The sequence below is a fragment of the Equus asinus genome, chromosome 1 (genome assembly GCF_041296235.1).
Source record: "Equus asinus isolate D_3611 breed Donkey chromosome 1, EquAss-T2T_v2, whole genome shotgun sequence".
NCBI classification, from domain to species: Eukaryota; Metazoa; Chordata; class Mammalia; order Perissodactyla; family Equidae; genus Equus; species Equus asinus.
This window is the reverse complement of record NC_091790.1, coordinates 140,796,953-141,040,745: the sequence shown is the minus strand read 5'-3', so window position 1 is coordinate 141,040,745 and position 243,793 is coordinate 140,796,953. Positions and strand designations below refer to the sequence as shown.

The 243,793-nt window shown below is 38.1% G+C and overlaps 2 protein-coding genes across 6 annotated transcripts; one reads left to right on the top strand and one right to left on the bottom strand.

Annotated features, from left to right (window-relative positions):
- Nucleotides 1-4,808: 4,808 nt before the first annotated feature.
- MIOS (meiosis regulator for oocyte development) lies at nucleotides 4,809-50,460 on the bottom strand. Of its 4 annotated transcripts, none has more exons than XM_044766776.2 (12): nucleotides 50,258-50,394; nucleotides 49,146-49,317; nucleotides 43,413-44,754; nucleotides 42,982-43,080; nucleotides 36,158-36,412; nucleotides 34,560-34,729; nucleotides 31,842-31,907; nucleotides 30,808-30,966; nucleotides 17,320-17,472; nucleotides 15,885-16,089; nucleotides 7,783-7,912; nucleotides 4,809-6,980 (listed from the first exon to the last, which is right to left on the bottom strand). In XM_044766776.2, exons 3-12 carry the CDS (start codon nucleotides 44,704-44,706, stop codon nucleotides 6,884-6,886), a joined length of 2,628 nt encoding a protein of 875 aa, XP_044622711.1. In that variant the 5' UTR covers nucleotides 44,707-44,754; nucleotides 49,146-49,317; nucleotides 50,258-50,394; the 3' UTR covers nucleotides 4,809-6,883. The 4 variants fall into 4 exon arrangements, with proteins under 4 accessions (XP_044622711.1, XP_070365061.1, XP_014709873.1 ...); XM_070508960.1 differs by lacking the exon at nucleotides 50,258-50,394 and adding an exon at nucleotides 45,993-46,119 and having other exon boundaries at nucleotides 49,146-49,195; XM_014854387.3 differs by lacking the exon at nucleotides 49,146-49,317 and having other exon boundaries at nucleotides 50,258-50,460.
- A 16,330-nt stretch (nucleotides 50,461-66,790) lies between these two features.
- Nucleotides 66,791-239,853, top strand: COL28A1 (collagen type XXVIII alpha 1 chain). Of its 2 annotated transcripts, XM_014854385.3 has the most exons (35): nucleotides 66,791-66,928; nucleotides 69,809-69,968; nucleotides 70,859-71,415; nucleotides 77,645-77,665; nucleotides 79,270-79,326; nucleotides 80,999-81,052; nucleotides 83,274-83,315; nucleotides 87,001-87,027; nucleotides 91,662-91,706; nucleotides 94,251-94,295; nucleotides 95,360-95,413; nucleotides 110,656-110,724; nucleotides 111,849-111,917; nucleotides 122,091-122,159; nucleotides 124,854-124,922; nucleotides 136,222-136,290; nucleotides 140,110-140,178; nucleotides 141,273-141,341; nucleotides 148,942-149,013; nucleotides 149,760-149,828; nucleotides 152,353-152,424; nucleotides 156,212-156,280; nucleotides 156,917-156,985; nucleotides 160,763-160,831; nucleotides 161,063-161,131; nucleotides 173,216-173,284; nucleotides 175,553-175,621; nucleotides 215,929-215,997; nucleotides 216,567-216,647; nucleotides 216,737-216,772; nucleotides 221,139-221,175; nucleotides 223,010-223,564; nucleotides 225,129-225,286; nucleotides 237,175-237,376; nucleotides 238,894-239,853. In XM_014854385.3, the coding sequence occupies exons 2-35, from the start codon at nucleotides 69,845-69,847 to the stop codon at nucleotides 239,064-239,066; spliced, it is 3,447 nt and encodes a 1,148-aa protein (XP_014709871.2). In that variant the 5' UTR covers nucleotides 66,791-66,928; nucleotides 69,809-69,844; the 3' UTR covers nucleotides 239,067-239,853. The 2 variants fall into 2 exon arrangements, with proteins under 2 accessions (XP_014709871.2, XP_014709872.2); XM_014854386.3 differs by lacking the exon at nucleotides 66,791-66,928 and having other exon boundaries at nucleotides 69,837-69,968; nucleotides 71,160-71,415.
- The last annotated feature ends 3,940 nt before the right edge of the window (nucleotides 239,854-243,793 follow it).

Sequence of the window (243,793 nt, the reverse complement as noted above, 5' to 3'; positions counted from 1 at the left end):
ATAAAGATATATACCCATAGTTGTACAAATATTAAGTATGCTTGCTTAATGCATAACACAAATTTCCAAATTGATGGGGAAAATAATTTTTTGACATAACTATGTAGCACAGAAACTTTGTACCAAATTTTTACTATGAAATAATCAGTTATCAAGTCACTTGCTGCTAAAAAGGATGTTTAGTTTTACCACGTTTGACAGTGGCAACTTCTTAAACTGTAGTCAGCAAAATATGTGGCTGCAATGTGATATAAATCTGAATAAACGTGATTTTTGATATTTGCTAGTATAAACTCCAGGCTTTCTTGCATACGCAACCACACTCACACCCTCCCCCTGACACATATGTATCTATATTTACGTGGAGCTAATATTCTCTAAACAAAAAGATGTAAGACCAGGGCCAGCCCAGTGGCATACTAGTTAAGTTTGCACACTCTGCTTTAGCAGCCTGGGGTTTGCAGGTTTGGATCCTGGGCAAGGACCTATACACCACTTGTGAAGCCATGCTGTGGTGGCATCCCACATACAAAACAGAGGAAGACTAGCACAGATGTTAGCTCAGGGCCAATTTTCCTCACCAAAAAAAAGATGTAAGACCAACAATTTGCATGAATTCTTACAAAAATGCCTGTTTCAAGTTTGAGACATTAATCCCCTCAAATGCTCTTCTAGCCTACCTGTCTTTATGACTTTATATTTTAAGAGCCCAACTAATTAGATTCCTATATCTGAATTTCCAGTTATGAAATTAAGGCAACATGCTTTTCATAAATTGAACGATGAAAGACTGTATGCACTGAAATACTATTATTGCTGCTATTTCTAACATTACATAAATTATCCTTTAATCCTAAAGTTACCTTTTTAGTAATGTATTTCAAAACATTGTACTATTAATAGTATATCAGTAAGAAATTACATTTTAGAAAAATGTTATGGATAACCTCTACTTCCTCAAATTATTTCTAATTAGAAAATAATTTTTGAAAGTCCAAAATTAGAAAATTAAAGTAAATTGACTTTTTTTGCTGCAAAAAGAGACAAGGTGCTAAAATGATACCCTTTCCAACAATTATAGATATTAATCTGAATGGATATGAGTCTGCTGAAAACTATGCTTATGTCTACCTCTTACATAGACACACAGCTCCTCCAGGGCAACTGTGGCCCCATCAATCCTTTGAAATCACCACCTGTAACAGTGTCCAGCACACGTAGGCATGCAAGTGCTTGGAAGTTTGCTGAAAATATGGACATTCAGGCATGTTCTGAATTCATTGCTTAAATATAAGTAACTTGTTAAATTATTGAAAATGAGTCAAGTAAAAGTCACTCTAGATCAGATTGGACAATAATCAACTAAACTCTAAACATAGAGGACAGGTTTCCTGTCATAGGCTCAGAGCCAAAACAGAGGAGTCAGGAAATACGAGGAAGATCTAACAGAGAGAAGATTGAAATAGTCATTAATTATGTACTATCAACCCCAGGGAAATCAGAATTCTTTTATGGATCCATTTCCCAATATTCGAAATGGAGAACAAAATGCACTATCTCCAAATATGACGAGATGATTGAGACAACCACATCTTGTTATGCCTAAATATTACTGTAGAGTATGAAATCCAGAAATTGCTTTCCAAACAATTAGATCTCAATACTAATTTTCATAATACCTTGCAGCAAGTTTCTTCACCTCAAAGAAAAATTACCCATATTTGATTGTTCATTATGGTAATAACAAGGGACCAGGTCATGCATGGATAACTTTTATAAAAGCCAGTAACATGAAAGTGTGATAAGCACATTTACTTATACATTTATCATTATTGTAGAAAAATTAGAAGATACAGATAAGAAAAATGTCACTTAAAAATCTTGCTCTTGAAAGATGACCAGTTAAAATTTTTCTTCTTCAACAGTATTCCATGCAAATATACTGATATGCTATACTGCCTTTCCCTCCATTTACCAATATATCGTGAATCTTCGTTTGTCAATAAAAATACCTATACTACTTGAATAGTTTGTTAGTATTCTACTGCATATAACAATTTCTTTACTCTTTCCTATTATTGGAAGTTTAGGTTTCCAAGTTCTTATAAACAATCCTGTGATGAACCACTTCACAGAAACACAGATCTTTGTGCACTTATCCAATCAATCCCTCAGAAAATATCCCAGTATCTTATGTCAAAGGGTATAAATCTTTTTAAGGCCTTTTTTTTTTTTTTTTTTGGGCTGAGGAAGATTCAACCTTGAGCTAGCATCTGTGCTAATCTTCCTCTATTTTTTAGTATATGGGCCTCCAGCACAGCATGGCTGCTAACAGAGCAGTGAAGGTCTGTACCTGGGAACAGAACCCAGGCTGCCAAAGTGGAGCACGGTGAACTTAACCACTAGGTCACCGGGGCTGGCACAAGGCTTTTGATACATATTGCTCACCTGTCCTCAGGAACACATCTATGAAAATTCTTATTATTCTTTTTAACCTACATAGGCAGGTAAACAGTATCCTACTATCATTTTAATCAGCATTTCTTTGTTACTGATGAAACGTTTGTATATATTTATTGGACGTTTTAATTTATGTTGCCTGTACAAATCCTTGATCAATACTATCTATTGGTTGTGCCTTTTCTTTATGGATTTGAGAATGCTCTTTGAGAATTAAGGCTGTTAAATTTGTCATGCATGTTGTAGTTTACCAGTTTGCTTGCCTTTTAACTGTTATGGTCCTTTTGCCACAGCAAACTTCAAGGCCTTGGAAAAGAAGCAAGGGCATGTCTCCTTCCACTTTCCTCTTCTGCATTGTTATGTGCAGAATCAGTGGTAATAACAGGATCCTTGTCTTATTCCTGTCTATAATGGGAAGGATTCTAGTATTTCTCCACTAGGCATGATGCCAGCTGTTTGAGATAGACAGGAGGAAAAAACAGAGGAAAAACATCTCCTTTGTCTTCTAAAAACTAAATCCTAAAAACAAATTAGGAATCAATTTTTGAATTTTATCAAATGCCTTTTACATCCAAAAAGCTACTGACATGGTTTTTCTCTTTTGACGTATTAATACGAAATATAATAAACCCTTCTTTGTCAATAGTGGATTATGCTTTTATACACAGCCCATAAAGTAGTACATAGAAGTATAAGAGAGTAATTAAAAGCGCAGATTGGGACGTCAGACTACTGGAGTCTAAATCTCGGCTCTGCTATTTACGAGCTGTGTAACCCAGGACAAATAACCTAACATCCCTACACCTTAACTGCCTCACGTATAGAGTGGGAACCGTAATAGTACACTCGCCTCATAGGGCTACTCTGAGGACTAAAGGGGATAATGTGCACAATACTTGGCACATAATAAGCACCAACAGTAACTCTTATTCTGATTAGTATACTGTGGGATTTGATATTCATTTTACTTATGAATTTATCACATATATTCCTAAGTGAAATTAGTTCTTTGTTCTGGCAATCTACGTTAATTTGATATCTGGGTTACTTTAGCTTTTAAAGACATTTGAGAAGCTTTCCTTCTGTCTCGATACTCTGGAAAAATTAATATTTTTGTAAAGTGCTGCTTTTTATAATCAGCAAAATAACCTACAAGATTTGGGGGCAAGAGGGAAAACAGGCCAATGATGTCACAGAAGTAGCCCCACAGCCACGTGGGTCACAAGCACTTCATATGAGGACGCTGAATTAACACCTAACACGTCGTCTCTCCTCTGACGTATCCAAGCAGATGTTAGACCCGTACAACTAATTAGTGCCCACTTGTTTTAATTATGGTTGTCCCAAGGGGGAACAAATCTCACAGTGTACTTCCTTTTTTATTACCACTACTGCCCCAACATTTTAACTTAAATGAACATCAACTCTAATAGAAAGGCAGAGAAGGAAGGCTTTCACCGAGATAATGCTGGATGCTTTCTCCAAAGAAGACCAGGATTTAAGAGTTGACTACAGATATGAAAACCTCAAGTTTTCAAGAATTACTGGTTAACTGTCCAGATTCACCAAACTTTCATCCCTGGGTTCACTCCTATATCACATTAAACTCCAAGGTGGTCATTTGGAGGGTTCCTTCATACAGCAAAAAGTAATAATCTAAATATAGGATAAACAAAAGTAGCTAAGTCCTACATCAAAAGAAATGCCATAATTTATCCAGATTTGGGAAAACAAGTTCTTGGGAAATTTTCACTCCTGAGACAAATGTAGATCTTTCGTTTAAATCATACCATATTCAATTTCAAAGTACTAACTCATGAGTAACTAGTAAAGATTAGGGTTATAGTGCCTGTTAATCAATACCTTTATAGGACACTTACTCTGTGACAATGAAATGGCACTTCTTGTTTCTTTCATCACCTAACACCCCCAATCACCCTATGAGGCATGTATTTCTGTACCTTTAACATAGGAGGAAAGGTCAAGTCACTTGGCCCAGATACTGGGGCTAGGATTATAATTTAAATTTCAAAGCCCATACTTTTAATATTTGCAGTCAAATGAGTGACTGAAATTAAATCCAGCCATGCAATTAAATGCAGAACTATATTGATTCTAACTTTAATACAGTACTTACCATGTGTAGCATTAACAACGGAAAGCTACTTTTTAAATATACCATTTTAAATAATAATAACGATTCTGGAAAGCATATTAAACTGAAAAATAGAGCCTAAAAAAATGTTACTTCTAAGATTAAGTATCAAATTTTCCATCAAAGTAAGTACAAATACTACTTTATTGGATTATTTGTAGATGAGTAATAGATAATCTCTAGATTAGACATGTTGACTTCAACTCAGATTTATTCAACTTTTGAAAAGTAATAAAAACACTTTTATTAAACACTTCTATTGAATGTGTTTAGGTAAAATATCTTGAGTTTAGAAACCCAAACATCAGCGACCTAGTAACAAAAACAGAAAAATAATTTGAATCTATTTTCATGGTCCACATATAGTGAAATGTAAAACAAACATAACAGACATCATATATGAATATTTGGGCTTCACAGAAAATATTAGGAGATTGACACATAGGCATAAACAAATAATCTTAAAAATTTCACCCTATATGATTACAAACAAGATTATTTAAATAACAGACTTTATGTTTGTCTTATTATATTTCCAAAAATCATAAATATTTTAGATATAACCCTATTCTAAATATAAATTCAGTAATTTTATCTTACTTTAGCTCTGGAGAAATGAAAATGTATATGATAGTCTGACATTACTTAAAGCTGACTTTTCATATTTAGGACATAGTAAATTTGAAAGGAACACTTCAAGCAATTTTAAAGGTAAAGGTAATGTTTTAGTAAAATGAAATCAGGAAGATTTACTTAAAAGAAGACTGGAAAAAGTCCCCTTAATAAAATCTTTGTAAAAAATTACTAACCATTCTCAATTCTTTCATTTCAAAAGCAGATTGTCACCTAGATGAGGGTTTAGAGCCAATATGTAATACAGTAGATATGCAATGTTTTCCTAGAAAAGGGTCTTCTGTATCAGATCTCAAAGTAAAAAGAAACTTAACTTACTTTTGTTCAATATTTAGGTCACACCTCAAACTAATCTAATAGACCTTAATTTCATCAGGTAAAAGTGCTAACATGAAAGCTCCTAAAATTCTTTAGTTTAAGATATTTCTTTCTCTAAAATCTATAAAATAATTGTTTTAGGCTTCCTTTTATTTTATCTAGGAATACAACTTCAACTACAAAATTCAGGTCAGTCCTCTGAATATGTCAGATGATAGAGAAGCATGCTACAAATCCTTGGTATTTCTCTTCCAACTATCCAGGTGTGAAAAAGGAAAAAATAAAATTTTAAAATGAAGCCACTAAATTGGCCTGAGTATACTTACTTTTAGAAACTGACATTTAAAGTAAAATTGTCTCCAAAGTGACCCTTTTTTCCCCAGCATCTCCCAGTTTACCTTAGGAAAAAAAAAGGTATTCCAAAACAGGACAGAATTTGACAGCAAGACATACTGACACAGATTATGCTGAATGGTGATCACATATAATCTTGCATAGACTTTGTGTTCAGTAAAATGCTCTGAGATGATGAGCATAAGATGATGAATTCACAGGGAGAGAAATCTTTGAAGACAAATCAGGACATTGGAAAGCAAAAGACTGGAACTGAAAATTTTATAGCATGTTTCCCTGAAATGGTACATATTTTTTGCTTCAGGAGAGAAAAAGTGTAAGATACATTCTCAATTTTGGCTTTTCTTAGGAAGACAATAATGGTCTGTGCCAAAAGATTTCTTATCTTAAAATGAAAGTGTATGAGAGAAAGACTTCTTAAAAAATATATATTAACCATACCTTGATAAAAGTTATTTTCCAGTGTGGGGTATGGGCTATCCAATTCTAAAAGTAAAAATCTACAATTTCATCTGAAAGGAATCTAAGCATGAGTGAGCTTAAACTGTCATCTGAATCACTGAATTGGTCATTTTATTCTATTTTCAAGTGTACAGATTTTACTGAAAGATATCCAATTTCAGCCTGGAAGACACAGGTTCAAAGTTTGTTCTTGATTATTCCAGAAACTCTGCTTGCACAATGTTCATAATTTCAACAAAACCCTCTAGTTCTTACAAAATGAACTTTTTCAACCTACTGAACAGAATTCATGTCCACACTCTGATGTTCATTTCAGCAGCATTTGTCTCTGTTGAAGCACACGGAAATCACTCAAACATCAAACTGCTGATTTTATAGAATGATTTATTTTCCCACTACAGGAAAGTCATGAGTGACTTGTTCTGAGGTATGTTTTCGAGCTATGAAGGACATCTATTAGAAAGCTCCACACTTGAAGGTTTCTCTTTCGGTGATAACATTTTATGGCTGGACAGTCTCTGCAGGTACCAGATTCCCTGTTGTATCCAACTGCATACATTTACACGTGCATGCAGAAACAGGACACTCTGCATGGTCCCTAAAAAAATAGGTCAAGTAACAGTTAAACATCTAGATTATACATATAGATACATTTATTTATCTATATACTTATCAATACCTATAATGCAATTTTTCAAAATGGCATTTGGAAAAATACAGGAATTAAAACCCAAAGATAAAAAGTACTAAGAGCATTAAATTAGAAATGATTGCAAAGCTGAATTGGAGAGAAAGTTACTGAAAAAATGAATGAATAGCTTTATGTTCTAAATAAATATATAATGTGATATCTCATTTACAGTTACAAAGGTGACAGGGATGTGCTCAGATTTTAAATTAAAGCCAATGTGACAAACTGGGTGTAAAAATTATAGTAATGAGGACAGGGCCACTGGCACTCTTCAAAGTAAAAGTTAAATATGTCTTGAGAGTCTCCATTGCATGAGGTGTTCACTTACTACCTAAGTAGCTTACTTAGAAGATAGCTGATGTAATGGTTTGATATGTACTCTATCATTTAATTCAATCATATATTATACATGATAGGACATTCAGTCAGCTGTAAAAAACAAACATATGCTTTCCTCAAATAAATAAAATACAGTTAAAGAATGCTATCATTTAACCCATACATAATATTTAAACTATTTCTTATAAATTAATTTTATACTTTAAGATTACATAGGATATCTAACGACAGAAATGTTGACACCACTTTTGTTAACTCAAGTGACAGTAAAAAAGAAATTCATCCTTTGGCTGTATAAACCTGAACTATTTAAAAGGCTGTTTTATCTCCTCTAACTCCAAGCCTGTTAAAGAAGGAATGTGCTGATTACCTGAACCAACTAAGCATATGTCCAGCATGCCCACCGTGCCTGCAATTGTGACACCACGTAAACCAGTTGTTAAACTGAGCTAATTTTTTGTCCTTGCTCAAGTCTACTTTTTCATCTGATTTGGATCCTCCTATGGGTTAAAAAAAATTGTCTTCGTTAACTATATCACAATATTTTATTCACAGTTTCTTAAATGGTCTTTCTAAAACTATGTCCAAATACAGATCACATATCATATTGAAATAGCAATTTTAATGCTAGGATCCAGTTTCTATTAAAACAATACTATATAAAAGGAGTTTATTTAACACTTTTAATCGCCAATAAAAATAGAAAAATATAAATTATTGAACTTACTAAGAAGGAATCTGAATTAACAACTTTAGAAAAACAATCAGTAGTTTAAAATCCTCCCACAAAGAAAATACCAAGCCCAGTTTACAGAGGAGTTCTACCAAACATTGAAGGAGCAAGTAATTTCCATCTATACAAACTCTTCCAAAGACTAGGGAAGAAAAAAGGGAAATTCCCCAATGCACTCATGACACTGGTGTAATTCTGCTAACAAACCACACAAAGATAATATGAGAAAGGAAGATTACAGGCCAATCTCCCTCCTGAATAGACATAAAAATCTTAAGTAAAACATTAGCAAACAGTATGATTTAGCAATTCTAGCTCTAGGTAAATACACTAGAGAAATTTTTACACGTTCTAAAAGGAGACACATACAGGAATGTTCATAGCAGCACTGCTTATAATAGTAAAAATCTGGAAATAACCAAAGTGTCCACCAATAGTAGAGTGGGAGAACTGTTATAGTAATGAATGAAATATTCAACAATGAAAAATAAACTACAGCTACATTCATCAGCAGAACTGAAACTACAAAAATAAGCCAAACTTCAATGTTGAGCAAAAAAGGCAAGTAAAGGATGTATCCTGTATGATTCATTTATATAGAATTTAAAACACATACAAAACTAATGTGATAAAATTATATAGACAAGCAAGAGACTGAAAGAGATGGCACTCAGCAGGGAGAAATGATCAAAGGCAAAGGCACTGGTATAGACAATGTTATCTTAAGAATGGTAGGGAACTCATTGATGTTTATCACAGAACATGATATATGCATTCCTATCTGTGTTATAGTTCACAAAAAAACTGAAGAAAAATGTTATCACACATGCACGTCTATACATATATATCTTCAAACACACATTTACCTAACTTTTAGTGCTCAAAAAATGCTCATTTTAAACTATCAATCTAAATGACAGAGAATTCAAAATAGTTGTCATAAAGAAACTCAATGAGTTACAAGAAAACTCAGAAAGATAGTTCAATGAACTCAGGAATAAAATTAATGAGCAGAAGGAATACTTCACCAGAGAGACTAAAGCCCTTAAAAAAAAAACCATACCGAAATTCTGGATATGAAGAACATAATTAATGAGATAAAAAATAATCTAGAAACCATAAAAAATAGAGCTGACCTTACGGAGGAGAGAATAAGTCACCTAGAAGATAGAAACCTAGAAATGCTTCAAGTGCAGAAGGAGAGAGAACTATGATTTTTAAAAAAATGAAGAAATTCTTCAAGAAATATTCAACTCAGTTAGCAAAAGCAATACAATGATAAAAGATATTTCTGGAGGGAGAAGAGAAGGAGCAAGGAACAGAGAGCTTGATCAAAGAAATAATAGCTGAGAAATTCCCAAACCTGGGAAAGGAACCAGACTTACAACATGAAGCCAATAGAACTCCTAATTATATCAAGGCAAAAACACCTTCTTTAAGGCATATATTAAAACTGGCAAAAGTCAATGACAAAGAAAAATATTAATAGCAGCAAGGCAGAAGAAAATACCCTACAAAGGAACCCTTATTAGTCTTTCAGTGGATTTCTCACCAGAAATCTTATGGGCTAGCAGAGAATGGAATAATATATTCAAAATACTGAAAGGCAAAAACTTTCAGCCAAGAATACTCTAGCCAGCAAAACTACCCTTCAGATATGACGGAGAAATAAAAGCCTTCCCAGATGAAGAAAAGCTGAGGGAGTTCATTGTCACTACACCTGCCTTACAGGAAATGATAAAGGAAGCTCTCCTACCTGAAACAAAAAGGCAAAGGTTTACAAAACTTTGAGAAAGGAGATAGTAGGCAAAACCAGAAAACTGCAGCTATCAGAAAAGGTTAGCAAACAATTATGACATAATGGTAAAGGGAGGAAAGCATGAAAAATACCTATAAACACTTCAATTTAGTCATAAGCTCACAACACAAAAAAGAATTTGTGACAACAATAACTCAGAAGGGGAAGAGGATAGGGATAGAACTTGCTTAGGCTAATGCAGATAGAAGGCTATGAAAAAATGGACTATCTCATGTATGAGATTTTTTTATATAAATCTCATGGTAACCACTAAACAAAAATAATTAGAGCAGAGCCACAAATCATAAATGAAGAGAACACCAGCACAGAAAACCACAAAACTGAAATGGCAATCAGCAATACTAGGGAAAAGAAACAATGGAAATACAGAACACCCAGAAAATGAACAATAAAATGGTAGCATTAAGCCTTCATACATCAAAAATCATTCTAAATGTAAATGGACTGAATTCTCCAATCAAAAGACACAGAATGGCTGGATGGATTAAAAAACAAGACCCAACAATATGCTGCCTCCAGGAAACACATCTCAGCTCTAAAGACAAACACAGGTTCAGAGTGAAGGGATGGAAGACGATACGCCATGCTAATGGCAAACAAAAGAAAGTAGGTGTTGCCATACTTACACCAGACAAAGCAGACTTCGAGATACAAAAGACAACGAGAGACAAAGAGGGGCAGTATATAACAATAAAAGGGATAGTCCACCAAAAGAAAATAACTCTTATGAATACATATGCACCTAACACAGGAGCACCAAAGTATATAAAGTACTATTAACAGACCTAAAGGTAGAAATTGACAGCAACACAGTAATAGGAGGGGACCTCAACACTTCACTTACTTCAATAGATAGATCATCCAGACAGAAAGTCAACAAGGAAACAGCCTTAAATGAAACACTAGACAAGATAGATTTAATATATTTATATAGAACATTCCATCCCAAAACAGCAGAACACACATTCTTCTCGAGTGCACATGGAACATTCTCAAAGGTAGACCATATGTTAGGAAACAAGGGAAGCCTCAATAAATTTAAGATGACTGAAATCATATCAAGTATCTTTTCCAACCACAATGCTATGAAACTAGAAATCAACTACTAAGAAAAAGCTGGAAAAGTCACAAATAGGTGGAGACTAAACAATATGTTACTGAACCACGATTGGATTGAGGAAGAAATCAAAGGAGAAATAAAAAAATACCTAGAGACAAATGAAAATGAAAACACAACATACCAACTCTTATGGGATGTAGAAAAGTGATACTAATAGGGAAATTTATAGCAAAACAGGCCTACCTCAACAAACAAGAAAAATCTCAGATAAGTAATGTTAAACTACACTTAACAGAACTAGAAAAAGAACAAACAAAGCCCAAAGTCAGCAGGAGGGAAATAAATAAAAAGTACAGTAGAAATAAATGAAGCAGAAACTAAAAAAACAGTAGAAAGGATCAATGAAACTAAGAGCTGCTTCTTTGAGATTAACAAAATTGACAAACCCTTAGCCAAACTCACCTAAGGAAAAAAGAGAGAAGGTTCACATAACTAAAATTAGAAATGAAAGAGAAGGAATTACAACAGATGGCACAGAAATACAAAGGAGTATAAGAGAAAACTATGAAAAACTATATGCCCACAAATTAGATAACCTAGAAGAAAAGGATAAATTCTTAGACTCATCCAACCTCCCAAAACTGAATCAAGAAGAAATAGAGAATCTGACCAATAGACCAAGCACAAGTAAAGAGATTAAAATAGTAATCAATAACCTCATAAAAAACAAATTTCAGGACCAGGTCACATCTCTGGAGAATTCTACCAAACATTCAAAGATTTTATGCCTATCCTTCTCAAACTATTCCAAAAAATTGAAGAAGATGGAATGCTTCCTAACTCCTGATATCAAAATGAGAGAAGGACAATACAAAGAGGGAAAATTATAGGCCAATATGGCTGATGAACATAGATGCAAAAATCCTCAACAAAATTCTGGCAAACAGAATACAGAAATACATTAAAAGGATCATACACCATGATCAAGTGGAATTTACAGCAGGGACACAGGGATGGTTCAACATCTGCAAATCAATCAAGGTGATAACCACATTAACAAAATGAGGAATAAAAATCCCATAATCATCTCGATAGGCGCAGAGAAAGCATCTGACAAGATCCAACACCCATTTATGAGAAAAACTCTCAATAAAATGGGTATAGAAGGAAAGTAGCTCACCAGAAAATAAAAGCCATAGGTGAGAAACCCATGGCCAACAGCACACAATGGTGAAAAACTGAAAGCCTCTGAGAACAGGAACAAGACAAGGGTGCCTACACTCACCACTCCTACATAGTACTGGAGGTTTTTGCCAGAGCAATTAGGCAAGAAAAAGAAATAAAAGGTATCCAAATTGGAAAGGAAGAAGTAAAACTCTAGAAGTAAAACTCTATTTGCAGATGACACGATTCTATGTATAGAAAACTCTAACAAATCCACCAGAAAACTATTAGAAATAATAACCAACTACAGCAAACTTGCAGGGTACATAATCAACTTACAAAACTCAGTTGCCTTTCTATCTACTAACAATAAACTACCAGAAAGAGAAGTAAAGAACACAAGCCCATTTATTATCACAACAGAAAGAATAAAATACCTAGGAATAAACTTAACCAAGGAGGTGAAAGACCTATACAATGAAAACAAGAAGACATTATTGAAAGATATTGAAGAAGACATAAAGAAATGGAGAGATATGCTGTGCTCATAGATTGGAAGAACACAGTTAAAATGTCCATATTACCTGAAGCAATCTACAGATTCAATACAGTCTCAACCAGAATATCAATGACACTCTTCATAGAATAGAGCAAAGAATCCTAAAATTTATATGAAACGACAAAAGACCCCAAATAGCCAAAGCAATCCTGAGAAAAAAGAACAAAGCTGGAGGCATCACAATCCCTAACTTCAAACTATGCTATAAAGCTATAGTAATCAAAACAGCATGGTACTCGCAGAAAAACAGGCACACAGATCAATGGAACAGAACTGAAAGCCCAGAAATAAAACCACATATCTATGGATAGCTAATCTTTGACAAAGGAGCCAAGAAAATACAATGAAGAAAGGAAAGTCTCTTCAAAAAATGGCATTGGGAAAACTTGACAGCCACATGCAAAAGAATGAAAGTAGACCATTATCTTTCGCCATACACAAAAATTAACTCAAAATGGATTAAAGACTTGAGTGTAAGACCTGAAGCCATAAAATTCCTAGAAGAAAATACAGGCAGTACACTCTTTGACATTGATCTCACCAGCATCTTTTCAAATACCATGTGTACTCGGGCAAGGGAAACAAGAGAAAAAATAAACAAAGGGGACTAATCAGACTAAAAACCTTCTGCAAGGCAAAGGAAACCATAAACAAAATGAAAAGACAACCCACAAACTGGGAGAAAATATTTGCAAATCATATATTTGACAAGGGGTAAGTTTTCAAAATATATAAAGAACCCATACAACTCAACAACAAAAAAAACCAAACAACTTGATCAAAAAATGGGCAGAGGATATGAACACACATTTTTCCGAAGAAGATACACAGATGGCCAATAGGCACGTGAAAAGATGTTCAAGATCACTAACTATTAGGGAAATACAAATCAAAACTACAATGAGTTATCGCCTTATACTTGTTAGAATGGCTAGAATTACCAAGACAAAAAAATAAAAAATACTGAGAGGATGTGGAGAAAAGGGAATCCTCATACACTGCTGGTGGGAATGAAAACTGGTACAGCCACTATGGAAAACAGTATGAAGATTCCTCAAAACATTAAAAATAGAAATACCATATGATCCAGCTATGCCACTAATGGGTATTTCTCCAAAGAACTTGAAATCAACAATTCAAAGAGACTTATGCATCTCTATGTTCACTGTGGCATTATTCACAATAGCCAAGACATGGAAGGAACTCAAGTACCCACTGACTGATGAGTGGATAAAGAAGGTGTGGTATATATATACAATGGAATACTACTCAGCCATAAAAAAGACAAAATTGTCCCATTTGCAACAACATGGATGGATCTTGTGGTATTACGTTAAGCAAACTAAGCCAGACTCAGAAAGACAAACACCGCATGATTTCACTCATATGTGGAAGATAAATAAACATATGGATAAAGAGAACAGATTAGTGGTTACCAGAAGGGAAAGGGGTTGGGGAGTGGGCAAGAGGGGTAAAGGGGCACATACCTATGGTGAGAAATAAAAACTAGACTATTGGTGGTGAGCACAATGCACTCTATACATAAACTGATATATAATAATGTACACCTGAAATTATCAATGTTATAAGCCAATATAACCTCGATAAAATAATTTTAAAAAATTAAGCCTCCACAGTAGAGAGCTTGAAATGTTTTATGACTTAATTTTCTTCAAATTCTAGAAAATTGTTTTTATCTTTTCTTATCTATTTCAAAAATAGAAAAGGTTGGAAAGCTAATATTTAGCAAAAATGAACAGCATTCAGGCCATTAAAGTTTCCCAAAGCTTATGGTCTAAAAGGTGTATTAAATTTATTTCTGTGTATCTCAGTTCACACAAAATTTATTTACGCTATATTCTGCCTCCTTGTTCTTTCATCTGTAGTAGATTTTTACTCACAATTGTTATTTTCTATTTTTTAGTATCAGGGCTATAAAAACAAGTGATCAACATACAACTTATAAAATGAAAATCCTTGATTAAAATCTAAATCAAAATTAACATGTGCATTTGAAAACATTACATATTGCCTGTCAAAAAAAAAGGTATCAAGACTGAAAAATACTCAGCCAACGATACCAGCAAATCTCTTTCAGAGATGTCAATCTAACAATAAGATAGACTATTTACATGAACCAGCTGCAGAAGAGAACTGCAAAATTTCACAACTAGAAAGGATTTCCCACTCCAACACTTTATATGAAAGAGGGCTAAAATACCTCTCAGGGTCACGAACTGAAAATCACAAAGCTAGAACTAAAACAGGCATTCTGACATTATATCCAGTTCTTTATTCATTGTTCAATTACACTAATACGCAAAATAGTCAAATATTTTTAATTAAAATTTAGTATCATTTTCAAGTTATATAAATAGCTGGAATTTTTCTAGCCGTTGGGTATATTATATTCAACTACCTACTGTTCTCAAAATTTTTTCTATATGTTTACTATAAACAGTAAATAATAACCCTAATATTTCTAACCATTAAAAAATACTTGTTTATACACATATGTCTAACCATTAAAAATGTATACTTACATGTACACATTTATATATATATATATACAAAAATATACATATTTATGTATATGTATATAAATATATATATTTAATAGGTAACTAACAAATATAGAAGCAGCAGCACCAAAACCTAGAAGGAAGGGTCTCTGACTTGTAGGTTAATAATTTCTCTATGTATTTCACAGGATGTTTTTGAAGATTAAATAAGAAAACATGTGAAACTGCTTTGAGACTATCAAAAGCTCTTTATGCAAACAAGGTATTGGTTAATAGACGAGGGCACAACAACTTTCAAACATAAAATGTGAGGGAAGTCTTCTCAGAAAAAGTGCTAAGAAAATGGTATAAGATTACTTAATATTCAAGCGCTTCTCACAAACTTTAAATTGGCCAGCATTTGTGAGATGACCTGAGATATCAGGGATATAGATTTTACTTTCAATGAAGAGATTTTATAAATTATAGGGAACATAAAAATCTTCAAGCCAGCAAAGTGGCTCACTCTGAGAAATAATATAAACTCAATCTAGTATGTCTTTTATTTACAACATTAAATCAATTATGGAAGAATAATTCCAACTCAGAAAAGTATACTGTAGAATTCTGTCATACCAGGACAGCTAGAGACAGGCGTTCCCATATTAATGAGGCAAAGTGCACATCGAGGAAGGGGTTTTCGACAGCCAGGGCAACTTGTGACTTTCGATTTTGTTGGCGAGCCACTGACACCATACTGACTGAAACCTCTCCCCTGATGAGGGACAGTGGAGCAGCTATAGGAGATAGACTTGCCACAGAAATTGCAACTCACAAACACCTACAAGACAAATGAAAGGAGGAATAAATAGAATGTAACATTTATAAATAAAATTTAAAAATTCAAAGTTTGATCCTAAAAAATTACTTTTGAATAATTTTTTAAACTTTATATTATGAAATAATTTGTTATCTGCTAAGTTTGACTAGCTCTCAATTAAGATTTGCACTTAGCAGTTACGTTACTTGAGTACTTCTGTTACCTTTGTTTAGTTATATTCTTCCTAATACCACTGACGTCCATGAAAAAACTTGGAAACATTAGATCCCAACATTTTACAAATAAGAAGGACTTTACAGTTCACACTGGGACATTACCAAATATCCCTCTATGACTTCTATGATTCCAAAGTTCAATGATATAATCTCCTGAACAAAATTTTCTTCTAAAGAAAACACTCATTTCCTAAGATAAAAAGGAGTTAAGAATCTGGCAGTGGTAAATAATTAAAACTTTAGAAGAATAGCAATAGAACTGTTCATTTTGCTTTTACATCAAACTCCTAGGCTCTTAAATGCTTATCATATAGATTAGTAACAAATTTTATCATGGAATGTTATTTTACTAATAGTTGGGTTGTATAATATAATGTAAGCACTTATTTCTCAACTTTCTAAAATAAGGAAATAGCACCATCCAGTGCTCGCATTGAGGATATACCTGATATTTAATGTCTTAGATATGGTGTTCTTGTGTCATGTGCTTTATGAGATAATTGATCTGTTTCTTAAACTAATGCTAAAATTTAAAAAATTCCATGTGTAAGTAGACATAGATATATACTGTTAGAGAAAAAAACAAATCCTACCTTATTACATATAAATAGTACCAAAAACTTAATATATAAGTAGAATTTATAAGATCATATAGCAGTTTAGATTCTGAAAGGGTTTGGAATATCCTAGAAAACCTCAGACAGTCCTAGGATTGATTTAGGTTTACCTAAGATCCTCTAGGCCTGTAGTTTGCTCTCTCTCAGACTAAAGCTCAAGTCACTGAGATGATTATTAGGAAGTGGCAGGACCAAAAAAACAGGAAGATCAAGGACAAAGTACAGTCTGGAATAGATAAAGACTTCAATGGGAACTCAATATAAGGAAAAGAATGAGCTAATGATTTATTAAATTGAACTCCAAATTTTTCCTATGTAACATGCTGTAAACACTTCTATTTTGGCTGGACTATTGGGAACATGTTACAATTTGATTCTCTCCCGAACAACGTACTTACCTGTGCTAAAGGCTTGGAACTGGGATCCAATTTACTCCTGTGGATATCAAATTCAGCTCGTTTGTGCCAAAATCTCCAGGCATCTAATAAATTTCTATAATTCTCAATCCAGTACTGAACTCTTTCATCTTTAAGAACATCTAAAGGAGAACCCTAAAAAGAAACATGAATTATTTCAGTTGTTTAAAAATTTCCTGGTTGGGGCCAGCCCAGTGGTGCAGCGGTTAAGTTCACATGTTCCCACTTCAGCGGCCCAGGGTTCACCATTTCAGATCCTGGGTGTGGATATGGCACGGCTTGACAAGTCACGCTGTGGTAGGTGTCCCACATATAAAGTAGAGGAAGATGGGCACGGATGTTAGCTCAGGGCCAGTCTTCCTCAGCAAAAAGAGGAGGGTTGGCAGATGTTAGCTCAGGGCTAATCTTCCTCAAAATAAATAAATAAATAAATAAAAATAAAAATAAAAATAACATTTCCTGGCTAAGCCAGAGGATTCTAGGGAACACTTGACTATGAGTCACATGGAAGAAACAGGCCTCTTTTTTCCCAAAAGCTGGCTCCTAATGAGGATATAGATAAAATAATTGATGGAAGTTCTATTATTTTACTTTAAGTGGGCCTCTACTAATGACATAAATAAGTACTGTATATATCATTATACCTAGCCAGAGAAGTGTAATTCTCTTTATTTAAGTTTAAAGACCCCAGAAGCAAATAATTCACCTCCTGGCTGAATACAGTAAAAAGTGATGTGAACACTCTTTGTCCCCAAAATTAAAACCTCTGGGTTCACAAAATCTGTTTACTATCTAATCCAAATACTGCTCAATCACATTTAAAATAATACTGAACCTGGTCCTTCGTATCTAGCAATGTACTGTGAATTGAGATACTGTTTTGGTATACCTATTTATCTGAAAGTTAAACTTCTCTATTCTTTCTCCTGCCGTCAATTAAAACATACATTTATCACCTTAAAAATTAACAAAACAAAACCAAAAGTGTTCTTAGTTCTTTTGCCCCTAGGCCACAGTGAAAAGGAACAATTTCTTTTCCTTAAATTTACTTTAGATTTCTTCTCATTAAGAACTTCCATTTCTTGCTGTATTTCCCCCGGCAGCCAGGACATTCCATATTTCACCTATGCCTACTTTGGGCTTTCATAGACTGCTTTTAGCTCCATCCAGGATATCTTCCTTAACTTCACATGATGAAGAAAGCAGAGAAAGTCTTTACCTCCAATGATGCCATGGGCATCAATTTGAAGCCCAGTTTTGCCAGTTCTATTTTGGGGCCAGAGAGAAAGTGAAATGCTAGAGAGAACTTAGTATGCATGTTACTTATGGGAAAAGGGAAGAAACCTGTTAACAGCTAATAAAGACAATCTATCTTTAGACATTCCATCAGAATGGGAGGAGCCTATCTTTCACCTATTAATTAGGTATTAATTTCAATTACCAGAGTTAAATTTAGCTAAAAGACATGTGAAAAACTTTAAAGACTGGCACCTGAGCTAACAACTGTTGCCAATCTTTTCCTTTTTATTTTTGCTTTTTCTCCCCGAATCTCCCCAGTACATAGTTGTATATTTTAGTTGTGGGTCCTTCTAGTTGTGGCATGTGGGACGCCACGTCAACAGGGCCTGATGAGCAATGCCATGTCCGCGCCCAGGATCCAAACTGGTGACACCCCAGGCTGCTGGAGTGGAGCATGTGAACTTAACCACTCGGCCATGGGGCTGGCCTCCTGAAAAACTTTTAGTTGAGAATTTCATTTCTTAAAAAAAGTAAACATCTACGCCAGTCCTAATTATGACTAACCTGCCAGAACTAAGTACTAAAGCAAAATACAATCTCTGGTTTAAAAAGAAAATTCACAGAAAAATAAGAAATCCTCATAGCCCACTCTTTCCCGTCTAGGGTAGTAAGGATAAACTAAGGAAGAATTTGGTCAATTCGTATTTGGTAAGTCTTTTCTAGATCTGCCCTGAGAAAATCTAAAATCAATGTGCAACAAAATCTGCAGAGGAAACAGTTCAGAGATTAAGTCTGACCAAATTAGAAGGGCTTGGGAAACGCTTCGGGCTTTCAACAGATCCACAGTAACAGTATCAAGACCAAAGTGAGTAGCAAGTAACTGAATTCCCAAAAGCATTAACCAACAATCTTCAGAAAACGGTAAAAGAACCCAGGTCTCTACAATGGACTATACACAACGTCCAGTATTCAATGAAAAATCAGTAGACATAAAGAAATGGTAAACGTGGTGTGAAGTCAAGGAAAAAGGCAGTCAAAAGACACTAAACCTAAAATAACCTATATGTTAGAGTTAGCAAAGACTTCAATGCAGCTATTAGACATATATTCAAAGATTTACAGGAAAATAGTTTTTTAAATAGTGAACAGATAGGAATCTGAGCTGAAAAAATGTAAACTATACAAAAACTGAGATTCTAGAACCAAAAAGTACAATAACTGAATTAAGAATACCCCGGGGGCTGGCCCGGTGGTGCAGCGGCTAAGTTCGCACGTTCCACTTCAGTGGCCCGGGGTTCACCGGTTTGGACCCCGGGTGCGGATATGTCACTGCTTGGCAAGCCATGCTGTGGTAGGCATCCCACATATAAAGTAGAGGAAGATGGGCACAGATGTTAGCTCAGGGCCAGTCTTCCTCAGCAAAAAGAGGATTGGCAGCAGATGTTAGCTCAGGGCTAATCTTCCTCAAAAAGAAAACAATACCCTGGAAAACTTAACATCAGAGAGAAGGTTACAGAAGCATCGATGAACAAATCAATAGAATTTATCCAATTTAAAGAACAGATTAAGGAAAGATGGAAGGAAAATGAACAGAGCCTCAGACACCTGTGGGACAGTATCAAATGGTTTAACATATGTGTATTGAGTCCTAAAAGAAGAGGATGGGATTGAGGCAGAAAAAAAATTTAAAGAAATAATGCCTAAAAACGTTCCAAATCTGACGAAAAACACTGACTTACAGATCCAAGAAGCTCAGTGAACCACAATCAGGATTCAAAAAAACCCACAACTAGGCATCAAGGTTCAACTGCTGAAAATCAAAAAGAAATTTTGAAAGCAGCCCAAGGAAAATGAAACATTACATAAGGGAAATAAGAATAATAATAGCTGACTTCTCATCAGAAACAATGGAGGTCAGACTATGAAATCACATCTTTTAAAGTGCTGAAAGGAAAACAAGGGCAAAGTAGACATTTTCAGTTAAAATTAAGCGGAGAGAAATCTTCACTAGTAAATCTGCACTACAAGAAATGTAAAGAAAAAGATCAAAGGGAAATGATACCAAATGAAATCTGGGTCTATTGCAAGGAATAAACAGTATGAGCAATGGTAAATAAATACAAACGCCCATGTTTTCATGCTTCACATAATTTACATAAAAGACAACTGACTGTTCAAAGCACAAATACTAACACTGTAAGCTGGAGTGTATAACATATGTAGAGGTAAAATATACGACAATAGGACAAAGGAGGAGCATGTGGAAATGGAACTACACTGTCGTAACACTTGTGAAACGTGAAGTATGAAGCAAAAAGCAGAACATGTCAGATACAAGGTAAGAAAGGGAAAGAGTGAAGTACAAAGCATGATGTGTCAGGTGTGAAATGTGAAGTATAAGAAGGTAAAATGTGGACTGATGAGTTAACGATACATATCATCAGACCTAGAGCAACTACTTAAAAAAAAAGATAATCAAAAGGGATATAGCTAAAAAGCCAACAGATGAAATAAAACGAAACAGTGGAATATCCAATTAGCCCAAAAGAAGGCAGGAAAGGAAAAGGGGAACAAAAAGAAGAAGGAAAAACAAAAAGGAAAACAAACAGCAAAGGGGTAGACTTAATCTTGATCATATATACATATATATAAATGGAGGAAACATCCCAATTAAAAGGCGGCTGATTATCAGAATGGTTTTTTTTTAAAAGCAAGATCCATACACCACATCAACAAACTGAGGAATAAAACCACATGATCATCTCAATAGATGCAGAGAAGGCATTTGGCAAGATCCAACAGCCATTTATGATAAAAACTCTGAACAAAATGGGCATAGAAGGAAAGTACCTCAACACAATAAAGGCCATATATGACAAACCCACAGCCAACATCATACTCAATGGGCAAAAACTGAACGCCATCCCCCTGAAAACAGGAACGAGACAAGGATGCCCTCTATCACCACTCTTATTTAACATAGTACTGGAGGTCCTGGCCAGAGCAATTAGGCAAGAAAAAGGAATAAAAGGAATCCAAATAGGGAGGGAAGAAGTGAAACTCACTGTTTGCAGACAACATGATCTTATATATAGAAAACCCCAAAGAATCCATTGGAAAACTCTGAGAAGTAATCAACAAGTATAGCAAAGTTAAAGTTGCAGGGTACAAAATCAATTTGCATAAATCAGTAGCATTTCTATATTCTAATAATGAGCTAACAGAAAAAGAACTCAACAACACAATACCATTCACAATTGCAACAAAAAGAATAAAATACCTCGGGACAAATTTAACTAAGGAAGCGAAGGACGTATACAATGAAAATTACAAGGCCTTTCTGAGAGAATTGGATGATGACATAAGGAGATGTAAAGACATTCCATGTACATGGATTGGAAGAATAAACATAGTTAAAATGTCCGTTCTACCTAAAGCAATCTACAGACTCAACACTATCCCAATCAGAATCCCAATGACATTCTTTACAGAATTACAACAAAGAATCCTAAAATTCATATGGGGTAACAAAAGACCCCGAATTTCTAAAGCAATCCTGAGAAAAAAGAACAAAACGGGAGGCATCACAATCCCTGACTTCAAAACATGCTACAAAGCTACAGTAATCCAAACAGCATGGTACTGGTACAAAAACAGATGCACAGATCAATGGAACAGAATTGAAAGCCCAGAAATAAAACCACACATCTATGGACAGTTTATCTTTGACAAAGGAGCTGAGGGCATACAACGGAGAAAGGAAAGTCTTTTCAACAAATGGTGCTGGGAAAACTGGAAAGCCATATGTAAAAGAATGAAAATTGACCATTCTGTTTCACCATTCACCAAAATAAACTCAAAATGGATCAAAGACCTAAAGGTGAGACCTGAAACCATAAGGCTTCTAGAAGAAAACGTAGGCAGTACACTCTTTGACATTAGTATTAAAAGGATCTTTTCGGACACCATGTCTTCTCAGAGAAGGGAAACAATAGAAAGAATAAACAAATGGGACTTCATCAGACTAAATAGCTTCTTCAAGGCAAATGAAAACAGGATTGAAACAAAAAAACAACCCACAACTGGGAAAAAATATTTGCAAGTCATATATCTGACAAAGGCTTAATATCCAAAATATATAAAGAACTCTGACAATTCAGCAACAAAAAATCAAACAACCCGATCAAAAAATGGGCTGGAGACATGAACAGACATTTCTCCAAAGAAGATACACGGATAGCCAATAGGCACATGAAAAGATGTTCATCATCGCTGACCATCAGGGAAATGCAAATCAAAACTACACTAAGATATCACCTTACACCCATTAGAATGACAAAAATATCTAACACTAATAGTAACAAATGTTGGAGAGGTTGTGGAGAAAAAGGAGCCCCCACACTGCTGGTGGGAATGCAAACTAGTGCAGCCACTATGGAAAACAGTATGGAGATTTCTCAAAAAATTAAAAATAGATTGAGAGGATCCAAGATGGTGGCGTGAGCAGACTTCTTTGTCTCTCCCCCTTCGAATCTACAACTAACTGGACATTCATCCCTTGACAAAGGATATCTATATAGCATCTCAGGACGTCAGAGAGACCCACACTGCTGTACATCGGAAGGCGGAGGGACTTCCCTCCAGGAGGAGGTGGAAATAGGTGAAAACTCTCCAACCTCGACCCCCGAACAGCCTAGAGCCCGCGGGCGGCTTTCTTCCAGCAGACGCCACCAGAACATCGCCACACGCCAAGGGCAGGAGGGAGCGCACACCAGAGGAGCAACGGTGGAAACAGGTGAACAGAGCCCTACCTAAGCCCCCTGCAATTACACCTGAGCCCAGAGGGAAGCTCCAGAGTTACACACCGGAGGCCGTGGGGAAAACCCCTACCCATTAGCGGAGAGGTCCTGCCCAGCATCCACAACGCCTGGGGACCCCTGGAGAGAATCCCAAGTGGCACACCAGCCCGCCAGCTGCCGCCGCTGGCTCCTCTGACCGGGCTTTCACCCAGGAGGGGATCGGGACTACTGAAGATCTCCTGGGAGAGGTCCGGGGCTGGGTGGAGCTACAGCGGCTGGCAACACGGCCTGGGGGAGAAACTCTGAAGTTCCGTCCCGGAGGCAGGCAGGGTCTTTGCCTGCCATTACCAGAGAGGCCCCACCCAGCATCCACAACGCGGGGAGGGTCCCAAAGAGGAGAATCCCAGGCAGAGCAGCAGCCGACCAGCTGCTACTGAACTCAAGGTATCTGGCTATCACCCAGTCAGGGCAATGGGCTCCCCGAGATCCTAGGGGAGAGGACTGGGGCTGGGTGGAGTTCCAGTGACATGGCTCTGTGGCCCAGGGGGGAAACTCTACAGTCTCACAGAAGCCTCAGCGATAGCCTCTGCACAGCACTAGTAGAGAGCACCCATCTGGCAACCACAAGGCTGGAAGACCCTGGGACAAAAGTAGCATAGCCAGGGGAGCTAACCACAGACTGTAGAAAATGCCCATAGCTCTGCTGTGACCCATAGTGGACAAGTGAGATTTTGTGGGCGCCGACAGTGGCAGAGCTGCAAATATAAGTGACCCTGCCCCTGGCCACTGGGAAAGCCCATAAAACCGCTGCAGAACATAAGGAGGGAGCACGTCTAGGTGGTCTGTAATAGTAGGCACCAGCAGTCTGAAGCCCCCCTGTGACAGGCTCCACAGCTGAAGAGGGAACCCACAGGATCACTGTGACTGCGTGGAGGGGCCCAGGCACAGTTAGCAACAGCTGATAGGGTTCCTGGTTGGTGCAGTATAAACAGCTGTTCCCCCACCACACCAGTAGAAACAAGGGGAAGCAGTAACTAAACTCTATCTCTATGTGGAGGCACAAATCTACACCATCAAGCAATATGAAAAAATATATTAAATCTCCAGAACAGAAGGAAAATGACAAACACACAGAAAATAATCCCAAAGACAATGAAATATACAACCTAAATGATGATGACTTCAAAACAGCCATCATTAAAAAACTCAATGAGTTAAAAGAGAATTCAGATAGACAACTCAACGAGTTCAGGAGCTATGTCACAAAAGAGTTTGATTTACTATAAAGAAGAACCAAACAGAAATACTGGAAATGAAGAACACAATAGAGGAGATTAAGAAAAATCTAGACGCACTGAACAGTAGGGCTGATAATATGGAGGAAAGAATTAGCAATTTGGAAGATAGGAATATAGAAATGCTGCCAGCAGAGGAGGAGAGAGAGCTAAGACTAAAAAGAAATGAAGAAACTCTCCGAGAATTATCTGACGCAATTAGGAGATGCAACCTAAGGATTATAGGTATACCAGAGGGAGAAGAGAGGGAGAAGGGGGCAGAAAGCCTATTCAAAGAAATAATGGCTGAAAACTTCCCAAACCTGGGGAGGGAGATGGAACTTCATGTGACAGAAGCCAAAAGATCTCCAAACTTTATCAATGCAAGTAGACCAACCCCAAGACATATAGTAGTGAAGCTAGCAAAAGTCAACGACAAGGAGAGAATACTAAGGGCAGCCAGGCAGAAGAAATTAACCTACAAAGGAACCCCCATCAGGCTTTCAGCAGATTTCTCAGCAGAAACTTTACAGGCTAGAAGAGAGTGGAATGATATATTCAAAAATCTGAAGGACAAAAACCCGCAGCAGAGAATTCTCTACCCAGCGAAAATATCCTTCATATACGATGGAGCAATAAAAACTTTCCCAGATAAACAAAAATTAAGGGAGTTCATTGCCACCAAACCTCTTCAAGAAATGCTCAGGAAAACCCTCATTCCTGAAAAATCAAAAAAAGGAAAGGGACTACAAAACCAAGAGCAAAGGAGATGAGTAGAAGGACAACAACAGAGAGTAGCAGCTCTCCATCAGAACAGACTAAACCATGGGATCAGAAACAAAGGAAATTGAAGAGAACTGGAAAACAAGACATAAAATGGCAGCGGTAGGCCCCCACATTTCAATAATCACTCTAAATGTAAATGGATTGAACTCTCCAATCAAAAGACACAGAGTGGCAGGATGGATCAAAGAACAAGACCCAACAATATGCTGCCTCCAGGAAACACACCTCAGCCCCAAAGACAAACACAGACTCAGAGTGAAGGGATGGAAGACAATACTCCAAGCTGATAATGAACAAAAGAAAGCAGGTGTCACTATACTAATATCAGACAAAGTAGACTTCAAAGTAAAACAGGTAAAGAAAGACAAAGAGGAACAGTATATAACGATAAAAGGGACTCTCCACCAAGAAAACATAACACTTGTAAATATATACGTACCCAACACAGGAGCACCAAAATTTGTAAAGCAACTCTTAACAGAACTAAAAGAAGACATCAACAACAATACTGTAATAGTAGGGGACCTCAACACCCCATTAACACCAATGGATAGAACATCCAGACAGAAAATCAACAAGGAAATTATAGAATTAAATGAAAAATTAGACCAGATGGACTTAATACATATATATAGAACACTTCATCCAAAAACAGCAGGCTACACATTCTTCTCAAGTGCGCATGGAACATTCTCAAGAATAGACCATATTTTGGGAAACAAAGCAAGCATCAATAAATATAAGAGAGTTGAAATAATATCAAGCATCTTTTCTGATCACAATGCTATGAAACTAGAAATCAACTACAAGAATAAAGCAGAGAAAGGTGCAAAAATGTGGAGACTAAACAATACGCTGCTGAACAAACAATGGATTATTGAAGAAATTAAAGAAGAAATCAAATATTATCTGGAGACAAATGAAAATGAGAACATGTCATACCAAATCATTTGGGATGCAGCAAAAGCAGTCCTAAGAGGGAAATTCATCGCAATACAGGCTCACCTCACAAAACAAGAAAAAGCTCACATAAGCAACCTCAAATGACACCTAACAGAATTAGAAAAAGAAGAACAAAGCCCAGAGTCGGTAGAAGGAGGGAAATAATAAAAATAAGAGCAGAAATAAATGATATTGAAACTAAAAAGACAGTAGAAAGGATCAATGAAACAAAGAGTTGGTTCTTTGAAAAAATTAACAAAATCGACAAACCCTTAGCCAGACTCACCAAGAAAAGAAGAGAGAAATCTCAAATAAATAAAATTAGGAATGAGAGAGGAGAAATCACAACAGATACTAAAGAAAAACAAGGGATCATAAGAGAATACTATGAAAAACTATATGCCAACAAACTGAACAACCTAGAAGAAATGGACAAATTCCTGGACTCTTACAACCCCACCAAACTGAACCAGGAAGAAATGGAGAATCTGAATAGGTCAGTCACAAGCAAAGAAATAGAAACAGTAATCAAAAAGCTCCCCAAAAGTAAGAGTCCAGGACCAGATGGCTTCTCTGGAGAATTCTACAAAACATTCAAAGAAGATTTAATACCTATCCTTCTCAAACTATTCCAGAAAATTGAGGAAGATGGAGTACTCCCTGACACATTCTATGAAGCCAACATCACTCTGATCCCCAAACCTGACAAGGACAACACAAAGAAGGAGAACTACAGGCCGATATCACTGATGAACATAGATGCAAAAATCCTCAAGAAAATTCTGGCAAACCGAATACAGCAATACATCAAAAAGATTATACACCATGACCAAGTGGGATTTATACCAGGGACACAGGGATGGTTCAACATCCGCAAATCAATCAACGTGATACACTACATTAACAAAATGAGAAACAAAAACCACATGATCATCTCAATAGATGCAGAGAAAGCATTTGACAAGATCCAACACCCATTTATGATAAAAACCCTCAATAAAAGGGGTATAGAAGGAAAGTACCTCAACATAATAAAGGCCATATATGACAAACCCACAGCCAACATCATACTCAATGGACAAAAACTGAAAGCCATCCCTCTGAGGACAGGAACAAGACAAGGGTGCCCACTTTCACCAATCCTATTCAACATAGTACTGGAGGTGTTGGCCAGAGCAATTAGGCAGGAAAAAGAAATAAAAGGAATCCAAATAGGCAATGAAGAAGTAAAACTCTCGCTGTTTGCAGACGACATGATCTTATATATAGAAAACCCCAAAGAATCCATAGGAAAACTATTAGAAATAATCAACAGCTACAGCAAAGTTGCAGGGTATAAAATCAACATACATAAATCAGTAGCATTTCTATACACAATGAACCAACAGAAAAAGAACTCAAGAACTCAATCCCATTCACAATCGCAACAAAAAGAATAAAATACCTTGGGATAAATTTAACCAAGGAAGTGAAAGATTTATACAATGAAAACTACAAGACTTTCTTGAAAGAAATTGACGACGACATAAAGAGATGGAAAGACATTCCATGCACATGGATTGGAAGAATAAACATAGTTAAAATGTCCATACTACCTAAAGCAATCTACAGATTCAACGCTATCCCAATCAGAATCCCAAGGACATTCTTTACAGAAATTGAACAAAGAATCCTAAAATTCATATGGGGCAGCAAAAGACCGCGAATTGCTAAAACAATCCTGAGTAAGAAAAACAAAGCCGGAGGCATCACAATCCCCGATTTCAAAACATACTACAAAGCTACAGTGATCAAAACAGCATGGTACTGGTACAAAAACAGGTCCACAGATCAATGGAACAGAATTGAAAGCCCAGAGATAAAACCACACATCTATGGACAGCTAATCTTCAACAAAGGAGCTGAGGGCCTACAATGGAGAAAAGAAAGTCTTTTCAACAAATGGTGTTGGGAAAACTGGACAGCCACATGTAAAAGAATGAAAATCGATCATTCTTTTTCACCATTCACAAAAATAAACTCAAAATGGATCAAAGACCTAAAGGTTAGGCCTGAAACAATAAGTCTTCTAGAAGAGAATATAGGCAGTACACTCCTTGACAGCAGTTTCAAAAGAATCTTTTTGGACACTATAACTCCTCAGATGAGGGAAACAATAGAAAGAATAAACAAATGGGACTTCATCAGACTAAAGAATTTCTTCAAAGCAAGGGAAAACAGGATTGAAACAAAAAAACAGCCCACTGATTGGGAAAAAATATTTACAAGCTACTTATCCGACAAAGGATTAATATCCATAATATACAAAGAACTCACACAGCTTAACAACAAAAAAACAAACAACCTGATCAAAAAATGGGCAGAGGACATGAACAGACATTACTCCAAAGAAGATATAAGTATGGCCAATAGACACATGAAAAGATGTTCATCATCGCTAATCATCAGGGAAATGCAAATCAAAACTACACTAAGATATCACCTTACACCTGTTAGATTGGCAAAAATATCCAAAACCAAAAGTGACAAATGTTGGAGATGTTGTGGAGAAAAAGGAACCCTCATACACTGTTGGTGGGAATGCAAACTAGTGCAGCCACTATGGAAAACAGTATGGAGATTTCTCAAAAAGTTAAAAATAGAAATACCCTATGACCCAGCTATCACACTACTGGGTATCTATCCTAAGAACCTGAAATCAGCAATCCCAAGAATCCCATGCACCCCTATGTTCATCGCAGCATTATTTACAATAGCCAAGACGTGGAACCAACCTAAATGCCCAGAAAATGACGACTGGATAGAGAAGATATGGTATATATACACAATGGACTACTACTCAGCCACAAAAAAGGACCAAATTGTTCCATTCGCATCAACATGGATGGACCTTGAGGGTATTATGTTAAGCGAATTAAGCCAGACAGAGAAAGACGAACTCTGTATGACCCCACTTACAGGTGGAAGTTAACATATAGACATGGAGAACCGATCGGTGGTTACCATATGACTCAGCTATTCCACTACTGGGTATCTATCCAAAGAGCTTGAAGTCAGCATTTCCAAAAGTCCTATGCACCCCAATGTTCATTGCAGCATTATTTACAATAGCCAAGACATGGAAGCAACCTAAGTGCCCATCAACAGATGAATGGATAAAGAAGATGTGGTATATATATACAATGGAATACTACTCAGCTGTAAAACAGAACAAAATCATTCCACTTGCAATAACATGGATGGACCTTGAGGGAATTATGTTAAACGAAATAAGCCAGTTAGAGAAGGATAATCTCTGTATGACTCCACTCATATGAGGAATTTAAAAATGTGGACAAAGAGAACAGATTAGTGGCTACCAGAGGAAAGGCGGGGTGAGTGGTGGGCACAAAGGGTGAAGTGGTGCACCTACAACACGACTGACAAACATTAATGTACAACTGAAACTTCACAAGATTGTAACCTATCATTAACTCAATAAAATAAATAAATAAAAAATAAAAGCAAGATCCAATTATATACTGCCTGCATTTTAAATATATTTTATAAATGTTAAGAGGTTACCAATCCATTTGCACTATGTAGCCATATATCTACAGTTTGATTTAATAGACATAATCTCATCTCAGTAAGAAAAAAATGATACATTATGTTATAGAAGGACATCTTTTCTTCCATGGGCAGTGGCCTGATAACTTAGGGTAAGTTCACATTGTGGTATGTGGGCCAGTATCTATGCTTGTTTTTAAGAAGGTAGGGTGTGGGAGGGGGCATTTTATTATGTTTACCCAGCACACAGCATGCTTTCATAATGTATAAAAGGATGAGGACAGGAAAGAGGACAACATGAAAGGATAAGATTAATTGGACGACTACAGGAAATTTCAGGGAAATGCCCTAAATTTTCACCATCTTTCCAACAAGAGTAAAATAGAAGGGAACCTTTGCCAGGAATCTGTTTTTAACCACAGGACAGTAAAAACAGAAAATAGGTGAACCGGATACCCCAAATCATGCCTATTGATAATAAAAAGGGAAAATGAGAGTTAAGAGAGCTGTAGTATAATTTGCCCTCTGTACTTTAAGTGACACCATAGTTCAGATCAGGGAAAAGCAATCTCTTTCGTACAAGGTGTATTCTGTCAACAATTGGAGAAACTGAGGAAAGATGTTGCTGCTCCATTTGAGCTTTATATAAATTCAAGGCTGACACTTCCCAAAGTGAAAGGAAAAACTGGGTAACCCAATGTAGGGAGACTTAGAGAAAGTAAGACAAGGCAGAAGTCCTCTGTAGATCAAGTGACTAAGTTACAGCTAAATGCCTTCTAAAGATCCTAAGCAGGCAAAAGGGCATATCTACTTAATGAGGGAAGAAAATACGGAAGCTGGTTATGCATTTTTTCTTTAAGCTGCTGCCACACTGCACTAACCTGTAACATGCAGTAACTTGCTGTTTGGACATCTCCAGTTCTGTCAACATAACTCTCCATTAAGTCCACTCCATCTTTAGTGAGGCCTGTTAGCAGTATTCCTTCCAAATTTCCAGCCTCTTTCATTTCATTGGTCAACTTTTCGATGTATCTATTTAACTGGAAAATTCAAAACGATTTTTCTGAAGCAATACATTTTACCAGATATTTTGCACTACAAAATTTCTACATTTGTACCAATTTTACTCTTAAAGGAAAAGAATTTAAAACAAAAGCCTTTGCAAAAGTCTAGATATGTGATCTCTAAGAAGTCTGCATCTATTATAAATTGCAATACAGTATCCAAGAATTTAAAATACTTTTTTAAAAAGGCTAAGGCATTCACTATGTTTTGATAATTATTCTATAAAAGAACTAAAAGAGGGTTTACTAATTTAATTTTAAAGAGAACTGTCCTCATTTTCTGCAAAGTTCTTTCCATCTACTATAGCCGGATGTAATAGACTCATAGAATCTGAGTTGGAAGGGAACTTCAAGATTATCAAAAATACATAATAAAAAGATCATCTCTTGTAACATCTTCCCCACTTCATCCCACCCCAAACTCTAGCCAAGATTCCTCTATATTCCCCTAGCACTTTCTGCTTATTATAGTACTTAGCACTTTTGTATTACTAGCTGTTTATGTGCATTTCTCTCACTATATACATAGCACATGCATTCAGTACCTGTTTATTATATTAGAAAATGAAGGAATCCTTTTATGGCATTCCTAATAGGTGAGTTTAACATCTTTATCTACTGATTAATCTCATTCCCAAAAGCAGAAACAAACTAAAATATTAAGTCAGCATTCTTAAGGAAATCTAGTTACAACACATTTACAATATCGTGACCTAATAAACTATAACTTTACTTTTCAGAAGGATTTATATATAAATCTCACACATACATATTTATACATAAAGATTAGTTTCTTAACCCAGTGACAGTAAATATTATTACTTCAAATAAAGAATTAAATCAGTTCTTACCTGACTATCACTAAGGAATTTACAAGCAAATGCCACTCGGTCACGTACAGCAACCTTGTTTTCATACTGAAAAGAAGAGAAAGAGCAAGGAGTTACTTGTAGGTGCTATGAGTTTTAAATCTTTGCAGCCTAAGTGTTTTATATACCTAATATGCAATTTTATTTTCAAATGTATTAATAAGTTATTGTGTATACACTGGCAGAGCTGTTGATTGCCTAAGATGCCATTTTTAATTTGTCTCTCAAAAAACTCAGTGCTGAGACTATTTTCCTTGAAAAGTAAAGATTCACCTCTTAAATACTGACCAATTCAGTTTTAAAAAATTCCAGTTCAGTCTTATATAACTCCAACATAAAATAAAAGCAATGATGTACAGTTTATCAAATTTAATCGTTCCATCTAATCGTTCCATCATAGAAATTAGTTGTGGGAAAAGTGAGGAAATCTTTCCTTGGCTGCTAAGTTAATCAACAAATTTAGGAAATCTGTGAATTACCAGTGACTATACTAGTGTGAATACACCAGTACAGAATCTAGAAAGAATATTAATAAATGTTTCTAAATACAAAGCAATAAGTTTTAAAACATATCCTTGTAAGTAAATAGGCATACTTTTGTGGCTATAGTAAAATACTCATATAGGTGGTTTGTGGCAAAATTTTCATAGGCACAATAAATAAATTTTTGTATACTTGTCAATATTATAAAACACTATTTTGAAAAATGTTCACTATAAATGTGGAAAGGTACAACTTTGTGATAAGTAAAAAACAGTTTAAAAATGAAAAAAAGACCTTATTTCCATTGAAGTCATTCTCTGAAATAGTTTTCCTCCTTTAAACATAAGATTACTTCAGTTGATACCTATCTTAGTGTGTTTTCTCATTCATGAGAAAATGAATATGGTTCTGCCCTAAAGAGGGAAGATGTTTGGTACAAACTGAATTTAACTCTTAGATTCAGGTGCATGTGTTACAATTTTGATCCTAGAAAGAGTTATAAATACTATCTGCCCCATTTTACAGCTGAGAAAGCTAAAACCCAAAATTTAACTGACCAGCTAAGGTAAGTGGCAGAGCAAGAAATCAGGTCTTTATCTTCTGATTTCCCAATTCAGTACTCTTCACTAGATTACAACTTAACAGTTTTTTTTAAAAGAACATTAATTATAATTATTTACACATAAAGTATAACTAGGTACACTCTTGAAACAGTTTGGAAATATGAACTTCCTACTCAAAATAATGTATCCCTTACCTAACAACCCAAATTTAGGTATAGGAAGAGTATTATAAGAGGTCACAATTTAAAATACAGAAATTTAATATTTAGACAATATACTTCTCTACCAATTTAAAATTTGAACAATCTACTTCTTTTTCTAGCCTTCATCATTCTCTAACATTTCCTGAAAGCACTGTTTTATTTCTTCAAGGTACAATATTTAAAGTCTTCTGTTTAAAAAAAAAGTAATAACAATAAAAACAAACAAACAAAAAACCCAACATCCTCTTGGATATTTATTTGAAGTTGCAGAAAAGCTCAATAGTATTTTATTAAAAGTAATGGACAAAATAAATAAACTAAGGAATTGCCAAAATGGACACTAACAACATTTATTAAAATTTTCATTAAAATACCTCAAGAAGTACATGTTTCTATAAATTCGTAGGGACTGACATTTAAATCAATTATTCAAGAAATGTATATTTTATAAGAAATGTCAAACACAGAAAAAATTTCACATTAGAAAGCTCTTTGTAGTGCTAGAAAGCTGCCCAGCAATGCGAAAAAAGTTGTGGTACTCATGTGAAGCTTAACACGCAATACCTGAGCCTGATAAGCAAATCTCACTTAATTCTTTCTTCCCTACTTTGTGATAAAAAACCCACTTGGTGATGTGGTCACAGGTGATTAAAGCAAGAGAGGAAAAAACAGCAATGAAAGATGAAATAATAAAAAAATAAAACAGTCTGTATAAGTAGTGTGATCATATAATTTCTCTTCCAAACTGGGACATGTCTGAGAATGACAAATACTAATTCAGACAAGATACATGGTCATTCTGACCATAACCGATCATATTTTGGTTTACTTAAACAAAAAAACCCACACACACACTTGTGTGTGTGTATGTGAGGAAGATTCACTCTGAGCTAACATCCACTGTCAATCCTCCTTTTTTTGCTTGAGGAAGATTAGCCCTGAGCTAACATCTGTGCCAGTCTTCTACTGTGTATGTGGGATGCCTCTACAACATGGCCGATGAGTAGAGTAGGTCCTCACCCTGGATCCGAACCTGCACACCAGGGCCGCTGAAGCGGAGTGCATGGAACTTCAACCACTCAGCCACAGAGCTAGCCCCACAAACACTTCTGAAAAATTCTATTTCAATACAAAATTTATGCTTATATAGTTGTAGAATTCTGGAGCTGGGTTCTTAAGCTAAAGGATGAAATCCTATTCCTTCTATGTCTGCAGATTACATTATTAAAACTATTAAAAAAATCAAGTTCAGTTTGCTACCAGCTAATTAACTTTAGGTTGGGGATCACATTCAAGAAGAGTTGCCCCAAAAATGTTTAAGATAGTTTATTTTAAGTAATATAAAAGGCATCAAAATATAGTAATATTTTATGCAACAGATATTTGAACATTTTAACAGATAAAAACTCCTATCTTTAAAGGAAAGTCTTGTGAAACAGAAATTTTCTCACCAGTACTCCATCATAAGATCCTGTTTCACTTGTCAGAAATGCAAACATGACACAGAGATACGGGTTGTTTAATTGTAATCGTAGAGTGCTGCACATTTCTCTCCAAAGTGAGTTCTTCTCATCCGTACAGCCCGATAAAGCCATTGCTACCACGTTAAGATTCAGATCACCTGCAGGTTAAAAACAGCCAGCTAATCAAAATCATCAAAGCTTAATATCTCCTCCTTCCAGTTCTTAAACCATAAACAAAGATGAGAGGGTGACTTTTACCCCTAGAAAAATAAGCCCACTAGAACAAGGGTTTTGATTCAGACTAGAAAATATGATAAGCAGCAGAAGCAAAAATTTCCATTCTTTCAAAACCTGTACCCACATTGCAAACCCTGTGCAGGACAAGTATATCTTTTAATTTTCAGGTCCTCATTCCAGGCAGGTTCCTATACAGTATGTTACCGTTTAGGGCCTAAATGAAGAAAAGTGAAACCATCCTACCAGAACCATTGCAAACTTTATCAACAAGTTCACAAATGTTGTGATATTTCAAAGGATTGATAGTAAATATTACTGTATCTCAGGATGCAATTTTCAAAATCTTTTCTTCCCCGATTCCTAAATATCCTAATGTACATACTTATGTTTATGTTTTAACTGCAAGGTACTGAAAGCCAATATTTCAGCTTCCTTATATTACTATACTTTAAATTTTCCTAGGACAAAGTTAACTATCAGAATTACCATAGAATTGTATTTAGACACATTTGCAACAACACATTTGTTACCGATAGTCTTTTAAACATTTGTCCTTAGTAGTTTATCTGGCTGCTGCTAAGCTGTTAACTTGGCAGTCAGCCCTATGGCTGCCTAGCCTTCTGACACAAGCATAGCTACCAAAGAGGAAACTAAATTCACCTTTAACTTTTACTCTTAAGTATTTTCTACATTTATTATAGCAGCTTTCTTATTCTGTTTCTTGATCCTAATCATTTTCTTTCTTTTCCAAATAAAATGGCACTTCTCACTTTATGTTAATAGCCTTGTTCTTCATTTCTATAAACTTTCCCCAAGTTACTTCGTGCTTGCTTCCTCTTCCTACTCTATCAAAATAGATTTAAAATCTTTTAAGATTAAACACCACCACCACCACGAACAACAAAGCAATTAGCTTCTTTGAATGCTGCTTCTTTGAAACTACTGAGTCAGAGTTTCCTAAAAGTCAACAAATAACCATCCAAAAGACAAAGTATAAACTAAACTATACTCAAGTCTTTGCCATAAAAATGCCTGCCAGCTAAAGTAGTCCTAATCTCCAAGAAAATATTTTAAAAATGTATCTTTAAAAGAAAAAAAATTGAAAATGGACACATTTGAGCATTCCTTATATTAGAATGATAATCAAGACATATTTTCTTTTATACAGACATAAACCAACACATAAACAAAAGGGATGGGCTAACATTTACTTTCGTAGCTACAGTTCTGTGCTAATTTTGCTTTCAAAATATTTACATAAAAATACTGATAAGATTTTTGAAAATTATCAGCATCTTTTCTTTAAAGGATTCTATGAACTACAAGTATCTTAGAATATAACCTAATACCTTTTTCTGAAGATGCCCCCTCATTCAGGATTTGGATTGCTCGTCGAATATCCAAGTTGAACAACGCCACAGCAGCAGCTCTCTCCCATTCCTCTTCTTGCACAAGGGAGTTCAAGAATGGCCCCACATCCGCATCTGTTCCTTTCTTTATCCACCCACAAAGCTGTAAAGCTAAGATTCTCTCTTCATTTAAATTCTGAATATCAGTTTGCTTATCCAGTCCACTCCAACTATGTCTGCTGCTTTCCACCATTCCTAAAAAGAGAACCATTTTTGTATTAATTGCTTATTATTTTTTGAAATCTATTTGGAAAGTCAGTTTTACAGAGAAGTATTTCAGCATCAGATTTTGAATATGTGACTTCTCAGCCACAATTTTATGACAGCATAAATATAAAATATGCCACAAACAAAACATATTTTACATGTTGCTAATTACAATAGCTTCTCGAGTTATCAAAAACAGCTACTGGAACAAGAGTGAATGGTCCATGGACCAAGCTGAGTCACTGCTTCAGAGAAGCCTCCCTGACCACCTAACCTAAAATAGGCGCCACCTGCTGTCATCTAACTAAGCATTGTTTCCTCTACTTCCTTCAGCACTAACATAGGCTCCCATGTTTCACTTACTAATTTATCTTTCAGTCTTATCTCTTCTCCAACTAGAACATAAGCTCCAAAAAGGCAGGCACCTTGTCTGTTTTATTTCAAAGGTATCCCCAGTGCTTGAGATCCAGCAGACGCTGCTGCTCTCTCTCCTTCCCCTACTTTCTCCATCTGTCTGTCTGTCTTTCTGTTTCTGTATGTGTGTATAAACCTATATATGAAAAAATGACACCATAAACATTAAAGTACTTTGAAAGGTTAAGGTAAGTACTAAAGCTTAAATAGAATGGGACTGATCTGAAGGTGATTTCCCCCTTATTAAATCAGGAGACTTTATATTCTCATTCTCTTTTCATAAGGAATCTAAATAATTCTTGTAGCATTATTTAGATTGCAATTAAGGCAGCTGATCTTAATAGCAGGATAATTTCAGTTAGGATGATACTTGATGTCAAATAAAGGTAAAACAAAGACAACAGTTAAGGACTCTATTAAATGCAACTCAAATTTTTAAAAGTTTTAGAAACTCTTACCATCAAAATTGCCACTATGTAATTATCTATAGTTATTTTAGCAAAAAGGATTTTCAGAATAAACTGAATTAGAAATTAGGTAGCTAAAATGTCCAACATTACAAATGTCTTGTATTAGTAGTAATTTACATTTGTAATTTACAGTAATTCTACACTTATATAACTACGATACAGTAATTATAAATTTGTAAATAACTACATCACTAACAAATACATAGGTTTTAAGAAATAATTTAACTTGTCTGGTAGGCAAATGGGCTTGTGCTGCCCCCTGGTAGCCACACCCTTGTATAATCCCCTCCACTTGAGTACAGGTGGAATCTATGACTTGCTTCTAAACAAGAGAATATAGCACAAGTGAAAGCATTTGCAGGTGTAAGTAAAGTTATTCAGTTGACTCTGAGTTAATCAAAAGGAGATTATCCTGTGTGGGCCTGACTTAATCAGGTGAAACCTTTAAAAGAGAGTCCGGAGGTAAGAGAGGAGGAGCAGGAGAGAGATCCTCCTGCTGGTCTGAAAGTAAAAGTTGCCATGTTGTGGGAGGGTCTGTTAAAAGACCATGTGGCAAGGAAGCCTGAGCTGCCTCTAGGAACTGAGGGTGGTCCCTGGCTGATAGCCAGCAAGGATACCTCAGTCCTACAACCTCAAGGAACCAATTCTACCAACAAGTAAATGAGCTTGAAAGAGTACTCCGACCTCCAGAAAGGAACAAAGCTTGGCCAACATCTTCATTTTAGCTTTGTGCGACCCTGAGCAGAAGACCCAGTTAAGCTGTGCCCAGACTCTGGACCCATGTAACTGATGGGACAATAAATGCAAACTGTAGAAAACTAACATACTGTACAAAGGTGACTATAGTTATACTCAGTCTGATAAGGCATTAAAGCAATAAACATAAGCAAAAATGAGAAAATACTAACAATAAAATCAGTTGTCATTTGCAAGTCAAATATGTGTATATGTATAATGCAAAACATTATTTCTTAAAATTCATTTAGTTTAAGTAACTGGAAAGAGTAAAAACAGTACATAGGAAAAGTCTAAACTCTCCATCATACCTAATTCATACTTTTAAATAACTTGTTTGATTATACGATGTTAGGTTATGGCAAAAGTCTACAATATTATTCATATTAGGACACATTTTAAATGATATATCATTGCTTTATGAAAAAGTTTCAAGATGAGTTACTTGTAAAATTTCAGAAATTTTAAAAAGTTAAATAATCTAGTAGAATTACTTATTTTTAACCTTACTATTGGAAACTGTTGCCAATTCAGGTCAAGGATTTTAGAGGAGACTTCTGAAAAGAAATTTTCTTCCTTTAAGAGAACCCCCTGCCCATCAAAAAGAGGAAGCATGATGCTCCGTTAGCAACCATGAGGGAAGTCAGTTGAGTCAAAATCACTTTTAACTTATGCAAATAAAAATTTAAAAACTATGAGAAAACCTTGAATAAATAATAAAGTTAATAAACACATGTTAAAAATTAAACAAGGCAGGGCCAGCGCAGTGGCGTAGTGGTTAGCTTCAGCGGCCAGGGGCTCGCTGGTTCAGATCCCGGGTGTGGACCTATGCACTGCTCATCAAGCCATGCTGTGGCAGGTGTCCCATATAAAGTAGAGGAAGATGGGCACGGATGACAGCTCAGAGCCAATCTTCCTCAGCAAAAAGAGGAGGATTGGCAGTGGCCGTTAGCTCAGGGCAAATCTTCCTCAAAAAAAATAAATAAATAAACATTATTTTCCCAAATAACTAAATTGTTTAGACAGAATGTAGCTATTAAATTTCAGGCAGAACAAGCTACAGATGTACTGTAAAGTATTTATTTTCCTATCTCTCCTATAAATTTTGGATTCATTGCTGAAGATAACTAATGGTAAAAATAATTTTAAATAAAAAACAGCTATTTTTCAAACAATTCCTCACAGTTTAATAATGTTCCAGGTTTTTTACAGTTTTTATTGTCTAGAAATTCTATCATGGAATAGAATAGAGATCAATATATATGAACCCAAAGAGATAATTTCACTGCTAGGAGGCAGAAAGATATCCTGCAAGTCAAGTGCATAGACATTATGTCATGTACTTTGGCTGCTCAGAGACCTCCTTATAACTATGATAACTATCCTATAGGTAATTAGGGTTATCAAATAAGCAAAGTGATATTATTGTGGGGTTTTTTTTTTGGTGAGGAAGATTGGCCCTGAGCTAACATCTGTGCCATCTCCAGTGGTCTACACCTCTAAGACTTTACCCATTCCTTTCATGGACACACTCCAAATTGTTCCTCCTCCAAAACAGCAACATTCTAACCACAATCTCATAGCCTTTCAGAAATCTCACTTCTATATTCTTCATCCTCACAATCTCTTGACCACTCATATCTTTATTTATCAGTCTTCTCCTGTCATTTTCCTCCCTATCCAACTTAGATCCCAAGGACCAACAAATGAATCATTCTCTTGCTCGTATCCTTAATTCCCTTCTCCCATTGTCCTTTATTCTATCTTCTGGTAAAACAACATTGCCCCACAATCCTTCAATGTTTCTCAAAAAAAACTCCCTCTTCTCCGTATCTTCTTTCCACAACCTCCCTGCTCCTACTCAACAAGCAAATCTACTGCATCGAGAAAATAGGAACGATCAGGTGGAAACCCCCCAGCCTCGCGTCAGTGAACCTTATACAACTTGCACACTTTGTCCCTTTCCCTCTGGCTAACAGGAAGAAGGTGTACATCCTCCTATCTAAAGATAATCTTTCACCTCTGCTCTGGATCCCATTCCCAAGAATTTTACTCTTCACCCTCTTTCCTCTGCATCTTCAACCTCTTTCTATGGGCCTCCTCATGCCAGCATTGAAACATGCTTAAATCAATCTCATGTTAAAAACAAAAACAAAGCAAAAAAAAAGGCCTCCCTTGACCCCAGATTTGCCTGCTGCTACTACTATCTTTTTATCCTCCTTGATGTAGTCAAATTTCTTGAAAGAATTATTTAAAATGGATGAATTCACTTCTTCAGCCTACTCTAAATTTCTTGCCCACTGGACATCTCCACCTTTCTATCTCAAATTCAGCTTACTCAAAAATAAACTATTCTTCTCAAATGCACTTTTCATAAGTTACTCCTGTCCTAACTGGTACCAGTATAACTCAGTTTCCTAACCTAAATATATGTATGTTATCTTTCACTTTTCCTTCTCCTCCATCCCCTTTAACCAACTGATCATTAAATTTTGTCCCACCCTCTAATCTATTCACATTTCTCTCGCTTCTCTGCCACTAACCTTAGTAAGAAAAGCATTATATCTTGCCTGATTACTGTGGCTCCTGAGATCCATGCTATCAATCTTGATCCTCTCCAATTCACTCCACACACAGAGTGACAGCTCCAAAACACAAATTTAATTCTATCACTACAATTTAAAATCTTTCCTTGGTTTACCATTACAGGATGATAAATCTCCCTAAATCCTTACCATGATTTCTAAGTCCTGAGTTACCCTATTGCTTGCTTTTCTAGCCTCCATTCTTTCTTCATGTCCTTTCTCATGCTCTGTTCCAGTAATACTGGATGTGTTATGCTCCTTCTTCTCTGGGCTCACTGCATATGATGCTCCCTGCCTGGACGTCATCTTTGCCTTTTCCTCCTCCAGAAACCTTCTCTAATCCCTACGACTAGATTAGGAATTCTTCTATTCATAACTGACTGTTCTTCCTCATGTTGTAACTGCTTATTTACTTATCCATATTCTGAACTAGAATGTAACCTCCCCAAGAGCAGCGATGCTATCTATTCAGTCTCCATGAGGAAAGAGACTTACCTATTTTGTTGATAGTTATGTCTCCAGTTCCCAGGACAATTCTTGGCACATAGTGAGCAAGTAACAAATACTTGCTGAATGAATAAATTTACCTTACACTGTAGTTGTAAGAATTACATAAAGTAACATGAAGAAAGCAACTAGCATGTCTAATTCATAGTAAGCGCTCAATATATTTTATTTGTCACCAAAGTTAAAATTTAGCTGTGTGCTCTAATAAACTTGTACGTTAGATTACTGTGGACAAAATGACTCAATGTGTTGACTTACTGTGTGTTGAATTATTAGAGACACAATTAGAGAAAGAAGTGTAGCCAGATAAAACAGAAGACTAAGATGCAGGAGAGCCATCTTTGACAGTCATCTATTTTTCACCTTTGGGTAGGAGAAACAAAAATATAAACCAAACCAAACAAAAAGCTGAAAGTCTAGCAATGAGGAAATCTTTCCAACAACAGTAGTCATTTTTAGTCTGGGTAAAGACTACTGTTGATTCAAGTCAATATACTCAGTTTGTCTCTACTGCACCAGAAGCATATAAAGATATTCCACCTTCTCCCTTGCTTTTCCTCAAAGGTAGTTCATTGGCTTTCCCCTAAAATATACCAAAATACAACAAAAATAGAAATAAACCTCAGAGTAACAAGGTGGCCTTACCTACTATATAGCCAAAATACTAAAAATTCTATAAACTTGATGTTTCTTTACAGCAGTGGTTCTAAGATCATGAACCATGGTATTCAGGTTCATTTATAGGGGTAACATAGTAAATCTACCCTTTTACTTATATTATCAAAAATGGCAGTTTAATTGAATTCATTCATTTTATTATTTATAGTAGAAGTTACTTTTTGGTGGAGAGCTAATGAGAGAACACTAAAATGAAACAGATCAGATAAGTCTACTGCATCTCTCAGCAATGCGGACCAAAGCAATTTGAAAGTCCTTTAAAAACAAAACACACTATAACAACAGTTTAGTTGAAATGCTTAACCTACTCTTTTTAAAAAACGGCATTTTATTTTCTATTTTGCATTACTTGTATAGTATTTATGAAAGTCCAAGTTATAAAAACCAAGTTGGATTTTTACTTCTACTATTACTCTTTGACTAAATAACATGAGCTACTTTTCTAGCAGCTTGACTTGGGCCCAAATACCATTGCTAACAAAACCTAGATACTGAATCCTAGGTTGGGGGGGTGATTATAATATAACCCACAATTTAATTCCAATAAAAACAATAAGAACAACTGTTTAAATAAGTTAGTGAAAAAATAATGAGTTTGGCTCTTTTGTCATCTTTATTTTATTCTTAAACAGTTTATCAATACCCATCCTACATTAATTCATACATTCACTCAATCATTAAGGACTATTTCGGGTAAGGCTCCTTCTGCTAAGGCCATACTTCATGTCATTTAATGACCGTGCCATTAAGTAGCTAAGGCAAAATATTTGGGCAGGAAAATGAAAAGAAAGACTTCTTTATTAGAAATCTTTTAATTTAGTTTTTATAAAAGCAAAATACTGTAATAAAACCTGAAGTAACAACCAGGATCCTGCAAATCATCTAATGTAATACCTCTCGAAGTGGATCTTCAAAAAAAGTAATACTGAATAAATGAGTGAATAGATTTAGAAAGTCAATATCACTTAAAGAATTCAAGACTTCCTCCGAAAAAATTTTGGATATAAAAACAATTATGCATTTAACTCAACAATTCACTAAAGCATCTAATCAGAAATTTTTAAAAAAGAACATTTATGTACACTATCCTGAAATAGCTAAATGATGGGGAAAAATAAGAGTAGAAAAATTATAAACAACTGCAGAAAATAAAACGGAATTTTCTTACCCAAAGATGATTTTACAATTGATTTAATTCCTGCATAAACCAACGATCCTTTGTTGCCTGGAGACTTCTGATCCATATCCTCTGTATACTGCTTCATAAGTATTTAAATGCATAGGAAATACTAGTAGTGATGCATAATAAAAATTTCAAAGCTAAATTTCTTTTGATTTGGAGCCAATTCATAATAGGCATCAGTGCAAGTAAGCTGGTTCTACTCTCTTGTAGAGAAACAGTTTCTTCCTCCTACATGATCTGCAAAGCAGTATTTCAAGTTCAACAGTTTTAAACAATTTTACTTTGTAATTTTAGTATTATGTAACTTGTATTTGCATATAAAACATTCAGCGTTATATTTACAGACTGACCTTTCAGTAAACTTCAAGAACATTTCTATCTGATTCATTTCACAAAATTCACAACGCAAAGGATATAGTGCAGAGTATACCAGAGTGACTTGAGCTGTGGATCTTCATTTCCAGCTAAAATATGGTTTCTCCACACCTGTTCTGTATCAAGTCCATACCTTGATAAAGCCCGAAGGCGCATCTTTGTTGCTATATCTTTTTCTAAGGAATTATCATTTTCTTCTTCTGCACATTCATACAAATGACGACCACAAGCCCACATTAAAGATGTAATTGGGCTCCAGGCAAGAGATATCCTTTCAAAAACAGTGAAGTCGGACATTGTTCGGTTGGGAGTTACAACTATCATTCGATTTTGACTTGTTGGATGCCAAGCAAAGGAAGCAATATAATTGTCACAAGGTTGCACACTTCTTTCAATTATTGTGGGTTCGGTTTCATCCCCAATGGGAGTGGGTGTGTGCTGCATATCATATAATCTAATAATATTACTATCCCTTGTTAAAGTGGCAAGTAGACCAGTCCTAGTTGGACACCATGCTACTTTTGTTAAGGGCTTTGGTTGCTCAGTCAAAGTCAAAACTGGCTTCTCGAATTTCCTAAGATCCCATATTGCAACCTGACCTTCATAGAAGGAAGCAACACGATCATGGAAGTATGGGTCTACTGTCACCCCCTGAACAGCTTTTGTATTTACAAACATCTTTTGGCTTGTATTCCGAAGATCGAATATGGCTAAGTTACGATGCATACCAGCAAGGAGAAGTTTCTGGTCTCGTGGAAGCCAACAAAGAGAAAGACAGGCATCATTCTGTCCTAATTCATAAAGTGGTTTCGTTACTAATAATGTTGTTTCAGTTTCACCTGCTGAAAGTCTCACTTTCTCCATGGGAACTATATCAGGAGTATATTTGCTGCAGATATCCCATATCAACACTGAAAAATCAGCTCTATGTTTATCTAGACCAGCAGCAAGCCAGTTACTATCCAGCGGATTCCATGCAAGGGTATTACATTGTCGTGCATGTTTTGGAACAAATTCTTTTCCTATCAAATCTTTGAACTTTGAGTTATGATCTTGACCAAGACTTGTAAGAACAACTCGACCATTTGCTTGTCCAACTGCTAGGAGACATTCAGGATCATAACTGAGATACCAGGCAACACATTTCATGTAGGGTGTATCTGAATTTATCGACAGTAATGTAGCCGCAGAGTCTTCAGATAAACGTAAAGATCCGGCTTTGAGTTCTGAATTCACAGTAGATTCCACATGATAAAGGCTCAGTTCTGAGTCACACACAACAAACCTATCAACCTGGTGTGGTGCCCACAATATATCAGGTTTGGTACCACTCATGTTTATTGATGTGCTCAAAGAGTCCAGTCAGGTCCATTCACTGAAAATCTGTTTAAAAATAAAAAGTTTTAAAATGTCAACAAAATATAATTCTAAGTTGAATAAACTATTCAGAAAGTCAGGAAATTATACAGGTACCCTGTTTTTCAATATATTTATATTTCTTCTATTTGCTATGAATTCAAGACAATATTTATTAATTAAAAGGGAAAAAGAAGAACTTCCTCCAATAACATGCACTGGTAGGAATCAGAAAACTCCATTCTGGCTTTACTTCCCATGATCAATTATCTTAATTGCACTGTTACCAGCACCTTCAATTTAACCTTAGGGTTAAAAACAACTTCAGTGTGGTGACCAAATTAATAAGTATCATCCCTTTGAAGGGGGATAAAACTTTAAAGGGTTATGAATCACGTTCCCAAGCAATAGTTTAGAGCGGCACTATCCAACAGAACTTCCTGCAATCATAGAAACGTTCTATATCTATATTGTCCAACATGGTAGCTACTAGCCCCATGTGGCTACTGAGCGCTACCTAGTGTAAATTTTAAATTTTATTGCTTAATATAAATAGCCACACGTGGCCATCATAACAGGCAATGCAGCATTAAAGCACAATGCTACCAGTAAGCAGAGGTCTCTTCCTCAACTTTCAAGAGTAAGCAGCAGCCCTATAAGGCAGAATAAACATTGGAATGTAGTTCTATTCCTAACTCTGATATATATTAGCTATATGCCTTGGAAATGCCTTGTGTTTGGGGGTTCTTTTGTTTTCTCATCTGTATAACGTAAGAGTTGGTTTAGATGAGCGTTTCCCAAACTTCAATTATTCAAGTACCACCTGTGCCATCATTTAAAATTTTTCTTTAAATCGACTCATTTCTAAAATCTGAAAATCAACTTTTACCTCATCATAAGATGCATAAACCATGGATATAATATGCTAATTATATTTTTTCCAACATACAGTAAATATATAACTATTAAACATGCTTGAGTTTTACCTAAAATCATCCTCTTTACAACCAGTGGTACACATACCGCATTCTGGGAAACTAAGTGATCATTAGAGGCTCTTTCAGTTTTCAATTCTATAAACTTTGAATAAGTATCGAAATGGGATTTTTGAAAAGAAATCTAACACTTTAAGCACAAACCAAAAACAGCTCTGTTAGAAATGTTAATTTAATAATAAAAGCTGCCTACAAAAATTTAAACGTCAGTTTCTAACCAAGTCTGGCTAGAGGGTACAGTCTGGATTAAAAATGAACAAAGATACTTACAATCTTCATGGCAACTGGTACCTGTACAACCATGTTGTCAGTTCTTAGAAGGTGAAGCTACGGTTCATTCATCTCTCTATCCTCTGTACCAGATGTAGATCCTGGCACAGACTCCTATTAAAGATTACTAAATAAATTCAATTCAAACATACTTGCTTTACTTTTTGATCTTGTAAAAGTTTCCTTCAGGAATTATCAGTCTAGAATTTCAATAGACATAAAATTTAGATGACTGGAAAAAACCTCTAAGAATTCTTATACTGGCTTATTTCCTTCCTTAACAGTTCTGAAGCCCAAGAATCAGTCATTTCAACTATATTCTTACTGGCACACTCAACTTCTTCATGTCCTTGCCACTTTGGGTTTGCCTTCCCCAACCCTAGATTAACCCAATTATTTACCGTCTTCTTTCCTCAACTCAGGCTGCCGGGTCTCACGGCTCTCCAGACTGACTCCATAAGAAATTAAGGTATACGACATGTCTAGCCTGTGGTGCTGGTTCAGCAATTCTTTTATTCATCTTTCCACTCTGGCCTTCATGAAATTCATCCTTATATAATACCACAATGATCCTTTTGAAACACAAACTTAACCAGGTTATCTAACCGCTGCTTAAAACCCCCTAATGGTTTCCAACTGCTCTTATTACAGACTTCCAAATCTTCAACACAACCTACAAAACCCTAAGTGCTTTGGCCTCTATCTACTGCTCTGACCTCAAGGCACACCCATTCTCCTTCTTGAAAACTGTTCTAGCTACATCGTCCTTTTAAATTCCTAGACTGTAACCCCCGTGCCGCCTCCACTCACCACATCTTTGCAAACGCTATTCCTTCTGGTTGGAGCATTCTCCCTCCCTTCTTGGCCAAGTTTTAACACCTGTTCAACCTTGACAACAACCCATACTCTATCCCCTCCCCGGTCTAGGTCAGGTTACCGAGATGTATACTCTCACTGAACAGTATTTCTTCCATTTAAACCACGTTCTCTGTCTCTCCTACGAGATTATAAGCTCCATAAGAGCAGGTAAAGTATCTTTTGCTCTCTATTTGTACCTCTAGTACTCAGCACAGTGCTAGGCACTTTGCAGATTTTTTTTTTTCTTAAAGATTGGCACCTGCACTAACACCCAAGACCACCACCCCCATCCCCGCCCCGGTACACAGTTGTATATTCTAGTTGTGGGTCCTTCTGGTTGTGCTATGTGGGAGGCCGCCTCAACATGGCTTGAGGAGCAGTGCCACGTCCGCGCCTGGGATCCGAACCAGTGAAACATCAGGCTGCTTAGGCAGAGAGAATGAACTTAACCACTCAGCCATGGGGCCAGCCCCTAGATATTTCATAATTATTTGTTAAATGCTCCTTGTGACACTTCTCACACTGCTATCCCCTAATTTTACCAATCTCATGCTTCCACCCCACTACCCTTCCTAGTATAGGTTGGCTTCAGCCAAGAGCAATGTGCCTACTGTCAAAACTGGTTCCCATGATTGGCAAGAGCACACAGTGAGCCACCCTAAGAAAGGATCACTCTAATACACTGCCTTTCATTTATTCTGTAAATATCTATTGGGCATCCTCTATGTTCTAGACACTGTTCTAAATGCTGGGAATGCAGTAGTGAACAGTGACAGATAAGGCCCTGGTTGCTATGGACTGAACTGTGTTCCCCCAAACTTCATATCTTGAAGCTCTAATCCCCCATGACTGTATTGGAGATAGAGCCTTTAAGGAGGTGATTAACGTTAAATGAAGTCATAAGGGTGGAGCTCTGATCAGATAGGACTGGTACTCTTATAAGAAGAGGAAAATACCAGAGCTTTCTCCCCACCAGGTGAGGATAGAACGAAAAGGCAGCTGTCTGCAAGGCAGGAAGAGAGCTCTCACCAGAACTGGGCCATGCTGGCACCCTGATTTCAGACTTCTGGGCTCCATAACTGTGGGAAAATAAATCTCTGTTGTTTAAGCAGCCCAGTCTATGGTATTTTGTTATGGCAGCCCAAGCAGACAAATAGACTAGTCTAATAAACCCTCATTCTGGTGCTGAAGTTATGTCCAACCTTAAAGAGAATTTAAAAATTTAAGAATGAGAAGGAAGAGAGGAACCTCATGCAATAGGAAGTAGCTAAGACAATAAAAAGAGCAGATACTGCCAGGTAAGCGTTCATACTCATGCCCTCAGAGGAAACCTCTTAATTTGAAGTGTCCTAAGAGCTGGCCCATCTTCATATCTCAATAAAAGATAAATGCTTAAATAAACACACTTTTTATCTAGACTTCCATTGCAGACCGCACTCTTTAAAAGATCTACAGTAGGAAAATTTGGTGCCACATGGAAAAACCCATCTTAAAAAACACAAATAGAAATTGATACTGTAATTTAGAAAACTATTTGATTTACATGACTCTCAGTGGAGAATTAGCAGCATTTCTTCTGACGTTAAGCATGTAAAATATTTGTATTACTATCCACAAAATATGACTACAGTAACGTACAGAATCACAGAACTTGAGAGCCAGAAAGCCAACAGCAAACCCTTCTCATTTCACACAGGAGTTAAAGGGAAGATCAGATGTTTTGGTTCTTGTCCAACACCTCCCAACTCCCACCCTAGATTATGCATAAAGGATCAGCTACATCATTTCAAAATGAAAACGCAAGGCGTCCTTGTTAAAAAATTATTAAGAATTTCAAGACGGTAACAGCTGAGCATTAAACCAAAGTGCCAGCCCTTCTAAACGATGGGCCTTGCATGACTGCACAGGTTACATGCCATGAAGCTAGCCCTGAAGAGAGAGGTATATCTATAAGCACCCTCTGAAGAAATCTATTTCTTTACAATCCAACACACAATACAGATGGATCCTAACTCATGAACATTAACACTAGGAATATGGTGGAGAGCAGAAAAAACTGAACCTGGAGGCCGAAGACCTCTGGCCACTAGTTAGACCCTAGCAAGTCCCTTTATAGTCCAAGATGAGACAGAATGCATCCTATCTCCATCTCACAAAGCTATGACAATCAAATTAAGTAAGTTCTTTGCATCACACGTTAGTGTCAGTACCATTCCCTCAAACAGCCCTGGAAGTTAGTGTTTTCAAATGTTGGAGAGATTGAAAAACTGGGGGTTTGCAATCATTATAGCTTACATTTAGATCACCTTCAAGGTTAACAGGTATTCAATTCCCATCAATGGTTTCTGAGCAAAGGAAAGCCGTGTTAATTCTGTGTTCCTCACTAGAACATCTATAAAAGCATCGTCCACCAGAAATATAGTGTGAGCCATATGACTTAAAATCTTCTAGTAGCCACAATGAAAAACTAAAAAGAAACAGTAGAAATTAAATTTAACAATATATTTTATTTAACCCAACATCAAACAATATTATCTTTTTCAACAGGTAACAACGTAAAAATTATTAGTGAGAATTCTTACACTTTATGGTACCAAGTCTTAGAAATCCATTCCGTATTTTACACTTAGAGCACATCTCAATCCCATGTGGCTATTGGACAGCGAAGATCTATAATACTAACTGTATAAGGTATTCAATCACCCTTTCACATCCTTTTTGTCATTGTCTTCCACTTTTCTTACCACTACACATAAATAGTAGCAGTTTCAAGAAATTTCCACCATCACCACCTTCAAGGAGATGCACTGTATATATCCAAATTCCCCATAAAATATTGTTATAGAAAACGCCTGCAAACGCAGTCACTTGCTAAGCAATTTAGCAATGCTTGTGGCCTAAGCGAGCAGCTTTATTCATCCTCCTAGGGAATTTTCACCACTCCTATCTATCAGGGAACCGCGTTACCCGGGCGACAGGCCCTTTAAGAGGTCTGTCATAGAGCACAACCAGAGCCGAGAGCATTGCTATTAGGGGTAAGGCAGGAGTCTGAGGGCGACTCTCACGCTCCACACGCCGCGCTGCGCCTCTCGTCCAAGGCGAGGCCGCGGGGCCGCACGTCCCGCCGCGCCGGACGCTGCAGCGCGGCCCCCGAGGAGCCCCCGCGCGCCCTGAGGCTGCCCGCAGCTCCGAAGGCCCCTCCGAGGCCCAGCGCGGTCACCCGGCCGCGCCGAACGCTACTGCCCGCGCCCCGCGCCTCGGCTCGGAGGAGGCCCCGGCTCCGCCCCCGCCCGGGCCTTTCAACTGGGCTCTCCCGGGCCCCTCGCGACGGCGCCGGCGTCCCAAGCCACAGACCCGGGGCCGGCCGTCAGGAGAGCGGAGACGCGGCCCAGGCCGCACTCACCGACCTGAGGAGGCAGCGCGGCCAGCGTCCAGCCGCTTCCGGGCCGGTCGCCGCCCCTCTCGCCGCGGGAGTCCCAACACGAGCAAGATGGCGGCGCCGGGGGCGCGGCCAGTAAGCTGGGCTCCCAGGCCGGGGTCCACGTCTCACCCGAGCCTCGGCCTCGGAAGGGGAATTCCCCATGCGCGAGCACCGCCCCGGGGCGGGGCCACTGCCCTGGAGGCCCCGCCTGCCGGCCGAGCGCGCCGGTGCCTCAGCAGGCCCCGCCCCTGGAGCCGCTGCGGGGATCCGGCGTACGCGGACTTGGACGGCCAGTCAGAGCTGCGGTGTCGTTTTCAAGCGCTTCGCACGCTTTAGCTCATTTGATCACTTTAAATTTCGTTAAAAGTTTATTGTGGGCCATCAATGTAGTAGAAAGTCTAGAGTATTGGGTTCACGATTTATTCACTCATGTTCATTCCACAAACATGTCTTGAGTGCCTGTTGTGTGCTGGAATGCTGGGGAGACTCGAGTGGACGAAAAAGACGTGGTCCCGGCAGGAAACAGGCAATTAGTGATGCCTCGTTAGGGCTAATACAGTGCTCCACGGAAGGGGTGACCCCTAGCGTTGGGGGTGGAGGAATGCTTCCCTGAGGACCACTAGGCTGAGAGAAGAAGGATGAGTATGGGTTTAGCCTGGAAAGGGAACAGGGCGGAGAGGGTTGGAAGAGAAGAGGTTTCTAGCGGAGAAAGAGCAAGTGCGGCCTCAGGAAGGGGGGCATAGCAGTGGGGAAGGAGTGGAGTGTGGATGAATGAGCAGAGGAAGTGGGGAGAGATTGAGATGCACTATCAGAAAGGCGTTTGGAAAGGAGGTTAGTGAGTTTGGATGGACTTTCCTAAAGGCAATGATGGGGTCATTGAAGTTTTTTAACCAGACCAGTGGTGTGATCAGTTTTTCCAAGGGGAAGGGGAAGGGTTAGGTAAGTATTCGAATAAGGGATGATGGTAACCCAAACTACAGGGGGTAGAGAGAGTGGGGATGGAGAGAAGTGTGTGGCCCGGAGAATATTTAGAAGGTGGGATGAACAGAGCTAGATGATTGCTAAGTGAGTGAGGGGCAAAGAAGATTCTAGGTTTCTGGTTCCCATCACTGAGTGAACGGTGCTGCCACAGGTGTTACAAATCTGACCTAGAGGCTTTCTTCACACGTCTGGCAATCTTTGCTTGTCTGTTTGTGCTTAAAAGTGGGTGGTCTTGGGCTTGTGGTGATTGATATAAGCAGCAAAATGAGCTTAGTCCTGATGATCTTCAAGGCAGATAGTTTTGGTAAGAGGGTGAGTTTGAGGTCAGTGCTGCCTTTGGGGGTCTGAGGCTCCTTTTCCCTCCTGCTGTTGGAGAAGTGGAGGCTGAAGAAAGTGCTATACTACTGAGGGGAGATACCCACAGGACTCATCATTTCAAACACGATTTTCCCAGTCCTCTCAATCATTTTGGCCCTGGCCCCAAATCCTGACACGCAACCTCAAATCAGTACAAGTCTCTTTCTTATCCCCTCCTACCATGCATAGCTGAGGAAAACATCTCCCCGCGTGCTCAAATGACTTTGCTTCCTACTTCAGAAAGAAAATTAAAACTATCTGGTAGGAATTCCCACAGCCTCTTACTGTTTTCTCTTTCCTTTCCCCAACATCTTCATTCACTCCCATTCTTACCTTCTTCTAGCTCACATAGAGGAAGAGGAGGGACCCTGTATGTTTCTCCTCTTCTGAGACCTTCTACCATCAATTTTCTCCTCTTCCACGTGTCTTCAACCTCTCTATTTGTACTGGGTCTTTACCTTCAACATATGTTCAAGTCACTCTCATTTCTCTCCTCAAAGGAGAGGACCACACTCACTCTCTCTAATCCTCTATCCTCTTGTCCTTCCCTGAATTTGCTTCACTTAAGCTTTCAGGCCCACCACCTCACCAAAACTGCTCTTTATTTGCCTGTAGTTGTCTTCCTTTTCTAGAACATATGTTCCATATAGCCAGTTTTCATTCTGTTATACCTCCATCCCTAAGTGTTAGCAAGACGCTTGGTGACCCAGTCAGAGATGACAATTTCTTGGCCTCCCTTTCAGCTAGGTGTGGCTAGATCAAAAAGAAGTGACCAGTAAGATGTTAGTAGAACTGGATCATGTCCCTTAAAAAAGAAGCTGCTTGCCATTCACTTCCTCTTCTCCCTTCCTGCTGTCTAGAAAATAGCAGACAGCATTTTCTTTGTGGTTAGTAAACTTTTAGTATAGAACTTTGGATTTTCTATAGCACCTGCTGCAAAATGTGTATTCAAAAAATATTTACTGAGTGGGAGAGGGCATTGTATTTATTGGAAGATTAAACTGTTTCAGAGACTTTAACAGACTGGTCTGAGGTTACATTAATTATCTTTATCAAACATTCATTTTGCAATGGCAACCAGAGTTGCTATATTTCAGTCTCAGTGAGTTTTTTTTTAATTTAGACTTTTGTGTCCCTAACAGGATATTGTTCTTTTTAAGCTCCTTCCTTTTTGTTGTGGTGAGCTAGGAAAGGACTTTTTTGTTCTGGTTTTAAACCAATAAAGGACAGCAGTTGAAGCAACTGCTAATTTCCTTAATACAATTGCTGTTGGAACATTCTGTGGAGTTTGTGACCGGCTAATTCCAACTCCCTTTATTTCTACAAGCAAAAAATCAGTGTGTACCTGAGAGCAAATTGTACTGTTAAGCATCAAGTAGAAAATTAAGACCTTGTGAACATGTAATATAGCTTAAGGAATCTTTTTACAAAGTTTAAGGATCTGAGATATCTTAAAATAGTGGTCTTTGGGGGCTGGCCCCATGGCTGAGTGGTTAGATTTGCGCACTCTGCTTCAGCGACCCAGGGTCTTGCTGGTTCAAATCTTGGGCGCAGTCATGCCACTGCTCGTCAGGCCATGCTGGGGTGGCGTCCCACATGCCACAACTAGAAGGACCCACGACTGAAAATACGCAACTATGTACTGGGGGGCTTTGGGAGAAAAAGGAAAAATAAAATCTTAAAAAAAAAAAATAGTCGTCTTCAAAAAGCATTCTAGCACACTGCCAAATCAATGGTTTAAATCAATGCACTTGTTCATACATTATTGGAATTACATCTAACGTTATCATAATAAATTTACATAATAGCAAAAAATATGATTTTTAATACATTTATAATATTTAAATTGTAAATAAAACTATTGCATCACACTTTGTATCCCATGAATACATTTACTGGGAGTTTCTCACTATCATTCATTTAAAAATTTGTGAATAAGTTATTCTTTAATTGTAGGAAATTTTATATTTTTCTATTTTTTTTCTTTGAATTTGTATTTCCAGTCTACTTTCTCCCACTGGATTATTTATTTTTTTGACAAGAAATAATTATATAGCATATATTATGTGTCAGACACTTTACAACATAGGCTCATTTAATACTCTCTCTCAGGTTGGGTGCCCTGGGAACCGTATTCCAAGATGGAGATTAGGATGTAGGATTCTTATTCAGGGGTGTTCTTGAGATCAACACCTGTGAAAGGGAGGAAGAAGATGCAGGATTGGGCAGAGGGAGAACCTGAATTTTGATTCAATACTAACAAGGGCCTCAGCCATTCCATGGGAAAATTTGCAACTGGACTGGCCCTTCAGAGTTGTCTTGAGTTGAGATGAGGGACCCAGGCCTTTATACTAACTACCCCACTGATGTGGATGTGTCCTTGATGTGAGCTGTCCCTCGAAGGAAGCATGACTTTGAGTGAAGCAATTTTCTCAGGCAAGCCAGTCCTCTAAGAAGGCTGACACCTCAAGGATGTCTGCTGGCAACACTCCCGACAGCTGAAGGATTAAGACATTCATTACTGAGGGGGGACATCTGGGAGGTGTACCATAGAATCCACCACATCTTTATCACAATTTCATGAGCATGATACTGTTATTTTTCCCCTTTTACAGATGAGAAAACTGAGGTACAGAATGGTTAAATAAATTGCCCAAATATCTCTTAAGTAGTGGAACTAGGATACGACCCCAGGCAATCTGGCTCCAGCATTATGCTTCTAACTACTGGCCCACGCACTATCAAATGGAATAGCCACTTAATCTAGTTTCTCGGTGCCATTAAAACAATCTTTTAAAACAGACATTGGCAAATGTTTTTTGGTAAAGGGCCAGATAGTGAATATTTCCAGCTTTGCAGCCTATATTGCCTCTGTCACATCTGCTCAATCTGCTGTTGTAGTGCAAAAGCAGCTATAGGCAGTCCGTAAGTAAAGAGTGTGGCTATGTCCCAGGAAAACTTTATTTACAGAAACAGCATGGCAGGTTGGGTTAGTCTGCTAACCCCTGTAATTGAAAAATATTTAAAGATAGAGGAAACATGCAAGATTTATTGTTATAGGAATAGAATAGTAGCGAATGGGATACACATAATCATCCTAACCTTATTTTTTAAAGACTAAAGGGAATTATGCCAACCTTTTAACAGTAGCTATCTCTGTGTGGTAAGTTTAAAAGCGATCCTTATTTTCTTCATTATGCTTTTCTATGTTTACTGAAATAAAAATGTAAAACTATTTTTTTTTAGATTGGCCCTGAGCTAACATCTGTTGCAAATCTTTTTTTCTTCTTCTACTTCTGCTCCCCAAAGCCCTCCAGTACATAGTTGTATATTGTAGTTGTAGGTCCTTCTGGCTGTGCTATGTGAGATGCCACCTCAGCATGGCTTGGTGAGTGGTGCCATGTCCGTGTCCCAGGATCTGAACTGGTGAATCCCTGGGCCACTGAAGCAGAGCCCACAATCTTAACCACTTGGCCACGGGGCCGGCCCCTTAAAACTTTTTTAATGAGAAAATAAACCAATGAATATTATTTTAAAGAATATAGTTGGAGGGATTAGGACGCTAAATTCCATAGTGATTGAGAGGCACCTCATAATCCTATGCCCACAGAGTTAAGGCAGAAATAATAAGGTTCAAGCATCATGCTAAGTGCTCTGTTAACTGGGGCAGTGTTAGGATGATAACTGCAACAAGGGTGATGCTGACATTTCCTGCTTTGCTCATTGCTTCTTCACAGGGTCTCTGTTTCATTTGTGGGTAACCTGGTATTATCGGCTGAATGTTCGTATCCCCCCAAATTGGTATGTTGCAATCGTAATACCCAATGTGATGGTATTAGGAGGTGGACCGTTTGTGAGTTAATTAGGTCATGAGGGTGGAGCCCTCATGAATGAGAGTAGTGCTCTTATAAAAGGGACCCCAGAGAGCTTTCTCACGCCTTTTCTGCCATGTAAAGACACAATGAGAAGTCAGCACTCTGAAACTGGGAAAAGGGCCCTCACCAGAACCCGACCATGCTGGCACCCTGATCTCAGACTTCCAGCTTCTGGAACTGTGAGAAATAAATTTGTGTTGTTTATAAGCCACCCAGTCTATGGTAATTTGTTATAGCAGCCCAAACTGACTAAAAGATTTGGCTCATCCTTTCCAACGATCCCTGAAGCACTGAAGCCATCAAAATTACTCTCAAATGAGCACTGCTAATCCCAGCGAAACCACAGCCATCTCACTGCCTGGCCTCTTCCCCTCATGGACAGGATTTGAGTAAATCACATGTGGGCTTTTGAAACAGATGAGGTAGCTAAATTCTAATCTCGCTGCTCCCATAGCCATTGCCCTAGTTTAGGTCTTAATTACTGTTCACCCAGACAGTAGTATCCCAACTGACCTCTGGATCCCCTGTTCCTACTCTTTGACTCTAAACTCTCTCCTCTGTGTGGCTCGAATGATCTTCCTGAAGCACGTCTTAAGTGATCCTTTTATTTAGAACCCTTCATTGGTTCACATTCCCTACAGATCAACATCGAAACTCCTCAGCCTGGAGTTAAGATGTCAATATTCTAAGTCTCAACAGATGATGAGGAAGAAAATTTGTATTTTCAATGGATCCCATTAGTTTTAGAATTACCTAAACCAAATGACAAAACAGTTGTAAAAGTAGGCTTCTTTTGACAGTCAAATGAGAAAAAGATTCCTATAACCAACACTGAAAGTTAGACATATATCAAACTATGAAGATAATGTGTTCAGAACCAGTGTCATTTTGAGGAATAGAGTAGGTCACAGAAAAGTAAAAGCATATCTGATTGGCCTGAGTCAATAATTTGGACTGTTTCTGATGTAATGGACAGTGTGTGACTATAAAACCTTCAAATGGATAATGGACTTGATTCTCATGTTCAAAATCTTGGGCCATCAGCAGCATATTTGAGAAGCTAAACCTGACTTTCTTGGTTAAGTATAATCGTAACCTCAGGAAGAAATGGAAGAGGTAAGAAATCAGAAGCAGAAAGAGAATCAGGATTAGAATCAGGGCAGAAATGATGAGAAAACAAATTTACTTCTTAAGCTTTAGCCCTTCGGTAACTTCTGTATCAGTCAGTTTTGTAATCATTGCACTGTTGAGTATATTTTGTCTTCTTTTGAAGAACATTTAAAAGACTCTGCTACTCTAAACTTGAGAAGAGGGATTCAGTTAGCAACAATGTTTACAAGTTTGGAGAAATCTAATTTATTAAGTTAATATATTTTCAATGTATTGGTTGTATAAATGAGGTAAATATATATATTAATTATTTAAATATTAATAAATTATATATAGTAGTGAATATTCCTCTTGTAACATGCACAAAAGCTTCTGGGATATTGCAAAAAAAGTTATCAACATGAGGCTGTCCCCATTCTGGCTCAACAAGTCTTTCCCATTTGATCCCTTAACCCACACTAGCTCTAGCCCTGCTGAACTGTTCCCAATTACTTTACGTAGCACTTTGTCTGTAACATGTCCTTGTTCCATTTTTTCCCTGGAATGCCCTTCCCCAAGTCTTAGAAAAATTAAACTCTATCTGTCCCTCAAGATATGTTCCTCAGCCCGTCCCTAAAGTCTCCCACAACTGGAAGTGCTGTCTACCTTTCTGAACTCCTTGGCACCTTGCCTGCTGTGCTTCTATCATACTCCTCGTCTCTTTACATACACATTTATATATAATTATGTATTATAATAATGCTATTACCTATTATATTATGGTATACTCATATTGTTCGACTGTGAATTCCCTGAGGGTGAGATACATGTTACAATTGTTATTGTTCCCCTCATTACTTGCTAAATCAAAACAATGAATGTATGATGAAAAATTATGCAAACATATGAATGCTTCCATTCCAAGTCAAAATTTAAAAATATTATTGTGAAAACCATATGGAAGGAAATGTCTTCAAATTCAGATATTCCTACCATGCACAACTGTTTTTATTTCTCTGTTTCTCTTTCAGGATTTAGCCATGCTCATACAGCATATTTGTTTATGTAACAGGATGTTAAAAATAGAATTGTCATCTCTCGTTTTGGCTAGATCCCCACTAAACTGGAACAGAACAATAGGTGATGAATATTCCCACATCCCAAAGTGAGATGCTACCACCTATGCAGAGCTGGAAAAGATTTTGTAACCTGAAGACCCAAAGCCTCTTGAAGGATGTAAAGAACTTGGAAATGAAGAGTCTGGGAGAGATTTCTTTGGAGAAATTTGTTTCTAGGAAGTCTCACTCCTAATCCCCTGGAAGAGGTCTGGGGGGTACTGTTCTCTGAGGAGAGCTTGATCTATGCAACTTGGATAAGGGACGTGGGTAGGGAACATGGTGGGCAGCTGTCTGAGCTGTGCCTGAAAATGCTAAAGGCCAGCTAGTTGTTCTGAAGGCAGAGAGGTGAGAGGCGCATCTGTTGGGAACAACCTTCACTCAGAGTTTGTCAGGATAAACGATGCGTGAGCATGCCCTGAGACTGGATGTGGGCCACAAGGGCGAGAGAGGCAGCCTAGAGCAGGTTAATAGCTCTCTGGTGGGAGTGAGGCTATGTCAGCTGAGAGCCATTAGAGGTGCTCCGCTGGAATAGGATGCTGTGAGGGGGGACTGTGTTCGACACCTGCCAGAGAGGAGACCCTCCCAGCTTTAAGAGAACTTTAGATGAGAGATTCCCCAGCAAAGCGGAGTCTCCGACAAGTGCTGGAGAACTTCACAGTGGAGAAAGAGATCACTTGACTCCCTTCCAAAACCAGAGCAAGGTAGTCACCAGTTAAGTAGATCTTTCTGGCCCTTCTACCTGGAAGAGTCAGAAACTGTTCTTCACGAATTTGGGGAAGGCAGAGAGGCACAAAGTGGAAAAGTGGAAAAGTTGGCCACGCGCCCTTTCCCACTGCAGGTTTCCAGCCTGAAGCAAGCCCCAGTTGGGGAGAAAAGAAACTTTAAGCTCAGAGTTTTAGCAACTACATGACAATAGACATTTTAATTATTGGAATGACGTAGTTTTTATAAATAAAGATGACAGAAGTGATTTTTATGTGACAGACTGACCCAAAGACTCATGATACCTGCCTGTCATTTTGTCCAAGTGACAAGGAAAATCCTGCCCTCAAAAGTAGACATGAAAGAACAGTGGGGAGAAAAATAAAGTTGTTTTATAATGCATCCTATGGAGTCCTGCTCTTTCAATAGATTGGTGACATTCGACTGGAATCGGAATGAACAAACTGTTTTAGGCAACTAAAATTTCAAGTCTTTAATAAATTCATGCAACTTGTAAAATGTGATAATAAACATACAAAAAAGCTTTGCAACTCTACACTAAGATGTTAGTTGCATAAACAGTGTGATGTTACACAGGGTCAAGGCCTGCAGTTCTGCAGGTTGGGTATTAAATGCCTCCAGGAGGGCCATTTGCATCATGGTTATTCTGTCAATTGTCAAGGAGCAAGAGTCTTGGGGAAGGGGCAATTTTCTGATATGGGGTATGATACTGTATGTCACATGTATGATACTGTACAGGGAATGATACTGAATATTGTGAGGAGCATTCATACATAGTGTGTAAATTAGGCAAATGCTTGGACAATTAAAAATATTTTTTTGCGATATGGATGTTTATACATTGGGTTTAAAAATAATCTGCTCTCCAAAAAGCAGCTTAATATTTATAAATTGAGGCGAGAAGCATCCTGTAATTATTTATTTAATAGTTTAAAAGTTAAAATTTTTGTTTTTTAACATGCCGGCCAAGGAAATACATACATGTCATATTTGCTTTTTCATGCGTGTGCCAAAAATAAGTGGGTTGGCTATAAATTGAATAGCCCCAAAGACTGAATTTAACTGGAAAAGATTGTTTTAAATAGGAAGACACTCGATTATTATCTGAGAGCAAGTTTAAGCTGTTTTTTTGCTTATCCTATTCTATTAGCAGGAACTTTATCACCCAAATACATGTAAATTCTATATCTCTGGCTGAAGATCTAAACCATTCTTTGTTTACATAGAAATAATTCTTTACATTAATTCCTGAAAATTATATTTATTAGATACATGTCTTATTGCTTAAGAGGTTTTTTTCTTGTAATTTTAATATACATGTCTGGGAAATAAGACTTCCATTTAATAGCCTGTAAAGGCTACTGATGTATTAGAAGCTGCCTTGACATTATTGGATGCAAGTAAGCCCAACCCTGAGTATTAAGTAGAATTGGATCCAAAAAACAGAAGAGGAAACAACACTTCCAAACTCATTTTATGAGGCCAGCATTATCCTGATACCAAAACCAGACAAGGATACCACAAGAAAGAAAATTACAGGCCAATATCACTGATGAACATAGATGCAAAAATATTAATTAATTACATTAAAAACGTTAAATATTAACAAACCAAATTTAACAATATGTTTAAAGGATCATACATGATGATCAAGTGAGATTTATTCCAGGGATGCAAGAGTGGTTCAACAACCACAAAGCAATCAATATGATACCTCACATTAACAAAATGAAGGATAAAAATCATGTGATCATCTCAATAGATGCAGAAAAAGCATTTGGCAAAATTCAACATCCATTTATGATAAATAGAATTGAGTAAGATTACTCATTGTAATAAATGCATTGACTCCACTTGTTTTCTCATGGTTGAAATTAAATTGGTGTTCCTAGTGCCTCTCTAAAATATTAGTTTCTGAAAATTATTCATTTTAACCCGAATTTTTCTTGCCTTTGCATGTATTTTACAAGGTAGGGGTTGAGCAGTGGAAGGTATATAAACAATGAAATAAAATGTAGTCATTTTTAGCTGTGCCTATACATATATACACAGGGAGATGGGGGTTAAGGGTGATCATTATTCGCAACATTCTTCTTCTGGGTTTGCAGTTAATTGAGAAATATACAAAGCAATCAGAGACATGGAGATCAAAATATCAGCATTATTACCAACAAAGCTTGGACATGTAGCTTGGATCTGCAACCCCAACCAAGTTTCCTGGTACTTGCATCCGTGTCTAGATTTTGGGTTTTCTCATCAGAGTCTTCCAGCTGCAAAGGCTATCACTCACTATCTCCCATCCTTGGATTCCCAGTAGTAAATATGGAGAGGATGAGGTCACACATGCATAGGACTTTTAGCACATTAACTCTACTTGTTCAGGAAACATGGATCAATGGTTGTTAGACTATCACCCTCATCATTCAGGATAAATCTAATTGCTCATCCTGTGGGGAGGAGTGATTAAGGAGAGGAAAGAGATACCAAAAGTTATATACTAGCAGAAGTATCGTAGAAATATGACAGCAAGGGCATACTTGTTAAAGAAAATGGAAATGTCAATCAACATTCCAAATGTTGGAACTATAGTCATTGATTAATTGCAACCGTAAGTTGGCTAAGGATGCAAGAATTTGGCAAAAATCAATGAAAGCATTCTGTGAGAATCATTTTACTACACGGAACTTAGAGTATATTGCATATTTCTTTGTTTGTAAATTGTATACTACACACCCTTTACATCAGTAACATGTATAATAAACATATACGTATATATACACACATACATACATGTTCACGCACAAGTGTTAAATACTTTTCAGCAAACCACTGGGTAACATCCTTCTCCTTCATTTCCTTCCTTTCCCTAGGACAATTAGGTACTAAGGTTTTTAATTCTGCTTCTTAAATATTTCTCGGAATTGTTCACTTCTTTCCATTCCCAATGCTGATGGTTGAGAGCCTTATCTCTCATTGGTATTTTAGTAAGTTTTCTAACAGGTCTCTCCGTCTTCATGCTTGCTTCCCTGCAATTAATTCTTCATGCAACCACCAGGGTGATTTTCCTAAAATGAAAATGGCATCATGTCATTTCTCTGCTTAAAATTGTTCAGTGGCTTCTCATTGCTTTCAAGATTAAGTCTAAACCCTTTAACATAGCACAAAAGAAATGCCTAGTTATCCTCTGCTCTCTGCACTTCCAATCTCTGTGTCACAGTCTGGGCTGGGTGCCCTCTTTCCAGATCTCTTTTATAGATATTGTCATGCTATATGCCTTTGCCTTTTGTTGTCTGGTATTTTGTTAAGAAAATTTTCAAACATACAGAAAAGTTGACAGGATTATACAGAAAACCCACCACCAGCCGTCTAGATTCCACAATTAACATTTGATCTACAATTGACATACTTGCTCTATCAAACATCTACTCATCTACGCATCTCTCTGTCCATCTTCTTTTCCTATGATGTGTTTCACAGTAAGTTGCAGATGCCAGTGCACTTTGCTCCCAAACACTTCAGCATTGTATCATTAGCTAGAGTTTGATATTTGATGAGCTAAAACAAATTTTTTTTTGGTAAAATTTGCTATTGCCTTTTACTTACCTGTCTCCTCCACTGGACTGCAGTGACTGGGTCTTATTTGTTTTCTACCCAATGCCTCCATATAGTAAAAACTAAGTTAATATTTGTTAAATGAGTGTATTTCGGATTCCATCAGATGTTAGTTTCTTGATTCATATATAAAAGTAATTTCGTCACCTGTTTGATTCATTTTCTTATTCCCCTACCCAGAAAATTCATAGAAAACAGCTTACAGTCTACCTATTCAGCATCATAGGCAATTAAGAATTTTAATCTGTTAACGATAGTAGACAAGCCGACTCCCACACCATGTCTTTCTACAAAGCCCCACAAGGTGGTGCCCGAATATCTTTTTTCAAACAAGAGTCCCTCGAGACCAATGGTCAGTCCTCAGTTTTTCAAATTCTCATATAGTAAAAATATTAATTCACCTTAAGTCTCTTTCACTGTAAACTTTGTCCATTAACAATTTACCTTCAGTACAGAATTTAAAAGGTCAGAAGAAGAAACAAACTGTTGTGTAGGAGAAACTACAGTATATGATTTAGATGTAACTCAAAAACAGGTGACTCTATAAGCTCAATTAGGGACAATGTTGTATAAACCAGAGGTATAATGGGTTGAGATAATGTGGACAATAAGTTACTTAAGGTTCTTAAAACACTTGTTCCAGGAATTTGATAAGAGTTATTAAAAAACTTTCTTTGTTGGATATTCTTATTAAATCCCAAATGCACTGACCAGAAAACTCAAATAAGTGTTGAGTTTCTGCAGCCTATATTACTCATGAAAATGATGATATCTATCTACATTACCGGCTGTATTTTGATCAGGTATCAATAAGATGCATCGCGAGTCACTGAAATCAGTGTAAAAATCCCCAGCTACTCAGGCAAACCTGCCCAAACTTGGAAGCCAAAATTCTTCAACTCAGGGTTCTAAGAAGTGGTGTGTGTTCATTGCCTTTGATGGCCCAGGGATTAAGATTTACACACTGAGATATGAGACTCATTACCTGCTGGAATTTAGCGCATGATAATTTGTCCTGAGCCATTTGCTACTAAAGTAAAATTCAAATTTTTCAAATAAAATGGTTGGCTATAGACCAGCCTCCTTTTTCTCCTGCTCTGGCACAAGCCTGGGTGATACAGAGGCCAAGGAAACCTCCTGGGGTACTTCGGGATAATCAGACATGGCCAGCTGATGTGCAAAGATCTAAACTTTATTTCCTCACTGACTTGAGGTCTCACCTTTGGGTGAGTGTTAACATTTGCCCTCTATTTTATCATGGAAATGGAAAAATCAAATAAAAGTGGTCTCTAAGGTTTTTTCAAGTTCTGAGATTTGATGCTATTATTTGTCCCCAATATAAGAAAAGTTTAAATATCATCTAGAGAGAAATTGAAGTATGCACCAAGATATAATACAGCACTTTCCAATACCTGAAAGTAAAATCAACTAAGTGAAAAATAAAAAACATTTTCTCAATTAAAAGCAGAGCTTTGTCAAAGCTTAATGAGTAGATCCTGTCTTTCTCTTTTGGTGAACTGTGCATGAAAAAATTGACTGCTCTAGCCGCTGACTGAAGGGAATAATTTTTTAAAAATCGAATATTTAAACTTATGATAGGACAAGACCTACCTACTTTCAGATATTTCTTAGAAAGGAAAATTGTAAAATTTTCCAGAAAGCATTCTGATATTTTGGCATAAAATAACTTTCTCTTAGTAAAGAATAAACAACACAGAAAGAGGAAACATCAATATTGAAGGAAAATTTTAGAGAAAGATTTTAATAGTCATAAGATTGGTACAATGGGAATTTATGCTGTCACGGTAGTCTAGGGCACTATGTGTTGCATATGTGACACAATTATTCAAGCTGGGGACCAAATGACAAATAATGAAGCAAGATAATCCAGGGCGTAAACAATACAAAAATAATTGTGTAGAGGGAATGTGAAGGAGTCAATTCCACGAGAATTTGGTGAAGGGCAGGGCACTGGAGTCATGATGCTCAAGACCTGAGTGATGCCACAGTTCCTAATTTTATTACCAATGATAATTTTCACTTCCTTGTTATCTGGAATGCTTTTAATTCTTCCCTTAGTTGGTAAATAGGATCAATGCCATTTTGGTGTTCCTCTAATTTACTGATAAATGACATGAGAGAATGTCTAAGTCATGCTCTTGGAGCCGAAAAAGATAATGAATCCCAGAAACTTCAGAGCTTTGAGATAAATGTTAGAAATTCTACTACACATATGAAGATTTTATACTGAAAAAAATAGAAGGGGACCTTTAACAACAAATTTTTCCAAGTTGGATAGAAGGTCATTGACTTCTCACTTCTCAGTTGATAATGTTCTTTTCTACTCTGGCTCAGCAGTGTGGGAGGTGGGTGAAACTGGGAGAAGATTGTGAAACATTGCACTAGACCTTGGACTTGGTCCAGATGTGTAACTGTGGTACAAATTTGAGCTGATCTGTTATGGGGCTTTTTGTGTTTCTGTAACCTCATGCAGATAAAACTATTTGACATATACAAGTCATCCAAGACTTTGATCCCTTTAAATGATCCTAGGACCCCAAAATACCATCACTCCTGAAATAGAGATCTTGGCACTGGTACCAAAACAAATAAAGCCAACATAGATTCTACTATGGGAGAGTATTAAAAATTTTTGAAAAAGTTGAGAAAAGGTTTCCTGTCTGGCACTGCTCTAGAGGAGAGCAATCTGTTGTATTATCGTTCTCAAGTGATAGATGAACACTAAAAAATTAATTCTAATAATAATTCATTCCACAAATATTAATTGAGTTCTTACTCTAGGCCATCCACAGTATAACATCAAAAATAGTATGCTATCCTTTCTTCATTTATAAAGACTTTGCTACAGAGCAACTATCAGAAGGGCATAGACTCCAAGTTGCCTTTTTATAGGTATTATTGTTATCTATGTTCTCTTATTTGGTCTGTGTATGTCCAATTGCACACTAAATCAAGACCATCTGTTAGGCTTAAGAGTGTGGTCTTCAGCCATGGGGCATTGTTTCTCTGGGTGCAAAGCTAATTGCCTTATATACATGGACAGAATCCAAGATTTTCTTTTGAGTCATCTACCCAATCAACTTAGTGCTGATTGCCACATCTGGGAATGAGAGGTGGCAGTCCTCAGGTTTGGGTTACCCTATCTGACTTTGGGGGATCGAAGGGAGATGATGAGCAGGCAGGACTCCAACCCCTCACCAACTTCAATCAGAACAGTTGCAAAACAGGAGGGCTTTATCCCATTTCTCCTCTCCAGGAATCACCTCTTTGCTTCTTAGAGGTATTCTTCTGCAAGTTGTTAGTCTAGTCCAGGAAAAAGAGAGTTGGCCTTCTGAAAAAACACTGCTTCCTTGTCCCATGATTCTCATCTCACAAAAGTGAAAAGTGTGGCTAATATCCACAGGCTATTTAAGATACATATGTGGTTGCTTCCTGGGAAATTCCATTGCTACTTCTGCAATATACCTACTATTTCTTCTTTCTATTGCCAAAGCCCCACAAAGCTTCCTTAGTTTCTCAATAACGGCTTTGTGGTGAGGAGACAATGAAAACGTGAACATTCACATGGATACTTAATTTAATGATGTAATAGTTGTTATAAGTGAGGCTCAGGGGTCAGAGAGGCCTGAGCTGAGATCCCATTCTGGGATTCTCTAGCATTGCATGACAGCAGGCAAGTTACCAAACTCCTCTCTGCCTCAACATCCTCCTCTGCAAAAAGTGAATTCTTACAGTGCTTGTTGTAAGTAGGTGGTTGTGCTTTTGGAGGGCTAAATGCCATCATGTGTGTGAAGAACTTAGCACATAGCCTAGCACCTGGTAAAGTGTTTCCAAAATGGAAGCTATTATTGTTTTAATGAGAAGATCCATATATGTTAAAACGTCTTCCTAAGAAAGTTGATTTTAACTAATTATAACATGAAATTTATATTGCTTTCTCTCATCATCTTGCTATTCTCTATCTCTGAGGCAGTCCACAGAGAAGCCTGCCTGTTAGTTGTCTAGAGGTCGAGTGGCTTCTTGGCAGGATGTTTTGCACTGATAAACATCAACTTATTATGAGCCATAACCGCAAGGTAGAAAATAGGAAAAAAGAGAATGGAACCACTATAGTGACTGCCTTTCCTGGACAGAGACCTCAGAATATTGACCATTGTAAACCTACCTCTTATGTTACAGTTTGAAAGGATCTTGATAAATAATTAAATTCATTCCCTCATTTTTTACATGGGAAACTGAGGTCCCCGTGTTAGAGAAAGTGCCAGGATTAAATTCGGATCACTATTTCAATATATATTGTATAAAATTTTTATTATGAAAAATTTCAAAAGTCACAAATATAGAAAGACTAGAACAATGAACTTCTATATACTCATCATCCAGCTTGAATAATTATCAACCCATTGCCTCTCTTGAAAAACCAGTTTTGCATCTGAGTCTGGCGTCATTTATACTCCTTCGTAGAGCTGTTCAGAATCAATATCTTACAGAACGTCCCCCAGGCAAAGAAACATAGGAAAAGAAAGAAGACGTACCATGCGAAACAAAGGCAGGCTGTCAATAAATGCCTAAAATGTAGAAAACCTGCTCAAGTTGTTTTTACAACAGTCTGGAAAACACAGACTTGTTCTGAAAGGACACTGTTCCTTTAAATTACTTACTGATCCCACCCAGATCTTGCACCCTGGCCAAATGCCTGACCACTCTTGCTTTAACTTAGTCTAATAAACATGAATAAGAGATTGCAAAAGATCCAAAAGCAAAGGCAATTTTTGTTTTCCACAGAACAATATCAAATAGCCAACCCCATCCCCAACAATGGTCCTTGCTGTTGGCATTTGCTTAACCCGTCTTTAATTCCTGTTTGACTAAATTTATAAGGTAAGACATTAACTGTTTTGTTTTAATCACTTGAATCAGCTACAACCATCTAGGAACTGTGGGAGACTAAAAGGTTTGCATACTTACTACATGAAGAAAGCTTATCAAAATTTTTTATCCTCTGCTATTACTTTAAATTAATTGTTAGAAAAATATGAATAATTGTTAAAATGTAGAAACAAAATTTATTTTAAAGTTATCTTAAAATTAATTTTTAATTTACAGTCTACTACATAGCATTGCAAGATGTTAATATCTTTTGGGATTTTTTTTCTTAATTTGGAACAAGTTTTTATAATTCAGTAATAATTACAGAATATTTTATAATTTGGCTAGTTTTGCAATTTGAATAAAGTATTTGATCAGTTCATCTTCATGTAGAAGCAAATGAGATGCAACTACTGTGAGTAAAATTGATAAACTCTGCTAAAAGATAATTTTACTTTTGAAAAATCATAAAATATAAAGTGCCTTGGATTTATTGATCCTAATATTTACCCAAAATAAATTTTAGGCAAAAAAGACAAAAACATGGCATTTGTTTAAAGATAATAATTGTTTCTGCATTTATAAAATGTAACCTATAATAAACATAGAGGTTTATATTTCTTTCATTTAACTAATGGCATTTTTTCCCCCTTGAAACCTATTTTGCTTGTATGTGATATCTAAATGAGAGAAAGGTGAACATTATTAACAACTGAGGCAAAATAAAACATGGCAAAAGTGATTAGAAATGGGTGGGCTCTTAAGGTGCCAAACTGGGAAAGAAGAAAGAGATTTCACGATGACATTACAACTAAAAAACTGGAGAAAGGTGTGAGGAATGTCCTCTGGCTAATATCAAAAACAGAAAGGATATGGCAAGACTTTGGTTTGGGAGTGCTAGATAAAGATTGCCAGAGCAAATAGTGTTAAAATATGAGATATCGTGATTATTACTAACTAATAAGTTGTGTTAGTGAGCATTGTATACACAAGGCTTCAGGTATGAATTCATGATTATATGCCAGGAAAGCTGTATGAGCAAGCGCTTAGTTTTTGGAAAGATAAGTCTTTATTTAAAGCCAGCATTTCAAAAGCCCAAAATGAGGCCTACAAATGAGAAGAAAGTGGTTTTCTTCTCAGGATACTGCGTGGGAATTACCTTCTTTAGGTTTTTGAAGAGTTGTCTTACATAGTTTGTAAAATCTCTCTTATTCTAGATGAAATTCAATCCTCAGTCTCTTATTTCCAGAACTTCTGAGAAGTTCCTTATGGTATGGGCTCAACAAAAGAGAAAAGCCATATGCAATACCAGGGACATGGTGTTAACTCTTTTTCTCCCTCTGAAAATGCAGTAGCAGTTGTGTTTTGCTACATAAGGTTATCCTTATACTAAATCTTCAGAGTTAAACCTGTATATCCTTCTGTATTCTTCTACTTGGTTAGCAAGGTGAGTAATTGGAGAGGGATGTCCTCTGTGTCCTATTTCCTTAGTACAATTCTTGTTCTTTTTTTAATACTCAGCTGTCTTCACATCTTAGCATACATCCCTGGTCTGAAGAGCAGCTGAATTTTGCCCCATGGCACTTGATGCACTTGCCAGTAGAGATGCTTGGCCAGCCATACTGATACAAAGTCAGCTTAATAAACTTGATACTAGATAACGCTATTCAAGGAGCTGACTATGGCATGGAGCCATCCATTCGTCCATTCTCAGCCCAACAGCTTTTCTTCCCATTAGGGTTTCTCTGTCTGGCATGTATGACAGAAGTCAGTTGCGCATCTCATTCCTCAATGCCTTTGCATGTATTTCCACCACTTATTCAGAGCCTGGAAAAATCACACTCCCATGATTTCCTAGTTCCCATTCTCTGAAGGCAAGGTGCCCAAAAAGGAAATCGTGATTCCCTTTCCAGAACTTCTGAAGTCAATATAGTTTAAGTAGGCAAGCATTTTCAAACTGTGTAGAACATTGATACAAAATAAGCTTTCTTATTCCTTCTTGGGTATCCTGAGCTAGCCACACATGAGTTTTCTCTTGCCAGGGAAGCCTGCGGGTTTCAAAGTCATTTGTTGTATAGCTGGCCATATTAAGTGATGAAGATGGCTAAAGATTTTATTACAGGATTAGATTTTTTATTGTTAATCTGCCCAGAAAAATAGTTTCAAAAGGTGTACTTCTTGTTTTCAAGTCCTGTTTCTTTCCATTAGTTCTTCTAGCTAGCACTGGAAGAACAATCTTGCTTAGCAAGTCTATTATGTTTGTTCTCACATTCCTTTGATTCATTGGATGTGCAACTGTAGTCCAGCTTGGAACTGTGGTGGAGATAAATTTTCCAAAATAAAAGTAGAAAAGAGGAATGGGGTTCTATGGCAATTTAATTTTTGACTTGACCTCTGAACTCACTGAAGTTGTGCATGTAATGGTAAGACAAATGGTGGTGGTTCTCTACAACTCTGTACAAATCTTGGGATAGTCAGAAATTAGTTATAATGAAAATAAATGAAACAGCCATGTAGCAATCTGAATTCACCCTGAAGAATGGGGAGATGTCAAAGCAGAGCCTGTGTTTGAACCATAGTCACCATGTAGAGTGGGCTTGAATGTTTCTAAGTGGGTCTCCTGACTCCCTGCTCCCCATAATAAAATGGGAAATTTAGACTACTTGGATATAATTCTTTGGATATATGGAAATAGTCACTAAAATATTTGGTTGTGATGTCATGATTTATTTGGATTAGAAACTTTTAAAATCGCAATGTGGATATTTTTCTATAAATATGAATGAAAACTTTCTTCAGTTGCATGCCAGTTTTCAATTCTGCTGGCTTGAAATTAAAAATAGAAAATACTGTATTTTATTAGATTATTTATAACTGATTTTTCTATTAAAGGTGCTACACACAGATGATTTTTCACCATCTACCATAATGTGGAACAGACATTTTGTCTTTTATCTCCTGCTTTTGCCAGCTTTTATGAATCAAACACTATATGGACAAAGAAAGAAAGGATCAAAGTCCAATTTACTTACAAGGAAAAATGATCTCCAGGGTAAAAAAATGTTTTATTTTTAATGATATTTTGTTTTAATGATAAGGTTTAGCCTTTAAAAAACTAATATGATTTTTTCCAAATAGTATTTGATATAAATAGCAAACCAAATATGTGTATATATGTGAGATTCTATTGTAGCATAATTATATTACGATAACAGTACTTATAGAGCATACTTATAAAAACATCAGCGTTTTCAGAGCACTTGTACATTTATTATCTCATTTGAAGCTCACAATAGCTTTGTAAAATAGGTATGACAGAGATGGCCACTTTCATAGGTAAAGAAATTGAGGCCCAGAGAGGTCAAGTGGAACACTCAAGGCCATAGGCAAATTTACCAGTAAGATGTAGAGCTAAGACTCGAACTTAAGTTCTCTCCTTTCAAGTTTCTTTCTCCCTTATCATTGCTACAATGTGAAATGTACAGTCATTTTCTCTCTTGATTTCATAAAAGTTGAAAAAAAAAAACCAAAACAAGACGGGCCCTCACCAATATGACACACAACCTGAGAATTAGGCAGAGTATTGTTTACTTCTAGACAACTTTGCCCAATGTTTGTTGAACTTTTAAACTATGATGCACTCTCTTTTCCTCCCACTTTAAGCACGTTGTACTTTGGGAAGATGCTCAGAATATACGGTATTTTGTTTATTTGTTTCCTTTTGATTTGCATGATTTTACAAGAGGAAAAGAATTTACGGACTTGGAAAGAGCTTGAGTTCTTTACAACTTAAGTCCTTTCTCCAAGATGCCCCTCTTTTTCACCTCCCTCTCCTCTCAAAAACAAACAAGACACAAACACACCACCCTTGGGCTTCCCATATGCAAAGCTGTTTCACAAGAAGGGACAAGTACTTTGCTTAACCTGTTTGTTCTGTTTCAGACTCCACTTGCTTCATAGATGTTGTCTTCATCGTGGACAGCTCTGAAAGTTCCAAAATAGTTCTCTTTGATAAACAGAAAGATTTTGTGGATAGCTTGAGTGACAAGGTTTTCCAACTGACCCCGGTTCGCTCCTTGAAATATGACATCAAACTGGCAGCCCTTCAGTTTAGCAGCTCTGTCCAAATAGATTCACCTTTTTCTTCTTGGAAGGATCTACAGACTTTTAAGCAGAGGGTCAAGTCTATGAATTTAATTGGGCAAGGTACTTTCTCTTATTATGCCATCTCCAATGCCACTAGGCTACTTCAGAGAGAAGGACGTAAAGATGGTGTGAAAGTGGCTTTGCTGATGACTGATGGCATCGACCATCCAAAGAATCCAGATGTTCAAAGTATTTCTGAAGATGCCAGAACTGCAGGAATATTATTTATCACCATTGGACTTTCTACTGTAGTCAATGAAGCCAAACTTCATTTGATATCTGGGGATTCATCCAGTGAACCCATTCCACTGTTGAATGATCCAACCCTTGCAGATAAAATTCGAGATCGCCTGGTAGGTAATTAAAGGGTTGGTTTTATATACGTATTTCTCATCATAATATTGATATCTTGGTTACAAATTCTGTAAGGATAGATACTAGGTCAAAAAGATGAAAGAATAAAATACACCTTGGAAACGGAAAGAGGAATCTTTCTGAAATCTCTCTCCACTTCCTTGAAAGTTTATACCACATAAACTGGGGAAGTACCGGGCTCATTCTCTAGGAATTGCAATCCTAGCTTTATTACTAGCCAAAGCTGAAGATTTTGGAAAGAGTTGTTTTCAATGACGTGCCTCAGACTCCTGTTTATACATCCTGGGATCATTGAACATTGTGACTTATATTCAATTTGTGGTCAACTTGTGGTCTCCTCTATTTGTACTAAGTTGGTCTTTTCCCATTCCACATGTGCAGAAATATTTTTTGACTCTTTGTATCACCTACTGCCATATTATGCTCAAGCAAAAGTCATAGACTTCCATTATTTTATTATTATCTCTTTGTTTCTCGAGTGTTAACAAGGCCACTCAATTTAAAATCACCTACAGCCTGCAGTCACCCAACAGTTTCTCCCATCAGATCTGTGAGTTCCACTTGATTGGTCTGATTAACTGTGTCAATGCTTTTCTTTATTGGTTCTTAGCTGTGTGTGATAGCCTTTCCCTACTGTTTGGGAAAATACAAGACAAAGCGATCAATATGAAATCCCTCTTTATAACATTTTTTTCTCAAGGAAGAAGCTCCTGGAGATGAGGTGGCTGATTTGTTAAGTGTTAAAAATTGATTTTCTTAAAATTATTGATTTTTAAAAATTTCTTGAGAAGAGGGTAAGGCGATTGTGTCCTTTAGGTACTGAGCATTTCATATGGCTGTTTTCTATAGGTCAAAAAAATCCTCAGGCCCCATTTCAGAGATTGTTTTTTTCTTTTGTCCCTTCCCCTAATCCTTTTTCTCAATGTTACTCTTATTTTTTTACTTTTAGTTATTGTTACTGTGAGTTGCTGAGTTTTTAAAATCTAAATAATACTTATAATTTCTTGAGTGTTCTCTGTGTGTTAGTGATTGCTCTGAGCACTTTACACATTTTACTCAATGTTTACAACAATCTTATGATGTAACTACTTTCATTATCCTCATTTTATAGTTGAAAATTTAGGCCAAGCAAAGACTCTGGAGTCTGCATGAGTGCTTAACCCTGTGAAGTCATTGAGAGGGGCAATAGTAATTATTTTTTAAGGTTTTCTCAATCAGAACTGCCTTGAAACAGTTAAGCTACGTTTCTCCTTCAAAGTTACTATTGTTTCTAGACTTTTTTCTTTGGGCGTTGGGGGTCGATGCTGAGAGTTCTACCTAGACAGATGCCCTCAGCACCCCCAGGGTGATTGAGGTGAGTGTTAACTCTGTGCATCTCTTTTGCACGAAAGGGAAATGTACTGCAGCGCCTGGCTATCTTCCTAGGCCTGTATGTGCCATAATTTAAGGAGTCGTCACCAGTGAACTTAAAACAGAAGGTTCCAGCATGTGCAGGAGAGAACCCTGGAGTTGTAATAATGAGTTGCCTGTTGCTGCCTGTAGACAATGCAGGACAGGCAGCTCCTTGTTTGGCCAGATGTGTAGACTCAGGAGGTTCATACTCCCTCCAGACACACCCTTGCCAAGAGCTGGGGCCCAACTAGGAACACAGGCTCTTGGCAGTAGACTCGAAGCAAAACTGTTTCTGGGGAAACCAATAAATGACAAAGCATCCTAACGACTCTGCTCTTCCTTAGCATCCTGTGATCGCAGCTTGTTTGTTCAGATGGAAGCTCTGTAAACAAGCCACTTCTTAGAAGGAGATACTATTTTCCAAACACTTCCAGAATCCAAAGGGCTGATTAGGCTCTTCAAAGAAAGAGATACCAAATTTCAATGTTTCAAATTGTTACCATCCAGAAGGAAGACCTTGACTCTTGATCAGACCATTGGAAAAATTTCTCATTTAATCTATTTCTGTTGCATCTTCAATTGAATTTTTTAAGTTTTTATTTTGAAATAATTATGTAGTTGACTTTTAAATATGTTAGTTAGGTATAATTTAAATACAAAACTGCCTCTACTTAAAGTGCACAATTCCATGAGTTGATAGATGTATACACTTATGAAACCATCAACACAAGTAGGATACGGAACATCTCCATTACCCCTAAAACTTCCCTCATGCCTCTTTGTAATACGTCCTTCCCTTGCCCCTAAGCTACTACTGATCTCCCTTGTCACTCTAGATTAGTGTACACTTTCTAGAATTTTACATAAATAAACTCATACGGTGTGCGCTGTTTGTGTACCAGCCTTCTTATTCTTAGCATAATGATTTTGAAATTCATCTGGGTTTTTTTTTTATACCAACAGTTTATTCCTTTTTATTGCAGAAAATACTTTAGTTGAATTTACGGAAATGAGTGTTCACAATGAATAGCTTTTGCAGGAGCCAAGACAAATCAAGGAATCACTGCACGTTCCTTGACACCTCTAGTAGAATGTATCATGTAAGAACCCCATGGAAACATTTCAGTTCCGAATTACCCAAGAGAGACCTGACGATTCCAAATTCAAGAAAATATTTTTATTGCTATTTTATTATGATTTACGTAACAGTATTGAAACCTAAGAAACAAATTCAACCCAATCTCCTGGATATGTTACTTCGTCCTTTAGAAGAGCAAGGGAGAGTATGTGGAGATTAAAAAAAATTCTTTATCACTTTTAATGCTAAATAGTAAAAAAGCCTTTATAGGAATAAATGTTGTGACAAACGTCTCTTTCTCTGAAGATTACTAAGGAAGATATCAATTTATTGTATCCCCTCCCGCACATAACAAGAAGGGATCAACTTGATAATTTTTATATCATCTTTAGAATCTTATGCATGATTAATTTATTAATTATGGTCTACTTTTCAGGTTTTCAAGGCTTCTGTTTAGAGCCTTATTTCTGTTCTCTGTTTAAGATTTTGTAGTGTCTATCTTGCTACTATAATAAGCTGCAAACATTTTTGTCAGTTTGTAATCTTTGCCTACTAAATTCTTTTCTTTTTTTAAGGAAGACTAGCCCTGAGCTAACTTCTGCCAATCCTCCTCTTTTTGCTGAGGAAGACTGGCCCTGAACTAACATCCATGCCCATCTTCCTTTACTTTTATGCATGGGATGCCTACCACAGCATGGCATTTGCCAAGCGGTGCTATGTCCGCACTTGGGATGCGAACTGCGAACCCCAGGCCACCAAGAAACAAACGTGCGCACTTAACTGCTGCGCCACCGGGCCGGCCCCGCCTACTAAACTCTTTATTTTCATCCCATTTGCCATCATGCTAATAACGTTGGCGCCTTCCTCACATTTCCTCTCTGCCCTTACATAGCATTGACCTCACAGTCATTCACAAAAATGTCAATTCCAGGCTTGCCTTTTCCTTTCACGTATATGCCATCATAAAAGTCTGACTCCATTAATAAAATGCACCTTCTTTTGCTCTAGTGAGGGCCTTTCTCTGCTTATTCTTTCCATTTAAACTTTAGTATCCACCTAGACCTTAACGGAACCACCCTTCCCTCTGACTTTGACCATGTTCTCCACACAGTTTGCCTGTCTGCCTAACTAAAAGCCCTCACCACTTCCCAAGGCCTCTAGCTCTGTCCTTGTGGGCCCTTCTGTCATTTTAAATATCCCTCCTCACTGCTTCCTTTGTCTTATTGCCCACACAAGCCTTTATGACTGTTTTCCTCATAAACTTTGACATATAGAACAGCATTCCATCAATGGGTTGGTCCTTTGCATTCTTCTCTTAAAAATTATCCAGAAAACCCACCTATTCCAAGAAACCATCTTGTCACTCCCTCGCCCTGCCCCCTCATTCTAGAATCTGCTTCCCACACTGCTTGCTGTGTGCTGTCTATTTTCTGTCACTGGGGCTTATAAGTGCCCTTAGGGATGCAGCTTTGTTCTTTGTTTGAAATAGTATTATCTATTGTGCAGTTTTGGGTTCATTTTTGTTTCCATAGAAATATAAATTCCAGCAAACACAAAGTCAAATGAGTTCCAAAAATAATTAGTTAGTTGTGTTGTTCTGGTTTTAAGCCTGGCGGCACATATTTTTAAAAAGTAATATGGCAAAGCAGAAATTGAATTTTCAAAGGAAGAGCTAAAAAAGTGTAAAATTATACATCAGGCCCAGTAGCAGCTAAATTCATGAGTTTAAAATTGATAAGGATATTGCTTATTATAAAAATGTTGTAAAGTGACAAACCTGTGAATTTTTCTTTCAGTAGTTGTTTTCAAATATTGCAATTTGACTTGAATTACTAGGTGTTTTACTGTCTCTCTTGAACTCCTTTCAAATTCCGTTTCCCTCTCTCGCTCCCAGAGGAAACCAAGCTTCTGATGTGTGTTTTAAATATTTTCATAATTTGGATCACATTCTATGTATTCATCTGCAACTTGCTTTGTCACTCAACATTTTTGGAAAATTATCTATGTTGAAATATGTAGATCCAATGCATTGATTTTAATTGCTGAATAATATTTCATTTATTGACGGATATTTTATTATTTCAAATTTTTCATTATTAAAAACAATGAATGTTGAAATATACAAGTACAAGAATTTCTCCAGGATATGTCTCTAGGCTACGTCTGGAAGGGATGTCAGTATAATAAGTGGAAACAAGGACTGTCTTGAACAGTCTAGAGATAAAGCACGTACATCTTCAGCTTTCCAGGCATAGCCAAATGTCCTGGAGAGGGGTAATGCCATTTTACTGAGACTGTCAGTGTATCTCCGCATGACCTACTAGTTCTTAAAGATACAAGTATCTCATCTGCTTTCAGCCTGGATTTACACTGGCTGGTAATTTAGAATCTTTGGGGTGGGAGGGCATAGGGAGGGAGAGGGGCAGAGAGGGCCATAGGGGAGACTTTGAATTTTGCAGATAGGGTCTGTGGCCAGTTTTACAACTCCTGAGACCATGTGGTCCAACTTTCCCATTTTATATATGTGGAAAATGACCTGGAAGGATTATATGACTTGCCCAAGGCCGTGTGTCTGGTTAATGGTGGAAATAATATGAAAATCCTAGATGACACTTAATTCCCAATCTAATTTTTTCCCTATTAAATCACCAAGGCCACTTAAAGCATTTTGCTATATCTTCCCTCTATATTATTAGTTTGTATGGAAAAAAAGATAAAGTAAAAACAAAGCTAAAGGGATGTGGAGTCTCCATAAAGTTACGACTCTGACTTATCTTTAACTTCCTCATTACATCCTTCAGTTTTAATATCTTGCAACAATTATTCTAGTGCTTTTTACTTCCATTTCTATTTTGTCATGTGTAAATCCTTCAGATTCAATCATGAGGCATTCATTTGACACATAATTTCTACCTTAAGGAAGCAATAATTCTATCTGTAAACAGAGGTTGACTTCTTTCCAGCCTTTGACTTCAGACATCGCCTTCAGTGCACTTGTCAGGTAATACCCCATTGACCTGAAGTAGTGCAGGAGGCCTAGATGTTGAACAAAAACCAGATTGTGAACTTCTCTAAAATTATACATTTAAAGTAGTTTTGAAAAATATCCTGGCTAATTCACTTCTGTGTGGTTAAATATGAAGCAGCACTGAACTTGGTAGGTGGCTCAGCTCAAGTGTGTGACCTTAGGCAAGTCACTGACTGCACTGCAGGCCAACGGTTCCTAATGGCAAAATGAGTAGATGGATTCGAGTGACTTCTAAGGCTTATTAATATCTCATGAAGTTATCAATCTAAAATTAATGTTTTAATGCCAAAAAATAAATAAGGAATGGAAAAATAAAAGAAGAGAAAATACACAATTATGTATTCTGCCTGTCTTTGTAAATGAAAGTGAGAAATTTTTCATTAGGGCTGATTAAAGCTTGTAGCCAAATTATGGAGATTATAGAGCTGATAAAGGAAACAAAAGATAAAATGTAGTATGCAATAAGATAAAGTTCCTAGAAAACAGAATCGTTTTTAATGTTAGTGCCCTTTACCTCTTTTATTATTATATAGCTCAAAGTGTTCCTTGGGTGGTTGGCTGGTAGGCTTTATTGCTTTTACAAGGTTAAAAGGCTGAATTGCTATTCTTCTTGGAAATTATATGTCCCTTAGGGAATAATTAAGACTAATAAGAAGCTGGAAGCAGAACCATGAATCTAATTAACGTTTCATTCTTTTTTCCCTCCTAGGATATTTTATTTGAAGAGAAGGTAAGTGTCACAGCTTTGATTACTATGAATTACTCTGAAAGCTCACATTATCAAATCAGCATTATAATTCACATTAGAAGCTGTGACTAAAAAATTTGCTTGATTATTTTAAAAAGGAGCCACTCTATTTTGAGACAGTCATCTGATTTTTTTATGTCACCATGTCCACTGCAGGTTAGAAAAATCAGAAAAACTGGAAAATATTTAATGTGATTTTAGAGAATGATTTTAGAAATTAATAACCAAATGGCATAGTTTTTACTTACTTTGACATGACTTCTTTTATTCTAAGCATGTCACTGATACCAGCTACTCGCAGGGGTCCTCCACTTTGGAAGGTGTACCGTGTTGGCTAGGGATAGGCAGTGTTTCTGGCTAAGTGACAGAGCTCAGAGCTGCCCTCTGCTGCTTGTTGATTGACTTTAAGCTCATTCTCCTTCCTGATGGTGGCAACCAGACCAAGTGGCAAGGGAAGCTGGCTGATATCAGCTGGATAGTACTTAGCACAATAAATGACCATTAGCTTGCTAAGGACTTGTACCGGCTGTGAGGTTTTTAACACAAAGAGTTTGGAACATCTGAACTTTGTTTGATAAACTGCTTATTTAATATAAGGAAATTTACAAGTAGTATTGCATAAAATAGTAGGAGCCAACCAAACCTTGTAGAGCACCACGTTCCATTGAATTATACACGGTCAGATACACCATTAGTTCATATGCCACTAGTCAGGAAAAACCCTGCCAATTAAACTAAGATACAGTACCTAATTATCAATTGCAGTTTTTCATTTTATACTTATCGTAAGAGTCCTTTTGGATTTATTTAGCTGTAGATTTTTAAATCCTGTATCACTTTTGTGCATACATATAAAGGAAAATGTAAGCAAACTAAATTGCTTGTTTCTAAAACTCCCTCGCAGTCAGAGTCTATGTCTTCTGAATCACGTTTTGTCTTAATCATCGATGCCCTTGTTTTTCCACACAATCCTGGCTTCTGTGCCATCAAAAGCATTGGTGATGCACCATTTCTTGAGAGTGCTCCAGTGGCATCTCTGGAGTTTTCCTCCATTTCATTCTGTTAGTTTTGAAGTGTATATGCAGAAAATAACTTCATCATGATCAGGCCTGATTTGTATAACACTCATTCTGATTTCAGAGACATTAAAATAAGGAAAAATGTGCATCTTAGAATTGATAAAATATGGTGAAAGTCAAAGGGTTTCCTTTGTTGAATAAAGGAGTATTTGAATTTGTATATTGTTAATCTTTGTTGTGTTATATAAAAGAGAAACAGCAGAAGTTCCAAAAGTCCACCGAAAATATTTATTTTTCCCCTTTGAACTGGAAACTATATGTTATATATATATATTTTTTAATGGGAGGTCTATTTTGTTTAACCATGGCAATATTTAACAATACTGTGTTATCTGGCTCTTACTAGATCTGCGTTTTCCTAGAAGAATTTAATAGGGAGAGCAAAATCTCCATAAATTTGCAAGGTAACATTTCTTCAAGGGAGTGTTCCATTTAGTTATGTACTGAATAAGATTTGAAATGCTGTATTTTGCTATGTGTTAAAATTTTTTTTCATTATTGATTCAGTGTGAACACAAGATTTGTGACTGTCAGAAGGGGGATCCGGGTGACCCAGGGCCTCCTGTGAGTATATTTCTACTTGAACTTAGGGTCAAGTCAGGATGTCCTAGCAATGATAGCTCTATTCACACTTGAAGACATCAGGGCAATTTTGTGCTGTTGAAAAACCGTTGTGTGCAAATAATAGCAAAACTGGACATGCTGATTCTTTCTTTTATTCCTAAAGGGATACATTCTGTCCTTAGAAATAAGCCTGGGATTTTACTGACCTGAACTGAGGGCAGATTTGGTTTAAAATGATGAAGTTGTTCCCACAAAGGATATTTCAGGATCACTTCTAATGTGACAATTGGGGCCAGAATTTCTCAATACTTAAGTGAAAATACAGAAAAAGAGATCATACAAATCCTCAGAGCTTTAGGTAAAACTTTATCCTACTCCACTTAGAAACAAGTGACACAGACCTCTCTGGAAGGTAATTTTATTTTCACATGTATCCAAGAGCAGCACCAGATGGCCTGTGGGGTCGGGGTGGGGGGTGGGGTGAGGAGGTGGAGGGGGTGCTGGGGGGTGGGAAGCTGATCAGGAAGTTTTGGGGATTAGAGTGAATTAAGTGAAATGGCAACATAGGATTTACTATGATGATTCGATACTTGATAAAATAATCCAAAAAGGAGTGCTTCCTTTATATTCTGGCCTACTATCTGGTAGGTGCCATGTTGTATTGAGAAGGCATTTGAAGCGACATCATGATGACTGGAGATGCTGAACATTTCTCTGAAACCTATCACCAGAAAGCATCCGTGCTGCTCATTCAGTATTCCACTTACTTATGTGATTCCAAAGCCTAGAGTTCAGAAACAAGTGGAGATACTTCACAAAAATGCCTGGATAAATGTTTTGAACGTATGCTTGTATGAAGGGGCAAAAAAGGGAATGTGTACAGTGAATTTCTTAGACTGTGACACGTTTAACTTCAGACTTGAATTCAAAGCCTATAGTTTTCCAAACCATTCTACCAATCAAATCATTAGAAAGTGGGAGTGTTTGCTTGTCTTTTTTTCTTTAAATACAAAGTTAGATGTATTACATGATAATGTGGCAGTCAGTAGAAGCTGATTTTGGCCAAAACAAAGGTTTAAACTTTCCTTCCTTTAAAGTCTTAGTTTATACTTAATACACCAAGAGATTTCCAGGGGAAGGTTTATTTGGGATATTCAATTATGTTTTAGAATGAACAGTAAGAAAATTGATAATTGCTGAGCTCATCTGACAATTTCAGTAACTCAGTATTGTTAGAGGAAATTACTGCACCATGTTTAATAGAGATACCCTGGAACTATGTTATTTAATACTTATTGAGTGTCCCCAAAACCCTTTCTCAGAAAAGTGAGCTTGTTGGTAGTTTGAGAATAGGAAAACAAAGCACTTTTCTGGAATAGAATTGGAGAACTCTCTTCTCCCGTCTTTTGAGATTATCCCTTGAACAGAGAGAGAAAGAGACATTATCCTCTTTTGAGCAAATCTAAAGACTCTGTCTGTTCAAGACTGCAGCCTTCCTGGTGTGTAGTAAAGGAGAGAACATAATTGAATCTGTGCTTGGTAGGTAAAGTGCTTTTTTTTTTTATTCAATCTTCCCTCATTTTATGGGATGAAGCTAATCAGGAATTATTGTAAGGTGTAGGAAACTAATAGAATTCTTCCTCAATATAATCTTTTTTCCCTTTGCCTTCAGGGTACGCATGGAAACCCAGGTATCAAAGGTGAGCGAGGACCAAAAGGAAACCCGGTAAATGAATGAACAGCTTTCCTTTAAATCAATGTATCTCCTTCTAGATTTATTTAAAGAACAAAAATTGAGAAAACAAAGAGCATTGTAATATATGTCAATGCCAAATATCTGATGATTTCTGTGCAGAATACAGACTGTTCACTGCCTACAGTATCTGTCTGGTATGTGTTAGCTTGTGTTTACAAATTCTGAGAAACATATGACCATTTTAGTCTATAAGTGTAGGAAACCTAGGGACAGTGAATAAATAGAAATGTGTACTTAAATAATGGTAACCCGAAACAATGAGTTCAATGTTCCATAAATTACGGATACATATTCCATATCAGAATGACATTGGTACTAGTGTTTTTTATGGATAATTGACCTAAGATAATAATAGAAAAAACACCAGATGGTCTCTTACTGCCAAACCATCTTTAGGCATTTCCCCACTTCTTTTGTGTACCCATCAAAAAGAATCCTACATTAAGTTTTTAAAAAATTACCTATTCAGATCATTGTTGGGATGATGGTGTTTCAATTTCAAGAGCAACTGTGGTAATCACGAGAGAGATGAGCATATACAACTATGTGAAAATTTCAGGCAAAATTCTGTATAATGAAAAACAATGCTTTAAATGAAGAGGAACACATATAGGGAAGTGTTTGCATCAAACACAATGGACATTGGCTTAATTTCTAGAGTACCTAAGGACTTTATAAAACAGATGGGAGAATATCAAGTTTCTAATCATTGAAAGGTGAAAGGACACAAATGATTTTCAAGAGAGGAAATAAAACTAGTATAAAGAAATAGAAAAACATTTAATTTCACTAGTTAACGAAAGAAATTTAAATAGACACAATGAGATACCATTTAATACTAATTATTCACATTTTAGAAACTTTGGAGTCCAGGATTGTTGGGTTGGTTTTTTGAGGGGTGGAGGAGCAATTTTTTAGTTCATATGCTTTGGATCTTTCTGCGTTTCAAATTTTAAAAAACATTTTTTTTCTTATAGCAGTTAACATAGCAATATTAAAATAACAGCTAGTCATAGCAATGTGATGGTGAAACTACTTTGATCTTCACTTTGAAGGTAACCTGGCACAAACATTTTGGAATGCAATTAGGCACTACATAAGAAGCATTCAAATATTCAAAATTTTAACCCAGGGCTGGCCTGGTGGTGCAGTGGTTAAGTTCATGTGCTCCACTTTGGCAGCCTGTGGGTCACCGGTTTGGATCCTGGGCGCGGACCTATGCACCACTTATCAAGACATGCTGTGTGTGGGGCTGGCCTGGTGGGGCAGTGGTTAAGTGTGCATGTTCCACTTTGGTGGCCCAGGGTTCACCGGTTCGGATCCCAGGTGTGGATATGGCACCACTTGGCAAGCCGTGCTGTGGTAGGCATCCCACATATAAAGTAGAGGAAGATGGGCATGGATGTTAGCTCAGGGCCAGTCTTCATCAGCAAAAAGAGGAGGATTGGCAGCAGATGTTAGCTCAGGGCTAATCTTCCTTAAAAAAAAAAGAATTTAACCCAATAACCCCATTTCTGAGAATATGTTTAGGGAGGTAATAAAAAACATGTTAGATGCGTGAAAGTATTTTTCCCAATTACTTGCTTGTCCAATAAAGGGAATGTAAAGTATCCTTGGGTGACTTTATAATTCGTATGCGTACACACATACCCCCCACACTCAATCACCTCATATGGGTCTGAATGGATGCCATCATGTCTTCTTTTTGTTTTGTTAAATACCTGTTGTAAACCTACATTCACATTTCATTTATTTGGCTTGTAATTTTGCGCCACATAATATATTTTCCTAAGTGTTGCTGAAATCAAGCAATCACTCTTAACGACATTTTGGAAAACATTCCAAAGCCCCTTGGAGAAAAGCCAGAGTGGCTGGCTCTGAGTGAGTACAATGCTGTATTTGAGAACAATGGCTGTGTTATTAAACTGGGATGCAAGACTCAGCCTAAACTGTGAAAATGTACCTGGATTCTGCACCCTATACATCTGGCTTCACTCCAAAGGGCAAAGGCTCTCTGAGCTGCTATTTTCTTCCCTAGATTGCGTGGTGCAAATGTCAATGGTAAAAGCTAAAGATTTTTTCCCCATTGGGTTAACCTATCAATCTGGGAATTCTGAAAAATGCCTTTTATTGAGCAATCAGTCACTCTGCAGGGCTGTGGAATTTTGACTAAGTTTTTTGTTTGTCGCAGGGCGATGCCCAAAAAGGAGAACCTGGAGAAAGAGGCCCGGGGGTATGTACACAACTGGACTGCCTTCCTAAGAAAGTAATCCCAGGATGCTAAGATCCTGTAATTGATCATTTTGACCCGGGTAGTGCAAGTGCAAAAATGATTTATGTCTACGTGTGCTCTCGATGGCTCACTCGGGCAACCAGACAGATATGATCTTAGAAGTGCAAATGTGAGGAGAAAATGGTCTGCTCAACAGGAGTGATGATAGGACCAGGGTGGTCAACCACATGACATTCCCTGATACTTAATTTGAGATTTGTGAAAGCCTCAAATAAGAAAAGTATTTTGCTTTCTGTCTTAGCTCTTTTTTTTTTGGATAAAGAATAAGTTAAAATTCTGGGAGCACAAGAATTACCTAATCTAAACCATGCTTTTGTTAATCCAATTCTACAGACAAAAAAAGATCATTCTAGTTGATTTATTATCCCTAAAATTAGAAGATATCAGAGATTGTCTGAGAGATAATCACAGTAAATTTCTTCTTCCGCATTTTTTTTCTGGGGGAATTGCAGTAGTGGAGCAAATAGGAGAGAAGTGGACAGTGAATAAAAAGGAGGTCATGCTACATACAAATTCTCCTCTTGGCTGCCCCCTTGGGTGAAAGCCCAGGACTCAGACTCAGAGGTCTTAAAAACTGTTCTCTTGGTGTTTTTTTATCAACTTCATGAAAAACTTTGATAGAAAGTTTGATAATTTCAATGGTAGTTCATTTAGAAATTTGTGTTATTTATTCAGGAAACATTTCTTAGATATCTTCCACACATAAAGCGTATTATCATGTGAAAATAAAATTAGGACAAAGCACTTACATTTTTGAAAAGTTTATTATCTCACAGGAGAGATAAGATATTTAAAATGGCTTACAGCATGAAGCAGAATGTCAAACCATTGTAAAAATCGCATACACAAAGTATTATGGGCCTTCAGAGGCGATTGGAGCTATTGGGGTAGGTTTTATGGGATGAGCCCTGAAGAGTGTAGGATTGTGACAGGAAAGGACAGACAGGAAGGTGGAAGGGAACAGGCATTCCAGATGGAGAGTGCCATGAGCAGCAACCTGAGGGAAGGCAATGCATTGGAGAATGGCAAGATGGGGTACCTGAAGAGGAGTATTGTCAGACATGGCTTGAAGGTCAGAGTGAGCACTCCATGCTGGCTGTAAGATCTGGGCTTTGCTAGGTGATGGGTACCTCCTGAGATTTTAGATGAGGTGCATGACCCAAGAGCTGTGTATTCCGAAGGTTAATCTGGCATGGTTCTTAAAAAAAAGTTGAAATGGGAACAAGTAGAAGGAAGAAGAATTTGGAAGAAGTTTTGTTGCTGCAGCCTATGTGAGAAGTAACAGGGACATTGGCTAGAGCTGCTCTGGCCAATGTGAAAGCCACTAGCCATATGTGCTCACTGAACAGTTGAAACTTGGCTAGCCTGAATTGAGATGTGCTGTAAGAGTAAAATACCCACTGAATTTTGATGACTTAGTCCCCCCCCCCAAAAAGATGTAAAATATCTCATTGAAAATTTTCTCTATTGTATACATGTTGGAGTGACAGTATTTTGGACGTATTGGGATAAATCAAATATATTATTAAAAATTAATGTCACCTGTTTATTGTTGCTTTTTTTAATGTAGGTATAAGGGAATTTAAAATTACATATGTGGCTCACATTATATTGGATGGAATTGGGCTACAGTGACGACAAAATAGAAAGGAAGAGCACATTCTGAGAACCACGAAAGGGTAGAAATGATAGGCTGTGGTGACTATAACTCATTTACTCAACGTATTTTTATTGAGCCCTTGCTATATGCTGGGCCCTCTTTTAGATGCTGGGGATACAGGAGTGAGCAAGACATGTAGTCCTTGTTTCACGAAGTGTGCTGCCAAGGGGAGGCAATAAATAGGCAAAAAAATGAATAAGAATTCCAATCAGTGACAAGTGTTATAAAAATATAAAAGAAGTCAGAAAGAGTGGCAGGAGATGAGGCTGTAGAGGTAGGCAGAGGCCAGATCACCTAGGGTCTTGCTGGCCAGGGGAAGGAGAGCAGATTTGAAACTAAGTGCAGTGGATGCTGTTGGAGGATTTTAACTGGTCGGATTAAAGGAACATGGAGGGCAAATAGAGAGAAAATACGACTATAAACTTCGGATTCTGTGTGATTTGAAATATGATTGTACCATGAATAGAAATAGGAAAGTCAGAAACAAATTTGGCAGAGACCGATGAGTGCTGTTTTGGATATTTTAAATTTGAATATTTTAAACTACTAATTAAGATGCATTGAAAGCAAGGGAGGAAGGAAGGAAGAATAAGCAACCAAATAAATTGACCAGAGATTTCAGAAAGAAAAATAGGGGGAAAAAAGAGTATACTATAAAAAAGTAATATTCCTTTATTTTTGTAAATCATATTGGCTCCTTCCTAAATACAATCTTAACTCTTTTAACATAAACTAATGGCAGAATTTTAAATATGGTTGTGCGTTGTAAGGGGTGAAGGGCGTACTGAGATTCCTGAGATTGGAAGTCTGGCCTTTTCCAGTGCTGTAAACGTGAATTGTTTTAATAAAGAACCCCAATTTAACTGTCTGTAATGTGGCCTTTCATTTTCAGCACAATACTAAAACTTAAACCATTTATGTGAATAAATATTTCTAAAACGGATTAAATTGTAGTGTAACAATATTTTTGACTAGTTCTACTTTTATCTTCAGTTTCTCAGTGACCGCTCATTTGGAGAGAAGTGTTATCTCCTCCCTGAAGTTTTCCTTTTTGCCTTTTGTACAAAAGCCATGCACAACAAAATTTTGTAGTCTGACTCACATGTAACTGTAATCATACTTGTTTTTTCCATCGGTTTCTCCAGCTCACTTAAAATATATTTTACACTTCTATTTTCATACTTGAAAACTATAGTTGTATGAAAAAGATGTGAAACCCTGTTTGAAAAAGACTTGCCGTTGCTCAAAGTTGGTAATTTCCCAGTCCATTAACATCCAGCATTGTATTACTTAAAGGGCTTATGGGCGGGGACACAATGGAGCAGGCGGTGCAGCATTCCCTAGAGTGGCACAGAAGAGGAACAGAAGCGCCGGCCCCTTATTTAGCAGGAGATAAAATATAGTAACTTAAAGGTCACTGTCTCATTACGGTCGATAAAGGAACCATTCATTTCCTTGATATTCTATATTCTAGACTGAATTTGAAAGGAGGACCATAATGGATATAAATATTTACGTACTTTTTAAAGGCCATTATCTCAGCTCATTTTCAAAGCCAATTTCTCTAACAGTCCCTGGGAAACATTCTCAGCTGTGATAGTTCATAGTTTAAAAGTCAATATAACAATTTTGAAAGGACCGTCATAGGTCATCACTTCTACAATGAGTTTCAGTGTCTAGTCTCTCCTTCAGCTTTGGGCCAAAGGGTAAGAAATTAGGTTTGAAAAAATACATGGAACTGAGAATGGAATGTAATAAAGAGAAAAATAGGTTCTTTTCTTCTCCCTGGTAAGTGTGCATTCCCTCAGTGCAAAAAGTGAAATAGCTTACATTTATATGGTCTTATTTTCCAGGACTGTACAGAGGTGTTTTGTTATACTTCATAAATGAAAAACATCAAATACTTCCTCCAACTATGCCTTCTAATATCATATTCACTTTTTCTTTTCTTTTCTTTTTAATTAGGGAATTCGTGGGTACAAGGGTGAGAAGGTGAGTTGGTAACAACAAATAGATAGACCAGAATTTCAGAAAGTAAAACAGAAACATAACTGTATTTACGCACTTAATAAAATCTATTTTCCTTTATTTTCGTAAGTCTAGATTCCCTAATTCCTAAGTGGACTCTTAACTCTGTTAACATAAAATAATAATAGAACTTAAGAGATGGCTGTGTGTTGTAAGGGGTAGAAGGTGCCCTAAGATTCCTGAGACTAGAATCCAGACTCTCAGGTCCACAAACACGAACAGAGACACCAGTTTAATAGCCATGCATCACAGGCGTCCAGACTAAATGTTTCTATATACAAACGGATGTGGCAACACTGCAGTGAGGTTGCTCCCTTGGTGCTTAATTTCCTGTGAAACCCAAACACCGAACCCAGTCATGGCGGAAAGAGGATTTACCCTGGGTAAGCAGTAAAGAACTGCTTACTTTTCTGTCAGGCATCGGGGTAGAGCTTGCAGGAAGGGTAAATTTGACCAAAAAAGGAGCAAAAGTTATGGGTTAGTAGATTATTTTATGATTATTTGCAAATTGTGAGTTAGGAAATCAAACTGGTTCTAAAGAAAGAACAAGTTGGACTGGGGCTCAGGCATCTTTGAGAGGGTTCAATAGTTCATTCACAGTTTATGCCATTGTTCTCTCTCTTACCAGATTTTCTGTCTGAAATTAGAACATGTGCCTATCATGCATTCTGTCCACAACCTGCAGACCTGGCCAAGAGGCCTGCACTTTAGGGGGTCCTGCTCTGGGTCTCCTCTGGTCTCCCCACTCCCCATGGAGCCAGGAGTCTGCAGGACAAGAGGCCTGTGCCCTCTTCTTCTGGATCATGCTTTGGGTAACCAAGACCCCAGAAGTCTCTGCAAAACGGCCTGAGCCTTCTTTGAAGGCGTTCACAAACCTCTTTCCTAGGTCCATCTTCTTCCAAGGCCTGAGGGGAAACCAAATGGGAGCTATTTGTTGGCACAGGAAAGGGCCCTGAGGGAGCTTTGTTGTGTTGCCTGGGGCACCTTCATGTACGCACACTCAGGCTCCTCCTCCTGTGGAAGGCGCTGGAGGTAGAAAGTGAAGTGGGAGCTGGGCTGTAGGCCGTGGCCATGGGGCTCTACTCCCACATGGACCTCTGAGGAATCCCAAAATTCTTTCATTTCTTATTCCTTTTGAAGGTATATTTGTCAAGAAAGGAAGCTAGAACATTACTAGTTTATTAACTTGATTCATAACTTTCAACTATTTAGATATGTGGTATGTGGGCCTCTGCTCCCACTCTTGTCCTGGGCCCTGCAAATAGTAGGGGTGAACTTATGTACAGACAAATAAATATATCCCCAAACACTGGAAGAGTTAGGCCTAAAAGGGAAAGAGTGTAAGAAATGCCGTAATTCTGTACTTAGCCGTGAGAACCTGGGTAACTCAAGATCTTGGAGTGTCTGTTTCTTCATCTCTATAGAACAGGACTAATACAGGCCTCCCTAATTTACAGGGTGGTTGGAGAATCAAATGGAATAGTGAATGTGACAATATATTGTAAACTGCTGGTCTATAAATGTAAGGTGCTACTGTGAAGAGATGGGGAAGAAACGATAATATGGGCAAGTTCAGAAAGTTTCATGATTATAAAATTGTCCCATATATAGTTGAAGAAAATTCTCCATACCCTTGCCCATCTTGACTTATACAATGAGCTAATTATCAACACCAGGAAGCTTTATGTATATATTCTTGAAAGATTCATTTAACCTTCTGGGGAACTGTAGATTCATTGGAGGAGTTCTCATCTGGAAAATACAAGCTGTCAGAGCAAAGTGACCCTGAACCATCGACATTCAAACCGCAATTTCACAAGGAGCAGCAACGTTAGAAATCAGAGGCTGAGAACAGAGCTAATCTGTTCACAGTTTTCTGAAGTACTTGCTCTCTGGAACTATGTAATTATGGCCATTCCATAGGGATTACTGAGCCCATCAAAAAAGAAAACGCCTTTGCAGAGGCAAATAACATGAGGACAATATTTTCATTGATGGAAATCTGCCCCCCAAAACAAATGCTGTTCCTCAGGACCCTCGAGCTAACGAATCTGTCTGGACAAATGGAATGTGAATTCCGGCCAAAAGAATTTTGGGTGTATTTATGGTACTTTTCTGTTTTACATTTTGGTGGTTGACTCATTTTATTTCCATCCAACATTATTAAATTAATTGCCTTCTAATTGATTCTTCAAGAATGATTTTCCATTTGCACTTAGAAATAAATGTTCAACTTGTTCTAAGTGAGAGCTCAGTTTTTCCTGGGTGGGTTTGACTCACAACATGGTGTGGAGAGAGAACAGATTGCTTTTGAACAGAAGCATAGCTGGATCTAGGAATTGTACCTCCTTCTTTCCTGCTCCCCATGCCAGCAACACCCCACGCAGTACCCGAGGCAGAAGCATCAAGTTACTGGAAAGTAACTTGCAGACTATGTCAGCGCGCCCTGTTCAGCTTTGGGTGGCTGATGAAGAACATGGACTTGGGAGTCTAACAGACTCAATCTTGTGATCATGAGCAAGCTACTTAATCCTTCTGAGGCTCATTTTCCTAATCTGTGAGTGGAGATATATATATAGACCTTGCAAGGCTGCTGTGAGGATTAGCAATAATGTAGAGGCTTTGGCACATAATTTGCATCCATAATGGGTGGTTACAACTCTGATTTCCCTTCTTAGAGCAGTGCTATTCAAAGTGTGACCTGCAGGCTGGCCATCAATCTAGGAACTGATGATTGCTATTTTGTGATGAGATAAAGTTTGTACCAGAATATACATCCACTATATCACTAAATACATTGTTTACTTCAGCTGACATATATTTTTCATAGCAAGACTTTCTTCGTGAAGGAAGCAGGGCATTGATGTACATTCTAGTGCAAGTTGTTTATGTCATTGTGTAGTGGCATAGAGTAGCATGTCTTAGAGCAGCACAGAGATAAAGCAGCAGCAGAAGCAGAAACTAGTGCTGAGGGCACTGGACTAGGAGTCACTGGCTAGCATGTACATTTAAGTCAATCATTTAACCTCTCCAATTGAGCTGCCTCATCTTAAAAACATGAATTGCTCTGAGGCTCAGAATAGATATATATATGAAAGTACTTTGAAAATTCTAACTTTAACCATTTTTCTAATTGACTTTGTTACTTTTTAGTTCTGATTATTAAAAGTCTTAGAAGTCTGATATAATAGATTAGTTTTCAGAGGTGCCAGTTCTCATTCTACTTGAGCAAGTTACTTAACCTTTTTAAATCACAAATCTTCAGTCTGTAAAATTGGGCTGATAATATCTACCTCAGACAGTTAATATCTGAGTGTGAAAATAACATTAATAATAAACTGTAAAGTGTAATTTAAATGTTAGGTTTTAAAAATTAATATTCCCGGGGAGGCAGGGCAGTAAAGTGTGATGACAGAAAATCCATAGTACGCTTGCCACCATGCCCTACCCTCTCCCTCACAGCGGAGCTTGCTGATTCATCATGGCTCCTTTCCTCACCAAGTTGCGACATGGTCTCGGAACCTTTCTCTCATAGTTCTCTAGGTAGACACTACTAATTGATCAAAGTTGGTACCCAGGATGGAGCATAGTGCTGTGAAAAAAACAGGGACTCTGGGGGCTGGCCCCGTGGCCGAGTGGTTAAGTTCGCACGCTCCGCTGCAGGCGGCCCAGTGTTTCGTTGGTTCGAATCCTGGGCGCGGACATGGCACTGCTCATCAAACCACGCTGAGGCAGCGTCCCACATGCCACAACTAGAAGGACCCACAACGAGAAATATACAACTATGTACCGGGGGGCTTTGGGGAGAAAAAGGAAAAAAAAAAATAAAATCTTGAAAAAAAAAAAAAATAGGGACTCTGAGTAAACCTGGGTTCAGACCTTAATTCTTCTTTTTACTAGCTATATGATGGAGGGAAGTTACTTTTCTTGAGCTTAAGTTTTCTCATCCATAAAATGAGAATTTTAAAATTCATCTTATTGGACTGTAATGTGGACTCAATTAAATCACAATTGCAAATTAAATCACATACAATATATGGTAGATGCTCAATAAACCTTAGTTTCTTTCCGTTCAATTTTATCCATCTCTCAAAAATATTAAACTTGGGGCCAGCCTCGTGGCCGAGTGGTTAAATTTGCATGCTCAGCTTCTGTGGACTAGGGTTTCCCTGGTTCGGATCCTGGGCGGGGACATGGCACCACTCATCAGGCCACACTGAGGCGGCGTCCCACATGCCACAACTAGAAGGACCCACAACTAAAATATAAAACTATATACTGGGGGAGTTTTGGGAGAAAAAGCGGCAAAAAAAAAGAAGATTGGCAACAACTGTTAGCTCAAGTACCAATTAAAAAAAAAAATAAATGTTAAACTTCATTAGGTGGTATCACTGATTTGAGTCTGTCAAGCTAAGGATGACTCCTGGATGAAGTATTTCAGGGTTGAATGACCAAATAACCCAGAGGATTGAGGATAAAATTATGTATAATCCATTAGAGTGCTTATGTCATAAGATTCTGCTGGGAATCTTTAAAAAAAGATCATAACACTAAATGACTGCAAATGTCCTCATTTATTTTATTTATTTCTTTTTTAGGGTGAACGCGGAGAGTGTGGTAAACCAGGAATAAAAGGTGACAAAGTAAGCAACATGTTTTTAAAATGCTAACAGCTGTGATCCCTTTGGGGTTGAATTTCCTTAAGAGGAAACTCCTGGGATGCATTAGGTTGATCTCACTACTGGAGTTGGAGAGTCATTGGCTCTGTTTTCACATCTGCAAAACATGAAGCAGAAAACAAAGCCCTACCTAAATCTAGTTAATGGAGCCCCCAAATGCCTTTCTTATGGACCATTAAAATTTTGCTTTTTGGCACCCTAAACTTTGAGAGTAGACCTACTGAATGTGATGGTGAAAAGAATAATTTAACCAGTAAAGTCAGTTCAAGCTCCAACTGGGTCAAAGCAGAATTGGTTTCCAGATATAAACACTGAGAACAAGTACTTTCCGAAGTAGAGTGAAGAACTCTGTGAAGTAAGTTGAGATACTTATAAATAATGTGGCAGAACTAGACATAGTTAGGGGTTTGAAATTTTGAAAATGCAGCAAGCAACAGATAATTGGGTAGCTATTTACCTTTCATTAAAAAATAAATATGAATAAATTATTTAAACTGCAGACAATTTTAAATACGTTAAGGAGTTCTTTAATGGATCAGAAATGGAGAGGACATTTGAAACATAATGATAAAGGGTCCAAAAAAGTACAGAGTAAAAGTAGTTTTCATTATAGTTAAGAACTATTAACAGCATGTCACGAAAATATTAAACTCTTTCAATATCTATATTTTAATTATGGGAGAGAGTCAAGGAGAGAAAATGAGGCAGAAGGTGAAAAGAAGAGGATAAGATAACGACACTCGTCCATGTAATTAAACATTTTAAATAGCTTGAGACTTTCTGAAGCTTTTAAACTACCGTAGAGTTAAAGGTCAGGAGAATCTGAAAAACGTAGGTTTGGTAATTATCTCTGGGCAAAATGAAAAGTGTGATGATGAATGGATTCTTCCTGGAGGATAATTGAAAGTGGGAGTTGGACATGGACTTGAAAATACAGGAGAAGGGACACATACAGAAAAAAATGAAAATCAAACCATAGCTTGGAAAACTATTAGAAATAAAAATGGCTGACAAAGCTAGTATATTTCATTGGCTAAGATGTCAGGGATTGTTAAATGCCCTATTATTTTCTGTGCGGAAAAAAAAAAGAAAAAATACTGCTATTTATAAATATAAGATGCAACTGATTGTAAGATGTATCCCAACGTCAGAGATGTAAAAATCTGGAAAAATGCTTGTCTAGAGTCAATGAAATATAGTGTCCTTGAGACGAAGAGTTCATGCATGTTTATAAGTAAAATATACAAAGAACATGAAGGGACACAAAAAAGTATAAATGGCTAAAAAATATCTAAACACATTAGTAATTAAATAAGTGAAATTAAAACATTAAAATATTATTTCACCTATTAAATTAGCAAACACTGAAATAATATATAATACTTAGTGTTGATGGAGATTCTATAAGATGAGGATGTGCTCTCTACTCAAACAGCGAGAATGGAAATCTGGACAAACTTTATGGAGGAAAGTTTCACTTTTTCTTTCCATACATGATGTAAGAGACAACAGGGAGTGGGAGAGCCTTAAACATGCTGATGGTCTCTGCATCAGTCCTCCTCTTCCAGGAAATTATCCTTAGGAACAAATTAGAAGTTGGACAAAGATTTATACACAAAGACGTTCATTGTACTATTATTTAAAATAATCATCAGAAATAATTTAAGTGTCAAAACTAGGGAAATGAGTAAGTAAATTATGATAGATTCATATTCTTGAATATAATTCAGTTTACTAAGAGTTAAGGACATGGAAAAATATTTTTGATACACTGCAAGACCAAATAAATAGGATACAAAATTATTTGAAGAAAAAAATCTATTGGGAATAAAACTGGATGAAAAGCTGCCTAAAATGTTAATAGCAGTTGCCTCTGTGTAATTTTTTTTTGTTTCTTTCCTTTTTTCTATGATTGTCAAAGTGTGTCTATTATCAATACGTTATATTTTGGTAAGCAGAAAAAAAGTGAAAATCCGAGAAAAGAGAGACTAGACTATATTGTACTCTCATAAAAATAAACTTTAAAGGGTTTCTCATTTACGGAACATAGTGAAATATTTTCTGTTAGAAGAGTGTTGAGTATAAACAGTGTTTTGCCAAGTTTCATGTCTTGAAGATGGCAAAAGAGTGATCTAGTCATTGTGGGAACTCACTAAATTGTTCCTTTAACTGACATTGCCTTGTGAGAAGGAAACAATATTCCGCCAAGTTTACTGCTTTCTAAGAAATCTTAAGTAATAAATCCTTTGCTCTGATCAAAATGTCAACATATAGGCCAAGGATCTAAACTCGTGTTTTCATGGAGTTTGTTTACGAAAAGAAAGTTCGACCCCCAGTTGGCTTGTTAATTAGGATCATTTCGTTAACAATGAATCTGTTGGCTTTGATGTGTGGATAACCTGGGAAGACTGGCCATTACTGAGAACACATTCCCTTCTCTTCCACCTAAAGTCATTGCCCTTTAAAGATGGATAATTAGAGCAACTTACTGTTAATTTTATTCCACAGGGATCCCCAGGGCCAGATGGATCAAAGGGACCCAGAGGACTTCAGGTAAGGAGGCTAAAACCAAATCTAAGTATGGATAGAACCACCTATGGAGCTTTGAAAAATCCCCTTGCCCACTTGTACCCTCTATCAATTCAATCAGAATGTCTGGGTTTTGGAGCCAGGCATGAATATTTTTAAAGATTCCCAGGTGATTCCAATGTGCAACAAATGTTTAGAAACCACTGCCCTAATGTTTCAAGTAACTAATTCAGGCTCCTTAAAGATAAGTACCAGCAGGTGAGTCTACTTAGTGAGTAGCTGAAGAGACAGAAGTTAAAAAATTAGAGTCTAGGAAGACGGATAAAGTCAAGCAGTGAAAAGCAAGATATAATTATTTTTGCATTGCTACTATAATATAGTTGGAAGAGCTATGCATTTTTCTAAATTACAGTATTTGTATTGTTCCATCCTTATAAGTAGTTAATACTCAATAACTTGCAATGATTCTTTAAGGCATTTATTTAAGTTAGACACATCCAATGGATTTCAGAAAATAATTTGGATCAGGTTTTTCCAGTCTGAGGACTTGTCTCATCTAAAATTGTAAGGGGGGGGAGGGTGTGTATGTGTGAAGAGTTAATTTCAATATTTCAAAAAGTCTACCGAAAATTTATCTTTACCCAAGATTTCCTAGACAGCATCTAGTTAACCATCAACTCCTTTGCTTTGGCCTGGAGTTGTGTCGGGGCAGGGCAGTAACTCTGGTTATCACAGTGTCATTGGGAGCTCCAACTTTCAGTTATACATACCTTAGATATTAAAAAAAAATGTCATTTATTCAAATCTTTCAAAAAGGAGGTCTAGCACAGGAAAGGTTGGAAACAGATTTAGAAAACAAACCTCATTAATACATGTTTGCTCTCAGCTTAAGTGCTACTTTAGAAGCTGTGTATTTGACACACGGAATATTATCTTGTTACATTTCTCAATTGCACGTAACCCCAACTTAACTCTGAGTTATAGAGACTGACTTCTAACTCCAGGATCTCTAGGGACCCTAATGAATGATTCATTTCTGGATGGCCTTTTGTACACAGCACTAATTCTTGCTTTTCATCTTGGAGCAGGGCATTAGTGGACCTCCTGGGGATCCAGGCCCCAAGGGAATTCAAGGCAATAAGGTAATCATACCTTTGGTTCAAGACAGGCAGTGTACCTTTCCCCTCGTGAGGTATGGTAATGCGTGTTTTTATTATGCACAAGTCTTTGAGAACGTATTTTTGGAAATACGTAATAATCTGCAGGTGTATACACAAAATCATGCTCAAGTACATGCAGGAAGTCAGTAGCATAGATTTATCATTTATGACTATATTATTCAAAGGGCACTATTAAATATAAGCCATTATCAAGAATCTTTGCAGTGTTTCTTACTCCTGTCCTTTCGTCATTATATGGCTCATCAGAAACTGAAAAGTAGTAACAGTAACACAATTCAAATCATTACATTTCCCACACGGAATGTCGACTCAATATACAGTTTTTAAGAGAAGGATATTTATAGCTGTCATACCAGCAAAAATCATCAAGCCTTTTTTTTTTTTATTACAGGGGTGTAATCTCAACCATCAGTACCATGCTCATAACGTCCTTTCACAGATGACCAGGCAAGACAGATAGGGAGGGGTTAATGAGAGCCAAGCAGAACTGAAAGACGCTACAGCTGGGATCTTCAAAAGAACTAGTTATAAGACTGTCTTCCAATGAGATTGGCCATGAATTTGCTGAAAGCGAGCTTTTTAGTGCCTTTTTAACTCCTTTCAATGTTTAGTAAATTTCACGGATATAGTAAATATCCAATAAATGGTGTTGGGTTAGTAACTGGAAATCTGTGGAATTTGTGGCAGTAATAGCAGAAGATGGACACTAGATAAAGCCAATTTTTTAGGGTGCTATTCAGTTTAAGTTGTGGGGAGCAGTTGGACTACTTGAGTGTTCTTTTTCCAGAGAGAGGAAAGGGAGAGACAAGTATGGTATTTTTAATGAGATAATGACAATGTGTGACTTCCCAGGCCACTTTTAATTGGCAAATTAAAAAGGAATGGGCTTCTTAGCGGGAGTGTGCTTAAACTTCACCTGGGGAAATTGTCTTTTCCAGTCCTTACCTATGATTAATTCTTGCTGGAGGAAAGAAATGGCTCTTTTGAATACTGAGTAGTATAACTGACTGTAGGTAAAATACTGCAGCAAGAAAAAAAAAATATTTTGACAGTCCACACTTATTTCTAGGGTTCTTGGGCTACCTAAGATGATAATTTTCACATGCTTGTGAAAAAGAGGCTTAAAATCAGGGACCGGGGTTGGGGCTTGCAATAGTGATAGAATTATAGAATGTTTGAGCCACAGAGGATATTAGAAATCATACTGGCTCAAAGTTTTCATCTTGGAAAATGAGAAATGAAGTGCAGAGATCAAATGGCTTGCCTGAGGGAGAGGCACAGCCAGGTTTATCAGCTCTGGAGGGCATCTGTGCAGGTGCTGGGCGGGAACAGGGCATGCAGCTTTGGGAGATGGTTGGTGGCAGTCCCTAAAAAGGCGCCATCATTTGATCACTTCTCTTTAGGTTTTTCTTCTTAAATAAATTTATTTTAACAAAATTTAGCTTTTAATTCCAATGCTGCATTAATTATTAAAAAGAAATAATGAGTCAAGTGTTTTGGGGAGGTTGTAATTTTCTGACAATATTTCATGCTTGACTTTCACAACATCATCATAAAAGGAGTCATTTTTTCAAAAGTATTTGAAGCCGTCATCAATTTTTCAAGGGCCTCTCTTTAAAAAAATTGTAATAAAAGGTAAATAACATAAAATTACCACTTAGGATTTAATCACAAAATTCACTACCAGCTGAATACACAAAGTTCATTGCCAACTGAAAAGGTCAATTTCTCTAGCTTGTTGGGGGTTGTGTTAGGAGGGACTGAGGTGGGTGCACGCTTCTCTTTTAACTTCTAGTTATATTTCCGGGTTAAGGTCACAAAGTTAGTGCCCTCTTGACTCTTACTTTGAGACTATTACTAATTTCTACTTCTCTTTAGGTCTGTCAACCAGAGATGCATGTTACATTGATCATTAAGTATTTTTTTTATTTTATACGTTTATCTGTCTTAAAAAGTCAGGTTTCAGGGAATGATTTCGTCTCGCATCCCAGAATGAATTCTAAATCTTAAAGACTTAATAAATGATTCTTTTCTTCAATCTGGAAATAATGTTATGTTTCATAGTGCCATTTCTTTTCATCCATTCCCATTTTATTACAAAACATTTTTAAGAAATTGCTATGGCAATTTGTGCAAAAAAATCTCTAAAATTCAGTAATTCTGTATTTTCTAATGGGCACAGGGATGATTATTTATTTTGAAACTTCAATAATAGGTAACACTTATTTATTGTATATTTACTATGTACAGATACAATTCTAAATAGTCATTTAATGTAATGCCACCTTTTGAGGCATGATCTTTTCTTACCCCCGTGGTGTAGATTAGGCTACTAAGGCACAGAGAGTTTAAGCAGTGGGTCCAAGTCTACACAGCTGGTAAGGGACAGAGCCAGGACTCAAACCCAGCCAGTCTACTCTTAGCCGCCATATTATATTTATCTCCTTAGGAAAATTCCTGAATTTCCTGCATAGTTGACCTGAGATAAGTGCATTTCTTTTGGACAGTATGGGAATTGCATCTGTCCCCTCCTCTAGTGTGCTCTGGCCGGAAACAACAGTCTGTTGAGAGGTGCATTTCTACCTGGTGATAATGCTCATCTGAAAATGCAGAAGAAGAAGGAAGAGAGTCACTAGGGAGTAAGAAACCAGTAAGGTGCATTTTCAAATATTTTGTCTCTTACGAGACCTTAAAATAGAAATCTTTAGACTTGTACCATTTGCAAAGATTCCAGGGGAGTTTCTAGATGGGGCCTGCCTCTGTCTTTGCATTTATGAATGAATGATCTCTCTCATGAACTACAATCCCATTCTGTTGCTCTAGTAGTTGGATTTTCTTCATCAAAGGGTTTGCAGAAAAGGTGGTCAAAGAACAAAAGGAAAAAATAGCACACGATAAATCAAGGGAAAATGTGATTTTGGCGTGTTTCACAAATCATTTCTCTCATTAATATTTTCCACATGTAAAGGAGCTCCTTTTCTGCCCTAAATGACCTTGTTGCCTTAGAAACAAAATATAGAGTCTTCTCAGAATGAAGCCTTGCCTCTGAGGCCACCTCAGCCTCTCCCCTAAATGAGGGTCATACAGTGGCATTCATAAGAGAACATCCCATCTGTCTCTAAAGTCAATTAGGATTGCAATCACGCGAGTGCCCAAGAAGCCTTATCCCTAGGACCAAACTGGAAATGTAACCCAGGAGAGAGCACTGTGCTCTTTCTGAGTAAAAACGGAGTGCTTAAGAACTCTTTGCTGACTTCCAAGGGCTATTGCGGTGGTTCAGGTTTCAATCGTATCTGGCCATAGGATGGGCCCCCTAAGAACTAGCAAGAATGGCTCAAGATTGGCCGGCCTTTCAAATCGCAGAGAACAAGTTACCAAAATTAGTTTTGAACAAATAAACACAGCAGAACGCTGGGTGTGCCAAGCCCACATTAGGTAATTTTTGCCATTTCTGGATGTCTTCCTGAAGTTATTTTTGAAGGGTATTTCCTTCTTAAATCTCATGGAAATCTGCTCTTTCCAAGACCCTCTTTGTGCTCCTGGGTGGAGGGACTGCCCGCTGTGGCAGAAGCAGGATACAGTTTGTGACACGGAGAAGTATCCTAGCACTAGAACTTCAGTGCCAGGGCCAAAAGAGCACTAGGAATATCCCTGATGTGTTTCCCCAAGGCAAAGCACCACATGTTCATCCCAAACAATTGGAAAAACACCATGATATTATGTTATATATTAATGTATGTTAATAGACGAATTGCCTTGCTTCTTCTAACCTCTTCCATTGTTCTACTCTAGTATGTTCATATATTTCCTGCAGGGGTTTTTTCCCCCTTAGTGTTTTCTTCTTGTGCTGAACTCAAGTGTAAGAAGCTCAAAGTCCTTTTACATATGAGATTTGATCTTATTTTATGTTCAGTTTAGCTTCTGAGATGTTAAGAAAACCCGTAGAGATATAGCAAGGGTCTTGTCCACTTGAGTAAATGGATATGGTCAGGGCAAATAACCTCCAGCAAATCACACATCCATCCACCCGCCCAGAGTGAACAAAGGACCCAGGATGAAAGAATAAACAGAACCTATGTTTCAACAGGAGTGAGGGCAAATTAAGCACTTAGACTGCTCCAAAGCTCTGCCCCACACCAGGATTCCTGGACACCCTACACTTCCTTATCCAACTCTGTCAAGCTTCCATCCCATTTTCTGAGGTTCCCAAGCACAGTAGATATTTTTCAAGTAGCTGATATTCTTAAGAAGAAAAGCATATAAGAGCGAAAAGTACAGATCTCGAAATTAAAACTGTAAATTTAGTAAACATCCCCACACAACATCCTGTTTTCTTCAAAATGCTCTATGAAAAAAAGTCAGTTTTAGGGGCTGGCCCAGTGGCTAAGTGGTTAAGTTCACGTGTTCTGCTTCAGCAGCCTGGGGTTCGCAGGTTGGGATCCCAGGTGTGGGCTTAGCACTGCTTGTCAAGCCACGCTGTGGTGGTGTCCCACATAAAATAGAAGATTGGCACAGATGTTAGCTCAGGGTGAATCTTCCTCACACACACACAAAGTTTTAAGAAGAGGGCTGGCTGTCAACCTTTGACACAGCTGCTAGGAACGCATATGCAGATACTTTTGGTAGCTGGCAGAGTGCTAGTCAAGTTTCCTTTTAGCTTCCATATGTTATACCTTTAAACATTGCTAGCCTTCTTTCAGATCTGAAACACTGGCAGGAGAATTGGTCAGATACGTGCAAGTCCATCACTGTTTTTAAAAAAAATCTAAAGCAGAAGATCTAGTGACAACAGGTCACATCACTGCTACCACATCTGAGAGATAAGTTACAACATGCACACTCGGTCACACACATTTAAGGTAAACAAGAAATAAATATTTGTTGACTGGCTGACTGACTGAATGAATGTGTGAAAGGTTTTAAATGGAATGAAATCAGACAGATCAAACAGGCAGGAGCCTAACTGTCCCTTAGTTTGTGAGTTTCGAGGTTATTTGGAAAACTTTGAGAGAGCAGTTTCAACAGAGAGGCTGGAGAGATGACAATGGATTGTGGAAGGAGTCAGAGAGAAGCATGCAATAGTCAGGAAGTTTGACCTTTCTTTCAAGGTATTTGGAAAATAAAGAGAAACAGGCACAGTGTTGATATAGCCCATCAAAAGCTTCTTGTGCATTAAATAAGCTAATGGGTTATTTATACTTCCACTTTCTTCTCAGAGTGGCATGAAGACTTGGGACTTAAATTTTTTTTTTTTTTACAGTTTCACATATACAACTGAGAGTCTCATGTTTTTTATAATGGCAATATTTTCACTAAAATGAAAAATCATTAGTGAAGATTTAACAGTTTTAAATTCTAAAATTAAAATTAAAATTCTAAAATTTAGCAGAATTTATACATTCTGGGGCCAGTCCAGTGGCATAGTGGTTAAGTGTGTGTGCTCTGCTTCGGTGGCCTGTGGTTTGCGGGTTTGGATCCCAGGCATGGACCTACACACTGCTCATCAAGCTGTGCTATGGTCGTGTCCCACATACAAAATAGAGGAAGAATGGCATAGATGATAACTCAGGGATAATCTTCCTCAAGCAAAAAGAAGAAATTTGGCAACAGATATGAGCTCAGGGCCAATCTTCCTCACCAAAAAACGAGAAAAAAACCCCTAGTTTTGGTCATTATTTAAATGTTTGATTTGACTCAATATTAGCTTGGTAACTTTAGTAGGTCAGCCTATTAAACACACTAATATTTCAATCATGGTTTGGAAGTAGTTCAATACCACAAATATGAACAACTATGAAGGCTTTTAGACTTTCTCTTCAAACAAGCATGTTATGTAGTTTTATTTCAGTACTCACACAACTCAAAATGCTAAAAATCTCCTGACATCATGACATTGCTTTCAACCACTAAAGTCATGATTTGTAATAGGATATATTCCTTACAACTTGATGGGAAGTAAAGCAGGTGAAACATACGTAGACATCAACAGTTCCTAGTACAGAATAATTAATCAAACAAAACCTTTTTTAAATTCACAGCTCTCTTAGCAGAATGACTATATGTTTGACTCCATGTAAAGTATTTTAAGTATAGGATACTGGAACATGTTAGCTTTTCCAGTTGACCAAAAGCAATAATGGGCCTTCTGATTCTCCTGGCAGGCTAACAACTCTGAACAAGGTTGTGACTACCCAGTGTATAGCAGCGCAAAGGGAAGAATCCCTTTACAATTTCAATTATAAATATCTGTTTAATGAAGAACCGGAGTCAAGCTGCCAAACTGTGTGAATGTTTTTCCTTCAAGGATGTCAAAGTCTAAATGCTATTTCTGCCCTGGGCCTAATTAAAGAGAAAGAATCATTAGTAATCCAGCAATTTTTGTTGTGGAAAGGGCTTTGACCTACACGCACATCTGCCCACCAGGGCTCTAAATGAGCTTATTAACTCATTTGACATGAGCCAACTGATAGTGACAACTTGAAGTGGCTGCCAGAACATGTGGAATGTCAGCCAATGGCTTCAAGGCAGATGATTTTCATTCCCAAATCTCTGATGCATATGGTTCTCAGCAGATGGGGTATACTGCGCGTGTGTGTGTGTGTGTGTGTGGTGGGCGTGCCTGTCTGTATGCAGAGACAGCCAAGGTGAAAACTGATGGATCACGGAATTCAAAATGCTGCCAACATTTCCCACAAAGGAGCTGAGTCTAACCCACATGCCCAGTCAAGCTGAGCACTAATGTAGAAGAGAATCAGTTGCTGCAATGTCTTCAGAGGGATGTCAGAATTTTTTTTAATAATGACATCAATGTCTTTAATTAATTCAAGTAAGTTACAATAGCAACATTACAATGGGGAAAATTAAGTTTATTCCAAAGGTCAGGTTTTTTCTATCGTGGTAAAATATACATAGCATAATATTTATCATTTTAACCATTTGTAAGTGTACAATTCAGTGGTATTAAACACATTCACAATATTGTGTAACTGTCACCACTATCTAAACCCAAAACATTTTCATTATCCCAAAATAAACTTTGTACCCTTAAAAATAACTCTTCTCATTTCCCCCACCCCTAGTCTTCAAGGGTAAGTTTTTAAGAAATCTATCACCCTGTTATATGAACCCATCTTTTCTCATAAATTGATGTCCTTCTTCTCAGATTTATGGAGAGGGTTCACCCTGAATATTTTCTAGCAACTCATTTCGTGATGGAGGAGTCCCAACAGTGTCCACCAGAGCTGTGATTTTCAAAAGCTCTCGTGATGGGCTTCTGAGTGGTCCGTTCTTTTAGGGAAAATGACACACTATTCCTTAGATTTCATTACATACGATGAAGTATGACTTTCCTATTAGATTGAACCATACTGAATCGCCATTTTCTGGGTTAAAAATGGTCTAATATTGTCAATTTCATGTGGTTTAACCCAATAGCAATCAAGAAAGTGAGTTGAGTTACTAAAATCTGGTACAATACTACAATTTTCATTACATGTCACCAATTCTTTGTTATTATGGAGTTTTTTCTTCTTTGGAAAGTGTGAGTGGGTAGAGTATGTAGACTGTGGTCTTTTCTCTTACCTAAGTGGAGGATATTTAAAAAAGATTCTAATTGGAGATTTGAATAATGGTGGCTCCAAACTCAGGGCAGTTGGTTAATAATGGGTTTATAGGTAGAGATACATTGTGTGATCACAATATTGCCAATTATAATTTATATTACCTTTACCACTATTCAGTGACAACACTGATCCAGGTAGACTTTATGTGCCTGAAATGGCATGTGATTCGGCTTGTAAAGTATATTTCCTCTTGGCTTATATTTTATTTTAGAGATTCTTTGTCTTTGTATGATGGATCTTCAACTATGGGTAGATTGTAACTGACTTTTTTGTTTTCCATCCTATAACCAAGATGCAAATTTAGTCTGCAATCAAATGATTTTTGAAATACTTTAAGAAAAGAAATGAAAAGTCTCGACAGTCAGTCTTGCATGGTGGTTAGTGCACTGGCTCTAAACCAGACTACTGGGGTTCAACACCTGTCCCATATTGCATTAGCTCTGTGATTTGGGCAAGTTACTTTTCCTCCCCATGCCTCAGTTTTCTCATCCATGTGATGGGTTAACAATAGTACCTACGTCTTAGACGTGTTTTGACGATTATATGAGTTAGTATGTATAAAGAACTTAGAACAGCATCTGTTACATAGTGAGTGCCATATGTGTTGGCGAGAATTAAGCAGTTAAGTATTTTGACAAAACCTTTTTTTTATTAATGTAGAACAAGTCTAGCCTGATATGTTTTCTAAAAATAAGCCTCTTATTATATAATACTTCCTTTGAAACAAGACAAATTAGGTACCAAAAATAGAGCTTGATTTAGCAAGTATTTGATAAATATAAGTTTCCTGTCCCCTCCACCCACTTTTCCTTCTTTCTGTAAAAAGGGCCTTTCTTGACTGTTCTCTGAAGCCTTTGTATACAGTCATCACTTTATTGCGTTTCAGCTAAGAATGTATCTTGACCACATTTGAACCATTTTGCATCTACAAAATGCTCATGCATCATTTTCTTCCATTTGGAAAGTATGAGAATATTTGCCACAAGACTTAAAATATTAAAGTTGGTGCTACACATATCTTGGAAATGATCAAAAGAAGTTGCTAAAACATCTTTCTAATGTTAAGAAGAGACCAAAGTATGATTAAATTGGTCATAATTGTATTATTCAAGAAGAGATAAAGTTCTGTCTTCAAAAAATTCAATGAGTCTTGGACAACCATTTGTTACTTATTATCTTAGGAAAAGGCAGGATGTTGATTTTGGTTAGAGCCAGTGCCAGGAGTAAGGAGGGTTTGGTTTCTCTAGCTGAACATTCCGTACAGTGTAACCTTAGACCATCTATTGGGATTTCCTTACTCCTTCAGCTGAGAAAAAATGATTAATTGTGTCTGGGTAAATTTGTAGGAGAAACTGTGGAATAAGCACTTGATATCACTATGTAATTTGTGTACAGTTGTTCTTGGTTGAAAACCTAAGTAAATCAGAGGGAAGTCTAGAGGGGCGATTTCAAACCCCCAACTCCCCCAGCCTAGACCAGGTTTCCTGTTTTGTTCACCTCCAGCAGCTAGCACAGTACCTACTTCCTAGTTGCTGTTCCGTACATGTTTGATGCATGGTTGGTTGAGTAAGTGATATCAATTAGCTAAGCACTGAGAATGCAAAGCTGAGCAAAATCACATGATGTCCTCCCCGCAGTCTAGGGGGAGACATATTAAAGCGTTTGGAAATGCAAAGTTGCAATTGTAATGAATGTTCAGAAAAAGAAGAAAATGATGCTACTGTGCCCTTAGAATAGTAATTTCATCTGACCAGAAAGGCCCTCCCTGAAGCCATGCTGCTTAAAATAAGATCTGAAGATTAATAAGGATTAACTAGGAAAAGAGAGAGGTAAGTATATGTCAGTGTGTATAAAGTGTACACACTATATAACAGTGTGTACAAAGATCCTGTGGCAGGAAGGAGCATGCCATGTACAAGGAACTGAACAAAGGCCGGTGCTGCTAGGGTGGCTAATGAAGAAGCAACTGAAAATAGGTGGGACTGGAAAGGCTACAGGATCACACTATGCCAGGGTCACAAGCCTTGTAAGGTGCTCTGTCTTTACCCAAAGGCCTTGAAGGATTTTGGTCAGATCAAAATCAAAAGATTGCTCTGGCAGCAATGGGGGGAATAAACTGGACTATGCCAGAATGGATGCATGTAGAATACTAAGGACTTTGTAGTAGTCTGAGCAAGAGATGAAAATAATTTGGCATAGACTGTAGAGGCAAGGTCGAGGATCAGAGAGACAGATGGGTTTGAGAGATTTAGGAGGTATATTGGTAGGTGTCGGTGATGCATTGCATATGAGATGTAAGGGATGAGAGATGTCAAGAACTACTCCTAGATTCTGGCTTGACACATGGAGGGATGCCTTTCCCTGAGATACAGAATGCTGGAAGATGATCAGATCTGCAAGTGGAAGATTATGAGTTTATCTTTGGAAATGATGTGTTCTTTTTGAAATTCTTTTTCCTAACTTCTTTCACAATGTTTTTTGTCAGCTCCCATTTCTTTTTCTCAGCCACTGTCTTCCCCAGCTCCCCACAAGACGTCTTTGTGTTCTTCGCCCACCCTGCTTAAGTGTTGGTACTCTCCATGGTTCTGACCTGAGCCTCCACCCTCTTTAATCACTCTAAACCTGCATTGTCCAATAGAGTAGCCACATGTAGCTATAGAGCACATGAAATGTAGCTGGTCCAAATTGAGATGTGCTGTAAGTCTTAAATACACAACGGATTTCAAGGATATAGCATTAAAAAATAAAATCATTAATAAGATTTTTATATTGGTTATATGTTGAAATGATATTTTGGATATACTGGACTAAGTAAGTATACTATTACTTTCTTAACATGGCTGCTAGGAAATTTAAAATCACATGTGTGGCTCACTGTATATTTCCACTGGACAGCACTGCCTAAGACAGTGACCATATTGTTGCTTCATTTCTGGTCCCTTGTGCCCACAGAGCTGCTTTCTGTCCCCAGAACATTTCACATCATTTTCTGCCTCATACTCTTTCATTTTCCTGAACTTTTGTTCCTCTTCTTTCCTACCAGGTTAGATATGATATGTATTTCTTTGTTCAGAGCAAATATCTCCTCTACTGTATAAAACTTTCCCAATTCCTTAAGGTAGAATTAAACATTTCTGCCTCATAGTCTTATATGCTCTGGTATCTTTATTGTAGCTAATTTACATGATTGTATTTTCTTTTATATTCATTTGTCTCTTTAGCTAGATTGTAAGTGTGTGCAAAGTGCAGGTGCAACCTGATTTACGTCTATAATTAAGTAACTGGGTACTCAGTACCAGGTTGTTGCTCAATGAAAGCCTGGTAAATAACAAATGAATCTGCACGTATTAAACAGCTACCATGTGACTGTTTATGACTTACATGTTTTACGGACAATATCTCAAATCCTCTCAACAACCCTGTAAGGTAGATATAATTCTGCATACAAAGATCTTGCAAATGCTCTGTTAGTAAATTATAGAGCCAGGATTCAACTAGACTGAATGATTCTAAAGCCATGCTTTTTTCTGTGGTTCTATGCATGCTAAAAATTGGATTTAAAAGTAGAGATTATATTCCGATATCTTAAAATGGAAAAAATACCTATTTCCTAGGACTGTTAGAAGATTAAATGAGATAATGTATATAGAGTATCAGGGCAGCACTTGGAAATAATAGATTTTATTAAATGTTGACTTCCTTCAATCTTGAAGCCCATAGCATAGGGGTCCTTAATTTCTGAGGAGGACTAAAGTGGTCAACCTAAATTCCTTGGTGCCTCTACACATGCTTACACTCACGTTCACACACATTCACACTCATATGGAGGTCATGAAAAGCAGACTCCCTCTGGGGTCATCCACTTTAATCCAGTCCTCTTTGGATACACCTCTGATGGTTAAAGAAAGTCAAGTAGAGAAATAATAAGTAGTACTGGGGGCATTCAATCTGCGGGTGTGTTTGTGTTTGTTGGTAAGGGTTGGGGTAAGGCATCATAGCAGAAAAGGAATCAAGCCTGGAGTCTTAACAGGGCTATGTTGCCTTGGTGAATTCTCAGAAAACCACGTTGAGTAGAGTATTGTCTCTTCTCTTCCTATTCTGTCTTACCCAGTTGTGGTATTTTACAGTCAGGACCACTTTCTTTACTACCTCGAGAATCTTTGAAGGAGAGGGAAAGGGGAATAGGGAAAGAGATTAACATTAATTGTAGGCCAATGCTGGTCTGCAGGTCCTATGTCGAGATACTAGGCTCCTGAGAAATAAATTTAAGCAGGTGCAGTGAGAAGATATGTTGCCAGAGGGCTGTGTTCAGGTAAGGGAAAGCCATCTCTCTGTAAGCTTTAGGTCCCTGTAATTCCCCTGAAAAAGCAATATAAGAAATCTCTCAGTTGCTGTTGGTACTTGACCAAGGCTAAATGGAGCTCATGGGCTCATGGATAACATCATTGCTTCTCCTCTTGATTCTCCTGGTTCACACATTTCAAGGTAACAGCACATCCAATGCCTTGTCCATCGTCAGAGGAAACTTTCTCACCTGACTGTGCTCTTGTTTGTTTTAGATCAAATATACAGATAAATATTAAGTAAGGAAGAGCTTCCACTACTAAAAAAACCCCTCAAGTTCTCCTTCACATATATGATTTAAAAGTTTTCTGATCTATTACAGAACCAAGGCTACATATAAAAGGGACAGGAAATGAATAGAATAAGTGAACTTAGAGCCTTATTATATTATTATTATTATAATGGTATATTTTATCTCTCAAAACTAGTCATTTTTTTAAAAAAGATTTTATTTTTCCTTTTTCTCCCAAAGCCCCCTGGTACAAAGTTGTGTACTTTTAGTTGTGGGTCCTTCTAGTTATGGCATGTGGGATGCCGCCTTAGCATGGCTTGATGAGTGATGCCATGTCTGCACCCATGATTCAAACCAGTGAAACCCTGGGCTGTCGAAGCAGAGCACGCAAACTTAACCACTGGGCCACGGGGCTAGCCCCTTAAACTAGTCCTTTGAGTTTAGGGACTATGTCTTAATTCTCTGTATTTAATTCACTACCCTCCACATAGCAAGTACTTCATGCTCATTGGCTGAGTGATGGAAACAGTCAACCATATGCAGTATAAGTGACAAGGAGATTCCGACTTGAGTGGAGAAAACAGGAAGTAAGAAAAAGTTCTTTGAAGTGAAAATTTGGAACCTGTAGGAAACTGAATATTCTTTAGCATGTAAATCAAACTTTGAGATTAAGGAAACTTCGAATTTAGGGAGAACTTTTATGTCTGACAATATATAGAGAGAAATTCCATAGCCAAGAATATGTGAAAAATTAGAATGGCAGTTACCTGGCTGCTCCAGAAAATATCATCTGTGTAGAAAAATGAGTACAATTTTGAATTTTAAAGGCAAAAATTCAAGTTGCTTTATCTGCCAGATAGACTTGTACTCAAAACGATAAACAGAAATTACTTTTAAATTCAGTCCACTCAAATTCCAAAGCATCATAAACTAAACTGATTCTGAGACAAATTTTCTCTGTTTTGATTCATATTGAGCCTGGAAATGTCCTTTGGGAAGGTGACTTGACTCTGACTCTTCTTCTTGTCTCTTCTCTTTCCTCTTTGCAATTGGCTAAAGTCAACAGACTTCTTTAAAGTAATGCCTCTACCATATTAATAGAACATTGCTCTAGTTGCTAAGCTTATCCTTCAAAATCACAAGTCTCTGAGTTGAACTGAGGCTTTAACATTAGTTAGAAAATTTCTTTGTTCCTCTCAATCTGGGAGAAGGTTAGTCTCAACTTCCTGTGCCATTTTACCTTTGGTTAGTACAAGGATGAAGAGATAAATCTTTAAGTTGAATGAAATTTTAAATAGCAAGTATTCGTTAATTCAAACACAAGAGTATTCAGAAATCTTCCTTAACATAAATTAAAGATATATGTATGTATATAACAAAAATAGAAAGAAGTGCACCCAAAAGTAAGAGTAGTTATAGATGGATAATTTAAAAATTTCTTTGTATGTATGCTTTTCAATATATGACACATTTTCTACAATGGGGATACATTATTTTGATAAACAGAAAATGTTAGCATTATAAAAAAAGAAATTATAATCAATAGACACTCTCCTGTCCCTATCAATAACCCAGAGGACCAGAAGCCAGGAGGCCTGAAGAGCTACATTCCTTGGGTGATATTGAGGTGTGAGTTTGGGCAGGCCAGGTAACCTCTCTGGGACTCAAGTTGCTCACCTGTGAAATGTAGGAGTTTGAGTGCAGTGGTCTCGTTCAGTTCTATAATGCCTAAATTCTACAATGATCCTGCCACATAATAGACTGTATTAATTGAAAATGCTTCTGGAGCCAGCTCTGATGGCCTAGTGGTTAAAGTTTGGTCCTTACCACTTCAGCGGCCTAGGTTCACTTCCTGGTCACGGAACCACATCGCCTGTCTGTCAGTTGCCATGCTGTAGTGGTGGCTCACATAGAACTAGAATGACTTACAACTAGGATGTACAACCACACACTGGGGCTTTGGAGAGGGAAAAAAAAAAGAGGAAGATTGGCAACTATTTAGCTCGGGACAAATCTTTTCCTGCAAAACAAAAAAAAATTGGAAGAGGAAAAAAGCTTCTGGCTTCTAGTAACAGACTCCTTGACTAATAGTGGCTTAAATCATAAGAGGTTTTGTTGAATAAACAATGTTTGAAGGTAGGTAGTCCAGGACTGGATCAGTGGCTCAACGAGGTTGTCCAGGAGCCAGGCTATTTTAAATTCTTTCTGCGTCATTCTCTTCAATTCTTGGCCTTCATCCGAAGGATTATTGCCTCGTGGTTACAAAATAGCTATCACATCTCCAGGTAGGAAAGAAGAGACAGAGGCAAAGGGATTCTCTTTGCATCAATCTCATTTGCACATCTCATTTGTCAGAATGGACCCAAAGGACCAACTCAGACTAATCAGTGACAAGGGGAAAGGAGATTCTAGGCTTGCATTAGACCGATTATCTTTCATCCCACACCTCTGAGGACAAAGAACAGCTGCCCATGAGCTGAAGAGATCAGAGTTCTAACAGCAGGGAAGGAAAGGGGAAAGAGGATGGTCATGGGGTAGGAAATGAATGAGTCTGCCAGAGGTACTTAATGAAGATTTGCTGAATGAATGAGTGAGGGCCACACTATGACTTATGGATTCTAAAAATTTGCCTTTGTGGACTCTTTCCTCCGTAGAAAATATTAAAAATTATATTTTATGATTGAGTAGGTATAAAGACAAATATAATCCAGACTAGATTCATTGTTATATATTCCTTATTATTATGTTTACTTTTAAAATTCTGATTTAAAAAATTAAAATGGAAACATTTTTGTGGGCCCTACATACTGTGCCTACTGTGCTCAGTGACTAATTTGACCCTGGGTCTATATTGTGTTTCCAACCAGACTGTCAATGCATGAGGGTAGTGACTGCGTACTAGGTTTTGTTGTTGCCCTCAAAGCCCCTATTGCATCACTATACATCTAAGAGCTGCCAACAAATGCTATAGGGTTGACCTAACATATCCCTATTTCTTCCTCTAGGGTGAGCCAGGTCCTCCTGGTCCTTATGGTCCTCCGGGAGCCCCTGGTATTGGACAGCAAGGTATTAAGGTAAAGATTCTTGTCTCTTTGCCCATCAGCGATTATTGAATTTATTGTAGGGGCTGGGGGAGCTGTGATTTGAACTCTTCTCAGCCTTACCCTCATAGACATAAGGAGGCTGCCTGCAGAAATACTTATAGTCTGGATGCTTGGACACTGCAATGCCCTGGTCAGTGGCATTTACCACAAGAATTATCAATGTATATTTTGATTTGGTTGGAATGAAAATTTGCTTGTTTCCAAATACCCACCCTCTTGCCAAAATACATCTAGTTCTGTTAAATTTTCATGGATTTTAAATGTTAACAGGCAAAAAATGTTATTGGGATGTGAAACACCTTAACACATCAAATATCACCTGCCCACATTAAATGAGCACAGAGGGGCAGACACCAGAAGGACCATGACACCAAAAAGTAAATGCTGACAGAAGGGTTTGTAGGGAACTACAAAGGACTGGGACACCCAACATCCTGGGATGCTCTGCATCACATAGGATGTAATAGAGCAGGAGTGATTGTTTTAAATGGCTTTTATATGTTATTGGGACAATAAGACTTTGGTCCAGGACTAGAAAAGAGAGCAGTACAAAACAGTGCACTTCGAATGTCACCAAGTGTCACCACAGATGGCATTTAGACAATAAACACATCAAGACTCCAGGGAATGTGTAGTTTATATTGGCAGAGTTATTGGAGAAGGGCTCTGAAGGAGATCAAGTGTGAAACAGAACTGAAAGGAGAGATGGAAAGGAATAGAGTGGGGATGAGGAAAGGGCGGCCTTCCAGAATGGAGGCGAGGGGACAGGGAACAACACGAGCATTGTTAGCCTGGTCATCTCAGTAACCGAAAGGAGTCGCACACAGTCCATCCTGCCAATTACCACACACTAGTTTCTGAAAGCTGAAAGTGACATATTGCGTTTAGACATGAAGGGGTAATGAACATTTTAGGGTGATTTGTTCGCTCAAATTTAAGCCATTTCTCCTCCTCTAGAATTTTTTTTATCTCTATGAATGTGAAAATTTGACTATTTTGCTATTTCTTTTTGTTGAAATCTCCAGAGTATTTTGTGCTATGTTTATCCTTTATTTAAAAACTCAAACTTTCATTTGATTGTTTCTTTCTCTTAGGGGGAGAGAGGCCAGGAAGGAAGAACAGGGGCTCCAGGACCGACTGGCGTTGGTGAGCCGGGCCAGCCAGTAAGTAGCAAGAAATTCTGCATGAAATAAGAACAAATATAGTTCTTAAGCACTCTTTCTGGTCAGAACAAATGATTAAATTAAACGATCTTGTATCTCTTTGGACAAAAAACCCCAACAAACATGCAAGGACCAGATCCAAGTGTTATTTTTCATAATACTTGAAATAGGGGTGTGCGCACACACACACACACACACGTGATGTACAACAGACTCTCTTACTGTCATCTCTTACAAGATTAATCAGCTTGTCCAAGAAAAAAAGAGTTTTCACGTGTCAAAATTTTCTAGGAGACAGGAGATCTGGATTCAGGCCTAATGTCTATACTTTGTAATTGAATTTCCTGTAACCATGAGAAAATCACCGAGAATGGGAACTTCGCTCATAACCGAACCCATGAGAACACTCTAAAGCTAGGATTGATGATGGTATACAGGTGATACCTGTGTTATTTTCAGTTTCTACCTTATGTAGCTTTGAAGTTTAGTATTGTTGGAGAAGAAAAATAAAACTTTCTATCAAAAGAGATCTGGAGAGGAAATGAATAAAACATAACTATTCTAGGATAAAGACCTTCTTAACTTTTCAAGTAATGATTCTCCAAGGAAAGAATAGTTGCTGACTTGCTGGGGTACAAATAAAAACAACTGATTGTGAATAGTTGGTCTCCCAATTTGGTTTTGCATTGCCTAGTTCCTCATATGTAAATATGTGCTTCCTTGCCGTGCCCTATGAGTGAAATGGCAGCATATTGTTTGAAGGTTAGGCTTTTCACTGGTGTCTGGATACACTAACTCAAAAAAGAGAGCATCATGTGGAAGAAAGATACATTGGACTAATTATCTAGAGATCAATGATCTAGTTTCAGTTTCCACTAACCAGATAGTGCCCTTAAAGGTAAACCACTGAGACAGAAAAAAAACAAACTCCCTCGCAGACACTGCTGGTTCTTCACTGGAGAAGCTGTAAACCTAGAAAACTGAAGTGACATCAGCTAGAAAGACACAGGCGCAGAGAGGTTGCCATGTGTAGAAGGAGTGCAGGAGAGAATTTGGGAAGTTTTTAACAGGAATGAAAAATAATCTTTTCACAATGCTCTGAATAAGTAGGAATAAAAATGATCTCCTTGTTACACAGCAAAGCCATTCTGAATTGTCTGAAACAATCCTAGAATCTTGATGCAAACACAAGACCTCCTCCACGTGCCTACTTTTAACTTAAACAGATTCTGCCTTGCTGCTTGATCCTAGGGGAGGCTGCATGGCTAACCATGGGACCGTACATGATTATACATGTTAAATTGGTGAGCATGAACTGGGTGTTATTTGTTCCTTCGTGCCATCTGGGCTATGTGCAGTAGAAGTCCATCATTAATTCTTGAAGATACAAATAGTTTCATGAGTAATTGGCTTAGATTCCCGTGGCATCTATGCCATTGCTACTGCTCCCACAAGCCACACCTATAGCCCCATGGACAATATGTGCAGTTGACAAAGGGAAAACAAAATTGAGTAGGTTATGCTGGCCTAGCTGGAAATAGACTCCTGCAGCATTATATCTCTTCATGAATAGAGTGTGAAGATATTTGTGTTTTATGTGAATGCTCACCAAAGGGCATCCAGTTTAGAGAAGGCTCTAAATAATCAAGTAGACAGGATGTCAGTCAACCTCTTTTTCCAGCTCCATTACCATCCACTCAGTTTTAATGAGTGGCAGGGATGGAGGTTATACATGGGACCAATGTGAACTTCCTTTCAACAAAGCTAACCTGGATACTGCCACTGCTGAGTGCCCAACCCGCAAAAGCTACGTAGGAGCCTGATGTCATCTTTCTTTGGAAAAGGCGAGTCATACTTCTGGTAGTATGTTGACTACACTGGAGCTATTTCATAACAGAGGGAGCCATGATGGCCATAATGGGATAGGGGAGACAGGTAAGTAAGGATTTGCCATTACTATCCACCATTGAAGGACTTACTAATGTCTTAATCACAATTATTATAATCCCATGTAATTGTGTTTTTAAATAAATAAGTTAAAGTGAAATAAATCAGGTAAATCCCCTCCTTCCCCAAATAAACTACTAACTTCTTTGAATCTCTATTTTGGTTATATATTTCTCTGTAACAAACTACCTCAAGACTTAGTGCCCTAAAACAACAATTTGTTGTTTCTCATGATTCTGTAGGTTGACTGGGGAGTTCCATATAACGCAACGTCAGGGAGTGCTAGAATGTTTAGAATGTTAAAAATGGCCTCACTCACACGGCTGTCACCTGTCACTTTTTAAAACAAATTTGGTTGGGCCTTTTTTTTTTTTTTTAACTGGGAAAGATTCACTCTGAGCTAACATCTGTTGCCAATCTTCCTCTCTCTCTCTTTTTTCTTCTCCCCAAATCCCCAGTACATAGTTGTATATTCTAGTTGTAAGTCCTTCTAGTTTTTCTACGTGAGTGGCAGCCACAGCATGGCTACTGACAGACAAGTGGGTGGTTCTGTGCCTGGGAACCAAACCCAGGCTGCCCAAGTGGAGTGTGCTGAGCTTTTAACCACTAGGCCATCAGGGATGGCTCTGGCTGTCACCTTTACTGGTTGTTGGCTAGGAGCTCAGCTAAGGCTATTTCCTAGAATCCTTAGTTTTCTTCCATATGGGCCTTTACATGTGGTTGCTTTGACTTCTTTACAGCATGGCAGTTCAAATCCAAGCAGGTGTGTTCCAATAGGCAGAAACCATAGATCACTTAAGGATCAGCCTCTGAAATTATACAGCATCATTTCTGTGATGCAGTTGGCTAAGACAATATAGGACCAGCTCAGATTTGAGTGGAGTAGAAAAAGACTCTGCTTGCTTATGGGAGAGTAGTAAAGAACTTCTAGACATTTTTAATTCATCATAGTCTCAAATTTTAACTTCTGTAAAATCAAAAGATTGGGTTCTTCTAACTCTATGATTTTCAGAGTTGGACATATGAAAACAAAATTCTGAAAATTTCAGAGAAACAAGTTCAACTTTATATTTTTTAATATAAGTTGAAAAATGTTTTGTTGAGATTGAACTTTTTGTTTTGCTATTATTTATGCTTTCCAAACTCAGCAATAAACTTGAGAATGAGTTTCATTTGTTTAGTCCAGTTCTGAAAATGGTTTTATTTCTAAATAATAAAAATATTTAAGCATACTAAAAAACGAAGAATGATTTAGTAAACTTCTACCAGCTAGACAAATCTTAACATTTTTCTACACTTGCTTTAGATTTTCTTTAAAAGACATAAAACTTTATGGATACAGTAAAGTCTATATAATCTCTTTCAGAAAATAGAATAGGAAGGAATACTTCCCAACTTATTTTATGAGGCCAGTTTTTCCCTTGTACGAAAGCAAGACAGTGACAATACATAAGAAGAAAGCTGTAGACCAATATCTCTCATGAGTATAGATACAAAAATTCCTAACAAAATATTGGCAAATAGAATTCAGCAATATAGAAAAAGAATTATACAGTGTGACCAAATGGGGTTCATTCTATGAATGGAAGGCTGGTTTAATAATTGAATATCAATCAGTGTAACACATCACATCAATAGGCTAAAGAAGAATGATCACATGATCATATCAAAAGAGACAGAAAAGCATTTGACAAAATTCAAAATCTTCATAAACCCTGATAAAACTCGCAGATACTAGGAATAGAAGGGAACTTATTCAACTTTTACAAAAACCCTACAGCTACCATTATACTCAATGGTGAAAGACTGGATACTTCCCTCTAAGCTCAGGAATAAGACAAGGATGCCTGCTCTCACCAATCTTATTCAATGTAGTGCTGGAAGTCCTAGCCAGCACGACAAGTCAAGAAAAGAAAATAGAAGACATAGAGATCAAAGAGAAGAAACAAAACTGTCCCTATTTGCAGATAACATGATGTCATAGAAAATCCCAACAAATCTACAAAAAACCCCCTCCTAGAACTAACAAGCAAATTCAGTAGGGTCATAGGATACAAGATGAACATAAAAAACCAATTATTTCTATATTCTAGTAATAAACATATAAAAACTAAATTAAAAATACAATACAATTTGTAATCATTAAAAATAGAAATTCTTGGGTATAAATCTAATAAAACATGTAAGGGACTTGTATCCTGAAAATTACAAAACACTAATAAAAGAAATTAAACAATATTTAATGTATTGAGAGATAAACTGTGTGCATGGTTTAGAAAACTCAACATCATAAAGATGTCAATCTCCTTAAATTGATATAAGTTTTAATGCAAGCCTTTAAAAAAATCCCAGCAAGATTTTTTGTAGATATGGATAAAATTATTTTAAAATTTATTTTGAAAAGCAAAAGAGCTAGAATAGTTAAAACAATTTTTAAAAAGAAGAATAAAATTGGAAAAAATCACACTAACAGGGTTTAAGACATTATATAGCTTCAGTAATGAAGACTGTGTGATAATTGCAGATCATAGAAACGTGGTCAATGAACAGAATGGAGACCCCAGATACTGACCCCTTCAAGTACAGCCAACTGATTTTTTCATAAAGGTGCAAAAGCAATTCAATGTAGGAAGCATAACTTTTTCAACAAATGGTGCTGGAGCAAAAAAATGAAAGTAAACCTAAGTCTCACATGTTGTAAAAAATTAACTCAGAATGAATCATCGTGGATCATGGATTTAAATATAAAATGTGAAATTATAAAACTTTTAGAATAGAACATAAGAGAAAATCTTTGGGACCTAAGGCTTGGTGAAGATTTCTTAGACATGTCACAAAAAACACGATCCGAAAAAGAAAAAAATTGATTAATGGGAATTCTTCAAAATGGGAAATGTTTGCTCTCTAGAAGACTCTGTTAAGAGAATGAAAAGACAAGCTACTGACTGGGAGAAAGTATTTGCAATCCCATATCTGACAAAGGATTTATACCTAGAATAAAGAACTTTCAAAACTCAATAGGAAAACAAAAATCTAATTAGAAAACACAAACATTTCAAATATATCTATTTTCTCTATATTTGTCTGATATGTGTATGTGTATCCAGTAAATATATGTGTGTGTATACATAATATATATCATATATATATTTATATGTGTATATATATCATATAAATATATATATATGATACATATATATAGTTGTATATTCTATTTCTACTTTTTTAGTGGCTACTGAACTTTTGACATGTATTCTTAGCTGGCAAGTTTGAAATGTCATCAATATTGCCATCTACTTCTGAAAAATACACTGATCGTAGGAGGCCTTTACTCCAATTCTTTCTCTTCCACTTTTAGAGTATTATTCTCTGTTAACTTAGTCTTACCTTATTTTCATACCATCAAAACTATTTATTATTATTATTTTTGTAGTTTTTCAGTCAGTATTTATTTAGTTTTACCCATATAGTTACCAATTTCTAGGTTGGCTGTAGCTTCTCAAATTTTCATCTTTTCTTTTTGGCTAATTGCTTTCTTTTTCCAAAAAGTATATCTTTTGGAAATTATTTTCAGTGAAAGTATGTTAGCACTAAATTCTCTCAGTCTTTGGCTGAAATGCCATTATTTAGTTTTCTTTATAAAGTTTAGCTGGTGTAGAAATCTGAATTGAGTACTAATTTCCCTGTCTTCTGGCCTTCATTGTTCCTGTTGAGATATCTTCAGGAGGCTTATAATTTCTTAGTAATTTATCTTTTATATTAGGCTGCTTTTGCAATTTTTTCTTCCCTTTAGGTTTTCCATAGATTCATCATATAAGTGTGGATATACTTTCATTTATGTTGCTTCAAATTCAACGTGTTTCATGAATCTGAAAATTCAACAATTTTGAAAGTTCCTAGCCAATATCTCTTCAAATACTTTCTTTTTCCATTTTCTACTTATTTAGAAATCCTATTAGATACTTGGTTGCATTTTGGATAATTTCCTTCAATCTAATGTATAATTCACACATTTTTCCTTCATCTGCTTATAAAATGTCCTTAACTCATCCATTGTATTTTTAGCTTATCAGTATTTAAAAAATTCTTGAAGTAATTTTTAAAAATCTGCCTTTTTTTTTCTTTTTACTAATTTGCTTTTGTTATACTGTCCTTTTTGCTTCTTGTATTTCTATTCTTTTTTTGAGACCATTAATCATTTAAAGTATACTCATTTTTTCGTGGGTCTCTATTATTTTATTCTATGAGGAAGTTTATCTTATATTGGCTCATTTTACTCATTGAGAATTGTTTTCTTGTATGTTTTGCACACTGGCATCTGAACTCGTTGTCAGCTGGGCGTTAGCTGTGAAAATCCCAAGTGTTCAGTTTGCAGGGTGTTTGAGAGAAATTTGCGTTTGCATCTCTTAAGTACTCCAGGTGTATCCTTGATGCAAATTTCTTAACCAAGGTGTCCCTGGACCGCCTACGTGGTGTTACTTGAAACTACAAACTCATACACAGCACAGGACCAGGTGATGAATTTTGAAGCCCATTTAGAGCCTGAGAGAAGGCAGATAAGAGTCTCGTGATTCACATCACTGTGTTGATGTGATGGCTTTTTTTCTACCCTGCCCTTTCATTGAAGGTACATAACTTTGAAAGTCCTAGCTTTATGTGGGGCTCTCACCTCTAATTCTCTGTTCCTCTTCCATTGAGTGAGCCAAAGTCTTTGCTCCTGGTTCTCCCTCTTAGACATCCCAGACTTATTCCCACCACACAACCACGTGTTTTCACCCGGGACCACTATAGCATCAGCCTATGTGCTTACCTCTCCAGTGTACAGCTCTGTTTTTGTTTTGGAATGTTGTGATTTCCCTTAAATGCCTTTAAATTCATTTAAAGAAAAATTTGTATTACTTGCCTTTCTGTTTATGGCTAGAGAGTTTTCACAATATTACCAGCACATGAAATTCTTGTTTGTGTGCTTGCTTTCCAGGCTACAATTACACAGATCAGAGAGCCTGAAGTCTGTGATTTAAACTAAAATCATAACAAAGGTGGGAAGGATCTCAAATAATGTATGAAAATGTTACACCAAATGTTATAACAAAAAAATCAAGAATGCGAGTTTTCAAATTATTTAGAAGTAACATAAAGACTTCCCTTAAGACTGACAAAGGTTCTTTTGAAAGTGCTTTACGTGTGTTTCTTTGCCTAAATCATTTCACGTGGTTCCAAGTTTAGTACTATTCTCTTTTCAATACAACACTAATACAAATCTGATTGATTGAATTAATATTCCTGCTTCATGACCTAACTTTGAACTGTCAGCTATCATCTTTAATTATATGATTACCATTAGTTTTGTACTGGTCTGATAGATGACTGATTCATGAAAAATAAATTGGCTCAGACTCTCAGGGTGATCTGTGTGTTTTTTGAGCAAGGTTATTCAGAGTGTTGTCAGTAAAAAATACCCCCAAAGTAGGACTATAATTACTTTGAAGTTAAAAATAAAGAAGATGGCACTGTTTGAATATTATGGACAAATTTTGTTATTATTTAGCATGTTTATCTTTAATGTTTGCAATGTATACTGAAACCACCTTATTGATCATCCATACTATTGATATTATTAAGGAAGGTAATAAGATAATGGACAATCTTATTTGATCTTGTTAATGCCTCAAATAAAGTATTTCACTGATCAGACTGTGTTAACTGCTGATTAGATTCCTTAATTATATTTTTAAATTAAAGGTGTTCATTAGAAGCCAAATAAACTTGTCATAGTTGTAATTGGTTCTCACGGCCTTTGAAAAGGATGCTGTGAGTTTTTTATAGAAGTATTTATGTCTTTTATAAAATGATCCATTGGTATTGTCTTAATAAATTAAAAGTATAGTTTGCCTAACCCAAGTACCTGCTCTTTCTCTTCTCTGGTTAACAATTATCTTCCATCCTGACTGTTTAATAGGAAAACTTGAGAATACAGTGATGGTGTGGAATGTTACTCTGACAGTTTACAGCAATTAAACCCTGGATCGCCGTTTTTTTAAATGCCCCTAAGTGATTGTTCATGAGCATTAACTCTCTGTTCTCAGCAGCTGGGAACACAGGCCTCCTCAAAGCCTGCATTATTTTCCCTTTCACCTTGGCTGATGTCCCTAGAAATGCAGAGACGGAAGCAAGGTTCAGTGTTTATTCTGTGCAGTGTGCTGTCTCCACATTGCTTAATACAAACCATTCACTGAGACTACCTGATTTGCAAAAACTTCCAAAAAAGGAGATTCTTAGCAACTACAGGACTCAAGTAAAAGAATTTTGATAGTGATAGCAGATATTTATTGAATGCTTAATATGTATGAGCTTTAAATCTCTCTGACTTAATCCTTACACTAATACTTGTGGTTGAGGTAGGTAATATGAATATCACCATTCTGAAAAGGATAATGAATTTTAGAGAGATTCAATTCTTTAAAGTCACACTGCTAATATGTAGCGGAGCTGGGGTTCGAACTTAGTCCAGATGACAGCAAAATCTGCTTTTATTTGTCACACAAGACTGTAAACTCCGTGAGACAGAGTGGGTCTGTCTGCTGTTCCTAGAACCCAGTACGGTGCCTTGTAGACATAGGCATTTGGTAAATATTTGTTGGATGAATGAAAAAGAAATTGAATGAACTGGAAAAAGACCTCTTTGCATTTAATGTAAACTGTGTTATTTTTATTTGTCATCTTATTGGGGAAGAATAATATTTATCAACTTTTTTTATTAAGGTATGTAGTATTAGTTAGGCACTTGTCCGTTTAGTTTGCAATCTAATTTTCATGCTTATATTTATTTTTCCCCTAGCTAATTGCTCTAACATTAGAATAAGCTGTCACGGATATTAGTGCTTTGATTAAGGTCTCAGATTGTTAAAAATTAGGTTTCCTGTAAGCATGGCAATTTACATTGAATTAAATCTTAGGTTTTTTTTTTTAAAATTATAGTCATTACTAAACTGGCTATGGATAAATACTAAAGAAGACTTTTTAAAAAATATACAATATTAGGGAAAGGCAAAAAAATTAAACAATGGGATACGTCTAGCATGCTTTCTTACAAATCCACAGCTGTGATCAGTTACTTATTAGCATAATGCTGTATCCTAGTTTTGCTACCAGGCTGGAATAGAAAGCATCTCTTAAGTTACCCTGGAGCACTGCAAATCCAGCCCCAGATCATTCAGATCATGGTCTGCAGCGTGCGGGCTTCGGAGCTTCTGGGTAACTCAGTAGACTTGTTCCATCACAGGTCTGCTTCCTGGCAAGCAAGCCCGTATTATCTTTTTAAGTCCATTAGAGGTAAAGTTTCAGTTTGTGCTTCTAAGATTTTTGTTGTTAGTCCCTTTTCTACTTTCTTGCCTTCTGGCCAAGAAGAAAGGAGGGAAAATTTGTAGCCTCTTAAAATTCCTGGTTGAAGTGAATATCTTGCTGTTGTCTTTTACGTTTCAATTAGTGTGTCTCCTGCCAGTCCACTTCAAAGCCTCAGACTGTGTCATTTTTCTTTCCTTATGTGAGAAGTCCTCACCTTCCCTAGCACCTTTCTGAGCATTGGCTACATGGACTTCTTCATTTTAATCACTGAGACCAAAAATCACGTTTCCTCTTAATGATTCTATCGAGATTCCTATTTGTGCATAAACCTCCTGTGGATTCAACCAGTTCCTGCAAGAATTCAAGTCTGAATCCAAATTTATCAAGATACAAATTAAACACACGTAAACAGAATCCAAGGCTTTAAAACAGTTGTGTAATGATTTCTTCACAGGGCTCCCCTGATACCTGATTAAATGATACCTGAATCACTGCATTCTCCTCCAGGCCACACAGTCTTAGATTTTTAGCCTTTTCTCATAGGATTTATTTCCTAATCCTTATTCTGAAGCACCGCTTAATTTCTATTTTTCCCTAATTTGAGGACACCAGAATAGGACATCTTATGCCCATCATATAGAACGAGTATTTAATACAATAGGAATATTATTCTTCACAACTCTACAATCTACTGATCAGTATGGGGCTTACTAGAAGGATTCTTACTAATAACTTAGATAGGACCATATCATCGTCACCATGCCCATGTGAACTGCAATGTAACCATTTTCTTTCATCCCTTTTCCTCCTTCCCCTCTCCTCTCCTCCTATTCTTTCTGTCTCTCTTTTCTCCTGCTCCTCATTCCCTCTTATCCTAACCAGGGTCCCCGTGGTCCTGAGGGAACTCCAGGAGAGAGGGGCTTACCCGGAGAAGGATTTCCGGGACCAAAGGTAACAATACCTCTGCGAGGAAAAAGTGCTTTGTCTTGCATGATCATGAATTACAAATTTAGAAAATATGTCCTAGCCAATTATTATAAGTATTTTCCTGACCATCTTCATCCTATTAAATGAAAGAATATGTAAATCTTCCCTTAACATGAAACTATGGCGAAATTTGCAATTATAAATAAGTAATTGAGAAACTTCTACTTAATATAGTTACTGCATATGAAATTAGAAAAAATATCTTAAAGTTGTTTGTAGTCGTTAAAGCCACAGTGATAAATAGCGTCTTTATGCCCAGAAGTTACTGAGTGTAGCTTTGACTAAGCTTTACTCTTAGCTTTGTTTGTGAAACATAGATAAGAAACAGTCTAATAAACCAATTTGTAATAGTATTGCTGTTAGTATAATCAGAAAGGAAATATTACCTTATTACCATAAGGAGCAAAATATAATGAAAGACCTACTTTTTACCTGGCAATTGAGAATTTAATTGTTTCCACTGCTTTCCGTACAGTCACGTAATGATGTTTTGGTCAACAACAGACCCCATGTGCAACCGTGGTCACATAAGATTAGTACCATACAGCCTAGGTGTGTAGTAGGCTATACCATCTAGGTTTGTGTAAGGATACTCTATGATATTTTCACAATGATGAAATTGCAAAACGACGCATTTCCCGGAACGTATCCCCATTGTCAAGGGCCGCCTGACTGTGTATAATTCTTGGAGCTCAAGTGTCTCTACGCCAGAGGTTGGCAAACTTTTTCTGTAAAGGGCTAGGTAACAAATATTTTAGTCTGTGTGAGCCATATGGTATCTGTTGCACCTACTTAACTCTGCTGTTGTAGCATGAAAGCAGCCATAAACAATGTAAAAATGAATGAGTGTGGCTGTGTTGTAATAAGGCTGAATTTTTGTAAATACAAAAATTTACATGTGGGCTGGATCTGGCCAGTGGGCCGTAGTTTGCTGATCCCTGGTCTCAGCTGTTTACCCACAATATATAGCACTCAGGAGATGGTTTTCCAGGACACTTTGGGCAGCATTAACAAAATTTCAGAGTAAGTAAGGGTAAACTTTGGAGTCTTTTTTCCTTCCTTTCTAAAATTTTCCCCCAAACACACATACATGCAATACACACATTGCCCAGAGAAACGCAGACTGTTTTCTAAGTGTCTGAGGCCTTTCCACATCAGTCATTCAGTCAGGTCACTAAAGTCTGACCTTCTCAGTACAGCCTCACTCTCAAAAATTGCATCTCATTCTCAGCCCCTTCCACTGTGATCAATATTCAATTATCTATGAGAAACCTGAATCTCAACTAGAGGGAAATCAGTTAGCTAAAACAATTAATTTGTACTAAGTTGTGAGTGACTGCTCGGTTGAATTTTAAAAGAGGCTCTAGTTAACTAATAAATTTTAATTTGTCATAATAAATGGAAATAACATGTTGTATAAAAGGGATGTTACCATTGCCCTTGACTAACCAAAGTGTCACTATCAGAAGACAGAAGCCAGAAATCTGGACTACATTTCAGAAAGTTTTATAATATATAGTTTCTTGAATTTTTTTGGCATATAGTAACTTTCTATTTATGTGTAGCCCAAACAACCCGGAAAATTCAAATAGCTAGAATTATTTTTCTTTATAATCTCTGGGGTTCTTTTAAAATAAAGAAATGAATGAGAAATGAATAAATGAAACATTAAGAAGCATATTGCAAGGCGTGTCTTAGTGACAGGTTCAAGTGTGTGATATGTATATGATACACTCATTCCTAATAACCCACGGCACTGCATTGACCTCTAGCTCATCAAAGAAAGAACATATTGTATTTATTGTTGTTTTAGGGTCCACTATAGCAATTATTCTCTGTGGTAATGATCAGAAGAAGCTATTTGTCAGAATACTTCATTCCCCAACCAGCAGGACCAATGGGAGTTTTCTATATGTGCTATTTGGGGTTGCTTTCCAATAATATAGGGCTTAAGTGCATAAATTATGAATATAGAAAGACATAAAGGTATATTTTTCTGTTTTCTAGGTTTCTTGCAAATGTTTTTTGATTTTACTCTTGGTTCAAATGAATTCATGAAATGAATGCTGTTTCTGATTGATTATATGGTTTATTTTTCATACTAATGCACAAAGTGTTAGGCCTTCATTGATAGTACATTACAACCAGAGCTATTCACATAGGTCATGTGACTATAGAAGCATATCAAGGAAAATTTTCCATGAATTCTTTTAAAACTAAATTTTCAATAAGTGTTTATAAATTCTGATATAAAATGTTAAATAATTCAATCCTAGCAAGTATTAGTTCATATACTAATATGAGAGAGACATTTTCACTCTGTGCTGGATCGGTTGCAGCAATGCTGACGAAGTGGAAGATTGATTCAGTTGGTTGTACTATGTGATTGAATAGCTCCCCCATTTCCAGATATTTCTGATTATATTGGGAATGGAGCTCTTTTCCACCTTTAGTGATGCTGCGTATGTGTTCTACTTGGACAGATTCCTTCCTATTTAAGAGTGTTAGACTAATTCTTTTTTTGCAAGTTACAAATCTTGGAGTCAGTTAGAATTACCCATTTGCAGTGAGCAGTGAATTTGGATGCTTTGAATGCTTTAACTGTTTTAAAATCTTGATTTTTATTAGTACACTGATATTCCTCCCTTATACTTTCAGGGTGAAAAAGGTTCTGAAGGACCAATTGGCCCACAAGGATTGCAAGGCCTGTCAATCAAAGGGGACAAGGTACTATACATAGGATATATAAAAGAAGAGATGCCAATAAAATTATTTTTTTCGTTGTTCTTTATGTGTGTACATTTATAAACTGTATACAACCTAACAGCCATACCACATAGGTATCAAGTCAATTATACTTTAAGTATATGGAAGGTGTATTGTTATGTAGGATGAATTATGATCTGGAAAATCCCATCATATATATTTATAGTAATATCTCATTTATCTAGCTTCTCACTTCCAGTGACCCCTATCATCAGCCAAGCAGCTTTGAAGACAGACATTAGCAAAAGAGACCTCTTCTTAGTAAAGAAAATAGTTGTTAAGAATGTATGGACTTGACCCCATTACAGAAGTGCATATCCACCCTTAGGCTCACTCAAAAATATTACCTTAAAATGGGGCTAAAAGAACTCATTTAAGAAAATTCGTGTTGATGCCCTCCAGCGAAGACAACAGAAATCCACCTATGGTTGAAGAAAATTAGGTTTATTGACTCATTGCAGTGAAGGAGACCACATACCATGGGGAACTGATTGCAACTCAGTAAGAAGAGGGAAGATTTTTCACAGGATTTGGGCTTGTGTTAGGTGATTTGGGGTGTCCAAGAAAACAGGAGTCAGCTCTGGATTGGATGCTATCAGGAAGTGGGGGTAATTTTAAGATTGGATATTTTAATGAATCTTATTTAGGAGGTGGGGAAAATGGAGCCAGGCTTAGCTGTAATTGGTAAAGAAGTAGCAGTCACTCATTTTTAACCAGTATAGGGGGATGTTTGATCATTTTGGGGGGAGGGGTGGTTTGGACCCTGTTTCTCCTTTTTGTCTGTGCTCAGACATGATGACGGAGTGGTCTTGCTTTTGTCTTGGTTCATCACAGACAATGGCCATGTCTGACATTGGCACTGTATTCTGTAAAATTGCTCATGGTCAACACCGCGGCCTACCTGCCATTGCTTTTCTCTTTCTCACTAGTTACTCATTTTCTTTAAAATAGCTACAGATTATACCCAGTTAGAAGTATGGGTGAGGCTGGTGAGAGAAGCTACTGGAGGCAATAAGGCCCTAAAGACCAGTGGGAAGTGGAAGCTGCTGGAGGAGGAGGGGATAAAGCAAATGTGCAATAACAGAAACCTCACATCAGTTTGGAGTCATTTATCTGTCAGCTTCTAAGCATATCATAACATTATATATTGTATTAGAATGATGATTGATATTTATGGTTATCTTAAGTGTTGTGTTTCTGTCTTGAATTACTTACTTTTATTTACTGGTATCTATATCTTCCAGGTATCTATATTTAAATAGCAGAGATAGTGGTAAATAGTGAGTTATACAAATTTTGATATCATATAATTCTTGTTTCAAATAGCTCAGCTCTGGTTGTATCTCCAGCTCCAAAATACTCTAAAAATATGTAAATATTCTTTGTTCCTTTGGGGGCAGTAAGAACTGAGTACAACAGAACCATTGTTTTATGAGCTCAATAAGTTAACTTTTTCAGGTGTTGTTCACATGGCACTTGTGTTTTTACATCTGGAGCTCATGCAAAGAAGATGCGTTGAAATATCAGGATATTATCACATAGTAATTGCAAAACTTTTATCTGCTATCCCTTACTAAATCAATCCTGTCTCCCTTTTCTCTTCCCTCTTTCTTCCTTTTCTATATAACCCTAGATTCAGAGACTTTTGGTGTCAGTGATTTGAGTGATAAGATAAAAACTCCTATGATAAGGGCTCTCAAATATACATAATTGGTACAAAACAAGGAGGTAATTTTGATACAGATATTTATTTTTGTTTATGTATTTATTTATTTTTAAATTTTTTTATTGCAGTAACATTGGATTATAGCATTATATAGCTTTCAGATGTACATCATAATATATTTTGAATTCTGTGTAGATTACGTCATGTTCACCACCCAAAAACTAACTATAGTCCATCACCACACATGTGAGCCTAATCACCCCTTTTGCCCTCCCCACTTCTCCTTCCCCTATGGTAACCACCAATCCAATCTCCATTGCTATGTTTGTTTGTCGTCGTTTTTATCTTCTGCTTATGACTGAGATCATACGGTATTTGACTTTCTCCCTCTGACTTATTTCTCTTAGCATAATACCCTCAAGGTCCATCCATGCTGTCACAAATGGCTGGATTTCATCATTTCTTATGGCTGAGTAGTATTCCATTTTGTATAAATACCACATCTTCTTTATCCATTCGTCCCTTCGTGGTCACCTAGGTTGCTTCCAAGACTTGGCTATTGAGTATAATGCTGCAGTGAACATAGGGGTGCATGAATCTTTATGCCTTTGCGTTTTCAAGTTCTTTGGATAAATACCCAGCAGTGGGATAGCTGGAGCATGTGGTAGATCTATTCTTAATTTTCTGAGGATACTCCATACTGCTTTCCATAGTGGCTGCACCAGTTTGCACTCCCACCAGCGGTGTACGAGGGTTCTCTTCTCTCCACATCCTCTCCAACACTTGTTGCTTCCTGTCTTGTTAATTATAGCCATTCTGACCGGAGTGAGGTGATATCTCATGGTAGTTTTGATTTTTATTTCCCTGATAGCTAATGATGTTGCCTATCTTTTCATATGCCTGTTGGCCATCTTCTTTGGAGAAATCTCTGTTCAGATCTTTTGCCCATTTTTCAATTGGGTTGTTGGCTTTTTGCTGTTGAGATGTACGAGTTCCTTGTATATTTTGGATATTAATCCCTTATCTGATATATGGTTTGCAAATATCTTCTCCCAATTGTTAGGTTGTCTTTTCATTTCGTTGATGGTTTCCTTTGCTGTGCAGAAGCTTCTTAGTTTGATGTAGTCCCATTTGTTCATTTTTTCTTTTGTTTCCCTTGCCCGGTCAGACATGGTACTTGAAAATATGCTGCTAAGACTGATGTCAAAAGAGCGTACTGCCTATGTTTTCTGCTAGAAGTCTCATGGTTTCAGGTCTTACATTCAAGTCTTTAATCCATTTTGAGTTGATTTTTGTGCATGGTGTAAGATAATGGTCTACTTTCATTCTTTTGCACATGGCTGTCCAGTTTTCCCAGCACCATTTATTGAAAAGACTCTCCTTTCTCCATTGTATGCTCTTGGCTCCCTTGTCGAATATTAGCTGTCCATAAATGTGCGGGTTTATCTCTGGGCTCTCGATTCTGTTCCATTGATCTGTGTGTCTGTTTTTGTGCCAGTACCATGCTGTTTTGGTTACTATGGCTTTGTAGTATATTTTGAAATCAGGTAGTGTGATACCTCCAGCTTTGTTCTTTTTTCTCAGGATTCCTTTGGCTATTCGCAGTCTTTTGTTGTTCCATGTAAATTTTAGGATTCTTTGTTCTATTTCTATGAAAAACGTTGTTGGAACTTTAATAGGGATTACATTGAATCTATAGATTGCTTTAGGAAGTATGGACATTTTAACTATGCTAATTCTTCCAATCCAAGAGCACAGAATATCTTTCCATTTCTTTGTATCTTCGATTTCTTTCAACAATGTTTCATAGTTTTCAGTGTACAGATCTTTCACCTCTTTTGTTAAGTTTATTCCTAGGTATTTTATTCTTTTTGTTGCAATTGTAAATGGGATTGAGTTATTAATTTCTCTTTCTGCTACTTTGTTGTTAGTGTATAGAAACGCAACCGATTTTTGTATGTTGATTTTGTATCCTGCGACTTTACTGTATTCATTTATTATTTCTAAAAGTTTTTTAGTGGATTATTTAGGGTTTTCTAGATACAAAATCATGTCGTCTGCAAAGAGTGACAGTTTCACTTCTTCTTTTCCAATGTGGATCCCTTTTATTTCTTTTTCTTGCCTGGTTGCTCTGGGTAGGACTTCCAATATTATGTTAAATAAGAGTGGGGACAGTGGGCATCCTTGTCTGGTTCTTGTTCTTAGAGGGATAGCTTTCAGTTTTTCTCCATTGAGAATGATATTTGCTGAGGGTTTGTCATATATGGCCTTTATTATGTTGAGGTATTTTCCTGCTACACCCATTTTATTGACAGTTTTTTATCATAAATGGATGCTGTATCTTGTCAAATGCTTTCTCTGCATCTATTGAGACGATCATGTGATTTTTATTCTTCATTTTGTTAATGTGGTGTATCACGTTGATAGATTTGCGGATGTTGAACCATCCCTGCATCCCTGGAATGAAAGCCACTTGATAATGATGTATGATCTTTTTAATGTATTGTTGTATTCGATTTGCTAGTATTTTGTTGAGGATTTTTGCATCGATGTTCATCAGTGATATTGGCCTGTAATTTTCTTTTTTTGTGTTGTCCTTGTCTGGTTTTGGTATCAGGATAATGTTGGCTTTGTAGAATGAGTTAGGAAGCCTCCCCTCCTTTTCAATTTTTGGGAAGAGTTTGAGAAGGATAGGTATTAAGTCTTCTTTGAATGTTTGGTAGAATTCACCAGGGAAGCCATCTGGTCCTGGACTTTCATTTTTTGGGGAGGTTTTTGATTGCTATTTCTGTCTCCTTACTGGTGACTGGTCTATTCACTTTCTCTACTTCTTCTTGATCCAGTTTTGGAAGGTTGTGTGTTTCTAAGAATTTATCCATTTCTTCTAGATTATCCAATTTGTTGGCATATAGCTTTTCATAGTATTCTCTTATTGTCTTTTGTATTTCTGAAGTGTCCATTGTAATTTCTCCTCTTTCATTTCTGATTTTATTTATTTGAGCCTTCTCTCTTTTTTTCTTGGTGAGTCTAGCTAAGGGTTTGTCGATTTTGTTTATCTTTTCAAAGAACCAGCTCTTGGTTTCATTGATTTTTTTCTATTGTTTTTTTAGTCTCTATTTCGTTTATTTGTGCTCTGATTTTTATTATTTCCTTCCTTCTGCTGATTTTGGGCTTTGTTTGTTCTTCTTTTTCCAGTACCTTTAGATGCACTGTTAGATTGTTTATTTGGGATTTTTCTTGTTTGTTGAGGTAGGCCTGAATTGCTATAAACTTCCCTCTTAGAACTGCTTTTGTTGTATCCCACAGATTTTGGCATGCCATATTTTCATTTGTCACCAGGAATTTTTTGATTTCTCCTTTGATTTCTTCATTGACCCAATTCTTGTTCAGTAGCATTTTGTTTAATCTCCACATTTTTGTGGCTTTCTCGTTTTCTTCCTGTAGTTGATTTCTAGTTTCATACCTTTGTGGTCAGAAAAGATGCATGGTATTATTTTGATCTGAAGTTTATTGAGACTTGTTTTGTGGCCTAATATGTGATCATCCCTGGAGAATGTTCCATGTGCATTTGAAAAGAATGTCTATTCTTTGGTTTTTGGATGGAATGTTCTCTATATATCTACTAAGTCCATATGGTCGAATGTGTTGTTTAAGGCCAGTGTTTCCTTATTGATCTTCTGTTTGGATGATCTATCCATTGGTGTAAGTGGAGTGTTAAAGTCCCCTACTATTATTGTGTTACTGTCTATTTCTCCTCTTATGTCTTTTATATATAAATATATAACAATTATATATAACTATATAATTGCTTTATATATAAATATATAACAATTATATATAACTATATAATTGCTTTATATATTTAGGTGCTCCTGTGTTGGCTGCATAGATATTTACAAGTGTTATATTTTCTTGTTGGATTGTCCCCTTTATCGTTATGTAGTGCCCTTCTTTGTCTCTTGTTATAGTTTTTGTTTTAAAGTCTATTTTGTCTGATATAAGTATTGCTACCCTCGCTTTCTTTTTTTTGCCATTTGCATGGAATGTCTTTTTAACATCCTTTCACTTTCAGTTTGTGAGTGTCTTTAGGTTTGAAGTGTGTCTCTTGTATACAGCATATATATGGGTCTTTTTTGTTTTTTCTCCCATTGGCCACCCTATGCTTTTTGATTGGAGCATTTAGTCTGTTGACATTTAAAGTAGCTATTGATGAATACGTATTTATTGCCATTTTGTTACTTTTTTTCCTGGGTGTTTTTGTAGTTCTTCTCTGTTCCTTTCTTTTTCTCTTGCTTTCTTCCCTTGTGGTTTGATGACTTTCTTTAGTAATATGTTTGATTTCTTTTGTCTTACTTATTTGCTTGCTTATTATAGTTTTCTGATTTGTGATTGCCATGAGGATCCTATATAACATTCTATGTATATAGCAGTATATTGAGTTGATAGACTCTTTAGCTTGACCACTTTCTAAAAGCTCTACTTTTTCACTCCCCTCCTCCCACATTTTATGTTTTTGAAATCATATCTAATCTCTTGTTTTGCGTGTGTCTATCCATTACCATCTTATCATTGAAATAGGTAATTTTAGTACTTTTGTCTTTTAGCCTTCATGTTATCTTCACAGGTGGTTGATCTGTTACCTTTACTATATTTTTACCTTTACCAGTGATTTTATTGCCTGGTTTTTTTGGATAATTTTTTTATCCCTATTTGTGGTCGTTGCTTTCCCACTTTAAAAGTCCTTTTAGTATTTCTTGTAGAACTGGTTTCTTGTGATAAACTCCTCTAATTTTTGCTTGTCTGGGAAGCTCTTTACCTCTCCTTCCATTCTGAATGACAACCTTGATGGATATAATATTTTTGACTGTAGGTTTTTTCCTTTTAGAACTTTAAATATGTCATGCCATTCTCTTCTTGCCTGTAGGGTTTCAGCTGAGAAGACCACGGGTAGCCTTGTGGGCTTTCCTTTGTACGTCACTTGTTGCCTTTCTCTTGCTGCTTTTAGGATTCTCTCTTTATCTTTAATTTTGGACATTTTAATTATAATGTTTCTTGGTGTGGGCCTCTTTTGGCTTATCTTCTTTCGAGCTCTCTGTGCTTCTTGTTCTTGGATGTCTGTTTCCTCCCTTAGGTTAGGAAAATTTTCAGCTATTATTTCTTCAAATAGATTTTCTTCCCCTTTGTCTCTCTTTTCTCTTTTGGGACAAATGTTAGTGAGCTTAATATTATCCCAGAGTTCCCTTACACTGTTCTCATTCTGTCTAATTCTTTCTTCTGTTCAGCTTGGGTGATTTCCTCTAGTCTTTCATCTAGCTCGCTGCTCCCTTCTTGTGTATCATCTACTCTGCTATTGAGTCCCTCTACTGAATTTTTCATTTCCAGTATTGTATTCTTAATTTTTGATTGGTTCTTTTTTATATTTTCCAGTTCTTTGTTGATGAGCTCACTGTGTTCATCCAGTCTTCTCTCAATATCTGTGAGCATCCTTATGAGTTTTTGTTTGAACTCTTTGTCAGGTAGGTTGCTTATTTCTGTTTCATTTAGTCCTTTTTCTGGGGTTTTGTCCTGTTCCCTTGTTTGAAATGTATTCCTTTGTCTCCTCATTATGCCTATTTCTCTGCCATATCTATATATTAGGTGAGTCAGCTATGTCTCCTGATCTTGGAGAAGTGACCTTATATAAGAGATGCCTTTTGAGGCCCAGCTGTGTGCTTCCCCCTCGTCACCAGTCCAAATGATCCAGGAGTGACCACTTTGTGGGCTACCTGTGTCTTTCTGCTGTGGCAGGGTTGCTCTTAATGCAGGTACCTAGAGAGTCTAGTCTTTCCTTCCCTGGCCAGCTATTCGTAAATCTGGTTTGGGGAGCCTCAGCACCATTGGCTACAGGTCTAACAGTTTTCCTATTAATTAATTTCTTCTTGCAGTTTTCTTATTAATTGGGTAGGTACCCAGTGTAGCTGGTTTCTAGGCTCAGGGGCTTACAGTTGCTATAGGCCTCAGGCCTACAAGGCTGTTGTTGTCAGTTCTCTTAGGAGGGCAGCTGAGTGGGGATGGTTCTAGGCACAGAAGCACTCAATTGTTTCAGGCTTTGGAAGGTGGGGCTGATGCTTTTTATGGCTATTTGTGAAGCACAGGTCTTCTGCAGATGATAAGCCTCACACCCCCACAGAACCACACACACTACCAATACAGTCCTGGTCTGTGCACACTTCCCAGTCCCCTGGAGTGTAGCCTGATGCCCCACTGCAGAGGCCCCCACTTCTCCACCAATGCCCCCCACAGTTTACCTGGTCCCCACAGAGGCCCTACCTGACAAGGTGGACACACTCACCTGCCTGTAGAGGATCAAGGCACCCAGTCAATGCAGGCTGACAAGTAGCCTGAGGGCTTGCTGTTGGGTGGGGCTGGTCCCAAGAGAGGCTGCCTGACCTGGCTGAACTAGATTAAATCTGCTCTCTCGTGGGTATGGCAGACCCCTGGGCTTACAGGCCAGGGGAAGAATTTCAATGTCATCTACTGGGGTCTGTGTCAGCACACCTGGACTAGGTCACATCCATGGCCACCACCAATGTCTCAGTCTCCAGCGAGGACCCTCCTCTCGAAAGATTCACCCAGAGCCTACCAGGTGAGTCTCTTTTCACCAAAGGACTGTCAGCCTTCTCTCTGGTGATTTTAGGTTGCTGAGAAGGGTGAGTTTGCGTGTGGGCCCTTTAAGACCCAGGTCTTTTCTGCTTTCATCCGATAACTTTTCTGGGGGGTGTCCCCTCTGCAGATAATAGCCTTCGAAGCCAGATAGTAAGATTCTTGTCTCAGTCGTGCTGAGTCTGAAGGCTGCTTATAGCAGTATGGCCCCGCTCCGGACCTCACTCCTCCAGGGAGGGCTGCGTACCTTAGGGTGACTCCCGCCTGGCCAGCTGAGAAACTCCACTACTCCTGAAGGTGGCTTTTTTTCTCTCCAGAAGGAATTTCTGCCTCTTTTGCCTTAGTCAGGACTGCCCCTTGTTGTGGGGGTTCTGTTTATCCCATTTTCAGTTTTCTATACAGGGTAATTTTTCCAAAAATAGTTGTAACCTGGTTGTGTTCATGGGAGGAGATGAGTTCAGAGTCTGCCTACACTGCCATCTTGACGAGACCTGTTGATATAGATATTTAAATGTAAATAATGCTGCACAAAAAGGGATCTCTCTTACATACTTATTGAATATTTGCAGAATAGTAGTTATTAGTTTGGTTCTGGAATGAGAGAGAGCAGACTTGAATCTTGCTTCCACCATCTCACAGTTGTGTAATCAGGGGCAAGTTGCTTAACCTCTTCTGGAAAGTGGGGCTGCCTGCTTTCGGAGGGCTATTGTGAAGGTTAAGTGAGATAAAGCATGAAGAGCATGTAGCACAGTGACTGCCACATGACAAGCAATCAAATTCTGAATCAGGATCATCCAGTTCTGAATTAGAACTTGAGTCCATTACATTTTCCCTCCTGTGATGTTTATTTAGACTGGGGATTGATGCAAAGTGAAACACTAAGAAGCATGTTCGAGGGCATATCTTAGTGACAGGTTCAGCATACTTTTTATGCTAAAAAATATGCAAATAAAGTATATTAGCTGGCAAAACAAGCTAGCTGCCTGTTTTGTAAATAAAGTGTTATCAGACCATAGACACACCTTTCCTTTAGGTATTGTCTATGGCTGCCTCACATTACAAAACAGTATACGTTAATTATGAAAGAGACCTTTTCATAGCCCTTACGCATAAAATATTTACTATCCAGCTGTTTGAGGAAAAGTTTGCTTACCCTGATGTAGTCTAAATACAATTGGTATTAAAATAGTCATACTTATCCGTGTTGTTCAACAGTCGTCAGTTCTCAGTTGATAAGTTACCTGGCATATCAATAGCACTTGACTGATCCTTACCTTCTTGAAAGAATCTCTTGGTCTCTCTGACTGCACCTTCTCAGTGTCTACTGCTGGTGCTTCTTCATCTCTCTGACCTTTAATACTTGGAGTGTCCAAAAGGCTCAGTCCTTGAACCTTCTATCTTCTCGATCTGCTTGGTAAATTCACTGAGTCATGGCTTTAAATACCATCTGTATACTGAGGGCTCCCAAATTTACATCTCCAGCTAACACCTCTCCTGCCTACTTGATATCTCCTTTTGGATGTCTATTTTAGCATCTCCGACTTTACATGTCCAAAATTGAGCTCCTGATGTTACATGCCCTCCAATATTGCTTCTCTCTCAAGCTTCTCCTTCTCTGTAAGTGACAAGTCTATTCTTCCAAAAACCTTGGAGACAGCTTGGAGTTCTCTCAATTTGTAGTAAATCCTGTTTGCTCTACCTTCAAAATATATCCAGGATCTGAGCTCCCCACTGCCTCATTCCAGCACTTCAATCCATGCCCCCATCATCTCTCATATGGATCTCCTTTCAGTCTCTTCTCAGTACAGTCAGATTGGGGCTTTCAAAACCAAGTCAGATCTTTCACTCCTCTGCTCAAAACCCTCTGGTGGTTTCTCATCTCACTCAGAGAAAAGCCAAAGTTCTTACTATGGCCTAAAGGCCCTGTCGATCCTTCTGCCTGACCCACTGCTGTACTTCTCCGACTCCATCTTTCTACCACTCTCCCTCATGCTCAGAAGCTCCAGCAACATTGTCTCCTTGTTTCTGGAATGTGCCAGGCATCATCATTGCACTGGAGGTTCACTCTGCCTGGAATGCTTTTCCTCCGGGTTTCCACCTGGCTCACTCCCTCTCATCATGAGGTCATCCCAGTCCACCTTATCTAAAATTTCAGTTGTCTCCCCCCTTCTCTGATTTATTTTTCCCCTTAGCACTTATCAGTATTCAACATACTATTTATTTTAGCCATTCGTCTTGTTTATTATCTTCTGTTTCCTCTACTAAAATGTAGTCTCTACGAGGACAGAGATTTTGGCTGTTTTGGTCACTGTTGTTTCCCCAGTGTTAGGACCAGTTTCTGGCACATAACGGACACTCTAAATATCTGTTGAAAGTAACAAAAAAGGGATAAATGATATTGTTCTTCTTACGGATCTCATTCACATTATTTGCCTAATTTATTTCATGGGAGGAGAAGGTGAGATTCTTTAATTTTGTTGCATTCACCTTAGATCATTTCTTAATTTTCAAAATGCATTTTAATAAGAATTGGGGGGTAAAGGTACTTAGAACGTTTTAAAACACTTTTCTCCAGTTTTTCTTTCTCAAATTCTAATTTTCTTGCACCCTATAAATTTTATACTTTTTAATGTTTCTGTTATGGATCCTAACAGTAAGTGTTTGTGTCATTATAATAACCATTCAGGAATTTTTGGTTCTTATGAAAAAAAATAATAAATATAAGCTGGTGCAAATACTCACCAATCTAGATTAAATAGCAAAAACATCATTTACTATTTTGGCAAATTTGAACTATAAACTGTTTAAAAGGAGTGGAGTTTTCTAGCTTTCCGTGTTAAACTGTTTTATGGTGGAAAGATAGATTTTAGTCCAGTATAATTCAAGGCTAACAAAGTATGAAAGAATGAGGTTGAGTTTTATTGTTATACTTCTGAATTATTTTCTATACAGGGGGATTTGGGACCTGTGGGACCCCAAGGACCAATGGGCATCCCTGGAATCGGGAGTCAAGGGGAACAGGTAATCAAGGCTTTCTCTCTGTCTCTTTGGTACAGAACATTCTGGCCCAATCCTGATGTTCGTTGAAGGCCGTCCTGCAAACACTTATGAGCATATTTGTTAGTCAAATTGCAATGGAATACACATCCAACGTGAATGTAGGGAAGGATAAGATGGTTTCATGAGACTTTATTTTTTAGAATTTCCAAAGACTTGAAAAATAAATTGTGTGTTTCTTGGTGCTGTGAATTTTAACATTAAAGCTAATTAACAGGAGAAGAGTTTTGAAGTAATATTTTATATTTTTAGTTTCCCTTGGGAGCAATAGTTTATTTACCGGTTGGTTTGTGTGTTTTTCCCCCTTGAAGCTTTGTAAATGACTATATCTCACTTTCTTCCAATGCCAGTAGAGTAGTATTTCCCACCTCTAGCCACGTACCAATCTAAAAAAGTATTACACTTAAAACAAGGACCAGAATCAGAGGTACACTTAATTTAAGGGGCACCATTCCTGAATAGGAATAAACCACAGATAGAGTTTATACGTGACACTTAACCCCTGTTGGTCAGAAGAAAGGAAAGATCTCTGAGGATGTCTCTATATTCATGGCTGGAACTGCTTCCAAAGTCTTCTGACCACAAATTTTGGAAACAACAGGACATTTTGTTAGATCTAAATAATACAAGTGTAATATAAGAGTACCATCTACGTACATAATCTCACTTAATCAAAATGACCAAAAAATCCAAGTTCATGCTGAATGTCCTCCTGTGTGGAAAGTGGCAAATCAGTTTAAAATTTATGATTCATGTTTGAATTATTCTGTTGCCTAGAGAATGATAATGCTTCTTTTATCTAGGGTAGTAGGAGAAGAAAAGGGTAAAAAAAAAAAAAAAGAGATAATTCCAGATCTCATTGTTGACATTAACTTTGAATTTATTTCTAACCATCTTCTAGCAAACAACAGCCAAGCAACAGCCAAGCTGGACATTATCCCTTTTCCCATTTCCTTCCCTTGGTAGAGGTCCTAGTGTAATACATGAGGAGGATTAAGGTGCAGGAGAAGCTGAGATAAATCTGTATATAAATATTTAGATAACAGTTAAGAGCTGAGTATTTTGACTACACAAAGAGCATGGTTTGACTCTGCCACCAGGCATTCTCAAACTTTGTAGTTTATTTGCTGGTTTCAGCAGGGTTTACATTCTGATCTCAGAGGTGGCTGGACGTTGCTGTCACATCCTGGGTCTTGTGGTGTTCCTGGTGCTGAGTCACCACCATGGGGCTGGAAATAGGTTCAAAGAAAGCCAAGTCTTTCCAGATGGCCCGTGAATTCTGGCCCTCCCACCTGCAGCTTCCTGTAATGCTGGTTCTTGGTGGAGCTTGTTGTTCTTCAGTTTTAAAAAAAGCCTCTTTGACTTCTTTTGTTTTCTCACCCTGTTCTCTTTTTTCCAAAGAGAAAAAACCTTTTAAGGTAGACATGTCTATATGGAGCTGACCCCTACTGGATAAGATATGGAATGGAATGTATTATTTGTAAACTGCTCTGAAGAAGGAAAGAATTTGTTTACCTTTTAAGATAAATGATTTAAATTGTACATAAATTTCACCTCTATGCAGTTATTCATTTTTCTTCTTATCTTTAATTTAACGTTTACCCATTGAATTACTGTTATTATTAGATCTTCCTATTTCTCTTATAGAAATGTTTTCCCTCTCATATCTGTATGAGGGAACTTCTATTTCCAGCAACATGTTTATAATATCCCTCAGGTGGCCTGCAGATTTTCATGAAATATTTGGAAGTTGATCACTTCCAATCTTTTATAAAATAAAGTGGAATATAAGTAACCACATGTACACACGTACACACACTTACGCACGTATCTCTTTGAATTTTTTGGTTCCTTGTCCTGTTTCATGCTACTTGCAGATTACTGTGAAAGTCAGGAAGGATTCCTTCTAATAACGGGTCAATATTTATGTTGAACCTTAGCTTCCTTAAATGGTTTAGACTGCTTCATCTTCATCAACCGGGAAAAGGGCAAAAATATTTGTCATTTAAAAATGAACAAGCAGTTGTATCATCTAAGTAGAGAAAAGGGGATAACATTTGCAACAAAATAATCATTACCTGTGACCATTATTTTCACAGTCATGGCTTGTGAAGTGTAAGCAAAATAAAATCTTAGTTTTTTTCTCTCATCATCCCTTTACAATTTTTTATTAGGGGAAGTTTTTTCTTTTTCCTCCCACAGACAGAAGTTACCAGCAGGCTATAGAGTTTTCTTATCACTTTTAGGTAGTAGAAAGCTGCTATAAGGTCACTCTAAGTTGCTAATTACAGTTTTAATTGTATAATAAAAACTGTCTTATTCTAGTCAATATACTAATCTTCCTTTCAATCTTTATTCATCTGGTATGAGCTGCAGGGAGAACCGGTGTCTATGGGAGGGAATGTGCTTCTCATTCCTCCCGGACCATGTCAAGGATGGGAGGAGAAGAGGGGCCTCGGAGATCCTTTCTTGGCTGATCTATTGTCAGATGGCTTTGGGTCCTCTGAGCATGGCAGGTGTTTGATGCTGACACTCTTCCTCATGGGGCTCCTTGCACTGGCCCCTGTGTTTGCCCCTCCTAGGACACGGATGAAGGATGCTCTTCCTCTGGCTGTTTCTTCCTGTTGGCCTCTGCTTTCCTGGGGGTTTACTCTATGCCAACTTTCTCTGTTGGAGTTCTATCACTCTTCCAGGTCCTCTTGGACAGGATTCAGAATGGTGCCAGGCCAAGTCTGTCTCACACGTAGGGTACATCTGGTCCACAGGAAAAACTGACATGTTCTTCGCACTGACAAACTCTGGAATCACAGGCTGGTCCCACCCCAGCCCCTCTTGGCTATCACAATCCATTTTAGCTTTCTCAGGCGTGAGTCAGACACAGGTCCCTTGTGTCTCCAAAACAAAAATCAAGGTCTCCAAGTGGTTTCACTGAAGTTCCTTTTCTAGAATAGGGTAAACAGAGAAGCAACTTAAACCCCTCCCTTTTTCTCCAAAGAAAATTCTTTATAAGACTACTTTCTCCAAAGAAGAGCTTTATAATTGCTGGCTTGCTTCCCTTTTTATACCCACAATGTGAGTGAGAGTCCAGTGCCTGAACATTCTTCAATCTGGTGTCTGCAGGCTATCATTCTTGCAGCCTAGGTCAAACCTTCATTTTAGTATTCTGATATGTATCAATTGGTACAGCTAGGATATCGCTTTGCTTGTGTGTGACTGAGACATGAAATTGGTTAACAAGATGGAATTTTATTTCTCTTATTTAAAACTCCAAACTGGTGTGATGACTCTGCCTCTCAGGGTCATCAGGGATTTAGGCTTTTTCATTTCATTAGTCTGCCATTCTGAGAGTGCTTTCCTCATCCACGTGATCCAAGACAGCCACTAAGTCTTCACTTCAGCCCCTGAGGAAGGGGTGTTGGGAAGGACGAGACATACCTCTTCCTTTAGCATGAACTGGAAATTATACACATCACTTCCATTCACATTCCATTGGCCAGAATCCAGTCCACATGGCAACACTTGGCTACAACAGGGACGGGAAATGTGGTCTTTATTCTAGGCAGCCACGTGGGCCAGCTAAAATTTCTCTTACTATGGAAGAAAGGGAGATGCAAATTATAGTTCAACTAGAAGCCTCTGCCACCCCATTCAACAAATATTAACTGAGGAAGAGTAACCTATTATGGGATGTGAACTAAACTCACTTTAGAGGATTTGAAACTACTCTTATCCATATTTCTTCTTAATTTCAGTAATAATATTTTTTTAAATTTTATTTTAAAGGGAATCCAAGGTCCTATTGGTCCACCTGGTCCTCAAGGGCCCCCAGGACAAGGTTCACCTGGTTCCAAGGTAACTTTCTAAATGAGAGCAGAGTTTAATATATCTGTAGTCTAATTGCTGTTTTCTGGTCAGTGGCCAGTGCATTTAGAAGACAGCAGATGAAATGAACTTAAAAATCAGATATCTCTACTTAATGCAAAATGTTACTGATATTCCTAATGGTTTAGAAAATGTAATATGTATTCTTTATGCTCTTTGAATTTTTTATGTACACAACCTTAATTTATTGTTTTCTTTCTTTCTTTTACTATGTGACTCTATTCTGGCAATTCAAGCAGTACAGTACTATCAGTAGAGGCTACCTGTGGGTTGGCAAATTTTCATTCTCACCAATGCTCCCACAGAAGGTCCAACTATTGAAGCATTTAGTTAAAGATATGGAGTCAGAAATAACCTAACAAATAAAAATTTTCTATGAACTTAGGATTCAAATTATCTCCTAAATTAGAACTACCATCTATCCCTTGGGGAGAGGCATGACACATTATTTAACCAGCTATCATTAATGTTGCTTCAAACAGTTGCTAATCATTGTTAAATAAATACTTCTCTGAGAGTACTCACCTTCAAGAACACTCTTTAGAGATTCCCATGTGAGAAGCGTCTCAGTAGAATACAGTTACTGCCCTTGAGATTGTTGATTTGGGGCCCATCACTGAAAGCCCAGGTTGTTCTCTCTGGTTAGGATATTGCTCTTGATCAGCAGTCACTTTGGCTTTTCATGTGTCAGTACTAGTTGTTCTGGAATATAGCTGCCTGTCTTTCCCAGGTGGTCTCCTCCTGGGCTCCTTAAAATCAATTTTGAGCATGCTATATAGCCTGTATTTTAAGCCAGACCATTATACATTCCAAATTTGATAAAAACCTATCAACCTGAAGGTATTTTAGGCAAATATATATATTTTCCTGAAATATATATATATTTATATTTGAATATTTTATGTATATACATACACACATATATATATAAATTGAGCACATGAAACTCAGTTTTATCTTATTTTGCTGATATAAGACAGCTCTTCGGAGATCAAAGGCAGGAATGTATTTTGTTTATTTTGCTCCTAAACTCAAATATTCTTCAAATGCTCTTTCCTTACTAGGGAGAAGTAGGCCAGACAGGACCTCCAGGTCCTAGAGGACCAGTGGGAATTGGAGTCCAAGGTCCAAAGGTGAGTTGACTATGCTGCTCAGAATCATTTAGACGATTTATGTAATATTATGTAAAGTTTCATTTATATCCAATGCAAAGCAGATCATGCATGTGTCATCTGTCATTTTACTCGACTAGAGTATTTACTCAGAAAAGTGTCTGATGCTCAGTATAACTCTTACCATTTAAGAAGAACCAAAATCTTAGTTTATCGTAATGCCTGCTGTTTGTTTGTTTGGTTTTTATGCATTTATTTATCAGCATCAAAGGCTCTTTTTTTGGCAGAGTCATTCTTTAAGAACATTATTTCCTACTGTATTATAAAACACCGTATGTATGTATATGTATATATATGTATAATAAAGCACCAGCATAGTAGAATTTCAGTGAAGGTTACTTCCCTTCTTTTGTTTTGTGGCTGGCTCCTGTTCATCCTTCAGATTTTAGCTTAAAAGCTACTTTCTCGGAAATTCATCCCCTGAATCTAAAGTATGTCCCCCCAACTCCTGTTACCCAGTTGCTTTATACCTCAGCACGGCACACTGTTTGTTTCCCTTGCTTTTACCACTTACTCAACTTGCATGTTTTTTAAATTACTTTTCATCTTACTCTATCCTCTAGAAATCCACTGCCCAATATTGGAGCCACTAGCCACATGTGATTATTGAACACTTGAAGTGTGGCTAGTATGAACTGAGATGTGCTACAAATGTAATATACACACCAGATTACAAAGCTTGGCACACACTAAAGAATGTAAACTCGATCATTAATACACATGTACATTGATTACATATTGAAATATTTCATATGTCTTAGAGTAAATAAAATATTTTGGTAGAATTATTTTTACCTGTTTTTTTAAACTCTTTAAATGTGGCTGCTAGAAAATTTATAATGACATACACAGCTACCTTTATATTTCTTTTGGACAGTGCTTCTCTATTGGGGCGGGGACCTTGTTTTCTTGTTTATTATTGAATCCCCAGTTTGGGGGACATGATAGGTACCCAATAAATGCTGTTGAATAAATGAATGAATCCTTATTTCACCATTCACAAGTTATATAACTCATCCTGAAGGCATAAAGGATCTGGCAAGCCATGCTGAGCATTAAACTCCATCATTGTTCTACTGTCATTGTCATCTTCCCCGTACATATTTGGTTATTAGAAGAATAGGTAAGATGTGTGTCTAAGAAGATTATATACATTACACATACATAAACATAATTACAGGGGATGCAAAATGTGCTAAGATAGTGCTAGATAATAGCTGCCACTTGGATAGTTTTGATGTGCCACACAATGTGCTAAGTATGACACATATGTATCTATATGTGCCGTGTATATATATATATGCATATATATTATGTCACATATATGCCAATCTCAGAGAGGCAATATAGAGTAGTAAGGTTCGACAGTTCAACTGCCTAAGTTCAAATCCCAGTTTTGTCACTAACTAAATGTGTAATCTTAAGCTTCTCTCACTGTAAAAAATGAAATATTTTAAATATACTAGTGTAGAGACTAATACAAAGAACACCCATATATTCCACAACTCAGGTTTATCAAATGTTAACATTTGCCATATTCATTCTAGACATTTTTTTTAAGAAGAAGCATTACAGACGTAGCTGGAGGCCTCTGCTGGTGTTCTCCAATCTCATGGCCCCGCCTTCCCTCCCCAGACATAATCATTATCATGAATTTGGTGTTTATCATTCTTTCAAAGGTTTTATCATTTTCCCACATATTTTTTTTTTTTTTAAAGATTTTATTTTTTCCTTTTTCTCCCCAAAGCCCCCCGGTACATAGTTGTGTATTCTTCGTTGTGGGTTCTTCTAGTTGTGGCATGTGGGACGCTGCCTCAGCATGGTCTGATGAGCAGTGCCATGTCCGTGCCCAGGATTCGAACTAACGAAACACTGGGCCGCTTGCTGCGGAGTGCGCGAACTTAACCACTCGGCCACGGGGCCAGCCCATTCCCACATATGTTTTTATCCATAAACTATATATATTTTTTTGTGTTCTCGAACTTTACATAGTGGATCATACTGCAATATATTTATACTTAGCCTTACGTTTTATTAGTTTTATATGCTTCTAATTTATTCATGGTACTCTATTGTATGGAAATAGCTCAATCAAAATTTATCCATTTTCCTGTTGATGGACATTTAAATTGCTTCCCACTTTTCACCTTTGCCGACAATGCTGCCATTAAGATTCTGAGTTTCCTTCTGTGTTAGTCAGAGTAGAAGTTCCTCTCACTAGTAGATGATAGGCAGCTATAAGTGGAATGGAAGATCACAGGAGATGCAAGTTTTCAGTTTTGATATTGTGAAAATCCTGTCCAAAATGGACAGGGGGTAAAGTGGTTGTGTCAGTTTACCTTCCTTCCAGCAATGGGTGACAATGCTCCTTTCTCTACATTCTTGCCAATAAGAAGTATGTAAAAATGTATCTCATTGTTTTATTTTTTCCTCTCTGATAACTGAACAGTTTTTTTGTGCTTGATGGACCTTCAGCTTTTCTCTTTGGTAAATTTCTGTAGATATTCATTTTGTTAAGGTTGAGTGTTCCTTTCTTATTAATGAATAATTTCTTATATATCTGGATATCAACCGTTTGTTATTTGGGTTGCAAATATCTTTTCCCAGACTGTGACTTGTCCTTTTCACTTTACTTAGAGTACCTTCCAGTATAGAGAAATTTTAAATTTTGATATATTTCTATCCCTTTATGTCTTGGGTTTTTTTGAATATTATTTAAAAACATTTCCTGACTCTGAAGTCATAAAAATATTTTTACGTATTTTCTTCTGAAAATTTTGGTGTTTTGCTTTTTTTATTCGTGTCTTTGATCCACTTGGAATTTATTTTTCTGTATGGGACAATGTAAGGATCTCTTTTTTTCCCTATATGGATAACCAGATGTCCTAGCATCAGTTATTGAATAGTCCATCTTTGCCACACTGATTTGTAATACCACCTATGACATATGGCAAGTTCTCTATTTGTGAGGCTCCGTGCCCGAGCTCTCCATTCTACCCCGTGCATCTATTTATATCTCACTGCTATTACTTCTCTGTCTTCATTATGACAGGTGTATAAATTTTATCATTGGTAGGGAAAATACTCTCATCTTCTTCTTTCTTGGTTATTCTTGATTCCAACGTATGCATTTGAGGATTGGCTTGTCAAATTTAACAAAATATCCCATTGGGGTATCCTGCTGGGATTGCATTGACTCTTCAGATTAAATATTGAGTCTTTCAAATCACAGGGTAAAATTCTCTAATTTTCCAGGAAAATATTTGTCATTTTCTCGTTAAAGATCTTCCCCTTTTTTAGTTTAAAAGGTACCTTGGAGAAACTTTTGTAACTGTGAATTGTTTCTTTCTCTACATCATCTGATTAGCTATTAAAGGTCTGTAGGAAAAGTATTGCTTTGTTATTTTGTTTTGTTTTGGTACATTGACTTTATTCTCCAGCCACCTTAGGAAATCTCATATTATTTTGAATTGTTTGCAAAGTCTTGTGCTTTTTTACTCCCTGTGTACATAATCGTATTGTCTGAAAATAAAAACAGTTTTTCATATCTCCTTTTAGTTCTTCTTTTTCTTATTCATTTTTTATCATTTTTACGCTGCTAGGCTCTCCAGAGCAATGTTTAAAAGAAGTGACTTCAAAGGAAGTGCTTCTAAAATTTCACTTTTAAGTGTGACGTTGCTGTAGGTTCTTGATAGATACCTTCTATTAGGTTAAGGTAATTCCTTTCCGTTTCGATTGTACCAAAAGTTGCTTATTAATCATAAACGAGCGTTGGATTTTATCAGATTGTGCACCTACTAAGATAATGCATTGTTTTTCCCTTTTAACCTGTTAGTATGGTGTATTTAATTTCCAGAGTTTTTAGACGTTGAACCATTTTGGCATTCTTGAGATAAATCCAACTAATCATGATGTATAATTTTTTATGATAATAATTCAATGACTAATCTTTATTTAGGATTTCTGCATCCATTTAAAATAATTCTATTTGTTCTATTTATTGCATGATTGATGTACAATAAAAGCACATGGTTAAAGTATAAAATCTGATAAGTTTGACATATGTATATATCCTTGAAACTCTCACCATAACCATGATAATAAAAGGATACATCACTCCCGAAAGTCATATCTTCCTTTGTAATACCATCCTTCCATCCCTCCCTAACTTCTCCTATCTCTACTGATCCATAGATCTGCTTTCCAGTTATCTGGTAGCCATCGATCTGCTTTCTGTCATTATAAATTAGCTTGCATTTCACTCAGCAAAATTATTTTGAGATCCATGTTTAACATGTATGAATAGGTTGTTCTTTTTTGCTAAACAGTATTCCATTGTATGGATATACCATACTTTGTTTATCCGTTCACCTGTTGATGGACATTTTGGTTGTTTCCAGCTTTGGATATTATAGATAAAGCCATTATTAACATTTATATACATGTCTTTATATGAACATATGTTTTTATTTTTCTTGGGTAAATACCTAGGAGTGAAGTAGCTGGGTCATATGGTAGGTATCTGTTTAACTTTTAAAAAAACTGCCAAATCGGTTTCCAAAAAAAGTCTTTGTCTATATTTTCACTGGGTGTGGAATTTTAGGTTGATGACTTTTCCTTTTTCTTTTAGTACTTTCTAAACATTGTTCCACCCTCTTCTCACTTGCATTGTTTCTGATGAGAAATCTGTTGTCATCTATACATTTGTCTCTATCTACCATGTCTCTTTTCTCTGGTTACTTTTGAGACTCTCCCTATATCACTGGTCTTGGGCCAAGTGATATTAATGTGCCCTAGTTTAGTTTTCTTCATATTTCTTGTGCTTGGGGTTCATTGATATTCTTGAATCTATGGGTCATTGATTTCATCAGTTTTGGAATATATTAGGCCAGTATTTCTCGAAATATTTCCCACCCTCTGCCTTCAGCCAGGGAACTCCAATTTTACTTAAATTTGGATGCTTGAAGTTATCTCATAGTTCACTGATGCTCTGCTCATTCTTTTTCAGTCTCTTTTCTAACTTTGCTTCATTTTGGATAGTTTTTATTGTTATATCTTTCAGTTCACTAATCCTTTCTTCTGTGAGATCGAATTTTAAAAATTCTATCCAGCATATTTTTTGTCTCATTCTTTGCAATTTTCAATGCTAGAAGTTCAATTTGTGTCTTTCTATATCTTTCATATTTTTATTTAATATGTGGCAACTTTCCTCTAGTTTCTTGAATATATGGAATGCAGTATAATAACTGCTTTAAGGTTCTTATCTACTAATTCTATTGCCTGCATCATTTTCTGTGTTAGATTTTCTAGCTTTTTTGAATGCTTGATAATTTTTTATTGGATGCCAAACATTGTGAATTTTTCCTTTTTTGGTGCTGGATATTTTTGTATTCCCATAAATATTTTTGAGCTTTGTTCTTGGATACTGTTAAATTACTCAAAAACAGGTTGAGCCTTTTGGTTTTGCTTTTAAATTTTATTAGATAGGATAAGAGCAGCATTTCGTCTAGGGTTAGTTTTTCCCCACTACTGAGGCAAGACCCTTATTAGAATTCTAATCTGTGCCCTAAGAATTTTGAGGTTTATCCTTTAAGTTGGTTTTTTTCCTAGCCTCGGGTAGTTTCTTCACACTGTGCTGTACAGTATTCATCTGAATGCTCAAGGGGGATGCTCAACAGATCTTCATAGTTCTCTGTGTAACTCTTTCATCTCTAGTAATCTATTCTGTGAATTTTTGATGCTTTGGCTTACTTAGACTCCTACCTTTGTCTCTTGAAGTTAGGGAGACTTCTGAACTTTCTTTGGGTTCTCTCTCCCTGCACCAAAGCCTGGAGACTTTCCCCAGGCAGTAAACAGAGGAAGTTACAGCATTCATCTAATTCGTTTCCCCTTTCTCAGGGATTATTGTCCTTCATTATTTGGTGTCTAACGTCTTGAGAGACATTGTTTCACATATTTTGTCTGGTTTTTTTAGTTGTCAGGCAAGAAATTAAATCTAGTGCCTCCAATTTTATTGGAAACTTATGTTACATCTATTTTCATAGGGAGCTAGTTCTATAATTTAGTTTACTTGTTATTGTGTGATTTTTAATCAAGGTTTTATTAACCTCATAAAACAAATTGGGTAGACTTTCCTCTTTTTCCTATTTTTCAGAACAATTTATATCTGTGCCTCAAAGGTTTAAAAATTTGGGAAGATTTGACTGTAAAACCAACTAAGACTGTGATCTGGGAGGGAACGGAAGTTAGAGACTTGCAATTACTGATTCCATTTACTTAACTGAATAAATAAATTGGTTTACTTAGCTTGTCCATTCCTTCTTATGTAATTTATGTAATTTATATTTTTCTTGAAGATTATCTATTTATTAATGTTTTCCAATATATCTGTTTCAAACTGTCACAAAAATTTTCTATGATTTTTAAAAATCTTTAGTATGTATAAAGTCATATTTCCTTTTAATTCCTAATACTGTTTATTTGTGCCTTTTCTTTTTTTAATATTACTCATTCTTGCTAGAGGTTTGTTTATTTTATTAGTTTTTTTAAAGTATTACCTTTTAATTTTGTTACTCCTCTTCCTTTTTATTTTCAAGTTTATTATTTTCTGCTCTTGTCTTTATCATATCCTTCTACTCATTTTTAGGTTTACTGTGCTTTTTATTTTCACTAATTTTTTCAGTTGAGTTTAGTTGAAATGACTTTCAATGATATTTAATATTTTTTGCTCTTAATAAGTGCAGTAAGGACACTTTTATATTCTCCGAATGTAGCATGTATTTTCTCTGAACATTTTAAAGGACTTATTCTTAATCACAAATCAACTGGAAAGCAAGTATAATTATTGAATATTAGAGTTGGAAGTGATGCTGGGCCTAGAGTTTTTCATTTCACCTTTATATTAGTTTCTTAGGCTTGCTGTAACAAAGTGCCACTAACTGTGTGGCTTAACACAACAGAAATTTATTGTCTCATAGTTCTAGAGGCTAGAAGTCAAAAATCAAGGTGTCTGCCGGGCCATGCTTCCTCCAAAACCTGTAGGGAAGAATTCTTTCTTCCCTCTTCTTGGCTTCTGGTGGAGGCCATCGATCCTTGGCATTTCTGGCTCACAGCTGCATCACTCCAATCTTTGCCTCTGTCATCACATGGTGTTCTCCCTCTGTGTCTGTTGTCACATGGTGTTTTCCTCCTCTTATAAGGACAACAGTCATTTTGGATTAGGGCCCACCCTAGTGATCTCATCTTAACTTGGTTACATCTGCAAAGACCCTATTTCCAAGTGAGGTCCCATTCAGAGGTACCAAAGGTCATGACTTCATCATATCTTTTTTGGGGTCACAAGTCAACATATAACAAACAACATAATTCAAAACTGAGAACAAGAGAGGTTAAATAACTTTCCAAGGTCAAATAGTTTAATGACTGTTAATCTCTATTCAGATTTCTCCACTCAGAGGCTTTACTCAGACATTATAAGATATATCCAATTGCAAGTGCCTCAAAATGGAGGTGCATGATAAATATGAACTTCTGGGAAATAAAATCTTTGCTCATCCACCAGGGGGAGCCAGGCTCAATAGGGCTTCCAGGACACCCAGGAGTACCAGGAGAAGATGGGGCTGCAGGGAAGAAGGTAACACTACGTTTCTCATATTACTGGATTAAAAACTATTGAACCACACTGATATCTTGGTCCTGCAGGAGCTCAAATTAAACCATCCAGGGCAAACCTAGTCTTTTTTAAAAAATATTCCACAACTCTAAATTTCCTTTTTCACTTCCTTCAGATAGAAAGAGCACCTCAAAGGCAGTGGAGTAGTGTCTTACACCCTCTGCCTTCTCTCTGACATTTTAGCCTGGCATCCTCCAGTGACCTAGTCCCTTAGGATTCCTAGAAAGCACTTTAATTTAAACTTAGAGAAAAACACTTTTTCTTTCCTCCAAAAGGAGAGTCTGTAAATGCATTCAGGAAGTAAGGCCAGTATAAAGATTTCCTGAAGTATTTTGAGTTGACATTTGAAATGCTCGTTTTTCAATATAAGTGGTGAAAAACAGCAGATGGAAAGGCTGAAGGTCTTCTTTTTTTTAAAACCCACCAAATGTGAACGAAGAGCCAAAGGAAAGTGAGCTTATTGCTTTAGAAATTGGCTGAGAAGTTGGACTTTTTCATGATATTTCAGCTGCTCTGAGCTAAACAGGAGTTTGATATTAATTTATTCAAGTTGGTAAACTTCCAAATTAATTTGGAGACTGGAGTGAAGGTCTGGTCTGTTTTGGAGGGTCTCAGCAGAGAGTACACTGGCCGTGAAAGAAGACAAGGTGGGCTCGGACAAACTGTATACGGAGGGTCAGCAAAGACATCAGTGTCATTTCCTCTAGGGGGAAGCAGGGCTTCCAGGAACAAGAGGCCCAGAAGGACTGCCTGGAAAAGGACAACCTGGCCCCAAGGTACGGAATTGACGGTGTGGGGGAGCAGACTGCCTGTGTCCTGGTCCTGATATTAAAGAGCCAACTTAGGAGAAATTTGATTGTTATTCTTGCTGTGTCAAATGTATTTACTTCTGGCTTGAAATTATGGATACTAGCTTGAGAGCTTTTGGAAGACAGCAAGTATGTATTATTCATTTTTATTTTCCTTAGATCTATCGTAAGACTCAGCTTATAGGAAGAGTTCAACACATGTTTTCTCAATAATGGCCAGACTGACATTCTAAAAACCCATAGGAAAGGAAAAGAAGCCTTGAGATACATCCTTGAGACTTGAAAGTCCATAAATTTTCTTCACATATTTATAGAATGCCACACAGTAAAAAAAAAAAAAAAAAAATCACCTGGTAAATGGCAGTTTCACTTTTACAACTTGGCATAAATTTATTTTATACATTGCAGAAATACACGTTGAATAACATCTGTATATGTCAAGATAAGGAATCTCCAAATTCATCAATAATACCATTAGTGACACAAGCTACAGCCTCTAAGGTGCCAGGTGTTCCTGCAGTTTTTAGAAAGAGTCACCAATGCCCATATAAAGATTCTGAAGAATTGTATATGAGTAAAGTAAAAATAAATCTGTATACTTATTACTGTTCTACTTATAATTGTACTAAAATAGAAATTGATAGCTTAAGGAGTATGTCTTGTGGAAATATTGGATAAAATTGAGCCCTTACCCTTAGATGTGAGAATTTGAAATTTAAATATATTTATAAAATTAAAAAAAATTTTATTTTTGACTTACCAGACTAGGAGATCCCTTTTTTGAGGGGGAGGGGAGGAATATGGACAGAGAAGACCTTTTTTAACATGCAGAAATACTGTTGGAAATTCTTGCCTATTAATATTCAGGAGAACTAATGTTTTCTAGAATATACTTTTGGAAAATAGACTCTTGGAGTTAATAGTTGAAGCTATAAGAATGAGAAATATATATACCTGAGAAAAATATATATCTGAGAAAGAGAGTTGAGATTTGAATCCCATGGTGTGCAGTAGCTGGAGAAAGAAGGTTCAGAGCAGCACAGAGGTGAGCAGAAGAGTTACTGTATTAGGGAAACCAAGGAACAAGAGTTTCAAGAGGAAGGCAATGGGTGGTGTCAAATGCCACCAACAGAGCAAGGAGAATGTACATGGGAAAGAGAGGCCAGTGGATTAGTAGCTTTGAGGTGATTTGTGGCTTATGGAAGGCTGTTGAAGAAGAGTGGTAGCAATATATTACATAGCCCAGGCATGCTATGGTTCAGTGCTGGCACTTTGTTACATTTAGTTGGGTTCCTGCTGTTGTCTTCTGGGGGGATATAGGTCAATAAGTTAAATTCGGTGGAGAATGGAAGACAATAAATAGTTATGGTTAGATTTTTGTCTCTATTGGCAAATGATAGTGATACAATAACTGATATTTGGACATTCAACTGTTTTTTATTACCTGGGTCACTTCTCTCCATTAATATGGACTGTGGGGAACTAATCACCTCTCTGTAGATTCTACAAGAGGTCACTTCTTCTTCTTGGTGGAGTGTCTGCATTGCTGATGACCTTGGTATAGTCCAGTGGTTTTCAAGGTGTGGTCCTTGGACCAGCAGCATCAAAATCACCCGGGAACAGGCAGAAATGCAAATTCTTGGGTCCCAATGCAGACCTACTAAATCAGAAACTCTGGATGTGGGGCCCAGCAATCTGTGGGCTAATAAGCCATCTGGGTGATTCTGATACAAGCTAAGGTTTGAAAACCATGGTCTAATCACTTATGTGATAAATGTTTAAGTGGCCTCCCCTGCAAACCCCCAGGAGTTATTCTTTTGCTGAGCTGGGCATACACTTGGATAGGGTGCCTTGCTGTTGACCCCTAGTTTAAGGATAGTTTTGTAATGCTCTGAGGCTTCTGGTTGAAGCTAACAAAAGTCTTTTGGGGGAGCATTGGTGTACCCAACTAGGCTGGAGAACAGCCAGTAGGCAGTTTCTAGTTCTGCCGCAAGTTAATGCTCACACCCGTTTCTACCAGTAGAAATATTGGTCTCCTTTGGGAGAAAGAACTAGGCTCCCCACTGAGGATGAAATGGGCTGGATTTGAAAAACATCTCATTTTATGTTAAACTGAAATAGCAAGAAAGCTGAAGAACAGTATGAAAAGCATAGATAGCTCTCTTTTCTGAATGTCTGAATGTCTCAGAATCATCTTTTGATAGACCAAGGGTGCAAAAGAACTGTAAATTCAAATAAAAGTCCCCAAAGAAAGATACGGAACTTAGATTTTGAAAAATATTAAATCATATTGAATAAATGGTGAAGACTGAACAGCTCAGAAGTCATCCAACCTGTCAAGCACATCGACGAACCCTGCACAAGTGAGCTGGGCTTGGGGCACATCGCTTTAAAATTGGTGTTGGTTGAGAATCTGGCCCTGATATGGTTGTTTTAAGATTAAAGAGGGTTTGTTAAGTCAAGAACTATGTTTTTATAATTATTTTGTCAGGGTGATGAAGGAAAGAAAGGGAGCAAAGGAAATCAAGGACAAAGAGGATTTCCGGGGCCCGAAGGGCCAAAGGTGTGTGTCTTATATTCTCATTTATGCTCTGGGAGATTGGAACTGTGACTGGTTTAATAGAATATTAGATTTCTACTGCAAATTTGATTCCCTGTTTCCTTCTCAACAAGTACAAAACAAAACCACTAAATGAAAAAGACTTTAGAATATATCCTATTCTGGACTGTAATAAAATGGAATAAAGAGATTGCATAGTTACGTAATCTTCATTGGAGTATTTATTTATCTCTCTAATAACAACCAAATACTCAGAATTGGGATAAAGTTAGGACCATGGGAGATACAAATTCTCTATCACCTTGTTTTTCTGGACAACAGAAAAGTCCCGCAGTGCAGGGATGGTGCAGAGCGGGGCTTCAGAAGGCGGGAGAGCGGCATTCCCATCCTGTTCCACCTGGAACCTTTCTGGGCCAGTCGCTTCAATCATCAAAGAAAGTAATAATAGCATCTATCTCACAGGGTTGTTGTGGGGGCTACAAGAGTTAACAAAGCACTTAGCACAGTTCCTGGCACGTAGAAAGCGTTCAATACCTGGAATTCTTCAAAGAGAAAAATATCAATACTGTGAAATGGAAAGTAGGGGATGTATGTCCTGATAAACTTCCCAAGACAGGGTGCTGAGGAAAGAACTGAAGGAGACTGTGAGACAAGCACTCAGATATGTGTCCTGACTTAGCAAGAGAGACTATTGAGGTTATTTGGATGTGTCAGGAAACAGAAATGGCAAGCCTAAGGGAGTTCAGGCCTCTAGGAAGATGCTAATTTTAAGAAAGAGACAAGGAGTATGTTCAAGGACCAGACTATTAAAAAAACAACTAAAAAGAAAAAAACGGTACTAGTAACATAATAGAAGGTACAAAACAAAGCATCCACTGTGGCCCAGTGATTCTTAAACTTCAGTGTCCGTCAGGATCACCCAGGGAGCTTGTCATGAATTCGTAGTTCTCGGCACCATGCCCAGAGATCTGGATTTAGTTGGTAGGTGGGTCCCAGGAATCTTTATTTCTTAAATAAGTGCCCTCTGCTGCAGGTGGTTCAAGGAGCACATGATGAGAAAAGCCATTATATGAGAAACGTGTTGTATTAGTATTAATGAGTGATTCTTTTTTTAAAAAATTTTATTCAGGGATGTTCATTTTATTATTATTATTATTTTTGAGGAAGATTAGCCCTGAGCTAACATCCGCTGCCAATCATCCTTTCTTTGCTGAGGAAGATTGGTCCTGAGCTAACATCTGTGCCCATCTTCCTCAACTTTATATGTGGGACGCCTGCCACAGCATGGCCTGACAAACGGTGCACAGTCCATGCCCAGGATCCAAACTGGTGAACTCCGGGCCACCAAAGCAGAGTGCGTGAACTTAACCACTACGCCACCGGGCTGGCCCCTAGAGTGATTATTCTTATATCTTAGTTACTATATTTCAAAGTGAATATTTTTCTGTATTTTGAAATAAAGTTTCTCTTTGATGAAGAATTAGCGTATTTTAAAGCACAATCACACGTTAATACAGGGTCTTAGGAAGAATTGCATACTTTTTATGTATAAATTCTTTTTTTCTGGGAAAGATTTGCCCTGAGCTACCATCTGTTGTCAATTTTCCTCTCTCTCTGTTTTTGCTTTCCTCCCCAAAGCTCCAGTACATAGTTGTTTATTATAGTTGTAGGTCCTTCTAGTTTTTCTGTGTGAGCCGCTGCCACAGAGTGGCTACTGGCAGATGAGTGGTGTGGTTCCGCACCCAGGAACCAACCTGGACCACTGAAGAGGAGTGCGCTGAACTTTACCCACTAGGCCATGAAAGCTGGCTGTATAATACTGTATTTTGAAAGTAATTGGCCTCTTTTTTAAAAAAAGAAGTAGAACAGATTAAATCTATAAGCATAATTTTGCATAGCCTGGTTCTAGGGAAAATTTTAACAGGATAACGTTTTATTCCTTTGCCATAGGATTGAATAGGGGGATTTTCCATTGCCAGAATCCTGGCCGTGTGGGTTTGGAATTAAGGATTGGCACATACATGCATTGCTATGATCCCCAGTAGGCGGGAGTGGTCAGCCTGTTGGTGTATTGGGTGATCAGGACAGCGATAGGCTTCAGCTCAGGGCTAGAGTCATTACGGGTGGACCTGATTGATGGAGTCCCTCCCAGAGGAAGCAGAGGACCAAATGGGCAGCTCACATTACTGAGAATAGCTTACTCTCTAAGGCAGGAGGAGGGAAATTTTTTTTGTAAAGGTACAAGTAGTAAATATTTTAGGCTTTGTGGGCCAAGAGGAAAAATTAATGATATTATGTAGGCACTTATATAACAATCATTTTAAAACATGAAACCCATTTTTAGCCCGTGGCTATACAAACCCAGGCAATAGGCAGCATTTGGCCCACTGGTTGCAGTTTACCCTATGTACTCTAGATCAGTAGCTTCTGAACTGTTTGATTATAAATCCCTACTAGTAAAAAAAATCTTGGCCACACTTCAATATAGATTTGTTTGTTTATTTATTTTTTATTTTTTTGGTGAGGAAGATTGGGCCTGACCTAACATCTGTTGCCAATCTTCTTCTCTTTTTTTTTACTCCCCAAAGTCCCAGTATGTAGTTGTATATCCTGTTTGTAAGTCCTCCTAGTTCTTCTATGTGGGATGCCACGACAGCATGGCTCGATGAGTGGTGTGTAGGTCCATGCCCAGGATCTGAACTGATGAACCCCGGGCCACCAAAGAGGAGCGTGTGAACTTAACCTCTGTGCCACTGGGAAAGCCATTGTTTGTTTATTTTTAATTGTAATTTTTATTCATAAACTATCATACTAACATATATGTTATGAGACACATAAATAATTAGAGTTTTAAAAGATGAGATAAAAATACATAGTGTAGCCCTCATATTTTCTTCTAATATCCAAAATGGGTCATTCTGAACACCTCATGGAGTGTGTGCACGCTCTTTTATTGCCAATTGCTTTGCATAGTATTTTTAAGCGCAGTGACGGTACCTGTCAGAATCACCAGAGGTGCCACATGAAAATTTACATGTCTGGGCCCAGCTCCTATGTCTGTTGAATTAAAATCTCTGAGGCTGAAACCCTGGACTCTGTATGTCACCAAATTCCTCTGACGATTTCCTCTACTCCCCCAAATTTGAGAATTATTCCTCTAGACAGAGAGATTGCTTGTTGTTCCAGATTGAGTCTTTATTGAGATGCCAATTCAGTTCGATATTGAGGTCCCCCCAAAAAAGAGAAATGTTTTAATTTTTCTATTTGAAATTTCTTTTTTTTTTTTTTTTACTATAAACTCTACCTTTAAAAAGGAATGTGGGATAGCATACTGGAAGACTGGTATGCCATGGGCCCTAAAATAAAATAACAAAAATGTTATAAACTAGAAGGAAAATTATTTATCTACTAAGTGTACTCAAAAACCTACGCTGAAGATAATTGCCATAATTGAACAAATATTTCCCTCTGAGCTTCCAGGCACATAACACAAAGGGAAGCATCATGAATTGCATAGTTTTATTAGCTAATAAAAGGATGCGCAAGAGATAAAAATTTCCTAATACTCAGGAATTAATTGAATGCATCCATTAAAGGCACTGAAGTCTTAATCATCAATAAGTTTAAAGTGGCTTAAGAAAGATGCTCAAATATTTTCACATTGGTCTATGAAATAGACAGGTCATAATATTTTAAAAGACTGGAAATACATTTCTATGTTTTTCCTAATATAATTCAGGAATATGATTTCTTTGCTTGAAATGTAATGAATATTTTGCTCTGTTTTTAGGGTGATCCGGGGGTTATGGGCCCTTTTGGGATGCCTGGAGCATCAAATCCTGGACCACCTGGGCCAAAGGTATGCATTCTTAGGAATATTTTTTTCTTTTACTGGAATCTTTGGCAGTTGGAGGGTGAAAAATTCATGATACCAGTAAGTGAACCAGAATTTTAGTTTTGGAAGAACTCCAAGATATTGCATAGGTCTATTACACGATGTTTCACAATTAAGCAAACTAAGGGCCAGCAGCAAATTTTACATTAGAAACCAGATTTCTTACTCCTGGTCTTGAATTCGTCACTTCACCTTGAACTACCTCTCCCAAATCCTATGCCCTAATGCAGGTAAGAATTTATTGCATTTATTCGGAAGAATCTGCTAGGACTTATAAACAGAGCGTCTGGCAGAAGAAAAGGCCACTCAGATTTAAAAGCATTCCCAGACATTCTTAAAGATTAAATATTTGAGTCTAAAGAGCCACCTAGTATTTCAATGGCCTTTCTCTAAACAGCAGTAGTAGTCTTTACTGGCAGGTTTTGTTTGCTTAGGATTTGAAATTCCCCTCCAATATGTTAGAAGAATGTACTATCTCAAGATCTGAGGCTGACAGATCAAGCCCTTCACAAATTGGCCAATTGCATTTTCGCTCTGTCCCATTATGGTTTCCGGTGCAAGCTAAAGTCTGAAACTGTAAACATTGTTTGAAATGTACAGGGAGATAGAGGAGGACCTGGCGTGCCTGGATTTAAAGGAGAACCTGGAATTTCTATTCGAGGACCAAAGGTATGCTTTACTGCTGTTCTTTTTTCCCGTATGTGAGAGGAGTGAAAGGAGATTTAATACCTAAGAAGTTGATGATTAGGGGTCTGGTCCTGTGGCCGAGTGGTTGAGTTTGCACGCTCCACTTTGACGGCCCAGGGTTTCGCCAGTTTGGATTCTGGGTGCGGACATGGCACCACTCATCGGGCCACGCTGAGGCGGTGTCCCACATAGCACAACCAGAGACACTCACAGCTAGCATATACAACTATGTACTGGGGTCTTTGGGGAGAAGAAGAAAAACAAAAAAGAGGAAGATTGGCATGAGATTTTAGCTCAGGGCCAGTCTTTAAAAAAAAGAAAGTTGATGATTGAGATCGCTCTGCTTGCAGTTGATGAACTCAGATGGAAGACTACACTGGTCCCTTTTCTAAAAATCAAGCCATCAGATCATTGATTTTTCATAAATGTTGGGGATGACAGCTCCTCAATTTTTGCTGACTAAACAGTTCGAAAATGCTTTTTGTAATGTCTCTGATATAAGAAATTATAGGCCTCTAGCCTCTTTCATTTACATATTAATGGCTGATGTATCTCTTCTGCAAAACATTGTCCAAAAAGCTTTATTGAATCAAATTTCTCTGCTTTGTTATTCATCTTAAGGGTTATTTTAAATGAAAATGCAAATAATTATAGGAGAAGACAGCTTTAAGTAATCATATCTATTTTTCCATGGCAACAAAACTCCGTTTGCCTCCTCACACGAAACCCAGCGTCCCAGCACAACATATCATTCCAAATGTCAACGAGCACTTCCCTGTTTATGAGAACAGACTGTAGGGCTCCATAATCAGCACTTACTAAATTCAGAGCATGTTGTTAAGGAGCTTGGAAGCTGGCTTTAGTTCTGTCAATTTGTCTCTTCTGGGTAAGGGTTCAAACACGAACATTGGTGATTTTCAAACTTCAAAAAAGAAAACTTAGAACCATCTTTAAACATAATGCAAAAGCTGTTCTATACTGAGAGGAATCAGAGTGGTTCTTTCTGAAGGTTGAGGGAGGATCCTGACCTCGTCTTCTTAGTCACTTTACCAGTCGTCCTGCTAGTGTGATAATCTTCTCATTTACTGGGGGCAGAGGGAGTTCTCAGAACGTGAACTTTCAAGCTAAAACAGAGCAAGTCCCAGGCCAGCAAGAACAAGATGGTCATCCCACTCCCCAGACCCTGAGGCACGTGGGAAGCCAAGCTGTGTATGACTCAGGGAGAAAATTCTAAATTTCCTAATGTTAAACCTACAGGTATGAATTTGATCAAGAACATTTGGGTGACAATTTTTGTGTTGTTTGATAACTTCTGGAATCTATGTATTCCTAGTTCCATGATTTAGAGTTACTTCTCTCTACATATACTATTCTTTACAATTGAAATAAAATGCAATTAAATGTGCAGCTGGGGTTTATAAGCGCTACCTGTTTCTACTGCTCTTTACTGGGCATTGTAGGTGACGGTATTTAAAGTCATTTTCTTATTCACTCCAAACATTTTTCTAATCCCTTCGCCGCTAATGATGTTCTTTCTGCTATTCTTCCCTAATGCATTGTTTTTTTAGCTTTTGGAGGGTTAAATGTCTGATGGAAGTTTGGACACATTAATTTGGTTTTATGTATTACTTTATGGAACTCCCAGATCCCCCCAAAGCCAATTTCAAAACACCAGATTAAAATTTCTGCCCTAATTTCTATTGAATGAGAAAGACACTTCAAAGTGATTCATTTTCCAGGACATTTTCTTGAATCCAGTGCAGAAAGTCCAAGTGGCAAAATTCCACTTATAAAAATATTATGAGGAGTCCAAAATAAAAAGCTAAGAAAGAACACTGCCTCTATCCCCGCTCCTTGATAGTTCCTATGAACATTAAAGTAACAAGCTAACTGAAGTTTTTGCAGAGGAGAAGACAAAGATCTCAAGGGAAAAAGTGTTGGTAAACTATGAACGTTTGAATGTTTTTCCCTCCAGTGTGGGTGCCAGAGGATAAATAAAAACAGCTGCTGATAATTTGTTATAGGCTTGGAACCTAAAAATAAAAACTAAAAGTGAATTTTGATTCCAATCTTCTTTTCCTTTCAACTTAACCAGGGAGCAGTTACCGCTTTGTTTTGTTGTTGGCCTGCTCCTTGTGTCAGCATGGAAAGAAAGAGGCATTTTATTTTGGGACACATCCCATACTCCCATATGGAAGTTTAGAGTTTTAACCTTAACCATTGTTGGAAGAGCATAATAAATTGCTTCTGAGAAGTGACCAGTTCCCTGTGGTTGGGGATATACCAAAATTCACCTCTCCGGAAGACCTGGTTTTTGCTCTCTGTCATAAAACTTTTTAAGGGATCATCTTGGGTTTTTGTTGATGATAAATAGCACATTAAGTCTTTCTAAGTGGTCACATGTTTTCTGAAGATGATCATTCTTAAGAAGGTTAACCACATGAAATCAGTCTCAGATTTAATAGGAAAGAACAGCTATTACATTCATGGTTTTCAAAATAAATTTAACTTTCTTATTGCTTAAAGGGTACGTAGATTTTTCCCCCAAATCAATCATTGATTCATGGGAGTAGAATTAGGAACAGTGTTTTGGGCTTGGATTTTGGGCAACGTTTTGGCTTGGAGTAATGGCAGTTTGACCTGTGTTTGCTTGCTTGTAAGTAACGTTTTGAGGGTCCTGCTACTTTTCCCAATCTTGGAAAACAAAAATCTGTCTATTATTAGAGTTTCCTCCTAATGTAAAAAACTATAAATATTTTAAAACATGAGCAGCTCTTTATCAAAATAAATGATGTGTGTTGACAAGGGCCATTGTAAGAGTTGTCACAGCAACAGAATGAAATGTGGTATAAAAAGAAATATTACAAGTTTTAAATATAAGTGTAACAGACTTATATTTAATAAATCTTCTTATAAAAGAGTCTTCCTCATTTTTTTCTTCCTTTCTTTCCACTTTATGTTAGCCAGAAATTTCTTTGATTTCCGTTTTGTAGAGAGTTACACATCTCAGAAAATTCTGCTGTTCAAAAGGCCGTAATCACCCTTCCCTCTTCTTTACAGAGGAGGCCAGTAGTTGCTACTAAAGGTTTTTGATGCTTAAGGTTATAGCTGTAAAGTAACATTTATAACTTTTTCCTAGGTCTCAAGATATGAACCACAAACTCAGTGTTCTGGCCCTTTACAACTTGTCTTTAAAAAATTAATCTGTTTTTAGTTTTTATTTGGGCTTGTTTATTCCTCCTGTAATTTGAGCCCCATTGAGGGAGACAATAGATGTAACATAAAAATAGGTAACATATAATTATCTTATTTTTACACTGAAAATTTTGCTATGTATTCTTTTCTACTTTTCTTCTCACACGATGCTTACTAAATTTCCTCATTTTTATACTTCTCACTGATTTATGATGCACTAAAATTTTGTAATTTTTAAAATTAAAAATATCAGCAATCAGCCATTTTCTAATTCCTATGAAGTGTTTTCCTACAGAGGACTTTGTAATGGTTCATATACGTTCCCTATGTTCGTTCCAAGCTTCACACTTGCAACACAATGGATAAGACACAACCACAAATGGATGAGACTTATGATGAGATAAGTTGCCATATGTGGTAGGATTTCCTTCTAAAATTTTTCAAATAATTTCTCTGCACCTATCAAATCCACCTTTGGCATATTGAGTTGATATTGTGCTTAAGTTTTGCCAGGTGTTTCATAGTTTAGTCTTCTGATATCACTTGGTGTTGGAATTTACCCAGGGTGCCCAAGGCCCTCGGGGACCAGTGGGTGCTCCAGGACCCAAAGGCGACGGCTATCCTGGTGTGGCTGTAAGTGTGGACATTGCTTTTATTTCCTTCCTTTCCTCCCTGTTTCCTTCTTTCCTTCCTTCCATCTTTCTTTCCTTCCTTCCTTTCTTTCTTTTTCTTTCTCTCTCTTTCCACCGCCTCCCTTTCTTCCTTCCTTCCTCCCTCTCTCCCTCTCTGTCCCTCTCTCTCTCTTTCTTTCTGAACACTGCACATACAAGGACTCTCACTCTCTCCCTTATTATATCATCTCAGGGACCTCGAGGACTACCAGGACCCCCTGGACCAATGGGTTTACGTGGAGTGGGAGACACTGGAGCGAAGGTAAGACTTTAAAGTAGGTAGCTTCTAAAAATGTATCTATAAGTAAGTGAGTTTGCTGAATGTGAAATTTTTTTAGACATTACAGAAGAGTAGAGGTGTCTGAAAAATTGACACAGGTATTTATCCTCATCTATGGACATTCTGGGTACCTTGCACAAATTTGAAGATGTAGATTAACTTTATGGTTTTTCTCCTCCTTCCCTGGTAGCAGCTCTCACGTTCCTTTGCTGCTTTGTCTTCCTGTACCAAGATCAGAGTTCTATTCCGAGCCCTCCTCTCTCTAGCCACGCTCTTTCCTAGGTGCTGGCATCCAGTCCAATGGCTTTAACCCCTAGCCACGTGCTGATGGCTTCAAATTTCTATCTTCCCCCCTCTAAGCTCTGGTCTCACACATCTGGTTTCCTACCATATGTCTCCTCTTAGGTTTCTCACAGACACCTCTAACCTAACATCCAAAATAGAATGTTTGATTTTCACCCTGCCTTTCCCTCTCCTCTCTTCACACCTAGTCTTTTGGTAAATACTGTCAGTTCTCCCTTCAAAATATATCTTGACTCTGGCTGCTTTTCTCCTGCTGCTTCCACTGGGGCAGACCAGCATGGTCTAATGCCTGGCCTATGAAAACAGCCTTTTCACTAGTCTCCCCTTTTCCAGCTCTGCCCTTCTGTTACCAAGCAGGCAGAGTGGTCTTTTAAAACCATAAATCAGATCATCTCCCTTTCTTTCTCAAAAACCACTCTGGTGGCTTCTCTTTGCACAGAGAATAAGCTCCAATCACTTTACATGGCCTAGAAGGCCCTTTGAGACCCAACTGAGGCTCCTGCCCCTTTCTCCTTTGCTGCCTACCTCCAGCCACACTGGCCTTCACTACTTCAGCTCAGTCCTGCTTCCGGGCCTTGGCTCTGTCGGGATGGCTCATTCTTACGGCCTCAGCTTGAATCTCACCTCCCTGACCACCCATCTCTGTCCTCTCCCACCCTCCCCATCACTATGACGTCCCTCTGTGTATTTCCTACATAGTGTGTATCACTTTTGGAAACCACCTTGCTCACTTACTGCTTTGTTTATTCCACAAGAGTGTAAATTTCCCCAAAGGCAGGCTGTTCGTCTTGTTTCCTGCTAAATTCCTGGCACCAGAACTAGGTGTGTCACCCAATAGGAGCTCTATAACATGTTGAATGACTGGAAAATGAGTGAATGATTAATAATACCTTGAAGAGACAAGTTTTTCCTTAGAAACATATCTACTCACTTAGGTTTTCAAATGCTTCCGGGTCATTAGAGAGAGGCGTTGTAAGTGCGCAATGTCAACTTTTTGTCTTTACTTTTTAGTCTCTGCCCCAGCACTTAGGAGTGACAACACCTTAATACTGCTTTTGTACAATGGGGCAGGTGCCCGTTTGCCCTCTCCCAGGTAGAATGAAAGATTGGAGACCATGGTACTACATGGCGTCTCTGAAGGAGGTCTTGATTCCAGCCCTGTCTCTGTCTGTTAGGGTCGTTGTGAGAGTCCAGGGAGAGGCTGTGTCTGAAAGTGCTGAGTAAACTGTGCAGAGGAGACACATCTGAGGTGCTTATATCAAGGTTCTGGTGAGGTCTGACCTGGGACGGAATCTTATCCATTAACACCCCTCGGCAGTGTCAATGATCATGCTGAATTTGAGTAATGAAGTAATCTTTTCTTTTTGAGGCACAGTATATGTTAAAATGTTAAAATTTGAAAATAGAAAGAGAAATTTCAGTACATAAACCTCATTATTTTCTACTCTGAGTGAAACATTGGTACAAACTTTTGTTATTATGCTAAATATTCCTTTAGTTAGGGATGTAGAAGCTTTTTTATATTTAAAAAAAGGGATAAAATAAGATGTGTTAAATATATACTGGAATATATTTGTATTCTAATGGAAACATACGATCATATACATTTCCACAGAGTAGATTATTATGAATATTTTCTATAAGTATGCATTGTATTATATTAAATTATCCTATTATGTTACTGCTTTACATTTTGCAGTAATAGTCAAGAGGTACTTAGGCACAGATAGAGAACATTTGAACATTTGATTCTTGTGAATATTCCACAATGTCGGATTATTTAACATACAGACTAAAACTTTTACTAAATGATTTCATATACTCTTTCCTTCTAAAAGTCTCTTGAATTTGCTTTCATACATTTTAGGGGGAAAAACATTAAGAAAAAAAGGTGTTCCTTCACAATTTTATCCTGCCTATTTTATTTTTTGAAACAATTAACATGTTGTGAGAAGATGTGTCTTAGGTGAAACTCGTTTATTTCTCTGTTAGCCCGAACAGGAGGAGGAGTGGAAGCAGCCGACAGCTCCCTTCTGGCGGAGGGAAGAAGAGAACATTAGCTAAGATCTGCCCCTATCTGTCCGCCTCCCTCTCAGCTGCCTTTTCCTTCTCTCTGTTGCCTCTTCCTCTGGACGCTGGGAAAGTGTGTTAGCCTAGAAATCTCTAGCCCCCGAAGGAGAATGTTAGGAGTGTGAGCCGGTCTTAGAATCAAAGAACTTGATGATAAACTTGAAAATAAAGGAAATTCTAAAAGCCAATACCAGCTTTGAAAGATAACTTTCAAAATCATCCTTTGTCTTTTATAAAGGCCTTAAAGTCTCTATGTGGCCTTTCTTTTCTGAAGAAAACTTTTGGAAACACACAGAGATATGAACAGAAATTGGTAAAGAAAGGGAGATATTAGGAAAAGTCTCCTCCCACTTAACTTTGTCTTTCTGGTTTGGTAAAGCGGAGGTGAGACTTTCAAAATACTCTAAAGTTGTCAATGGGAGCAAAAGCACTAGATTCAAATGTGTGCAAAATTCCTCTCCTTCCATTTTGTGTTAAAATGGCAGAGAAAATTAAGTATGTGGGAATGTTGTGTGTGTGTGTGTGTAGCTGTATTGACTTATATTTCTGATATGTTTTCCATTTAAACTCTGTGTCGTCACCTTAAAATATTGGCCTTAGGGCATTAACTTATAAAACAAATGTGTTTTGAAATGAGGAAACCATTAAGGTTGACGATTAATTTATGGTGAGTTTTTGTAATATTTAGTTAAGGTCACATGTGTTTAGCATATGACACAGACATTAGACTCAAAGCTTCTATGTTTCAAAACATATCAAAAGCAGTCCCTGACATCTTGTGCCCTTGTGGTACTCCACGGGCTTTTTTTCCAAGTAGAAGAATTCCATATGACATCAGTGGTTATACTACTTCTATATACAATTACCTTGAATTGAATCCAAAATTCTGGCAAGGGCTTCTGAGAGATTTCTAAAATTCTTGTAAAAACTACAACTTCCAAGGAGATGGTAGAAATAGTTTTAAAATCCACTTTTGAAACATGCTAGGAAGAGGAACTGACAATTTGGTTCCTTGCTAAGTGGGAAGTGCTCATCCAGTACCCTGACCCTAGACCCAAACTCCCAGCTCATTGATGGGGAAGACAAGCTCAAAGATCCTACCTAACACTGCCTGCATTTCTTTACTGGAGCCCTAGAGCCTAGGAACACCCTTTGTGATTTGGGGACAATCATTATGTAAATCTAATCTCCCTTTGAGAAGGCCTGATAACTCTTTGCTCCTGTATTTTTACCCCCAAAGGCTTAAGAGGTACATGTGGCCCAAGGGTTAATTCCCTTACATCTCTATTGGTAAACGTTTGTTCTTGGCCGCCTAGAAGAGGAATACAAGGAGTGGCTCTCCTGAGCTCCCTAAGGGCAGGTGCATCCTGCCATTAGCTCTTAGGTGCATCCATCTCTCTAGGTCTTTCAGCTCCCCTCTGTGTGCTGGTTCATCACAGAGAAAGCCGTGGCCTTCCCCAGAGCCTTGGAGCAGTTGAGCTAAGGTCAATCCTTGCACAAGGAAATCTCACCTGGCTTTTGGAGCACTCAAGGGACTTCTTCACCACCAAGTGGTTGGTATAAACCTGTGGGCAGAAAAGACTTGTTGGGTATTGTTGTTGTTGTTATTATTATTGCATAGCACCTAAATATTATATTATATATTACCTAAATATTTCCAGAATATCATGGCATTTCAACAACTTCCTTATTTTATAGATAAGGAAATCAAGAACCAGAAACGTTGAACAACTTGCCTGTTTACAATGTAAACAGTTTTGATACTATATAGTGTTTGTTCATGAGAGGAGATTATGAATATGGATGAATGAATGAAAGACTAAACAGATGAATAAATCAGAGCAGAAAGAATGACTTGCCCTAATCTACAGATGCTCGGCCTCCAATGCTGTCCATCTTACAACTATCTCAGCACCGTTTAGCATACAGTTGGATTGTTTCTCTTCCCATTCTAGCTTTTCCACTGTCAAGACTTACATTATGTAAATATTAAAGAGAAGCATAAACCTAAAGCCGAAAGAGTTAAACATTATTCAAAAGCTTTAAATGTTTGAATATTATAAATACATGCTTTATTTGACAAAAGTAGCCCATAGTCATAAATTAAAATGCAAGTCTATGTGAAATTCCACTGTGTATCATTATTCTAAAAATGTTCCCAGCATCTGAATCACTCCTCTGTTCTCTGCAATGGCTCACATATGTGCACACCACCAACAGGCAGTGGCGAAACAGGGGAGCGATTCACACAGAGATGCATTAGGAATTTGTGGATTCCATCAGTGAACATAGACTGGACAAGAAACTCCATTTTGAACAGTGTCTGACAAGGAGAGCTGGCCTAGGATACAGGCTTAATGATAGCAAAGTTAAGGGTATGATTCCAAATTGGAGTTGAAGAAACCCACCTCCTACAATATGACTGCAAAATTGCTTCAGGCAGGACAATCAGCTCAGAAACAGGACTAATTAAAGCCAGAGCCATATCAAATTTAAATGCTGAGCAACTTGACGGTTGGGCTACAGAAAAGGTCATATTTAAGACCAGGAAAACTCGACTAGGTGACTTTTCAAGGTTACTCCCCAGTTCAGTTCTATGCATGATCTCTAAAATCAGGGTGGGACTCCCATCTCCTTATGACTTTCAGTATTGCTTTCATCTCTCCGTGCTGTTTTCCTAGCTCTGCATTTCTCTCCCTAGAAGTACATACATACCTTCTCTTCAGCCCTGGAGATACACTAAATCCTCTTAACATTCACCACCCACATCTCCATCAACGCATTTTTATTTTTAATCATGCAGACTGGAGGAACTTTCCCCCGGTGGAAAATTATATTGAATATCAGTACAAGAGAGACTTCTCTTCTCCCTGTCATTAGGGGCAGTATCAATGTTTCTATTTTTAAGGTTTCTAACTCAGCTAAATAAGAACAACTCTTCTCCAATGAGACTCTTGGCACAGGGGCATCATTTGCTCATCTTTGATGAGCTGATTTTGAGAAAAGGAAGAAACAATCAACAACAAATCCCCCTAAATCCTAAAGCAAGCTTTTAAATAATCATGGATTTTGAGATACTACTGCTTTGGGGTGAATATTAAACTTCCAGGAGAGAAATGAATTCAAAGAATTGAAATTATTTTAAATATTTTAAAATTTAAAGCTGTAAAAATACTCTAAAGAAAATGATACCATGATTTGAGTGTTTGTTTTCTGGTATCTTCTTACTTATTTCCTCATCCCCCTGATAAGTGTGCTGGTGATTGTTAATGTCTCCCTTTGCAAATTAAAGGGTGTCAGTGAAAAGTCACTGAGTGATATGAAAATGGCCAGGCAATGATCAATATACATTATCAATATCAGGTAGTCTCTCCACAAGCTTAGAAGAAGGCCTCTAAAATTTCCATTGACATCCTGGCAATCACAGTGAGGTATTCCAGAGTTACTAAGCCGGTACATGTGCTCATGACATAATTCATTCCAGAGGGCTGCTTATGTTTATGGTATTTGGAGTCTATTAAGATATGTCTATAAGATAACTATTAAGTTATGTCTTAATTTTATTTAAAAGCCAGGAAGAAAGAAACATTAAGCAGCTGCTAATCATCACTTTGACTTCTACCTTATTTTAAAACTCAGTCATTTGTTAGTTTTGTCATTTAGTAGAATCTTCAGAGTACCACTCCTTGGAAAATTCTTAAGAGGTTAATTCTTTTCATAGGAATTCACCTTGCTTTTTATTATCCTCAAAGTAGAAAAGCATGAAATCACTTTTAGAACAACTGTAACCTGCTTCCACAGTCCTCTCAAAGAGTGACAAGGACTTAATTGGCGCAAACAAAGGGAAAAATAGTGATTAAAACCTTATTAATGTGTACAGGGGGAGATGGTCTAATGGGCTGTTTGGTCTCTTAAGAGAATTGTCTCCTCAAATGCTGTATTTAAATCTTATAAAATGTGGAAGGCGTTAGAGACTGTTTCCTTATCACAGCTCCACCTTGAAACCTCTGTCACTTCTTGGCTGTGTGACCTCAGGAAGTCATTTAGTCTCCCTGAGACTTAAACTCTTCATCTGTGATTTGGCTAATAGTGCCTACTTCACAGGGCTAGTCTGCAAAATTAATGGAACAATGTCTATAAAACGCTTTTATGAATTGTAGCATACTAAAGTATTATTGGTAAGGGTAGTAGTCATAGTATGCATTACTCTCCCGAATCAAGTACTGAATGTTGTAGTATGGATAAAAAGAGAGAATAAGAATTTGTGTAGGTAGGAGATCTGGAACGAGACCAACAAAAACATTGGGGGCAACCACAAAACTGAGGAATGGCAATGGGGGGAAAATGGAAAGGGAAGCCTTAGGCAGCTGGGTACTTGTGCAAATTTTGTGGGCCACTTAGGAAGCTCATAATCAGGATTCTTTTTTTTCTCCTTGAGAGAGTATGATTGACTCAGTGTAGGAAAAGGACTTTCACAGCCACATAGCCGTGGGCTCTGCATTAAGTAGCAGCTGGAAGAAAGTCTGTGGAAGTTAGCATCTTGCATCTAGCCCCAGCTAACACCAAGATGGGAGATGGGCTCTGGAGTCAGACCTGGGTTTGAATTGCTTCTGGGTGCATGGTTTTTGGCAAATCATGTATCCTTATCTGTTAGCCTTAGTTTCCTTATCTACAAAATGAAGTAAGTTGATAGGATCAGACGAGATAATAAATGAAAAGTACCTGCCACATAATACATTTAATACATGTTAATTATTATTTATTTTGTTATTAATTATGATAAATTTAATGGTAACCAAAGCAAAGATTTACCCATGAGAAAAAGAACAAATGTGATAGTATGTTTGCTTTCTTTTTTCTTTTGAAAAGTGAAAGGTTAAATGAATTATTACCAGGACGATCATAAGATTATGTATGATTTTAAAGGGGTTGAAATGAACCACTCTGCAAGGTTATGGTCTAAGTAGGACCTTCACTGAATCATTTGTTAAGTTCACATTTCAAGTACTGCAGATGGTCCTAAACTTGGCCACGTCCTGTGAAAATGAAAGGAGTATCTCCATCTGGAATTCCTTTTGTGGGCCAGAAGGAAGTTGTAAGCAATCTGACTGGCTATTCTTTTTTTGAGGGAGGGGAGGTAGGAGGGAGGGGTAGGGCTTAGGCTATGGTCTTATGAAACTGATGGATGTAGTTACGAATGGCAACTCCAGAATTTGCTTTCAGGTCTCGTCATTATCTCCTAATGCAAGGGCTCCCTCTGCAGGCTCCAATAACCCTCAGATCCTGTGTGGGAAGCTAAGTCCAGCTATGCCAAGTACCTATTGCAATTCTTTTTATTTATGAATGTCACTCTGTCCACTGACAAGTAAACTGCGTATCTGAAAATATCATGGTGAACTCACTTCTTAGGTATCACTGGTGCTGCGTTGTGGCAGAACCAGTGCTATCAAGTGGTGAAGTGAGTCCTGACCGCAGTCCGCTTGTACACATTCACCCAGTGTTGTGGCCTATGTGGACATGTGGCCCATGGAACAAAAGACACAATATATTTTCAAGACCCCATCACAGTAGAGAGAAACTATGTCTGTGGCTTCACACAGCTTATTAAGTGCCTGATATTCCCATCTATTGAAAAGTATGGTACATATACACAAAGAAACAACCCTGATATGTTATAGACTAACTCTAACATCTGCAGAATATGTTAAGACTTGGTTTAAAGTCTATCAGATTCATAAATGCATATATTGGATTATATACACATAGGTCAAAAGATACAAAAGAGACTTTGATAGATAAAACACAGCTGTATGTCAACAATTATATGGATAAGAATGGACAACTTGATCGAGGTAACACTGCAGTACCACAGATGATGTGGGATCACCCCCTTAAAGCTCATTGGCTAAGGTTCACATATACAGAGGGCAATAAGGTGTCCACAGGGTCAGCTATCCTATTGCTTTTCGCCTTCAGACACTCCTAAATGGTGAGAGTTAGTGAGAATGAATAAGAGAGAAAATGAATAGCAATAATCAACATTGACAAGGCTGGCCTAATGTAAACTCAGAACTTCTTTCAACTGTTTTTCCTATTTGCTTTCCCATCTGGATTGGTTGTATGTGTGTGTGAGCATACACATTAGTATGATTAATATTAATTGAGAAGGGATTTTAACTAAAATCATCACAAGAAAAGTATCGCAAATTAAATAGTAGAGTGTCAAATTCTTTCTTAAAAAAATACTACTTTGTAAACAACATCTCCATCTTCTTGCCATAGCCTTAATTTTTGAAAATTATGCAACACTGTGTATCTACTAAGAATACATGAAACACACGTAAGTTCTACTAATGATGTTGAATCTACCTGTGTGCTCACCCTTTCGCTCATCTTTCCATCTTTTAAATCTTGTCTTCTCTGTACTGAGGATGAACATCACAGCTACCTTTCCCCTCCCTCACTGGTGAGATTTTTATTGGGTCTTGTTCACGGATTTAAAAAAATATTTTATTAAAAACATTGTCAAAATTATTCAGCATATACAAAAGTAGAAAGACTAGTAGAATGAACTCCCATTTACCCGTCAGATTTCTTCAACAATGATCAACATGTGGTGAGTCTTTATCTGTGTGCCCCACTCCTCACTTCCCCTCCCCACACTGCATTATTCTGAAGCAAATCCCAAACATGACCATATGAAACTTTAGCATTTGTCTGTTTGATATGAGCTATTTTTTTAAAAAAACATAACTGCAGTACTGTTAGCAAACCTAAAAAAATATTAACAACAATTCCTTAGTATCGTCAAATTTCCAGCGTTCAAATTTCCCAGTTTGTCTGATAAATTTGTTGCTTGGTTTGTTTGAATTGGAATCTAAATGATGTCCAATCATTGAACTCGATTGAGATGTCCCTTAATCTCTTTTAAAATCAAAGGTTACTCACCTTTTGTTTTGTCCTTGCGCTGTCTTTGTGGATAGGTTCTTTGTCCTTGAGGATTTTGCTGATGGTATCCTATGGTGGTGTTCAACCTGTTTCTCCATCCTCTGTATTTCTTTTTCTTTCTTTTGTAAACTGGCAGTTAGACCTAGAGACCTGCCCAGATACAGGTTCAGTTTTTCTCAGCCAGAATACTCATAGGTGGGACCGTGTGCTCCCCATTGCATCACATCAGGTGTCAGGCCATATTTTTTCTAACCTCATTGTGGAAGGGCAGAGGTGAACAGAAACACAAAAGAAGGGGCCATTGTATCTGGGGTGAGGTTGAGGGGGCCAGGCAAAGAAGATAATTATTTTTGATAAAACATTTAACGATTCTGGGTAAAATCTATTTAACTATGTTTACCTATGTTCCATTTTGTTGGAGGATATCAAAATGTAGCAAGTGTGTGAATCAGTCAGGTCTAGTTGGAGACCCACACTCAGTGAATTTATAGGTCTCCCCTTTAAAGGTACTTCAGAGTTAGTCAAGAAAGGAGAGATAACAGAAATGTATATGGTACAGGACAAGTTCATGTTCACTACTTGGAGCTCTTGATGATAGGAGTGATCATTTGAGCTGGGAGAAACTGGGGTCACTGAAAGCTGGGAGTTAGAAGGAGAGAGGTGTTAAAGAGAGAATTAGTACCTATGGTCTGAAAAGCAGTTGATTATTAAGTGGAAGAGATGGAGACAGAAGACCAGAATCATAAAAGTGGCCTGTAAGCAAAAAGGAAATATGTAATTATGAAAGTAGAGATTAAGAGAATTGTCAGTGATAAAGTCTAAAAATGTTCCCCATTCTTTTAAGGTCTTGTTTTCTCTAGAAATATTTTAGAGTTTGTAAGTAGAAAATAAAGTTAAGTAAAAGATGGGCAGTTTTTCTAGGTAAACAGTTTCATCATTTCTGATAATCCTGATTTCAATTCTGATTTTTGCACTGTTAAAAATTATAAGCTATTTAGCTCCTAACAGGATGTAGACAGAACAAGACAAAAGAGGGAAAGAACTTGGGAGTTCTAGGTTCAAAACTTGGCTCTGGCTCTGTTTTTTTTTCTTTATAATTTCGTTGAGGCATATTTTACGTATCACAGAATTCACCCATTTCAAGTGTACAATTCAATGATATTTTTAGTAAATTTACCAGTTTGTACAGCAATCATCGCAAATCAGTTTTAGAGCATTTTCATCCCCCCAGTAAGATCCCTCAGGCCCATTTACAATTAATCCTCATTTTCAGTTCCTGTTCCTGGCCCCAGGTAACCACGGATTTACTTTCTTGTCTCCATAGATTTGCCTTTTCTGGACATTTTGTATAAACGGAATCAAATAATATGTGGTCTCATAGTCTGGCTTCTTTCATTGAGAATAATGTTTTTGAGGTTCATCCATGTTGTGGCATGTAGCTGGAGTGCTTTCCTTTTTATTGCTGAATAGACCACATTTTGTCTATCTGTTTACCACTGAAGGACACTTAGGTTGTCTCCAGTTTTGGGCTATTATGAAGAATTCTACTCAGAGCATTTGTATGCAAGTCTTTGTGTGGACATATGTTTTCATTTTCCTTGGGTGTATGGATAGCAGTGAAATTAGTAGATCATATGGTAAATTTATCTTGAACTTTCTATGAAATTGGAAGACTGTTTTTCAAAGTGGCTGCACTAGCAACATATGAGGGTTCCTCTTTCTCCAAATCCTAGTAGCCCTGCCTTTCAATGGCCATGCAGCTTAGGACAAACTTTGGTTTCCTCTTTAATAAAACAGGTGGGGTGGGGAGTTAACATTTACCAAGTGTCTACTCCACGCTAGACTCTGTGATAGAATCATTCACATTCTTTGTCTTACTTTATTGTCATCTCCATGAACTGTAGGTGTGATTTTCCATGTATCTGATGAATTTACTGAGGTTCAGAGAAGTTGGGTAAGTTAGTCATCATTGTGATATAGGATTGTTGTGAATACTAAATTATGTCAAACAACATATATGAATGTGCATAGCATAGGGTTGGGAACATAGAAGGTGGCTGATGAACAGCTTTTCATTTCTCTGCTCTTCCCATCATTCATATCTCAAATAGGTTGAACCACGGGGTCTGACATACCCTAATCAGGTCTCACCACTTTTCTGGTGATAGTTGCCTGTTATGAAACTGTCCCACTTTGGAGAATCTGAAAAGCTTCATAGAACTTACTCTGCAGTCACAGTTGCTCTAGTGGCAAACGTATCATAGAGCCAATCCCTAATCTAATAAGAGCAACTAGTTCAGGATGGAGTTGCATCTTTTAATGCTCGCTTTTTATTCTTGTTTCTTCTTTCTCCCTCTATTCACAATGGCGGTAATTACTTTTCCAAATTCCACAGAAAGGAATTCTGGAAAAAGTATATTAAGGTTGACAAGAAGTTAGTGGACTTGATTGCTTTGAAATGGACCTATATCAGTTGACTTGAATGTTGCATCAATGACAATAAGAAATGAAAATGAAAGGAGATAACACTCTCTTTGTCAAGTATAGCAAGGTAATCTGGGAAAACAGGGCTTAATCAATCTCTTAGTCAAATTCAAGTGTTTGGGATCTTAAAATATGTTTTTAGACTATGAAAATTCATATGAAATATTTTTAATATGGATTATGAAATTCTATATGAAGTATTATACAATGTAAAGTTTTTTTTTCAAAATCAGTAACTTTTCAATCATTGTGTCTTTTCAGGGAGAGCCTGGTGTTAGAGGCCCTCCGGGCCCAGCTGGGCCTCGTGGCATAGGAAACCAAGGGCCAAAGGTGAGTCCTCAGGTCTGGTACCCCAAGGGGCAGGTACCCTCAGTGACAACCAAGTAAACATTAACTTCATATTAAGTAAGTGTTCATTTTGGTGTTGACTTATTTTTTCTTGATTGCTGATGAAAAGTCTTATTTTCTTATATCATGTGAACTTTCCGTAGAATAGAATATTTAAGTTTATAAAGCCATTCACTTCCCCCAAGTAAATTAAAAAGTCAGTGTCTCTTAAGAAAGTGTTATAAAGTACTCAAAATATTTCCAGTTTCCTTAGAGGCTGTGCCATCATTAAGAAGCACATCCTTACTTTGGCCAGACAGGCCTCAGGTGGCTTTTTAATGGAATGTCAGCTGACGCCTCTATTGTGTCACGTGTGCGGGGCCGTGTGCGGGCCTCATCGCAGGGCTCTAGATTTATTGCCCCAGGGAAGGTAAGAGGAGCTTCCTTTGGTTCTCTTTGCTTTCATTTCTAGTTCTCTTCCTTTTGTCACCTCCAATTTGGTGCTTATTTGTCCTTTTATTATTTTAATCCAGTATTTCTTAATGAAGGAGATTCTGTCCTCCCTCCTTGCCCCAGGGGGACATTTGGCAATGTCTGAAATCACTTTTTGGATGTCACAATTGGGGAGGGAGTGCTACTGGCATCTAGCGGGTACAGGCCAGGGATGATCCTAAACATCCTACAGGGCACAGGACAGCCTCCCATAATAAGGAATTATCCAGCTCAAATTGTCCATAGTACTGAGGTTGGGAAGCCCTGTTCTAACTGTCCATTCACTTGCTCAACAAGTATTTCTTTGATTTGTGGAAAAAGTAAGGTAAAGGGGTACCAGGTATGTTATTGGGAAACAGGTGTCAATGAGCCACGTATCACCAGTTCAAATTTCAAACAGGTGTATTCACACCCAAAATGCACAGAAGTGAATTAGAACCCCATTATCAGAGAGGCAAGAGAAAAGGCTTTATGAGTCAGATTTTACTACAGATTCCAGAATTACCAAGATTCTTAGTTTATCCTCTTTTTGTCCATCAACTCCGTTTTGGCAATAGGCTATTTATTTTTATTTATTTATTTATTTATTTTTGAGGAAGATCAGCCCTGAGCTAACATCTGCTGCCAATCCTCCTCTTTTTGCTGAGGAAGACTGGCCCTGAGCTAACATCTGTGCTCATCTTCCTCTACTTTATATGTGGGACGCCTACCACAGCATGGCCTGCCATGCGGTGCCATGTCTGCACCTGTGATCTGAACTGGTGAACCCCGGGCCGCCGAAACAGAACGTGCACACTTAACTGCTGTGCCACCGAGCCTGCCCAGCAATGGGCAATTTATTAACCTTGTAGATCACTTTATGGATACAGATCTGCCAAGATGTTAGTAATTATCACTGGGTGAGAGGATGAGGGGTCTATTTTTTCTTTTTCATTGTCATCTTTATTCTAATTTTTTTTTTTGTAATGAGCAGGTATTCCTCTTACAATCAGAAAAAATAAAGCTTTTTTCCATACTGGAAAGAAAAAGACTGACTTATACAGTAACTTATATTAACCCAGCATTTCTCAAAGCTTGTTCCATCAGATATTAATTTGGGAACTTCTGGGGTAAACAAAGTTAAACTAATCTCTTTATTGTGGGACTTCTTAGAGGCTTTAACATGTTAATATGTACTAGGGATCTCCAAGGAGAGGCCCATACCGTGGTGTAGAACATTTTCCAATCTCATTTAACCACACAAGTCTTTCCTCAAGAAACATGTGGTCAACTTATGCTTTAAGGAACACATACTGGGAAATGATGCACTTTTTGCTTCATTTACGTATGTTCTTAAAAATTCAACACTGATCCACTGAATCTTTAACAGCAACCTGAGTGAATTAGCACTCCATCTTGGAATGGAGCAACATATTCAAAGATGCATAGAATTGCGTGTGAGCGGTCTTCATACCCCTGGGTGTTCCAGGAGTTGGTGTTAGGGCAGCTAGAGGAGCCTAAGCAGACAAGGTTACCAGGCCAACACTTCTGCTCATGTCAAGCAGCTCCTCCTTACCTCTTTATTTATATTTGGATTATCCATATGATTTTTGCAAAGAATTCTGTGGCTTAAACATTTTAGAAAAAACACTGCTTTATATAAAATATGATACAGCTTGTGAGCAGCATGGATGTAGGTCCTGATCAGACCGAAGTAAGAATGAAGCCAAGAGCAGGAAAATGTTGTTTCTTTTTAAATGTTCCTACACTTCTCTTCTACTTCTCTCCATCTTCCAACAGGGAGATATTGGGCAGAAAGGCTTGCCTGGGCCTCCGGGCCCCCCTGGCTATGGATTACAAGGAACTAAAGTAAGTGAATGTGATGGTGCTGGGGTCACCTCTCAATCCACTAGGGTGGTGGAGAAAAGAGGTTGGGGATGATATAAAATATGACCATTATGAAATGAATTTAATGCAAGCTTAGCAGTTAAAATTGCATCCAGTATTAAGAGATACCATCCAGGAGTATAAAAATGGTGTAAGTACATTTCTTTCAGGAACACTAAACAGTACATAAATTGCTTGGTGAAAAATTTAACTGTTACAGTGGTTTTTCGTTCTTGCTGGTTTCTGAGCTGAGTGGAGAATTTATGCCCAGCTGCACGGTCCCTCTATCTCCCTTACTTTCCTCACCTGTATCCTCCATTCTTAGCCCAAGTCTTCTCAGTCTTAGCTTCCAATGGAATTGCCCGGGGAGCTTTTGAATAACACTGATGCTCTACCCCAGCAAAACAAAATCTGAATCTTTGGAGGTAGAGCTTGAGTATATGGGTTTACAAGGCTCCCAGGTGATTCTCCTGAGCATCCAGGGTGAGAACCACGACTCTAAGCCCTGAATCTGTGTTATTGGAATTCATGGTCATTGCATTCTGCTTTATTTCTTTCTTAGCAGCAACAAGCCTATCTAGCAAGGTGAGACTCCCAGGGTCTCCTATGTCTCAGTAGACAAAATTTAGCATCTTAAGGTTGCTATGTCATTTCAAACAATTCCCCTTCTACTCTCATACATTGATTTATTGATTTTTAGTTTTTATTTTTTACTGGCTCACTCTCATGCTAAATAAACTGTTGTTTTTACCACGGTTAGGCTTCGAAATGGAGTAATTCACCCTGAGTAATTGATAGTGACCCTAGAAAAGTAGAAACATTCAAAATAAACTCTTTTTAAAATAGCAGAATTTCTTGTTAAGTAGGAGCTTAAGATAATGTGAAAATCCTGTGTTAAACTGCCTACTCCTGTCTAGAGAGTGAGTTTAGTCAAGAGCAAAACTCATGGAACCTGTGTTAAATCTTCCACTCTATCACGCAATGTCTAGGACTTCCACCACAGATCTTTTAAATAACAATTGTTCATCTGTCGGGCTGAGTATCCAAGCAAAGTTCAGATAGCTAACATGTTGCCAATAGTACAAGAGCACTGGAAAATACAGCAAAAGCGTGCTTCCTTGTAACACCATCACTCTCATACTTAATCTTTAAATTCTGTATTTGAAAGATGGTAACGCTCTACAGATGGTTTTCCATGAGTTCCTTATTCACATAGGAGCATCTTGGGTTGAACTTAATTAATCTTCACTAGCTCTGACTCACCTGGTATCCTGCCCTTTCTTATGTGCTCTGGGTTATGCCATGTTTGAAGTCTGTCCCGAGTGAAACTATGGTGTGAAGCCTACTGTCATAGGGAAAGAACCAAAATTAAAACTGCCACATATCTCGTGCTATCAGAAGTGGGATAAGCTTTTCCTCCACTGGGGGCTGGGGCCTGATACTACTTGGCAGTGAGCCTTGACCAAGGCTGCCTCATAAAACCTCTCTAGACATGTTGGATTGCGTGGCATCCTGTTGGTAGCAGGACAAAAGTATTTCCCTCAGGACTCTCACCTCATCTTCCTGACCCTGGGTTGTATCATCACTTCAAAATGGAGGAAGCTAAAAGATCGAGTTGGTGGTATTCCTCTGAGTCAGTTTAAGGCTACATGATCAGGCTGGCCCCATGGCCAAGTGGTTAAGTTCACGTGGTCTGGTTTGGTGGCCCAGGGTTTCACCGGTTTGGATCCTGGGTGTGGACCTAGCACTGCTCGTCAAGCTGTGCTGAGGCGGTGTCCCACATAGCACAACTAGAAGGACCTACAACTAATATATACAACTATCTACTGGAGGTCACTGGGGAGAAAGAAAAAAAAGATTGGCAACAGATGTTCACTCAAGTGCCAATCTTAAAAAAAAAAGAAAAGAAAGGCTACATCATCAGTGAAATTTCATTTCTTACATTCATTTGTTGACTTATATCCCACCTCTTTCTAAAAACCATTTGAATCAGTGAAACTTGCTTCTGTTGATATGTCTGTTGGTAAGTCTTTAATGAAAGCCCTTGTTGCTGTTAACCTTTAACATTGGGGCCGGCCCGATCCATGCCCTCTCCCTATGCCATCACAATCATGGGGAAAATAAGGGCTCACCCTGCAAACACTGAGGTGATTTGCTCCAGCACCACCTAACTTTGTTGCTGGAATATTGTCTCTTCTGTCAGTCACTCAACCAACCAACCAACCAACCAGCCAACCAACCAAGCAACACTGATTGAGCACCATCTATGTCAGGCAAAATAAGCCAAGCACAATATAAAATGGTGAACAAAAAGAAATGAATTTAATCCTCATGCAGTGTATAGGCTATAAAACAATCACAGTGAGCTCCAGAGAGTATGGAGGGTGGCACAATGGAATGAATTGGGCCTCCAGTAGGCCACAGTAATGAGTTTGGTCTTAATCCTGAGCAATTGAAAGTCAGGGAAGGGTGACGTGATCGGTCAAGTATTTAGAAAAGACTCACTCTTTCTACCATCTACAGAAGGGATGGGCATGCCTAGAAGGAATGTGGGGCTGTCCTTCCTATGCCTCGATGCATTCTCCTGATTCTCCATGTAGAACAGTATGATCTTCTGGAAACCTCCTCCTCCTGCCTTTCCTGGGGCTCTGGGACCACCCAGGCTGCTTCTGTGCTAGCCCTGGTCCTGGGAAACCCTGAAAACATGATGGGCTCACTCCCCTTGGACACCACCACAATCTCCTGCCATTTCTTTGCAGTCCCCACTGTGGCCCAGCTGGCTCCATGCTGCAGTGAAGCTCCAGCTCCTTCAGTGACCTCAGTGCTTTTTCCCAACCACAACTATCTATTGATTGTATGGATGAAATGGGACTGTGTCTCTTTGGTCCCGAAGTGGCCTCCATCTTTCAGGTTCATGGCATAGGCCAGGTTATATGATGCCACCATCTTGTCCCACTGTGAGCCTCCAGCACTGACCATTCCCCTAGACATAGACTCTAGATATGCCAATAGTCCCCCAGATTAAGTCAGGAGGCAGACAGGATGGGGCTGAGTCTTGAGTGATTCCTTGATATGTCAACTAGCCCTTGAGGGGCCAGCCCTTATAGGGGCCAAGAGGGATGTAATGAGAGGGTAGGACATCCAGGTTAAAAAGCCAAATACAGGAATAGACAGAAATGGCTTCCGTCTACTCTTCATTTCTACCCAAGAGTCATGCCAATTCTCTTCCCATCTTTGTTCAAGTCATTCAGTGTCCTGATCATCCCTGATATTCCTATAGTATTTCTTCTCAGAGAATCAGGAAGTCTTTATAAAAATAAGATTCCTGGTGGCCCTCCATGACTTTAGGAGTTTCTGAGGTAGGTTTGTGGACTGGGGCTATAACTACTGCTATTTACAACCTTTTATTCATTAAGAGAATGAACTTTCATGCTGCTGGCTTCCATTCTTTGTTTAGGCCTGAACATAACTGATCCAACACTGTCTGAGGGAACTCTTCTGTAGTTAGGCCGTGGCAAAGGATGAGCTAACTAATATTTCAGGCCTAGCCTGTTTGTTATCAGTGTGAAAAAATAGCCTCAGTGACGTGCTGGGGGAATCTGGTAAACACTATCTGGCAGAAATCCCAATGCCTCCAAAGCTGACAAATAGTGATGATCGCAGTGATCCCATGTCACAGAGCTAACAAATCAACCTCTGAGACATCTGGGGCCCAGAAATGGAAGGAAACTCAGTTCAAATGACCTTTCCCTTCTATCTGTATTCTAACCTCAGTGGTGTGATGGAAAGAGAATGAGCTTTAGAGCCACTCTGACCTTGACTTAAATCCCTCTGGTTGTGTAAGCTTGGACAAATCATTTATCTTTGTTGAACCTTAGCTCACTTATCTTTAAAATGTGGATAATAAAGCATTTTACAAGGTGTTGTAAAGACGAAATTGTACAAAGTAACTAGTACACAGTAGTGGGTATTCAACCAGTGCTTGGGCTATGACGTTAACAGATTTGGATTATGACTTCCCGAGTACTATGTCTCTGCCTCAGTTCCCACATCTGACTAATGGAGATAATAATAGCACTGTTTCCTAAAGTTGTTGTAATGAATAAATGAAATTAAATGAGACAGTATGTGTAATGCATTTAACACAAGGCTCAGCACATGGTTACAAATGCAGTAAATGTTTGTAATTATTCACATCATTATTCCTTCCTACTTCCCTTCCCTTTCTGCTAGTCCCTCTTGTATTTTCCAGGATGAGGCCCAGAATTCTGACATTCAAGTGATTTAATGCTCTGAAACATAAGATACTGTTTGCGTTGATTAGTGTAGGCCTGGCTCTAGTACCAAATAGACCCCAAAATAATAACTCAAACACAGTAGAGGTTCTTGTTCACATAACAGGCCAATGTGGGTGTTCCTGGTTGGTGGGCAACATTCTTCCACATAGAATTTCAGAGAACTTCATCTTCCATTTATGGTTCCTCCATCTGCTGGGCCTCTTTATCACTTATACCAAGCAGGCAGAAAGGGAAGATGTGGAAGAGGTACACTCGCTTCTTCAAAGTCTTGGCTAGGAGGTAACATACATCATGTCTGCCCCTATTTTATTGGCAAAAACTAGTCTCATGGAAAGGCAGTCTAGCCGTGTACCCAAGAAGAAGAGGAACCAGGGGTTTGGTAAAGAGCTGGCAATTACTGCCACACATAATTTAGCCTATTTCTAGGAAAGACGGAAATTTTCAAGTTACTTGTTTTTCTGAAGTATGTTGGTGTTTCCAGAAGAGAGCAGAAAACAAGGGTGATCTGCATGGTAACTTCCAGAATGCCTCATCAGTCTTCTGATACTGTGGGGCACAGTCACCTGGGCTTACAAGGACTGGGTTCAGCCCCATCATTCCTTTTATCCTATCTTGAAAAGAAAATCTTGGAGCCTTGATATCTTCTTACTTATTTCAAGCAGGATCAGCAGCCCCAGTGGATGATTTAGAAATTGTCTGGAGTAGACAAGCTAAGTACCAGCTGAAGAGCTGGAAGAGGCATGGGGTTCAGTGGGACCAGGAAAGGAACAAGAAATGCTCATTCCCTTCTATGACAGACCTAGGGCAGGAGGATGAGGGACACCTGAAACCTGGTCGGAGATCTGTGGTTCAAAGGCTGGGAGAGATGGGCATGGCATCAGAGGAGGGAGGCAGAGCTGGCACAAAGAGCCTGACTTCAGGAGATAAAGAGAAACCAGCAGTTAGGCTCAGGTGAGGAGTAAGGGAACAGTTGGACTCCTAGGGGATTACTTGGGATGCCAGTAGCATTTGAGACCAGCAGGGGTGTGATGGCGGCTGAGTCAGCCCAGCTTATAGGGCCTAGCATAGGGACAGCCAGAAAGAAAAGGGCTTCTCCCACCAAACCTCTCTGATTAGGAATTCAGGGTAGAACCCAGAACTTTGTAGGATTTTTGGCTCAATGTCTCAGGTTAATGTCATTTCTTAGGTGGATATTTTGTTTGTTTGTTTCAGCTGTGTCGGAAGTGACTGTGGTTCTGTAAACTCCAAATGCTCTCTTAACTGCATCAGATATTTTTGCCACTTTCTGTTGTCCGTTCAACAGACGGGCGACAGCTTGAAAGAATATCAGTATGCTGTGGTGAAAATCTCACCCCAGAGCCTGCCAGTCTTCCGTTTGGTTCCTACCTGTCATTTGGTCACTTTGAAAGTGTTTCCAGAATCCATTTGACTAGATTTTTGGTTAGAGTGGACCTATCACAGCATGAAAACTGCCCCCCTTACAGACGAAATAGAAATGATTTATTCACTGAAATGAAACTGACTGAAGGGGAAAAAAAGGATCCCAATTATGAAAAGTCAGGAGTAGATTTGATATGCACTAAGTTTCAAATACCTGCAGAAGGTCAAGAGGTATTGACTTAAGGACGTTTTTTCCATCTTGGGAACTCACAGCCATGCGTATGATGGTGTTAATATTACTAAGGGAGCAATACACACACACACATTTTAAAATGATGACTTGCTGGTGTTTCAGTTTGAAGTTCTTTTTCCTCTTCCTGACTGCAAACTGACAACAGCATCAAAAACAGAAAACAAAAGCAACCCTGGTAATAGCACAACCACTGCATTCAACCTGAACACACTTTAGAAATTAAATTAAAACAATAAGGAATATATAGTTGACTGCATAACATAGACTGTGTGCTTATGCCAAAATCATCTTTGAATTAACTTCTAATACTTTTCCCATATTGTAATTTTCAAATTCCCACAATGATTCCTCTACATTGAAAGGAGTTGTCAGAATTGCATGAGAGGTTTAATCTTTAAAATTGTTGTGTTTTGGGATTACACTTGCCAAAATGCCTGTGGCGGGGGAAGACTGTGGCTAAAAATTGATCCTGGTAGTCAAAGTCCACAAACCTAGTTCCAGAAATTGAAGGCGTCCCCATACCTTAATACCTTTTATTATTTTCTAAACCAAATTAAAAACAATTATGTGGGTTATGAATCAAAGCCAAAAGTGCTGAGCCCACAGAATTCCCTATATAGGTTGGATAGGTCACGGAGAGTTTGCATTCATTAACTGGGGCTGGCTCTGAGACCATTTGTACTTCCCACTTACTGGTTCACACTTTCATTTTCCCCCTGGGCCTACTGGCTTTCATTTCTTCAAGTCAATTAGGAAAAAGGATTTTTTTTTTAATTCCTGAATCTGAATCTGAGACTATGATAGGGTATTTTCCTCTCTCAATCTCATTATTAAATTTTCTTTTTTTAATAGCCAATTCCTTGAATCAGAATTGGACTGGAACTTTAGGCCCTCAATTTAGTGGGACTTGAATCATCATTACCAGCTTATATTTATGGTCTGCTCACCATGAACAAGGCCCTGTGCTGTGGCTGGTGACCGTGACTGTCACAGAAGTCTGCTCGACTTCTTCCACACTCCTTACACTGCCATGAACCTAAAAGGAAAAACTAAATTCTAAGTCATTTTTTCCAAAGTAAATATTGTATCCTGCCTCAAGGTTTACTATAGTTTCCCCAATTCCAAAAAAAGTCAAAAGACGAAAGACTTGGTAACAAAGATAGGACAATGCTCAACACCATGTGCTGATGCTGAATATCAAAAAAAAAAAAAAAAAAGATTTAAATTATCACCAAAAGTTAGAAAATTATATGAAAGATCTAATTTGAGCAGTTATATACTAAAACTACTCATCATGCTATCATAGTACATAGTTTATATTTATGGCAAGCACGCTGCCATTTTAAGTTGTTCTGACTTGTTCTCTCCCCTTCCTTCATGTCCCTTCCTTGCTGCCTCCTAGCTACCCACTCATATCTACCTAATATATAAAGAAGTAAATACTATATATTTATTCCTTTTCGTTCTTATAACAGATGTTGTCTATATAAAAACCAAGTTGAGAGGAGGAGATGGATAAATTACTCTTAGCTACTGCTGCCATCTTTAGAGCCCGAGAATTTCACTGCTGAAAATTTACAAAAGATATTTTATTTCTTTCCCACCCATCAATGCTTGGTTAGAAGTAAGTTACTAGTATAGATTTTTACCCTTCTCCTTTCAGCAAAGTGAGAAGTACCTTTACTATTCAGAGCTTTGAGCTCGGGGAGAGAGACAGGGCCGTATTACATTCTCTAAATTCCATGCATTATCTTATTCAAGGTGACCAGTCTATGAGGTAGGCTCTAGGAAACCAGGACACAGAGGCAATAAGGAAGGTATCCAAGGTGACTCCTGGTACTCCTCCAGGCAGCCTCCCTGGAGTAATCATGTGTTGGGTCATGATCAAGTCATTGTAGATGTCAGAGAGAGGAAAACGATCAGTTTGAGACTTTTGAAAGCAAATGCCACTCAGAATTTTAATTTACATCTTGAAATTAGAAGTTCACCATTTGAGATGTGAGATATATGCACTGAGGTCTTTTTTCCTGATCGTCTAATCTTTTTTTTAAAAAAATCAGTATGAAAGGGGCTGGCCCCGTGGCCGAGTGGTTAAGTTCGCACTCTCTGCTGCAGGCGGCCCAGTGTTTCATTGGTTCGAATCCTGGGCGCGGACATGGCACTGCTCATCAAACCACGCTGAGGCAGCGTCCCACATGCCACAACTAGAAGGACCCACAACGAAGAATATACAACTATGTACTGGGGGGCTTTGGGGAGAAAAAGAAAAAAAATAAAATCTTAAAAAAAAAAAAAAAAAAAGGCAGTATGAAAAAGCACTTCTTTTCCGTGACTGCAGTTCTGTGAGAAGCCAGGGATTGAGCTTAGTGACTTTTGAAATCAACTTCCAGGAATAAGACTAGGCATCACAACAGGGTCTGGGCTGGCATGTGAGCTGCCCTCGGTCAGGCTGTGATGACCACTATGGCCATCACATGTTCAAAGGTTTCTCAGGTTCTTTCTGGTTTGGCTGGTTGAAAGATACAGTCTTTGGCACCACAAGTCAATGAGCAGCCAACTGGTCCATAATCTAAGTTGTTTTTATTGCTCGTACAAACATCTTAAAACCTTTACAATTGTTGGCTTTTCATTATCAGCACCATTGCTTATCTCGTTGGAGATCTCATTCTCATTTCAAACATAAGAAATCAAAGTAAATGATGTATATTACCTGTTCAGGGTCATACCAAGAACCCGGAACAAAGCAAAGATTATGGAGTTTTATGGGTATTTGTAGCTCAAACTCATAAAATAGCTCCAGAATAATCTTTCTTTCATCCTATGAAAAATTCTTCACGCAGCAATTCTTCAGAGCTGCTTCTCACGTTGTCAGGGTGGGTGTCATGGGCCCAGCAGGTGCACACTGTATCCTAGGAAAGTCAACCTGCATGAGAAGAGCAAACAATATTGAAATGGAGAGAGAGAGGCAGAGAAATTGTCTGCCTCTGAGACAGAGAGAGGGAATTAGGAAGAAAAAAGAGAAAGGGAAATAAAAGAAAGAGAATAGGAAATGTGGTTTTTAGGGCACTATGATTAGTAATGCTTTTGGCCTTAAAGTCTTTTATTACCTGAAATTAATGTAGTTACTGTCTTTTGGTCAAATTTTACTGGTGTTCTACTTTCGTCCTTTTACGTATCTTTTTATTTTACACATTTGTTTTAGACAACATGTATTTGGATTTTTAAAACTCTAGTCTGACAATGTTTATCTTCTGCCAGGAGCACGTAGTTCATTTACATTTAATGTAAGTAGTGAACTTTAAAAATTTATTTCTACCATATAATTTTGAGCTATTTGTTCCACTTGTTCTATGTTTCTTCCCTTTTTTAAGACTTATTAATTTTTAACTGTTGCATTTTTTCCCTTTACTAGTTGAGATGTGAGATATATGCACTGAGGTCTTTTTTCCTGATCGTCTAATCTTTTCTTAAAAAATTTATACATTTTTCTCCTTCTTTTCAATATTTACTCTTAAAAAATTCACATTTACTTTGTGAAATACTCATACCAACTTTCTGGTTACTACAATAACTTAGAGCACTTTAATTCCAGTTACCCCTGCCCTAATATTATTATTGTTTTATATTTTAATTTTCAATCCCTCAAAACATTTTTTTTTTGTACAGTTACTGTTTATTTGATTTACTCGCGTATTTGCTACTCTCTTCCTCTTTAATCCATCTTACCTCTCAGGCTGGAGCCACGCTCTTGCTGCCTGACTTGGATTCTTCAGAGTTCCCTTTGGTAAGATCTACTACGGCACCTTCTCTCCATTTTTGTTTGCTTGAAACTGTATTTTTTCTCCTTACTATCTTCTTCAAAGGTGTCTTTCCGAGTGTAGAATTCTAGGTACACAGTTTTTCCTCTCAGTGCGTGGAAGATTTTCCCATCATCTGGCCTCTATTGCTGCTCTTGGTCTAGCTGTTCCTTTGGTGGTAAATTGTCCTTTTCTCTGTGGCTTTTAAGGCTTTCTCTTTTTATCTGGTGTTATGCAGTTTCACTATGATGTATTTAAATGTAGATTTCTTTTTATTTATCTTGCTTAAGATTTGTTAAAATTCCTGATTCTGTGGACTAGTATTTTCTTAATGATTTCTGGAAAATTCTCTTCCTTATCTTTCAATAAGCAACCTGAAGCAATCTGATCCACTCTTCCCCGCTCTATGCCTTCTCTGTCTTTCCAGAGCTGCAATTAGTTAAACCTTTTCATTCTTCCCTCCTACACATCTGTCCTTTCATATTTCAATCTTGCTTTTCTGAGCTACATTACGGCTGATATTTTTCTAGTCAATTTTCCAGTTTACTAAATCTGTGTTGAATCTGTTTTTTAACCAGTCCATTGAGTTTTTAGCTTCAATTATATATTTCATTTCAAGGATTTCTGTTTGAGGGGCTGGCCCAGTGACTGAGTGGTTAAAGTTCTGTGCATTCTGCTTTGGCAGCCTGAGTTCTTGGGTTTGGATCCCAGGTGTGGGCCTACTCCACTCATTAGCCATGCTATGCAGGCATCCCACATACAAAGTAGAAGAAGATTGGCACAGATGTTAGCTCAGGGCTAATCTTCCTCAAGCAAAAAAAACAAAAAACGAGGAAGATTAGCAGTGGATGGTAGCTCAGGGCAAATCTTCCTCAAAAAAGAAAAAAAAATGTTCTGTTTGAGTTTTTAAAATCCACATAGTTATTCTAATAGATATTCTGTTAGAAAGAAATTCAGCCCATTTCCCTTCCTTGTTTAAGAAGTCTCTAAAGGCTTCCTATAATTTAAAAAAATTAAAAGAAAGAAAGAAAAGAAAACCTCTACAGGCTGTGTATGATCTGGAAGCTGCCCACCTCTCTGACTTCATCTTGCAGCTTGCTTCATCTCACTCAATACAATCAGGGCACACTGGTTTTCTTCCTGTTTTTCAAAAACAAAGTTCACTCTTTCTGTAGGATCTTTGCATTGTTGTTTCTCCTACCTTGGCATTTGACATGGCTGGCTCCTTCTCTTCCTGTATATCTTAGCTCAGATGTTATCTCCTTAGAGAGATCATCCCTAAGCACACGATCCCATTTCCACCTCATTCTCAATCATTCTACAATACTGTCCCATTTAATTGTTTTCATAGCACTATCACCATCTGAAAATATTTGTTTCTTTGTTTACTTGTTTATTATCTTTCTCCTGGTACAAAGAAGCCCTTTAAGAGCAGAGACTTTGTTTCTTTCATTCATCTCGAATTCCAAGGACCTAGCAGAGTGTCTGGCCTATAGTAGGCACTCGATAAATATTTATTTAATGAATGAACAAAGTAGTAAATAATAGAAGAAATGTATGGAGGTTATATGGTGGATGATGGTAAAGTTCCACTCATAACCATTTTGTTGACCCACAAAATGATTTGTCTGTATATCCTTTATTCAACAAACAATTATGGAATTCCATCATTAAGAGAACTCTAAACTTGTGAAATGATAAATTCTTTTCTAAACCCTAGTGTTTAATAGTGGAAGTACCTTACTCTTACAGTTTGGTACAATTGTTTGGCCTAACTGGTAGAAGTTTACTTGGAAGTGCTAGATTTGGCTTTCTTGAAAGTATACCTTTGTGATCAAATTATCTATTACCACAATGCAACAGGATCACCATGAATGTTATAAAAGTAAATGTACTTGTTTGACATGAAGAAACCTGCGGGCAGTGCCTCTGGTGTTTCTTTTGTATGCTCAATGGGTTCTGCCCAATGATGACTGGAGTATATATTCAATAAAATTCTTGATTGATCTGATCTAGGTCCTACTTTTAAAGACTCATATTAATTGGTTAAAGAGCTGAGGAGGAGGAAACTTAATGCATCATTGCCTGTCAGTCAGCAGACCAGTCAATCATTATACAATATTGTTATACTTTTGAAACATGGTCCTCTTACATTAATAATTAGAGTGAAACAAATAAAAGACTCAGTGCTATCCAGTTGTTAGATTTTCACAACTTTGTAGTTTTTTTTTAAAAGACTTTTATGTTTGTTTTTTTTTTTAAAGATTTTATTTTTTTCCTTTTTCTCCCCAAAGCCCCCTAGTACACAGTTGTGTATTTTTAGTTGTGGATCCTTCTGGTTGTGGTATGTGGGACACAGCCTCAGCATGGCCTGATGAGTGGCGCCACGTCCGCGCCCAGGATTCGAACTGGCGAAACCCTGGGCCGCCGAAGCAAAGCGTGCAAACTTAACCAGTCAGCCCTGGGGCTGGCCCCACAACTTTGTAGTTTTTACCAGGAAGTTTAAGCCTTGGAAATGGACAGATTTTCCTGTGAGTTCATATTTGTAGAGATGACATTTAAAGAGTACGCAGTATTAACACATTCATTATCAATTCCTGTTCATTGGTATAGAGACAGTGAGCTTCCATAAGGCTTTTTTTGGCATATGCAATTATGCCTTTAAACAGTGGCTCTCAAATTTCACAGGAGAAAATAGATTTTTAATCTATTAGAATACTAGTCTTCTGAAAGTTCTCCAACTGGCTTCTGTTGCTTTTGAAAAATGAAATCCAAAGTGTCAATAGCTCCCATTGTGATTATTACGCCAGTTTTAGAAGGAAATAAATCTTCCACAAACCTCGATCTGTCCTTCCTTCTTAAATTACCTTACTGCGGAGATTTTGTAAAGTAAACACATTTGCTGTGTTTTCCTGCTATACTGAAATATACTTAAATAATAGTGCACACACACTTTTTGCCAGGATTGTGAGATGAGTAATGCTAATATCCTCTTCAGAATAGAATCTGTTTTTGTTCTGCAGATAAGGAGAATAAGTTTATATACAAGTTTTTAAATTAGGTCTACTTTCTGCTCAAAATTAAGAATATTGACTCCAATATTCAGTCCTAGCTAATTGTACAAAATTTTATTTTGGCAATTAATTTGGTAAGTATTTATTGAGCATTTGTAAATATCCCAGGCTGTGTTCTAGATGCTTGGGATGTATCATGAGCAAAAGAGACAAAGATTCCTGCCTTTATGGAAATTGCATTCTACTAGCAATAAGTACAATAAATAAGTTATATAGTATGTTTGAAGATGAAAACTGCTATGGCACAAAAGAAGAGAGCAAGGTTAAGGGGGATCAAGGGGATGTGATGAAGTTCTAAGTGGGATGGCCTCATGAGAAGATAACATTTGAGCAGAGACCTAAAGGAGGCGAGGGAGGGAGCCTTGTGGATTTCTGGGGAAAGAGCATCCCAGGCAGAGAGAAGAGCTTGTGCAAAGGCCCTGTGATGGCAGGAGGGTGCCTAGCAGGTTCAAAGAAGAGCAAAGAGACCTGTGTGGCTGGAGATGACGTCAGGGAGGTAACAGCAGTGAGGTTGGAGGTGGTCAGCTCACATATCGTCATATGGACCCTTCTAAGGCCTTTGGCTTTTACTCAGAGTGAAGTAGGGAGCTATTTTCTGGGTTTTGACCAACAGCGGGATGTGGTCTGACTTACTTTTTAGCAGAATAACCGTGACTGCTGGGCTGAGAATAGACTGCATTAGGACCAGGACTGAATTAAGGAGGCTATTGAGGAATCCAGGCAATTACAAATGGCATTTGAAAATCTAAGTTTTATAATCTAGTTCACATACATTTAACTCCCTAGGAAAGGATTTATATCTAGTGGCCTATGTCTGGAAGCAGGAACATGTAATAGAAAACATTCTGACAAAATTGATGCCAGATACATAGATTTGATTGCAAATTTACAACTGAATTTTAGGCTATTAAACCGTTCTGAACTATATTTTATATCTGGACTGTGCACAAAAATAAAAAATCCTAACCCTAGATACATGTTTGCATTATGTATTTGGAGAGAACAAAGGTGGAATTTTCTTCTCTCCTCTTGCCTTTCTCCCTTTCCTCCCCTTTTCTCTCTCCTCAATCTATGATAATTGTATGCTGAGATATTATAAATGAAATCATAAGGCTTAGGACATACATGTGACAGAAGAACCATGTGTTGTCACCTGACATCCCTGCCGAAGTCCGATAAAAGAAGTATCTGTCTTGTATTGGCCATTAGAGAACATTCTGGAATGTACTTCTTAATAAACTAAACCCTCATCCATAGTAAACATGTGGATATGAAAATAGTATTCAAAATCTATTTTATAATATAAAAAACCTTTGTGTGTTATTTATCAAGAAAATCAATCTAAAGAGTTTTTAACATGAAGCTGAAAAGATTAGCTTAAAAATTAAAAAGACTCCATATGGTCTGGGCACCCAATCTTAGGTCTTCTCAATCCTAGTCATGCTAAAAGTCTTTCAGTTCCCTGTGAAAGCTGTGCTCCCTGGCCCCAGGGCTTTTGCATATGCTGTTCCCCCTTCTTGGAGAGATCCCTTTCACCCCCTGCCCCCACCCCCCTTCAACAGGCTCGCTCTTACTCATATGTCAGGGCTCCTGTTAGGTAGCACTTCCTCCAGAGGCCTTCCCTGTCTCCTTAAACCTGCATTCCCTTTGTGTTTCCATGGTACACTGAATAACCACCATCATAGCGCTTCCCACATTGTATTGTAAGCACTTGTTTTCTTATCGAACCACCAGACTGTGAGAAATGTGAGATAGAAGATGTCTTGTGTGGGGTGTTTTTTTTCTTTGGTCTCCTGAGCACCTTTTTGTCTATGCCTGGCACACATTAGGTATCCAATAGAAAATGAATGAGTCCTGTCTGTAGCCTTCCTTAATATTCCTCATCTTGCCTATCTTCCAGAGCATTCATTCAACAAATATTAATCAGCATCTACCATGTGCTGGACACTGTGCTAAGTTCTGGGGATAGAAGTGATGGCTAAAGCACCTGTACATGGAGATTAGATTCTACAGTTTCCATCTACATTCTTCTATACCCATTTAGTAAAAACAGAGATCAAAACATATACAGCGGTGAAGAGAAAATAGCATCCCTTAAATTGGGTCTGTTGGCTCTTTACCTTATAAAGTATAAGATGACTTTGTTTAATATTTTGACTTGATGGTTATTTCACTGACAGTGAAAACTACAAGTCTACATAGTCTGGTTCTCTAAACATCTTTATAAAGCAATTTTCTCTCAATCTGAGACATCTGCTATGTACATTCTGTCATATGCTATCTGAGTAGTGGAATGCATTTGTGTTGAAAGTGTTGGATCAAGGGTGGTATATGAGACGGGACTGGGAACTAGTAAGACTGAATCTGTATATCACACATCAAAATGAGCCCATTCCTTCCAAACCACGAAATACGCGTATTTATAGTTTACCACTTCTCACTGCATAAGATAATAGCTTTGCAACCAGCCTTGAAAAGAGGAAGCAAAATGTTTTCAAGTTTAACCCTGGTTACTTTGCTGATGAAATCAGGAACTGAAACTAAATCCCAATAATGTCAGCCAATGTGGAAAACAAACAGTTTCTCAGAGTAAACAGCTGTATTCATGGTAGATTCTAAAGCATACATTAAAGGAACAAAAGACTCAGGGCAACACTTCTCCCACTGGGGGAATCCCTTTACTACCTGCTTGTGCCTATTTTGCCAAACACACTCCCTTATTGACCAGGTTCTTTATACTTCTTCACTCTGCATTCCTGGCCTTTGACATTCCATGCTGCATGTTAAAAAGTGGGGTGCTCAGGTGGTGGATAGGAGGAATTTGGGGATTCTTAATTAGGGATTTGGGATAAGAACCCATGCCTGGCATACTCAAGGAACACCAATGACAGGATGACTGGAATGCAGTGAATCATGAGGTGAGATGAGAATCCAGTGGAGGGCTTTGCACAGAGGATTGACCTAGCATAAATCATGTTTTACAAGGATGGCTCTAGCAGTATGTAGCAAATAGAATGTTGGGTACAAAGACAAATAAGGAGTTGAGATAGGAAGATATTGCCAAAGTGCAGGTGAGATTGGTGGTGTTTTAGCCCAGGATAAGGGGTGGTTGGATTCTCGACTGGACGTGGGGTGTAAAATAAAGGAGTGAAGGATGACTAAGGTTTTTGGCCTGAACAACTGGATGGATGGAGTTGCCATTTTCTGAGATGTGAGAGACTACAGGAAAATGGGGATGGGTAGGTGTGGAAGAAATCAGTTCACATAATCTGAAATTTGGATTTGGACATGTAAAGCTAAACCTCCAGCAGAGCTGTTAAGTAGATATTTGGGGATAGAAATCTAGAGTTTGGGGAAGAAATCAATACAGGAGATAGAAATTTGATTTTACAATATACAGATAGTATTTAAAGTCTCCAGGATGGATAAGAACGTTTGGGGAGAGAATGTCTACAGAGAAGAGAAGAGACCCCAGGACTGGGCCCTGGCTCCAGCATTTGGAGGTCTGTATGATGAAGAAGACACAGCAGAGACTGAGAAGTAGTAGCCAGTGGGGTAAGGAACCAAGAAGAAGTGGTTTCTGGAAGCCAGGGGAAGAAATATTTCAAGAAGGAGGGTATAATCAACTATTTTCCATATTGCTAACTGGATAAGAGCTGAAAAGCGATCGTTAGATTTGACAACATGGAAGTCCTTGGTGACCCTGACAAGAGCTGTGTGTACACATATGCACACACACACACACATTCATGCATACGCACACAGAGAGAGAGTAAAACATGGAAAAATCTTAGTTGATGAATCTGGTGAAGGGAATATGGAAAATATTTGTATTATTATTGAAATTTTCTATAAGTTTGAAATTACTTTAAAATAAAAATTGTAATAAAGAAAGTGGTGAGACAGGAAGTGAAGACAGAGCTTACAGGCAACACTTTTGAAAAGGGGAACGTAGAAATGGAGTAATAGACGGAGTGACACGTGTGATTAAGGAAGTTTTTTTTCTCTAAAGATGGGAGGTACTGTGATATATTGTGTGGTGGCGGCAAAGATCTATTGAACAAGGAAATATTCGTGATACCAGACAGAAGGGGTTTCTACTAGTTCCCCTCCCATCCAACACAAGAATCTATTTACAGCATTCTAAAGGGCATCTGGTCATCCAGACTCTACTTGGACACTCCAGGAAATGGAAGCTTTTTGCTTTCTTGTATGTTTCCCAGTGACCTTGTAACAAGTTCAAGAAGCTTTGTTTGTTTAAACTGAAAATAATGCATATCTGTATCAAATCCAAATACCTCATAATTATGCAAAATGGTGAAAGTCTAGCTGTTTCCCCTTCAGTCCTACCCTGTAGAGGTTGCCACTGTTTGCAGTTTGGTATGTAGCTTCCATATTTTCAAGTAGATGCGTAAACACACACATATACAGCACAACAGCCATTCTATACAAAATCATTCTATACAAAATTTCCCCAACTCCCTCCCCAGTTAATGGAGCATGAATGGCCCTCCAAATCAATACAGTTTTGTGTCACTTAATGACAGGGATGGCTTCTGAGAAATGTGTCATTAGGGGATTTTGTCATTGTGCAAACATCATAGAGTGTACTGAACAGGAACAAAATGTGCCACCTCAGAGCGTGCCTCTTTAACATGAGGATTATTTCAGGCTGATTATTTTTAAGAAACAAAAGACTCAAAAAGTTTTTCTTGTTACTGCCCCCTTAACTACCTAAAAGAATTCAGATTAAAAAAAAAACCCTGTCTCAGGAAGCAAGCTATCATCTTAGCATAACCTGAACTAGGTGCTAGGCAGGGAAGAACCTAGAAAAGCCTATTTGTCAGCCTCCCCTCTGTGTTCTTCTGTTTCTGTGTGGCCAGATAAACGCTTGTTTTCCAAATGTTTGCTCCTTTTCACCTACCTGTGAATTGCCTTCCTTCCCTTTGAAATTCCTGACTCTCCCCACCCCCATCATCTTCTTTTGTCTTTAGCCAAGGATGGTATTAAAGGTGAGGGCTTTGGCCATTTTGGCGAGTTACTTGGTTTTCCTGGGTTTCTCCCATGTATATACGTTATTAAACTTGTTTGCTTTTCTCCTGTTACTCTGTCTCACATCAATTTGTTCTGGACCAGCCAGAAGAACCTAGAAGGGCAGAGGAAAATTTCTTTCTCGCCTGTGGTACTTACATACTAGATGTATGTAGGCTATACTATACCAAATGGTATAGCCTACTGCACACCTATGCTATATGGCACTAATCTTAGGGATCACCTTTGTATATGCAGTGCATCCCTGACTGAAACATCATTAGGTGGTATGTGACTGTATATAAAGATTTACTATTTTTTTAAAACAGTTATGTAGTAGTCTGTTACATGGAAGTAACACAATTTATTTATATGTTTTCTTTCCTTAAATAATGCTACAGAGAACACTTGTATTTTCCCATACTTATACTAGTGTTTCCATTTCATTGTGTTTTGAAAGGCTTATCCTATATCTATAGTTGGTAGACTTTCTTTCTTTATATTCAACTGAAATCTGCCTACCTGTGAATTTTTTGCTACTGCCAAGCCTTTGATGTAGTTTTCTACTTCACTTGGAGCATGAGTCTAGGCTTGTAAAAGTGAACACAATTTCATAATACATAAATTTGTCTCTGTTAAACTTTAAGTCAAGTGTTTCCTTGCTTTGTCCTTGAAGCAAGCATGGTGCAATTAAAATCTGAGTTAATTTTGTTACTAACTGAATTTTCTTAACAGGTATATTTCCATAGGAGACTGTGACTTTGTGGATCTTTTACATTGTTTCACTCTGTTTCTTGGCCTCAGATATGCCAACCACACCTGTGTATTCTGTGGTATAGCAAGGCCACTCTTAGGTTGTCATTAAGCAGCTTATGAAGAGAGTCTAGAAGAGTTTTTCAGGGAAACATCAAGAGAAAAGTTTCCATATATGAGCAAGCTCCGCCCCTCTGAAATTGGCATCTAAACGATGAGGAATAGTTCCTGTTGTGTTAGGTTGGAGGCAGTGAGAAAGGAAACAGGGCATGTACATTAATGAGGTTCAGGATTGCCTAGAGGAAGGATTAACCATAGCCTCTATTGTACTTTCACTGCTTTTTCAGTTTTTATTAATGTAATTTTCTTTATTTCATTAAAAAAATACTCTTGGATGTATTTATCATTACCATGTTTTTAAACAAATTCATTATTTTCAGCTATTGTTTTTATTTTTTTTTACTCTGGTAAGAATGCTTAACATGAGATCTACCTACTTAGTGAATGTTTAAGTGTACAATATGGTATTGTTAACTATATGCATTATGTTGGATAGCAGATTTCTAGAACTTACTCATCTTGAATAACTGAGACTTTATACCTACTGACCAACATCTTCTCACTTCCCCCTCCTAGGCCCTAGCAACTACCATTCTACTCTGCTTTCATGAGTTTGACTATTTTAGTTATCTCATATAAGTGCGATCATGCAGTTTGTCCTTCCATGATTGGCTTATGTCACTTAGCACTCCTATGTTCATTGCAGCACTGTTCACAATAGCCCAGACATGGAAACAATATAAATGCCCATTGAGGGATGAATCAATTAAGAAAATGTGGTATATACACACAATAAAAGACCCAAAAAAGAAGAAATTCTGCCATATGGGTCAACCTGGAGGACATTATGCTAAGTGAAATAAGCCTATCATAATTTTACGTAATGAATTCATTGGGACTTTATAAATATTATTTTTTAATCCCCATAGCATATCCAGAAAAGGACATACAGAAAAGCTGATATTGTGAAAGACGTTCTGTGAGAGGGCAATTCATTTGTAGTCCTTTCTGTACTTTTAATTCCTGGTAGAGAACAACCAGTTTACAGAAGGCAGCTGTCTTTCAGTAGCTGTAATCCTTTTTGACAGGCGATAAAACTAGGAGAACGATACAGAGGCATATGGCCTGTAATTCATATCTTAAATACAGGAATTTAAAAGCAACGTATTTCGCTTGTGGGTTTTTGATGTCAGTGTCAACAATGCCTCCAGAATTTCTACATGGGCGGGACGGGATCCAAAGTGCCAGGATGGCCAGAGACCTGATCCGGGAAGTGCTGACATAGCAGCCATTCTGCTTATAGTGGGTTGAAGGTCATGGTGTGGCTGGAGGAGATCACTGGTGTGCAGCACAAGTTAACAAGGCTAACCAAACCCACTGACAGGAAATAATTTAGGACTGAGGGAAGACCGGGCTGAATGTCACATCGATATATTCTTTTTGACATAATTATACATGTAACCTATAGTCTAAACAAGTTTCCCTTTCCTCAGAATCATTTGGTGATGATATACACTAAACATCATTTTTTACCTACCTTCACACCAAGATGTGTGACAGTCAAGGCACATTCATTCTGACAGCTGGAACTGCTATTTTCTGCTTATGTATAAGCTACCTGCTGTACTTTGCTATTTACTTTAACAGAAAAGACTCTTACCATACATTTCTTCTTGGTGTTTCTGAAGTCTGTGCACGGAGGCTAGTTAACTAACTAGAATCTTCCCTTTGGCTACATGCCCAAAGATGCATGGCTTATATATTTTGGTGTATTTTAGCTTTATAGGTTTATACCTCATGAATATTGTTTGGTTTTTCTATTCCTTTTTCTTTCTTTCTCTCTCTCATTTATTTATTTATTTTTTTTTATTAAGGTTATGATAGATTACAACCTTGTGAGATTTCACTTGTACATTATTGTTAGTCATGTTGTGGGAACACCACTTCACCCTTTGTGCCCTCCCCCCACCCCCCCTTTTCCCTGGTAACCACCGATCAGTTCTCCTTGTCTATATGTTAACTTCCACCTATGAGTGGAGTCATGTAGAGTTCGTCTTTCTCTGTCTGGCTTATTTCGCTTAACATAATACCCTCAAGGTCCATCCATGTTGATGCGAATGGGACGATTTTGTCCTTTTTTATGGCTCAGCCATAAAAAATAAAAAATATATGGTATATATATAAAAAATAAAAAATATATGGTATATATATATACGGTATATATACACAAATGGAATTCCATTGTGTATATATACCATATCTTCTTTATCCAATCATCAGTTGCTGGACACTTAGGTTGGTTCCACATCTTGGCTATTGTAAATAATGCTGCGATGAACATCGGGGTGCATGGGACTCTTGGAATTGCTGATTTCAGGTTCTTAGGATAGATACCCAGTAGTGGGATGGCTGGGTCATAATCTCTTTCTTTTTTTTTGGGTGAGGAAGATTGGCCCTGAGCCAACATCTGTTACCAGTATTCCTCCATTTTCTATGTGGGACACTGCCACAGCGTGGTTTGATGAGTGGTGTGTAGGTCTGTGCCTGGGATGTGGACCCACGAACCCCAGGCCGCTAAAGCAGAGTGTGTGAACTTAACCACCATGCCACCAGGCCAGCCCCTATTCCTTTTTCTTTATGGCTTCTCTCCCAGGGGATTTGGAGAGGGAGGTAGCACCAGCTTTAGGAGGAAGTAGTTACCTGTTTGTGTGAGATGATGGGGTACTGGAGTGCCCTGGGCCCAGTCACTGGTTCAAAAATGTTAATTGAATATCTGCTATGTGCCAGGCCCTGGGCTAGACACTAGGGATAAATTGATACCCAACACATGGCCAGACAGCGCAGGGGAGCTAGAAATAGATCTACGTGAATTAAAGTTAAGACAAGATGAAGCCTGAAGAAAAACAGGCTGGAAAACAGGCAGAGATAGACTGTGAAGTGCCTTTATGGCCAAGTTGAAGAGCTTCATCTGGAGCCTATCAATCAACAGTTCTCAAAGTTCTCCCCTGACCCCTAACCAGGCCTATCAGTATCATCTAGGAACCCATTAGAAATGCAGGTTCTTGGGCCCCACCTAGGCCTAATGAATCTACTCTGAGGGTGGAGCCAGTAATCTTTGTTTTAACAAACTCTGCAGAAACTTCCGATGTAAGTCAAAGTTTGAGAACCATTGCTCTTATGACAGAGAGCCCTGGAAGGGTTTATTTATTTAAAAAAACCCAGCTTTATGGTGATATAATTCACATACCATACAAGTCACCTGTTTAAAGTATACAATTCAATGATTTTTAGTATTTTCCCAGAATTGTGCAACTATCAACACAAACTAATTTTAGGATATTGCCATCATCCCAAGAAGAAACCCCATATCCCATAGAAGTCACTTTCATTTCCTTCCCACTCATCCTCCAGCCCCTGGTAACCACTAATCTAATTTCTGTCTCCATTGATTTGCCCATTCTAGACATTTCATATAAATGGAATCACCCAATATGTGGTCTTTTGTGGCTGGCTTCCTTCGCTTAGCATAACGTTTTCGAGGGTCATTGATGTTGTATCAGAACTTTCTTTTTATGGCCAAATAATAGTCCATTGTATGGATATACCACATTTTATCCATCTATTTGTTCATTGATGAGCATTTGGGTTGTTTCCACTTTTTGGCTATTATAAATAATGCTATCATAAATAATGAATATCCTAGTGTAAGTTTTTGTGTGAACATATTTTTCATTTCTCTTGGATATATACCTTGTCCTTTTTAAAGACAGGAATGGCCTGGCCAGCTGAGTGTTTTAGTACATTACAGCTTGGGGCAGTGCTGGTCGTTCTTCTGCCTCCACACCATTCACACGTCCAGAACACTCCATCAGCAGCTGTTCTCACTGTTCCCTTTTTAGATAGTGGTGTGGGGGTAGGAGATGGGCTGTATAGTTGGAAATCTCCTCCTCCTCTTGCATTTGGAGGGTCTCCCTGCATCTCCTCCTCCTGCCCCACGTTTGCGAATCTCTGGTGTAATGGATATGTGCTGAAGTAAAGGTATGGGTTAAGAAGCTATTGTAACAATTTAGTCCACAGGTGATGTGGATCTGAACCAGGACAAGTTAGGAGGGATGGATTTGCTGATTCTGAATCATTATCCTTAGTGACTCAGAGCCTTCTTCCACCAGTCTCCACCCATACTGTGAAGGCAAAGTCATACACTGAATAACCTTCCTTCTGCTGTGAAATATTATTTTTCAACATTGATTTCTGTCCTGAAGGGAGAAAAGCCACAGAGGAGTACCATTTCCCAGAGAACTGTCTTTTCTTGCAAACTCAAAGCCACCCTGGCCACCCCCCACAGCCTCCTCATTTTAATGTTTTAATTTTCACTTTATGACACTTGAAATACTAATGATTTCTGAGCCAAATTATTTTTTGATAATTTAATGCAAAATGCTCTGTGTTGTGGTCTGATCTGCTAAAAGTGGGAGAAATGATAACATTAGCATCTGTGTTAGTTTCCTGTGGCTGCTGTAACAAATTACCAATAAGTTAGTGGCTTAATATGACACTAATGTATTCTTTTGCAGTTCTGGAGCCCAGAAGTCTAAAATGAATTTTATGGGGTACCACAGAAGGTAAACAGACAAGTAAGATAAAGTGCCTCTATTTAGGGAGTTTAAGATAAGTAGGACAGAAAGGATGGGAGCATCCAAACCTGTGATGAGACACATGCTACAAGAGAGGTGTGGTTGATATGGGGGTCTTTCACTCGGCTCGGGTAAGGGCAGGTCAGGGAAGACTTCCTGGATGTTTTTGGTGGGATGGGACTTGCCCACACATACGATGAGGGTGTTCAGGGAAGACAGAGAAAGTCAGAACACAAACGGAGTCCCAAGCTTGGGAGACTAGGGGGTGAATGAAGGAGGGAAAGCCTAGAAGCAAAGCAGATGTGGCTGAGTGGGATTCTGTATATGATGGATTTAGTTCTGAAATGGCTAGCAAGTGGAAAGATCTGGAAAACAGATAAAGAGGCCTGGAGCTTAGAGACTGGGGTGAGACTGGTGATTAAAGAATCAGGGATATTCCCTATAGGGTCACCACTAATGTCATGGATGTGGACAAGAGGGCAAAGGATGGTACAAAAGTACAATAAGGGACCATGGCAGACATCTACCTTGAGGTCACAGAGAGCACCAGCGAGACATTGGAGTTGTGAAAGACAAACCAACAACTAAAGAAACAAACCACTAGAAACTCGGAAGGAAAGCCGAGAGGCTGCATTGTGCAGATGGCCAGCAAAGGGAGTGTTCCAGAGTGCCCTGTCTCCGGCAGAGGAACTGCCGTAAAGCTGACCCTGCCTCTGCGTATTTGTCATCTGTGCTGCAAGTATATTCAAACATCATGCAAGATTTTCATGAAATTCAACAGGTTTTACAGAAGGCTATTTAGGCAGAAGAAGTTAGTGTATGCAACTGAGTCCAGCTAATAAAGCCCCTTGAAGCCACGATGATGTTTACATTATGACCTATCAATGTATTTAATTCTAGCATTTATACTAAGAACAATTTTATTATCAGAAAACGGAACTAAAGTCTGTGGATTGGATAGAAAATCATAACAGTGAGGCCACGTATCCACAAAGCAATCACACTGTCCAGTTAAGTGGCCTGGCTGTTGCTGAGGTTACCTGTAAATACTCATGTGCTAATTGTTCAGTCACCTTAACATCTGCTAGTAGATATAAACGGAAAAATGGAAGCAGGGACTAAAAGTTTAAGAAAAATGATTGGGGAGGAATATGCCCAAATTGAGCACATTTGGCTATGACTGTTGTGAGCCAATTTGGACATTTAAATATTGGTCAGATTCTTTTTGATGACTCCCGGTAGCCCCTGAGGGTTAGAAGTTGGTAGGAGTTACCTGCTTCCTCCTGGACAACCTCGCTCTCAGGTGGCACGTTTCAGTTAAAGCAAGTTTCAGACAGAATTCTACCCTATGTTCAGCTACTTATTAACAAGAAGGCACAAAAACATGTACTGAAAGCATGGTCCAAGTTCCAATTCTCTGTCTTTTTAAGCACTTTGACAAGCACTTTGCATAAAATGATCACTCTGAGGCAATTCCGACAATATTCCATGACAGGATCAATTAACCTTTCAGTCAGATCAGGTGAAGGGAGTCTTCATTATGGGATGAGGGTAGAAGGCACTTCTGAATGAGTGCTGGAGCTACGGTGCTCTACCACAAGTATTTAGCAGGTGGGCTCACTTGGCTCTTATACCCTATTCATGCAAGGGGTGAGGTACCAGCACGGCATTTCCAGCTACCACATGTCTTGAATACCCCTTGTTTCCCCAAGGATAAATTGTATCCATTATCCTGCTGGAGCAAATTCATTGAGTAATAGTTGAAGCATGTGTCTTTGAAGCGTGGAGTATTGATTATGGTATTTCAAATGTTAACTCAGCACACCTAGAGTGTAAATAAAATTAATTTGTACATACACATATTCATGATTCTGTCTAAACTGAAGTATATTAAGGTAAATTACAGAAACTATAACAATTATGTTAATTTTTGCATGAATAGGGGAAAAGCCACTGTGGTAGACTGAATAATGGTCCCCAAAGATGTCCGTGTCCTAATCCCCAGAATTTGTTACATTACGTTATATTGCACAAAGAACTCTGTAGATGTAATTAAGTTAAGCATTTTGAGATTGGGAGATTATCCTGGATTATCTGAGTGAGCCCTAAATGTAATCATGAGGGTCCTCATAAGAGGGAAGCAGTAGGAGAATAGACTATGGAAGAGGTGATGTGATGATGGAAACAGGAATGATGGGGTGGAGGAAGGTGGAGGAAGGGGCTACAAGCTAAAGAACGCAAGTGACCACTAGAAGCTGAAAAAGTTGTCAAGGAAGCAGATGCTCCCCTCAGAGCCTCCAGGGGAAACCAGCCCTGCCAATATGTTCATTGTAGCCCAGTGAAACTGATTTTGCACTTCTGACTTCCAGAATAGTAAGAGAACAAATTTATGTTTTTTTAAGCCACTAAATTTGTGATAATTCGTTACAGCAGCAATAGGAAATGAATAGAGCCATCAATATTAATTTCATCAGCATTTTGGCCTAGCCTGTGGAAGTTTCCAGAGGAGCTGTTTTGAAAAGCCTTGCTGTACATGGCTGATGGTTCTTGGGTTATTAAAAAAGACCCTGCTTTGAGGCCCTGGAGAGGAAGAGAGGAAGAAATGGTGCAAGTTTTAAACTGTTTTTAGCAACAGACTCAAAATCAGCCCCTGAATCTGTAAAAAGCAAACTATTTCCCTGACTCTCACTGGGCACAATGGGACCAGATCACCATTTGAATGGAAATAAAATATAATAAAGCCATATTGTTGTTCCGTTAAGCCCCTTTAGGGCTGTATTCTTGCCAGGTACCAGGTGAGCCAGGGCTACCCTCCAGCTTTTGGCTCCCCTGATAACAAGTAACTTACTCATTGATTCTTTTCCTAACCAAATGGGCTGCTTTGTTGACCAAGCATTAGGCTGTCTTAGTCTCCATTAGAAAATGTTGACATATCAAAATGGGACATTAAGTTAGAGGAATTCAGTTCCAAAAAGAAAAGGATTTTAAGAAACCGGAAGCTCTTGATTTTTACGTTAGAGATGGGGAAACTGCCTGGCTTCTACTCTATCCCAAGACAGAACTGAGCAATGAAAATCAGCAGAGCCTTTGGAAGAACTGTCAGCTTCGCATTTGAGAGAGAATTACTATTCCAAGCACTGCTGTGAAATCAGATAACAATTAGAAGTGACATGGAAGAATTGCAGAAGCTTCAGTTTTATCATTTATATAGTGCTCCCAGGGTTATTACAGAAATTAAATAAGAATACGCCTAACTCCATTACTACCTAGCTCTGTCCTTCACACATAGGCACCTAATAAATGGCAGCTACTAGTTACAGCAGGAGATTGTTATGATCAGAACTTCAGGGAGAAGGAGATAAATGCCACAATGCCAGCCCATTGGGTTGTGCTAGGGGTCTCTGGATAACTGCCTTCTATCTACATGCACTCCATATGTACTCCACAGGCCACCAGGAAGATATTATTTTCCTTCTAAAGTGAACTACCTGTGCCCACAAAACATAAGAAAATAATCCCTTTCAATACAGAGTGGTTCCTGATTCCAGGTCAAATACTAGATGACTATTTAGGCAGGTCAGCACGTCTTGCTAACGCGGCCATTTACCCACTAAGTCAACATCTTAATACAATACTGGCTTCTTTCTTCAAGTTGGCAGAAGGCCGCTTGAATAAGCTTTTACTCTCCACTTTCAAAATTTACAATTCCCCTGGTTCCTAATTAGCAATACTCTAATCACCATCAGAAAGGGGGAAAGGCAAAGAAGAAGAGAGGCAGAGGGAAGAATGATAAATTGATTTATTCTAGCATGTTTTGGGGGCCACTACAAAGTGATAGAGATGGGTTTAGACTTTTAACATGGTTGCATGATTGCATCCCAGCAAAGAAAATTAGGTACAAAAGTAAAATGCTTCCTCTTCCCATAGCTTCTACAGCAAGTGCTCTTAACCTAGAATGTTCCAGTTGATCTATGACTGAAGGTTAGCCAGAGGTTGCCTTTGTTTTCGGTATGTAACAGGCCTCTGCAATTTCTCAAATAGGACCACAAATCTTGACGGAGGAGAAATCCAAGCTTCTAGTTGAGCTGGAAACACTGGGGATTGGATTCCTTTTATAATTATTGACTTTAGCTCTTTTTCTTTTAGCAAGAAACGGAAATTGAGAAGGAAAAAAGTAGTTCAACAGTAAAATGAAAATGGTGTAAAGATAAAATGGTTAAGTGTTTTCACTGAAGTGAGCCTGGATTTGGGCCAACATCCCACTTAGGTATCATAGCTGGGTTTTTTCTCTTTCACATTTCAGTCTGAGGCAATGAGCAAGTGCTGAAATCCCAGAACAATCTAAAATTCCGCCCCCTCCCGCTCGGCCCCAGTAGTCAACTTCCTAATACTTTTTTGTAAATGTGAAATAAATATCTCTAAGTTCTAAATCACTGTCTCCATTATTACCTGTGAGATGGTAGAGGAAACTTCGGAGGCATTAACTCGAGCAGGAAGGGAAAGTGGTAGCTGGGGGCTGCCTTTCTTGCTGTGCAACTGGATCCCACTTTTTCTGTTAGCATTTACATCATCCCTACGCAGATAAAGTCATGGTGTGCTGGGAGATGACGAACATCAGGCTTATAAATAGGCTGTGTCCAAGTGGGACAAGCTACTGCCGGTTTAAAACGTTGCACTGAAGTTGGTACGAATGTACGTCTTGGGGAAACGGGTTTCCGGTAGCCTGCAGTCCTCCCGAATTCGGAGAGCAGAAGTTGTCTCTGGGTGGGGAGAAATCCACAGCTTGTGGCTTTGCTTTCGTTCTCTTGGTTCTTTTAGCCTCTGCGTTCCCAAACCTCAGGGAGTAAAGTACCTGTGTGCTCATACGCGTCAGCTCCTATCGCACTGATAGATGGTACATTTATGCCACCATTTAGTGCATTCATTCATTCACTTCATATATTATTTTAACTTTTATTGTGAAATAGTTTCAGACTTATAAAAAAGCTGCAAAGATAGTACAAAGAACTAATTCCCATAACCCTTTGTCCAGATTCCCTAAATATTGACATTACCGCATTTGCTTTATCAGCCTCTGTGTTTGTCTTAAGCACTTGAGAGTAAGTTGCAGATACAATATCCCTCTACCCCCAAATACTTCAGTAATCTTTGTCCAAACATATTCTCTTACATAACATAGTAAAATGATAAACATCAGAGAATTATCATTGATACTCTATTTACTCTATAGACCTTATTCATTTTGACAAGTGTTTCATTAATTCTTTTTAATTTTTAAAAGAAATTTTTTCATTCTTTAGTAAAGGATTATTTATATACAGAAAAATTCATCCTTATATGTGTACCGTTCTATGAGTTACAGCAAACACGTAGGAGGCCTCTAATGTCTGGGCTGAGGATGGTTTCTGAAGCTCCCCAAGCAGGAGGACGTCTCTGAAGGTCTGGCCCAGGAGTCATGCCTGCAAGTCTTCTTCTGTTTCTTTCCCCCAGCTGCGATGGGTCGTCGTCTGTGCCCTGAAGTTACCGTTGTCGGCTGTACTTCCCCCAGCAGCTTCAGATTTTTGACCCTCAGGAGGCTTCATGCCTTTCCCTGTGGGACTGCTGCCTCCCTCCCCTCAGCCTGCACTACTAGGGACGTTCTGGGACTCGCCCTGTCCCCAGTGTTTCTTGAAGAACCTGTGAGTGGGTGTGAATTCCCCTTGTGCCTCGACCTCCTAGCAGTGCTGTCCTCTCACACTAGGTCACTCTCAATCTTTAGCAATTTATTAAGAATTTTGGCTGCGTTCTTCTTACCAGCTTGTACGACATCTGGCATCTCCAGCAGCTCAGTACCCCTGCCCTGTCTCTCTGGAGGACGGTGTGTTTCCTTGGATTTTGAGTTAGCTGGTCGCCCTGCATCACAGCTGTATGATGGATTCAAGGAACGTCGTGATTTCATAGATTAGTTAGCATCTTTTGTTGTTCCTTTATGAATGAAAGCAGCCTTTTCTAGTTTCCTACATCCTAAGTGGAAGTCAGGCATCCATTTTATATTTTTTGATCATCTATGAATTTGATTTTTTTCTTACTGCACCTTACTGAGAAAATATTTGGAAAGAAAAACTGTAGTTTCCTGACATAGCAGTAATGCCAAAAAGCCCCACAAAACTATTAAAATAGTCAGGTAGCTGTGCATCATCCTCAGAAATTTCTCTTCCATAGAGTAAGCAATCATCTGAAAAATGAAAACGATCACATCTTTAGCAGGGCAGATCTAAGAGTAGATATAGTGGTTAAGAAGCTGGGTTTGAAATTTGGATTTAATTATACCTACCAATAGACAGGTTCTTTCCTGCAGTTGCCTCTGACCCATGCTGAAATAATTGTTTATCATTTTCCTGAGACTTAAAGGGGAAAAATCTGATCAGACAGCATTCACCTCTGCCAAGCTAAGGCACGGACTTACTTGCTAAAGGCTTTTAGCCAGATAGTCTACTCTCAAAGTTATGGGAAGCTTTCAAGTATTTTGAAGAGAAACTGGTGATTAAAAAGAAAAACATTACCTTTGTTATAGGGAAAACCAGCTGCCTGGAATAGCTATAGTGTTAACAATTATATATAAAATGCCTATATTATGAAGTAATGCAAAATAAATTCCTGAACATGGAGCTGATCCTAACATGATAATTGGCTCCTCTAAGGTTTTTCCTCAGGGCATGGCAATGAAGCCACTGAAGCCTTTAACTTTGCTAGGAAATTGTGTCATTTCTTAAAGGCAGCTAGTTAGTCGTAAGTATTTATTGGGGATCTTCTATAATAGCTGCTACGGAAATCTGAAAGGTTGTAAAAGAAATAATTATTTTGAATAGTTGTCAGAAAGTTCTTTCTGGACCCACCTTGTCTAAATATGTAATTCCCAGTGATAATTCACCATTGCACTGCAGTCCCAACTCCTTTGTTTTTCACACTGTTCCGTCCTTTGAGGTTGGGACAAAGCCAACTATAGATTTCCTGTTAGTGTTCTCCCATGAACCTTTCATGTCTCTTACACTTGGCTAGGAACCCATCTGACCTCCGATTCAGGTACCAGTGGTCTCAAGCATCTCCTTGACAAGCCAAAACTACCTTTCAACCAGGTACCTGGTTGAATGAAGACATCCTCATTCACCTCCACAAAAAAAATCTGAGAAAACTAATTTACGCTAAAGTGTCATTTGCTGATACATCTTTCTTAAGAGGAAAGCTTTCTTATAATTTTTGGTTTTTCTTTTCTTTTAAATTATAACAGAGAATGGCATAATCTCAGGCAGGTATCTTCCCACTGTCCTTCATATCACTCTGTGGTCTGACCACCTAGTCTTTACATAGGCAGACACTTCTATCCTTCATATTCAAGATGAGGCTAAAGATCCACTCTTTCTTATTTGAATTGTGGTAACTTTGGTTTGTAACATTTATACAAATTTTGAGTGAACATCGCTATATTTTGATTTCTGTGTAAATTACATCATGTTCACCACCCAAAGACTAATTACAATCCATCACCGTACACATATGCCTGATCACCCCTTTTGTTCTCCTACCTCCCACCTTCCCCTCTGGTAATCACTGATCCAGTCTCTGTCTCTATGTGATTGTTTGTTATTGTTTTAATCTTCTATTTATGAGTGAGATCATATGGTATTTGACTTTCTCCCTCTGACTTATTTTGCTTAGCGTAATATCCTCAATATCTATCCATGTTATCCCAAATGGCAAGATTTTACCCTTTTTATGGCTGAGTATATTCCATTGTGTATATATACCACATCTTCCTTATCCATTTGTCCCTTGATGGGCACTTAGATTGCTTCCAAGTCTTGGCTATTGATAATAAGGCTGCAATGAACAGAGAGGTGCATGTATCCTTAGGCATTCATGTTTTCATGTTCTTTGGATAAATACCCGGCACTGGAATAGCTGGATCATATGGTAGATCTATTCTGAATTTTTTGAGGAACCTCCGTACTGTTTTCCATAGTGGCTGTACCAGTTTGCACTCCCACCAGCAGTATATGAGGGTTCCCTTTTCTCCACATCCTCTCCAACACTTCTTATTTCCTGTCTTGTTAATAAGGACATTGTGATGGGTGTGAGGTGATATCTCATTGTAGTTTTGATTTGCATTTCCCTAATAATTAGTGATGTTGAACATCTTTTCATGTGTCTGTTGGCCATCTGTATATCTTCTTTGGAAAATAGTCTGTTCAGATCTTTTACCCACTTTTTAAGTGGGTTGTTAGTTTTTTTGTTGTTGAGATATATGAGTTCCTTATATATTTTGGATATTAACCCCTTAACAGATATATGGTTTGCAAATATCTTCCCTAAATTGTTAGGTTGTCTTTTCAGTTTGTTGATGGTTTCCTTTGCATGCAGAAGCTTTTTAGTTTGATGCAGTCCCATTTGTTTATTTTTTCTATTGTATCCCTTGCCTGGTCAGACATAGTACTTGAAAATATGCTACTAAGACTGATGTCAAAGAGTGTACTGCCTATTTTTTTTCTAGAAGTTTCATGTCTTACATTCAAGTCTTTAATCCATTTTGAGTTATTTTTTGTGTATTGTGTAAGATAATGGTCTACTTTCATTATTTTGCATGTGCCTGTCTGGTTTTCCCAACATCATTTATTGAAGAGACTTTCTTTTCTCCATTGTATGTTCTTGGCTCTCTTGTCAACAATTAGTTGTCCATAGATGTGTGGGTTTATTTCTGGGCTCTTGATTCTGTTCCATTGATTTGTGTGTCTATTTTTGTGCCAATACCATGCTGTTTTGATTACTACAGTTTCAGTGTATATTTTGAGATCAGGGAGTAATATATTTTTTTTCCTTTTTCTCCCCAAATCCCCCAGGTCCATAGTTGTGTATTCTTAGTTGTGGGTCCTTCTAGTTGTGGTATGTGGGACGCTGCCTTAGTGTGGCTCTGTGAGCGGAGCCATGTCCGCGCCCAGGACTCGAATGACGACGAAACCCTGGGCCGCCTGCAGCGGAGCACGCAAACCTAACCACTCAGGCACGGGACCGGCCCCAGGGAGTAATATTTTGAAATACCTCCAGCTTTATTCTGCTTTTCAGGATTCTTTTGGCTGTTCGGGGTCTTTTGTTATTCCATATAAATTTTAGGTTTCTTTGTTCTATTTCTGTGAAAAATGCTGTTGGAACTTTGATAGGGATTGCATTGAATCTGTAGATTGCTTTAGGAAGTGTGGACATTTTAACTGTGCTAATTCTTCCAATCGAAGAGCACAGATTATTTTTCCATTTCTTTGTGTCTTAAATTTCTTTCAACAGCGTTTTATAGTTTTCGGCATACAGGTCTTTCATCTGTTTGGGTAAGTTTATTCCTAGATATTTTATTCTTTTTGTTGCAATTGTAAATGTGATTGAATTATTAATTTCTCTTTCTGCTACTTGGTTGTTAATGTATGGAAAATCAACTGATTTTTGTACGTTGATTTTGTATTCTGCAACTTTACTGTATTTATTTATTATTTCTAGAAGTTTTTTGGTGGATTCTTATGGTTTTCTAGATATAAAGTCATATCATCTGTAAATAGTGACAGTTTCACTTCTTTCTTTCTGATTTGGATCCCTTTCATTTCTTTTTCTTGCCTGATTTCTTGGCCTAGGACTTCCAATACTATGTTAAATAAGAGTGGTGAAAGGGGGCATCTTTGTCTGGTTCTTGTTCTTAGAGGGATAGCTTTCAGTTTTTCTCCATCGAGAATGATATTAGCTGTGGGTTGGTCATATATGGCCTTTATTATGTTGAGGTACTTTCCTTCTATATGCAGTTTATTCAGAGTCTTTATCATAAGTGGATGCTATATCTTGTCAAATGCTTTCTCTGCATCTATTGAGATGATCATATGATTTTTATTCTTTATTTTGCTAATGCAAATGTTGAACCATCCCTGCATCCCTGGAATAAATACCACTTGATCATGGTGTATGATCTTTTTAATGCATTATTGTATTCGGTTTGCTAGTATTTTTTGAGGATTTTTGCATCGTTGTTCATCAGTGGTATTGGCCTGTAATTTTCTTTTTTTGTGTTGTCCTTCTCTGGTTTTGGTATCAGGGTAATGTTGGCTTTGTAGAATGAGTTAGGAAGTTTCCTCTCCTCTTCAATTTTGTGGAAGAGTCTGAGAAGAATAGATACTAAGTCTTCTTTGAATATTTGGTAGAATTCAACAGGGAAACTGTCTGGTCCTGGACTTTTATTTTTTGGGAAGTTTTTGATTACTATTTCGTTCTCCTTACTGGTGATTTGTCTATTCAAATTCTCTATTTCTTCTTGATTCAGTTTTGGAAGGTTGTATGATTCTAAGAATTTATGCATTTCCTTTAGATTATCCAATTTGTTGGCGTATAGCTTTTTGTAGTATTCTCTTAGAATATTTTGTATTTCTGAGGTGTCCATCGTAATTTCTCCTCTTTCATTTCTGGTTTTGTTTATTTGAACCTTCTAACTTTATTTCTTGGTGAGTCTATCTAAAGGTTTGTTAATTTTGTTTCTCTTTTCAAAGAACCAACTCTTAGTTTCATTGATTTTTTCCTGTTGTTTTTTAGTCTCTATTTCATTTATTTCTGCTCTGATTTTTATTATTTCCTTCCTTCTACTGATTTTGGGCTTTGTTTGTTCTTCTTTTTCCACTTCCTTTAGGTGCACTGTTAGATTGTTCATTCGAGATTTTTCTTGTTTCTTGAGGTAGGCCTGTATAAACCTTTCTCTTAGAATCACTTTTGCTGATCTCTTGAATTTTGGCATGTCATATTTTCATTTTCACTTGTCTCCAGGTATTTTTTGATTTCTCCTTTGATTTCTTCATTGACTCAATCATTGTTCAGTAGCGTTTTGTTTAATCTCCTCATGTTTGTGGTTTTTCTGATTTTCTTGCTGTAGTTGATTCCTATTTTCATACTGTTGTGTTCAGAAAAGATGCTTGGTATTATTTCAATCTTTTTAAATTTATTGAGACTTGTTTTGTGACCTAATATGTGATCATCCATGGAGAATGTTGCATGTGCATTTGAAAAGAATGTGTATTCTGTGGTTTTTAGATGGAATGTTCTGTATATATCTACTAAGTGCATCTGGTCTAATGTGTTATTTAAGGCCCATGTTTCCTTATAGATCTTCTGTTTGGGTGGTCTATCCATTGGTGTATGTGGAGTGTTCAAGTTCCCTACTGTTATTGTGTTGCACTCTATTTCTCCTTTGTGTCTGTTAATAATTGCTTTATATATTTAGGTGCTCCTATGTTGGGTGCATAGATATTTACAAGTGTTACATCCTCTTGTTGGATCGTTCCCTTTATCATTATGTAGTGCTCTTCTTTGTCTCTTGTTATAGTTTATGTTTGAAAGTCTATTTTGCCTGATATAAGTATTGCTATCCCAGCTTTCTTTTCATTGCCATTTGTAAGGAGTATCTTTTTTCATCCCTTCACTTTCAGTTTGTGAGTGTCTTTAGGTCTGACATGTGCCTCGTATGCAGCACATATATGGGTTTTGTTGTTTTATCCAGTCGGCCACCCTATGCCTTTTGATTGAAGCATTTAGTCCATTGATATTGAAAGTAGCTATTGATAAGAATGTACTTATTGCCATTTTGTTACTTTTTTTCTGGGTGTTTTAATAGTTCTTCTCTATTCCTTTCTTCTTCTCTTGTTCTCTTCCCTTGTGATTTGATAGCTTTCTTTAATATTATATTTGAGTTCCTTTCTCTTAATATTTTGGGTATTTATTATAGGTTTCTAGTTTGTGATTACCATGAGGTTTATATATAATAACCTATGTATATAGCAATCTATATTAAGTTGATGGTCTCTTTATTTTGACCTCTTGCTAAAAGCTCTATTCTTTTACTCCCCTCCTCCCACATTTTGTGTTTTTGATATCATATTTAGCCTCTTTTTTTGTGCATGTGTATTAGTTACCCTCTTATCATGGCAATAGATCATTTTAGTACTTTTGTCTTTTTGCCTTCATATTATCTTCATAGCTGGTTGATCTGCTACATTTACAGTATATTTGCCTTTACCAGTGATTTTATTGGGTTTTTCTTTTGATAATTTTCTTTTTCCTATTTGTGGTGTTCTCTTTTCCACTCTAATATGTCCCTTTAGCGTTTCTTGTAATGATGATTTCTTGGTGATAAACTCCTTTAGTTTTTGCTTGTTTGGGAAACTCTTTATCTCTCTTTCCATTCTGAATGATAACTTTGCTGGATAGAGTATTCTTGGCTATAGGTTTTTTCTTTTCAGCACTTTAAATATATGGTGCCACTGCCTTCTAGTCTGTAAGGTTTCTGCTGAGAAGTCAGCTGATAGCCTTATGGGGTTTCCTTTGTATGTAATTTGTTGCCTTTCTCTCTTTATCCTTAATTCTTGACATTTTAATTATAATGTTTCTTGGTGTGGGCCTCTTTGGGCTTATCTTGTTTGGTGCTCTCTGTACTTCCTGTACCTGGATGTCTGTTTCCTTCCTTAGGTTAGGAAGGTTTTCAGCCCTTATTTCTTCAAATAGATTCTCTGCCCCTTTGTCTCTCTCTTCTCCTTCTGGGACACCTATAATATGGATGTTAATGTGCGTGGTGTTGTCCCAGAGGTCCCTTAGACTGTCCTCGTTCTTTTTAATTCTTTTTTCTTTTATCCTTTCATCTTGGGTGATTTCCTCTAGTCTTTTGTCCAACTTGCCAATCTGTTCTTCTATATCACCTACTCTACTATTGTGTCCCTCTAGTGAATTTGTTATTTCCAGTATTGTATTCTTCAATTCTGATTGGTTCTTTTTTTATATTTTCCAGTTCTTTGTTGAAGTTCTTGTTGAATTCATCCATTCTTCTCCCAAGATCAGTGAGCATCCTTATGACTATTAGTTTGTACTCTTTATCTCATAGATTGTTTATCTCTGTTTTGTTTAGTTATTTTTCTGGGGTTTTGTTTTGTTTCCTTACTTGGAACATATTCCTTTGTCTCTTCGTTTGCCTCTTTCTCTGTGCTTTTATCTACGTATTAGGTAGGTCAGCTGTCTCTCAATCTTGGAGAGGTGGCCTTGTATAAGAGATGCCTTATGAGGCCAGCAGTGTGCTTCCCTCTCATCACCAGTTCTAAATTTTCCAGGAGTCTCCCCTGTGTGGGCTACATGTGTCCATCTCTTGTGGCAGGGTTTCTCTTGCTGCAGGTGCCCAGGGAGGCTTAGCTGTCCCTTGGCTGGCTTGTTGTAATGCTCAGCTGTGTGTGGCTGCTATGGAGCCTTCAGTCACTTTATTGGGCATGGGCAGCCCCTCATAGTTGGTTGCAAGGTCTAATAGCACATTCCTGTTGCAGTTTTTCTGTTAAGTGAGTAGGTCCCCCATGTGGCTGGTTGCTAGGCTCAAGGGCTTATAATTGCAGTAGGTGTCCAGCCTGCAAGGTTGTTGTCAGCTCTCTCAAGTTTGCAGGTGGCCCCAAGCAGAGTGGGGCATGTCCCAAGCATGAGAGCACCCAGTTGTTTCAGGCTTTGGAAAGTAGGGCCCGATCCCCTATGTGGCTCTTTGAAAAGCACAAGTCTGCTGCAGCTGACAAACCCCAGCACCTGCAAGGCCACACAACCCATCAACACACTTCTGCCCCACGTGCATGCTCTGACCCACTGAAGCAGACCCAGTCACCCCACTGCAGAGGTCCCACACATTCCACCAATGCAGGCCTGGCCCTCATGCATGCCATTCTCCACAGAGGCGGACCCACTCATCTGGCTGTAGACATTCCTGGTACTTTGCCTCTTTGGGCCCACAAGTTGCCTGAGAGCTTGCCGTTGGGTGGGACCAGTCCCTACAGAACTGTCCCTAGGGGCTGTCTGCCCTGGCTGAGCTGGATTGAATTGATGCTCTAGTGGGTGCAGCCTGGGCTAGCAGGCTGGGAGAAGAACTCCAATGGCATCTGCCAGTGTCTGTGTTGGCACACCTGTACTAGATCACAATAACGGCTGCCACCAATGTCTCAGTCCCTGGGGAGGTAGTCTCAGCCTGGGGAGATCTCACCTCTCACTGAGATGCACCCAGAGCCTATCAAGTGAGTCTCTTTTCACCAAAAGACAGTATACCTTTCTTTCTGATGATTTTAGGTTGTTTTCTGAAACAGGTGAATTTGTGCATAGGCCCTTTAAGAGCAGGCTTCTTTTCCCCTTATTTATGATAGCTTTTCTAGGGGTGTTCCCTTTTATTGTTAACAGCCAGCAAAGCCAGATATTATGATACTTGTCTCAGTGTGATGAGTCCAAAAGCTGCTTATTGTGGCAATGCTCCCCCTCTGAGATCCCCCACTCCTCCAGGGAAGGCTATGTACCTTAAGATTGCTCCTGCCTCCCATGAAGTGCTGCAGCTGGAAGGTGCCTTTTTTTTCTCCAAAAGGCATTTCTGCCAATTCCACCTCAATCAGCACTGTCCCTCGTTGTAGAGGTTCTTTTTATCCAGTTTTCAGTTCCCTCTCAGGAGGTAATTGTTCCAAAAGTAGTTGTAAATTTGTTGTGTCCATGGGAGAAGGTGAGTTCAGAGTCTGCCTACACCACCATCTTGACACTGTCTCCTCTACAGATCCACTCTTAGTACAGCATGTTTTTCAGTAAGTGTAATGAGGTTAGTCTGTGTTATACACATTCCTACCTATTTCTCTTCATCTCACTAGAGTTAGCAATGCAGTCTTTGGAAACAGAACAGATTTTTCTCCTCCTTTCTTCTGCTTGAATCCCAGCTTGTAATCTTAGTGTTGATTTCCTGTTTTGGGCTTATTTAATTGGCACCAATCCCTATCCAGGGTTCTGGGGCTCCCAATACCAGTAGGTCTCCTGGTTGGAAAAGACTATTCTCTCTTGACTGTAAACTGAATAAAGAAGACCAATGATCCCTGCCTGTCTCCTCTAACCAACTAAGCAACTAATAGAGGGGGCACTTGTTCTTCATGGGTGAGTCTCCTCGGATAGGCCTGAGACATCCATGCACAACACTGCATAGACGTTCACTGTGGGCCCACTGTATTGGGCATTAGAGTGAAAAATATGTTCAGTGAATGAGTTCTCTGCAATCTGACTTGTAAGGAACTTGTTCTAAGTCCTCTAGCTTTGAACCGAGGAGGCAAAACTATAACCCCATACTTGCCATCTGTTTAGAAATACAACATGGCAGAGATGAAAAAAATGACCTAAAAGTTCAGCCAAGCCAACGTGCTGTGAGAAGCTAGGGATAGATGCAAGAAAAATTGAGCCCTTCACTTAAATAAGAGAATCTCTACTTGTATTCATTCTGTTTTGTACTCTTCTGTATAAGATTTGTCTTAATGAAAAGGTTCCCTCCCAGGGATGTGTGCATGTGTGCAAAAATATATAAAAGAGTATTAATTGAAGCATTATTTGTAACAGGGAAAAATTGGAAACAACCTAAATGTCCATCATTAGGATAATGGATAAATTGTAGTATAGTTATTCAATGGAAGACTGTATAGCAGAGAAAATTAACCAACTAGAACTACGTGTATGTACACAGATAAATTTCAAATATAGAATTTTGAGATTTAAAATATAAATTGGATGCATAAATATATCACTTATTTGAAGTTTAAAATATTAAAAACAATATTGTGCATTGGTTTAGAATATATACAGATGTATTTGAAGCATAAAAACATGGATATGAATGATGAATATTAGTTTCAGAGAGAGATTTCCTGTCTCCTTGGGGGATGGGATTGGGTACGTCGGGAGTTTCACTGGTAAACTGCACTATTTCATTTTTATATGTGGTGGTATACAGGTGAGTGTTTGTCTTTTTCTGGATAAATTTTGTATGTCTGAAATGTTTCATTATAGCACTTTTAAAAAGAAAGCGTTCTGTTGATTTAAAAAAGCTTGAAAGCCAATGAGCTGGGAAAGGGGGTGCAAGAATGCTGACACTCAAAGTTACAAAGGCCTCCACGGAAGCCTCTGCAACCTTTCCAGGAGTGACCTTCTAAAGCCCATCTGCCTTCTGGAGTAGCGGTTCTCAAGCCTCAGCAAGCCTATGGCAAAATGCATATATCACCCCTGCCCCCATCCTTGATTCTCATTTAGTCGGTCTGAGGTTTTTATTAAGCATACCAGTGATTCTAGTGGGCGTGGTCAGGATACCTTTGAGAAAGATGCTGAACGTAAGCAAACCAAATCCCAGGAGCCCATGGTCCTTCAAAGTTTTGCCACAGACTCATTGCTAATAATGATCTAGTTAAGTAGGGATTGTGTATAGGATCCAAGCAGCATCGGTACTGTGACATCGCATACTCATTAGGGATTATTCCTGTTCCACGTGCTCCACATCAAGAAAACCCTTTAAACCTGTGCGAGTTTGGGATGGGAGTCGGGGGGCAGGAGAGATGTTAAGATATGGTGGGGAAAGTTAAAAACAAGTCCTGAAATGAAAACATTTTTATTTTTCAAATTAAGGAGGTAGTAAATTTAGATAAATAGACTCATGTTGCTACAGGTTATCAGAGATGGAACTAACAGTGTATGGGGAATTATATAAACAACTCCTTGGCATTAACTGGGGAGAGATGGTTTTATATCCTCTTTTCTTCCATTATTAAGATAAAACATGCTTTTAACATGTCAAAAAATATAGAAAAATATGGAGAAGATTATAAAAATCACCATTAATATCACAAATGATATAATAATTGTTTGTTATTTGTGAACTGGTTGATATTGTGTTCACAGAATGAAATAAGCCAAGGTGGGGGTATTTATACCACCAAAATAGGCAAATGCTGTAAACCAGCTCCCTCACTTCTACCCAAGATTCAGTAGTTAAACTTTGACTAGCAAAGCATTGAGTCCATCTGACATATATATTTTCCCTCCAATTTAGATATTGCTATAATGCAGTTTTGAAATTGCAAGCATATATCTGACCCAGAGATTATCCCAAGTTATCCTGAGAAATTTACAGGGACCCTTTCTCATATCACGTGCAGGGGGAGCAAGGACCTCAAGGTTTTCCAGGGCCAAAGGGCACAACAGGCCGTGGCCTCCCTGGCCAGAAGGTAAGTATTACGGGGCCTTTGAGAAATGCTTAGGTTTAGGATCTCAATAGCTTAACTTGAACTTTGGAGGAGCTCTCATATACTTGTGACTCTTCTCCTTACAGCTCTCAGAGGAAAAAAATCTATTTGAAAGTGAATCCTATGCATTTCCTTTCCTAACTACAAACATGCTTACTTTATAAAAATTTCGTTTTCTTCATTCTCAAAAGCCAGTTGATGAAGGAATAAATCCTTACAACATACCATGTAAAAGATACCAGATAACTCAGGTATAAAATTATATACTAGCTGAACTTCGTGAAGGCAGTGAACTGATCCAACGGTATTTCAAGGTCATTTCACCTGGAGATCTCTGGTCCATCATGATTAGATTATGACACCCTGCGGGGGTCGGGGGGATGTAAATAAAATGCCCCCCATTTTTTTTCTGATAGTATATTTGTATCAACAAGAGCCCCAGGTCTTCAAGAGACACTAGTTGCAAATAAATCAAATAATAAAATTTGGCTTTATTATTATTTGGCTTTATTATTCACATTCTCAACTTACCTTTTCACTATATGATAAAGGGAGAGCATGGAGAACGGGGCGATGTGGGAAAGAAAGGCGAGAGAGGGGAAATTGGAGAGCCCGGATCTCCAGGAAAACAGGCAAGAAGTGATTTTTAAAGTCTTACTGTAATTTTATACACTAACTAGTTCCAAATTATATTGACTGTTACTCTTCTTCCACTAAGTAGGGGTTACAAGGACCAAAAGGAGACCTAGGACTTACAGTGAGTATCAATCCTAGGGGGTAATTGAGGGTTGTGCCTGCAAAATTATTACATCCATGTGTTAGCTTTAGAAGTCTGAATTCTTTTGACGCAGAGCTTCAGTTGCTATGTAAATGCTAGCACTGTTCCGAGCCCAGTGTCGACTTAGATGCACGAGGTAATGGAATCTGAATGCGAGGGAGGAATCACACCAGGCAGCCCTTATCCGGCCTTGCGGCAGAGATGGGACTAATCCCCTCTTGTTAGTAGAAAATAAGAGACTGTGTCTCTGGATTCAAGGAGCTCACAGCCCAGTAGAGAAAAAGACAAGCAAATGGTGTTCACCTACAGTTTGATAAATGCTATGACAGAAGTGGATATGTGAGTCCAGAGCAGACACAAATGACGTATGATGATGTTTGGGGGCAAGATAGGCTTTTGTCTCTGGAGCAGAAGGTTTTTACCCAAGAGGCAGAGTACTTAGGAATGAGGATACCATTTTGCTGACATTGGCTTTCTAGATTCTAGAGAAAAGGGACTAGCAGAAAGGGAAGAATGAAAGAAAGGAGAATTTGCATTAAATGAAAATCTAGTATGTGACCCGCAGTGTGATAGGCTCCTTCACATCAGTACCACCCTTGCCTAGTAGTGCAGAGTACCCAGTGTGCTTCAGAAGCACCGCTCTGGACCTCCAGTCCTTCTCCACCTGCACCCCTTCCTCTAGGTGACGAGTCCTTCCGGCCAAGGGGAGTGATGACCCTGAGCACATGTCCTCTCTACACCACACTCTGGATACACAGGATCACAGGATTCCAGAATTGCCTGCCCAAGTGGCCCCAAGTTGGGAGAGCTGACCACACTGGCCTGTATGCATGGGCCCACCCATGAGGTGTCCAAGGGGCAGGTGTTTTCTGGGGATTTGGACAGAGCTTGAAGTGAGGACTGGGTTCACCACATGATGCTGGCAGTGTAGGACTGGTGGGGTTGGAGTGCAATGAGGAGACAGGCTGTAGGTTTCAGCTACCTCTTACCCAAGACCCCATATCAATCCACATGAGAGCTCCATGAGGTACGTAGTATGATCTCCACTTCAGTGAGGACATGCTAATTCAGACACAAAGCTTGAGCACTATGCCTGAAGTCATCTAGCTAGCAAGTAATAGAGCCCTTATAGCCCAGGTTGGCTTGTCTGATGCCAAATCCAGGTACTCCCCCATGAATGCTGTTCTTAGAAGGCCTCTTTCCTCATCCCACCCCTATCTCTCCCTGATCAAATATATTCCTAAATGCTGTCAGTCGCAGATTCATTCCAGACTAACAAACTTCTCTTTGAAGAGGCAAAGAGTTCAATGTTTTAATAATTCACCCTAAATTGCTTCAAAAAGACTGTTTCTCTTCCTGTCCCTTAAATGTTAGCACTTCTCAGTGTCTGCCCTCAATCTTCTCTTTTCTGCCTTCACACTCTCAGGGAGGGACAGCCATTAAAGGCACCGGGGATGTATAGTTTGAAAAGGCTAATTTAATATCACAGAAAAGTTGTATGGACAACAAAAAAATATTGTGTTTATATTATAAATATGGAAAAGGGTACGTGTAAGAAATGAGGGAGGGGGGCACACTGGTTGTAAAAAGACTGAGAAGCCTTGCTCCACGCAGCTTATCTGCCATCTCTGTTTCAACAGGCAACTGTATACTGGCATTTCTTAAATCTGCCTCCAGCTTGATCCACTCTCCTGAGCCCCAGACCTTACAGCCTACTGCCTACGGGACATCGCCAGCTGGATGTCCTGTAGATACATGAAACTAAGCCAGGCGCAAGCTGAACCCAGTGATCTTCATTAGCTCCCAACCTTCCTCCATGCTATTCCTCTATATCTCAGAGAGTGCACCATGATCATTTGCCTCCTCCTGGTCCTCCTAGAGACTCCTTCTTTCCCTCATCCTTTCTTACATTACTCACCAACCCTCTTCATCTCCCTCTGAAATGTCCCTCCAGGCCAGTCCTTCCTGTCCATCACTGCTACCACAGCTTTCTGGTGTCATTTTCTTCACTTGAACTATTTAGGAACCTCAAATCCCCCCATTGGCTGCCATGATCACCTTTCGTAATTAAAGTGTGATCAGATCTTTATCTGCTTAGGGACCATGTGTCTTCCCACCGCCCAGAATAAAGTCTACACTTTTCAACATGACACCAAGGCCTTCTAGAGTTCATCTCTCTTCCATATTTCCTCTCATTCTTTCTGCCACATACCGAGTCATAAGTTTACTCAAGGACTGTCATGCAGTGTGCTCTGTGTACTTTGTCCCTGCCTGGAACTCTCCTCCTCCTCCTCTACTCGCCTCACCCCAGTCTGGTCAGAATCTACCTCTCTGCACCACAGCCCCATCCCCACTCTCCCACCCCTGGAATTCCTGACAGACCAACATGGTTCCTTGGCTCCAGTATAACAGCATAACACTTACAAAAGTATTTGTTGATATGTCTATTTCTTGCTAGAATGTGAATCCTTTAAGGGGCATAAATTTGATGCTTTCATCATTGGCACCAAGTAGCCAAAGTAGTCATTCAGCAATTTTAGTGGAAAGGGTGAAACTATTCCAGTCACTTAAAAGCAAAGAATATAAGGAAAAGATTGACATATATGACTACTTAAAGCATTTTAGATTTGGTTATGCCATAAAAACACATTGAAAAGAATTAAAATACAACCTTGATATATAAATTGCCTTTATAAGCCAATAAAAGACAATCATTCTAATAGAAAAAATGGACAAAGGACATACAAAGACTATGAACAGGAGAACACAACTTGGAAACATGCATATAAAATAAAATTTACCCTTACAAGTAATTGACTAAGTGTAATTTAAAACAATGAGATATTTTATTCTTTCATATGGCAAAGATTATATAATAATAATAACCAGTATTGTGTGTCTAAAATAAAACAGATTTTCTTACATACTCCTGTTAGAGGTGTCAGTTACTGTAGCTTTTCTGATAGTGAGTTTGGCAGTCCACATCAAGAGCCTTAAAATGGCCATGCATTTGATTTCAGTAATTGTTTTTTAGAAGACTTAATAATATGGGAAATTAATTATGATATCACATGAAGTGAAAAACTATAAAACTTGGTGTATAGTATTTTCTCCACTTGTAAAAATATTAAACATAAATATAAGAATACATACATTTCCCCTTTCTAGATACATAATATAAATATATACATTTTCCCTTTCTAGACATATTCTAGTTTCAGATTTAATAAATACATCTCTAAATGTGGAAAAGCATGACAAAACCTGAAAAAAGGATGACTGTTGACTTCTCCATTTTGTATAATTTTATTAATATTGCATTGTGAGTTCTTTTTAAATAGCCACTTGAAATCGTTGGCTTTTACTCAATTTAAAGTAAAAAAAGAAAATTAAATGAAAATTCCCTGAATATTCTTCATAAATGCTTCCATTCAGCCACGTTACCAGCTGACACTTTCACTCCAATTCTGTCATAGAACTTCCTTTTAAAACCTTACTTTTGCAACTGTTAAATTTTGTCTTCTTAGATGAGATCCACTGCTCCTCCCTGTTGAGATTTTCTGGGCTTCTGTGTCTTTCATCTGTGAAGTTAATCACCTCTGTCAGCTTCCTGTCTTTGGCAAACGTAGAATCCTGCCTTCTCCAGTCTCATCCCAGTCATTTGTGAACATGCTACTCAGGGCAAGGCATTGGCAGATTTTCTTGTACTACCAGCTCCTCTCAGGCCCTTCTGATGGAGCTGATGAGCAGCAGGACCAGGAAGGAGCGTTCAGGAGCCCCGAGGCATTTCATGGAAGAGTCAAAGTGAGAGTATTAGGAAACCGGGGAAGGTCTTGGAAAATTGGGGAATGGCACTGAAAAAGAGGAGGGAACATAGCAGAGAATGAACTCTCTCTTGGCCTGTGGCCTGTCTTGGTTGCTCAGGACATGTGGGTTAAATGGTGTTAACTGAATGCATGCATTACCCACACCACTGTAGGCAGTACTTTGTGGGGCCAGATCCTGTGCTAAGAGCTCTGCATGCGTTACCTTGTTAAATCTGCACCACAACTCTGACACACAGACATTGTTAGGTCACCTAATGCCCAAGGTCACACAGCTGATACATGCCGGAGCCGCAATTTGAACTCCAAACGTCTGAGCTATTACGTTTCACAACTCAAACACATTTCAATTATGATATATTATAGCTAACTTTTAACCTCTGTGCTATGTATTTTATTTTCTTCAGTGGAAGGATTAAATCAAATGGCCCAATGTTGATTGTAATAAGACATATCTTTTATGACTATAGGAAAAAATATTATGGTCATACAATTAATACATTTTTTCTTTTTTCCTCCAGAAAGAAGAAATTATCAAACTTATTTTTGAAATATGTGGTAAGATTTAACTATTAAGAAAAAGTCATCGCTTTAAAGTCCCAACCCCACTAGGCTCTGTGTTGGTCAAGATAATGCGTTCACCCAGAAGACGTATATTATGGAGCTCATGGGAAAGTTTGAAGTGCGATTGAAAAGTCAATGGGAAACTGAAAGGAAGCAATGAGGGCTGTGGGAATCCTGATTTAAGAAAAGAAAATCATGTTCCCAGGGTGGTTAAAAAGCGTGAAGACACCGGCCTAGAGTCTGTCGGCAGCCAGGCCCTTTGCAAACACAGAGCTCATTTGTATTCAGTGACATTTACCTGAGCTTGGGAAGAAAAAAACAACAAAGGAAATAGCACCATAGGGGCCTAAGTGGTATTTGAGTCCAGGCTAGTGGCGCTTAAAATGTCTGTGTTTTTCCTGAAGCAAGAAGACTTTCGAATGGGATTTTGAGCACATTTCTAGAGTGCATTCCATTTCAAAGGCAGGAGGACAGAGTCAGGAGGTCATCTCGCTTCACAACTATGTCTAAATGCTTCTATGGCTAAATACATTAGACTTAAAATAGACTTACCAGAAAGAGGAAGTTGAGAAAGAGATTAGCCAAAAGGCAAGAGATTATTGAAATAATGAAGAGAAGGGAAACTCCTGAGTTTAAAATGGACAGAGGCAGAAATATCATTGCCCTTCTATACACAGAGCCCCAGAACTGGCTTGTCCTCAAGACTTCTAAACTTTAAGAACCAACCTGAAACTCTGTATGGTGACAGGCCAGCTTAGACATAGCTTTTGAGTTCTAGAAGCCTGGAAAAATGGTACCAATTTTCCTCATGATTTTTTGTGGTACCGTTATTGGGCAACATGATATGAATAACCCAATGGAACCCTGATCATTCTTATTGCCTGGTGACCCCGGCAACCGCTTTGAATGGTAAACCCTAAACAGATGTTGTTTATTGACCAGCATTCTCTGACATCATTATCCTCAAAAGGTTTCATAGTATGGATGGGCCTCCTTGATAAATGGGAGCCACCTTAGTTGTCACTGTAAGTGATTGGAGACATAAACTAGAGTAGCTAGGTGCAGCTATTCTTGTGTACAATTAAAGGCACTAACCTTCCTCACAATTAAGAAATTTCATCCTATTACTTTACCCATTGGCCATGCCAATGAGCAAATATCCATTTTCATATAAGGATATGGTTGAAGACGGAAATATTAGCTTTCGGATTCAGATTAAATACAAATGGTGGAATGACAAATTTAGGATAGTGGTTATCTCTTCAGGAGAGGGTGGTAAATGTAATCAGGAGGGCATACACAGGGGATGCCAACTCTTAAAAATGCGCTCATGTGTCGGTTAATGATGGGGATACATTGTAAAAGATGCATCATTAGGTGATTTCGTTGTTGTGCAAACATCATAGAGTGTACTTACACAAACCTAGATGATATAGCCTACTACATACCTAGGCCATATGGTACTAAATCTTCTGGGACCACCGCCTTTAATGATGTGGTCCATGGTTGGAAGAAATGGTGTAATGCAGCACGTGACTGTAGTTTAGTTTTTAATCTGCGAAATTGGCATATAGGTGCTTATTATTTTGTCATCTACAGTGTTTTGGGGTTTTTTTTGTAAGAAATTATTTTTGAAAAAGAGTCAGGTATAGAAACTAGAATGGAGACAGTTGTCAACTGTGTTCACAGTAACAGAAAAGGAAGGTAAGAATCCAGGTCTTGGGTTCATCCTTGCCTGTCTCTCCCTTCCCTCCACCAATCTGATGTTAATCAGTGATGTTTTGATTTTCATTCCTGCAATGTTTCTATCTCAACATTCATCTTTTAGGTTGTGGGCCCAAATGCAAAGAGACTCCGCTAGAGCTGCTGTTCGTGATTGACAGCTCAGAAAGTGTAGGGCCAGAGAACTTTCAGATCATCAAGAATTTTGTGAAGACCCTGACTGACCAGGTTGCTCTGGACCTTGACACAGCCCGCATAGGCATAATCAACTATAGCCATAAGGTGGAGATGGTGGCTCATTTGACACAGTTCTCCAGCAAGGACGACTTCAAGCTGGCAGTGGACAACATGCAGTATCTCGGGGAAGGTACCTACACAGCCACAGCTCTCCATGCAGCCAACCACATGTTCGAAGCTGCAAGGCCGGGTGTAAAGAAGGTGGCCTTGGTCATCACTGATGGGCAGACAGATACCCGAGATGAAAAGAATCTGACAGAGGTGGTGAAGAACGCCAGTGACGCCAGTGTGGAAATATTTGTGATTGGGGTGGTAAAGAGAAATGACCCCAACTTTGAAATGTTCCACAAAGAAATGAATCTAATTGCTACTGACCCAGATAGTGAGCACGTTTATCAATTTGATGACTTCATTACCCTACAAGGTAAGACTCAGCTCCAGGGGAAAGGAATTTACATTGTCCTTCCAAGTACCACATCACTGGATTATCCTGACCAAAAATGGAAATCAGGAGGCTAATGAGGCTTATGCACACTCTAGAAGGTAAAAACGTCTAGTATCATCCTGATTAGAGAGTACAATCTCGTCTTTATTCATTCATAATAAGTGCTGAGTTGGCCTTGAAATTGTTTAACTGGAGTATCTATAGTTGAAAGACATGAATGGAAAGAAAGAATAGGACTTGGGTGTGTTGCTGAGATTAGCTAATGTTCAGAAAGTTACCTAACTTGAATAAGAGACAAATCTAGCCAACAGCAAGGCAGAAAATAACCGTAGAATCAAAATGAGTTAAGAAGTACATGATGAATGGAAAAAAATTATACTGATCTAAAGAGATGAGAAACACAAGTAGCTGGAATTATTCTGTTGTATTCTCTGTTATACATTCTGTGTTCGTATGAAAATAGATAATGTTTTATTCTCTGTTTTTATGAAAGATAATGCAAAGTAAACATGTTGATGTCAGGAGTTTATCGTAAAGAACAACATTTTGAGTATACATCATACAGTCACTGCTAACCTGATGGCCTTCCCTATGCCATTTTACCCTTTCACATGAACTCATATTTCCTAATGAGACATTTTAAGGCCCTGACTCATCTATGATTGAAGTATAGTCAGTATTGCTTTACAATGAAACACATTCCAATTCTTTGGAAACTGATTAACTTATTCTGGCAGGGCCCACACCCAGCAAGCTTGTGAAATAAGTAAAATTCATGCTTAATATGGTTGCAGGCTTCAGTTTGGCTTCCTCCTTCCTCCTCCACCCATCTGAGAGTGGGGTCTGACGTGGCCTGGCACAGACCTTCCACGTTGCTCCAGGCTTACTCCCGGTACTAGCACAGCTGGCCCTAAGGATACCATACCATTCTCAGAACCTGTCCGTTTTCTATTTCCCCCTTTCTCCAGAACTTTCTAACCTAGGGTCCCATTTCCTTGACACCCTGCTGGGTGACTGGTGGGTTTATCTGATATATTCAATCCCACCGGGCTGTTAATGTGTTAGAATGGCCAGAAGTATTACATATTTCAGAGACGAGTTAGATTTTAATAATTGAAGAGCTTTATAATCTTAACCAAAGGAGTTAGTAATTTGTTCCAGCCAGGGAGGAATATATTTTTGGACTGGCTGGTCTTCTGCTAGTCCTAAAACCAGAGATAATTGCCTATTAAACTTATTATGGGGAAACTCGTTCCTTCCACAGCGTAGCTCACAGTTAACTGTCACTTTGGATAACAAACATTTAAGTCATTCTTTTGTCTATTTGGGCCATCATATATTATTCAATTCAATGCAATTATTTTAGATGGCCTCTTACAGATGATGTAAAAATGCCTTAAATCTTAGTTTACCTAGCAGTTGACTTCAAGTGATGGGAAAGTGTCTGCTTATTTTAAGGGGAGCACAGAAGTTCTCTTTAAACAGGTTTTGAGTAATGTTTCATTGCTCCTACATTCTTCCTTTTCTACTTCTCTTTTAAAAGACACCCTGAAGCAAAAATTGTTTAAAAAAAAATGTGAGGATTTTGATTCTTACCTCATTCAAGTTTTGGGTTCACCACTGCTTCAACCTGGTTTTGGGACGTCAGGGGAAGAACGCAGTGAATCTACTCCGGAGCCTCAGAGTGAAATTTCTGAGTCTGTAAGTAACTGTCTTGCTTAATTTGCAAGCTTAAAGTTGTGTATTCTGTCTGTTTTATGTCGAAGACCACCTTGCCCTGCACTGTCAAGAATCAGCTGAGGTATGTGTATTTTCAGGTCCTCGGCTCTAAATATTAGCACTTTGTCTCCAGATTTCTAGTTCTGAAATAGCTCTGGGGCATGCAAGCATGAATATGAGATTTTAAAATATTTCTATATTTTATAAGTAGTTATTTATTAAATGTTGCAAGTAATATTTTTATATATTACCTCTGCCACCACCAAAGTAATCCTATCCACTAGAACAGAATAGCACTACACTATTTGAATCATGCACTGGCCATGCTTTGTAGATCCTTTCATTCCTTTGAAATGAAGGTCACAGCTCTCCTTCATTTCTTTTTGCATACACTCCCCACTTTGCACCCTCTCAAGTTTCCTCAAAGTGCACACACACTCAGCCTGCTACTCTCCCACATTCCAGGCCACGCTCTTGCTTATTTAACGTCCACCTTCTGTACCCAGAGTGGGGACAGGGAAGGAGACTGTGCGCGCATATGGTACAAGGTGGATGCTTTGCTTCAGAGCGCCCCAATCATATGTGCATGAAAGACTACCTCCTGAATGTATCAAGACAAATGTGACTGTCCTCATAGCAAGCTTCTGGGCATGGACCTCAGCCAATCAGGTCACGAGCAACCATTAAGTTCTTTTAGGTGAAATTTGGATAGTCTCCCACAGTACGGTAAGAGAGTGCTGTAGTCCCCCCCGCCAAGTTACAACTAAGGCAGATCTAGGCTGATCTGTACTACACATATGGATGTTCTCAGCAAGCAGGCACATAGCAGTCGTGCCCCTATTCTGTAAGCTCAATGAAGTCCCCGTGCTGTCCTTTTGTGAAGTCTTCACGGGCATGAGAGATTCATTATGAGCAAGTGCAATAATATTTTAGCAGCAAGATTCAGCTAGTTGGACCTAAGTTGGACTAAGGCCCTAAGAAGCCTCCTGATCAGTAGTTAGACACAGGACCATTGAGAAATCAGGCCTAGGATGCCATTCCTAAGGGGACAGACTGTGAGACTCACTAGGTGTTCATGGGTTTCAAAAGAGGGCAGAAAAGTCTCTAATATATTTCTGCTTGATTAAATAGTATTTAATAGTATTTAATCAAGTAATAAACTTAATAAAGTAATAAATTTAATCAAATAATAAATAGTATTTAATCAACTATTTAGTCACTAACTGACTCTGAGATGGGCAATTCCAGTTAGGGCAACAGACTGCTCCTGGATTGCAGATTGAAATTAACACACACATTTATACCACGGGATCCATAACAGGGGTCAGCAAACTCTTTCTATAAAGGACCATATAGTAAATATTTTTGGTTTGGCAGGCCATTTGATCTCTGTTCCAATTACTCAACTCTGCCTTTGAAGTGCAAAAGCAGCCGTAGCCAATACTTAAGTGAATGAACATGGCTGTGTTCTGATAAAGCTTGTTTACAAAAACAGATGCAGACTAGGATTTGGCCCGCAGGAGTTTGCTAACCCTGGTCTTTACTGGGCATTTTAAAGTACATTACAGATAATAATGTATACAGTTTATCTCCTCTTGAGCATGGAATGCTCCTGGAGCCTTGCCTGCTTGTATAACTTATCACTATTTCCCTCTCCTGGTGAACCCATTTCCCTTTCTAAACACTTCATACACAAGAGCAAACTCAGGTTTCACCGAGCAAGTGGCACTTAAATTGAGCTCTCCTCATAACCAATGAATTCCAGTAGTATGTATTGGTCATTTACTACTGTGCTAGGTTGTGGCTCTTAAGACACAGTTCCTGCCCGAGAGAAATCCATGGTCTATCAGTGAGATGGATAAGTACAAGAAGTATTAAGAACTTTAGCAAAGCCATGGATGAAGCACAAGAAATGGTGCAATTAATTTCAGGGCAGAGTAATGGAAGGCTTTATAGAAAAGGTGGCATTTTAAGAATAAATATGAGTTTTTCAAGGCAAGAGTAGGGGCAATGATATTTCCAGCAGAGGGAACATATGGGCAAAGGGGGATTCCAAAGTACATGGCATTTCAAGAAATTAGGACAAGTTCAGTCTAACTGGAGCCTAAGGTGTGTGTGTGGCAGAATGGTGAGAGTTAAAGCTGGACAGATAATTTGAGGACTAAGTATAAATGGCTTTATGTGTCAAGCTCCATACAGGCAGCCACGAGAAAACAGAGGAGTTTTTAAAACAAGGGTCGTATGGTCATATTTGGTTCACAGGGGAAATAACCCTGGTTTCAGTGTGAAAGATAAATAGGAGGGGGAGGAGAGGAGACTGGAGGCTGGGATGCGAGGAGCCATAATCCAGGTAAGAGATAATGAGGCCTTACACTAAGGCAGGGGTGGTCAGAATGAAAGGAGGCATGGATTGGAAAGCCATTTCTGTGGCAGAATGAACAGGATTTAGTGATTTGATGAATTAGAGGTTGGGGTGGCGGGGTTTGAGGAGGACAGTTGGATTTCCGGTTTGGAGATGGGGTGAACTGAAACACCATCTACTGAGATGGAGAATACAGGAGGCAGAGCGGGGTATTTTTGGAGGAAAATAATGAGCTTAATTTGTACCAGGTAAAGTGGAGGTACCTAAGGGACATCCAAGGCACTTATGACAAAATGAGGAACAGCCAGACCCTATCCTCTGGTGTCATGACCCAAGAAGCTTGATGACCCTGAGAGATAAGTTTTGTTAATGGATTATGAAAGATGAAGCATTCTAGTAGCTGGGGAGGGGAGGCTATAAGAAGAGAACATCCAAAATAGTTTGGATTTATAACACTAAGAGTCACATAGAGGGGAACTGAGCATCAGCTAGGTCTCCATAGGGCGCCTCTAACTGAGATAGTGGGAGCTTGCAATGAACTTGAGCTTCTTGGACAGCCCTTCTTGTCTCTAGACCTTCTCACCCTGGCTCCCTTTGTATAAGCACCAAGGCAAGATTGAATTTTTAAACAATCAATGTTCCTAACAGATATTTAGTCTGAACAAACATACATGCATTTATATTCACATTTATATTGCTGTCATATGTACATATAATGTATACACACACATAAATACAAAAACATTCTTCTATATCTGTGCATGCACATCTGCCTTTTTCTAAAAGTAAAATTACAGTATCCAAACATCTAAAGCAAAATGAATCTGTCAAAACCTTTCAATTCTCAGATTGTTGCCAAGCCTTCCCCAGCAATACTGCAAAATGAGTAAGTGATGATGTCAGAAGTGCTGTCTTCCTTTCTGTGTCTCTATTTCCTTTCTCTGTTGGCTCTTCTGTCACTCTTTAAGACACCTAGCTCTTCCCTTCCTTCCTCTTCTTTCAAAATCCATTCTTAGGGAAAAATCTGATATCAGTTATTTACACTTTTATATGAAATCTAAGTCAATGGGTTTCTATCTCCAAGAAGGACTTACATTTAAGTATTTTATCTAATTGTGGAATGAACTTGTACACTAAACTTCTGGGAACAGGTATGTTGGGAAATGTGGAAAGTAGAAGGATTTCCCATGTTCTACTAAATTCATAACACTTAGGCAACACCCTGCCCTACTGCTTTTTCAGGCCAGTCTTGGGGAGCTAAACATGTACATCCATTCTACTCTGTCCTTCTGAAATCTCAGGAAAATTTATAGTTTCTCCTGGAATTTATCACATTTTACCTTGTTAATAATTATTTATGCATGGACCTTGACTCTCCTAATGGATTTAAATTCCCTGTGGACATGATCTGTGTCTAATTAATCTTTGTGATCTAAAATTGTGCTTTGTCTTGCACATAGTAGATGCTCAATAAACACTTATTGGCCAAATGAATGCTATACTGACTGTTGGACTAAAAAAGAAATCTGAAGATTTCCTTCAACAAAACACATCAGTTATACTGTTATAAACAAGATTGTTATAAACAAGTTATACTGTATATGTAAAAAAGCCTTATCCTTTATGGGACTAATAATGTTGGCACTTCATATCTCTGGGTTTGGCCAGTTGGGTTAAGATTTCTGGGATATAAATGGGAGTGGGACAATAGACTCAAGTAAACATGATTTAATCTGACCAACTGGTTATATCCAGTCATGATTCATTCAGCAAATGAGCATATTAATTTCCTGCATGAAGTCACTTCTTGTCATTCTAAATGCGTTAATAAATAAAGTGATGTCAACATGCAGGGTGTTTATTCACTGGAGCTGGTTTCTTGTAATAATATTCTAGATTTTTTTTTCCCCTTGAAAGAGTAGAAAGGAAAGAAGCCCCATCTATTCTTTCCATTAAGCTTCTTTTTTTGTGTTGTGAAAAATTGATCCCTGATTGCAAATAACTTAAACTGGTAGCAGAGATTTCTTCCTCTCTGTAGAAAGGAGGCTGTGGGATTCCTATGCAGAATGATTCCACAGCAACCTAGTGATGGAGGTAGGCATGCTAGTTTAGTTAGAGTCTCATTGGGTTGCTCCTCCACCAGGTGGAGAGGTGGAGGAAAAGGGGGAGCTGTGAGTCTCCTCCCTCCCTGTGAGACCATCTGGATGTGAATGCTAGCCTTAAGTCTAGGATGCAGGCTCCTCATTTCCAAGGAGGAAATGTATATTCCATACTCATGTGAATTACAGAAAACTAGGACAGCGGCCGTCCCACTCTCTCTTTGTCTGCTTTTTTTTTTAGTGAAACCCTATCCCTGGTCCTCATCCCACTTGCCTCATTTCTCCCCTCGCATCATTATCACACCCGCTGCTCAACGATCTACATGTCCATATCACTCTTGCCATCTCTCTCATCTCTTACTCTCCTTTCCTCACAACTTTTACTCATTCTTACTCCATATCAAGATCCTCCTAAAGAAGGCAACTTCTGAAACTGGGGCTCCTCTGGCAATTTTTTCAAGAACTGGAGACCTGGGCAGGTTCTGACTGGATATTGGAGTTGGATGTGTCCCTTCATTCCAAAAACTGACCTCAGCCTCTATCCTCAACTCTGATGGGACACCTCTTAGTTCTCTACCTGTGCTCTGAGGCCCATTCCCTTCCGCCTCTTCTAAGACCAGGACCTTGCTTCACCGTTGTGCCCTTTCCCGCCAGTATTTCTGACTCCTTCCCTATAGTCAGTAAATGGGCTTCAGACTCTTCCACCTAAAAAATACCCCAACCATCTTTTAGTTCACATGTCCCTCTTGCTACTATCCTCTTTCTTTTTGTAATAAAATTATTCCATTGGCCAGTCTCTGCTGTCTCTGTCTCTCTCTGTCTCTGTCTTTGTCTCTCTCTCACACACGCACACCCTTGCTCTGCTTCCCTCTCTCTCCCTCTGGCCCCTTCTCTCAACTTCTTCACTTCTCATTCACTTAGGAAAATCTCTGAAGTCAGGCTACTGCTTCCAACATGACACTGAAACTCTGCTGGAAAAGTCGCCAATGACCTCCTAATTGCCAAATCTTACTGTCACATTCTTACTTAATTTCTCTGTTGCATATGGCAACATGGCCACTCTTTTCCTTGATTTTGAGAGTTCTCTCTATTATTCTCTGACCTGCTGAGCATTCTTTCTCAGTAACTTTGGGGGGTTCTCTTTCTCTGTCAACCCCCTAAATATTAAACTCAATTTTTCTGAGATTTGTCCTTAGCCTTCTTCTCTTCTTGTTCCATATTCTGAGTTCTAGAGCCACATTTGCTACCTTCTCTCAAATCTGCCTCTCCAACCCAGACCTTTCTCCTGGGCCCCTGAGTCATAGTTTTGGTTGTCTCTGTACCTCTTATTCTGGGTGTCCCATGGCAGTCAACATAGAATATGTTCACAGGGCTGCTCCTGCACATTTCCTTCCTAAGTATAGTCTCACCAACCAGTTAGGCACCTGACAAGAAACCTGGGCTAGTCTGTAGCTCTCTCCTTACTTCATCTTCCATACTCACTGGAACTGTCTTTTTTGGTCTATTCTTAACATCCCTCTATCCAAGCCATCAACCTCCTTCCCCTCATCCATACTTCTACTTTTGTAGATCAGGGCCTCATCATTTCTTGTCTATATTAATATATTGTTAAACTCAAAACTCTTGTCCTCTCTTTTCTACATCTTCTCCATTTTATCCATTACCTGTTGATAGTGTCATTTTGTTTATTTTTTACTCTTTAAAAAATAACATCATTGAATTATCTCTCATATGTAATTCCATTTTGGCTGGATTTTTTAAAAAACCTGTCTATAAAACCATGGCATATATTTTAACTTAGTACTAAGCCTCTATGAGAGTAGATTAGGAGAAAAGACATAAATATTTGAGTTCATTTATATTTTCTCCTAATGTCCTATTCAAGTAAAATTTCATAGGTTATTCAGTTGTTTTATACTGACTATTAAATGAAGTAGCCTATTCAAAGGCCATAATCAGTGCTTTCAAAAGACATGGGGCTAAGCCTAGTGTTGGTTTACTAGCATCTCCACTGTCAGGAAAATTAAGTTGATTTACTGAAATCAAATCTAATCATTTTTAAGTGGCCCTGACTAAGCCAAGTATAACTAAGCCGTGGTTATATTGGTCAACTATGATTTATTTATTTATAAAATAAAATTAATACTCTCTCACTGTGCTGGTCAAAAAAACTCAAATTCTTCTTGACAAAACCCTATGTAACAACTAATTATTAGTATTGTTATGTGAAGTTGCTGTGTAAGTATCATATTTTGCTAATAATATATGTATTACCCTTAAAATATAAGATGCTCCTATCCTATGAAGCAGAAAAAATAATATTGCAAACTGAAGAAATATCCCAGACCTGGAAGTCAGGAAACTTGGCTTATAGTCTCAGTACTGGAGCTAAATACTTTATTTCCTTGGCTTTAAAGTTTATATTTTTCCTATTCTATTATTTTAGAGATTGGGATGCATGTATTTTGCATGTTGTGGTCTTTTTTTTTTAAGGCTTTTAAAATTTATAGTGCCTCTCACAATGAATGACACCATAGAAATGAAATCTGACAGCTGCCTGACGTTGGGTGAATCACCTATTTCTTGAGATCTCCATTTCGTCATTTGTAAAATAAGGGATTATTACCAGAATATTCTTCCTGTTCTAAAAGCATATGATTAGAACAGTCAAAAGGTATACTGGGCAATGGCAGAATGGAAGGCATTATACAAAGAATGAGGGGGTTAAACAGAATGAACTCCTGCAGTCTACCTCAAAACAAAGCTGCAGGTAAACAGGAGGCGCAGCCCAAACTCAAGGTGTTCCTGACATCCTCAGCAACCTTACATGCAAATAAAGAGCATTCAATTTAAGGACTTCAGTGCTGAGAGACCTGGCAAAGAAATGTTATCACCTGGTAAATGTCCATCAAGGTCAAAAGCCTGAGAAGCCAGGCGCCTTGAAGGCACTGGCTGAGGAGCCAACTGTCAGGAGCAGAGTCCCCACAGCCAACTGGGAGATATTTGGATCTGCACCATCGGGAAGAGCTAAGTCTGAACACATGGGCTAATGTAGGTGATCATTAGCATTCATCCAGAGAAGACATGAGCTCAAATTTGAGGAGCTGGTCTGTAGTATGTGCAAGAATCTAGGTAATGAATTATGAGGAAAATGTTTGGAAATCAGAAACCAAGCGACCTTTTGCAATCGTGTGGCACCTGGTCAGTAATCCTCCTTTAGCTCGTGCATTTATGTTCCTAGGATGCTGCTCAAAATCTGTCTTCCTCCTCTTAATGATCTGCTCTAAGGTTGAAAGTGAATGATGATAACACATCTGCTTGTCCAGCTGCATGGAGCAGCCCTGCGCTCCAGGTGTCGGCCCCTCATGTGTCCCTAGTCCCCTCTTCTCTGTCTTTCCACAGTGGTGAGCCCCTGCTTAGGCCTGGGGCCATTCGTCTCTTCCGAGGCAGCCGGTGTCGCAAGAGTAGAAATGTGCAGAGCTGGTCAGCAGTCTTCTGTTTTCAGGTTTGAGATTTATAAAAAACCCGAGAATACATGTAACAAACACCTAAGTACCCACCGCGCAGACACAACCAGTGTTTCCATTTGTTCCCTCGCTCTTGCTTCAGATAAAGTTTAATTCCTCGCTTGTTTCTCTCCAGAGTCTCTTTCTCCTCCTTCTCTCTCCAGAAGCCACTACTACCATTAATTTGGTGTATATCCTACCAGTAAAGTTTGGGCTGTGTAAATCCCACTTTTAGAGTTGGAAGGTATGTTAGGGTCTAATCTTTTTTTAAATTTTAAAATGACATTAAAACCTAAAGCAACTGAATAATTAAATCCAAAGTCCATCCTCTCTCTCTCTCTCTGCCTTTCTTCTGTTTTGCATATCCTTATCAAGTTCAGCCTAAAGATGAATGTAACAGAAAGCCTCTAACCCATTCTGAATTCATGCAGTGGCCATAATTCTCTGTTCTGTGCTATAAAGATTTTTAAAAAGAAGAAGAGAGGGAAGGAAGGAAACAGAAAAGAAAAGAAAGAGAAAGGAAGAAAAGGAAAAAGAAAAAGAAAAACGTGGTATGATTTAATGTCTCTTATCAAAGAAGCGATATTTACACCTGTGAAACAGAAATGATACAAGATAGGGGGCTGGCCCTGTGGTTAAGTTCACGCGCTCCGCTGCAGGTGGCCCAGTGTTTCGTTGGTTCGAATCCTGGGTGCGGACATGGCACTGCTCATCAAACCACGCTGGGGCAGCGTCCCACATGCCGCAATTAGAAGGACCCACAACGAAGAATATACAACTATATACTGGGGGTCTTTGGGGAGAAAAAGGAAAAAACAAAAAAGAAATGATACAAGATAGACTAGGACTAAAGGTTAACTTCTATATGATCAGGGTCAAGTATAGAAGCATTAGAAGGTACTACGCACCATCTGGAAGGGGAATGTTAGTAGAGATGGGGTTATTGAGGGAGATTTTGCTGATGGGGACCAACTTCTCCTGGGCCCTGGTGGGAGGGATGACTTTGAGAGCCTGAGGCAGAGTGAAGAGGAGGAGGGAACGGAAGATCATCGCAAGACATGCTGGGAGTAGTGAAGGGTGAGGTTATAAATGCAGGGGGGAGACAGATTGTGGCAGGACTCTGTGGATCAGTTGAAGAATTTTGCACCTATCAAACTGGTAATTATCTCTTTTTTCAATCATAATATCTAGTAAGAAGTGATAGTTTAAGAAAAGATACTCTCTGGTGAAAGTCCCAATCATAAAGTTTTTTTGGAGAGGACTTTGTCTCGGAAGCCAGAAACATGTTGTTCTTTGACCCAGAAATCAGTCTTGTGGTTTCTAACAGAAAAACAAAGAGGAAATAAATGAAATGCTCAAAAAAGGCCATTCTAGTTATACATAGATTCCATATTTAAACTGGTGTTATAGAGTCATAGTAAAGTGTACGAAACAACTATAATATATTAAGTTTTTAAAAAAGAAACATAGAAAACGAGATAGTACATTTTTGTTAAAAAAAATAAGTATATACACATAGAAAAAAGACTGGAAAAAATACACCTGAGTAACAACAGTGGTTATCTCTAGGAAGTAGAATCACTCGTGATTTCTGTTTCTTTCTTGTTGCTTGTCCAGATTTTCTAAATTCTTTTCGACAAACATGTTTGCTTTTGTAATAAAGAAGAAAATTATAAAAATGGCAAACCATAACAATTAGGCATTTGTTTGAATACTAATCTGAAATCTCATGGAACCAAAAGATAAAATTATTCTCATTTATGAAAAAAAATTAATTTCACTTGTTCTGGAACTGAGGTGTAACGCTCCAGCAGTCAAAATTCCCAAATGATGACATGATTGAAAAAGAAAACACACATTCCTAAACTTACAAGAGGTAAAGAATAACTCATGAGGGCTTAAGACTTGAACAAGGCAACGATTTAAAGGCTGAGCTAACGCCTTTAAGAAAACCGTGCTGCCCAGCCTACTTCCTCAAAGGAACATTCTCACCCGACAGGCAGTATTTCTGGAGTGCAGCCTAATGTCCGTTGGCTTTTATGTTTGATAAACTACTCCTCAGTCAAGCTTTTCTTTTAACTTATTTTTTGCTTAAAGTGAAATACGTGCAACCAAAAAAAATGACAGTATTTCTTTCCTGAAACAGACATTTCTCAGATTTTGCCACTAGCTTACCAATAATTTTGGGGAAGTTCCTTACTCATTTGGGGCTTTACATTCCCTCATAGAAAATGAGATACTGAGAAAGTTTTCCTCTAGCCTTAAAAGTCTCTACTTCTATGATTATAACAAAAGTTGTATGCAAAGCATCACATGTACACTCAAGATCATTCTGAAAGAAAGAGGAACCTCAAGTGACCCATGGTTTTATCTCTATTTGTACGAGAAATTGTGTCTTGAGACTACTGAAAAGTCACTAGGGGCCAGCCCCAGTGGCCTTGTGGTTAAGTTTGGTGCATCTGCTTTGGTAGCCCGGGTTCCGTTCCCAGCTGTGGACCTACGTCACTCGTCTATCAGTAGCCATGCTGTGATGGCGGCTTACATACAAAATAGAGGACGATAGGCAACATATGTTAGCTCAGGGTGAACCATCCTTAGCAGAAAACAAAGACAAAAACAAATTCACTACTCTACTTGCATTGACTATCCTTTATATAGGGCTGATGACCAGACTCGTTCAATGGAAATACTTGCTGTAATTTATCTGGTGCTTTAATCACTGTAAAAATAACATACGTGAGTAGTAGTATTGATTAGCCCTTCCCTCCATTGTGTGCCTGTGTGTGTGTGTGTCTGTATGTGTGTGGACAGAATCAAAAGCAAAACAGCTTAGATGACAGGGAACAGGTAATGACCGCTGGCTCTGGTCACAGGATGACAGAAATCTTGAGTGCGAAAGCGTCAAAAAAATGACTTTTACCTAGTTCACAAATTTACCTGTTTAGATAAATAAACAGCAAACAAACAAGAAAAGACAGTATGCAAATGGCTGTACTGGGCCAGGACTAAGATGAATGATTGACTCAACTCCAAGTAGCTGGGATCCAAAAAAAATAGAATTTAATTGGTCCCATAAAAGATTGGCCTAGCTCCTGGCAATCGTAGTCAAGAATAACTGACGTGATTTTTTTTTAAGCAAAACATTTTTTCTTCCTTGTCTCGTTACATATCATAAATTTAGATGAAACTTGGAAATTTTAGTCCAGGAAACTTGGTCTTGAAATTATGATTCTTTGTTCCTTAGAAAGCAAACTTGTCTCAGAACTTCCTAGAAGCTAAGGATCCTGTAGCATTTGGGACTATCTGGAGTCTGGATGACAGGAAGGGCAGGCAAAGGCGTTGTCAGCTGCGATTTGGCTAAATAATCAAATGAGATGAAAAGTGATTGCTTTTATTTTAGCCGTACTATTGTCCTCTGCCACCCCAATTCCCAATCTCAAAATTCCTTGAGTTTGCAGTAGATACTCTGTGATATAGTTAGTTCTGTAGTGTTAGGAAATGGAGAGGAAAAGGCCATGAAAAAAAGAGGTTAAGGAAATTAGAGGTTATTTTCCCTCCTCATACCAGTGAGTAAGGATGAAGATAAATTCCTCCCGACCTCAAGGAATTTCAGGCCCTGCGTGCGGATGTCTCCGGAAGGCGTGACACAAAAGCATCTGTGCCCGGAGCAGTGAAATATGTGTGCATGTGTAGATACACTCACCACATGAAGTGGTGGGAAAATTCACCACTTGGGTATTCTGGGATGCAAGACATTTCCTGAACTTTTATTGAAATAATTAATATTGGAGAGTTGGAGAGAAGCAGCAATGCTGAACTTTTCCTTAAATGTTCCCCAAAGCTAACCAGCTTTTTTGATTTCATATCACCATAAACAAAAATGTGAACTTTTTTTGTGTGTAGTTCAGTGTCCCCAGAACCCAGGACAAAGAGAAAGAGCCTCTAGAGCCGACCTGGGCTGACAGCTTGGCCCCTACTCCTTCGTCTGAAGCTGCTACCACCCAGGGAGCATTGCTCAGCCCCTCTGAGGATGGGGCAGAGGGTCTGGAAACCAGAACTCCAAGTCCCATTTTGATTTTACCGCTGGAAAAGTTAGTATACAAAGGTAAGAGACATCTGCCAATCAGCTGCTGCATCTACAATGTGAGGAAGGCACAGGAAGGATGGTCTCTAAAATCTCATCCAGAGAGAACATGTTTTGACTGTAAACAGGGAGGACAAAAGACACTTTTCGCTTTATTATATATAGAATTAGAAAACTGACTGGCTGTGGAACAAATTTGGTCAATAAAAATTTTAAAGCTCTTATAGAGTTTATTATTATAAATTTGAATGCCATTAGGATTGTGTGCTCCTGTTTGCCATAATCCCTACCATTCCCTATTGTCTTGCATGTGAACTTCACACATATAGACATTTGTGTTTTTAATCCCTAGATTGTAGAATAAGGAGAAAGAAGCTAGAATCTAGATTACAATTCATCAAAATATTTTCTATGGAGTTAATATCTAGAGAAATTTTTCACTATATACATAGTTTCTGAAGTACATGTGAAAGAGACAATCTCCTTGCCCAAAAGAAACTTGGATTGGCTTGAAAACAAGTTACACAATTTACATTATTTAGTTATTATTTTTAAGAGTGGAGGTTGTGAAAATCTACCGCTCCTTTCCATTTGGTCTAAGGAGTCTTCATTTAGTTTTAGAAAAGAAATGAATTGAGACATACTTCAAATCTGGGGAAATGATTATGAGAGATGGAGAGGGGGCTGGTTTTGCTATTGAGAAATTAAATATAATATAAATATAACATATATAAAAATACATATAAACGGTCTCAAAGAACACAGGTCTCAGCAAGTACATATTTGGTCTTTTTTCTGGCTTCTCTGGCTTGGGAATCACTTCCTCAGGTAGGAGATATGAATCAAGGCACTAACGAGTACTGTGAAAAAAAAAGAGATTTAACAATGGCTTTATTGTTGTAGCTCTCTTTGGCTTTTTTTTTTTTTTTCCAGTGGATGTGTTTCTAAAATTTATTTGTAAACTGACACTAGAAGGGCATGTTTTTATTGTCCTGCAAGAGCTACTCTTTTTAAAAGAAAATCATGATATAAAGGGGGCCCTTCATTTTACTTTTTTTGTAAGTTAAAGGAATTTTCCTTTTTTACTAGGCACAGTGACATGTGACGCAGTGGTGCTTTCTCTAAACAAACTGGAAGGGCATGTGTCCAGAAGGCCCAAATCGTCTTCATTCCAAATATTAATTCAATTTTAAATCAAATCCAAAATGAAGAAGTCCCATCTTTTTCCTATCAACTAATCCCCACAAAAGTATTAACCAATGAAGGCTCTCAGTGTAATGCTTTTAGGGAAATATGCATTTTTAGTGGGGTTTCATGAGGATTAAGAGCTTGTGTTTTCAAAGAAGTTAGTATCTAATGGTGGAGTTTCAGGTGGAGGAAATGTTTTGGGAATCAGGGAACTCTTCTCTAACTTTGAACCATAATTTCTTAGTTGGTGTATTAGTGTGCGTGGAAAATAAACTTCATAAAGCTTTTACTTTTCATCTTTCCAGTGAAAGAAAAACCTATAATAACACACTTTCATTTTCTCACCCTAGATCCTAGATGTTTGGAAGCCCTAAAGCCTGGAAACTGTGGCGAATATGTGGTTCGATGGTATTATGACAAACAGGTCAACTCTTGTGCCCGCTTTTGGTTCAGTGGCTGTAATGGCTCAGGAAATAGATTCAACAGTGAAAAGGAATGTCAAGAAGTCTGCATCCAAGGATGAGCAAATAAATCAACCTGTACTCAGTCAAATCTACATCTCTATTAACAAGCCTATACAGAACCTCTGTAATTTCAGCATATTCACCCAATACGAATAAAGCACCATATTTGATTGTATACTGAGTATTTACAATTTATAAGCATAATCTAATCCTGCAACCCCCCTAGATGTAGGCATTATTAACCATTTTTCAGGTGAAGAAGCTGAGGCTTTGGGAAGTTTAGTCATTTGTCACAGTCACCCAACTCAAAAATGGCGGAGCTGGGGATTTGACTCCAGGTTGTGCAACCTCAATCCACAGGCTCTGTCTACTCCACAACCTGCAGCGGGGTTCTGATTCCTGTTAATTCCTCTGCTGTATATTATTTTGGATTAAATTCCCTCCCTAGCCTACTCCCCCATTCCTCCCTGGCCTGCCTTGTCCCCCCTACCCACCCCAGTCCTTCAAACCCCTCACAGCCCTACCAGTAGCAAAAGGTAGGTGGTGGAGAAGGATTGGGGTTTGGGAATCAGAAGTGTTGGGAGCATGTTTGTGCAGAGGAGGTGGTGAGATAGGAAAGGTATCCTGCCTGGGGACAATTCAGCAACATGGAAGGGTTTTCAGCTGAGAGGCTAGGACAGGAGTTGGGGTGGTGAGGGTGGTTAGATTTTTGCCTTATTTGCCCTGAAAGTGATTTAAAAAATCAATTGGAACTAAAATGACTTAAATTGATTAACCACTGTCACTCCCCACTCCTCCAATACGTTTGGTAACAAAACCTTTATTGTGTGTTTAAACTACATATTTAAAACAAAAATTATAATCTAAACAAAGGAACTTTTTCCGTCCTTCCTTTAAAATGTGTCAATGCAACTTTCAATTTTAGGGGGATGGAATGAGAAGACACTTGACAGGCAAGAACTGCTTGAAGCCCACATCCACTCTTGAGCACGTATTTTAAAGATAGGTCTTACACTGAAAAATGAGCCACCAAACTGAAATATGACCCAACAGAGTAAAAGAGAACTGGCTCTGTCACTTTGTAATAATTTTGCCACATCCAGTCTGGGAAGATCATTAGTCTGAGCTGAGCTCAGACAGCATTTGTATATCTCATCTCACGACACGTTTCTTCTTTCAGATCTGCTACCCTTATTCAAGTTCAGTGGCACAAAAAAGACACTCAGTGAAAGAGGAGCTGGAGGGACACCCATCTGAGCAAAACCAATTTTGTGTAGTTTAAATGTTTACTATATAATATTTGATACTACAAATAATATATGCAATATACTTATAAGTTACAAAACATAAGATGAGCACCAGTGAACACATCACGTAGAGAATGAACCGAACATAACTAATTCTATTGAAGATTCCTGTGTGCCCCTCCACCATCCCAACCCCTGCCAGCGATATCCTATCTTGAATTTTGTGTTTACCATTTCAACTTGCTATGGGTTTTTATGTGTAATTTTACATGTAAAACCACATATATCTCTGTGTATCTCTAAACAATACATAGTCATGCTTATTTTAGAGCTATATAAAAATGGCGTTTGGGACCCGCCTGATGGCACAGTAGTTAAGTGCGTACATTCCGCTTTGGCGGCCTGGGGTTTGCTGGTTCAAATCCTGGGTGCAGACATGGCACCGCTTGGCAAGCCATGTTGTGGTAGGCGTCCTGCATATAAAGTAGAGGAAGATGGGCAGGATATTAGCTTAAGGCCAGTCTTCCTCAGGAAAAAGAGGAGGATTGGCAGCAGTTAGCTCAGGGCTAATCTTCCTCAAAAAAAAGAAAAAATGGTGTTATACTCTAGTCCTCTGCAACGTACTATTTTCATTCAATATGATAATTAATCCATGTTTTATCACAGGTAACCATATTTCTATATAATTTATTATTTAGGTTTTTTGGGGGTTTAGAAAATTTGTTTCATAATATATAATTTAGTGCAACTTGCTATGTTATTACATTATAATTCATACATGTTCATTTACTTTCACAGTTGTATAATATTTGTGTGAATATATCACAATATATTTAACCACTGCCTTGTCTATGATCAATTCAATTGTTTACATTTCATTTTTTTCATTATTGCACCAGTGCAGCTATGAATGCCCCTCTGCTTGGCTTTGGGTGCCACATGCACCAATGTTTTTCTAGAATGTATACTCAAAAGTGGGAATTGCTGGGTTACAGGATGTGTAAACATTTAAAAATTGTCTATCATACAAAACTTTTCCCCAAAGTGAACCAATTCATTATAAATTCCCACCAGTTGTGTATAAGAGTTCACATTAACTGATATTCTTGCCAATACTTAGTATTGTCAGACTTCATTTTACCAATAGTGGGTGCAAAACAATATCTTATTTTAATTTGCCTTTCTCTGGTAACATTTTACCATATTTCTTTACCATTTGTGCTGCTCCTTCTGTGAAATGTCTGTTTACAACTGGGGAAGTTTTTTCTATTGGATTGTCTTTTCCTAATTGAATCTCTGGAGTTCCTTATATATTCTGAAATCAAATTCTTTGTTCATTGTTTGTGTTGCTAGTATCTTTGTGGCTTGTCTTTTTACTTTACTCTTTTAAGTGAACAGAAGTTCTCAGTGTTAATGCATTCAAATTTACCCATCTTTTCTTTTGGGGCTAGCACTTTTTGTTCCTTGTTTATGCGGCTCAGCCTTTCAGCCACCTTTCTTGGATGGGAAACCCCCCCCCGGACAAAACCTGCTCTGGGTGCTGGGTGCACCTCTCTAGATTCCCATCTTCACGCCTAGTAATTCCTTATGATCCTATTAGTCTCTTGAAGATTTCTAGGTGATTGGATTTTTTTTCATTTTTTTAGTTGTCCTCAGCATGAAAGTGGATCTGAGTGACATAGATGGCCATTACCATATTTTTTGTTGTGGGAGGGAGGGCTTTGGGTATTTTCTTATTTCTTGGAAGCCCAGCAATGCATTAAAAAGCATGTCCTAGTCACCATATGGTTGTTGGAAAGCAAAGAGGTCCTTCAGAGGATCTAGTCTACTATTTTGCCAGAAGAGATGTACTTATATTCCTTTTTCCAGCTTTTCACAACTTTGCCCACATGGAAAATTGATAGGCAAACACGTTGTGATGTTGACTTGGATGTTCACCCTTTGTCTGAAATGTCCTTCTCTTCCTCCTGTGGCTGACCAAATCCTAATACTTCAAGGACAATTTGGAGGCCTCCTCCTTTGTGATACTTTCTCATCTCTATCACTTGTGCCATGCTCAATATGGAGGGCCCGAAGCACTTGGCTTATGCCTCCATTTTACCTTGCCCACAGTCTAAGCTGCTTTGCACTTAGTCGAGAGCATCTGCATTAGTTTCCTTTTGCTGCTCTAACAAATTACCACAAATTTGGTGGCTTAAGCAACACAAACATATTATCTTACACTTCTGGGGGTCAGAAGTGAAATGCAGGTCTCACTGGGCTAAAATCAAGGTGTCAGTGCGGCTGTTTCCTCCAGAGGATCTAGGGAAGAATCTGGTTTCTTTCTTTTTTTTTTTTTTTACCTTTCCCAACTTCTAGAAGCCATCCGGATTCCTTGGCTCGTGGCCCCTTCCTCTATCTTCAAAGCCAGCAACAGCAGGTTAAATTCTCCTCATGCTGCCATCTCTCTGGTTCTCTGACCACAGCTGGGAAAGAGTCTCTGCTTTTAAGGACACGTGATTAGATCAGGCACACCGGGATAATCCAGAATAATCTCCCCATCTCAAAGTCCTTAACCTTAACCACATCTGCAAAGTCCCTTTTGCCATGTAAGGTAACTATTCACAGGTTCTGGCGATGAGGGAATGGACATCGTTGGGCCGTTATTCTGTGGACCACAGCATCTGTATCCTCCGCCTCCTCTCTGAGCTTCGGAGCAAAGACATGCGATGTTTACCTCTGTGACCCTAATTCCACACATAGGAAGAACTGAATACATTAAAAAATATATAGAACTCACTTTATAAAAGTCATTACACAAATAACTACTTGGAATAGAGGAATAGAAAAAGATTAGAAAAAAAAGTCACATTAGTTTAAAAGAAGAATAAGAGGAAAGTGGTATGTCAATGGGTAAAAACTATTACTCTCTAATCCACTTTGAGATTCAGGACTCTCTCCCCTCTTTCCCCCACCCTGATTAGCAAAACAAAAGGAAAAGTCAGAGGTAGTGTTGCCTAGCTAGATAAAAGATCGGAGAGGCTCAGTTGAACAATCTGAGAATTCTGGAAAAGAGAATGATGATTTACGTTTTCATTTTAAGCTAGTTAAAAAGCCAGTAGAGATAGAGGAGATGTACGACATTTTGTTTCTCCATTCTTAAATGATAAAAGGACGGACTATGTACACAGCGCACTAGAAATAAGGATGTGTATACAAAGAAGTCTATATTTAAATTAAGGCATTGAGAAATTTTTAGTCTTTGGTCCAGTACTAGTGATGTTCAAGAATTTTAACAATGAAAAAACTCCATTGAAATGTTAAAGTATCTTAGGTGATCATTTCTGTCATTTCTGTTTAGTTGAAACCTCAGCTTTGCTAACCGAAGAGATGCTCTAATCAGGTATTTGAAGAACATGTCGAATTCGTAAAATAACAATTAAGCTTGGTGATTTTAGTCTTAATGTTTATCCTAAACATACAAAAAAAGTAAATGAGAGAATGAGAAAAAAATATTTGCATGTAACAGAATTGCTTCACGTCTCTAATAAACCAAAAGA

What these genes read in the sequence shown, in the direction of transcription:
- COL28A1 (XM_014854385.3), top strand. Translation starts at nt 69,845, where the DNA reads ATGTGGAACAGACATTTTGTCTTTTATCTCCTGCTTTTGCCAGCTTTT. An exon ending in TTGGTGAGCCGGGCCAGCCA is followed by an intron (nt 111,918 to 122,090) that starts GTAAGTAGCAAG and finishes TATCCTAACCAG; the next exon opens with GGTCCCCGTGGTCCTGAGGG. An exon ending in CCGGATCTCCAGGAAAACAG is followed by an intron (nt 216,648 to 216,736) that starts GCAAGAAGTGAT and finishes TCCACTAAGTAG; the next exon opens with GGGTTACAAGGACCAAAAGG.
- MIOS (XM_014854387.3), bottom strand. Translation starts at nt 44,706, where the DNA reads ATGAGTGGTACCAAACCTGATATATTGTGGGCACCACACCAGGTTGAT. An exon ending in ACTCTGGTATACTCTGCACT is followed by an intron (nt 43,081 to 43,412) that starts ATATCCTTTGCG and finishes GCATTTAAATAC; the next exon opens with TTATGAAGCAGTATACAGAG. An exon ending in GTTCCAAGCCTTTAGCACAG is followed by an intron (nt 16,090 to 17,319) that starts GTAAGTACGTTG and finishes TTTGTCTTGTAG; the next exon opens with GTGTTTGTGAGTTGCAATTT.